This window comes from Podarcis liolepis (assembly GCF_965112155.1).
Source record: "Podarcis liolepis genome assembly, chromosome: 2".
NCBI classification, from domain to species: Eukaryota; Metazoa; Chordata; class Lepidosauria; order Squamata; family Lacertidae; genus Podarcis; species Podarcis liolepis.
Window position 1 is genome coordinate 105,172,291 of NC_139555.1, and position 283,047 is coordinate 105,455,337.

The following is a 283,047-nucleotide window of genomic DNA, read 5'->3' on the forward strand; positions in this document are numbered from 1 at the left end:
GGCTTTTTCGGCTGTAGCTCCAATCTGGTGGAACACTCTGTCACAAGAGACTAGGGCCCTGCGGGACTTGACATCTTTCCACAGGGCCTGCAAGACAGAGCTGTTCCACCAGGCCTTTGGCCAAGGCACAGTCTGACCCCCTCTCTCCTTCTGTAATCTTCATAGAACTCGAGCCCAATGGCTGCCATTAATTTGATTCTGAACTGATTTTAGAATGTATTTCAATTAATTGACTGTGGTTTTATGTAAATTGTGCTATTTTTACTGTTGTTAGCCGCTCTGAGCCCGGCTTTGGCTGGGGAGGGCAGATATAAATAAAATATTATTATTATTATTATTATTATTATTATTATTATTATTATTATTATTATCAGTGAGGCTGGTATTGTCGTCTGGGCATCCCAGGACCTCCATACACATTGCCCAGGCTTGCGTCCCGGGGAGGCCAATTTGGTACTCACAGTGAATTGACTTCACCCCCAGCGGTGCATGCCATTGCCTCTCGAGACAGAAGGATGCCAACAAAAACATAGGGCAAGCTGATATTCCGTAGGGATGGTTTCATTCCTGTGTTCCATGAAATGCCCAGCACATTGCTAAAGTAAATACATCCATAGTTGTAACAGGGATCCTCTAGGGATGAGCAAAGAGGATGCAGTGGACAGAAGGACCTTAACTGACCACCCCAAAACTAATGTTTATTGATCGGCAGCATATATACTCTTAAAATAAATGCTCTCTGAGAAAAGCTTGCTTCCTGAACAATGCAAACAGGCAAACACTTTTTGCTTCTCCTGTCACTGTTTCAGATTGTTGGTTGGTAGGAGCAGGGGTGAAGTATTTTCCAGAAATTAGGCAAATGAAGTATGCTGCTCCAAAAGCACACTTAATTTGCATGATTATCTTTGATTTGCCTGTTATGCAAACTACATTGCAGAGATTTTTTTCCTTTCCTCTTTCCCTTTTTTGTTGTTGTTGTTGTTATTGGGAGGTTGTGATAACTGCAACTTCACACTCTGCCGATGATGTTTTCATCCCACCTGCTATTGGGCATAGGTAAAGGTAAAGGGACCCCTGACCATTAGGTCCAGTCGTTGGGGTTGCGGCGCTCATCTCGCTTTATTGGTCGAGGGAGCCGCCGTACAGCTTCTGGGTCATGTGGCCAGCATGACTAAGCCGCTTCTGGTGGACCTGAGCAGTGCAAGGAAACACCGTTTACCTTCCCGCCGGAGCGGTACCTATTTATCTACTTGCACTTTGACGTGCTTTCAAACTGCTAGGTTGGCAGGAGCAGGGACCGAGCAATGGGAGCTCACCCCATCGCGGGGATTCAAACCTCCGACTTTCTGATCGGCAAGTCCTAGGCTCCGTGGTTTAACCCACAGCGCCACCCCCGTCCCTGCTATTGGGCATAGTCTGGAGAGTCTATCTAGACATTATCTTGTGAGTCCTTGGCTTCTAATTGTATTTCAGGCAGGAAAGTTCTGAAATGATGGAATCAACTGTAGTTCATCAGATTAAACTACGGAACTCGTTCCCATAGGAGGCAGCGATTGTCACTAACTTAAATGGCTTTAAGAGAGTACATAAATTCATGGAGATGAATATCCATGGCTATTAGCCATCATGGCTATGCTCTGCCTCCGCACTAAGCAGCAGTACTGTAATGCTTCTGAGTACCAATTGCTGGAAACCACGGCAGGGGGCGGGGGCAGGGGGCCACGTGGAGAACGGGATGTTGCAGTAGTTGGGCCATTGGCCTGATCCAGCTCCTCAAGTCAGTTGGAATGAAGACTTCCTTCCGGAGATCTTGCATTTAGTAGTAGTGTTGTCATGTTTTAACAACTGGTTTGTTGGATCAATCCATTTAAAAATATTTGTCTAAACCAGCCTTTCTCAACCTGTGGTCCCCAGATGTTGTTGAACTACAACTCCCATCACGCCTAGCTAGCAAGGCCAGAGCTCAGGGATGATGGGAGTTGTAGTCCAACAACATCTTGGGGACCCACAGATGCTCCTGATGAATCGGGAGCTCTTCTGATTGTGAGGCATGCTGTTTTTTGAACGTTCCCTTTTGTTCAAACACCTCCCTGCAAATAGAAAGCTAGCACCACAGCAAGAAGCAACTTGAAACTACTGTAGAAATGTTTGTGCGCGATGGGCTAGCTTTCTGTTTGCAGGGGGTTCAAAAACAGATACGCGAGTGGTGATTAAAAACGCTCATCTCCCTACCGAACTGGAACGGTGTTTTCCCCCTTTTTATTAAGTCTTATTATTATTTCATTTAAATGGAGTGGTATTATTAATAATAATAATAATAATAATTTATTATTTATACCCCCGCCCATCTGGCTGGGTTTCCTCAATCCCCTGCACACGTGTAAAAATCAAGCGTCGTTTCTTTCTTATCAAATTCGCAACGTACCAGTGCCAAAGCCAACGCAGCAGCCACTCGAATGGCTCTCGAATGGCAAAAACCAACCAGCCACAATGAACAGCAGTGGGCAAACTTGAGCGGAAAACGGAGTCCGGTCGCCAGGGGGCGCCGCAGCCTCCGTAAGCGCAACGAGGAAACGCAAAAGGGGAGGAAGAGGCGTCTCTAGGCGCCGAGCGAAAAAGACCCTCTATGGTTACATGCCGGAGCGGAAGTGGGACGCCGGGCAGCGGCGGTATCTTGGTAACGGTGGAGAAGAAGGGGCGGGAGGGGGAGCGGGAGCGCTGCTGGTGGGGATGGCGGTTGTTGGTGGTGCCTGTCGGGACTGGGTCACGTGGCTGGATCAGGGCTGGGAAGGAGGAAGGGGAAGGGCACCCCTCGCCCTCCCACCAGAGGTCCCATGGGAGAGGACGAGCCTCATGGACCCGCTTACCCTAGTTCCTTTCTCCCCGACCCCTGGGGGTCCGGGGCTGGGTGTGGAGAGAGGGCCCCTGGGGCGGGGGACCCTGTGATGGTGGCTAAGAGGGGGGTGCCATGAGAGGGTTAGAGGCAGCTAAGGTCAGGCTGGAGGAAATTAAGAAGCTTAAGAAAATGCTGCTATGCCTGTGGGGTAGGTCAACTGGGAGAGCATGACACACACACACACTATGTATAATTAAGGTGATTTCAGTTAAAAGAAATCAAGTGATACAGGGGGGAAAAGAAGGAAAAGTGAGAGGGAGAAAAACAAGATACATATAAAAGCGGAAATATGCACACACAAATGGCAATATACGATCTTCCCAGTGGTACCTTGGGTTACGTACGCTTCAGGTTACAGACTCCGCTAACCCAGAAATAGTACCTCGGGTTAAGAACTTTGCTTCAGGATGAGAACAGAAATCACACGGTGGCAGCGGGAGGCCCCATTAGCTAAAGTGGTGCTTCAGGTTAAGAACAGTTTCAGGTTAACAACGGACCTCCGGAACGAATTAAGTACTTAACCCGAGGTACAACTGTATTGTATAAATTTGTATAGTGTTATTAAGAGCATGAGATTCTTAATCTCAGGGTTGTGGGTTCGAGCCCCATGTTGGACAAGGTTCCTGCATTGCAGGCGGTTGGACTAGATGACCCTTGTGGTCCCTTCCAACTCTACAAATCTATGATTCTGTGACTTGTGTGGGCTGACCTGCGGGACTCACCAAACTGGTAATCGCCAGCCTTGCAGTACGGGTTTACCCTGCTGCAGATCCGCTCAGCTGTGTTCGGTGAGCTTTATTCCCACATTAGGGTGTGTACATGAAAGAGGGCAGCCTTAGGGTTCAGGCGCTGGCTTGAAAGCAACAAGTGCCGTTAAGCACAGCGGAATTGGTGGTCAGCCTTGTGCAAGTCTGTGGTTAATTTGCTTGGTTTTTAAGCGAAGGCGGGTTTGTGTAGGAGTAAAGAACAGAGTAGAATATTTAGCTTTCTCCTGATTCTTGCGAGGAAATATTTGGTGGTTCTGTTTTGCCTTTGATGTGGAATAACAGTCCTCCTTACATATTGTATGAAATGTATTTGCCAGAGGTGGAAATAAAAACGTCAGTTGCCATGGCCTGTGGCTAGTGCAATAAAAAAGTTTAATTGGATTGAATTGAAGTTGCATTGCCTTTTTTGGATCAGAACAAAGATCAATCAAGTCCTCTGCAACTGGCTATCTTGTTTTGCTTTTGGAAAACTGAGAAGCAGGAAGAATGGGGGGTGGACTCCCCATTGTCTCCTGCACGTGGTGATCAGAAATACACATAGAAAAGATCTCTGAACATTCTTGCATACAAATGTGCCCTGAATGCTGAGGTTCCATGTTAAATTGTGGCGAGTAGTAGACTCTGAGTGGTAGACTCTACCTTCATATGTTTGGCAGCAGCTAATCCCTTTTTTAAGAACCCCTCTCTCTCTGCTAATTGTTTCCCACACATCTTGTGACAATGATTTGTCTAAGTTCAGTTACGCAAAGTTCTTCCTTTTGTTTGTGAGCAGGTGGCTATGGAATGTCTGCAAGCTGTTGCTTATGGCTGTCTGCTTATGTGGGACGGAGTGAGTGTACCCCAACACATCAGGTAGGAGAGGAAACAGATGAGCAAGGTATGGTGGGAATTAGTGCTTGGGCAGTTTGAAAGAGGGACATAAAGAACCGTAGGAGAAAGTTCAGGTGAATCTAAGGCGCTGGGTGTATCCTGGTCAGGCCTTGTATGCTGGAGTCTCTGCGGTGTTCTAGTTCCAGAATTGACAGCATCTGGTGGGTAAAGTGTTGGATTCAGCTTGACAGACGAGAAACCCTATTTATTTTAGTGAATAGATAAGGGAGTAGGTTGCATGTGTGATCTAAAAAACCATGTTAGAGGAAGGGCCATTTCTCAATGGCAGAGCATGTGTTTTGAGTGCAGAAGTTTCCAGATTCAGTCCCCAGCATCTTCAGGTTGAGCTGGGAATTGCCTCTGTCTGAAAACCTTGGGAAGCCACTGCCAGTCATTGTTGATCATCTTGAGCTAGATGGAGCAATTGTCTGACTTGGGTATAAGGCAGTGTGGCGATCACACAGGGCCCCCGGACGTTTGACGGTCTGTTGACCCTGTGCCACCACTGCGATTGCTTTTTCTGCTGCGGGGACACACGGAGTCCAGTCAGTTGTTAACATTAACAAATAATCAAGTTTATTTTTAAATGCAGGAACAAGCTTATGGTTAAAGTTAATTTTTCTTGGCAGTTTCTTAATCTTAGTTCCTAACAACTTCAAACTGATTATTCCCAACTATCTATCTGACTCCACCTAACAATTCCTCTCACTCTCTCACAATACACTGCCTATTCCTCCCTCTTCCTTCTCCAATTCCCAAACCTCAACTGACTTTCAAAACCTCCCACTCTAACTTTTACTCCTCCCTTGCATTCCCACTGGCCAATCACATCTCACTCATTTACAGTGGTGCCCCGCAAGACGAATGCCTCGCAAGACGGAAAACTCGCTAGACAAAAGAGTTTTCCGTTTTGGAGGTGCTTCGCAAACCGAATCTCCTATGGGCTTGCTTCGCAAGACGATAATGTCTTGCGAGTTCCTGCGGTTTTTCCCCTTTCCCCCCTTTTTTCTAAGCCGCTAAGCCGCTTATCAGCTGATCCGATAAGCCGATAAGCCGCTAAAATCCACTAATCCGTCAATGGGCTTGCTTCGCAAGATGAAAAAAACCGCTAGACGAAGAGAATCACAGAACGGATTATTTTCGTCTTGCGAGGCACCACTGTAACCCTTTCCTTATGACCCACCTAGGAGGCAAATGCCACAGGCAGCTTCCTATGTTTCTTCCTAAAACTAGAGTTCAGAACCAGCTCAGTTATTGATCAGTTGATTAATTAGAGGCAGGTTTCTATAAATACAAATCTTTCAGTGCACCTTCTTGCCGGTTTCTTCTCACACATGCAAACCTTAGGAAGTCAATACACTTTCTCCACAGTATGATAGCTTTGCTAAATTTGTGGATTGGCTTTCACTGGAATGGTCTGGGGAAAGTAAACATTTTTTCCTGCTTCAGTCGCTCATCTATAAAAAGAAATGGCATAAATTAGCTCAGAGGATATTGAGGGTGCAGATTATGAAGTTGATCAGAACACACTGTTTTATTCCCACAGTGCCTTAGTCTCAACAATTCACCATTCTGAGTAGCAGAAAGTCCATGTAGTGGGCTTTATAGCTGAGTGAACCTGGATCTAATTATACAGTGGTACCTGGGGTTAAGTACTTAATTCGTTCCGGAGGTCCGTTCTTAACCTGAAACTGTTCTTAACCTGAAGCACCACTTTAGCTAATGGGGCCTCCCACTACCACCGTGTGATTTCTGTTCTCATCCTGAAGCAAAGTTCTTAACCCGAGGTACTATTTCTGGGTTAGCGGAGTCTGTAACCTGAAGCGTATGTAACCTGAAGCGTATGTAACCCGAGGTCCCACTGTATAAGCTTCTGCTTCACACTGAATGACATAGGGGGAAATAGTTACAGATAGGTAGCCGTGTTGGTCTGCCATAGTCAAAATAAAAAAATTCCTTCCAGTAGCACCTTAAAGACCAACTAAGTTAGTTCTTGGTATGAGCTTTCGTGTGCATGCACACTTCTTCAGATACACTGGAAATAGGGGGAAATAGTGACTATTTACTCTTCTTGTCCATACAGTTGAGCCTGAGGCGGCATCCCCCTCCTAATTCATCCCAGCCCATGAGTGACCTAACGGCTTCAAGGGAGAGGGATCTCTCTGGCAGCTGCACTGCAGGAGATGATATTTCCAACACGGATCCGAGCGATTTGAAACCCAAGCTGATGACCATATGTACAGAGATGGCTCCTGGAATAGTTGGCACACAGTCCGTCTCCGGTAGTTCCAGCTTGATGAAAAGAAAATCTTGTTCTGAGACTGATGGTCTTGGGAATGGTGTAAGAAATTCTGCAGAGGAGTACCAGGTCGCCAATCCTAGCTGTGCAGAAGGGCAACGTGGCCAGTCTGCCCAAAGAGAAGAAGATGAAAAAATGGACTGCCAGCAGCCAAGAACTACCACCAGCTTAGTCCCTCTTTCCGGGGTGATCTTAAGCCCTAAGAAACGGAAGCTGGTTCTACACATAGACTTAAACAACACTATCATAGTGTCTGATGCTGTCACCGGTCAGGACCCCAGAGCTGCTCTGAACTATTTCCTGAGTACTGTCACCTGGGGGGAAATCGACCCAACAGGTAAGACCATGCGAGCAGCTGAAATCCCAGTTCCTTTGACATAAAACTTAAGGTCAATGGCTGGATGAAACTCTGCAAGAAATAAGAATTGCTTGGTTTTTTTAAAATCATTTTTGATCTTCAGGCTAGGTGATTCAGAGAAACAAAGTATGGCCAAGGGGTGTGTAGGGAAGGAGGCAGAAGCCTGGGGGATAATTTAATGTAGGGCTAAGTAGATTACTCTGCTAGCACAAGCATCTCTCCTTGTCTGATGGAACAGTCTCCCCTCTCCTACCCCCATGTGCTGTTCTGTGGGGAGGAGGTGGGGCATATCTAGACACATGAAGGCAGCTCTGTTCAGGAAAGTTTTTAACGTGTGACATTTTAATGTATTTTTAATCTTCGTTGGAAGTCGCCCAGAGTGGCTGGGGAAACCCAGGCAGATGGGCGGGGTACAAATAATAAATTATTATTATTATTATTATTATTATTATTATTATTATTATTATTATTATAGTGCAGTGATTCTCAGACTTTTTTCTCTGGGCCATACAGTACTTTCAGAATAAAAATTTACAACCCACCCCCTTGTTTTTTAGATATTAAGAAAGTTCGCAAGCAGACCACCAAAAACAAAGTGACAACCCTCACCAGCTGTTGAAGAAAATAGTATTAATTTATTTACAAATGCACTCCCAATTTTCTATTATTATGCCTAACGCATTTTCAAGTATGATGTCCTGTTCATCAGAGGCAGCAAGCGTCGCTTGTGGGGTTTCTTTTGTCTTTTAAGAGAGCCTTCCAGATGCATTATACATAATGATAGAAAATTGAGTGTTTTTGTAAATAAGAAAAGCTTTCTTCGGCATCTTTTTATGATTGCCTTGCTTTCCCCCCACCTTGAGTTGGCACTGCCCTCTTTCTGGCAAGCTCCCAACCTGTACTCTGCATACCACAGAGGAAAAAGGGGTTGGACAGGGAGGTGGGAAGGTGGGTTAAAAATGGACTGGAAGTAGCCACCTTCCCTCTCAGCATTAGCATTGGAAAGCAAACAGGGCAGTCCTGCCCATTGTATCTCATCCCAGGCTCAAGGCTAACTTGCCTACATCCTCGGCGCTTTGGATCTGGACCAAGAGACTACTAGCCTGGCGCTCTGCTGCAAGGCAGCACCGTGTGCTATTATGCCGCCCACGAGCCAAATCTCCTTATAGATCAGGCTCTTTTTTGTTCTGCGCAAAGGGAACCTTATCAAAGGAGCTGTTGCATCCTGTATCTCGCCCAGGCACATTTACATATTGTTGGTCTCTTCAGAATTAGGTTAAAGCCGCCTGCCAACTCTCTCTCGCACACATGCGGGAGCACCAAGAAGTTAAAATTAACATGTACTTAGCTAAGCTGTTTAACTTCAGGTGCCCTCTGTCTGAACTGTCGACACTTGCGTGAGAGATTTGTATTCTACTTCACTGCGCATTGTTCTCTTCCTTCCAGCAGCCCCCCACTTTTTTTAAAAAAAGGTATTCAATAAAAGGCTGCTGCAGAAACACAGAAGCAGCCTTTGCCAACCTAGGGCCCTCCAGGTGTTTTGGACTCCCAATTCCCATTAGGATGTGCTAGCTAGCGTCGATGAGCATCGTAGACCAAAACATCTGGAGGGCACCGGGCTGGTAAAGGTTGCTGTAAAGGAGGTCCTTATTTAGGGCACTCTGTGCATTCTAGGCACTGGCAGTGGCGTTCCAGGATTTCATGCAGGGCGTCTTTCCCAGCCGATCTCTGAGATTCTGCAGGAGGAGAGAGTGCTCTTGTGCTCGAATCCTGCACCTGATTGGCCACTGTGAGAACAGGATGCTGGATCGGGGGGGGGGGGGCATTGGCCTGATCCAGCAGGCTCTTATTTTCCTATGAGATGCTGGTGCCTTCTGCATGCCAAAGAGATATTCTGTTGGAAAGCTCTGTTCCCTTCGCAGGCTTCGAGTTGGCTCTGAAGGTGTAAGTGAAGCTGTGCTGGGACTTAGGGCCCAGGAGAGAGTGTGAGCACATCAGTGGAAGAGAGAGTGAGTTCCTCCTTCCTTTAGACCTTTAACCATGGGTAGGCAAACTAAGGCCTGGGGGCTGGATCTGGCCCAATCACCTTCTAAATCCGGCGCGCAGACGGCCCGGGAATCAGTGTGTTTTTACATGAGTAGAATGTGTGCTTTTATTTGAAATGCATCTCTGGGTTATTTGTGGGCCATAGGAATTTGTTCATTTTTCTTCTTCAAAATACTAGTCCGGCCTCCCACAAGGTCTGAGGGACAGTGGACCAGCCCCCTGCTGAAAAAGTTTGCTGACCCCCAACTTCACCCCCTGAACTTGAAGCATGGGAAGTCTCAATAAAATATTTATAATTTGGCAGAATACTTGGATTATTTTATATGTATATGTATAATTTGGAATATTAATGTGATTTGATTGGATTGTTAAAACGGAAAATAAAAGTGATTTTTTTAAAAAAGAAAAGGTTTGCTGACCTCTGCCCTCAATTCACTTCCTTCCTCTTTCCTTCCAGGCAAGTGGCAGTGGCTGAGCGAATCCCCCTCGTTGGTCCCTCCCTGCCCGGGCGCCGTGAGTTTTTACTCCCAGTACGGCCGCAACACCCGATTCACGGACACGCCCCCCGGGCGGAAGTTCCGCGATCTTCACAAGCGCCACCTGCAGCTTCTGGAGTGGCAGGGGCAGCCTCACCCGCTGCTCTCCATCCCCGGCCAGCGGGGCAAGCGCTACCACTTGGTGCTTCCTTCCTTCTTCCGCCTCTTGGAGAGCCTGCACCGGGAAGGGAGGCACTTTGCCGTCGTCTTCCGCACCTTTGGCACGGACTTGGCGCGCGTCCTGAAGGCAGTGTGCTGCGCCCTGGAGGGGGGGCACCCCCACTTCCCTGTGCTGCGGGACGTCTTGGTGAGTGGACAAAAAACAAGCGCCCTGGGACAGTCTCCCTCGGGAGGCTGTGGACTCTCCTTCCTTGGAGGTTTTTAAGCATCTGTTATGGACATTTTAGGGACGCGGGTGGCGCTGTGGGTTAAACCACAGAGCCTAGGACTTGCCGATTGGAATGTCGGCGGTTCGAATCCCCGCGATGGGGTGAGCTCCCGTTGCTCGGTCCCTGCTCCTGCCAACCTGGCAGTTCGAAAGCATGTCAAAGTGCAAGTAGATAAATAGGTACTGCTCCGGCGGGAAGGTAAATGGCGTTTCTGGTTCGCCAGAAGTGGCTTAGTCATGCTGGCCACGTGACCCGGAAGCTGTACGCCGGCTCCCTCGGCCAATAAAGCGAGATGAGCGCCGCAACCCCAGAGTCGGCCACGACTGGACCTAACGGTCAGGGGTCCTTTATGGACATTTTAGATTCCTGCATTGCAGGGGGTTGGACTAGGTGATGCTTGGGGTCCTTTCCAACTCAACAATTCTATGATTCTATGGATTCCCTCATTGCTTTTGCTGCTTTAGTCACGACCTGCCTTTTCCGCAAGCCCAGCAAGCTTGGCTGAGGCTCTTTGATCCCAGTGCCTTCTGCCTTTTTTATTTGTTCAGTTTTCTAGATGCCCTTCCGCTGAAGACACCTTTTTATTTATTGCCTCTGGCATACTTGGTTCTCCCCATCCTCCTTTATCCCTACAACAACCCTGTGGGGTAGGTTAGCCTCAGAGGCAGTGAGTGGCCAAAGGCCACCCGGTGAGCTTCATGGCTGAGTGGGGATTTGAACCCTGGTCTCCCAGGTCCTGGCCTTCCATACAGCCTCTGTTGGTGTCCTATGAGATGCAGGTTGAGACTACCTGATTCTACACCCGTTAAGGGGAGTGAAAGGTGGGATATCAAGTCCAAACTACTACTACTACTACTACTACTCCTACTACTCCTCTTCTTCTTCTTCTTCTTCTTCTTCTTCTTCTTCTTCTTCTTCTTCTTCTTCTTCTTCTTCTTCCCTCCTCTAGGAAATCCTGCCAAGCTCACAGCTGATTGCTTCCTCTCTCCGAAGGGTAGGCAGCCAAAATTAAATCCGGCATTATTTAATTAGGCTGCCCGATAAGAAATGAATATAATACTGGAGGTGTGGAGCTTTGGATTTGATAGGGACTCTCCTTTGCGCTTTGGGGACCAAGGCTGCCAACATTATACATTGCAATATCTTGTTTGAAAATGAAGAATCCTGGTGGCTTTGCTGGAATCCTGGAGGAATTCAGCTTTCATTAAAAATAGCAGGTTTTTGGTCTCTGTACTTCCAAAGTGAAGCTTCTGAATAATGGGCTAAATTTTCAGGAACTGGGGAAAGCCTGGTTATGACTTAAATGATCTTGAGGTGGTCTGCTTCTAGCTTGCAGAGCTTCCTGTGCCCTTGCTGTGGGTCCCTGTACCCACCTTTCCATTCTTAAGCACCTGTGCATCCTCCATTTGCCACATTTCTCTGAATCATAGGCCCTATTTTATTTAGCTAGGTTTGATGGGTAGAGCATTGCAGACTTTAGCTTGTACTCCTTGTGGAGCTTGGGGCACTTAATGTTCCCATTTTACAGATGAGAAACTGAAGCAAACAACAATGAGCTTGCCAAGATGGTGACTAAGGCGGCATTTGATTGAAGTCCAAAGCACTGTCCACAAGATTGGACTGTGCTGGCTCTCTGCTTAGACAGAAGGCATTTGATGCACGAAAAGAGACAAATTCTGCCATCCGTTGATGCTTAGTGGCATTTGAGAGGACCAAATAAATATTTTGACACCTAAAGCCTTCCTTTATAATTGGAATGAAATGTGAGTAAATTTCAGTGTTGTTAAGGACTGAACTTTTGCCACATTCATCAGTTCTGGTGCACTGCCAGCTGCCGAGAAAATTCAGCTATGGTAACCTTTGTGATCTGTTAGGGGATGTCTGACGGTAATGCAATTGTATTTATTACTTAATGTGTTACATTTCTATCTCACCATTCCTCTATTGTGCTCATGGGGCGATCCCATTTTCATACTTGTTCGGCTAACGGTGAGGGAACCAGCCCAAAGCTGCCCTGTGTAAATTTCATGACTGAGTGGATATTTCCACCCAGATCTCAGCAATAGAGTTTGCTGTCCATTATACTGCATGGGTTCTTCAGCTGTTGCAGTTGAGATCCATACCCAGGAACAGTATTTCTGTCAAGTTCAGATATTGGTAGCACACAACAGGCTGTTGCTCTCATTCCCTACTTCCCAGAGGCATCCGGCTATGAGAAAGGGAATTCTAAAGACCGCTTGGCCCTTACATCCATTTCAGCTCCAGGTTTAACATGCAACACTGCTTGATGTGAGCAGAACATTCACACGCAAGTTGAGAAAGTTTCTGCTGCTCACCTGGAAGTAGCCCAGCCGAGTGCCCAATGTTGTTGAACTCCAACTCGCGGCATCCTAACTGTTGGCAAAATTGGCGGGGGCTGATGGGAGTTGTAGTCCAAAACAGGGGCAGAGCACTAGGCTGGGGAAGGCTGAAGGAGGCCTTAATCCATTTGGTGGGACAGCCCCCTTCTGCATCCAGGTGGGGCAACGCCCCAGGGGCGGAGCTACCTGCCCTAGCACCCGGAGCTGTGTGGGGGCAGGGCTAGCTGGCCCGCAGGGGTGGGGCTAGCCACCCGTGTTGTGAGCATTGGGGGGCGCCACTAGCCGCCTATGGCAGCATCATCCCTAGCGGCCCACCGCCCACGCAGCAAGCGTCCGTGGGGGCTGCCCGCGCAGCAAGCGGGGGTGGGTGGTGCGGTGATATCACCCGCCCACATGGCTGGCACCTGGTGCGCACCGCACCCCCCGCGCCCACCTTCCTTCGCCAGTGCAACGCCCTTGATCCTCAGGTCCAGTACAGGGTGATTCCTCTTCTCAGTGCACACAATGCTCTGCTTTGATGACCTCAAGTTTGCTGCTGAGAGCTTGACAGGAGAGTGATCTGTGTTTCATTTGCTTTTTTCACCCCTCCTCTGCCTCTCCGCAGTTGCCGGTGGACGTCAGTCCTGGAACGATACGTTGCAGCAAGCGAAAGGTGGTGTTGACTCAGGGAGCAGGGCGGATCTCCAGTGAAGATGGCGACAGGAAACCGTACCTCTACTTCAGCTCCAGGGAAGGCCTTTGTGGCTTCCAGGATCACTTTGACTGGTGAGGAATAAGAATGGCGGCTTGCTTCTTAGCCTCTGGCGACTGATGTGCTTTTACTTAGGGTGATGTCGGTGATTCGTTTATAGTGGCTTTCAAAAAACCCCAGCTTGGCCAGACTTTTAAAATTGCCCCATCAGCACACAAATTTCTTGTGTCCTCACGTGATAGTCGCTTCTGAGCCAGGCAAATGACTGGGGTCTAAAACAGCCTTCCCAACGTGGCGCCCCCTCTCCCAATGCTGTTGGACTATAACTCCCATTATCCCTGATAATCCTGGCTGGAACTGTGGGGGTTGTCATCCAGAACAGTTGTAGAGCATCGGGTAGGGGACAGCTGGTATAAATTAGGGTATGTTTGAGCATCCAAAGTTTTTAGAAGTTTTAATTGCATTGTTGTTGTTGTTTAGTTGTTTAGTCATTTCCGACTCTTCATGACCCCATGGACCAGAGCACGCCAGGCACTCCTGTCTTCCACTGCCTCCCACAGTTTGGTCAAACTCATGTTGGTAGCTTCGAGAACACTGCCCAACCATCTCATCCTCTGTCGTCCCCTTCTCCTTGTGCCCTCAATCTTTCCCAACATCAGGGTCTTTTCCAGGGAGTCTTCTCTTCTCATGAGGTGGCCAAAGTACTGGAGCCTCAGCTTCAGGATCTGTCCTTCCAGTGAGCACTCAGGGCTGATTTCCTTAAGAATGGAGAGGTTTGATCTTCTTGCAGTCCATGGGACTCTCAAGAGTCTCCTCCAGCACCATAATTCAAAAGCATCAATTCTTTGGCGATCAGCCTTCTTTATGGTCCAGCTCTCACTTCCATACATCACTACTGGGAAAACCAAAGGTCTATACGGACCTTTGTTGGCAAGGTGATGTCTCTGCTTTTTAAGATGTTGTCTAGGTTTGTCTTAATTGCATTAGTATTGTAGAATTGTAGTATTCAGCTAAGTTGCTGCATGCATGGATCAAGGTCCCCTTGTGCAATGGGACTCCTCGCCCCCCCCCCACCTGTGCGCGTAAATCTGCTCTGGCAGGTTGGAGGAAAACCCAGAGCAGGTTTAAGGGGCATAGGGTAGTAGGGTTGGGGAAAAGTCTCAGTGCACAAGGAGACTTTTGTTGCATGCACACACTTAGTGCTTAGTTGAATTTTACCCAATACATTTGCCACTCTGGGCTCCTTTGGAGAAAGATGGTGGGTATAAATCCTAATGATGATGATGATGATGATGATATTATTATTATTATGAAGAAGAAGAAGAAAAAGAAAGAAAGAAAGAAAGAAAGAAAGAAAGAAAGAAAGAGATTCCTCCCTTTTCCCCTGTCCCCAGCCTGGCATTCCTGCAGGGCTGAGACATGTTTGCTTGCCTCTTCCTTTCCTTTACCGCCAGGATAGAGAACCTGATGCTCTTGGACTCCAACTCCCATGATCCCTGATCAAAGGCCATGTTAAGTGGGCCTGATGGAAACTGTAGTCCAACGACGTCTGGAGGTCCATAGGTTCTCCACCCCTCCCTTACTGAGCTCACATCTGCCAAGATACCTGAGAGCAATTGTTTAAAATGCAAAGTCACCATTGGTTCTTAAAGATCCACCTGACTCTGCCTTGTTCTGCTGCTGAGATTAGGACTGAGGGCTCATCTTGTCCTGTACCAGTAAAAAAATAAAAATAAAGGAGAGGCAGGGAATGGACTCGATGGCCCTTGTGGTCTCTTCCAACTCTATGATTCTATGAGTGTGCTAAATCCAGGTAGTTCTGTTAGGAATAACTCTCTTGCTTTGAGCAAACCTATTAGTTTTGTGATCTAGAAAAGATGGACTGGAGAGCCAGTGTGGTGTAGCGGTTAAGAGCGGTAGACTCATAATCTGGTGAAGTGGGTTCGCCTCCCCGCTCCTCCACATGCAGCTGCTGGGTGACCTTGGGCTGGTCACACTTCTCTGAAGTCTCTCAGCCCCACTCACCTCACAGAGTGTTTGTTGTGGGGGAGGAAGGGAAAGGAGAATGTTAGCTGCTTTGAGACTCCTTAAAGGGAGTGAAAGGCGGGATATCAAATCCAAACTCTTCTTCTTCTTCTTCTTTGGCCATCTGGCAATGTAGCCAGCCAAAGCTGAGCACAACCCATTTATAATACTTGAGCATCTATTTGTTTTGAGTACTGGAAGGCTTGCCCTGCCTAAGCCCTTCAGCAGACACTGGCGGCCCTTCACCCTTTTCTGGGTTCTGTTTTGTGGTACATTGAGCACAAACAACTCCCATTGCATGTGAAGTCTTGCAGTGAGAATTATGCATTCCTGTTCGCAGTTTCCCCTCCCATGCAGGGTCCTGTGGTGGTAGCCTAAGAAGCTTTTCAAATATGATTTTGAAGAAGCAGGTTTCTTTTGCACAGGAGCTTGGAAATGTTTTTGTATTCTCACGAGAGAGCTCTGAAATGAGAAGGAAGTTCCCGTGGTGAAGAGCTGGATCGTGAACAGCCAACGCAACTTCTATCCATCTTTTTTGGCTCTTAGTCCCTGTCCGCCATCGACCTGAACCTTTTCTTTTTTTTATCATCTCATTCCTTGTCAAAAGTAATCTAAATCTTCTCAAATGCTGAACCGTGAAAGCAGAATAAATTGTGTAGGATAAGAATAGATGTATTAATTGAGTTGGTATTTGTATGTGGAAAGAATATGCCAGCTTGACCCTTATGATTACTGCATGCAATACATTTCTTGCCTTCTCCTTTCCATTTGTTGCACTGGAGGGGACAAGGTGGGCTGGTGGGGTCTTTGCTAAGATTCATTGCAGACTCTCGCTTCAGCAGCCTAGGAAAAATCCCCATAGAAGTTCTGATCGTCTCTCTCTCTCTCTCTCTCTCTCTGTGTGTGTGTGTGTGTGTGTGTGTGTGTGTGTGTGTGTGTGTTCCAGGTGGGCCAGGAACCAGTTCTCCAGCCGAGGAGGGAAGCCCCTTTGGATCGACCCCCACGACACAAGCACCCACCATATCTGTATCGATGACAACATTCGCCTGAACGATGCCGACACCATCATCCACCCTCGGGTAGCGTTGCCATGGATCGTTGCTCTAAAATATTCCAGTGTAGAAACAAACAAAAACCACCTCACTTATCAGATCATATCCTCTTTATAATTCTCTTATCATCCCGACAACCCTGGGAGGTGGGCTAGACTGGGCCGGTGAAGGATTGTGGCCAGAGCTTTGAGACAGAGCGAAAACATGCCCCTCTGACATCCACCTCTGAAACCCTGTGCTGCCCTTAGATGGCAGAGCTGCCTTCCAAACGCCTAGCTTGGTCAGGGGAAACCCTTGGGCAGCCCCAAAGGAGATGCAGAAGGGGTGGAAGGGATAAGCCAGCTGCCTGCTTTAAGCACAGGTGAGCAGAGGAGACTTTGCTGGCACAGAACGGCAGGTGCGTGCTGTCTGCTCTTGCTGGTGTGAGTCATCCCCGCCGCCTGCCTCAGCCCAGCATCCTGCCTCCGAGCGGTCTGAAGCTCATTCACAGCCCTCTGTGCTTAAAGGGCAGCTTCCCCAGAGGAGCATGCTCAGAAGTGAGATTCTGGGGGAAGGAGTGGGAAGGACCTGGCCATTGTGGCAGCTCTCTTTGTGCATGACTGAGAGTGTACCCTCCCAAGAGGAGGAGAGGGCAATGGAGGGAATACACTGGCACCGGCTGGGCTGGCAGAATGAGGAACGGCTGGGCAGGAAAGGTTAATTGGTTCCTGCTGGAGTCCAGCCATGACAATGGCCTCCTGGGGCTCTCTGCTGCGCATGGGAAGGGATGCTATTTGCCCCTCAGTTTTGGAAAGAAAGGAAGTTTCCTTCCTTTGCATTCGGTACTTAATAGCCGATCAGTTAACGCAAAGAGCACTAGAGGCGAGGAGCTCCCAGCGCCGCCTCTGCCCTATCTGCAGAACGTTTGAGCCCCTGTTTTCCTGAGCAGGGCAGCAGTTCCTCATCCACCCCTGGCTGCATGACCCTGGGCCAAATTATATTTAGGGAGAACGCTGTGGATGTGACCTCTGGTGCTTCTGCAGACTCCCGGTCAAATCTGTTGGCTTCGGAGGCCAGTTGCAGGTCAGCCTCCATCTCGATCCCGCTTTTTCCTCTTCAGTGCATGGATCACATTCCTTTATTTCTGGCCGTTGCTATTTTTATCGCCGGTTTTATCATCTGGGCTATTTCTGTTTTTATTGTGCAAGTCGCTTTGAGACACCTTAGTGTAAAAATGCGGCGGATAATAATGACTGTAATAACACAACGTGCTCCAGCTTGCTCTCCTCTGGCTATAGTTTTTTGGCCTGCTCTTTGCTTCCTGGAGGTTGCCTGCTAGATTCAGGGCAAGAAAGGGCTGTGACGCATTTCATAGCAGCGCAGAAGTGAGGACTGGGGGCCTGTGCATGTTTTCAGTCAAGGGCTCCAGCAGGAGATGGGATGTCAGTCCAATTTCCCCTTCTGCAACCTGAAGCTCCTATAGATCGGGCCACTTTAGGTGCTGTTCAGTAAGGACATGAACCAAGATTGAAGATTATACAGGGAACAACATTCTGTGTTTTCCTTAAAGGTAAAGGGACCCCTGACCATTAGGTCCAGTTGTGACCGACTGGGGTTGTGGCGCTCATCTTGCTTTATTGGCCGAGGGAGCCGACATACAGCTTTTGGGTCATGTGGCCAGCATGACTAAGCAGCTTCTGGCGAACCAGAGCAGCGCATGGAAACGCTGTTTACCTTCCCGCCAGAGCGGTACCTATTTATCTACTTGCACTTTGATGTGCTTTCGAGCTGCTAGGTTGGCAGGAGCAGGGACCAAGCAACGGGAGCTCATTCTGTCGCGGGGATTCGAACCTCCGACCTTCTGATCGGCAAGTCCTAGGCTCTGTGGTTTAACCCACAGCGCCACCCGCGTCCTTTCCTTAGGAGTAGTCTATATGCAGATTGGGGCAGGAGAGGATCCCGCTGCCACGCAAGCTGAGAGCCAATGCATTTGAAGGGCTTCGCCGTTCTGCATCTTCCACAAGGAGTGCTTTCAGGAAGAGTGGCTTGTAGAGCTCCTTCCAGTGAGAGGGAACCCAAAGCAAGTTACTACAAAGTCCTCATCCCCCACCTCACCCTCCCATACGAGTTTGAGCCGTAGCTTGCAGCATTTGGTCCCCAAAGGCCACTCTTGAGACCCCAGGACTTGAGCCGCTCGTTATATATTTGTTGGGATGTTTGACACTCTCTTGACTTGAATGCTTGCTGGAGGAAATAGTGTCCGAGAGGCCGAAAGTTCCCTTTCCCTGCTGTTGTCCTAGCCAGCCTCAGTTTCTAATGAGGGCTCAGGCCTGCTGGAAGCCACAGGCTCCTCCTAACCCCTGACCATAGGCAGGTAGACTCTTACTTCTCTGTACTGAGGGGGTGCCACTCTGCACACGCTCAGTGGCATCCTCTGCCATTACTACTTGTGTTCTAAGAGCCTTAATCTGTTTCCCGTTCCTTGGGCTGGACCATCTCCAGTTTTGTGGCATCCAGACTGTCAGGCTTCTGGAGAGAAGGGGCTTCTGGCTTACCTTGAGGTCCAAACCTCTCCATCTCACCAAAGGAGACATGTTGCTGCCCAGAGCGAAAGAGGAGAGGGGTGGGCTGGCTGGCAGCTTGTTCTTCTGTTGCTCCTCTGTCGCATCCACGGCCTCAGAATTTTGGCTTTCTCTTCTTTTTCCCGGCAGGTGTTCACAGGGCGAGGAAGCAGCTGTCTCCGCACAACCCCCACCTCCGAGCTGTACAACATCTGCCTGGTTCAAACAGACCTCCTGGAGGCCATTGCTGACCCTAGCTATTTCTGCCGCTGCGTCCGACGGTGCGAGGAGAACTATGAGAGCTACCTGGCCAGTGCTGGGGGGAGTTGTTGCACCTAAGTGGGGCTGACCTGCGGGAGAGTCTCCCCCGTGTTCCGTGTGGAGTTTGCAAGAGGAGAATCTTCTGTTTGGCGCCTCTCTCTGGGTGTCGGAGCTCCCACTGGAGTCGCTATCCTTACTTTCGCTTCCGGCTCAGAGCCCTGCGGGGGAACTCCTTTGGAACAGTCTGCAAGCCCAGAAAGCAGGTTTTCTGGTGCTGTCTGAACCTGATCACCTGAACAGAGGCTTTCTTCCTATTAATATTTATTCAGATGTTGGAGGACGAGCTCATGGAGAGATGGCTGACCTGGGCGAACCTCTGTCTCGAAGCGCTTGCAGCTGGCCCGTGGGCCCTACCTCGCTGGTCTCAGCCACGGTGTGGAGAAAAACCGCTGGCCTGTTAACGCAGCCCATCTTTCCAAACATTAAACTCCACTCCAGCTGCTCTTGTTTGTTTTTTGCCTGTGGCAGTGGCTGACCCCAACGCATAAAGCCTGGTGCTAAGTGGGTCCCCGTGGGAGAGGTTCACGGGTTAAGGCTTTTCCCCCCGGCACAGCTGAGCTAAATGGGGTTCGGCGGCTTGTGAATTTCGCCCTTTTAGAGAATTGTTCATCTCTTCCCTGTTCATAAACAGAACAGCTGTGAGATCATCCAGCAGCCACCTTCCAGAACCTTTTGCCTTCAGAAACAGGGGCTTCGCTTCCTTTCCCTCTCTGTGTGCATGCAGATCGATGTGGACAGAAAGAAGCTGGTCCTTGTGATGCTAGGGGGATGTCCTAAGTCAGGGATGTGGAACCTGTGGTCCAGGGAAGGTTCTGTGGCTCAGCGGTAGAGCATCTGCTTTGCATTCAGAAGGTCCCAGGTTCAATCCTCGACATCTCCAGGTAGGCCTCTAGAGACCCCTTTCTGAAATCCTGGAGAGCTTCTGCCAACCAGTGTGGGCAGACTGAGCCAGATGACGGTCAGTCCGATTTGGTATTTTTGATTTCTTTTGTTTTTTCGTCGCTTTTCATTCAAAGGAATCCCAAAGTGGCTTACACACAATATTCATTCATTCATTCCTTATTCATTCATTTATTTATTTATTTAACTGATCTTCATCAACACAATACACACAATATTCATTCATTCATTCATTATTTTATTTAACCGATCTTCATCAAGAGATCTCGGGGTGGTTCATGGAATAAAATAATAAATTAATAATAATAACAAGATAGAATGTAATAGCCCATCACAAAGACGGCATAAAACATATGGGATAATTAACAAATCGCCAGTGAGGCAACACCGTTAACAGAGCAGCAACGGAAAAATAAGCTAAACATCACAGTTAAAGCAAAAGTTGCACCATGTGATGAACAAGCAATACAGCCCTTATGAGCTATAAAACAATATTAACAACCAGGAGCGTCTTCCCATAGAGGCAAGTGGGGCGGGGCGCCGGGGCGACAGGTTCTGGAGGGCGACAGGGAAGAGGCGGAGGCTGGACGCGGCGCTTCCTGGCATCAGCTCGCTGCCCTCGCCCGCCTCGCTGAAGCAGCGCTACGCCCAGAGCCTGCACCTCTTCCCTGCCAGAGGAGCCGCCTTCCAGCTGCTGCCTGCCTCCTCCAGCCCCGCAAAGCTGCCGGCAGTGCCTCAAAAAGGTCAGCAACTCTGGGAAACGGGGGGGGGGGGGGGGAGGAGTGTGCTGGTGGGATCTTTGCACCACAGCACTGGATATACTTAAGACGGCCCTGTTAACAACATGAATAAAACAGCAGCCAAAAACGCAAACTAATCACTAAGTTCATGCACATTGACTCATGACTCATAATCTACCACGGTTCAGCTCATTAAAACCTGCGTCCACATGACGCCTGTGGCAGCAACTCCCTTCTGAAAGCTCCTTGGGCTGGAGGTGGGGCAGCCCAGGTGAAACCAGCCATCTTTGATGGCAAACAGAGTCTCTCTCCTCTGGAAGCAGCTCTCTTGCGAAGGCTCATAGGGCTGGAGGGTGGGGCAGGTCAGGTGGAAAAAGCCATTGCCTGGTGGCCAACAGCGATTCTCTCCCTCTCTCACCTCACCTCATAAGGCAGCTTCCTAGTTTCCCATCAGCCCCAGTGAGCCTGGCCCAACAGCCGGGGTGATAGATGTGCTCTAAGGACAGTGTTCTCGAAGCTACCAGCATGAGTCTGACCAAACTGCGGGAGGCAGTGGAAGACAGGAGTGCCTGGCGTGCTCTGGTCCATGAGGTCACGAAGAGTCGGACACGACTAAACGACAAAACAACAACAACAAGAAGGACAGTGGAGGGTCACATGTTTCCCATCCTTGTCTCAGTTCTGCTTGCCTGCCCACCTCTCCCTGTTGTACGGGAGGACCCGCACCCTATTCTGTATAGAACAGCGAGAGCACCCTTCTGGGTGCTGTAGCTCTTTGTGGCAAAACTTGTGCTTGCAGGATTCCCGCCCCCCCACCCCCCGCAGAGAGGCTGGCTGTGCCTATTGTTGCTGCTGCGAGGCCACAGCTCCCGTTTGCTGCTTGAAAGAGGCATTTGACAGAATAGCTTTACCTCCCCAGCAGCGGGAGGCTGAGCCCAACTCCTTTGCCAGGCATTGGCAAGAAAGCTGGCGGAGGATCAGCTTGGGGAAGCTATTGTTCCTAGTCGGCTTCAAGTCTTTTCAGGTTGTATTCAACCCCCCCCCCCTTTTTGCTGAGCTGCTGAGCAAATGTAACATAAAGTGCAAAAGAGCCTTGAGAAAGCAGGAATGTTGCTCAGCTGAAGATTGTCCTGAAGGCGAGATCGTAGAATTTTGAAAGACGCACACTGGCTCCCAGTACGTTTCCGAGCACAGTTCAAAGTGTTGGTGCTGACCTTTAAAGCCCTAAATGGCCTGGTCCAGTATACCTGAAGGAGCGTCTCCACCCCCATCGTTCTGCCCAGACCCTGAGGTCCAGCACCGAGGGCCTTCTAGCAGTTCCCTCACTATGAGAAGTTACAGGGAATCAGGCAGAGGGCCTTCTTGGTAGTGGCACCCGCCCTGTGGAACGTCCTCCCACCAGATGTCAAAAGAAAAAACAACTACCAGACTTTTAGAAGACATCTGAAGGCAGCCCTGTTTAGGGAAGCTTTTAATGTTTAATAGACTATTGTATCTTAATGTTCTGTTGGAAGCCGCCCAGAGTGGCTGGGGAAACCCAGCCAGATGGGCAGGGTATTAATAATAATAATAATAATAATAATAATAATAATAATAATAATACTTATTATTATTATTATTTATTATTCTAGAGTTGGAAGGGACCCCAAAGGGCATCTAGTCCAACCCTCTGCAATGCCAAAATCTCAGCGAAAGCATCCATGGCAGATGGCCACTCAGCCTCTGCTTAAAAACCTGCAAGGAAGGAGAGTCCACCACCTTCCCAGGGAGTCTCTTCCACTGTCGAACAGCTCTTACCATCCGAAAGGTCTTCCTGATGTTGATTCGGAATCTCTTATTCCCTGTCGCCTGCCTGTGCCACAGAAGAGCTTCCAGCAGCCAGTTTCAAAGTTGGAACAGAAACCCCGTGGATTTTTCACAGATCAAGCCAGCTTATTCCTTCTTATTAGGTCCATCTACTATCTGTCGTATCCCTTTTTGACTGTCACAGACTTTTAGAAAGAGAAGCATCTGAAAATATAAGATATGCAACTAAAGAAACTGCATGGGCACCAAGTGCCTTCTTGCATTTGCCTCTTGGAGGTTGGTGTTTTGTTCTGTTTTGTTTTACCTTTAAAAACTCACTGGATGGATTTGAGGAGGATACACTTATCCATGATGATTAGCCATACAGTGGTATCTCGGGTTAAGAACTTGATTCGTTCCGGGGGTCCGTTCTTAACCTGAAACTGTTCTTAACCTGAAGCACCACTTTAGCTAATGGGGCCTCCCACTGCTGCCGCACGAGTTCTGTTCTCATCCTGAGGTAAAGTTCTTAACCCGAGGCACTATTTCTGGGTTAGCGGAGTCTGTAACCTGAAGCGTCTGTAATCTGAAGCGTCTGTAACCCGAGGTACCACTGTATTAGGTAAAAAAACATCCATATTCAGAGATGATGTACCCCCGGATATCGGGCCCTGCAGAAGTGCTGTTGCTTCCATGCTTCGCTCGTGCATGTCTCAGTGGCATCTGTCAGGACGGGATGCTGGTTTCGATGGATCCTCGCTTTGGTCCAGCTTGTTCCTTGGCCCTTTGGAAGAAGGGTGGGCCAGAGCCTGGGGAGAAGCCAACAAGGGTACTTTTCTGGGTGTCATTCCTGTTCATAATGCCTGGAGGAGAATGCAGTCAAGGGGTTGCCAAGGAAGCAGAGGGGAGGAGGTGACTTATTTAGTGCATAGGATTCAAGGTCTTTCTGGCAGAAGAGGTTCATCAAGCAGGCAACAGTCATAACCAACACGCTCCATCCTAATGGTGTCTGTGCAGATTGGAAAGCATGCAGAACCAGCGTGATCCTAGGAAGATAGCTGCAGCTCAGATTTCCACCTCGGTCCGATTTGGGCCCATCCACACTGAGGCTGGAAATATGGGTTGGGCGGATCTATGCAAAGTGCAAGGCGTGTTTTGAGTCTTCTTCCACCTTCTGGGTGGACCAGTGCTTTGCTGCATCACCTCCAGCTCCCTTCTGCAGCAGCGCAGTGAGTGGCAGCTGGGCGTGAGGTGACCCACAACAAGGGCTTCCCCACTGGCTGAAGCCTAGGCAGGCTCCTGCTGTTGGGGGCATCAGCTGCAAATGGAAATTAGTAATCTCCTGTCTCACAGGAGTATTCTGGAAATGCTTGAGGCTTTTGCAGGGCAGTTTGCGCATTTAAAAAGTGTTATGCAAACTGTCCTCTCCGTGTGACTGATCCAAGGTGTTTGCCTCGCTGTTTTTGCCCCCAAAGAAGCGGCTCGCTATGTTGGCTGCTTTATCATCTGTTTCGAAACCGGTCTGAATGGGAAGACCCAGTGGCTTAATATTGCACAAGGGATGTGCTGGAGTGCGGGGGGAACTGCGCAGTTCCACTTGCCCCCCTTTGGCTGGGGGGCTGTCTTTGAAAGAAGGGGCTTGTGTGCCAGATGCAAAGCCCCTCTCCAAGCAGAGCGCTGCTCCTTCAGGAAGCGTGTGGTCCTGTCCCTCCACCTGTTTCTCTGCCTGACAAGTGACTGACAGCTCTCTCCCCAAAGCCTCTCCTCATCAATTATGAATTCAGTTGCCATCGAGACTGAGGGATTAAGGCAGCTGGAGGCTTCGCTTTCGCAGCCTGCCGTGCGAGGAGGCACCTGTACAGAGCTGGCAGCCCCGCGGCTCTCGGCCAAGGAGGAGAATGCCGCGATTCTGCCGGGCTGCCATTTCTGAAGTGGCCCCTTGGCAAACAGACCCACTCATCTCCTAGCAGCGCCCGTGCCCAGATCGGATCTTTCTTTTATTTCAAGGCCGATTAATCCCAAACAAGTACCACTCTCCTGGCTCCACAATCTCAGCTGCTGCGCGCACAAGGCACTTTTAAGACAGGGCTAGCGACCGTTTGTTTCTATGCCCAGGTTGCGGGGTGTTGGAATACTGTTGGGTGGGGTGAAACCAAAGCTGTCAGTGGGAGCATACAGAGCCCAAAGAGGGTGCCCCTTTTCTCTCTCTTGCACCCCCTTTTCTCTGTCTCACACAAACATTTTCCACACCACCTTTTTCTCTGCTTTTCTGTGTGACACCCTCTTTTCTCTCTCTCTCTCTCCAACATCCCCTTTTCTTTGAATACGCACAAGACACCTTTTGAATACATGCTCAAAACCTGAGCTCTTGCATTTAACCCACCCTTTTATATTCACAACCCCCATAGCGAGAGTCCATTTGCCCCCCCTTTCAATGTTACCTTGGTAATGGGAATTCTAAATGCTTTTAGGCTGCAGTCCAATACACCCCTGGGGGTAAGTCTCCCTCAGCTCAACGGAACTTACTTTTGAGTCGGCACGGATAGGATTGTACCGCTAGCAGTTTTGAATGAAGACTTGGGTGCCGTCGTTATGCCAGATGTCACCTCGCATCATCCCATTTACTCCGGATGAAACAAGAAGAGGACGTGCAAACTGCTCTCCAAGCATAAACATGCATCTAAAGGTTTTTTGTGTACAGAGCAGGGCAGGATCATTCCATTTTTTTAAAAATTATGAATGTGTCAAGGATTAACCCTGGGGCATTGTAAATTGTAGCACTTTCTTACATCTGGGATAACTCAGTCAGTAGAGCACAAGACTCTTATTCTCAGGGTTATGAGTTTGAGCCGCACTTTGGGCAAGAGATTCCTGCATTTGCAGGGGGGCTTCGACTAGATGACCCTCGTCGTCCCTTCCAACTCCGCAGTTCTGGGATTCCGAGGAAGGCCAGCAGGAGCCATAACCTTGTTTTTGAAGGCAGGTTTATTCAAGCAATATTGATCTGAGATATTTATGTTGAGCTTAACCAGGCATGGCCAAACTCGGCCCTCCAGATGTTTTGGGACTACAGTTCCCATCATCCCTGACCACTGGTCCTGTTAGCAAGGGATGCTGGGAGTTGTAGTCCCAAAACATCTGGAGAGCCAAGTTTGGCCATGCATGGGCCTTAAGCATTTATACTGGCCCTTTTAAGAGCGTTTACATCGGAAGTTTGTTCCCCGCGGCATTCGCTGTGTCAGGCTTCTGTCAAAAAAGAAAACCGGGGCAATCTAGAAATAAAAGCGACGTTGCTATGTGTACCCCCATCTCTGTATGCCCTTTTAGATCCAATAAGTATGGGCCCTGCCCCTTTCTCCTTACCCATCTCTCATCTTGGGGGTTAATCTTCCATTTTCGCCTTTTGTGTCTGAGCATCAGTCCAGGACTTCACTCCTCCACACAGTGCAATACGCAGCTTCTGTTGCACAGATTGCATCTCCTTTGCTTGCCAAAGCTATTTGCCCTTGCTGCCCAAACTCATTTTGGACAAGGTAATTGGTGTTCAGGGTGAAATCATGCAGATTATATGTTGGGGGGCCAAATGAACCTTGCAAATCAATAATGTTTATGTCAATTTTCTGCAAACTTCCCTCGCAGTGTACTGTGAACAATCATAAAAGCTGCTAGACTAACTCCTCTAAAGGACTCCTGTGTCTTTAAATAGTGTATACAAGAGGAGGGAGTTTTAATAGGCACAGATTTTTCCAGTCATGATCTTGCAGTGGTGGGAATAGTTGCTTTTCTCCCCCACCCGCAAATCCTCCAGTTATCTCGCTAAAGGCCAGGGTGCCCTGTTTTGTTCTGAAGATGACTATAGGATATGAGTTGCCACTCAAGACGTAGAAGTTCTGACCCTTTAATATGTAGCGTTGCCAAATTACTTTCCTAGCAGGCAGTTGTGCATTGAGACAAAAGGTTTCACCTGTGATATTTTTGCCTTTTGAAAGCCCAGGAGCCTTTTAAAAAAAAAAAAAGTTGGGTCCAGTTTGAACAGAACTACCTTTTGCACATGACATCTAATCTTCGGTGTTATCCTTGTCAGAACATTCTACAACTGTTCATCCGTTGCAAACACAAGAGAAAAGCATCTTGCACCGGTTTAATGTCTGCCATGGAAGCTTCCGTGACTTTTGAAGGCTGTAACTTACTTCATCAAGTGCAAATCTACTTGTCATGTTTATGGAAATAAGGTTTGAAAGATGGTGACAAAGTATACACAAATGCTTTAAAAGCACAGATCTATTAAGTTATTAAAATGTCAATTTTAATTGGTTTGGAGTTCTGGAGTTTTTTTTTAAGACTCGAGTGGTGCTTTTTATACTTTAATTCATGCACAAAATCTTTTCCTCCAAGATGTGAAGGTGGCCACCAGTTTATAAGACTTAAAAAAATAAATTAAAAAATTAAGACAACTTTATGGAGGAATGGACTACCAAGGCTACTAACCACGACAAGTAAAAAAACCAAAAACACTTCCATGTATACAAATAGTATATCTGTTATTACCCATATGCTAGGGACTAGCAACAGGAGATTCATACAAGCTTAATGCACTGCTTGTGAAGTCCCAGGCTGGCTGGAAGCAGGTGGAGAAAATCTTGTGTTCTTACATACAGTGTGGCTTATGATTCCAGACTAATATTGCATAATAAATCCAATATGCCCGACATCTCTGGCTTATTTTACATCACATTCATGCAAACAGTGCACAAGGTAGGTTCATTGCCTGTCCCCTAAACGAACAAATTAGCTGCAGCCTTCTCACTAATTATGCATTTCGAACGAGGCACTCAGTCCTGAGCCAGTTGCTCACCTCTGGCAAACTGTCAACATATGACAGATGGATGCAGGCAGCTGCCAGAGAACTGGATAGCCAGAAACCAACTGGACGTTTCATATATTTTATGTATTTTTCATATATACATTTCTTCATGGAAGTAAAATTTGATGGATTGGATTTATATGCCACCTTCTCCAAGGGAATGTGGTTCTCCCTCTCCATTTAAACCCCACAACGACCATGCAAGGTAGGTTAGGCTGAGAGGTAGTGACTGGCCCAAGGTCACCCTGTGAATTTCCTGGCAGAGTGGCGGTCTGAACCCTGTTCTCCTGGGTACTAGCCTGACACACTAACCACTAGGCCGCACTGAACGTTATGTGTGATGTAGGGATTCCGCTAGGTATACTTAAAACACTCGGGGTATATGCTGATATAGGGATGCGGGTGGTGCTGTGGGTTAAACCACAGGGCCTAGGACTTGCCGATCAGAAGGTTGGCGGTTCGAATCCCCGCAACGGGGTGGGCTCCCGTTGTTCGGTCCCTGCTCCTGCCAACCTAGCAGTTTGAAAGCTTGACAAAGTGCAAGTAGATAAATAGGTACAGCTCCGGCGGAAAGGTAAACGGCATTTCTGTGCGCTGCTCCGGTTCGCCAGAAGCGGCTTAATCATGCTGGCCACATGACCCGGAAGCTGTACGCCGGCTCCCTCGGCCAATAAAGCAAGATGAGCGCTGCAACCCCAGAGTCAGTCACGACTGGACCTAATGGTCAGGGGTCCCTTTACCTTTAATATGCTGATATACATACAGTATGTGCGCCTTTAAATCTGAGCAATCGAGGTGCTGGGTGGCAGCGTGTGTGTGTCTGATGGGGCCTGGATGCGCAGAAACCCTGTAAGCAAAGTAAAACGGTTTTAGAAAAGGAGGGAAAGCCAGGAGAGTCGGGACCCAGCATAAAAGAGCAGCCTCAGGCCCCCTGGCCCATCCCCTGACAATGGTTGCCCTGCCGGGGCAGCTTTCTCCATGTTGCACCACCCAAACAAATACTGTCTGTACATGACACTGCCTCCCCTTTTAAGGAGAAGTATACTGCATGCCAGCGGCCAGCTGGAAAGGGAGCAGTCCGGAAAAGCCGCTTCTCTTTGAAGAATTGCTGTGTTTCGTTTTGTTCTTAAAGGGAAGGAGCTGCAGTTCTGTGGCAGACCCCATGCTTGGTATGCAGACGGTTCCAGGATCCACCGCAGGCATCTCCTGGTAGGCTGGGGGGGGGGGGGAATTTGTGTTGGAAACCCTGCAGATCAGGACCAGGGGAACCTCTGGCTCTCATAAGTTACTGGGCTCTGATTGCCACTAGCCCAAACCGAGCCAATGGGGCCAATGGTCTGCAATAGCTTCCTAGGATATTTTCATTAGTTTCCTAGCCTGCCTTTGTTCCATTATGGAATGCTACTGATACTAATAATAGTAATACTAATAATTTATTATTTATACCCCGCCCATCTGGCTGGGTTTCCCCAGCCACTCTTCCAACAGAACACTAAAATACAATAACCTATTAAACATTAAATGCTTCCCTAAACAGGGCTGCCTTCAGATGTCTTCTAAAAGTTTGGTAGTTATTTTTCTCTTTGACATCTGGTGGGAGGGCGTTCCACAGGGCAGGTGCCACTACCCAGAAGGCCCTCTGCCTGGTTCCCTGTAACTTGGCTTCTCGTAGCGAGGGAACCGCCAGAAGGCCCTCGGAGCTGGACCTCAGTGTCCAGGCAGAACGATGGAGGTGGAGATGCTCCTTCAGGTATACTGGACCCAGGCTGTTTAGGGGTTTAAAGGTCAGCACCAACACCTGGTCCTTCAGAGGCACAGTTACCCCAATCAGGACTAGGGAGTCCTCCACACCCGCCCACCTCCTGTCCCCCAAAAAACAGTACTTCTGTCTTGTCAGGATTCAACTGCAATCTGTTAGCTGGGAAGCCCACGAGCTGGGTGGGGATGGTGGATCGCTGCGAAAGGAAACGGGTGCTAGCTAAGCAAGGGGCGAATCGTCCAAGATCCAGGAAGGAAAAATAAAGGAGCACAAGGGGGTTGTGTGAGATCAGAGCTCTGGGTTGGTGGGTATGAGCATTCCTAAGCAATCTTCCACATGCCGGACATTGAAACAGCACAAATTAAAGACAGGTTACAGAAAACAGGGTGGGGGAAGATCCACGTTTGCACTGTACAAGCATGCAAGCATTATAGCAGCCTCTTGCATGCAAGAATCTTCTTAAAATGATCTAGCCTGCTAGGGGCTGTCAGACGGTGGTGAGCATTTCTCTGCTGGGTGAAAAGCAGGCGGCTTTCCTTCTAGTTGCCAGCTTGATTTCTATGCTAAAAGGCAGAGGAGGAAAGGAGCCTCTGACCAGCATGCCTTCACACCTTGAGCTACCAGGCAAGTGCCTAAATGCAAGGCTGCCTGTGTTGCAGATGTGGCGTCGTCCCTCCACTGTGTGTGAAAGGAGAGTCTCACCGTCTCTTTAGATGGTGTTTGCTGCTTTTAGCTTTTATGAATGGAGATCTGGACCTAGCGGCACAGGGTCATAGAACTGTAGAGCTGGAAGGTACCCGGAGCTTCATATAAGTCCAACCCCCTGCAGTGCAGCTCCTGCATCCACTTCCCAGTGCAACCCCCCCCCCCACTCCTGTAGCACAAGGGCCTGAAACGGAGGTTGTAAAAAGCGAAGGCCGGCAGCCCTCCTGTTCCTTCAGTTCTGGCTGATGAGTGAGCACAGCAGTAGTGCTTCTGCTTTTCAGGCAGGAGGTTCCAGGCTGAACCCCTGGCATCTCCAGCAGGGCTGGGAATGCCCCCTGCCAGAACCCCTGGAGAGCTGCTGCCAGCCAGTGCAGACAATATGGAGCTCGATGGACAAAGGCAGCTTCCTATGTTTTTTTAAAAAAGGTGGAGGAGGTATGTTTCTTCATGTGCTCCGCCTTCTCTGGGTCTTTGGCGTGGGTGAGGGATTGCACCGGCCTGCAGGAAGAGATCCTGTTGTTTTGTTCCAGCAGCGTCCTTCCTTGGGTTTTCTCCGCTTCTCAAAAAAACCCCCACCAAAACACACCACCCCGCTCCGTTTATGTAATTGTTCCATATAGGATTTTTTTTTTAACCGTTCAGAAAATGGAAATGTTAAAATTCCTACTAAACAGAACGGGATGATGGGTGGGTGCGGGGTAGGGAAGGAAGGAAGGAGAGGATCCGGGAGAGGAGAGGCCGTCGCATTTCGAGGCGGAGGGAATTTCGGCCAGCTCGGCGCCGCGCGCTCCCCGCCTTCCCGGGGCTCCGGGCGCCGCTGCCCAGCGCCTGTCCCGAGCGCGCTGCTGCGCCCGGCGGAGGAAGAGTTAAGGCAGAGAGCGCGCGGCGTGTGTGGCGGCGGCGGCGGCGGCCGCGTCCCACCCCTCCTGCCCGCCGCCCACCTCCCCCCTTCCTCCCTCCCCCTGCGCGGTATAGAGGAGCTCGCCGAGAGGGGAGAAGCTGGATCGGAGCAGGGGAGCCGCGAGAAGAAGGCGCGAGGGAGGCGCGATCCCCTCCCCTCCAACAACACCCCAGCCAGCCCGGCGCGCCTGCAGAGTTTGGACCGCGCAGTCCGGGGAGGTGAGCGCGGCGCGCGGTGCTGCCCGGGGCCGTCGGGTGGAGAACTCCGATCGCCGGACTGGGGCGTCCAGGAGCCCTGCGGTGGCCGGGTGAGTGAGTGGGGAAGGGGGCGACTCCTCCTCTTCCTCTGCAAAGTTTTTCCTGGGCGAGCCGAGAGAGGCCGCAGGGAGCCCGGGAAGGCTGCGCGCCCGGAGAGAGGCGACGGGGCGCAGGAGCCGGAGCTTGGCGCAGCGCGCCACCTTCTGCGGCCATTGGGTGTGTTTTTTTTTTGGGGGGGGGCTTCGAGAGCCCCCGCGACTCCCTCGAGCGGCGGCGCACGTCCCGGAGCCGGCCCAGCCCTTCCTCCAGCCGCCCGGGGCTGCGAAGTCTCCGCGCCGTCGAGTAAAGCTGCGAGGCGAGCCGGAGACCGGCGCAGTTCTTCCCCGGTGTGGCGCCCCCTAGTCTACTTTTCCTTCTGTCCTGCCCCCTGGGGGAGATGTGTGGGTGGCGCTGAGAACTGAGTTGGGCTTAGGAGGTGTGTTTGGGGACGGGCGTTGATTTGGGTTGGCGTTCGTCCTTGGCCTGTCTTCAGCGCCGTGCCGGCGGTGCCCCTGAGCACGTGCAGAGTGCTCTGTCGCCAATTCTTCCGTGCTGTTAGGTAGCTTGAGCCTATACATTTTGGCAAGGAATATCTACTGCAGCCAGGTAGGTTGATACACCGGGGACTGTGAAGACGGGATTGAAGAAGGGAAAAGATTGGAAGGTGAGAAATGATATTAACAATAAAGGAAAGCTCAGGAGGAAACTCCTGTTTGCCTTCTTAACCAAGCTAAAACGTTGTTGTCCACCCACAGCCCTTACGTCTTGCTAAACTCTTTGCCAAGCCGGACTGCAATTCTGTGACCACTAGACCTGATGGTCATGCTCTACCTCCCCTCTTGGAGGTTGCCTCTGAATTGCTGGGCATGGCAGGTGAGCAGCTCGCAGTGCAAACAGCACATAAAAAAGAGCTTTCAGGATCAGGCCAATGGCCCAGCGCTTAGTCCAGCATCCTTTTCTCACAGTGGCTGGCCAACCAGGATACTGGACTGGTTGGTGTTTTTCTTACGCTGGCTTAATAGCAGTGCACAAAATATCAGGAGTTTTTTTGGTCACATTTAACCCCTCCAATGCTTTATTTTTAATGCCCGTCCCTTCTATAGTGGTTCCCCTTCAGACTTTTGTTTTCCCTGAAACTCCTGGGGAGGAGAGCTTCTCTTCCATTAGCCTAACAGCTTGCTCTCACTTGCCCTGTTGCATCAGAGCAACGGCTGCCTAGTCTGGCCCCCGGCTCCCTACACTCGCCAGTCAGACGCCTCGGGGACTGGCCCACCAAGCACGGTACAAAGCCCCCCCTTCCCCGTGCACCCCCTAGCAAGGGGCACCTAGACCCAAACAGACTCTGATCCCGGAGAGAGCATATATTGCCATCGTGACTTTCTTCTCCATATCGTCTGATCTCTCTGAAGCTGTCTAAGTGACTGGCTGTCACCAAATTGGAGACAAGGTGTTCTGTCGTTTTAACTGTGCGCCATGTGGACAAGTACTTCTTTATACCTGCCCTAAAGCGTCGTTGGCTGATCCCAGTTCTTCCGCAATGCTTCGTTTGAACAGATGAGACTCTTCTCAAAGAGGACGGCAACGGAAAGAAGTGAGTGGATCCCATCGAGGGTCCATCCAGACACCTGTTGATGTGAGCATTCATCCTGATTTGTTTCCACCATTGAAGCAGATGTCATCCCACACTTATCCGTGCATTTCCTCTTCACGCTGGCAAAAAGTACAATCTTTTGGGGGAAGCGGGTTTGTTGAACCAGACCTCCGGATCAGCTGTAGTTGTTGTACTACCTGATTTTCCTGGTATGTGTTTGAATCCTGCTCCCAAAATAGCAACACTCTGGAAGTGAGTAACCTAATTGGGTTGCTCAATTGGGTTGTGTTTTTACTCTTTTTTTCTTGGGAGCTGCCCACCCTGGCTGGGGCAAGCAAGTCAGATGGCCGGCATATAAAAATTGTTGTTGTTATTCTCTTCGTCTAGCGTTTTTTTCCGTCTTGCGAAGCAAGCCCATTGACGGATTAGCGGATTAGCGCTATTAGCAGCTTTTAGCGGCTTATCGGATCAGCTGATAAGCGGCTTAGCGGCTTAGAAAAAGGGGGAGGAGGAAAAAAAACCAGCAGGAACATTGTCGTCTTGCGAAGCAAGCCCATAGGAAATTCGTTTTGCGAAGCACCTCCAAAACGGAAAACTCTTTCGTCTAGCGAGTTTTCCGTCTTGCGAGGCATTCGTCTTGCGGGGCACCACTGTATTATTAATGAAGGCATCAGGCTGGGCGGAGGTGGTTGCAGCTTCTCATTGGCCTCAGCCTACAGCCTCACACAGCACAGTGCATTAAGCCATTCAGTGATCTTGGTTGGGGAAGTGTGATCAGAAACAGTGCGGACAGCATGCATCAGTTCAGCCTTCTGAGTCCACACGACGATGAAGTCTTGGAATTTACACAGCCTCAGCTCTGGTCCTTGGGGCAAGAAGTAGGCAGTATATAAATAGCTAGTCATTGCGCTGTTTGAAGCCCACCCCTTTGGGAAAATAGGGATTTAAAAAGGCATGGATGTCCGTTCCAGCTTGTATTCGTTGCATGCAGTGCTGTTTCCATTCCACTGCATATCGGCTTCTGAGAAAAACTACGATAGTCATATTGCTGTCCATTGCAGCAGAATTTTATGTAATTACTTACATTATCATTACATTTATTTAACACAATGTATATACCCCTTGAGGGATCCGGGTGGCGCTGTGGGTTAAACCACAGAGCCTAGGACTTGCCGATCAGAAGGTTGGTGGTTCGAATCCCTGCAACGGGGTGAGCTGCCGTTGCTTGGTCCCTGCTCCTGCCAACCTAGCCGTTCGAAAGAACGTCATGTGCAAGTAGATAAATAGGGACTGCTCCGGCGGGAAGGTAAACGGCGTTTCCGTGCGCTGCTCTGGTTCGCCAGAAGCGGCTTAGTCATGCTGGCCACATGACCTTGAAGCTGTCTGCGGACAAACGCCGACTCCCTTGGCCTATAGAGCGAGATGAGCGAGCAACCCCAGAGTCGGTCACGACTGGACCTAATGGTCAGGGTTCCCTTTACCTTTTTATATACCCCTTGATTGCAGCAAAACCTCCAAGTGGTTTACAAGAAATATTAAAATTATCAATAAAAAACCCAGTTTAAAATATTAATAAATCATTTAAATCAGCAGCAAAAGAAATTAAACTTTGACAGCATTTGCCTGTCTGGATATGCTTGCCTAAACAGAAATGTTGTAAGCTTTAAGGCCGGCCTTTTGGGGGTCAACAGGCAGGGAGTTCCAAAGTGTAGGGAATGCCATGATGGATTACTTGCAACTACGGAACGAGTGTTACGTGGCTCCTGTAACAGGGCCAGTTCCATTAATTTCAGAGCAACAGAAGCGCAGCGGAAATGGGGATGATTAATTAGGTATCGTTGCCAGACCGAAAACATCAACAACGTCAAATAGCAACTGCGTTTGCTGGATTGGTTTCCGTTCCGGACACAGGGCAAATAAGGAAACACTGGCAATTTCTGCTCCCGTTTCCGTCAGAATTCTCTGACATCTCTATTACAAACCATCAAGCACTGACATGCGTTATTATCTGCTTAAGAGTCACAGAGTATATGCTGAGAATTAAGGAGCAGCGTGGCCCAGCCGTGTCGCCGGAAGAAGATGAGTACCAGACTTTTCTAGTATTGTTTTTGCTGACTCACAGACTGACACCATTTTCCAGCGGGATTCCACCACGTACCAGCAAATTGTGGTTGCACAATTTCAGTTTGATGGGGAGAATCTTGTGGAACAAACGCACCTCTCTAAAAGATCGGGCTTCTTTTGCATTAACAAAAGCATAAGGAAAGTGCAGGATGTTCCTTGTTTTGACACAGCATCGTCTAACCTCCCTGGAAACCAACCAAGATAAATAAACAGCAGGTGGCCTGGAAATGCTCTCGGAGAAGGACCACTACAAGGGAACATAGAAAGAAGCAAAGGCGGGTCTGGCTGGTTTCATCTCGGCCCTGGACCCAGAGATTAGTTTGGCCCTTGGGTGTGTTTTCAGAGCCAGAGTTTGGCCTTAGAGTCTTAGAACCGTAGAGCTGGAAAGTGCCCTGAAGAAATACAACCTTCTTCAATGCAGGAATATGCAGCTTTCCCATGTGGGGATCAAACCTGCAACATTCGCGTTACCAGCACCGTGCTCTCACCAACTGAGCCATCCAGGCCTTGGAACATGCATTGCAAGGAAAGGAATGCCTGCTTTGATCACGTGCGCAATCTCTCTCTCCCGTGCATCTGAGGATTGAGGGAAAGGCTTCAAGGAGAAAGGATATACAGTGTTCTCCGCAGGGGTTGAAACCCAGCGCTTCTTGTTGCAAATTAAGTGCTGGTCGATCAGATGGCTGACCTATCGGCTGCCTGCAGTCGCTGTCAAGTTGGCTGAGGTCTTAATTGCAAGCCTGTTGGCGTCTTACCCGAAAATGGGAGAGGGGGTGGTGATTGGAGAGAGCAATCCCCAGCTCTCTCCACCGTGGAACGTATTTCCCAGGGAAGGGGTTTAAGATTAGAGTGCTGTGCTTTTCGTGAATGAGCCTCTGAACCGCAAAACAGTAAGCAGAGCTGGGGATTAGGAAGCATGTGGCCGTGCCACCCCTAGCCACATGGACACAGTGCGCAGAGCAAGGTACTTTTAGAGTCTGGACTGATGGCTTCGATGGCAAATGTGTATTACTTCAAAACATAGGAAAGCCAACTCTTCTGCATTCGGGTGCCCTGCTGCTTATTCTGCTACTGTAGGAGATTTGATTCAGTCCACCCTTAAAACGCAAAGCTGGGATGGCTCAGTTGGTAGAGCACAAGGCGCTTGATCTCAGGGTTGTGGGTTCGAGCCCTGTGTTGCGCAGAAGATTCCCGCATCGCAGGAGATTGGACTAGATGACCCTTGTAGTTCCTTCCAACTCAATGATTCTGTCCGCCTAATTCGCCCTTCCCGAAACAATTTGCGGACCTTCGAAATTTGCACTTCTTTGAATTTGGCGACACTGTTCTGCAACCAGTGGGTGCGCAGTGAAATATGTAGACGAAGGAAAGGTGTCCGTAACAGGGCAAATATTAGTGAAAGTAAAAATCTGTCAGTGTAGGGGGAATTGCTTTGCAAAAAATATATATGTGCGTATTGGACAAGATGGCATGCCAACCTTTGTAATATTATGAGGAATTTGCACTAAAAGGCAGATGAATTTTCACAAGAATCCTTTTTTTTAAAATGACAAAATGAACTCAAGATCAGGGAGGAGGGGAAGAAACGAAGAGCATCCAAAATGGACAGATTGGCTCATCCCTGGCTGAGGGGGGGGGCTCTGGACATCTGCTCCCAAGTCCCACCTTGACAATGCCATTGCAGATGTGCACACTGAGAGGTCACAATCCTGTTCAGGAAGAGGCTCTCCTGCTCCTCCTCCTCCTCCTCCTCTCTTGATCCTGTCCCTCAAACATCACTAATTAACCAGATAATCTTCTCCTGCCCCCTTTTAATTCATGCGTTCGAATTGCCTTCCCAGTTCCTGTTTGCATCCTTAGTTCCTAACACACTTGATCATGGTGAATCCCTTCTCCCGTTCCCGCCCACCCCCCCAAATGCATTTTCCTCCTTCTCTTGTTTGTTTACTTCTCCCAACATAATCCCAGAGCCGTTTCCAACAATGCACAAAGTACAATATTACATACGTTAGAAACGACTCGGCTAATACAAACAAGCAAGAAGACAAGAGCAGGGGAAGAAGGGAACCAAAGGATGCTTGCAAATTTACTCCAAAAGCCTGCGAGAATGGCATAGTTTTTCCTTGCCACCAGAGTCTCCATCACGCAAGCTGCCCAGGGGGGAGGCCTCTTTTGAACTGTAGGGCAGATGGCTGTGCCCCTTTGTTAACTCTTCGTTGGCTTAAAAATCCAGTGCCTTTGCTACAGTGCCAGCCTTTGCTCGGGTGAGTTCGATCTGTTTCGTCGGGAGCATGTAGCTGGTGTTTTGCTGCTGCTTCTGTTTCTCTTCTTTCCGTCATATGTGTCTCTCTTTTTTTCTGTGTTTTAAGGGAGGTGGATGCCCCTAAAGATGGCCTGTACATATCCCCTAGCTAGGCCATCTTTAGATGCCATGGGATACTGTTAAAAGGGTGGGTTATTATAAATACATTTAGCATTATGCGGTACAAAGACACTGTCTTCCTTGCCCCGGCTACTGAGCTGAAGAGCAGAGTGGATGCCGCTCTCAATAGCAACAACAAAGTCCTGTTGTCAGAAAGCCACAGCAATGCACTGCTGTGCCCTCAACCTTTGGCCTGCCGGCGTTGGGACTGCTCAGCCACTGCTCAGCGCTTGCCAACTCGGCAGCTCTGCATCGAGGAATGTCGCAGAACGGTGTTCTTGTCGGATCTGGTGCTGAAATGTCTCTTCCCCTCTCAGCTAGGATTGTGTGTGCCCTGTTAATCTGTGCGCTTGGACTCCCCTGTTTGCTTAACGTGGCGTTTTGAGCATCTTTGCTCTCAAGCAACTAGTCCTCATGTTTGTAACTCGGATCAGTATTTGGCCTGGGCTCAAAGGAAGGTAGGCAGGAAGTGGTTTTGAAAGCGGTCAGGGGCTTCAGTCCCCTTTGGAGTTCTCTTTTGTTCCTCTAGGTCTACTCGTGGTTCAAGCCCACACACGGACAACTTTGGGCAGGATTCCTGCTTTGCAGGGGGTTGGACTAGATGACCCTCAGGGTCCCTCCCAACTCTACAATTCTGTGAATATTCCATACCTTTATCTCCCAGTTCTGCTAATTTGCACCTATACCTCTTCCTCTGTGCCCTTCTCCTGCTCCCCCTCATATTCTGTTATCGCCTTTTGCTTTTCCAGCTCTTGTTTTACAATTCCAAATTATCCGCTAATCCATATCTCGGAAGCAGACATTAATATGCAAAGGATGCCCTTATCACTGACTTGGTTTGCATAGGGGGGTAGGAATTTCTGCGGATAGGGAAAAGAGGCCTCCCTCTCCCTTCCGCGTTATGTTGACGCTTGGCTCCCTCACCTTCCTTTACCTGTAGTGAGCGTGATCCTTCAAATCAACTGAGGCTTAATCTGGCTCAAGTTAATAAAAAAGGAATTTTCTGCCGGCTTAAGGCTGAATCCTCTGCTCTCCCTTTGTGGGATGAGATGGTTAAGGTGCCAGCGGCAGAATTATCGCGGCCAGCCTGCACGTCCTGTCTTGCGAGAGAGAGCGCCACTGGGGCTTAGCTTCCTTCCTTTCTTTTTTTTTAAAGATACAGATTCCAAACTCTTGGCTGCTTGCACTGAACTGCAGGGGTAGCCAGAGCTGGGGATTGCTGAGTCAGCAGTGCTAGCGATGCAGTCAAAAGCCTCTGCATCACATCAAAGCAAAGTGTGGCCGGACACCTTCTTCAGATGGCTGCATCCTGTTCAGCTCTGTCGCAAACCTGCGAGCTTGCCCTGCAGCTGCGTAAGGTGTGCAGGGTCCGTGGGGGTGGGCTGTTGTTGTCCAGTAAGCAAGAGCTGAAGGACTGGGTGGTAGGATCGGAGGCTGCTCTTGAAGTATGGTGCTCAAAGCCGGTATTGCCCTGTGTTTCAGCAAGCTAGGCAGTCTCAGATCTGAAGCGAGAGTGCCTGCGTACATGATGATAAATATTCAAGCGTGCAACGCAGGGGTTCTCAAAGGGTGTGGCGGGAGAGGGTGGCAAGTGTGGCAGGATAAATTCAAGGGCAATCAGAGGAACGTGCAAACCTTTCAGTGTAGCATATTATCAAAATTAATTTGCAGAATTTTGGAAAGGACCCACGTTCTCATTGTTTTTTATACTTTCTGGGTGTCTCACAAAGTTGTCGTGTTCTGTGTTAAGAACCAGTCCCTGCTAGCAATCGTTTTCTCCCAATGCATTTCTTACTGATAAAAAAACTGGGTGCGACGTGAGCAAATTTTTTATTCTGAAAGTGTGGCCCAGAGAAAAGAAAGTTTGACGATCGTTGCTGTAAGGAAACAGCCACACATTGATTTATTTATTGTGGCCTCAGTGCCCGCTAGAATATTGAAGTGCCTCAGTTCACATCAGAAGTAGCTGAGCCAGCTCCCTTCCTAAGGGATGGATGGATGAAATGGGAGCTTGTCTGTGCAAAGCAGGGGTTGTCCCTCTGCGTTGTGCTTCCTCCTCTCCCCCAAGGACTGCCTTTCCGCACATCCGTTTCCAAATGATGTTTAAGGGACGTGGGTGGCACTGTGGGTTAAACCACAGAGCCTAGGACTTGCCGATCAGAAGGTCGGCGGTTCGAATCCCCGCGACGGGGTGAGCTCCCGTTGCTCGGTCCCAGCTCCTGCCAACCTAGCAGTTCGAAAGCACATCAGAGTGCAAGTAGATAAATAGGTACCACTCTGGCGGGAAGGTAAACGGCGTTTCCGTGCGCTGCTCTGGTTCGCCAGAAGCGGCTTAGTCATGCTGGCCACATGACCCAGAAGCTGTACGCCGGTTCCCTCGGCCAATAAATCGAGATGAGCGCTGCAACCCCAGAGTCGGCCACGACTGGACCTAATGGTCAGTGGTCCCTTTACCATTAATAATGCTATATATTTCTTTTCTTAACAGGATAACATAGTTTCTACGTACAGCAGCCTTTCTCAGGGATGTCCAAAGTATACACCATTTACAGCCAGGATAGATTCGTTGTCCAGGTAAGTACTTATCCTTTAGAAGTTTCTCACCACCTACAACGAATTGTAGAGTTGGAAGGGACCCTGAGGGTCATCTAGTCCAGTGTTTCCCAACTTTGGGTCTCCAGCTGTTTTTGGTTCACAGCTCCCATTATCCCTAGCTAGCAGGACCAGTGGTCAGGGATGATGGGAATTGTCGTCTGAAAACAGCAGGAGACCCAAGGCTGGGAAACACTGATCTAGTCCAGCCCTCTGCAATGCTGGAATGCAACTAAAGCCCCCATGACAGAAATGTAGTTTTAATTATTTGTAAGATAATTTTGTATCCCAGTGACTGCAGTTCAGAGCATAGCTGTCAACTTACAGATTTGAAAATAAGGGACCAGCAGCCTCAAAAATAAGGGATCAGCAGCCAAAATAAGGGATTTTCCAAGCACAGGTATGTTCAACTTCTGAGCCCCTCTGAGCCAAAGGCAGAAAGCCCAGCCAGCAGCCAAATAAAGCCTCAAGCGGTGGTTCCCACAGCGCAGCAACCCGGCAAAGGGGATGCAGCAAGGAAAACCACCGTCACTTCTCCGCTGGGAAGCTCTGAGCAAAGGCGAGTCCCCAGGCATGCAAGCTCCACCCCCAGTCGTTCTTAGACTCCTTATTGGGTGAGCAACGCAGCCAAGCAACACAGTTGGAGCCTCCCTCCTCCCTGGCTGGCAGGGAGGGAGGGAGAGGAGCTGCTTCCTTTGAAACCCGGGAAATTTAAGGGACATCATCAATAAGGGACAGCAGCGGGACATGGCGCTGGGATAAGGGACTTTCCCGCCAAATAAGGGACGGTTGACAGCTATGGTTCAGAGGTACACTGCTTCTGAACTTGGAGGGTGTGTTTGACTGGTAGCCCTTGATAGATAAAGTTGTCTTACACCAAGTCAGACTTTTGGCCCATACTACACAGTATTAAGGAACCTTTTCTGTCCAGTGGCCCAGATCCTTATCTTCCCACCCCCCAGACGGTCAAATTTGACAAGCGGGTGGGGCTGCCCATCTGTCAATCACCTGACATCATACTGTCTGCACTACAAAGCGCATCACAGGCTGCTTGAAAGCCCTTTTGCAAGCCTTTGGTGCTGCGATTTCAACCTGCAGATTTCAGGGGCTCAGAAAGCATCATTGGACTGTAAGCAAAAGGGCTTTCAAATAGCCCTGTGCTGTTCTTTGAACCTCCAAAACCCAAAGGTTTCAAGAGCAGCGCAGAGCTGTTTCCAAAAGGGCTTTAAAGAGCAGCGCAGAGCTGTTTGCAAAAGGGCTTTCAAACCATTTTTTGCACTCGGCTTTTGCTCTGTGCACCTGCTCCGAGGAAGGGAGCATGTAGAGCCATACTGAGCAGGATTTAACCCCTCGCTTACCAGCCCCAAACCTCCTAATGACCACTCCTTTACATAACTGCAGTATATTAAGTGGTATAAGAAAGTTTTATAAATAAATATGCACCATTGAAATAGCCTGCTGTCCTAGGTTTAAATCCCAGTTTAGCTCTATGGGTTATGCTGCTTCATTGCTTTCCTTTCCTCATCTTTTACAGGCGCTTGCAAAAGCTTCTTTTAACTAGTTTTCTAGCATCTGACTCCAGGCCCTTTTGCCGCATAACTCTCTAGCCCGCTGAGCTCTGGCTTCTCACAAATGAGATGCTGCAGCTGCGGTACACCTGGGAACAAATGCCAGGCAATGTTGGGGGGCACCCAGTTCTTGTTCAATGCAATTATGGCGTTGCCTCCTGATTAAACTCCCCCCTTTCTCAACCGTTCTCAAGAGCCGGCATGTGCCCGGTTCCCTTGGGGGCTGAAGATGGCAAAATAAGTGCCTTCCCTTCCGTCTCCTTAAGAGCCCTGGAAGACCCCCCAGAGGCAAAAGCTATTTCTGATCTGGGGACTGGCTATCAATATTTCATGCCTGGCTTGCTGAATTATGCAGCTCTTGGCTATTAAGCTACTAGAGCTCCTAATTTTTGTGGGGAGGAAGATAAATGAGCTGTAGAGTCCTGGTGGTTGACAAGATTTAAAAGGGGGAGATTTATCGCTCAAATTAAAAGCTCCAGGTGAGGGCACAGAGCGCGGTGGGGTCTCTGTGGTGGCATGGGGAACCAGGCCTGAGACTCCCAGAGTCTCAAAGGCAGCTGCTGCTACCTCTCTGCTCTCTTTCTTCATCTCACAATGATCTGACAAATTGCCTTCAAAGTCAGCTTCGCTCGGGTATCCCTGATGGCTTCAGCTGAGGAGCTTGTGACAGAGGAGGCAGCCAGGTTGGTTGACCCCCGCAGCTGTGCAAATAAGATTGCTGGCTGACCTGGCCTGTGGCCTTAGCGGTGCATCAGTCTGCAGAAATAAGCAAGCGAAGCTTTCGCAGAATCACTTGCTGACGTCTGCAGATCCAACTGCTGCAGAACGAGCAGGGGCAGCCGCTGCCTGTAAAATATGGGAGCCGTGTGCGGGAAGAAGCCCTGCTTTCCTCTTTCTCTCCCCCCCCCCACTCGGCCACAGAGCAGGACGGAGAGCGCCTATTCTTTGTTGTATTGTTATTTATCTGTCCTGGATGCTTTAGGTGAGGTTCCTGCCATCTCAGGGGGTTGGACTAGATGACCCTTGGGTCCCTTCCAACTCTTTTAAGATTCTGCACTTCTATTTAACATATGCATTTTTATGTCGCCCTTCAGCTATATTCCCAGGGTGGTTTACGAAAAAAAAACATAGATCAAAATCAACATGCAAAAATAAAAAATATGCAAAGCCACAAAATCATAAAAGTGGCATGAAGCAGTTAGGAGGTTTAAAATGTTCCCTATAAAGCACAAGTGTGGGGGGGGGAGAGAAGGAGGTCTTCTGGGTAGTTCTGGGAAGGAAAATACCGTAGACACCATGTGGGGAAGAGCGTAACTGGGGCACCTCCACCAAGAAGGCCCTCTTTCCTGTAGCCCAGGGGTCTGCAACCTTTAAGACAAAAAGAGCCACTTGGACCCGTTTCCGAAGAAAAAACAACAACTGGGAGCCGCAAAACCATTGCGACATTTAAAACAAATATATCTCCGGAGCCACGATCTGACAGCGGGCGGGAAGGTAACGTCGGGACGGTGCGTGACTAATGCACGCACCGCCCCCATGCAACGTCACAGCCAGTACAGCGCCCGCCACAGTGAGGAGTGTCGGGGCGCACAATGCGCCTCCTCCCCTCGCTAGTATCCGACCCGGAGCCGCAGCAAAGATGTAAAAGAGCCACATGCGGCTCCGGAGCCGCAGGTTGCAGACCCCTGCTGTAGCCACTTGACCTGGCTTAGGTGACGGGGACACCAGGAGGGAGCCCTTCCCCACTGGAAATTTTAATGTGTGGACAGGTACATAGGGAAATACTTTATGCATGGGCTTTGCTCAGTTTTTGTCTCTGGGTTCATCTATTCTGCACCACCACGTGCGAGAGTAGTAACTATTAAGCTGCTATTTGCAGCTCCTAAAATGCATCCCGTGAACACGTTCCCTCTCATTCTGCACAGCTTCATTCAGAATGCATGAGCTAATTGAGATGCAATGGTGCACCTTGTGGGAATGTTATTGTTGTTGTTAGGAGACAGCCCTATTGTGTTTCCTTAATTTTCCTGCAGCAGCGGGTTGCCCCTCTCACTTCAGTCCACGGGGCAGGAATATTCAGGTTTACGAGAGTTGCCCTCCTAGTGGGATGGGGGAAATCCCTTGCCTCCGTTCCTTCCAGTCCAGTTCCAATGCAGGACAATTGCTTGTCACTGTGCAGCCTGGGAAAGCTCCCCTGTCTTTCATTCTCTCTGCCTCTTCTTCTTCAGGGACTATTAAGGCTCCCCCCCCCCCAGACCTATAAAGAAAGGAAAGGAAAGGAATTTAGCTGGCGGAGTTTAAAAGGGAATGCGGACGAACAATGGAAGGGCCCTTCATCACTTACCTATGGCCATTGGTCCTTTACTCTCTGATTGTTGAGAAACACCTACCACATTTGCTGGTTGTAGGGATGGCTAAATGGCTCTTGGGGGGGCCCCTTCGGACATCCATGATGATTTGTGCTTCCTTTCCAAATCAGTGCATGCCCCGTAACTGAAATCCTGCCTTTTTTTTAATACCAGAAATGCTCAGTGGGTGTGCTTAGAATCATAGAATCATAGAATCATAGAGTTGGAAGAGACCACAAGGGCCATCGAGTCCAACCCCCTGCCAAGCAGGAAACACCATCAGAATCACCATGCTTGCCCTGCTTTTGTTGTAATGCAGCAAAATAGCATCTCTGCAGATGGCGATAAGGGAGGGAGGGAGAGGTCAGCCTGGTGTGAAGCGCTGCCACACCACCTCCTCCTGCTCCACCGTCTCCCAGGACCAGGCAAGGACCGAAGAGGGAGCAGCAGAAGCAGGTTGCACACGGACACAGTCTTTGCTTGCTTGCGCGCAGCTCGGGTGGGGGGAGATACGTAAGCTGAGGTCAGGGGAGGGGTCTCTCTGTTGCGGCAGCTGCCTCCTGGGGCTCACGCCTAGGAGAAGCTGAGAGATGTAGGGCTGATGGGTGCCTTTTCCTAACTTGAGAGCCAGTGTGGTGTAGTGGTTAAGAGCGGTAGTCTCGTAATCTGGGGAACTGGGTTCGATTCCCCGCTCCTCCACATGCAGCTGCTGGGTGACCTTGGGCCAGTCACCCTTCTCTGAAGTCTCTCAGCCCCACTCACCTCACAGAGTGTTTGTTGTGGGAGAGGAAGGGAAAGGAGAATGTTAGCCGCTTTGAGACTCCTTTGGGGAGTGATAAAGCAGGATATCAAATCCAAACTCCTCTTCTTCTAACTTGTGAGTTGGGACCTTGGACAATAACGAGTTACACTAGTGGCCCAAATTGTGGAAACCTTTTTTGGGAAAAGTGTATTTCCGAGGTTTGATGGCTCGTAACACCACTTTCTTTTGGGGTAATACCATAAAATTACAGATCAGTGGAATGATAATTTAATGAAGAATGTAATGCGACAATGTTGGTTCAATTATCTGTATTCTATCAAAAGATATAGCCCAATAACCAGAAAAAAACAGAAAAAGGAAGCACAACTTGCTTAGGTTGACAGTAGCTTTCCTTCATTTGAATGTAGCCAGTGAGCATGTGTGTTTATGAGGTGTTATGAGCCATTGAACCTCGGAAATACACTTTCCCGCAAAAGGTTTCCACAGTTTGGGCCACTAGTGTAATTCCTCACTCTGGACATATGTGGCCGGACAGCACTGTGACAATAAGACAGCAACATTGGGGAAGCGTCTCAGAAAAGCAGATGGTCCACCACTATTAAATCCCCCACTATTATTGCGTCCATGATACGTTGTAGGATACCGAAAAACCCCCAAAAACAAACATCCTGGAGGAGCTCTAGCTGAGGACTGTGGCTGAAGCTGTGGTCGTACAGCTACAGAGGGAGCTCGTTATTGGCAAACCTTTAATTACCAGGTTGCTGTTATTTCGCTTTCCAAGCAATGGCAACTGGAGTGGATGTGATTCTGGGAAGGGGATGGAGGCTGTTGCATGAACTGTCCTTCCAACTCCTGCAGCTGCCTTTGCCACATCCAGCTTCTCCTATCCTCTGGTGACTCTCCTCGCTATTGTCGTTTTTTCCCCTTTCCTTTCTTTTTTTTTTTGCAGTTAAATTTGTTTTGAAGCTGTCTCCATCCCAGCAGGGACCTTTCACATTCACTTAAGTCTACCTCTCTCCAGTGTGGGCTGTCTTTGCACCAGAGTGTGAATGTACCTGACAGGCCCCTGTTGCTTCTTCTTGGGGCGCCTGCTGCAATTTGTTTGACCACAGCCATCCTGACGCCAGGTGGCCTTGACCCCAGGGCGCCGGAAGTTGCTCTTCTTCTCGGAGGGCAGTAGGCCGAGCTAATTCTGCCGCTGTCGCTACGGTCACAGGGGGACTTTGCAGAATAGGAATACAGTGGTACCTCGGGTTAAGTACTTAATTCGTTCCGGAAGTCCGTACTTAACCTGAAACTGTTCTTAACCTGAAGCACCACTTTAGCTAATGGGGCCTTCTGCTGCCGCCGGAGCACGATTTCTGTTCTCATCCTGAAGCAAAGTTCTTAACCCGAGGTACTATTTCTGGGTTAGCGGAGTCTGTAACCTGAAGCGTATGTAACCTGAAGCGTATGTAACCCGAGGTACCACTGTAAACCGGCTTCCCTGTCCCAGCCCCAACTTTGGCTGCGTACACACCATGCAGTTAGAGCAAATTCTTTAGGGGGAAGCCATGTGCTTTAAATGTTTGGTGTGTAAGCAGCAAATGTTGTTTTTTGTTTTTGTTTCTGTTGCCCTATTCAGGGATGCCCAAAGAAGGCCAGATTTGATGAAGTGAACATGCGTTGAGGGCGTACCAAAGTTGTTGAGCTTCTTTTAGCATTTTACCCCAGGACATATACAGTGGTACCTCAGGTTACATACACTTCAGGTTACATATGCTTCAGGTTACAGACTCCGCTAACCCAGAAATATTACCTCAGGTTAAGAACTTTGCTTCAGGATGAGAACAGAAATTGTGCTCCGGCGGCGCGGCAGCAGCAGGAGGCCTCATTAGCTAAAGTGGTGCTTCAGGTTAAGAACAGTTTCAGGTTAAGAATGGACCTCCAGAACGAATTAAGTACTTAACCCGAGGTACCACTGTACTACCACGGGGGCCAAATCAGGCCCCCGAAACAGACTTTGGACATGCCTACCCTATGTGATCCTGGGGCTGAAGAGGCAAAAAGGAGGCATATGTAAGACTGCATATATCACACAATTACACATTAAAAATGTAAACAGATATATAAGGAACTTCTCTCTCTCTCTCTGGTACTGTGAAATCACTTTAAGGTGATTCAAAGGAAGCGACTCATAAAGGAATAAATAAACAAATAAATAGTAACTCTTGATTCTGCCCTTATAAAATGTAGGTTGGCATGCTCACACCTCGGATGTTTTTAGGGATGGGGAGAATCATTCCCCAATTAACTACTTTTGGTAGTGTGTACAAAATGGGGGAGAAAGGGGTGGTTAAGGCAGGATCAGCCTTATCATTTGGTAGAGTGAGGCAGCCATCTCAGGGAACTGGCTGTGGGTGTTCTAAAAAAAACAACAAATCCTTAGTTTTTTGTTTTATTCATTTTTGAGTTTTTACTGGCAGCGGGGAAGAGGAAACACTTAATGGGATTCGTTTTGCCTCAGGTGCCAAAATCCCTTTTCTGGCCTTGGGTACCTTAGTTACAGTGGTACCTTGCAAGACGAAAAACGCGCAAGACGAAAGAGTTTTCCGTTTTTTGAGTCGTTCCGCAAGACGAATTTCCCTGTGGGCTTGCTTCGCAAGACGAAACGTCTTGCGAGTTATTGCGAGTTTGTTTCCTTTTTCTTAAAGCCGCTAAGCCGTTAATAGCCGCTAAGCTGCTAATAGCCGTGCTTCGCAAGACGAAAAAACTGCAAGACGAAGAGACTCACGGAACGGATTAATTTCGTCTTGCGAGGCACCACTGTATTTTGATTTGCGAGGTGGGCCTCAGCTTTTTGGGGTCAGCCCTGCTTCTTGTGAGAACGCAGCAGTGAGGTGGCTGTGTGGCCATGTAGGGAAGGTCTTCACACGGCAGATGGAGCTTGCAAACTGTGCCTCAGTTTATGCGGGATGTGCTGAGCTGGTTCTGGGGAATGTGTAAATTAATCCGAAGGCCCAGGAAAGCTGGAGACTCTAGCAGCTGCCAGATTTGGGATTTCTGCCCAAATGTGAAGGGCAACTTGAAGCCTTGTGGGCAACCCTTTGAGAGATTTCACCATGGCCTGTTTTGTCTGTAGACAGATTCCTCAAAATGGCTCCCATGGTAGTCGCCGGTAATCTTGTACCTCTCCTTCCTTAATGCTCTCTTTTTCTCTCTCTCTTTGCCCCTTGGAAGCCGTATTAGGACTCATCATCTGCACAAGACCTGACAAGACAAACAGATCCAGTAGACAACTTGCCGAGAGAGCCATATTTCCAGAGACTGGCTTGTGTGTATTAGACATTTGGTGGCTACCTCCAGCATTTCAGGCCTGGATATAAGGCATCTCTTGCAGAAAATCCCTCGCAGTTCCGGTTAGGAATGGTTCCCTCCCCACCGGAGACAGCATCCCTTGGGCATCACGGCGTTCCTTGCCTTCTCCCTCAGGAGTCCTTGGCCTCTCCTTGCGGCCATATTTGCCTCCCAGTCTACTAATGCCTTGTGGATGCGGAGTTTCAGCGGCGCAGGAAGGAAGGCCTACCAACCGCCTCAGGCCAATCCCTATAGGTCTCTGGGGAGCTGCCCCACGGAGACACCGAGCCAGCGCAGGGGCCGTCGCCATGTCTGCCTCCTGAGATGCCAGGCTGTTGGGCAACATGGAAGCCGCCAGTGCCAAATCCTTCTTCTGGGAGGCTTTCCCGCCCATGCCAACTTGCCGGGTCTACTGCAGTCCAACCTTCCAAGATGGGCACCTCTTTGTGGTGGGGGGCTGCAGCCAGCAGGGCCAGCCCCTGGACACGGTGGAGATGTTGGATATTGTTTCGCGCAAGTGGACGGCGCTGCCTCCTATGGCCACCCCGCGGGCAGGGGCTGCGGCGGTGATGCTTGGCAAGGACGTGCTGGTAATCGGAGGGGTGGACGCCACGCAGAGCCCGCTGGCCTCGGTCGAAGTCTACCATGCGGATGAGGGCAGGTGGGAGAAGAAGGCAGACCTTGCCCAGGCTTCCATGGGCGTCTCTGCAGTCGAGAAAGGTAGGTGCGGCGAGAGACTGGGGCTGAATCTACACATATATAGTAGTAGTAGTAGTAGTAATTATTATTATTATTATTATTATTTTATTTTAATTTAATTTGTTTTGTTTTGTTTTGTTTTGTTTTGTTTTGTTTTATTTATTCATTCATTCCCCGCCCATCTGGCTGGGTTTCCCCAGCCACTCTGGGTGGCTTCCAACAGAATATTAAAATACAGTAGTCTGTTAAACATTAAAAGCTTTCCTAAAGAGGGATGCCTTCAGAGGTCTTCTAAAAACCCTATACAGCCTAGGACCCTCCTACCTACGGGACCGCCTCTCCAGGTATGTCCCACGGAGGACCTTACGGTCTTCAAATAAAAACATCTTGGAGGTCCCGGGCCACAGGGAGGTTAGGCTGGCCTCAACAAGAGCCAGGGCTTTTTCAGCTGTGGCTCCGATCTGGTGGAACGCTCTGCCACAAGAGACTAGGGCCCTGCGGGACTTGACATCTTTCCGCAGGGCTTGCAAGACAGAGCTGTTCCACCAGGCCTTTGGCCAGGGCACAGCCTTTGGCAATCCTCACAGAACTCTAGCCCAATGGTTGCCATTAATTTGATTTGAACTGATCTTATAATGAACTGATTTTAGAATGTTGTATTATTTTACTGTTGTTAGCCGCTCTGAGCCTGGCTTCGGCTGGGGAGGGCGGGATATAAATAAATTATTATCATTATCATCATTATTATTATTATTATTAAAAGTCTGGTAGTTCTTCTCTTTGACATCTGGTGGGAGGGCGTTCCACAGGGCGGGTGCCACTCTGGAGAAGGCCCTCTGCCTGGTTCCCTGTAACTTGGCTTCTCGCAGTGAGGGAACCGCCAGAAGGCCCTCGGCACTAGACCTCAGTGTCCAAGCAGAACGATGTGGGTGGAGACGCTCCTTCAGGTATACTGGACCGAGGCCGTTTAGAGCTTTAAAAGACGCTGTGAAAATGCTTTAATTTTTTTTCCAAAAATATATTTGCCATTTTGCATTAGCTCACCAGCACCATCTAGCACCACACTTGTATAATGCACTTAGAACACACTTAAAATGTTCTATTTGCAGCTACATAGCTGAGTCCCGTAAGAAGAAGCTCCAAGGTGGGAGACAGGAGGGTCTGTCTCTTTGTATGTGAATGAATGACAGGATATACAGTCGTACCTCGGAAGCTGAATGTAATCCGTTCTAGGAACATTTGGGAACCAAGGCACGGCTTCCGATTGGCTGCAGGAAGCTCCTGCAGCCAATCGGAAGCTGTGATGGACGTTCGGGTTCCAAAGAACATTCGCAAACCGGAACAATCACTTCCGGGTTTGCAACGTTGGGGAGCCAAAATGTTGGTCTCCCAAGGCACTCAACTTCCAAGGTATGACTATATAAGATATAAATATGATAAAGGGCCTTATTCGTTTTTCTCTCTCTCTCTTTTTCTTTTTCTTTTATATCCTTTTTAAAATTCTTGTTCTGTAGACTGGTTTGATTCTTACTGTATTTTATGTCAAAAAAAATTCAGTAAAAAATACTTTTTTAAAAAAGAGAAAGGTAGGTGCAGATTCGCTCTCGTGTAGCTAAGCAGAGTATCATGATGTGGAACAAGAATCAGTGTGTTTTTTGTTCTGAGCATTAGGGATCTGCAACAATTTTTTTGCAGCATGGTTCTCCTGGTCAGGCCACCAACCAGCCACACCCTCATCAGGACGCTCCATTCTGCCCTACCGCAGTTTCATTGATTCCTCATCAGCGTTCTGTTCCACGAAGCTTATTCAGTTCTCGTTGGTCTATTTCAGCCCCCTCATTTTTTTGTTCCTCTACAAACCTTACGGTTTCTCCAAGCCTGTTTCTTATGTACAGATATAGTGTCCTTTTGACCTCACAGGGACCCACACTCGGCAAATGAGTTGCTGTTGGTATATTAGCTGCTTCTTTAATTAAGCACTCGTTGCATGATGAATGGAGTTTCGGGTTTCTTTAATGGGAGTCAGGCAGGGAGGAATAACTTAAGTGCAATTGCACACACCTGGTGCTCCATTTCAAAAGCCGCTTACTCCGCTGCTTTTAAAAGAAAGCCTGATGGCTTCTCCTTTGCAATGTCTTCCCATGTTTAATTTTGTCACTTTGCAACCTGCCTCGGAAACGCCTTTGCTAAAAGGTGGGGATCCAAGCTATGCTGGGTCCTTAGCTGATCTTTGTGCAGTGTAGGCGCATAAGCTTAGAGCCTTCTTGGGCTATGAATCCCTGAAATGTGTGCTGACTCCCGTTTCTGTAGGGAAGGCAACTCGATTTTAATATGATGCTGGGCATATACAGTGTCACATAGGTAAGTTTTCCTTGCTGATCCAGCATCGCGTTCAAATCAGGCCCAAGATTCACATTTGGTCAGCTTGGGCAAGAAGGATTTGTCTCCAGACAATGTTGTAAACAAAATCTGCCCTTCTTCCCTTATGGGGTATCCAAGAGCCCATATAGAGTCCTTAAGTGGATTCCCTATCCGTAGGAGAAAATAACAGAGGCCAACCAGAGAATATTGAGAAGCAAAGCAGCTAGTAAGCCTGATCTTTATTAAAGCTATTGCAGCAGGGTGCTCCCCTCACTCGCAGGAGGACGGAGGATGACCCAGGTGTGCCTGCCCTTATATAGACATTTTAAATTCCCTGCCCTGGAGCTCAAGACCACCCCTCCATACATACATACATACATCACAGAAAGGGTGTAACCCAAGACCACCCCTCACAAACATTATACCTACATCACAGAAAAGGCGGTCTACAACAGAAATTTGAACGTTGTTGGTTTTCCTGTCTGCCAGGTTATCTGATAATGCCTTATCTGATTGCCTTTCCCGGTAGTCTGGCCATTCCTTTGAGAAGGAGATTACCCAATTCCTGAGTCAATGGGAAGGTTCCCTCACCCCCTCCCTCCTTGCAGAGAAAACATTTGGTCAGTTTGGGAGTCAAAACGGTTTCAAGACGGTCTTCCTGTGCTGCTCCAGACATGTGGTCCACTTATCTATGTTTGTGCTTGGTTGGTACATTTATGAACATTTAGTATATATATAAGACCTTAATTTTTTTTATTACAACAGGAAAGCCTTACAAATACCGTTCTTGTTTGTTTTGTTTCTTATGGCCAAACTATACATTTACATGTGACACCCATTATTCAGCCTCTTTCTCGACCATCACCTTGTAGCTGCTGTTAACATTAGGCTGCAATAAAACAATGAACAGAGTGGTGATATGCTGCCGTTGACAGAAGATAATTATCACCAAGGCTACTATTTGTAAACAAACAATAAACATCCATAAAAATGGCAACTAGGTTTTATCTTAAACAATTTCAAACGCAGTAAATAAAGAGTTCGCATGTGATACATCAGTGGTTCTGCGCTCATTTCTTCTCTTTCCAAAATAGATTTTATCTTGAACAACTGCAAACACAGTAATAATGATTCCATTTGTGATATACCAGTGGTCCAGTGCTCGGAGATCGTTCAGACATTTCGCCGCTAAAGAGCTTATCATTGAGCTTTGTAGTAAATAATATACAAGAGAAAAGTTGAGTGTAAACGACTTAAAGCAGGTTTAACAAACTGAAGGACATCGTCCTCTTTCTATGCTCCTCCCGATGGAAACATGCAGATGGCAACAGATAGACCCCTGCTTTTATCATATTGTGATATTATATTGTGAAATTTGCAATCCCATTAGGCTGTGACACAGGCAGAAATGAGAAGCAGGGCCGCTCCATTGGCTCTGCTGAGAGATTAGCTCCTTTTGACTCCAAACTCCACCTCCCTGAACTGTTTCCATACCCAGCTGATGACGACAAGAACTTTGAGAATTGATGCCTGAGCTCCATTGCTTTCCTCTTCCCTCCCCATCGCCCTTTCTTTCTGTGCTGTGTCTTTCAGATCATAAGCCCAAGGACATGGGCTTTATTGCTATTTCTTATTTTCCATAAGCAGCTCTTAAGAGTCAGTCTGCCGAAGAGAGTGATAAGAATGCTTTTAAATGAATAAAACGAACATTGCTGGTTTTGATGCAATGCTGCTGAAGGAGCTTGCCAGTTTGATTGGAGACCGGGTGCTGGTAAAGCGGGTGTCTAAACCTCTCCTTCCCCCTGCACTTTCTCCGCCAAAATTGTATGTTCTTAAGATCTTGTTAGCCCTGCGGGGGGCTTTTGGCTAGTTCTCCTCTCCTACAGGACTTAACAACAGCTTCAGGAGAGGTAATTTAGATCGGAAAAATAGATGGAACTAGTGTGGAAGGGTTTAATACTCCCTCACCCAGTACTGCTGCTCTGATAAGATTTGGGAGCCTTCCACAGCTGCTGTAAAGCTAAATCCTCCACCCCACCCTGAAACAGAAGATCTGCTCATCAATTGCCCACGTAATGTGTAGCTTGGCACTCACAACCTCCCTTGTAATATGCAGTTAGCAGTTTCTGCAGCTGAAGACATTGCTTATTAAAAGCTTGACATGCTTAGAATTTTTTAGGGTATCTGTTCTCCGTTTTCAGAGTCTTTTTTAGTGTGTGTGTCAATTTTCTCTCTGTTGTCTCTGGAGCTGGTTGCAGTCCTTTTAGTTCTTTGCTTATCTCTTTCCTCTTCCCTTTCCTCCTTTCCCTTTCCTTGCTTTCTTTTGTTTCTTTCTTTTTTAAACCACCCTAAAACTTCAGTGTTTCATACAATCAGGAAGAGATTCAGAAGCCTTGTCTGATAGGCATGAAGACAATAGTTTCATCACTAAGAATTTTAAGTGTACATGTTACTTTTCTGGGCCGTTTTTGGGTTTTTTTTACTCATCTGACGCTAGCAAACATAGCCACTGATATTTCCTGCAATCGCAGAAAGTATTTGTCTTTAAAAAATATTTGGCACTTACAGTGGTGCCCCGCAAAACGAATGCCTCACAAGACGGAAAACTCGCTGGACGAAAGAGTTTTCCGTTTTGGAGGTGCTTCGCAAAACAAATTTCCTATGGGCTTGCTTCGCAAGACGACAATGTCTTGCGAGTTCCTGCTGGTTTTTTCCCCTCCCCCCCCTTTTTCTAAGCCGCTAAGTCGCTTATCAGCTGATCCGATCAGCAGATAAGCCGCTAATAGCGCTAATCCGCTAATCCTTCAATGGGCTTGCTTCGCAAGACGAAAAAACCGCGCTAGATGAAGAGAATCACAGAACGGATTCTTTTCGTCTTGCGAGGCACCACTGTAGTTGTTTTCCACGAGAACCTGAATTCTTTTAATTCATTTATGCCGGACCTCACTTTAAACCACAGTCAAGCCTAAATGTGGTTTAAAGGTGAATTCACAGTGCGCCGATGCATGGAGTATAAACTGTGCCTGCTTTAGCCCTTTCTCCTGCTGCGATACCAGGAAGCTAATCCATGGCTTGTCTTAGCATTCTGTCTCAACCTGGGCTTATGGTTTGTCTCCCTTCCAAAGAAATCATGAGCCTGTAACCAAGGTTTGTTCTTGGTGGGGAGACAAACCTTTACTCCAGGTTTGGACAAAGCATCGCTTCCACCACATGGGTGATTTATAATAATAATAATAATTTATTATTTATCCCCGCCTATCTGGCTGGGTTTCCTCAGCCACTCTGGGCGGCTTCCAACCTTATATTAAAAACAATACAGCCTCAGACATTAAAAACTTCCCTAAACAATAATGATAGTAATAATTTATTATGTATTCCGCCCCCTCCACACACAGTAAATTGAATTAATAAATAAATAAATTAAATCCCCAGTATCTCTAGGTAAGGTAAGGCTAGAGATGTCTCTTTCTTGAAACCCAGGAGAGCTGCTGCCATTCACTGTACCCAATACAGAGATAGTTGGACTGGAAGTTTGACTCTTTACAAGGCAGCTTCCCGATTTATTTACTTTTTTACTCGAAACATAGCTTCAAGCTGAGGAGGGAAATTGCTTCATGATTGCCACAAAGGCCAGCCAATTAGCACCCTACGTGCTTAAAGCCAATTAGCACCCTACATGCTTAAAGGAGCTCAAGGTTTCTTACATGGTACCCCCACCCCACTCCTCATTGTGGTTGACCACAAACTTGACATGAGCCAACAGTGTGACGCGGCAGCTAAAAAAGCCAATGCAATTCTGGGCTGCATCAATAGGAGTATAGCATCTAGATCAAGGGAAGTAATAGTGCCACTGTATTCTGCTCTGGTCAGACCTCACCTGGAGTACTGTGTCCAGTTCTGGGCACCACAATTCAAGAAGGACACTGACAAACTGGAACGTGTCCAGAGGAGGGCAACCAAAATGGTCAAAGGCCTGGAAACAATGCCTTATGAGGAACGGCTAAGGGAGCTGGGCATGTTTAGCCTGGAGAAGAGGAGGTTAAGGGGTGATATGATAGCCATGTTCAAATATATAAAAGGATGTCACATAGAGGAGGGAGAAAGATTGTTTTCTGCTGCTCCAGAGAAGCGGACACGGAGCAATGGATCCAAACTACAAGAAAGAAGATTCCACCTAAACATTAGGAAGAACTTCCTGACAGTAAGAGCTGTTCGACAGTGGAATTTGCTGCCAAGGAGTGTGGTGGAGTCTCCTACTTTGGAGGTCTTTAAGCAGAGGCTTGACAACCATATGTCAGGAGTGCTCTGATGGTGTTTCCTGCTTGGCAGGGGGTTGGACTCGATGGCCCTTGTGGTCTCTTCCAACTCTATGATTCTATGATTCTAATCCCCACCACAAACCCTGTGACGTAGGTAAAGCTGAAAGTTTGCGACAGGCGCAAGGTCACCTTGAGAGCTTCACTGGTATAGCATGAGACTCTCAATCTCAAGGTTGTGGGTTCGAGCCCCACGTTGAGCAAAAGATTCCTGCACTGCAGGGAGTTGGACTCTATGACCCTCATGGCCCCTTCAGACTCTACAATGGCCAAGTGAAGATTTGAACCCAGGACCTGGTCCAACACTCTTAACCACGACACCACCACTGTTTGGGAATGTGGGAACTTTTGTACCTGCTCCACACACTGAGCACTGCAGTTGGATGTGGCCAAATATTTGGGGCCGTAAGATCCATTTTAAAAAGAAAGTTTGTAAATATGTTGTCCAGGCTGTCTCTTGCTTCAAAATATGAGCGCAAACTTGATACCCTTTAAGATAAAATTCTTGCTCGGTGAAATGTATTATACAAGTGGCACAGAAAAGCATCAAGCGCTGGTGCCTTTCATCACTGCTTGGCTTGGGTGCAATTTCCAGGCGAGATCAAAACGCGCAGCTCTGTCTGCTGGCTTTTGTTCATTGCGTATTGCAGGAGTTCAAAGAGGCACCCAATAGCTTAAGTGTCAATCGGAATCTGGGGCAACTTCAGCCGAGCTGCACTTCCATTATGCAGGTACCCGGTGTGATCCAGAAGGGAAGGAGGGGGTTGGAGGATGGATGGCGGCTAATGGATTGAAGTTGAATCCTGACAAAACAGAAGTACTGTTTTTGGGGGACAGGGGGCGGGCTGGTGTGGAGGACTCCCTGGTCCTGAATAGGGTAACTGTGCCCCTGAAGGACCAGGTGCGCAGCCTGGGAGTCATTTTGGACTCACAGCTGTCCATGGAGGCGCAGGTCAATTCTGTGTCCAGGGCAGCTGTCTACCAACTGAGACCCTACCTGCCCGCGGACTGTCTCACCAGAGTGGTGCATGCTCTAGTTATCTCCCGCTTGGACTACTGCAATGCGCTCTACGTGGGGCTACCTTTGAAGGTGACTCGGAAACTACAACTAATCCAGAATGCGGCAGCTAGACTGGTGACTGGGGGCGGCCGCCGAGACCACATAACACCGGTCTTGAAAGACCTACATTGGCTCCCAGTATGTTTCCGAGCACAATTCAAAGTGCTGGTGTTGACCTTTAAAGCCCTAAACGGCCTCGGCCCAGTATACCTGAAGGAGCGTCTCCACCCCCATCGTTCTGCCCGGACGCTGAGGCCGAGGGCCTTCTGGCGGTTCCCTCATTGCGAGAAGCAAAGCTACAGGGAACCAGGCAGAGGGCCTTCTCGGTAGTGGCGCCCGCCCTGTGGAACGCCCTCCCATCAGATGTCAAAGCGATAAATAACTACCTGACATTTAGAAGACATCTTAAGGCAGCCCTGTTCAGGGAAGTTTTTAATCTGTGATATTTTACTGTATTTTGGTTTCTATGGAAGCCGCCCAGAGTGGCTGGGGAAACCCAGCCAGATGGGCGGGGTATAAATAATAAATTATTATTATTATTATCTGGTCAGTCGGTAAGCTCACTGAGTGACCCTGAGCCCATCGCTGCTTCTCAACCTCACGGCATTGTTGCGAGGATAAACTAGGAAGGAGAATGTGCGTCCAGGGAAGTTTATGACTACCATCTCTGTTGGCCTTTTACTGTGGCCTTAAAAACTATTCTTGCCCATATTTGGGTGGTTTTTGTGGTTGTTATGTTCAAGAACTGTTCTCCGCTCCCCGCGCTACCGTATTACAAAACATTAAAATAGATTTCCCTGCAGTTTTAAATCCGTAGCGGTTTTCAGTTGATTACAGTTGCAGCTAGGAAGCCAATATCATGTGCAACGCTGACTCCTACTCTTGAAATTAAAACCGTGTCCAAACACTTGTTAAAATATTCAAAAAAGCTTTTATTTGCAGAGCCTATAGCTAAAGAGGAATACAGTGGTACGAGTCAGTTGGGGAGGGGAGACACCTGTAATCTCAATGGGCCAGATTCAACTAATGAGCCCTGCTAGCAGAAGCCAGGACAAGGACCTCTGCTAGCACAACAAGGCTTTTCTCCTCCTCTCCTCCCACTGACCCCACCCCAAATTGGCTTGGAGAAAAGGGGGTCCAGGGGAACCCACCAGATCAGCACGCTGGGGGAGGAGAAAGCACATCATTGCATCTGGCAGGTTGAAATGTTTGAGCTGATGGAATGGTTGAATCCTCCCAATCTGTTTATTTCGATTATTTCTAACCCACTCGTTGTTGTGTGAACAGAGCGAGGAGCAGCATTAAAACACAAAGGGCAATATTTCATTTAGAAGAAGAAGAGAAGAGTTTGGATTTGATATCCCGCCTTTCATTCCCCTTCAGGAGTCTCCAAGCGGCTAACATTCTCCTTTCCCTTCCTCCCCCACAACAAACACTCTGTGAGGTGAGTGGGGCTGAGAGACTTCACAGAAGTGTGACTGGCCCAAGGTCACCCAGCAGCTGCATGTGGAGGAGCGGGGAATCAAACCCGGTTCACCAGATTATGAGTCTATCGCTCTTAACCACTACACCACACTGGCTCTCATTAAATGCAAATGTCAAAGTAAAAGCAGACAGTATACTAAGTACATCAGCCAAGTCAGGGCTAACACTTTAGTCAAATGCATGAGTTGAATAGCCACGTTTTTGAGACTCTGAAGAGCGGGGGATTCCTAAACTTGCCACTTTCCTTCGCAGTGAGTGAAAAACAAACGTTTTTGGTTATCAGAACCCTCTCCCCCAACTCCAAAACATCTCTGAGCAAGATCAAGAACAGCCCCTTTCTCAGAGCTGCTTGGTGCAGGAGGAGAGGGGGAGAGCTTGTTCCTACTGCTGCTCAGAGAAGCCTAGCGTTACGAAGTTGAAAGGGACCTTGGAGGTCATCTCTGGAGGTCATTGCCAGGAAGGGCCATAGTGGCTCAGTGGAAAAGCATCTGCCTTGCATGCAGACGGCCCTAGGTTCAATCCCTGGTGTCTCCAGGTAGGACTGGAGATCCTACAGAGCTGTTGCCACTCAACATAGATAATACAGTCATACCTCGAGTTACGGACGCTTCAGGTTGCGTTTTTTCAGGTTACGGACCACCGAAACCCGGAAGTACCGGAATGGGTTACTTCCGGGTTTCGGCAGTCACGCATGCGCAGAAGCGCTAAATCACACTTTGCACATGCGCAGAAGCGCTGAATTGCAACATGCGCAGACACGGGTTGCGAATGCTGTGGGTTGCGAACATGCATCCCGCACGGATCACGTTCGCAACCCGAGCGTCCACTGTACTGAGTTAGATGGACCAGTGATGCACTCCTGACACCATCATCTTCATCACCATCATTTTACAGTGGTACCTCAGGTTACAGACGCTTCAGGTTACAGACTCCGCTAACCCAGAAATAGTGCTTCAGGTTAAGAACTTTGCTTCAGGATGAGAACAGAAATCGTGCTCCAGCAGCGCAGCCGCAGCGGGAGGCCCCATTAGCTAAAGTGGTGCTTCAGGTTAAGAACAGTTTCAGGTTAAGAACGGACCTCCAGAACGAATTAAGTTCTTAACCCGAGGTTTGTTGTTGTTGTTTAGTCGTTTAGTCATGTCCGACTCTTTGTGACCCCATGGACCACAGCACGCCAGGCACTCCTGTCTTCCACTGCCTCCCGCAGTTTGGTCAAACTCATGCTGGTAGCTTTGAGAACACTATCCAACCATCTCGTCCTCTGTCATCCCCTTCTCCTTGTGCCCTCCATCTTTCCCAACACCAGGGTCTTTTCCAGGGAGTCTTCTCTTCTCATGAGGTGGCCAAAGTATTGGAGCCTCAGCTTCAGGATCTGCCTTTCCAGTGAGCTCTCAGGTCTGATTTTCTTAAGAATGGATAGGTTTGATCTTCTTGCAGTTAACCCGAGGTACCACTGTATTATTTGTACTCCGCCCATCTGACTGGGCTGCCCCAGCCACTCTGGGCATTTTCCAACATATATAAAAACATAATGAAACATTACACATTAAAAGGCCCAACACCTCCCAAAGGAGTCTGTTTCATTGACTATCAGCTATTACTGGTTAGGAGTTTCTCCTAATGTTTAGCTGAAATCTACTTTCCTGCAGTTCCCACAGATACACACACACATTTAAAACAAATATCCTGCATACTTTTCACTGAATCCAAAGTGGCTAACAAGCCGCAATATGAAAAAAATAATTCAAAATATAAAACAAACCCCAAATCAAACACCGTCAGAAAAAACCGATAAAACAAACAAAAAATCCATAATAATAATAATAATAATAATAATAATAATAATGGTAAAAGTATGTGTGTGTTCGCCTGATAGCAAAGCACCTGAGAGGTTAAAATATGTGGCGGGTCTTCTGGGAATGAAAACACAGGCTAAATGTCAAGATCCACTGCGAGGCAGGGCCTTTTTATTAGAACAAACAAACATGTCGGAAAATGGCGAGTAAAAGCTTTATTTTGCAGCTCGTTGGTGTGCCCTACTTGCCAGACTGCAATTTGAGAATTTTTCTAAGAGAGCATCATGGTTTCCTCTGGTTGGTTTGTTTTTAGTGTGTCTTAGAGAACACAGGATAAAGATATCTTGGCTACTTAGGCCCTAAGGTGTTTGAACTGCCCCACCCCCACCCCCGCTTTCTGAACTCAGTACTGATTTCTGCAAAGAGCTACGCTTGCTCCCAAGGTAGCAAGCATTGCTCTGTTTCAGCTTCACTGCATAGGACAACATACTGTGGGCCGTTTGCTTTCCATATACAAAAATGGGTGATGGGTTTCCCCAGATTTTGAATGGTTGAGGAACTCTTCTAACATTCTGCAGAAAGCTGAACTCATCCATACATTCACTTAAAGAGGATTCTGAACGGCTGGGTGCTGGGTAATACTAGAGGCGACAGAGAGGGAGGGAGGGAGAGGTCTACTCTGTTCTGCGTGCAGTGCACTTTTTATCACAAACAACTGCATTCTGCAACCACCATGCAAATTTGCTTAATCTGCCCAGGAAGTTGCCTTAAGTAGCTGGGGAAACCCAGCCAGATGGGCAGAGTATTATTATTATTATTATTATTATTATTATTATTATTATTATTATTATTACCCCGTCCATCTGGCTGGGTTTCCGCAGCCACTCTGGGCAGCTTCCAACAAAGTATTAAAATACAGTAGTCTGTTAAACATTAAAAGCTTCCCTAAAGAGGGCTGCCTTCAGATGTCTTCTAAAAGTTTGGTAGTTGTTCTGCTCTTTGACATCTGGCGGGAGGGCGTTCCACAGGGCGGGTGCCACTACCGAGAAGGCCCTCTGCCTGGTTCCCTATAACTTGGCTTCTCGCAGTGAGGGAACCACCAGAAGGCCCTCGGCGCTAGACCTTAGTGTCTGGGCAGAATAACAGGGGTGGAGATGCTCCTTCAGGTATTAAATCAGGCGCTTTGTCTTTCTTGCTCAGGCAGTGGCTTCCCAGGGCCTCGGGCACAAGCTTTTCTTGTCACCTACTACCAGATTCTTTAAACTGGAGATGCCAGGGATTGAGGCTGCGCCATTCTGCATTCAGGGCATGTGTTTTAGCATGGCGCTATGGAGCATAAATTTGCTTTTGTTCCTCAAGAAGGGAAGGCAAGGAAGTTTGCAGGGTGCAAAAGGTCTTTGGCCTCTGGAAAATCCTCTTCTGGCCTGCCCCCTCCAACATATTCCCTGCTGGCTTTTGAGATTTCTCCATTATTTTGCCACCGCCCCCCCCCCCAATACATAGGCGAAAGAGAGTCAGTGTGAGGTAGTGTCTAGAGTCTCAGACTAGAGCCATGAAACTCACTGGGAGACCCTGAGCTAGTCACTGTCAGCCAGCTCCACCCCGCAGGGTTGTTGTACAAATAAAGACGGGGGGGGAGGAAAAATATCGAGGGTGACATTAAAATGCAATGTAAAATGTAAGGAGGTGATATTATCGAAGTCTTTTTTAAAAGCAATATACCGGCTCCTTGAAAAACAAAAGCAAAGGTGCACTGATTTTTAGCACACAGCTCCAAGCAAGCTTATTCAACTGTGCAGTAGTTTGTTGTGACTTTGCCACATCCCTGCTGTTGATGTGCACACGGCACCTAGCAGCTGGAGAAGTCACCGCAACTCTTAACAGTAGAAATGAGAAAGCCACAGCTTTCGATGCGAAGGTGAAATAATCATAAACTCATTTTTTTAAAAAAAAAACATGAATACAACTGGTCATATCAGCCTATTCACCAACCCAACCAACATTTTAAGTGGAGATGCCGAAAATTAAACTTGGAACCTTTATATATGCAAAGCAGGTGCTCTTCCACTGATCTGTGGCTCCCCAACATGGGTTGGCGCATTGATTTTATTCAGTCCATTTAATAATTTTTACATTACAGCCAGACAGTACATGTCTATCGATCTCAACTTCACAGAGTTAACAATTCAAAAACTCTAATGGCCTGAATGCTATATCCTTAATCGTCTAGAATTTAATCGCTCTGGACATGCCTTTTAATCTTTTTTTCATATTTGGGTTCCCTTTTCCTTGACCGGCAGGTCACAGAACAGGTTACAACAATTTAAAACTCAGTATTCCGTGACTGCCATCTGTTTTAACTGTTTTCAATCCTGAATTTTAAATTCTCATAACTTGCCCTGGGACCTGCTTGGCGAAAGGGTGGGCAATAAACTTACTAATAGCAGCAAGTTATTAGTAAATTACTGTGGTGATAACAACAATATTGAATCCGTTAAAGCGAATCGCAGTCCAAGGAACAAGATAGGTCCTAGAAACACACATATCAAGGGTTAAAGGCCCGGTTAAAGCATGTTGTTTTTAGCATTGACTGCAAACTGTATACGTAGTTGAAGCTGCTGGGGGCAACTCTGTGTTGAAGGAGTTCCACAGATTTTACCTTTGAGCAGTAAGCTACGTTCCAGCCGCACAAAAGCCAGAGGTTTCTTTCCACACATACACTCTTCATCCAAGCAAGCAAGCAAGCAAGCAAGCAAGCAAGAGTTGCCATTTGATGACATATTCCAGCCAGGCAAAGACATTTGAGGAAGCTGCAGGGAAGGGCTAATGAGAGGTGCTGAGGCCTAGGGAGCAGGTGAGGTTTGTGGAGAGGGCCTAGAGGATTGAACCCAGACCCCGGGCCTAAAGTTTCCTCATCCCATCTAATAACAATAATAATTTATTATTTATACCCCACCCACCTGGCTGGGTTAAAAACTTCCCTAAACAGGACTGCCTCAGATGTCTTTTAAAAGTCAGATAGTTGTTTATTTCCTTGACATCTGATGGGAGGGCGTTCCACAGGGCGGGCGCCACCACCGAGAAGGCCCTCTGATTCCCTGTAACCTCACTTCTCCCAGTGAGGGAACTGCCATAAGGCCCTTGGCGCTGGACCTCAGTGTCTGGGCTGAACGATGGAGGTGGAAGACACTCCTTCAGGTATAAAGTGGTACCACAGGTTACATACACTTCAGGTTACAGACTCTGCTAACCCAAAAATAGTACCTTGGGTTAAGAACTTTGCTTCAGGATGAGAACAGAAATCGTGCTCCAGCGGCACGGCGGCAGTGGGAGGCCCCATTAGCTAAAGTGGTGCTTCAGGTTAAGAGCAGTTTCAGGTTAAGAACGGACCTCCGGAACGAATTAAGTTCATTACCAGAGGTACCACTGTACTGGGCCGAGGCTGTTTACTTAGGGCTTTAAAGGTCAGCACCAAACTTTTAATTGTGCTCGGAAACGTACTGTTCCCAGGCCTCTACTGGGATCTGGGACAAGAAGATTGTACCCTTTTGGTCACCATCACCTCTCCCAGCCACACTTTGATCTCGCCAGCCCTGCGCACTGGGGGTTGGGGAGGAACTTAGGAAGAGAGAGAGAGTGCATATCTGCAAGAAATATGACGGTCCCTTCATAACTGATTCTCCTGCAGTCCCCCCAATCTCAGATTTGGAGAGGGGCGTGTCTCGGAGTCTGCTGTCTGCAGAACGGCGGGCAGGCTTCACGAGAAGCAGAACTTGGCAGCATGGCTGGGTTGCCATGGCGTCTCCAGGGATACAACGCGGCGAGTGTAATTCGATGTGATTGCCTGGTATCCCTGAGATGTTTGTTGCTGATCACGTTGGGAAGCAAGTGGGGGCGTTGTTTGGGGAAGGGCAGGTACTGGGGGGCCTGCCAGAGGGCAGTGTCTTGGTGGCATAGCTGTCAACTTTCCCCTTTCTTTAAGGGAAATTCCCTTATTCTGAATAGGATTCCTTGCAAGAAAAGGGAAAAGTTGACAGCTATGCTTGGTGGAGGTGGGAAGATGGAAGTACAAGATAAAGGACTCGTCTTGCTCAGTGTGAGGAATGGAGTCAGAGGGTTATGGAGCCTCTTCCCCCCAGGGGTCACTTGGGAAGCTAGTGTCTTGATTTCCCCATGAATACAGTGGTACCTGAGGTTACATACGCTTCAGGTTACATACGCTTCAGGTTACAGACTCCGATAACCCAGAAATAATGCTTCAGGTTAAGAACTTTGCTTCAGGTTGAGAACAGAAATCGTGCTCCGGAGGCGTGGCAGCAGCAGGAGGCCCCAGTAGCTAAAGTGGTGCTTCAGGTTAAGAACAGTTTGAGGTTAAGTACAGTCCTCCGGAATGAATGAAGTACTTAATCCGAGGTACCATTGTACTTCCCCACCTTCCGAATGGGCAGTGGAAGCCTTAAAAGGTGAATGCCATGGGAGACGGATTAGAATCAACTTGAGCGCTCAGGGAGGGAGGAAAAATAAATATCGAGCCAAGCTTGATAGTGAGCGCAGCGGTGTCAACTTATTCCCGCACCCCTGATTTTAATTATTTTCACCCAGAAACTTCTCATCTTGTAGGCCTTTTTCCTAACCTTGGCTCACATCTCTCTCTCTCCCCCCCCCCCCCCCGATTGTCAGCTTTTACTGACAAACCCTAACGGCTGCTTCCAGCTTCCCCTTCGTTCCCAATCCAGTTACACTCCAGAATGTGATTCACTACACCAGATTAGATGGGGGTCAAGTTCCCCCAACTTTATTGCTGGAACTAAATCCGCTCAAAACCTCGGGGTAAATTGGTAGGTTTGCCACAAACTCCAGGATCATTTTGAAGCAGGGATCTGTAATAAGTGACGAGGAGAAGCCGCTACTTTTGTTTACAGATTTACCTGGGCTATGGAGCTCACCAAATCCTCTCGAGGGCTATAAAATACTTTCTTTTTTTACAGTAACTTAGCTGAAAGGTCAGAGGTGTTAATGTGCAGTGAGGGGAGCCCATTAAAAGGTGCTGGTTTATTTCACCAAAAGGATAGATGTATGATTCGACAGGAATGAAGGACTTAACAGTGCAATCAAAGAAAAAAACCATAATATGAGTACTGCTGGATCAGGCCCGTCTCACAGTGACTGACCAGATGCCTATTAGAAACCCGCAAGCAGGACAGCGCTTGGTTTTGCAAGAGAAAAAGAAGAGGGCAGATGCCGGAGACAGAACTTCATTATCTTTGACGGCTCTGTGTCAGGTGGGATTGGGGAGCTGCAGCTTATTGCGCAGAGGTGAGAAAAATGTTCTGTGTGTCAGAATTCCTGCTTCTGCAGCAGTCTTTTTCCTCCATTCCATCTGATCGCCTTAGAGGGGGAGAACGATGGGAACCAGGCAGAGGGCCTTCTCAGTAGTGGCACCCGCCCTGTCGAACACCCTCCTACCAGATGTCAAAGAGAAGAACAACTACCAGACTTTTAGAAGACATCTGAAGACAGCCCTGTTTAGGGAAGCTTTTAATGTTTAACAGACCACTGTATTTTAATACTTCGTTGGAAGCTGCCCGGAGTGGCTGGGGAAACCCAGCTGGATGGGCAGGGTATAAATAAATAATAATAATAATAATAATAATAATAATAATAATAATTATTATTATTATTATTATTATTATTATTATTATACTAATGAGAATTTGGAGAAGGGGTATAGGTTCCCCACTCTTGCCCTGTGGCACGGGTTGCCAACACACACAGAATTTAAATTATATGCATATATTTATAACCCTCTTTTTGCACAAATCCCAGAGCAAGGCGCAACATAAATTAAAACAGTATACAAATGACATAATTACATCAGCCAAGCAACAGGTGCCACTTAGAGGCCTCCCCTGGCAGCCACAGGATTCCACCACCACCCCACTCTTGCCCTTCTGAAATTAGACTTGAAAGAAGCCTTCAGTTGTGCTTGTGTGATTGCAATGGGGGAGGGGTGTTGCAGTGTTTGTGCAGGTACATTTTCTCCAGTTTGCAGATGTGCCCATGGACTGGTTGGTAACCACCTGACTTTAAAGCTTCCAAACAATTAGAAATGGGTACCATGCAGCAAGTTGGGATTAAAGAGGAGTCTTTAGACTTGTTGAAATAGGCATGTGTTTTACTTTGTTATGGGAGATCCAAGGAAGGAGCATTAGAAGAAGAAGAAGAAGAGTTTGGATTTGATATCCCGCCTTTCACTCCCCTTCAGGAGTCTCAAAGCGGCTCACATTCTCCTTTCCCTTCCTCCCTCACAACAAACACTCTGTGAGGTGAGTGGGGCTGAGAGACTTCAGAGAAGTGTGACTGGCCCAAGGTCACCCAGCAGCTGCATGTGGAGGAGTGGAGACACGAACCCGGTTTCCCAGATTACATGACTACCGCTCTTAACCACTACACCACACTGGCTCTCATTAGGAAACAAAGCCTTTATCTACCTGTCTTCAGCACAGAAATGCAAGAGTATAGGTTTTGCAAACTCCAGGCTGAAAACATCTTTGCAATGGACTTGCCTTTGCTTGTAGATGCATGAAGGTAGAACAGTAAGCCAGTGGAATTGAGGTGGTTTTCCCGCTGAAGGTTTTTTTTGCATATGAATTACCTTAACGAAAGCAGCACAAAGCTAAGGAGTTCTCAGAAGTTTTATCCTATGCTTTTCCCTCCCCACCATCCAAATTTAGAATTTAGGGGGCAAGGCAAGCTCAGAGTTGTCATGGCAGAGCATGATGCATCTAGGATTGTTTATTTATTGCATTTCTATTCCACTTTTTCCTCCAAGGAGCATACATGGTTTCCCCCCCATCTCATTTAATCCCCACAACAACCCTGTGAGGTAGGTTAGGCTGAAAGGTAGTGACTGGCCCGAGGTCACCCAGTGACCCAGCAAAACTACTTAGGCTAGAATAAATCACAGACACTTAGCTTTGCAAATAAGTGAAGATTTTACTTGCAGAGTTTCCAGAAATTACACCCATTTGTTGGCGGTAAAATAATGATGAAATAAGGTTCCAAACAACTTGAAAGAAAAGGACTTGATTTCCTTACAAAAGAGTCATGCAGTCTTTGGATTAAAAAAGATGCAGGCTATAAAATCTCCTTTTAGAGAGATTCAGTTGACTTGCAGGGAGCCATGGCCGCATGGCTGCTTCACTTGTTCCAGAAAGCATGAAGAGAGGAAAAAGGGGTGCAGCAGCTGCGGAGAGACTGCTGAGCCACACTCACTTGCCACCTGAGCATTGGGCTCAGGTTAGCCCTTTCATGCACGCAAGTGTGAGTAGGAAGCTACATATTGCAACAATTTTTTACTTCAAAGCTCCCTTAAGATGCTAACGTTCGGAAAAGTAGTTCCAGCCTGTTCTGATGCATTCTCTGTTCTTGAATATTCATAACATGGTTATAATTAAAATATATTATGGTAAAACATATATAGCGCATTGCTGTGGCATGCAACGGCAGACTTAGTGGATTTGTCCTACTGTCTATTAAAGGCAGGGATGCGGGTGGCGCTGTGGGTTAAACCACAGAGCCTAGGACTTGCCGATCAGAAGGTCAGTGGTTCGAATCCCTGCAACGGGGTGAGCTCCCGTTGCTCAGTCCCAGCTCCTGCCAACCTAGCAGTTTGAAAGCACGCCAAAAAGTGCAAGTAGATAAGTAGGTACCGCTCCGGCGGGAAGGTAAAGGCGTTTCCGTGCGCTGCTCTGGTTCGCCAGAAGCGGCTTAGTCATGCTGGCCACATGACCTGGAAGCTGTACGCCGGCTCCCTCGGCCAATAAAGCGAGATGAGCCCAGAGTCGGCCACGACTGGACCTAATGGTCAGGGGTCCCTTTACCTTTAACTATTAAAGGCACCCACGTCCCTGACCTTTAAGACAGTTTACTAAGAAGTGTGCTGCAATGCCGCAGGTCTTACACAGCACTCAAAAGACCTGACTGCCCTCTGGACCTTGTGCGACACCTTTGCTTTAGGATTTGGATATCCTTCAGCCTCTGCTAGTCACGTTTTGAATTTCACAGAGTCCTTATTTTAGTGCAGGTGTGGGGACACTGCCCATCAGCCCCAGCAAGCATGGCCAATACCTGGAGGGCCAAAGGTATTGTTTCAGTGCCCTGTAATTTATTCCACACTTCTCACTCTCGTGTTCTGGGTGGGTTACTGTCGGAAGCTAGACAGTGATTACACACGGCAGTGACTATTTTTATGACCTTGTTATGTTGTCTGCTGCCTGATGTACACTCACTGCTTTTTTTTAACGTCGTCTGCCAGCCTCCGTCACCTGCCTCTTCCCTCTTCATTTCCAGATGGTGTTGTCTACGCTCTAGGCGGGATGGGTGCAGACACCTCTCCACAAGCTCTGGTGCGAATGTATGACCCGGCAAAGGATCACTGGCAGCCCCTGCCTCCGATGCCCACCCCCTGCTATGGGGCCTTCACTTTCTTGCACGGGAGCAAGATCTACGTGATGGGTAAGAAGTAAGGAAGCAATGCTTAGTTGACTAATAGGCTAGATGGGCGAACTAAAACCATTATAATTGGCTCGCAGATCCCGAGAAGGACAAAAGCCAGAGTTGAGAGTGGGAGGGATGTGGCTTAGATGAAAAGCAGCAGACAGACAGACAGCCCTGCTGGATCTTTACTCAAATCCAGGGCTGTGGCTGTGGGAGAAGCAATAGCCTTTTGGGGTATTGAGGCTGTGAACCCCGCCAATGTAGGCTCAAGTTGTTATACAGTGGTACCTCAGGTTACATACGTTTCAGGTTACATATGCTTCAGGTTACAGACTCCGCTAACCCAGAAATAGTGCTTCAGGTTAAGAACTTTGCTTCAGGATGAGAACAGAAATCGTGCTCCGGCGGCACGACAGCAGCAGAAGGCCCCATTAGCTAAAGTGGTGCTTCAGGTTAAGAACAGTTTCAGGTTAAGAACGGACCTCCGGAACGAATTAAGTACTTAACCCGAGGTACCACTGTACAGGTGACTCTCCTACTTACAAGGTAATGTTCCAGGCCCCCGCACGCATAAACAGAGTTGCGTAAAGTGGGGAGCACCCTCTAAACGCCCTCTCTGCTGCTCTCTCTTCAATCCATACCAAAAATACTGTATCCAAAAATATCCACAACTAGAATTGAAGCTCTGAGGCCAGCAGGAGTTTGGAGGACACACAAGAAAGCAGGAAAGCACATCAGCTGTTAGGTGGAGAGGCTGAGTAACCCCGCTTACCTGAAAAGTAACCCCTCTTGAATCCGACAGAACTGACATCCGAGTAGACATGGTGTGGGTTGCGCTATTAGTCCCCAGGCCTTTCTCTCTGCACCAGAATCCTCAGCCACTGCCCTTTGGAACCAATACGGGTGGCTGGACTAGTATTTTGGCGTTTCCTTTTCCCACAGGAGGAAGGCAAGGCAAGCTGCCCGTAACGGCCTTTGAAGCCCTGGATCTGGAAGTGAAGAGCTGGACCCGCTACCCAAGTGTGCCCAGCCGGCGTGCCTTTGCCAGCTGTGCCACGTTGGACGGCTGCTTTTTCAGCCTGGGAGGGCTGCAGCAACCGGGACCCCACAACTTCTACTCCCGGCCCCACTTTGTCAACACTGTGGAGATGTTTGACTTGGAGGAGGGTAAGCTGGAGTCATGTTGTGCCTGTTTAAAGAAAAGTGGGTTTAACGCAGAGACTGCGATGGACTGACAGCAACTCTTGCCTGAAAGTCATGGCACAACAGCCCTAAGCAACTCAGCAACTCCTTGTGTTTCAGCCCTAGTCACACGTTCACTTCCCAGGCAATACCATATAAGGCAGCCATCTTGAACTCTGGTCCTCTCCATGTTATTGGACTGCAGCTCCCATCACCCCTGGCTGAAAACATCTTAGCAATAGACTTCCCTTTACATGAAGGCTAAGATGGCTGAAGATGATGGGAACTGCAGGTCAATAACATCTGGGCACCAAAGACTGATGAGCTCCGACATAAGGCTTTCCCTGGCTATCCAGCATCACATTTCACCGCAGAGTGAGTGAAGACAGGGAACTGAACTCCCTGAGATTAACTGATTATTGCCCCTTCTTAAGATGGGTGGATAGGGACACAGGTGGCACTGTGGGTTAAACCACAGAGCCTAGGACTTGTCGATCAGAAGGTTGGTGGTTTGAATCCCCGCAACGGGGTGAGCTCCCATTGCTCGGTCCCTGCTCCTGCCCACCTAGCAGTTCGAAAGCACGTCAAAGTGCAAGTAGATAAATAGGTACTGCTCCAGCGGGAAGGTAAACGGCATTTCCGTGCGCTGCTCTGGTTCGCCAGAAGCGGCTTAGTCATGCTGTCCACATGACCCGGAAGCTGTACGCCGGCTCCCTCGGCCAATAAAGCGAGATGAGCGCCGCAACCCCAGAGTCAGCCACTACTGGACCTAATGGTCAGGGATCCCTTTACCTTTTAAGATGGGTAGATAAGGATTGTGAGTCGTCTCTCCGTTAAACTATCTTGTCCATGTCAAGAGATGCAAATACCCAAATTAGAGCCCTTTAGTCAAGATCCATCTTGGCATTCATAGGTTCTTGGCCAACCGAGTTGTCCTCCCCTTTAGTCTTAGTTCCTCTCCCTCCACAGTGAGCTGAGTTCTTCCTCTCCGCCATCTCCCATCCAGGGTCCTGGAATCGGCTGAGCCGTGCCATCCGCATGAGGGACAAGAGGGCTGACTTCGTGGCTGGCCGCTTGGGTGGCCGCGTGGTAGCAGCAGGCGGCCTTGGTAAGTGTGGCAGATGGGCCACTTCTGTGCTCTTGAGGTGTGCAGAAGATGGGGATGCACAAAAACTTGTCCCAAGCTGGGGATATATTGCATTGCATGTGAGATCAAGCCCCTGGACTTGAGGGCTTGTTGGATGGAATGCAACTCCTTAAAACAAGGAGACCTGCACTATCTCTTTCAAGTGTGTCGTCTTCCCTTACCTGCCGAGAGACATGGATCTGATTTGTGAAGTTGCTTCTTTCTGCCTCATCGTTTGGGTCTCTCTCTCTGCGTTCCTGTTCTGGATTAGCCTGCAACAGTCCCTGATTCTATGCACTATGAAAAGATAAGAGCAGCCTGATGGAGCAGGCCAGTGTCCTATCTAATACAACTTCCTGTTCTTACAGTGACCAGTCATATGCATTTTGGAATCAGTCACTCAGAAGCAGGACTTGAGTGCAATACTTGTGATTCCCAGCAATTAGCATTCAGAGGTTTACTGCTTCCACCAACCAGGGAAGCTATAGAGATGGCTTCCCCTGCGTCTGGAAACCAGGGTATTGACTCTGCTTCTGAACATCAAGGCTAATACAGTTCTCGTACAACTACATCGGTGTGCACAGGGTTTTCAGGTATTCCCTCCCCTGCAAGCTACCATTTTGGCAGCAGTTAACCCAACCCATTTCACATACCATTGTTAGCCGTAAGCCACAGCTCACCGGGGGGAGAAACAGCACACAAATGATAGAGCACACCGCATGAGCGCTGGTTCACATGTCACACTAAGGCAAGGCTTGTGGTTGGTTGCTCTTTGTTCCAGGCCGGGCAAGGCAAAATAGGAACAATGTGAGCAGTTCAGTTTGGCTTACTGTGATGTGCGAACTAGCCCATTACATGAACAGGAATTGAGTTGTCCCTAAACACAGGATAACTGCCTTTTGGTAGATAGAATCAAAGTGAGGGAGAAGGTGGCAGTTTTCCATTTTTGCAATTTGTGTCAGGAACACATATCTAGAACCAAACGCCTTTGGAAGGATGTGTTGGGGGGCCATGTTGCTACCTAACATGAATGAGTGGGACAGGCATTACAGCAGGAGCAAATACAGGGGGTTGAGCCTTCCCTTCCTTCTGCACTGAATCTTGTAGGTCTTTCCTCTGCATTGCTGCAGTTTGCTCCTCCTCCACCTCTTGCACAAACTATTAGGGCAGCCACTGATTCACTCATCTTCTTAGATACCGGTAAGTTTTGCATGCCATTTTCTCAGTGGAAATATATGCTGCATATATATGCCTTAGGATCCGTTTCAAGCATGGGAAATATTGCCTTTTAGATATTGTTGGACTACAAATCCTATCATCCCTTGACAATGGGCCGTGCTGGCTGGGAACACCATTGGGAAGGCCAAAGATTCCCCATCTCTGGGCTAAATGCTTTGCTACATGTCACTGAGACTGGGCATGGGGAGAGAGTGCCTTTAGCGACCTCTGTTTTTTGCAGAAACCTCCTCTTTCTGTCAACTTCCTTGCCTTTCTTAAACACTACCCTAGATGTCCTCACCAAATACAATAATAAAGAAGGCATAAAAGTTAAACTGCAAAACTCCAACAAGGTTGTCTTTGAAATGAATGAGAGTTAGAGGCAGCAATTACCTGAAAATGTGCCGTCTGAATGCTTTCAGCATTGGGTGTCTGGCTTTCATTCACACCCTCTCGGTGTAGCTGGCAGTCCTGGGATGCTGGCAAAGAGGCCTGCTGTGAGAAAGCATGCCAGGATCCGTTTGCACTGTTTCTGGCGTCAGTTTGAGTTCCAAATCCCTGCCTTTCATAAACATCCCCTTGGCCTGTAAACGAAACCTTTCGTTCCTGCTGCAGCAGGGTGTGCCATTGTTGTTCATGGGAGATGTTTGCCTTGGAGCTTGGCTCAGCCATAGTGTACTCTTGTACTAGTGAAGTCAGTAGATATGCCAGATTTTTTATTTTTTGCAATTGCTGACACCAACTACCGCTTGGCTCATGGATCCGCCTCTCTCCCCCCCCCCCTTTTCAGGGAACCAGTCAAGTGCTCTTGGGTCCGTGGAAGGATTTAACTTGGCGAGGAAGAAATGGGAGCCCTTGCCGCCCATGCCCACCGGCCGCTGCTCCTGTTCCAGCTTGGAGGCTGCCAACCTGCTCTTTGTGATCGGAGGGGTGGCCCAGGGTCCCAGCAGCGCCGTGGAGGCCCTGTGCCTTCAGGAAGACGTCTGAGCGATGCTTGCCGGCGGAGAGATTTCTTCTGCCAATACAAGCCGAGAGGACTAAAGTGCCTGACGACGACGGGACATCCGTACAAGGGAGCAGGGAGGAGAGCATGTGCTCCGTTGCCGGCGTGGCGCCCTGCAGCAGCGACCTTTCCCTTTGCTGTTCTCCAAGTAGCTCATTTCATCTTTGCAAAGCATAGAGTAGTAGCTCAGAGACTGGGGCAGCCCTGCACTGTCAGCAGGGCACAGGCGAAGCGCCTTAGCAGCACACCCAGCCAGCCGAAGCGAGATCTACTAAGCGGAGCTCACTTTCTCAGTGCCACAGCAGGCGCAGAAGGTCCCCTGCTTCCCAGCCATGGCTTCTTCATTGCGCGCAGCCTTCCGACTCCAAAGGAACGTGGCGAGAATATGGGCTGCGCCATGCTCAGGTTGAAGCAGCAGAGCGATGGCCAACCAGAACGCTCCATTCAGCACCCTCCCCTTTCATTGTCTGTCCCGCTGTTGAACTTTAGATTGTAAGCTCTCTGGGGCACAGGCCTCCCCTCCCCTTTCCTCCCTCTTTGCTTATGCTACTTCGTAAACTCGCCATGTATAACGGATATCGGTAGTGCTATATTGACAGCTCACGTTCTACTGCACCGCTGTTAAGGCTGCCGGTAAAAGGGCGAGCGATGACACGCAAAGTTGAGCCTGGGAGACGAACGCAGCAGTGAAGCAGCCATACAGCCCAAGACACAGCTCCACCTGCGTTCTTGCCATGTTCATTGGGCTGCGTGGGTCTGGCCTTTAACTCCGAAGGACAGCAAGGTTTCCTCAGCAGGCTCTGGGGAGGAGCGGTGGAAGGTGTAGGCACAAAGAGGAGCAGGCACTCCAATGTTTCTGCTTTTGAGTTGCCATTGCTATCCTTGCGCTGATGTCTTTTACGCTGCACAGCTGAGTTGACTCCAGGAAGGCTGGGTGCAGCCACGACACCCTCTTGTGTGTTCCTAACTTGGTCTGTGTCTCATGTAGCACATAAGGTGCCCTCTAGCCCAGTGCCTAGGAGGTGGTGTAGCACCTCATGCCAATAAAACCAGTGGATTTTTTCTCTCCTGGCTTTCTGTCTCCTAAAAATGGGTCTTGTTCCGAGATGTGCTCCATGTGCCTAAGCTGCTGTCTGCACTTAACTCTTAGCTGCTGCTGCTGGTGGTAAGCAGTCATTGTAAGATCAATTGCTAGCAGGTTGTCAAGCATCGACATAGGTGAGAGGGAGAAAGAGTGCCAAAAGGCAGATTTAAAGCTCACGTTGGACAAAGTTGTTAAGGCCCAACAGCAGCTTTACTTCTCCCCAGTTCTCACAGTCTGTCAGATGCAGCTCAGCACTCAAACGCAGAGAGGAGCAGGAAGTTTAATTCTTTCTTCAAGAAAACAGCAAACAACGCAGAGAAGCCTCGAGGCAGGGCCAGCTTCCATAGCACAGTTGCCAGGACTGACAGTTCCTGTTTCCCATTTCCCCCTAAGATCCCCTCCTCTTCCGGAGGTTGCCCACGTTGGTGTACACTAAGGCAAGAGCGAACTCTTGCTCATGGTTCAGCCACATGCATGTTCTTGGAGAAAGGGGGGGGAGGGAGTTGAATTAACAAGCTCCTGAGAAGCTTCATGTGCTGAGTCTGAACTGCTTTCTGCCCTCTCGCTCATGCCTGTTGCTTTTTTTTTAAAGCAGCCAACCATTCCTTCATTTTCTGACCTGTCCTCAGTGTCCCACCACCATTTCCGGTGCCCTGAACCTTCCTCCTCTGAGGCTTCCCTAGGGGGTTTGCCAGCTGGTGCCTCCTGCCGCTTCTCGTCATCCAGCCAGTCTCCTCCTCTAACCGGACATTGTCCAAGCAGCCTCAAACTGTAGCGGCCCACCTGCAATCTCTGTTCAGCCCTGTGCATTGGCCTGTGTGACCTTGGAGACAAGCAGGAAGGGGAGCTTGTCATACTCCTGGGATTCTCCTGCAGCCTCTTGCCCTCCCCGCTTCTGCTTCAGCCTCTGAGTCTAAGCTGCTCCCTGTCACAGGCTCTCCTTGCTCACTAAAGCCTGTTACTTCTTCAGCATCTAACCAGTCCCCCCTCCGCCCATACCTTCTACCTCTGATCTCTCTTCAGTGTTCCCCACCAATCCCCGGGCTCTGAGCCTTCCCCCTCTGGGGCTCCCGTGTTTGGTGCCTATTCGTCCCTACAAAACAACCCTTTGTGCTTAGTCTTGAAAACAAAACAGTAGAATTAAACAAGCATACCTCCGCACAACTCTCCTGCCTGGCAAAACAACTCCGTGGCCAAAATCAAGAGTTTTGTGGCAAAAGGTTTCCTGGCAGAGGGGAAATAAAGGGCATGCAAAACCCGTAGCATCCGCTTGTGTCACAGTCCAGCAAGATTTTATTTTATTTTTTCCCCATATTTCACCTTGTACAAAGGAGCATTTAACTGTTCTTGCAGATAACGGAGAAACTCCCGCGTGTGATCAGCAATTGTGCCAGTGCAAACAGTCTGAGACAGTCCACCGGGTTGGCCTGTGGGTGCCAGGGCGCACATAAATGGGTCCTGGAGCAAAGGCTTCTGGGGTCTTGCTGGTATCTGTTGCGGTGGGCTCACACGAGCCTGGAACGGTGGCGGGCTCACTGGAGACAGGGGCGGTGGGCTCACTGGAGACAGGCTTGGTGGGCTCAGCATCTTTCACCACCTCACGCTTGAATGTCCTGAGGATGGGTTCATACAAAGAGTAGCTCCGGTAAGTGTGCTGGTAGGTGGTGCTGGGTGTGCGTTGCAGGGGCTGCCCTTGCCTGTGGGAGTGATGAACTAACACCTGGGGGACCTTTTCTCTGGAGTGGAAGTCATACTGGTAGCTTGAGATGAGGGGTCTCTCACGTCTTAACTCCTCCTTCAAGGGAACCCAGTCAATTAAGTTCTTGGTGTTGGGAAGGCTTCCCTCTATTCGCCTCCTTCCTAAACCCTGCCGGGAAACAATGACCAGACGGTTCACACCCGCACTGTGAAAGGAGTCACCTAGCACACCATTTTAAACGCAGAACCAGAAGAAGCCAGGAGGTTACCAAGGGTGGAAGACAGGTGCGATATTCTGAGAGCAGGGAAGGGCACTGGAGGAAACCCTTGCCACATTTAATCGAAACTAGTGACGGTTGAACTACCTTGGAATCGAGGGACAAAATAGGCGACTGATCAAGTGCTTGGCGTCTCTCACAAAAGTTTTGAAGAAGGGTTCACAACTCTGCGATTGCTTTTTAAAAATTTAATCTGTCTTCACCCCAAGCTGAAACTCCTGCCCTCAGTACTTGATCCTGCATATAGTAACCCACAAGTTAGCCAGTATGCCACAAATTGCAATTATTTGGCATTCTGGTGCAAATTCCTCCTGATAAACACATTCCGTGCAGGGTTTTTCTTTTACTAATATACACATTTTTGCAACCAGTTTATCCTAACGCATTTTGTATGCTATTCTCACGAATATATGCATTTCCCCCCTACACATTAGTTGGCTGGAGAACTGTGCTGCAAAATTCGAATGTGCAAATTTCAAAGGATGGCTATGCTTTGGTTCTCATATTGTTTCAGAAAACGTAGTTTCGCTATATTAACCTTTGAGTTCAAGCTTAGTCGACTTTCCCTCCCAACGCCAGGGAGGAATCTTACGGAGCACACCTGCCTTAACAAAGGATGATAATAATAATAATAATAATAATAATAATAATAATAATAATAATAATAATAAATTTTATTTATACCCCGCCCTCCCCAGCCAAGACCGGGCTCAGGGCAGCTAACAACCAATAATAAAAACAAGTTGATTAAAATACAATTTAAAAAAAAGATTAAAATACAACATTAAAACATTAGGATGCAGCCTCTTCACAGGAGGAGAAAGGAAAAAGAAAGAGGGGGAGGGAATCAAACTGATTCTAAGCCAAAGGCCAGGTGGAACAACTCTGTCTTACAGGCCCTGCGGAAAGAAATCAGATCCCGCAGGGCCCTGGTCTCATGAGACAGAGCGTTCCACCAGGCTGGAGCCAGTGTTGAGAAGGCCATGGCTCTGGTTGAGGCTAATCTGACTTCCTTAGGGCCTGGGACCTCTAGGGCAGTGTTTCCCAACCACTGTTCCGCGGCACACTAGTGTGCCGCGAGATGTTGCCTGGTGTGCCGCGGGAAAAATTAAAAAATTCGAAAGATTTTTTTTTTTAAAAAAAAGTCAAATTTTCGGTTGGGGCGCCGTCACTAGATGACCCCTGGGGTTCCCTCCCTCCCTCCCGCTCTGCGCCTCCCTCCTCCTCCTCCTCCTCCGGGGAGGCCCTTCCTGGCTCTCGGCCAAGGCTTGGCGGCTGCCACTCACTCACTCGCTCGCCCACCCGTCCCTCCATCCCTGCACCCGGCCTCTCCCCCTCCGTCCCCGGCGCGCGGGCTGCCGGGATCCGTAGTCCCCTCGCCCTTGGGCTCCGCGCCCACGCGGGGTGCGCAAACTACGTTTCCCAGCGTGGCCTGGGGGGCCGGGCGTTTTGTTTGAAGCGCTCTTCTCCCGGCCATGGAATGAGCGCAGCGGCGGCGGCCGGGCGGGCAGGGGCTCTTCCGCGCAGACCCCACGCAGCCTGCCTGCGCCCCCGCGGAGATCGGGCGGCAGGATGGAGCCCGGGGATCCCTGTGGAGGCGGAGCGGCAGAGGCGGAGGCTGCCCCCCAGGTAGGGCTGCGTCGGGGGGGGTTTATTTTTGCAATGCTGCATCCGCGCCGGAGGGGACGCATCGGACCGCGGGGAGACCCCTTGGCGGGCGCGCAAGGCAATGCATGCATGCAGGCGTTGCATGGAGTGCAGTGCAATGCAATGGCAACGCGGCGCCCTGCATGCATGCATGCAACTTCCACCGGCGCTCCGGACTTGGCAGGTGAGGGGGGTCCCCAGTGGGCGGCAGAGAGAGCCGGGAGGGCGAAGGGGAGCCGGGGGGAGCAGCGCTGCTCCCCGAGCCGAGCCCGGGGGGAAACTTCGGCGTCGTTGCGCCGGGTGTTGGAAGCGGAGGCTGGCGGGGGCCCCTCACCTGCAAAACCTGGTCGCCTCTCATATATTTCGTGCATTGCATTCATCGCCCGCTTTCTCCAAGGAGCTCCCGGGGGCGCGCGTGGTTCTCCCCGTGTTATCCTCGCAACAACAGCCCTGCGAGGTGGGTCAGGCGAGTGGCCCAAGGGAGCACCCAGGGACTGTCCTGGCCAGGTGGGGTGATTTGAACCCTCCTCTCTGCCCGGTCTTCGTCTTCATTTAGCCCCCACATGTGCATGACTGTGCATGACTGAGGTTTTCCCCCCTCGTCTTGGCTATGGTGTGAGTCTGTCCTGTTAATTAATGGGGTTCTGCCTTCGGAGAAGATGAGCCAGCCCTCAAGGAGGTGATCATGTAATTTGCTAGCAATTCATGTCCCTCCCGGCGTGACGCTGCGCGCTGACGTCACGGGGCTGTAATGGTGGTGTGCCTTGAGATTTTTTTCATGAAACAAGTGTGCCTTTGCCCAAAAAAAGTTGGGAAACACTGCTCTAGGGTGTTGCCTCCATGGGGCATACCAGGAGAGGCGGTCCCGTAGGTACGAGGGTCCTAGGCTGTGAAGGGCTTTAAAGGTCAAAAGCAGCACCTTAAATCTGACCCTGTACTCCACCGGGAGCCAGTGCAGCTGGAAAAGCACTGGGTGAATATGCTCCCATGGCAGAGACCCCGTGAGGAGCCTCGCTGCAGCATTCTGCACCCGCTGGAGTTTCTGGGACAGCTTCAAGGGGAGCCCCGCGTAGAGCGAATTACAGTAGTCAAGCCTGGAGGTGACCGTCACATGGATCACTGTGGCCAGGTCGGGGAGGAAAAGGTAAGGGACCTGATGCGGTATGGAGCACTTCAGTGCTGAGCCTAACCCTTGCCCAGCTCTGTCCTGTTCCTGCGGCACCTGACCTGAATGCTCGTGTGTATCAGGCACCCACTAGACGTGTAAGGCAAAGCCTCGTGCAGCTAAGAGCACTTAACTAGTGCTTTTGCAGAGGCAGTCGGTTGGTGTCATCAGTTCTTGAGGGAGCCCTGGAGCCTGCCAAGGGAGAGCTAATCACATTAGGAATGAAACCGGTGTCTCTAATCAAGCACTCCTCTGATTAACTTCTCTACCGGCTCTATCGCTGCATAAGAGGAAAAGGACAAAAAAAACCTTCCCCGCCCCCACACTCCCGCACCCCCCCCCCCCGAAACCAATCACACTCACGTTCTCAAAATATGTAGCTGATCCTGGGAAGGCGTGCCTGTTGTCGTGCTTAGAGAATATGTGCTTTGAAGGGGTTTCCTGGAAAAGGGCACAAGCAAGATTAGCCCACGGCTCCCTGCCAAACGCCACACCCTGCAGTTGTACCAGGGGAGTAAAGATGGGATCTGCTTTCAAGCACCAGGTGAGGGCAAATTTGGCCCAAAGGAGAGGGATTCGTACTGGGAAGCTATGGATTTCGGGTGCTGTAGTTCAAGACGACTGGGGACCCAAGGCTGAGAAAAGCTGCTGTAGTCGGTAGGGTAGGATTAGCCCAGTTTTAGAGCCACAGTGTTCTGGTTTGCTTTGTATTCTGTTTTCACCCTCTGCCTGGTTCTCCCCTACCTTTTCTTTCTAGTAAAGTTTCACAACTAGGCCATAAAACTCTGCAATTGCAAGCCTCGGGATTCTGGAATCCAGGCTACTGTTTAGATCAGAGTTGTAAGATACCAACCCATTTTTTTCTGAGACCTGGGAAAGACTTGCGAAATGTGGGCTGCCTTTACACACTGAGTACAGTAGCGTGTAAGGGAACTGCTTGTGAAACACGAGGTGAGTTGATCTCAGAGTTCCTGGGCTTTGGGAAGTTATGGGGGGTGGGGAACTGCCAGGGTAATGAGCAAGCTGCTTTGATCTTGGGTTGGGCAAAGGCAGCTAGAAGCTAGCCTTGCTTTCCCCAGCAAGTTTGTGTGTAGGTTGAGCCAATGAGTGCAGCTGTACTGGCTTGAAGCCTTAAGAAAAACAACAAAATTTTGGTGCGCCCCAGGTGCACCCTGGCTGCAAGAAATAAGTGGGAGGATAATGGCAGCAGCTACCTTAGATTAAGACTCAACTGGCAGCCCTGCAGAGCTGCTGAGTTGCAGCTGGGCAAGCAAGTCAGTGTGAAAGGCTCTCCTGAGCACCCTCGCTTCTCCACAACCTGGTCCTGAGATAATATAGGGCCTTATGGGTGGCAGATTCGCAGCTGGTAAAAATCCTACAAACAACGTACAGTCAGTAGCGTAGCGTGGGTTGTCAGCACCCGGGGCAAGGCAAGTAATTTGCGCCCCCTAACCCTAACCCCCAGATGTTGCACCCGGTGTGGCCGGCCCCCCCTGCACCCCCCACGCTATGCCACTGCGTACAGTGGTACCTCAGGTTACAGACACTTCAGGTTACAGACTCCGCTAACCCAGAAATAGTACCTCGGGTTAAGAACTTTGCTTCAGGATGAGAACAGAAATCACATGGTAGCGGTGCGGCAGCAGCGGGAGGCCCCATTAGCTAAAGTGGTGCTTCAGGTTAAGAACAGTTTCAGGTTAAGAACGGACCTCCAGAATGAATTAAGTTCTTAACCCGAGGTACCACTGTATTATATACTGGCAGTAGTTTGCCCCACAAGCAGCCTGGTCACTGGACTTAACCATTCAGGGATCCTTTACCTTGCAGTAGCTGCAGCCTCCGGACCAATCTCAAGGATAGCCCCACATTGCAGTAATCCAACCATGATGTTACTCATGCATGGACAAGTGTGGTCAAGCTATCCCTATCCAGTACATACCATACTGGGCAGACTGGGGAAGACTTGGAATGGAACCCCCACTCAGTCACAATTCACGAAGCTTGCTGAACTACCTTCAGCCAGTCACGCTTTCTTACCATTTTGTACCTCACAGAATTGTTGTGAGGAGAAAATTGGGTAAATCTCTGCACAAAAGAAAATCCCTGAAATCCTTTACAGAAGGGTTTGATACAAAGGTGGTAAAATAGAATAAATATTGCACGTGTGTGTTTTTTTTATTGTGCACGTGTGTGTGTGTTTTATTGTACAGAGTACCTTCCAGTATGCATTCAGGTAAACAGCAATGTCTTGGCCAAGGAAACTGGAATTTGGGCTTCAGTCTATCCTACGTTGAAGCCTCTAGGATTCTTTCTATAAGGCCCCTTGGATCTAAAAAGGGTCAATTGATTGTTCCACAACTGTTCCACCCTAGCAGCAGCCAATTGGCTATGCCTTTTGCTTGATGTGCTGCATTTGGTACGTATATTTCTGCTGCTCAGGACTGGTAGAGAGTGAAGAATAAAAGCGTCAGTTGCCTGTTCCACAGCTTCCACCAAGAAACAAGAAATGACTCATAGATACATAACTTATCCAAATACCCACAACCAGTGAGTCTCTACACAGCCTTTTTGTTTTCACTCTATCTCATAAGCCCACCCATGTTGATATACCAAAAAAAAAACAGGAATTAGTGAGTTTGATTCCCCCCTTTTCTCTTAATTAGTGATTTCACAGTATTTGTTTTCAAAATAAAATATAATGAAAAACAAAAGAAAACACACTGTTCTATTCCTAGACATACAAGGCCTAGTCTTAGGCTTGCGGTCCTCGCAGAAGGTCCAACCTCTACTCAAGTGGGGAGTGAACTATCACTGGTGATCCTCTCTCTGGTGGTAAGCAGCAGGGAACCTGTAACTGGGGCATCTAGAGATGGGAGTGCCAGACACTTTGGTCTTTGTGGGAAGCAGAGCTGGCACAGCAATAGAATAAACAAAATCGCTCCCTTTTTCAACCCCGGCTGACCGATGGCAGGGCTTCAGGTGCTGTGGTGTGTTTGTCACTCTGTACCTGCTCTGTGTCTCATGAGGAGTGCTCTTGCCCCCCCCCCACATTATCAGAGTGTACACCCGTGGGGCCTTATCCTGCAAAGCGCTGGGCTAAGCCCCTTTCCTCTCTTGAATCCAGAGCTCCCCAGCATATGACAAAATGGGAGATGCTCTTGTGTTCTCGGTGCAGATGTCAGCTTCAAGGGATGCTTTGTTAGCAGACGAATTTCATCAGGAGGAATCATTCTAAGGGAGTCAATTGTGCCATTCACTGATGTCTGAAAAGCTCTTGCAAGTTGGCAGCTGGAGATCAGTTTTGCATCCTCCAGGAGCTTATTCTGTTGCCTTAGCTGGCATCCCTGCGCATCCCTAGGAGCCAACAGGGCGGTCAAGCCAAGGAGCTGAAGATGCACAGGTTGTACTTATCCTATCGAAGTAGCCAAGCACATATTTTGCTACAGGTCTCTTGATTGTTATAAGCCGACATTTATAGGCTGCCTAAAAGTGTTTGTGAGGTGCTGGCTCTTTTAGAGCAAATTCTCCCTCACAACTAATCTCAGTCAGTCCAGCTAGAGGGAATTTCTCTGTTTTACAAGCTGAAGCCAGAATTGCTCTCCTGCATTTTGTAATGCACTGCCTATACCTCGCTGATGCTCCATGTCTTTCTGAATCATGCTGAAAGCTAGTGTATAAGGTACTAGCTAGCCCCTCACTGTGAAGTACAGTGTGTATAGGTGCCTGTACATTATACTGGCTACAAATTTTAGTTTCTTTTTGGAGGAAGGGTCTCTCTCCTAGTGCAGGCCTTCGACTGGAGGCTGCACCATGTGGTTCTTCAGAAGCAAATGTCTTCTCATGAATGGCAGCAATAAATAACCCTCTTGTGAGGTACCTGGTAGGGCTGGGCTGGATCTGGTTTTTCAACATCGCGATATATCACCAGCTAAACATCGTGATACACCAATATATCACAATGTCTGAAATAAGGATGGAGCTATGTACAGGCATTGGCCTGCTTCACGGTTTTCCCCCCATTGTGATTTTTTGCACAGCACCCACACACGTAATGATCTGCAATGTATTGCCGGGTCAAAAATTATGAAACCAATATCACGATATGAACTTCAAACTGGTTTGGAACAATATATTGCCCAGCTCTAATACACATCATGATTCGCATGATTCGCAAAAAAACTATGGAACTGATATCATGATATGGACTTCAAACCGGTTTGGGGCGATATCACTAATCCTAGTACCTGGGTGTCTTGTATATTGCTGCCTAGAAAGCAGAGACAAGGCGCAGATGGCGAACCTAGTAGGTGAGCTCACACCCACACTAACCACACCCCAAGGGCTATTATACTCGTTGGCCCTATCATATTTGGAGCCAGAATGGCCTGTTCTGCACCACTGAAGATGCAACATCTGGTACGTGCTCCTGTTAATCTCCCCCAGTGATTACTGTTAAGTTGTGGGTGGACATATCAGACAACACATCGATTCTTCAAACAGCTCTTGTTTATTCACAGGCCAGAACAGAACTGAACTGAAGGGTTCAGCCAGCCTGCTTATATAGAGCTCCACTACTACGCAACAGTAACCACTTTCTGTAACTATCCAATCACTGAACGTCACTTTCAATCCCTTATTTGCATATGTGGACCTGAGTGAAAACTATCTACAGTATTCCCCTGCTGGCCCAGGGTGAGAACTTCAGTACATAACAATTACAGTCTGCAATAATCTTTTCTCTGACCTTCCGATAGCTCACCTTTGCCTGCTCAATCCACCCAGGACTGCTGCTAAAATGAATCCCTGTTTTCGTCGCTCTGACATTGTGATTCCCTTGCCTGTATCCCCCCAATACTATCTTTCTGTTCTCCCCTGGATCCACAAACAACTTCTCATCCTTTCCTGTGAAACTCTCCCTGGCCTTGCCCCCTTCGCCTCCCTGGGCTCATGGGGTTGTCTGGATTCTCATTGGGAACAAGGCAGAGGAAAAAGGTTTAAGGCCCCCTCCACACACAGTATAGTCCTGATCTGGCTTGCGGGGATGGGCTGTACCAGCGATTTATAATTTTTTTAAAGATCAAGGGCACCAGGGCAACCATATGATAAATATCACATCTAGTTTGGTCCTCGTATAGAAGTTGTTTCTAAACCTGCTACCTTTTTATTTGGAGGAGATGGAGCCTGGGATTATCTGCATGCAAGGCATGTACCTCTGCCACTGAATTATGACCCTTTGCTTCTATATTCTCTAAAGCCACCCTGTAATTTCAAGGTTGGGTAGGAGAGGCGTTTTGCCAAGTCTTCATTGTTGCTGAGGCTTTATAAATAAAGTTGACCCTCTCGATCAGCATGGGCTTTGAAACCCGCCTCTGGTTTCTTACAGCTTTTGAAAACAATATTTTCCGTACCAGTGAAACTGCTAGCAAACACTTTGCCAAAACATAATTAACATGTAGTACGGGGTAACTAGAGACCAGATAAAGTGCTTTGGGGGGTTATATCCAGCCCACAAGCTGTCAGGGATTTTGTAACTGTAATAAAATATTGCCGGAAAGGGATTTTCAACAGGTACAGTTTGTAATCCCAAAATGCTGCAGGGGTCAGGAAACAAGTGCCTGCTCAAACAGGCAGAACTATTAAGCGAACGCAAGCCCCTGCCTTTGCATCCGATCACCCTGATTAGATCTCCCACAGATAAAATACTGAGCTATATCATTTCTCCGCTCCATGAAATAAGCTGAGGACGAGCGCTTGGGCTTGGGAATCAGCAGTGGGAGTTCTCCCTTGCAAACCGAAAGGATCAGAGAAAGAGATTATCCAAGCAGCACAGATGCAGAGTCACATGAGCTAAGCCCCTTGTCACAACACGATGCTCCGTTTCCTGCCTCTGCAGTGCTGCGAGGTGACAGGACTCCAGGCGCAGCGGCGCAGAGGACGAGAAGCAGCCGTAGCTTTACCTGTTGTCAAAACTGCTGTGGGTTCCCGGAAGAGAATTAAGAGGCAGCTGTCTTCCTCGCTTAATGGGGACAGATGCCAAGTCTCCTACTGTCGGTGCCAGGATTTGGGGGCAAGAGAAGCCTAATCCACAACATGCCGCTCGAGATATCGCAAAGCAATTAAATAGAGCTTAGCTGCTACCCGAAATCCCAGCAGATAGATTTAATAAAGAGGAGGGCTGGCACTTCCATACCACAATAACAAAGGACAACCTGGTCCTCCGAAAGGCAGGAAAGAAACTACCGACAATGGATCCCTCTCATGAGCAGGTGACAAGAGGGTTCTTCCAGACTGTAGCTGTTCTCGGGTCGTGTACCTGCAAATTTAGGTTCCACAATTATAGCTGACTGGGAGGCTTTGTGCTACAAACCTGTTTCCCCAAAATATTGGACTGCAAATGGACTGGAAGGTTGCTGGAGCCAATGCCATCTTAACCTCCTCGCAAGCAAATTAGGATGAGTACACAGTGGGTGGCGCTGTGGGTTAAACCACAGGGACTAGGGCTTGCCAATCAGAAGGTCGGCGGTTCGAATCCCCGCAACGGGGTGAGCTTCCATTGCTTGGTCCCTGCTCCTGCCAACCTAGCAGTTCGAAAGCACACCAAAGTGCAAGTAGATAAATAGGTATCCCTCTGGCGGGAAGGTAAACGGCGTTTCCGTGCGCTGCTCTGGTTCGCCAGAAGCGGCTTAGTCATGCTGGCCACATGACCTGTATGCCGGCTCCCTCGGCCAGTAAAGCGAGATGAGCGCCGCAACCCCAGAGTCGTCCGCAACTGGACCTAATGGTCAGGGGTCCCTTTACCTTTACTCAGTAAACAGAGGATAGAGAAGAATTTCCACTAATGTAACCTTGGGCGCACGGAATTTGCTTTACCTTTCATTTTTGTTTTATTTGAGAAATTTATATCCATCTTTCACTATCAAAGCGCTCAAGGCAGCTATTAAAAACAGCAAGAAGATAATTAACAAACAATTAGCTGCATTTTAGTTATTAAAGCTTTAAGCAGCATCTAGCACAAGTCCTAACAGTGCGATATTCACAACCTCCTAAAACTGATCGTAATGGAAGCACTAAAACATAACCACATCTTCCTAAATAGATTTTTCCGATCAGAAAAGCATTTTACTTTACAGCATGACATATTATGCTTTACAGGAAGACATATTCTTGCGACACTATGCAGAAAAATCAAGCACCAGGGATTCAGGAGCCTGCCTGCTGTTCTAGCTCAAATTAATTCCACGTCAGCGAAGGGTCAAATGGGATAAAATCGGCAGTTTGGGACAAGCAATTTTATGCAGGTTGAATTAGGATTTTAATCCCAGGCTTCACACATACACACACAAATGCACGTGAAAGAGTCAGCTACAGCCATCACCACTACCACCAACCTTTGTGATGGGATCCATCAGTTGCCATCCCATATCTATCACAGTACTCTGGATATGACCTAGGGCCACGCTGTAAAAGCTCCTTTCTAAACTGGGTGGTAAAATGGCAAATGCAATACAGTGTAAACAAGTGTAAAAGTGAAGCATGTTCGTATACAGTATACGCTCATGAGTTGACTGATCAGAAATGAGACCTTGGGGTCGTGGTGCAGGAAGATCTTGACCCAGTGTGTGGGGGGAAAGGCACATTCCATGCTAGCGATCACTAGGAAGGGAACTGAAAATCATAGAATCGTGGAGTTGGAAGTGTAAATAAAAATTTAAGGTCTTATATATATATATATAATAAATGATCATAAATGTGCCAGCCAAGCACGTACAGTGGTACCTCAGGTTACATACGCTTCAGGTTACATACGCTTCAGGTTACAGACTCCGCTAACCCAGAAATAGTACCTCAGGTTAAGAACTTTGCTTCAGGATAAGAACAGAAATCGTGCTCCGGTGGCGCGGCAGCAGCAGGAGGCCCCATTAGCTAAAGTGGTGCTTCAGGTTAAGAACAGTTTCAGGTTAAGAACGGACCTCCAGAACGAATTAAGTACTTAACCCAAGGTACCACTGTACATAGATATGTGGGCCACATGTCTGGAGCAGCACAGGAAGACCGTCCTGAAACCATTTTGACTCCCAAACTGACCAAATGTTTTCTCTGCAAGGAGGGAGGGGGTGAGGGAACCTTCCCATTGACTCAGGAATTGGGTAATCTCCATCTCAAAGGAATGGCCAGACTACCGGGAAAGGCAATCAGATAAGGCATTATCAGATAACCTGGCAGACATGAAAAACAACAACGTTCAAATTTCTGTTGCAGACCGCCTTTTCTGTGATGTAGGTATGATGTTTGTGGGGTGTGGACTTGGGTTACACCCCTTCTGTGATGTATGTATGTATGTATGTATGTATGGAGGGGTGGTCTTGAGCTCCAGGGCAGGGAATTTAAAATGTCTATATAAGGGCAGGCACCCCTTTTTTCTGGGTCCTCCTCTGTTCTCCTGCGTGTGAGGGGAGCACCCTGTTGCAACAGCTTTAATAAAAATCAGGCTTACTAGCTGCTTTGCTTCTCAATATTCTCTGGTTGGCCTCTGTTATTTTCTCCTACCGAACAGGGAACCCACTTAAGCACTCTGTATGGGCTCTTGGATACCCCATATGGGGAGAAGGGCAGATTTTGTTTACAACAGAAGGGACCCTGAGGGTCATTTAGTCCAACCCCCTGCAATGCACGGATCCTGCCCACAGCCATCCCTGGGTGGGCTTGAACCACCAACTTCCTGGTTAACAGCCAGATGGGCTGTTGAGAAAATAAAACTGCCAATACCACTGCCAATACCACATGCTGCTACATGGCGTGACCGCATTTGGAATGTTGTGTACAGTTGGAAAATAAATAAGTTTTTATTTATTATTTTTTTTAAAAAGGGGTAGCCACAGGTTGAAGGTGGGTCTCAGGTATGAAAAGGCTGAAGACTTGTGGTCAAAGAGTTAAATACCTGAACTTGAGATGAGAACTTTCTCTCCCAGATCTTAACCACAGCAATGCACTGAGGCCTACTTCTAGTATATTTCATGCCTTTCTCTGTGCAAATTGAGATTAGTCACAGCACGCCCATACGGCTCTTTCATTCCATTTGTCCCTATTAACAACCAGATAGGAGGTCTGGTAAGGATGAAGGCTTTCATTTGCCTTCTTCCCCGTGGGAGCCTGTCGAAGACCGGCCGGAGATGACCCGTCACTCACCTTCATTCTCTTCAGGAAGAGTTCAGGAGGTTGTGGCTGGGCTGCTTTGCGGTACTCCTGGGTGAAGTCGCTCCTGCATCTGCTTCTGTAGTTGCCATAGAAACCGTTGGCGTGCTGGAGCAAGAGAGGCAACAAGGAGCCCCTAATTAGCAATTGAGCAACATAATCCAGTCGCCTCTCCAAACTCGCTGGCGAGCGTGATAGGGGCCACGGGAAGGTCACACTTTGCCTCTGACAACTACGAAAGGATTTCGCAGGGGTTTGTCATTATTCTTATTACCGACAAGAAAAGAGGCTTTTCAGGCGAGGGCAAGAAGCAGACAGGCGAGTCTCCGATGATGCAGGCCAGCCTCCCACGAGACTCTTGGCCACGTTACGCCAGCCAAGGACTTGTCAAGAGAGCTTCATTTGGGAGGGCTGAGAGTCATGTTTCGACAGTCTTGATCACCACGGACCAGACATAAGGGGAGCTTCAATTTGAGCTGATCTGCGCCAGCCTATGTGGCTGGTAAAAAATGCCCAGCTGCGCCCCACTTCCAGGCTGCCCTCTTGCCCTCACCAAAACAGCATTCTGCCTGAAAAGGTATTTTTGGTTGTGTGCAACATCATCCAGCCATCACCGTGGGACTGGAAAGCCATAATCTACACCAGCCTTTACAACAAAAGAGCTATCTGGGACACTGAGTATACAGTGGTTCCTTGGTTCTCAAACTTAATCCGTTCCGGAAGTCCGTTCCAAAACCAAAGCGTTCCAAAACCAAGGCGCGCTTTCCCATGGAAAGTAATGCAAAATGGATTCATCCGTTCCAGACTTTGAAAAACAACCCCTAAAACACCAACTTAACGTGGATTTTACTATCTGACGAGACCGCTGATCCATAAAATGAAATCAATAACCAATGTACTGCAGTCATACAATCAATCGATCAGTAGCTGAACTGGGTTCCACATAGTCACAAGAACACAACGAAAAAGCCGCAAAAACAAAAACGCAAAATAAATAGCAAAGACCTCAGCGTCAGTGGCGTAGCGTGGGGGGTGCAGGGGGGCCCGGCCGCACCAGGCGCAACATCTGGGGGTTAGGGTTAGGGGGCGCAAATCCACGGGTTAGGGGGCGCAAATCCACAGGTTAGGGGGCGCAAATTACTTGCCTTGTCCCGGGTGCTGACAACCCACGCTACGCCACTGCTCAGCGTAACACTCAAAACGGAAGCGTGGCACTCAAAACGGAGCACGTTTGGCTTCCGAAAAGAGTTTGCAAACTGGAACACTTACTTCCGGGTTTGCAGTGTTTGGGTTCCAAGTTGCTTGAGTACGAAGGCGTTTGAGAACCAAGGTACCACTGTACTCTGCATTAAAAACCAATCAGTCAAAACACTGCACTAAAGTAACCATTCTGTGCCAGGAAGCTGGAATCTATAACCATTGTTGCCTGTTGTCCAGCACAGTCACTATAGCAGATATGGGAGGAGTTAGGGCTAGCCGCCACTGCTGCTACTTACATACCCGCCAACATTTTACCATCAAAACGAGGGATATTACATTCCCATTTTATTTTATTTTTTAATTTTTATTTATACTTTCCAGGTTTATACATTTCATTAATTTTACAATCATTTTAACATTTCAAAGCTTGACTTCCTTCCCCCTCTTTCTGCGGTTCCTTAAATTTATTTTTTAATATCTTCTGCAGATCCAAATTCATTTGATTTGCTCATTTAATTATCTACTTTAAATATATACTCTTATGAAACTGCAGGTTATTACAATAATCCTGCCAATGTTTTTATCTGTTTGCCATTTTTCTGTAAATATTCAATAAACCATTTCCATTCTTTTATTAAAAAAAAAGTTTGTTATCTTGATTTCTTATTCTTCTGGTAAGTTTCGCTATTTGTGCATATTCCGTAAGTTTTTGCATCCATTCTTCCTTTGCTGGGACTTCTGCTTCTTTCTATTTTGGGACCAGTTACGAGTAGCATTCTTGCTGCTGTGGTAGCATACATAAATAAATTTCTATACAATTTAGGTAGTTCTGTCCCTATAATGCCCAAAAGAAAAGCTTCTGGTTGTTGTTTTTTTACAAAGGTTATTTTAAACATCCTTTTCAATTCATTATATATCATTACTACCACCACATATGATAAAAAGAACCTTATTTCTCTTTACATTTCCAACACTTGTTTGATTTAGATTTGTACATTTTTGCCAGTTTACTCGGTGCTAGATACCAATGATACATCATTTTCATATAATTTTCTCTTAAACCATAACATGCTGTAAATTTTATATCCACGTTTCACAATCGTTCCCATGCTGCCATGTCTATATTATGACCCATATGTATGGCCCAGTGTATCACTGAGGATTTTACTTGCTCATTCTCTGTCTCCCATTCCAATAATATTTTATACATTTTAGACTGTTGCAGAATTTGTCCTAGTCAGTAACGACAGGCTCCGGGTTCTTCAAGGAAGGTCTGGTTTATTAAGCTGCAGCTGGCATCAGTGAGATCGTTCTCAAAGGCTGAGCCCCGGTTGCTATTTGGGGCTCACTTTTATAGTGTGTCGGGACACGGGTGGCGCTGTGGGTTAAACCACAGAGCCTAGGACTTGCCGATCAGAAGGTCAGTGGTTCAAATCCGCGCAACAGGGTGAGCTCCCATTGCTCGGTCCCTGCTCCTGCCAACCTAGCAGTTTGAAAGCATACTAGTGCAAGTAGATAAATAGGTACCGCTCCGGCGGGAAGGTAAACGGCATTTCCGTGCACTGCTCTGGTTTGCCAGAAGCGGCTTAGTCATGTTGGCCACATGACCCAGAAGCTGTCTGTTGGCTCCCTCGGCCAATAAAGCGAGATGAGCTCCGCAACCCCAGAGTCGGTCATGACTGGACCTGATGGTCAGGGGTCCCTTTACCTTTATAGTGTGTCACAAACAACTTCCAGACACGGGTACAAGAGCGTGTGCAGAGCGAGATTACATCATTTTGCAAACAAGCCACACAAGAGTCCTTTCCTAAGCAGTTCCTCTTTCTGGGAGTCTGTCTCAACAGTTCCTATTTTGGGGAGACATTACAATAGCAGGCAAAAACAGAACTTTTCTAGCCTCTTCCCCACTCCCCTCCTGTCCTGTCTGCAACTGCCAGTCTGTGCTGGCTTTTTGCCCATATTCAGCTGACCTATGCAAGTTTAAAAACAGACACCAGACTGTTAAGTTGTGGGTGAACATATCAGACGACACAGCGATTCTTCATACAGCTCTTGTTTACTCACAGGCCAGAACAGAACTGAACTGAAGGGTTCAGCCAGCCTGCTTATATAGAGCTCCACTACAATGCAACAGTAACCACTTTCTGTAACTATCCAATCACTGAACGTCACTTTCAATCCGCTATTCGCATATGTGGACCTGAGTGAAAACTATCTACAGTGTCCCCCTGCTGGCCCAGGGTGAGAACTTCGGTACATAACACAGACAGTTACCGGTAGCTCATCTCCTTGTGACTGACTTTCTTGACCAGCCAGTATACACAGCATTTTGTGGCAAACTTAAAAGTGGGGGTTGTGGGGGGATGGTTCTGGAGACATTTTCTGCTCATAGGGTACCTTTTGGGTGTTGGACTGCTGAGGCAAGTAGATTCTATTTTCTAACTGCTGAGCTGATTTCTGCACTTTTCCCTCAGGCAGCCATTTTCTGATCACCATCGGGGCAGGGGCCGCTGGGGGCAAGTGGATTCTATCTCATCATTCCTCAAGACAACACTTTACATCCCAACAGGTCTCTCTCCAGTTGTGACATTTGTTCCCCAAACCCTCATATCCTATCTTTCTTAAATACTTCATTCAAATAATATTTTAACCATGTAGTTAATTTCCCTGATAATTCCTTAAATTCTTTAAATTTATACTCTCCTCCCTCTTGTTTTATTAAGTTTCTACAAGTTGTCCACCCTTCTATCCTATTATTTTTCTTTACCGTTGTCGCTTCCAGCACTGAGAGCCATAGTGGTGTTCTTACCAGAACACTCCCATTTTCAAACCAAGGATCACTTAATGAGGCAGCCCCTCAGTATTACATATAATTAAAGTCTTTTCATTGCCCATGCACTATATTAATTTACTCTGCACTATTATTAATTTACTCTGCATTAGCCTGCCCCGCAATGATTGAAAAGTCAAGAGGGCAATGATTCTTCTAGTTAAAGAGACGCCTGCAAAATATAATTATCCTACAAATTTGTTTACCAACTTTTCAAAATACAGTGGTACCTCGGGTTACATACACTTCAGGTTACAGACTTGGCTAACCCAGAAATAGTACCTCAGGTTAACAACTTTACCTCAGAATGAGAACAGAAATCGCGCAGCGGCATGAGGTGGCCCCATTAGCTAAAGTGGTGCTTCAGGTTAAGAACAGTTTCAGGTTAAGAATGGACCTCTGGAATGAATTAAGTACGTAACCAGAGGTACCACTGTACTGTAAATCTCAGCAGGTACAGGCTGTGAAATCCATGTCTATGTCCCTTGGACACAAGTTGCATCTGCCCATTTAAAACTTTAACTTGCCCATGGAGAGAGCTGAACCCCATATTTAAATCCCATATTCAAATTCAAACAAGGCAATCTCCCAAATATGAAAATAAGGGTGGTGGTTTAGCAGAGAGAGGGATCAGGAAAAGGTGCTTTCCCTGATAAAGAGAGACAATCGGAATATCTGTAGGTAGGTTGAAGGGCGAAGAGGTAAGAGCGTACTGAGGCTTCTAGTGGTATGTTTAGGTAACTGTTGTCTCCAGACATCTGGACTCTGGACCTCGCAGGGTCTCTCCCTGTTTAGGGATAATGTATGTTACTTCACTAGGGACATGGGTGGCGCTGTGGTCTAAACCACTGAGCCTCTTGGGCTTGCCAATCGGAAGGTCAGCGGTTCGAATCACTGCGACAGAGTGAGCTCCCATTGCTCTGTCCCAGTTCCTGCCAACCTAGCAGTCTGAAAGCACACCAGTGCAAGTAGATAAATAGGTACCGCTCTGGCGGGAAGGTAAATGGCATTTCCATGCGCTCTGGTTTCCGTCACGGTGTCCCGTTGTGCCAGAAGCGATTTAGTCCTGCTGGCCACATGACCCGGAAAGCTGTCTGTGGACAAATGCCGGCTCCCTCGGCCTGAAAGCGAGATGAGTGCCGCAACCTCATAGTCGCCTTTGACTGGACTTAACCGCCCAGGGGTCCTTTACCTTAATTTACCTAAATTACTTCACTAACTTCCAACTGTGGTGAGCCAGCTGCCTTTGAGGGCCTTTGAGGAAAACATAATTAGTCTGCTACTTGATGTAAAGGACAAGTTTAGCAAAGTTTCAGGATATAAAATGGGGACCCTGGACATCTGCCCCAAAATCCTACTCTGACAGCACCAATGGAAGCTTCAGTCCCCGACAGTCAAAAATAACGTTCAGCCCCACTCTTGAGTTTTCATCAGGCATTGCCTGCATGTATCCAAACCTCTCTTTGTGGCCCTGTAAACTGACAATATTTTTTTAAAAGAGTCTCAATATTTTGTGTTGTAGCCTGAGATTGTAGAACTAACTGCCCTGGTTATGGCAAAAGGTAGAGGAGCTGTTCTAAATTGGTTTGTGTTGTGTTGCAACAGCAGTAGACAAATAAAGACCACTTTTCTGCGCACATTGTCAGGCCTCGGCAGTATTTTTGAGGTCACAGTTTCTCACCGCTATAAAATAAAAGTACAATTCCATCTTTTATCCACCTTGGTTGGTAGGCTTTGATGCCTATATCTCAGCAATGTGTCTCATGTGATAGATTCCAAGCCGTGCTACCCACAGAGAGTGCTGTTATGGGAAAAACTGTAGGAAAGGTATATAATACCTTGCAGAAAGGAAGAAAGAAAACAGGGGGGAGAAAACATTTTGCAGGTTTTGTTTAAAGAGACAAGCAAGGCAGGGTTGCCCTCTGACCCTGCTTTTGTTTGCATTATCTGTTGAACCTCTAGCAGAAATTGTTAGATCTAACCAGATGATAACAGGTGTTAAAGCTGCCTAGGAAGATTTTGAAATTAGCTTGTGTCAAAGATGTATAACTTGCTGTTGAAATGGAATACAGAGGATGAAACGGTGAAATCGGCTATGATTAAATGGGCACAAGATGTTGGACATAACATAATGATGGCTGACTGGAAACAGTCATGGACCACAGGTATGAAATTCACGGCATGTAATGCCTTAAGAGAGAATATTATGAAAATGATATACAGGTGGTACATGACACCAGTCAAGCTTGCAAAAATCTATCATTTGCCCAATAATAAATGTTGGAAATGTAAAGAAACTGAAGGTACATTCTTTCACCTTTGGTGGACGTGCCCAAGGATTAAGACTTTCTGGGAGATGATTTATAATGAAATGAAAAGGGTATTTAAATATACCTTTCTGAAGAAACCAGAGGCCTTTCTCCTGGGCATGGTCAGCTAAATGGTGCCAAAGAAGGACAGAACTTTTTTTATGTATGCCACAACAGCAGCAAGAATACTTATTGCAAAGTATTGGAAGACACAAGATCTACCCACTCTGGAAGAATGGCAGATGAAGGTGATGGACTACATGGAATTGGCGGAAATGACTGGCAGAATCCGAGACCAGGGAGAAGAGTCGGTGGAAGAAGATTGGAAGAAATTTAAAGACTATTTACAGAAATACTGCAAAATTAATGAATGTTAGAATGATGTCAGATGAAGTTAAGTAGTTTAAGCAGCAATGTTATAAAGGTGTATGTAAAAATGGATTGTTAACAGGTGAGAATCCAAAGTTATAATATATTATGTTAAAGGACTAAGATAAAAACAAAGAGGGAAAGAAATTGCTGAATTAACTAACTGAATTGGAATACAAAAAAGGGGTGTGTGAGGAGGTCAGGGAAACAAGGAAATGAATGTAAGGTATGGAAAGACTGATGTATTTTTTTAAGTGTTTTTTATCTTTTTTGTATTTTGTATTTTGTATTTTATTTTTACTTTTGTCTTTCTTTTTCTTCTTTTTTCAATTCATGTAATTCTTTTCTTTGAAACCTTAATAAATATCATTTTAAAAAAAGATTTTGAAATTAGCTTGTACGCAGGTGATGTGGTCTTATATGTTAAAGGTCTGGAAAATATAATTAGTCTGGTACTTGATGTAAAGGACAAGTTTAGCAAAGTTTCTGGATATAAAATAAACTGTACTAAATCTGAGTGGCTGGGTAAGATTCTCCAGTTAAATATTATGGCATATATCATAAGACCTAAATAATGTATTTGAATACAATCATGACAAGCTGGTGTTTAAAGTCAAAGGTATACTAAAAACTGGTTGCTGTTGAAAACATATTGCTTAGGGGAATTAACATTTCTAAAATTTTACCCAAAATTTTATTTTTGTTTCTGAATTTTCCAATTAGAGTACTTCCCTAAATTATAAATACCTGGCAAAATATATTTATGGAGTTTATTCAGAAAAATAAAAGATTCAGGGTAGCCTGAATCTGTGTTTTATGGAGCGAAAAATACGGTATATTGACTTGCTTAAGACTGTGATGCCACTCAGACAGATCACTATTCTTTTTTTTATTCCCTATAATCGGAAGAATGCCTGATTGCATGTTTGGCTAAACAAAGTATGAATTGTAGCCTGCCTGGTTAAACAGACTAGTATGATCTGACTGAGAGGGGAAAGACAAGATTATGATTCTTTTGTTGACAATGTTATCATTTTTATTGTATATTGGGGGAATAAGGTACAGGAAAATATAAATCCACATGCATTGCTGGGAATGCTTTGAGACTATATAATCAAATTAAATTTATTGAACCTTAATGAGATTAATGCATCAAGGGAGATTTACTACCCAGGCTTCCCCCTCCTTTCTCTCTCTCATTGTTTTATTTTTAACCATTTCCATTATTATTATACTAATGTTGTACATTGTTTAAAATGTCAAGTACTTTAGTATCACTGATGTAAAACGCTTAAATGTTAAAGAAAGAGTTGGGGGAGGAAAGATTTGGAAGGTTTTCATACATTAGAATGCTGCTAAACGAAAAGGGAGAATGTTTGTTCATCTTATCTATCAAGAAAAGGGCAAGGAAATGTGGGTTTAAGTAGGTGAGTTTAAATCAGCATTAGAAAAAAAACACTGGCAGCAGATGGCTATGCCTCTCGTTTGGTGTGTGCATTTGGTATGTGTATTTCTGCTGCTCATGACTGGTAGAGAGTGAAGAATAGGAGATCAGATGCAAAAGGAAGACTAAGAAGTCAGGATGCAAGAAGTAAAGATTTGAGGTGTGGGTGAATTTTTAACTACTTGATATTGATACATAAGGCCAAAGACTGTCTCCAAGAGCTGATGGAGAGTAGAGCATACTCCTCACAGTAGTTTACCCCACAGTGAGTTACAACTACAGTGCCCAGAATTCTTTGAGGGGGAAATGTGCTTTGACTGTGATTTAAAGGTGTGGTGTGTACACAGCCTAAGTTCCCAGCAAGGGAAAAGCTGCCATTGCTGCTAAAATAATGGAAAAATCAATGTGGAATTTTGCAGCTCATAAGGCAACACTCAAGATTACAGGATGTATCTAACGGAGGAGCGAAATTTCCATGTTTATATTTGGCCTAGCATCAATATGCCTAAGGCCACTCCTGTTTCCTGCCTGGGATGCTATGGTTGCCAGGCAACCATAGGCCTTGCTCCCTAACCCTTTTCTTGTGGCAAAAGTAGTGGACCAGTGGGGAGCAAGTGGGGAGAAGGGAGTTGGAGTCATCCAGAGTACCTCACTGCTTCCTGCTGGCCCTGTTCAGAAACAACTGGTGGGATCTGAGTCAAGCATTTCTGTCCTATTATAGAGTCTAAACATACCATGCACCCATCCTGCTGTACAGAATCTCCCATCATTAGAGTGTCATTTCTGAGGAAATGGGGACATTGAGTAGAAACTATCCCTCCCATACAGATCGGAATTGATTTTTTGCAGGGTTAACCTGACCTCAGCCAACCCCCTTAATTTCATCCCATAGACTTCTTTATGGTTCAACCCCTTATTTAATAACCTTCCATTCATGTGCAGGGCTTAATTTGCACCAAGGCTTGCCAAGGCTCAGGCCTGGAACATGTGAAGTAAGGAGAAAAATGAGGGAACACTTGAGCCAGGGTAGAATGCATTTATCTTTTCACTAAGGCTCAGTACACACTATACTGGAGCTTTCCAAACTTTCCATGACGGTCACACACTTTTTAGACGTGCATCATTTCGCGGCACAGTAATTCAGTTTTACTAGCAAGCCGGAGGTTAAACTAACCCCTTATAAGAGCATTTGTGTGACACACCTACACACTGCAGCCGACACACATAATGTGTCATAAGACACAGTTTGGAAAGCTTTGCACTGACTATACCTCCAAAGCCCATTATCTCCCTCAATTAATTCTGGGCACTGTGATTTGTTAAACGTTGCTGAGAATTTTACCACAGTGCCCAAGATTCTTTACAGGAAAGAATGAGCATCAGATATTCTTCAGAGGTAGAGCGTGTATATAGCCCAAGTGAATACAAAGCATCCCAGATCCCATAGATTAGAGGGGAATACTTCCAGATTAGAGGGTAGCATTTCTAGACACACTTAGTCATCTTTTTCGAGAATATAAAGTGTTTGTGAAGCCTTACAAACAGCCACAGACAGCATTTATCACAAACATTGAACTCACCCATGTCCCTACAATCGGGCTAGGCATCCCCTCAGGATCTGAGGGGAGCCACGTAAAAGTGGCCTGTCCCCTCAGTTATTTGAGCCGCCACCTGAAGCTAGCTGGTACCTGGGCATAGGGCTTGCCACCCATGTTTACATGGTTGCCAAGCAACTATTATATGCGGAAAGCATGGATTGTTAGATCAGGGACAAGATGTCTGCCTGATGCTCAGTGTGACATTTCAGCCCATTCTCTGCTCTTGAGAAGGAACCTGTATTATTAAAATGTGGTGATTAGTACTCAGACAGTGTTTGGGGTAGTCAGAAGGGCAGGTAGATAGGGTTGCCAACTGCTCTTGAGACAAAATAAATAAATAAATAAACCCTTGCCTGGCTTGTTCCAGTACCTTTGAAAGGGGTTTACTTAATAGGAATCAAATACCAATAGGTGACGTGTGTTAACCAATCACTTAAATAAATAGTCACAACTTTAAAATGGCACTTTGGCTTGGCACTGAGATTTGATCTTCAGCAGACATTGTCATACAACTTATATTCAAACTTATTTCTATAATCATGAGGGATAAAACATTTGCTAGGTTCTGATCTATCATCTCTCTCTCTCTCTCTCTCTATCTATCTATCTCCATACTGCTGTGTGCCATAGTGGAACATATGTTCTTTGAGATGGACTAGGATTACGATACAGTTACATGTGCCACTAAAATACATCCTCGTGAATGTCTGCAGAACCGTAGCTGTAGAACGGCATCTTGTCACACAGCCATACTCATTGGATCTGCCTTAAGAGTGTGAATTTAGGACCAAATAAGCATTTTATATGGTCAAGATCAGGCTTCCTCAACCTCGGCCCCCAGATGTTTTTGGCCTACCAACACCCATGATCCCTAGCTAGCAGGACCAGTGGACAGGGATGATGGGAATCGTAGTCTCAGAACATCTGGAGGGTCGAGGTTGAGGAAGACTGGTCAAGATCCTTACCCACCACAGCCATTGTAGTAGAGAAGATGAATGGATTTATGAAATAATAACTTTAAATATTAAAGTTATGGCTTTTATGCCAGGTTGAACATCAACCTTTTTAAGTGCCCAGAAAAAACTATGTGTTTTTGTAGAAGATTTTGTAAAAATGGTGCTGGAAGGCAAGGTGCTTAAGAACATCCACTAAATAGGAGACCAGTTGCTTTCAGGCAACTTCATTGCTTGTTAATAGATTAAAGGCTTATTGCGTGTCACTACTGAGGCAAAAAAATAATAATCCACTTCCTTCAGATATATACTTGAAGACAGTGCTTGACAATAGCCCTAAGCTCTGTGCTGTGAAGGAGAGAAACTAGAGACTATAACAATAGGTTAGCTGTCATAGATGGCTATGAAGGAAAATGTCCTTCTTTAATGAAATGTTACCTTTTTGCACAGAAGCCCACTGAAAATATCAAATCTCATTTTCTGAGCCCCAGAGATCCAGCCAGCAATCAGCACAAAACTGAATCTCCACAGCCACTTCTGAAGCAGGGAACATTCTGTGTAATAGCAGAAAATAACACAACAAACTGGTGCCAAATCTCGCTGAAATTGTACAGTGCCAAAGCAACTCATTATTTCTTAACGTGTATGGAAATGTCTTCAATAGGAGCCAATGAAGCTTTGTAAGAATAGCATGGAGTTTTGTCATAGTCTGTGGGATGGTGATAAAATAATTTAATAGAATAATTTAATAGAATTTTTTGTTGGCCAAAGGGAAGAATCCCACAAAGAAAGGGCAAGAGACCAATGAAGCAGGTATGCAGCATTTAGTGCCTACACTGGTTGGTTGGCTGGTTGGCATCCATCTGTATCGGGAGACTATGGAGGAGTGTGCCTTGGAGGGTGAGGTAGGCACTGATAAAAGCATGAAATCCATTATCTGGCATAGATTTTGACTTGTCGAGAATCTACTTTCGAAGTCATTTTAAAAATGCAATTATAAAAATACATTTTCATATTTCACGGTGGCAAAGGAAGGCTTAATTATTTGCAAGTCAGAAGCCAGAGGGGGTCTCTCCAAGCACAATTATACTTGGTAAGGGGACATGCTTGTGTTATGCATGGATCTGTATCTTTCACCATGATTCTTAGGCCCTGTTCCAACTGTGCCATATGGTTAGCCTGTGTCTCAATATACTCTCAAACTCTGTTTCTTTCAGTATGTGTTTCTTTCAGTATGTGTATTATTTGCTGGCATGTACATAATTTGCACCTGTCCTGAAATATATTTAGCAGATGATTAACAGAATATTTCACACACACACAAAACACACACGTTTGTTTTTGTTAAATATTTTTTTATTAATTCTCAGTTTCAAAAATCCAATATAGAGAGTGTCCGTGTGTGTGTGTGTGTGTGTGTGTGTTAAAGTGGATGTAAGAAACTTTGGGGTTCTGCAGATCATGCTATTTGGGAACGAGATTTGTATAGCATACTAAAAACGATATTTAGTCTTATGGTAGATAAATTTTAAAGTACTTTTTTTCTGGATATGGTGGAAATGTATTCTTGAAGGTAAGGCAGTCTAATGGACTCACAGGATCAGTATGCACAGCATAGCAACTGTGGTCTAAAGTGAGCAATGGTAGCATCAATTTCCTATATTATTTAGTATCTCTTCTGAGAGGTACTTTTGAGCCGACCTCCTTTTTAACTCTACCAAACCCGGGGGCAGCAGCCAGCAGGAAGAGCCCAGAGTTGAACATAAAACTGATCTTTTTTCACATGAGTGTCTTAACTCAGCTCAGCTCAAAATATAATTGGGATGTTAAAAAAAACTACCCTGTGGCGGGAATGTACATTCTCTTTCTCTTTCGTGTTGTATCCTTCTACTTTAACAATATTGGCATTCACATGTAAAAGCTGAAACAGAGCATACCATCTCTTCAGTTTGCACAGGTTGGCATTATGGTGTACTGGCTATATACCATCATACTCAAGAAATAACTGTATTGAAAAAAGAAAGGAAAAATAAAAGAAATTACTGTATCTAGTAATAGTAACACCAACTTTTTATTTTTTTGGGGGGTGGGATCATTACAAAGGAAAAAAAACAGATAAATATTATTACTCCCTTTTCAACTCTTTAGCAGGATATTGAAACAATGAATAGTTAATAAGTCATTACATCTGCATAACCAACGCTGATAAACTTTCCCTTGGAGAATATGTAGCTCATGGATTATTTACCCAGTTGTTGTGATGGGAAAATTTAGCTCCCTCTAATTTCCTCAGTAAGTGAAATTCCCATGGTGTTTATATATTACAAACATTGGTTTTGCTTGCATATTTGCATGCCCTTCTGACAGCAGGAAAAAACCAGAAAGTCTTACCACCCCAAGGCTAAAGTAAATCATTGATTGCATAAATTACAAGCCTACAATGGCTAAAGCTTTCACTTTTCTCTCTGTAAAGTCAGTATGAATCCTACAATTCTTGTGCCCAGTACGGTAGAGATAGTGACCAAAGTTCTTCAGGCTGCAATCCAAAATACAGGTAACTAAGTGCTACTGAAATCCGTGGGAGCGAAGTTCTAGGGAAAACTTGAACAAGATCAGACTCAGGCCTGGCTCAACCATGAGGCAAGCTGAGGCAACTGCCTCAGGCGGCCAGATCCATGGGGACAGCAGATCTGACCTCCAATATATGCATTGCCTGCTGCTACTGCAGTAGTGGCAATGGCTTTGGCACACTCATTGGAGGCTGGATCTGTCTCTTTCTCAGCACCCCCCACCAATGCCGCCTCTACAGTAATGTCTTGGTCTCCCTCCCACTCCCAGGGAGGAAATGGTGAGGGCTGCCCTCTGGGGTCTTCTGGGCTCTGCGGCCACCCAGCTTGATTCTGACCTGGCTCCTTCCCCCCAACCACCCTCAATGACCTTTGATTCCCATTTCAGCTGTTGGGTAAGGTTGCTTTGATTCCCCTCCACCTTGTTCCTGGTGTAGATCTTCACTCACCCCCTCTTCCCTGGCCAGTGGATGTGAGCACCATGTTGTGGTTTGCCTCAAGTGCCAAAAGGTCTTGGGCCAGCGCAGATCAGGCTGTATGCAAAAGAACAAAAAACTTATCAAAACTTAAGACACCACACTGCATCACTTCAAGATTGATTTGGAATTTGTATTTTAACTTCACTAGGAGAAAAAATGTCATTTGCCTACAGGCAAATCAATGGAGCACAAGAATGCTGGATATGGATTGAGTGAAGGTCCATGGGGCAATTTAACTAGACTGAACTTTGCCCCTCTCCAATATGGTGTGGAAAAATATGCTATAGCTTCTTCTGCCTTTATATTTTTTAAAGGAAGACAGTTTGCACAACGTGTTTTGAGGGAATGTTTCAGACTTCTATCCTTTGAACTGTTGGAATGAGATTTCCTACCTCAATTTTGTTCTTTATGGGATAAGCAGAGGTTAGTAAATGGGGAGAGTGCAAGCATATCTTCCCCCCACTTTTACCCAGTGAGAAGCAAGCTCAAAGCCACGACTTAATTTTTGGAATATCATGGGCTGCCTGCCAGAACTCACTTTATTTCACACACCTTTGTTCTGCCCTTTTGTCGGGGCTTACTGCAAAGCGCTTTGTGTAACATAAAGGAAAAAAGAATGGGAATCCTGAATCACAGGGGCTAGGATTAATGGAATGGCTCATTAGGAACCTAACAATGTCATCCTATCCCCAATTTATGCTTGCTGGGTAAAGTAGGATTGCTCCCAAATCCCCATTCACACTGGCAATCAAAAAGGACACTTTTTGCAACAACTCTTCTGTCAGTGCCAGGGGGGATATGGGTCGAATGAAGGGCATGTTGATGGAAGAGCAGGAATCAGGATCCTTTGCTTGGGTCAGATCTGCTCCCAACCAGTTTGAATAATATCATGTCTGTATCTCTTTGCATTAGCCACTTTTTGTCTCCTGAATCAGACGTTTCTGTCCTTTGAGAGGAGCACCTTGCTCTGCCCCCATTTCTTTAATGACCACACAAGTGTCAGCTTTTTGGGGTGGCTTTGCATAAAAATTATGTGGACCCCTTAGTTAAACTACAGACTTTCATTTGTGTTCTAGCAGTTTAACTGACATGGCTCCACCCCCCCCCAAAGAAATATTGGAAATTGGTGAGGTGTTAAAAAGCCTATTAGAATTTCCTAGCCTCTCCCTCAATTCCAAGGATTGTAAGTAGAGAGAATGTATATTAAACCAGCTTTGAAGCAACCAAATAGGTTTCACCTCTTTCTCTCTGACTTTCAGGCTGTAAGCTTACATACCCCAACCTGAGACTCAAATACCCCATTGGATTCAAAGGTACTTTTACTTCTGAATAGACATGCATGACCACACAGACATTATTATTGTTATTATCGTTATCATCAATATAATTCTTCACATGAACTTTTAAGAGACTGTTCAGAGCTAGGCAATGGGCAAGTGTAACTTTTGATTTACATTTATATGCACTGACTTAACAATTGTGATTTTTGTTCCCTCGTGTCTTGGCTACCATTTCTTTACACAGAATAACTGGATTGCTGAGGTCTTAATATTCGGAGTAATGGGATTTCCAAGAGTGTTTTTTTCAGGGGATGAAGAGTGCTGAGATCTCTTGAAACAGCAACTGAATGTTGTGAGGGGTTTAGATCTTCCCGAGTGGAATTTCTCTTGAGGAGGAATCCGATTTATTTTTTAAACAAAGCAGTTTCAAATAATAATGATGATATGTCGGGACATGTAACCCAAGTCTGTGGTGCTTCAATCTTCCCGGGGCCCTGAAAAGACGGTGAGATTAGGAAAAACAAGATTGCCCGCTCCCAAATGGGGAGTTCCGGCTGTGAAGGGAAGGTGGAAACGAGATGAGGACGTTTCTTGTGAGGGAGGCGATAACGTTAATTCGGTCAAGGAACTAAAATACTTATTTTTATTGAGAGGCTTCCTCTCGCGGGGGGGGGGGAGGTGGTGGGGAAGAGACTTGTGCGGGCCGTGTGCGATATGCTTTGCGCGTGGACCACCATTAAAACTTTATATATATAGCGAGGATCCCTCGCTGTGTGAGGGAGAACCGTGAGGGAGCCTCTCGAGGCGCTTCGCCTGAGGAAGAGCGTCAGGCGCCTCTCGCGCGCTGCGGGAAATCTCCCCGCGCCCACTAAGCCAGGGAAGGCGGAAGAAAGCAAGGTCTGCTGAAAGAAAGGAGGAGGAGGCACGTTAACTTTACAGTTTAAACAAATGCCTGCACGTCAGCTCCACACACCCAGGGACATTTCTCAAAGGGGAGGAGGAGCTGCATCAGCAGCCCAACCCCAAGAGGGGAGACGTGCTCTCGCCTCAAGTCCCTCTTGGTTTTACATTGGCAAGGGAAGGGATGCGGCAGGTTGCAAATCATGCAGAAGCAGCAATGGTTTTACTCCAATACCTCAAGCGCCTTTCAGGCACGAGTGACTTTGTAACAGTAGCCGGGGGTGTGGTGTATGAACCGTTCAGGGCGTCAAAAATAAAAACAAAAACGTCAAAGCGACGCCCATGGGACCTGCCACAAAATGGTGCAGCGTGGTGGAGCCGCCTTGCAGAATCTTGAATTTGGTTTTCTGCCCAACCGACAGCAGCGTCCTGTGGCCATCTAAGCATCGATGCATTACCGTATTTTAATATTTTGTTGGAAGCCGCCCAGAGTGGCTGGGGAAGCCCAGCCAGATGGGCGGGGTATATATAAATAATAATAATAATAATAATAATAATAATAATAATAATAATAATAATAATAATAATAAAAAATATTATCATTTTTTTGCGAGGGGTGTTTTGCCCCTTAGTTTTTCCTTGGGGGGGTATTTTCCAAAGATGCTGATGCATGGGCATAGCCAGAATTTTTGTTTGGGAGGGCAGGCCTTTTGTTAGGGGAGGTGCAGAACCTCAGCTATGTCATTTTATTGATTTGTATTGATTTAGGTGGGGCAACTGCCCCCTGCCCCCCCCCGCTACGCCCCTGTTCTCATGTCGTCTTTCCCCCCAAGCATGCTGCTATCTCCTTTTGTCGGCACTGTTTTGCCAGGGACACAATTTGCTATTGTAATAGGAGGGCACATGGGTCATAACTGAGCCCTGATTTTTCTGTGTGCATGCTAAGCATGTTAGTGTCATCCCGCCACTCCTTGGTGTGTGGAGTGCCTCAGGGTGCGATTCTCTCCCCGATGCTTTTTAACATCTTTATGCGCCCCCTCGCCCAGCTTGTCCGGAGTTTTGGGCTGGGCTGCCATCAGTATGCTGATGACACCCAACTCTATCTGTTGATGGATGGCCATCCTGACTCGGCCCCAGACACACTGATCAGATGCTTGGAAGCTGTGGCTGGATGGTTACGTGGGAGCCGGTTGAAGTTAAATCCTTCGAAGACAGAGGTCCTCTGGCTGGGACGGGATGATATGGGATTGAGGGGGCAACTCCCATCTCTTGCGGGGGTGCAATTAGTGCCAGCACCGTCCGTTAAGAGTTTGGGTGTAATCTTCGATACCTCCCTCTCCATGGAGGCGCAGATTGCAGCTATAACAAAGGCGGCATTTTTTCATCTCCGCCAAGCTAAGCAGTTGGCTCCTTACCTCTCTCGCCCTGACCTAGCCACTGTGATCCACGCGACGGTCACCTCCAGACTGGATTATTGTAACTCGCTCTACGTGGGGCTGCCCTTGAGACTGACCCAGAAACTCCAGCGGGTGCAGAATGCCGCAGCGAGACTCCTTACGGGGTCTTCGCTGCGGGATCACATTCATCCGGTGCTATACCAGCTGCACTGGCTCCCGGTGGAGTACAGGATCAGGTTTAAGGTGCTGGTTTTAACCTTCAAAGCCCTACACGGCCTAGGACCCTCGTATCTACGGGACCGCCTCTCCTGGTATGCCCCACAGAGGAACTTACGGTCCTCAAATAAAAACATCTTGAAGGTCCCAGGCCACAGAGAGGTTAGGCTGGCCTCAACTAGAGCCAGGGCTTTTTCGGCTGCGGCTCCAACCTGGTGGAACGCTCTGTCACAAGAGACAAGGGCCCTGCAGGACTTGACATCTTTCCGCAGGGCCTGCAAGACAGAGCTGTTCCACCAGGCCTTTGGTTAGGGCACAGCCTGACTCCCTCCTTTGGCAATCTTTACAATACTTTAGTCTATGGTTGCCATCAATTTTGATTTTAATTAATTCTTATGATGTTTTATAATGGTGCACTATTTTAGTGTTGTTAGCCGCCCTGAGCCCGGCTTCGGCTGGGGAGGGCGGGATATAAATAAAATTTATTATTATTATTATTATTATTAGCTTCCACACATTTTTTCAAAAGGCATGTTTTTCAAATCCAAATTTCTTTTTTCTTTTTCAAATATACGTTTCTATTCCAGGGCTTTTCATCTACCCCAGTTGGAGGAACTTGACACACCATATATTTAAATCACATCCCTGCCCCCAAGAATCCTGGGAACAGGAGTTTAAGGTGCTTGGAACTGTAGCTCTGTGAGGGGTAATCTGTAGTGTTTCATATGTATTGTGTATACAGTCATACCTCATGTTACTTGTGCTTAATGATACGTTTTTTCAGGTTGCGTCCCGCGGCGACCCGGAAGTACCGGAAAGGGTTACTTCCGGGTTTCTCTGCTTGCGCATGCACAGACGTGCAAAATGATGCCACGCGCATGCGCAGACGCGCCACTGCACAGACGCGCCACTGCGGGTTGTGTTCTATTCATGTTGCGAACGGGCCTCTGGAACGGATCCCGTTCGCAACCAGAGGTACCACTGCAAATGTGTTTTATATGTATCGTGAACTTGGGCATTGTTTGTTGTTTTGTACCTGCCCTCAATCACTTTTCCACCCTCCATTACCCTTCTTGGTAGTGGCACCCTCCCTCTGGAATGCCCTCCTTTCAGATGTCAAGGAAATAAAAAACTATCTGACCTTTAGAAGACATCTGAAGGCAGCCCTGTTTAGGGAAGTTTTTAAGGGACTGATGTTTTTGTTATGTTTTTAGATATGTTGTAAGCCACCCAGAGCGGCTGGGGAAACTCAGCCAGATGGGCGGAGTATAAATGTAGCAACAACAACAACAACAGCATTTTAAAAAAAAGAAGCCAGGAAATGAGTAAAAGCATTATCAATTTCTGTTTGTTAGGAAAAGTTGATACTGAGGTCTCTCACAAGAATAGTATTTGACTTGCATAAGGTTTGTGCAAGAGTAATTAAGAGGCCTTCCACAAGAGCTCTTTTATTATTTTTTAAAACAACAGCAGCAGAAATCCTGATATATGGATTGTGATTACAGTTTCCTTGGTAACCCCACACATTTATTGTGTGGTGATCATGAGAGAATTGCTCTTCCAAATTGAGGGTGCCTTCAACATGTAGAAATCGGTGGAAATAGATGTCTTTCATTTGGTTTTGGGGACCTCCAGAAATAAAATGGCTGTAGGTTGTGCTCAGCTGAAGAACAAAGAGAATCAGATATGGTGACAGAGGCCACTCATCAAAATGTCACACCGTACATGTGACAAACTGCCCTCCAAAAAAACCCCAAAAGAAAAACCACAATTGCCAATGTATAATGGGCTATTTTTACATATTGGATTTTCTGTGGGAAGTGAAAAATCTAGTTTACATGTAAACAAACATCTATGGGCTGGCATTCTGATGAAGGTGACTTCATCTTGAAGCACCCTGTGTTTCACTCCTGTTGATTTTTAATGCTGAGTGGCACTAGACTCTTGGCAATAACATCAAAGCCAAAGCAATATATTTGCCTGGGTAGTATCCATTCTTGAAGCAAGGTGGTCAGCAATTTACTTGGAGATTGTGTCTTGTTTTAGGGTAGTTTCTTCCACTGCCTAGCTTTCATGGCAGTCGTGGGGGAAACAGTTGTTAAAATTGATGCCTTGATGAAACAGTGCACGAGAAGAATAATGTACCACACTGCAACATTCACATATTTCTCTTTACATTTTAACAGGCAAGCCTGGGAAATGAATCCAAATCTCTGGAATGTCAAAGAGATGTTTAGCACTCCTATAAAGATGGGGTAAGCAAGTTATTGCTGCCAAAAAAAACATCCTGAAGGTCCCAGGCCTCAGAGAGGTTAGGCTGGCCTCAACTAGAGCCAGGGCTTTCTCGGCTGCGGCTCCAATCTGGTGGAACGCTCTGTCACAAGAGACTAGGGCCCTGTGGGACCTGACATCTTTCCGCAGGGCCTGCAAGACAGAGCTGTTCCACCAGGCCTTTGGTCAGGGCCCAGCCTGACTCCCTCCTCTGGCAACCTGCACAGAACTTCGCTTAACGGTTGCCATTAATTTGATTTTAATTAATTGTTATAATGAAATGTTTTAGAATGTTAGATTATTTGATTGTTTGATTATTTGATTGTTGTTAGCCGCCCTGAGCCCGGCTTTGGCTGGGGAGGGCAGGATATAAATAAAATTTATTATTATTATTATTATTATTATTATTATTATTATCATCATCATCATCATCATCATCATCATCATCGTTATAGTAGCATTCTTGTGTCATTATCGTTGACAGTGCATAAATTCCAACCATGGGTTCCAATTCTGGTTTGGACGCTATAACTAACCCTAACTATAGTTTGGGTCTATAAAGCCTTAAACGGCTAAGGACTGCAATACATCAAGGAGCTCCTCTCTCCTCTCTCTATATGAAACTACCTGGGCCCTGAGATAATCATCTGAGGCCCCCTTCTTCATGTGTCTCCTCCCATGAGAGGTCTGCAGGGTGGCAACACAAGAACAGGCCTTTTCTGCAGTGGCTCCTCATTTGTGGAATGCTCTCCCCAGGGAAGTCTGGCGCCTTCATTATGCGCCTTCCTCATCAACCAGGCCTTTGGTTGATTAACATGTTATAACCCTATTAAATGTGTTTGGGGGTTATTGGTTTGTTATTATTGTTTTTATCAGGTATGTTGTGCTTTTATATTGTATTTTTATGTTGTGAACCGCCCTAAGATCTGCAGATGAAGGGCGGTATACAAATTGTAATAATAATAATAATAATAATAATAATAATAATAATAATAATGATGATGATGATGATGATGATGATGTTATGTACTAAAGTTCTCACCCTGGGCCAGCAGGTGGGATAGTGTAGATAGTTTTCACTCAGGTCCACGTCAGTTATTTTAGGCGGGAAACACTGGGTTGTTGTTGCTACAATGTTGATAGCCGGCTGCCTATAAAAGCAGGCCGGCTGAGCTGTTTGCTGTTCAGTTCTGTCCAGCTTCAATAAAGAGCTTCTCTGGAGAAATCACTGTGCCATCTGCTATGTTCGCCCACAACTTAACAAATAATAATAATAATAATGTCAGTGGCATGCTGAGGATCATAGAGTTGGAAGGGACCCCAGAGTCATTTAGTCCAGTCCCCTGCAATGCAGGAATCTCAACTAAAGCATCTATGACAGATGGCCATCTAACCTCTGCTTGAAAACCTTCAAATGAATGAGAGTCCACAACCTCCTAATGGAGTCTGTCCCACTTTCGAACAGCTATAATACTACTACTACTAATAATAATAATAATTTTATTATTTATATGCCACCTGACTGAGTTCTTCCTGATGTTTAGTCGGCATCTCCTTTCTTGTAACTTGAAGCCATTGGGTCGAGTCCTACTCTCTAGAGCAGGAGAAAACACGATAAAGAAATCTCCACATAGAAAAGCTCCTGCTGGGTCTTCGAGTATGGTTTTTGAACATTACACTGCTCAGAGCACTTATTTGTGCGTATCAGAGCTATTTCATAATGTGCAGATTAGCTCTTAGTGATCTGGACAGCCTAGTGTCCTTGCTTTTAGAGAAATAAGGAATTGCTGCCTCTGTGAATTGGCTCGAAAAGCATTTCATTAGTCTAAATTAGAATTTACAATGCGATGCATGATTATGCAATCTGAAGCCCACGACCTTGTGATTTTTAAAAAAGGGCATCTCTAGAAGTAGGGCAGACTGCATTTATATGGTTGATATGAGTAGTATTTAAGGTGACATGCAAATACATCCATCAAATGGAAGGTGATGTATAACTTGTTACTTTTTCTGAAAATGTCTGATCTTATATCATGCTACAAGAACACAGACATGGTAATATATTTTAATTTTACTTGAGGGGGAATATTAAAATGTGTGGAAGATACTGTTTTACTGCCAGATTAAATTATTCTAGGCTTTGCGAGCATTTTATCTCTGTAATTTCCCTTGTGCTGTTTACAGTACAAAGCTTATTATGTGAAAGGGCCTCTCTAGTCATGATGAAGACAGTGCTGAAATGAATCATGATGCTCAGAATACAATTTACTTATTATACAATTGTGGAGCTTATTCTACTGCATTTTAGAGCTTGCTTATAAGTTTTTCATTTAAGAAGTAACAGAAGAATAGGTTCTACATCTAGGATGTAGCAAAATACCCGGTGTTTTTCCTGTTGTAGACATCGAGAGAAAGCAGCGGCAGGGCAATTTATAAAAGTGAGAGGATCAAAGTAGCAATCTTTAGACCCATTTAACAAACAGATTACGGCAATCCCCTGTGTAACACCAGCACAGCCACGTGACAAATTTGGCCCACTGAGCATATGCTCTCTAAATTAACCTCCTAAAACTGTTACAAAAATTTACCAGTCTACACACTAAATCCTCTGCTATTGTGCTTTGCTATGATGGCGGATGAGGAGGAGAATTAAAACAAGAAAATAAATTAATAATTTATTTGCCAATTAAGGGAAATGTACTCACGTCAAGCAGGCGAGTTAATAGAATTTTGTAAGGCAGAAGGAGTCAACAAAGCCAACATGGAGAACATTGTGATTAATTTTCTCTGGCATGATTTACCGTTTATTTAAACACATGCTGCTTAATTGTGTTACCATCTAGTAGTTTTCAAGGTCTGTTTTTTTTAAACAAGGCTTACTAGATTCATATCTAAATCAAGTTTAATGTTTTCTCCCAGTGTAAGGATAGCACAGTTATATAGGAAGACTCATAAGGGGGCATCAGAACCTTTGGCCCTCCAGATGTTGCTGGACTCCAACTCCCATAAGTCAGTAGTCAGGGATGATGGGAGTCGTAGTCCAGCAGTATCAGGAAGCCACAGCTTCCTCACCCCTGATTTAAATACAGTGGTACCTCAGGTTAAGAACTTAATTTGTTCTGGAGGTCCATTCTTAACTTGAAACTGTTTTTAACCTGAAGTACCACTTTAACTAATGGGGCCTCCTGCTGCCGCTGCACGATTTCTGTTCTCATCCTGAAGCAAAGTTCTTCACCCGAGGTACTATTTCTGGGTTAGCGGAGTTTGTAACCTGAAGCGTCTGTAACCTGAGGTACCACTGTAATCCAAATGCTCGAACCTTCTGCTACAGCCAGAAGCAATATATGATGCCCTCAGGAAGAATCTGCTCCCTCCCTATCTTTCCCCACCACTTTTTTCATGGAACTTTGAAGTGTCAGGCATAGCCCTACTGGCTTTAGCCCAAACGTAGCAGAGTTTTCCTGCACAGCGAAGAAGCTAGTTGAGGTGGTAATGACTAGTCAGCTAGACTCAGAATAACTATTTACAGGATTTGTTAAAAGGAAAAATAAAACCAGCAGAGTTTCTGCATACAAATCAAAGCAAAATAAATCCTTTCTTTCTCTCTCTCTCTTAACCATACACAGCACTTCACTCCTAACACACCTAACACCAAACTGTGCTAGCATTCCCAGATAACAGAGTTGAGTGCTGGTCATTAACCAATCAGAGTAAGTAGTTTCTAGGTCAAGCAGACCTTGGCTTTCTGCCAAGAGTAAATTGACACTGCCTTGAGTTAATTGTTAGAAGCCAGAATCTGCAAGTTCCCACAAAATCAATTAACAGAAAATAAATAGGTATTTGAATCAGGCAAACAAATATGACATAAGGCAGCTTGTTCACACTATGATCATCATGGGAGTCAATCAGAGGATGACATGCAGGATGGATGTGGAGTAATGTGTGGTGATTAGGGCAGAGAGTTAAACTTCAGGTCAGGTCCAGTCCTGTGATACAACTTGGTGAGAGAACCGCCTGTTTTTTTATCATGAACTGCCCTTGTATGCAGTGATTGCAGAAACACCATTCCAGGGCTAGAAAAGGGTCTCAATGACAGAGGATGGAAACGTGAAAAGTGCTAGCAGATGCTAGTGCCTGAACCACAGATGGTATCAGAGGAGGCCAGATCTCCCCCAGGCAAATAGATTGCCCTCTCCACTGTCCCCTATTGCTGGACTTTTGTGCTTACTACAAAGGAAGATACTTTTCACATACTGGGAGCCTGTGTGGTGTCATGGTTGGAGAGTTGGGTTAAGACCTGAAGCTGGCTGGGTGACCTTGCACCAGTCTCTGCCTCTCAGTCTAACCTACCTCAAAGGGTTGTTGTGGGGATTAAAAGAGGGCAGGGAGAGCAATGTATGCCTCCTTGAGCTCTTTGGAGAAAGAAGTGTAATATACAATAAATAAATAAATTTAGAAAGGTGTGTTCCATATGGGATAATGATAGCCCTAAAAACCTGTTTTTTGGGGGGGGGGCGACGACATAGTGGTGCTGTCAGTTTAGGACTTTGAGGCAACTGTCCAGGGTTCCACTCAGCAGAATTAGCAAAGTTAACTGCACTAATATAGCTCTGAATGTACAAATCTAAGGCTCTTTCTCTCATCAAAACCCTATTCCTGAAGCCCCAGTAGAACATCCCTCACCAACAAGAGTTGCTGCTTCACCAGGGAATGGAGGTGGGATAGCAGTTACTGTACATAGGAGTTTGCTGGATCAGGCCATCTAGTCCAGCATTCTGTTCTCACAGTGGCCAGTCAGATGCCTGTGGGAAGCTTGCAATCAGGACCTGAGCACAACAACACATTCCTCCCTCGTATGTTTTTCAGCAACTGGTATTCAGAAGCATACAGCCTCCAACCTTTGCATATAAAAACTGCTCTGCTCCCTTCACTAGCCCTCAGGGTGACCTAAGGAAAAATAAATCTGGGGCGGCAAGTAAAAGGCCAGGCTACTTTAAAACCAAGTGTCAGTTTAGTCCAGCAGTCTGTCACTAACAGCAGCCAGCTGCCTCCAGAATCTCATAGGCAGGCGATGGCCTCTTTGTTGGAACAGAATATGTAGTTCTGGCGTACTGCATTGAAAAAGGCTGACCCATACTGTATGTTAAAACCACGCTGATTAAATGACTTGGGAAGAATTTTTATGTGAATCCATTGTGACTTTTATCAAATATCAATTTCCATTACTAATGGAGGATGGAGGGAAAGTGCACAGTTGTAGGTGGTATTCAATCCCTTTTTAGATGTAATTTGTGCATAGCATAGAGCTTTGTCTGCATCTGGTACACAGCTGAGTTCATAGTCTGATGTTATTATATTTAAAACAACATTTGCATATTTATTGCATTTCTGCAGTCATATGCTTCCCAGTCATTTTTCTGATGTGTCAGTACTCTTGTTCCAACATGGCTGGCATCCTATAAATAGCAAAGATTAAAAGCAAAAGCGCTGTTTTGTTGGAATAGGGCCTCTGACATCAAATAAGCATGTCGGTGTTTGAGCTGCAACAGAAAAGCACGATCTGAAAGGATGAAAAGGGAATGATCTGGCAAGCCTAGTAGAAATCAATCCTCAAAATGTTCTCTAAACTAGGGGATAGCTAAGGACACAGAAGTAAAAGAAGAATCTTATTTTTTAAACATGTAGATTTAAATGAATGGCTTTGTTACATGCAGTATGTTAGGGTTCTAAACACACCAAAGGCTCATACCATGGGTCTTCAAAGAATTCTGATGATTTTGAAGAAGTTGCAGAGAGAAAACAGTTTTGTATGTGTTAAGTTGTGGGTGAACATATCAGACAACACAGTGATTCTTCAAACAGCTCTTGTTTATTCACAGGCCAGAACAGAACTGAACTGAAGGGTTCAGTCAGCCTGCTTATATAGAGCTCCAGTACAACGTAACTGTAACAATTTTCTAAAACTATCCAATCACTGAACGTCACTTTCGATCCCTCATTTTTATAACTATCTACATTGTCCCCTACTGGCCCAGGGTGAGAACTTCAGTACATAACAGTATGAGCTACCTGATACTGGGGTTCAGAGGATGCAAAGATTCAGCTTTGCTCCGTTGAGGAAGCATAATACTGCTGCTGATGTTAGCTCAGTCCAGGACTAGGACTAGCCCTGTCTAGGATGATTGACAGAGTAGCAACATAGACCCCATCTGCCCTATCCATTTAAAGCTATATCATACCACTTTAACCAGTCACATCTTCCTCCAAAGAATACTGGGAACGGTAGTTAGTTAAGGGTGCCAGTAGTTGTTAGGAGACCCCTGTTCTCAGTAAGTCACAATTCCCAGAGCGGTTTGACAGTCAATCCCTCTTCCCAGGGAATTCTGGGGATTTCAGCATCTCCCAGTTTTCTGACGTTTCACCTATAACCTTTCTACACAACTGTAAGCTCATTTTAAAAATAAATAAGATTTTCAGGATGATGCAGGATTCACTGCCTGTTTCCAAAGTTCTGTCCTTATATAGAATTGTAAAATACAAGTGACCCAAGGCATAAGTAATAACAAAATAATCAGTTACATCAAATTTGCAGCTGCTGCTGAGAACTCTTGACATATTTTCCACTTCTGTTCATTCTCCTCATGTAATTTCAACCAAAACCTCAGACATTTAAATTTGTTGGAAGAGGGGAATGATCAATTGTATTACTAGCAACATAAAAACATAATTTCTGAATGCCATGAGAAGAATGATACAGGCCTTAAATCAGTCATACTAGGATTCCATGTTTTGTGGCTTATCTCTTTCTGATGAATAGTGGAAGTTCCTCTGCCTCCAAATGAACATTCATCAGGATTGCCAAGCATTTAATACTGTTTTGTTATGGAATTTAGGCAGTTTTGGGCATGATAAAGAACCAAATATATTTTGGCTGTGCTGTATGTTTTTAATATATTGTCATTACTATTTTTTATACTTGCTTTTTCTGTTTTCCTGTTTCAGGCCTAACAAACCATTGAACTGGACCAGTGATTACAGCAGTATGAGTGACTCTCAGTTCCTTTTTGGTTCCCAGTTCTGCCCGGAGAATTCACAGTCAGCACTGACCCCACTTGAATTGAGACAAGACAAAAGTTCACAGCAAAATTCTCAGGATGTGAGTCTGATGTGTAATGTTTCTATGCTGGTAATTTTCTGCCTTTGGGGAATTAGTAAAAATTGAACATTATATCAAGTTTGTTATTACATTGCTTCCTGCAGGAGCTCTATGCGGCATATTAACCTCACAACAAATGTGGCTGTGTAACCCATGCCAATTTATTTCTAGAACCAATGGAGCCTGAATCTATGTAGTCCACATGCAATCTAGATTTATTGCATATTTTTTACCCCCTGAAAGACACCTCTTGAGAAACTATTTTCATTCTAAAAATAAAAGCTCATTGCAAATTGATTTTGCTTTACCTCACAATACATCCATCCCAGAAAAAGGGTGCATTTTAAAGTTCAGAATAGAGTAGTAGCTTTGGAAGACAATCATTAGGCATCCGCACAACATGACCAGTCCAGCAAAGTTGATGTTGAAGAATCATTGCTTCAACACTGGTGATCTTTCCTTCTTCCAGTACACTGTTATTAGTTCGCCTGTCTTCACAAGTGATGTGTAAAATATTTTGGAGACACTGTTGATGGAATCTTTCGAGGAGTTGGAGATGGCGTTTATAAGTGGTCCATGTTTCACAAGCATATAGTAAGGTTGGTAGTACAATAGCTTTGTAAACAAGCATTTTGGTTTTCCTGCGAATGTCCCAGTCCTCAAACACTCTGCATTTCAATCGGGAGAAAGCTGCGCTCCACCCAGAAGCCAATGTCTCCACTGTGGAAGGACATGTGGATCCAGAATTGGCCTCCACAGTCACTTACAGACTCATTGTTAAAACCGTGTTTATGGAAGACAATCTTACTCAGCTACAAGTGATTGCCAAAGAAGAAGAAGAAAAAGGATGACTGTATACCAGTATCACAATCACTACTTCCTTCTTCATTACCTGGGACACATGCAGGGAGAAAAAGGCATGGAATAACTCAATCAAGGGGAGGGGTTTCAAATGTGGGAGACTGAGTAAGCTGCTTTGGGGTACAGAAGTGTGGCTAGGATGTGCGGACCAAGGAGGAAGAGGAAGGCCTGAAGAGATCCTGATGGACTGGAAATTTGCTTGAAAGGAATAAGGTGTTACTACATTGGTGTTGGGTTAAAAGTGTAATTGTGTTTTATTATCGGTTTTTGATTATGTGTCTTCTAATGCCTTTGCTAACATGTTTGTTACTTTTCTACAGGGAACTTGTATATTGCTGTTTGCTTGTATATCTTGGAACAGATGTCTTGTGGGGTGTGGGGGTGTGTGGATAGTTAAGAGCTTGGGGGGAAAGGCTGTATGTAGAGACCCTTGTAATCCCTGGATCCAGAAAGTGTTGAAATATAAGGCAGGTGATCACCTGGGTGACGGGCCATTAAGAGAACAAAGGAAAAGGGCCCTGTGTGAGTTAGCAAATGGGTGGGGCTCCTCACTCAACTTGTAGTTAGTTAGAAGGAAAAGGCAGAGATTACAGTGATATGAACTAGATGAAAAAGAAGCAAGCGGGAGAGAGGCAGAACAATGTTCGATTTCTGTTTGAATCCAAGGCTATAACTATGAGAGAAACAAGACAATTTTAGGGTGGTAATGCTGTGAACCCCTCCATCATAGGCTCAGGTTGTAAATATGTGTAAATAAACCATATATCATAAAGACACCGCAGACAGTCTCAGCTGTGCCTCATTCCTAAACCCTAGGTGAGTACCTGGAATCCCTGGAATTTCACACAGCTCAGAGATTGGGGTGGTGTGCAATGCTACAAAATAGTTGCTTCTCTGATACGGCTAGAGGCTACTTCTACACAAAGAAGTAGACTTCTGTAACCATATCCTTAAGCTGATGGGGAATCACATGCAGATATGAGCTCCATTGGGAGGAAGGCCAGGCGTCTCCAGCTAAACCCAGTAGTTGGAAGTGTGTGTTGTCTGTGTAGCCATTTTTGTGCTGTTCTGAATAGTGTGCCATTTACAACTCATTCATCATTTTTCACTGAAATCATGCTTAAATCAGGGTACATCCTCAAGGGTCAAAACAAAAAAAGAAATCTAGAGCTCATCTTTTCACTTTTCTCAACTCTTTCCCTGGGGGGGAAAGCTGCTCTTTAGTGCTGAATTGGAGTAAAGATCAGTGAGGTTTCTGCAGACTGACGTTTGGTCCAATTTAGTGCTAAATAACACGTTTTCCCTGGGACAGCAGTGGGGCAAGCAGAAAACTGCCCAGAGTTGTGCGCTCTAGGTACAGGACAAGCGGAAGTATGGACGAGCCCCTAATGTTCGAGATTCAAAAGTACAATGTGGTCCTTTCTGTTGTCCTGATACTTTTTGCCCTATCTGCACTTTGTAAATGGATTTTCCTACATTTTTGAAGATGAAAGAGAGTAATCCAGCAGGCTAGGCTTTCTGCTTAAATTGAAGATCAAGGGAGTGAGGTTTCCATTTTCATCTACAGTGGTTTGGTGGATTAAAAGCAGGCCTTTTCTTCCTGAAATGCCAACAACTCATAAGAACATAAGAAGAGCCTGCTAGATCAGCCCAATGGCCCATCTAGTTCATTATCCCATTCGCACAGTGACCAGCCAGATGCATATAGCAAGCCCACAAGCTGAGAGCAACAGCACTCTCCTCTCATGTACATGCTTTTTAAAAATGAATTGGTGGTTTAGAAAAAGGAAGGAAGGAAGGAAGGAAGGAAGGAAGGAAGGAAGGAAGGAAAGAAAGAAAGAAAGAAAGAAAGAAAGAAAGAAAGATGCTTTACTCAAAGTAGTTCTGCCTGGAGATTCCAAGGGACTGAGTTGAAGATGTTTTGCATCACAGAGCTATAGCCCTTCCTTTCCTTTTCATTTTTACTGAATTGTATTTTAACGTACCATGTGTTAGCTGCTATGAAATCTTTCTGACTGAACAGTGGAGTAATTTTTTTAAAAAAACAAATGTACTTCTCTGAAAAAGAGGCTGCGTTTCCTAGTGATATTGTAGTTGCTATAGCCCGGGTGATGCTTTATCTGTCTTTCTGTTAATGCATGTTAAATATTAGCACATGTTGTCTCTCTTTCTCTCAAAAACAGAATGAGCCCAGTATTTTTGCCAAGTACCAGTCTAAACCACAGCTCTTTGGAGGGGATGGAAAGGAAAAAGGACCATTTAATTTTCCAGCTGGAAGATTCAAAGGTGTCTTGGAGCAATTTGAAGAGAATAAGAAAAAGATCAAGGAAAAACACGATAAGTAAGCAAACAGCTGTGAAATCAGTTGACTCTCCCTTCTATTGAATACAATTGAGTATAAGTCCTACAAGATTTCCACCCCCCCATAAATATCATTGCAGCTTGGCTAAGAAACTGTTTAGTAGAGAGGTCTCACTCCCACACTGACAGCTGTTGTTGTTTAGTCGTGTCCGACTCTTCGTGACCCCATGGACCAGAGCACGCCAGGCACTCCTGTCTTCCACTGCCTCCCGCAGTTTGGTCAAACTCATGCTGGTAGCTTCGAGAACACTATCCAACCATCTCATCCTCTGTCATCCCCTTCTCCTTGTGCCCTCCATCTTTCCCAACATCAGGGTCTTTCCCAGGGAGTCTTCTCTTCTCATGAGGTGGCCAAAGTATTGGAGCCTCAGCTTCAGGATCTGTCCTTCCAGTGAGCACTCAGGGCTGATTTCCTTAAGAATGGATACGTTTGATCTTCTTGCAGTCCATGGGACTCTCAAGAGTCTCCTCCAGCACCATAATTCAAAAGCATCTATTCTTCGGCAATCTTTATGGTCCAGCTCTCACTTCCATACATCAGTACTGGGGAAACCATAGCTTTAACTATACGGACCTTTGTTGGCAAGGTGATGTCTGCTTTTTAAGATGCTATCTAGGTTTGTCATTGCTTTTCTCCCAAGAAGCAGGCGTCTTTTAATTTCGTGACTGATGTCACCATCTGCAGTGATCATGGAGCCCAAGAAATTAAAATCTCTCACTGCCTCCATTTCTTCCCCTTCTATTTGCCAGGAGGTGATGGGACCTGTGGCCATTGTCTTCATTTTTTTGATGTTGAGCTTCAAACCATATTTTGTGCTCTCCTCTTTCACCTTCATTAAAGGGTTCTACTGTTAATGCAACTTCACCACCCTCTCTGCAACAGATCACATTGTGCCCCCAGCATGGTGCAGACAGAAAGCCAGGAGTGGTCATGGGCTGCTGTGGCTCAAGAGCCAGTCACTGCATCTGGGGGATGCCCAGGGGCAGGACCAGCGGAAGGCCTTCAAAGGGTGCCACCCCTGGCTACAGCAGCTCTCTTCTCTTTCCTGTTGCCTGAATTGCTGCTTCCAAATTACTACTATTTTTGGATGGGATCCAATCACATACTGGCAAATTCAGGTTGCACAGTTACATTTGATTGAGAGGTCTTGCTCAGCAAACCCACTTCCCAGAAAGATTGGACTTTTTGCAACAAGTGACGGGAAAACGCACTGGAAATTGTGAGGTATCACTTGCTCAATGCAACACCATCTAACCCCCCCCCCCCAAACAAATCAGGGTGAATGCTTCCTAAATAATCAGTGTCATCAAGCCTACCCAAATCAGGATGAGTACTGAATAAACAGGGTGTCTGAAAGCATTCTCGGTAGAAAAGCACTCCTTTTTCAATATGGGTTTGGCTTTCCCTCCGTACATAAAGCATTAAGATTGTGCTGTGTAGGCTACTGTTTTCTGTGTTTGTGCTGCTGGAGGATTTGATCCCCTGGCTACAATGAGCCCTATAAGTGTGTGTATGTGTGTGTACTCTGATAGCCATTGGTGTCCTCATCTGCTACATGGGCTAGCAGGGATCTGTCTTAAGGGATCTGTGACTTTTGAGGATTAGATGGAGCCATTCATAGAATCATAGAATCATAGAGTTGGAAGAGACCACAAGGGCCATCGAGTCCAACCCCCTGCCAAGCAGGAAACACCATCAGAGCACTCCTGACATATGGTTGTCAAGCCTCTGCTTGACATCCAGTCCCTCTGGAAAAATATTTATATTGTGAACATGCCCTAAAACATTGAGAACATAAGAAGAAGAGCCTCCTGGGTCAGGCATGTGACCCTTCTGGTCCAGCATCTTGTTCTCACAGCGGCCAACCAGATGTCTATGGGAAGCCCATAAGATTCTAAGCAAATGGCATTCAGAGGGATACGACTTCAAACTCTGGAAGTGGAAGGGTGCTAAGGACAATCATTTCCAGAGTGCAGTCGTACCTTGGAACTTAGACATTTTGGCTCCTGAATGCCACAAACCCACAAGTGATTGTTCCGGTTTGCAAATGTTCGTTTGGAACCCGAGGGTCCGATGCAGCTTCCTGCAGCCAATCAGAAGCTGTGATTTGGTTTTCAAACGTTTTGGAAGTCAAACAGACTTCCGGAACGGATTCCATTCGACTTCCAAGGTACGACTGTATAGTGATCTTAATCTCAGGGTCATGGGTTTGAGCCCTACGTTAGGCAAAAGATTCCTGCATCGCAGAGAGTTGGACTAGATGACCCTTGTGGTCCCTTTCAACTCTGCTGTTCTATGATAATATGTCCTGCACAGCACCATCCAAACACAAATGTATATTAGTCTGAACAGGGAATTGGCTATATAGCAGATCCTCTCAAGGGAAAAATGAGAGTGTACAATGTTTGCCTTAGCCTAATAGGCATTAACTTTCCATCTGCTCTTTGTCAAGAGGAGAGGAGTCTGTCTTGTCAAGTTCCATTTGAGTGAATTTCGGGGGCAGGGAGGAATTTTCTAACAAAAAAATGCAGAGGAAATGCCTTATGGCTGAACAAAAGCACTGCTACACTACTCTTTACATTTTGATTAAAAGTTGGCCATGATTAGAATGATTGGTATGTTTTGAGGGAATGAATGTGTTTTTAAAATGTATACCTTTATCATATAAGCAAGCATTTTAGAGCTGTGTGTTCTACTGATATTGCAGCCTCCCTATGGCATTCTTTAATACATGCTTTGTTAGTAAGAGAGGATTAGGATGGATGGACCCCAATAAAAACCACAGAAGTTTTTCCCCCCTTCAGCAAGCTATATAATAACTTCAGAACCAAGTGTGAGGGATTTTAATGATTTCCCCCCCTGTGGAGTGATGAATAATTCCAATTTGGTACATATTATGTTCAGAAAAAAGATGCGAGAAAAATATGAAAAAAAAGTGTTTGTGTGTTCTTGTAGGAAAACTACATTTTGATGGAAAGACTTCAGGCAATTGTAGTTGCTCAAATGATTATCTCTCCTCTGACAAAATACATTGAAAAGCTTCTGATAAGACAACCATTGAAAATCTATTGGGAAACATTAGCCACAAGCAAATTAAAAGCAAGATTGACAACCATCTGATTTTATAAACATTTAGAGAAAATTCTAAATGCAGATTTATTGTTTTAAAAAACAACCTTACGCAATTTCTTCTTGTTCTGTCATAATCCCCTTATCTAAAACATCATCCCTTATCATTATCATCTACATCTGCAAAGAATTGTTGCATTTGAGCTTTGTTCTCTCAATGTAGGGTTCCCTCTTTGTTTTTCTGAGCCCACATATAATGCAAGAGCCATTATTTTTTTCCCTACATGTGGCAAGTTCTAACATATGCTTGACCACTTTTGATTGGATTTCACATGGGCAATTCTCATCCACCATTCCTGCTATTTGAAGTTTATGTGTCTTGTTCATTATCACCCCACCTCCCACCTTTCACGTTTCCCCCCACTTCAGCTACTGATCTTGTTGCTACTTGCAGAGTTTATGCCTATACAGTGGTACCTCAGGTTAAATACTTAATTCGTTCCGGAGGTCCGTTCTTAACCTGAAACTGTTCTTAACCTGAAGCACCACTTTAGCTAATGGGGCCTCCTGCTGCTGCTGCGCCGCCGGAGCACAATTTCTGTTCTTATCCTGAAGCAAAGTTCTTAACCTGAAGCACTATTTCTAGGTTAGTGGAGTCTGTAACCTGAAGCATATGTAACCTGAAGCGTATGTAACCTGAGGTACCACTGTATACCTCTCTGTTGCATTGTCAGCAACCAGGACTGAGCAGAAAGAAGTCTCTGTGAGGCCATGCCTCTTTTATGGCACATGCCACACAGAGCAGCATTGCAAAGGATAACTTGAGTACTAGCCCTTTGCCATGGCGTAACAAATACAAGTCTGGAACTGTATTTGTCATCTCTCAATTGCTCCTGTTGAAGATGTTGTTCTTCCTTAATCAGGGACAAGGAACTAGCAGCCCATGGACCAGACGTGGCCTGTGGCGTCTTTGGCTCCTACTCACAGCCTCAATTCCTGTTGCACCCAATTAAAGCTTCTCTCCTCCCCCAAGCCTAACAACTGTGTAGATGGGGGTGAAGTTTGTAGAGGGGGGAAATGCAGCTGGAGAGGAAAAGGTTAACCTTCTGATGCACACTGCAGCCTTATCCCCCAAATGCTTCCTCTCCTGTCCCCCCCCCCAAAGGAAGAAGCTGATTAAGATTATATGTCATTTTAAATGTGTTTGTGGGAGAGGGGGTTGTGGAGGTCCCCCCCCCCTTTGGTTCTTGTTTTTATTATGTATTTTGTGTTTCTTCATTTTGTGTTTTTATGCTGCGAAGCAGCCTGAGCTCTTTGGATGAAGGGTGGTTGTTTGTTTGGTTGGTTGGATGATAGATAGATAGATAGATAGATAGATAGATAGATAGATAGATAGATGCTGGTCTGACTGACAACCTTCTGCTCTGGCATTGAGCAACACAAAGGTAGTCTTCAACCTTTCCTGACCCAAGACCCTCTTTTAACCCAAACATGGATTTGGGAACCCAGGCCTTTCTTTTTAATAATATATTTGTGTGGTGGCAGTGCTTCTGTTGTGACCCACACCCAGTAAGTAGTGGGTCCCAGCACCCCAGTTGAAAGCCAGTGGACTCCCCTTGTGGGAACACTGTCCCTTTAACTGGGTTGTGCCTAGTTAGTGCATCATGTGAGACTAGAAGGCCCCACTGGGTAGCAGAATGATTAAGCACCACCTGCACCACCGGGGCCTGGTAGGGACCCCAAGATCTCCTGCAATGCTTTTGCAAAGTTTTTTGCAGACAAAGTTGCTCAGATTCAAAAGGAGGTAGACTCCACCGTGGGAGCAGGGCCAGGGTGGGAGAGTGCTAGAGTTCTGTCTAGTCCTGTTACATGGGATCAATTCCAATCTGTTACCTCCGAGGATGTGGACAGACTGCTTGGACAAGTGAAACCGACCACCTGTCTCCTTGATCCTTGCCCATCCTGGCTGATAAAAGCGAGCCGGGAAGGGCTGGGCAATGGGCTCTGCGGGGTGGTGAATGCTTCCCTCTGTGAGGGAGCCTTCCCAGACCCACTGAAAGAGGCGGTCATTAAACCGCTTCTTAAAAAAACATCTTTAGACCCAGCCAATTTGGCCAACTATTGCCCAGTCTCAAATTTACCATTCTTGGGCAAGGTGATTAAGCGGGTGGTTGCCAGACAACTCCAAGCACGCCTGGAGGATGCGGACCATTTGGATCCCTTCCAATCGGGATTCAGGCCTCACCATGGGACTGAAACTGCCTTGGTCACGCTGGTTGATGATCTCTGGCGGGTTAGGGACAAAGGTGAGAGCTGTTTCCTAGTTCTGCTGGATCTCTCAGCGGCCTTTGACACCATCAACCATAACATCCTTCTGGACTGTCTAGAGGGGCTGGGAGCTGGGGGCACTGTTATACGGTGGTTCCGCTCCTTTCTCCTGGGCCATGTCCAGAAAGTGGTGGTGGGGGATGAGTGTTCAGACCCCTGGGCTCTCACTTGTGGGGTGCCTCAGGGTTCCGTCCTCTCCCCCATGCTTTTTAATATCTATATGAAGCCGCTGGGAGAAATCATCAGGGGGTTTGGGCTGGGTGTTCATCAGTATGCAGATGAGACCCAGCTCTACCTCTCCTTTAAATCAGAACCAGTGAAAGCGGTGAAGGTCCTGTGTGAGTGCCTGGAGGCTGTTGGAGGATGGATGGCGGCTAACAGATTGAGCTTGAATCCTGACAAGACAGAAGTACTGTTTTGGGGGGACAGGGGGCGGGCGGGTGTGGGGGATTCCTTGGTCCTGAATGGGGTAACTGTGCCCCTGAAGGACCAGGTGCGCAGCCTGGGAGTCATTTTGGACTCACAGCTGTCCATGGAGGCACAGGTTAATTCTGTGTCAAGGGCAGCTGTCTACCAGCTCCACCTGGTACGCAGGCTAAGACCCTACCTGCCCGCGGACTGTCTTGCCAGAGTGGTGCATGCTCTAGTTATCTCCCGCTTGGACTACTGCAACGCGCTCAACGTGGGGCTACCTTTGAAGGTGACCCGGAAACTGCAATTAATCCAGAATGCGGCAGCTAGACTGGTGACTGGGAGTGGCCGCCGGGACCACATAAGACCAGTTCTGAGAGATCTGCATTGGCTCCCAGTACGTTTCCGAGCACAATTCAAAGTGTTGGTGCTGACCTTTAAAGCCCTAAACGGCCTCGGTCTAGTATACCTGAAGGAGCGTCTCCACCCCCATTGTTCAGCCCGGACACTGAGATCCAGCGCTGAGGGCCTTCTGGCGGTTCCCTCATTGCGAGATGTAAGGTTACAGGGAACCAGGCAGAGGGCCTTCTCAGTAGTGGCGCCTGCCCTGTGGAACGCCCTCCCAGCAGATGTCAAAGCAATAAACAACTATTTTACTTTTAAAAGTCATCTGAAGGCAGCCCTCTTTAGGGAAGTTTTTAATGTTTCATGCTGTACTGTTTTTAATATTCAGTTGGAAGCCGCCCAGAGTGGCTGGGGAAACGCAGCCAGATGGGCGGGGTATAAATAATAAATTATTATTATTATTATAAGCAACAGGTAAGCTATGGCTTTCTATAACAGAGGCTCCTCATCTTGTAAATAATAAAGTTTATCAAATGTTTAATGACATCCTGTTTTCTTCAAGTTATGAATCTAAGAATAACACACCTCTCTACAAGAATTCTGTATTCAAATGGATACAGCCCCTACACAAAAATATACAGCATAAAATTATTATAGATCTGCAACTTGGTTTTGATGGTTTTGTGTAAAATCTAATGTTGTTGTTTTTTACAACGTTTTTATCTTGGGTTTTCAAACCTTTTGCCTTCTAATTTCCAAATTTAATTTTCATCCTAGTTTATTGACAAGTTCACTATGTGGTATGAGTTTATCTAGAGTTCAGTTAAAGTAGAAGAAACTTGGTTGTGTTGAGTACCACAGTTCTGTTTTGCTTGCTCTTCACAAATCACCACAACTTCGTTCCTTACAGCCACTATTGGGAAGTTGCCAAAAAGTGCATCTAAATTAAAATTAATTGGAGTGCTTGTCCTCTAGGAACACAATCCAAAAAAGCTTTCTGTGGGCTTGGAGGAGAAATTTTCCACTGCGGCAGTTTGAGGTACTGAAAAGGCAAGCAGCTTTTCAGTTTATAGTTTACAAAGTAAGTTCCTGCATCTGGAAATGTCAAAGAAACCTCCAACTTTTTTCCTCTGTTATTTTCACTGAAGTCTTGAGGACTGTATGAAACTGCATCAAGGACCATTGCTGGTCCTCAGACTGCAGGTTAAGAATTATATTCTTGAATAAAATATTGGGGGTACGATGTGGTGTATGCACATCATTTGAATGGCAGTGTCCATAAACTGGGGGAGGGAGCAGTCCACTCAAACATTTTATTGGGGGAGCCGAAGCCCCCAAAGCCCCTGGTGTGGTGAGCCAGTGTGGTGTAGTGGTTAAGAGTGGTAGTCTTGTAATCTGGGGAACTGGGTTTGTGTCTCCGCTCCTCCACATGCAGCTGCTGGGTGACCTTGGGCCAGTCACGCTTCTGTGAAGTCTCTCAGCCCCACTCACCTCACAGAGTGTTTGTTGTGGGGGAGGAAGGGAAAGGAGAATGTTAGCCGCTTTGAGACTCCTTCAGGTAGTGATAAAGCGGGATATCAAATCCAAACTCTTCTTCTTCTAGGAGTTGGCTCCTATACTCCAGGCACCTTCATTATACGACTTTCAGATGATGCTGATAATATGCCTCTTTACCCAGGCTTTTGACATTTGAGGTTTATTTTATTAAGGCCCCCTTATTTTTATGGTTATAAATTGCTTTTAATATTGTGCTTTAATACTGTAACCTGCCCTGAGACCTCAGAGTGAAGGCCCATTAGGCCAGCTTTGCAACTCTGCTTCCCTTGTATAGGTTACTTTCTGCTAGAGCAGTGTTTTTCAATCACTGTTCCGCGACACACTAGTGTGCCGCGAGATGTTGCCTGGTGTGCCGTGGGAAAAATAAAAAAATTCGAAAGATTTCTTTTTTTTATAAAAAAGTCAAATTTTCGATTGGGGCGCCGTCCCTGGAGGGAGGCGGACGAGTCGGGCGGCGAGAGGCGGGGCGGCGGCGGCGAGGAGAGGCCGCCCAGCGCGGGGCTCTCGCCGTCTGCCTGCCTGGCTGCCTGCGAGCTCGGCAGGCAGCGCCTCCGTCCGCCTCCGTCCGCAGCGCCCGCCTCGCGGCTCTCATTCCCTGCCCCTGCCAAAGCTCACCCAGCCAAGCCGTGCTCTCCTTCCTGCCTCGCTTTGCTGCCTCCTCCCCCCCACCCCCAAAGCTTGGAGGTTCCCCGGCGCCGACCCGCAGGTTTGACCCCCTTCTCACACCTGTTTGCGCTCCTTGCACGGAATGGGGCAGATGGGGAGGAATGGGGCTGGCCGCTGCCTCCGCTCGCCCTCCCCCCTCCCCCCCTCCGGGAGGGAAAAAAATTGAAACTTACACTTTCGTGCGTCCCTCCCGGCGTGACGCTGCGCGCTGACGTCATGGGGCTGTAATGGTGGTGTGCCGCGAGATTTTTTTCATGAAACAAGTGTGCCTTTGCCCAAAAAAGGTTGGTTGGGAAACACTGTGCTAGAGAGAGAACTGCAAGGCAAAACAATGCAGAGCCTGCCAAGTTAGCTCTAATCTGATTTGATATCTTTACATGACACCTATCCATGGTGTCAGTAACGTGACTTCTTGTTGAACCTCTTGATGCCATGCTGTCTCCCACTCCACCCCACCCCACTTGGAAGACTTCCACAGGTGAAAAGGGGTTGGATATAATGCGTTGAGAAAGCTCATTTCCCATAGTAATAATTGCACCCTTCTTGTAAAAGGTCAATATACAGTAGTAATTTTGTTGCATTGTATTCCTGTCAGTTGAAATATTAAGCAGGACTTTCTCCTCTGTAATTTCTCTGTGCCCACGCAATCATAGGTGATGAGACACTTCCTTTGTTTTGAGACATTCTAAGACTGGGTTCACCACAATGCTAAACAGGCCACTGTTTTTCCTTTGTGATATTTCCTTTGTGACAAACATAGCTCCATTTCCTATACAGTGGTACCTCATGTGACAGACACTTCAGGTTACAGACTCGGAAATAGTACCCCGGGTTAAGAACTTTGCTTCAGGATGAGAACAGAAATCGCGCAGCAGCGGGAGGCCCCATTAGCTAAAGTGGTACCTCAGGTTAAGAACAGTTTCAGGTTAAGAACAGACCTCCAGAATGAATTAAGTTCTTAACCAGAGGTACCACTGTATTCTAGTGCTCATGCCATTTCATGTGTATTCTAAGTGTTGTAAATGTTTTAATTCTCACCTATGCTTCTGCCTCTTCTCCTGCTGTACAATTCTTGAAAGAGAACATACCTTTAAGCTTTATTTTAAAAAGGACAATGAAAAGCATGACAGCATTGCTGCCACTAGCAAGATCTCCCTCTCCTTGTTTAATGAATGCCAGAGACTGCAGTGGATTAACACTAACTCTTTTATTGTCTAAAAGTGACTATACAGCAGACCTAACAAACTCATGAATGCAGACCTTTCGTATACCTTGTAAGTCCTTTAGTCTTGGCTCTAGTTTCACTTTTCATGCCATACCAATAAGGCATTGCCTGTCTGTTCAGTATCACAGTTCCCCTCCTTTGAGTTATAAACTGTCCTGAAGCAAAGGAGTGAGCTAAAGAACAAATCATGAACACCTATTAACAGTCTGTTTTTTGTTATTTTACCCTGGGGTCATGAGTAGACTATCCGTCACTCCTAACACCTGCTAGCTGAGGAATGATGTCATCCGTGGTGGGAAGAATGTAGTTTTCTCTTTCTTATGGTTTTATCCAGCTGTTTCAACTCCACACACATATGTAGGTACTATCCTTTTTTGGAACTGGCACCTCGCGTGCACAAGTCAGTGAGGTCCACGATTGGTTCTATAACCCCACATCAAACCATCTTCTCTAGTTCAGCTGGTACCTTGGGAAGTAACAGGGCTGATATTCTATGTGGGCTGCATAGGGTACAGTTTCTTCCTCACGTCTTACCTTTATTGATATAGTCTTCAAAATTCCTATCCCATTGTGAGGCTCTGCAAAGAGTTATTCTAAGCCACACACCAGGCCCATTGTTGTAGCTGTGACATGTCTCAAAAGATTATTGGTCTCAGCTTGGAGCACATATATTTTAAAAGGTGCAATCTCTTCCTCTGTATTGAGTTTCTAGCCATGAAATATTCTGCACAATTTGGATTCTGTCTTCCAGAGCTAGCGAGCACTGTGAAAGCGTGCTGGAGACAGGGTGGATTGTAAAAACTTCTTCAGACAGACTCTGGAATCACACTTGCATCAGCTCCAGTATGTCAGCACAATGCCATTAATTTGCAGTGACACCTCCCATGGCCTCAGTAGATTTCCTTAGTTTCGGTTTCCTCTGTTGAAAGCAGGCCCTTTCGTGAATATGGTTCATCTTTGCCACTCATCAATTTTCCGCAAGACTAGGAACAAATGAAAAAGATTTCAATAACTTGTGCCTGTGGGCACAAATTAGGTCATGTTGACTATAATACTGATTTTGTTGTTGTTATTGTTTACTTGTCTCTGTAGTTCCATAATCACTCAAAAACTAATAATAATGGTGTTGATAAATCATTTTTAAAAAAACAGCTTGAGGAGCAAAATTTATTATTATTATTTTAAATGGGGAGCAAATCTGGATTTCTTCTACTTCTGTAGTAAGTTTTGCGGCAATACCAATAATGAGAGAGCAGTGGTTTCTCATCTGGCCATCCAGCAGGTCTTCTAAAATAAAAATCATTTGGTGGAAAGAATCTTTTTAGCTTTGTTCCCTTGTTGAGCTGTGCAGGAATCTTTGTTCCTGACTGGATTCTCTGTGGAGTGTTCCTGATTCCTCACATGTTTAGTGAATGTGGCAGCTCCCCACACTTCTCCCTCAGCCTTCCTACCATAGCCTGGCGTTTTGTGCCTCCTATGCTAGCCAGCTGTCCTGAGGTTAAGTGGAGGATGTTGTCTTATTGCCAATGCTGAAGTAAGGGCAGCTGCCAGATGGTCAGATTCTGTATGTGGAAAATTTAGGAGGCACCACCTTGTCCTTTGGCTCCTGCAGCAAAATGATCTAGGATGGCCCCAAGTCTCCACAAATTCTGAACGTGTATGACCTGTGCTACAGGAACTGCAACTGGTACTTTTTATTAGCCAGTGCACACAGATGTAAAATGGTACATACAACAATGCATAAATCAGTGCCCGACTTTCCATACTTTACACTGTCAAGTTTCTTAGAAACACCCCCCCCCCCGTTTTTTATTTGTAACTATATCTGCCACAGTTTCACAAAATATGAGTGTCCTTCCTTCACCCAGGTAAGGGCTCCCAAGCCACAATCTCAATCTTTTCCTCTGCACTTGTCACCTACCTGGAAGGAATACCTCCCAGACACATTCTCCAGTTCATTTTTCATTTGTTATTCCTTCACTTCCTCAGAGCCAGTGTGGTGTAGTGGTTAAGAGTGGTAGACTCATAACCTGGTGAACCGGGTTTGATTCCCCGCTCCTCCACATGCAGCTGCTGGGTGACCTTGGGCCAGTCACACTTCTCTGAAGTCTCTCAGCCCCACTCACCTCACAGAGTGTTTGTTGTGGGGGAGGAAGGGAAAGGAGAATGTTAGCCACTTTGAGACTCCTTCGGGTAGTGATAAAGCAGGATATCAAATCCAAACTCCTCTTCTTCTTCTCAGGTTACTGGCACCGTTTTCAAATGTTTCCTCTTCCACAATCCTACCATGCCCCCCCCCCATTTTCTTTTTTTCCATCATCAGATCTTAGCAGGTAAAACTGACTTGTTGAAACAAGCTCTCCTACAATTACTAGAACCCCTGATTTAGGACTTGCCATCCGTCAGCATTTCAGAAAAACAAGTTCACTGGGGGTTCTTGCTAATGGAATTTACTTGACTATAGAGGTGAAAGTTCCATGGAGATAAATACTTAAATGAGGAATTAAAATGTGTTAAATCTACATTTTGCTATGTGGTGCATGCTGTCTCATGAGATTAATCTTGGCTTTTCCCTGTATTTGCTTTTGACTAATTTGCATACAAATTTTGTGTTTTTTTGTGTATCTCCCATTCAGCGAGCTTTTAAACACCTTTATTTTGAACACTAAAGAGAGTCTTCAAAGGGTAAGTGAATCCAAATTATAAGCTGGAAGCAGGGGTGGGAAATGTTTCATGCATTTCTCCTATTTTCTAATTAATAGAGCATTTGCCTTTTGTCATGCCCTATGATAAAATATAATTGAACCTTTGGTTTGAATGCTTTTCGATTCAGCTGGAAACACTGACTATACTGAAAACACCATAAGGGAAATGAATAAATATTAAGTCTTTCACAAAACTATTTATTTTGCAGCTGCACTTTTCCTTAGATAAGTTTGAAGAAACTCTGAAATCTATTTTGGATGGCTTCGGAAGCTTTTCTAAGTCGAGTAAGTACTTGGGATTTTTCTATTACAATCAGAGTGTGGGGTCAGACTAATCATTGCATCTGCATCTCTCCATAGCTACAGGGAAACCTTTCCAGGTGCTATGGTTTCACCTGGGTGATCATGAACCAGCCACTATCACCATAGGAAATGCAGTGATTTACTGTATTAATTTCATCTTTATCCCATCCTTCCTCCAAGGAACACACTTCTATCCTCAAAAGAACCGTATGAGATAGGGACTTGGCAAAAGGTCGCCCAGTAAGCCTCAAGGCTGAGCAGGAATTTGAACACAGGTTCTACTGTGCTGCTCTAACCACTGTGTGATCCTGGCTCTCCACTTGTTGTGAATGACACACTAGTTATCCACGTCTCTAGTAAATGACTTTTGCCCTATAAAAGCATGACTGTTTGGGAGTCACTTATTGTGGGGATAGTTTTACAGTGGTACCTCGGGTCACAGATGCTTCAGGTTACAGACTCCGCTAACTGAGAAATAGTACCTCGGGTTAAGAACTTTGCTTCAGGATGAGAACAGAAATCATGCGGCGGCAGCAGCAGGAGGTTCCATTAGTTAAAGTGGTACCTCAAGTTAAGAACAGTTTCAGGTTAAGAATAGACCTCCAGAATGAATTAAATTCTTAATCCGAGGTACCACTGTATTAGTGTCTTTGGAAGGGGGTGGGGCATTGTTTGGTGCACTTGAGGCATGTTGGCAAATCTACCCCTCTGCTTAGCTGTGTTATTTTCAGTCAGATTACTTCCCCCCATCTGTCTCCCCTGTGAACACCAGAAATTGTGCACCTATCCTTTCCATGGTTAGAGCACTCACTTCTGAAAATGAAGGCTCTTTCCCTATGAAGCCTGCTCATTTTCCCACACTAATGCTACCCCAAATCCCTTTTCACATAGGTGACTATGGGAGTGGCGCCCGAGGTGGCTAATACTATTATTAGTCCACTTTAATTGCCAAAACCTAAATATATGGTATGCTCTTGAATCCCTCCTGCAAAATAGTGACAGCCTAGAGGCACTTTAGATGCACCCAGTGGCGTAGCGTGGGTTGTCAGCACCCGGGGCAAGGCAAGTAATTTGCGCCCCCTAACCCGTGGATTTGCGCCCCCTAACCCCCAGATGTTGCGCCCGGTGCGGCCGGCCCCCCCCTGCACCCCCCACGCTATGCCACTGGATGCACCAACAGTGGCAAATTCAGACACGGAATAGGAGTATGAATTCTAGTATGGCATGACTAGAAAATTTGGTTTGAGTAACATGGAACTAATTTCCCTTTTTACTGAAGGAGAAAGTGCAGCCATGAGCTAAGGATTTACATAAGGTAGTCCAGGACGTCTATCGGCAGGCTGGGATTTAAATATTAAACTCATTTTGAAGTATAATTGAAACACTGGGTACTATATTGGAAAAATTGCTTTGGACAGGTGCACGTGTGTGTGTAAAAAACTACCTGCCAATCATTTAAAAGCAAAATATGTTAGTATTGCTTGAAAACTTAGCTATGTTCCTATAAGGCATTGTGAAATGTAAGTTTTCATATAGCAGAACACTTGGCATCTGCCATATTAACAAGCCACATTTCAGCAGAATGTTGCATCAGCCATGTTCAGCATATTGCTTCTTCCATCTACACCGGTTCATCTGTACATATCTGGTTGCCAATAAACACTGCTGTTCGATTGGGATCACAGTGATGGTTAATTATCCTCCTACCATTAAGTAACTGCAGTGGAGTCTTGGAAAGATATCAGTTAAATGTGTTCCCTTTGAAATCCAAGTCTCTCACCTCCTGCATCTGGTGCAAAAAGATGAGAAAGTTTTCCTCCAAGTGACAGGCATTTTGCAGACTGCAGCTGTCAGCATGTGCCTCTGGGAGAATATTGTATATATTATATGTTATTGGTAGATAGGGAAAGCAGCAGGAATTAGGTCGATGTATTAGACTTCCCAGTGTATCAAATGGGCAATGCCCTAGTCTCTAGCTGCTGTGAATATAGGGAATTTGTTTTGAGAATGTGGCCTCATGTGAAGAAGGCAATGGCTTAGCTCATTTTAAGCTCATTATTTAGAGTTGTGCTGCTCATAACTAAGCTGTTACTCCTTTTCCTTTTTTGCCTCTGTGCCTGGCTGTGCAGTTCGTCAGCTGGGGAGGGCGGGGAATTTTCATAGACATGTATGCCATTGATTTAGCACAGTGGGATCCAAAAACATTTAATGTAATAATGACTTCAGGAGAAATCTCAGCTTTCCTGCTGCTTGGCAGTTTTTTCACTGGCAGATGTTAGGACGAAACCTTCCACATGGGCAGTTTATTCCATCACCATCCATTGTCTTGCCATGTGGTTCCTCCTGGCCATAGCCCCAGACAGGTTTAGGTGTTCTAGATGAGGCATTAAAACTTCACACAAAATCAGCTAAGGGAATGTCACCTAAACTCAACTTTGGGAACTTCACAGCTAAATGGGAACTTGCATAGCGAGGCTCCGGGCCCCGCAGTTCCCTTAGCTAATAAACACACAGACACAAATGTTTAGGTTAATGGGATAAAATAGGCCACAACTTTATTGGTTACAGATGTGAGTGGTTTGGCTTAGGCATTGGGTAAAACCAGACTGTATCCTGACTCCTGCCCATCTGCAGGGAGTCTCATAAGGGTAAACCACCGGTAGGGGGAGCCCTATTATATACATCAAATCAGGGCACCCCCAGGGTCCCAGTGGGGTCGTGTCATGGCCCAAGCCCACGGCCAAGCTTTGGACAGGAACCACACCCCCAGATCCCTTTAACGGGGGTACCCTTAAGGTGGAGGGGCAGGTGGAGGCCACCACCTCCCCTCCCATAAACAAGGCTTACCCAATGCCTAACCTTACAAAGTTGTGACAGTTGCTACAAGGTAAGCGAAAACCAAATGGCTGGTGCCAATCTGCCAAGTGGAAAAATTCCTACCTGGCCCCAACAATATGGCAGCCGACCTTAGTCCATAGCAAGGACGCTGTCAGGCAACACATAAACGTGAGGAGGTGAAAGGAGGCCATGCTGCTGTTTAAAGTGCTAGTGGCCATGCCCCCTGGCTATCCTGATTGGTCAGCTGGGGGGGGCGTCACGTGGCTGGGAGTCCCTATGATGTGGGTGGCATCCCTCCATCCACAGCCAGGTCACTGGGAGGTCTCGACCCTCCTGCAATACCACCCCCCGGGGGAAGGGGAGCAGATTTAATATCACCTATTTCCATAGCTTGTTGGTGCCCCCATACTCAGCTGCACAGCAGCACCCTCCCCACCATTGCATCTTTATTTAAGAATTCATGTGCTGCCCTTCAGGGAAAAAACACATATTTTCAGGGCAACTTACAAATAAAACAATGAGCAGCTAAGTAAAATACATTGTGAAACAACAATATTATTTTTAAAATAGCAGATAAAAGTAGCATAATGGACCAGAGATAAAACTAAGATTAAAAGACCTAGGATATATATATATATATATATATTCATGTTCACCTTTGCTTCCAAATATCCCCTAGTAGTGAGCAATTCAAGCATATATGCTGAAATTCTGCTATGAAAGGAAACCATCTCCTATCTGCTGCTTCACAGAAGTGCTGACCTAAAGGTCAGGTGTACCTTTCAAAAAGGACTCAGCAGAGCAAGCCCAGATTCTCCTTTGCGCAATGCTTTTGACTTGACATACATAACAGCAAATCAAGCACTGACCAAGCTGTCTGTTTTACATTTCCTTGCAGGCTTCAGGTCAGCTGTCCACTTAAAACAGACTACTAACAAATTTATTTTACTGAGCTAATGTTTGTTTGGTGCACCCTGTTTTTCCTTAAACCCCTCGCCCACTCAGTTTCAAAAGAGTTGGAAAAATTGCTCCCATGAAGAGTAGGGGGTGTTGCTGTCCGATGCCCCTAGGCAAGTGAGCACAGTTAAAACATCTATATCTCATCTTTCCAAACCCAAGGCAGCTTTTCGCATTTGTATTATGAACAAATTGTGCAAATTATTCTAACCAGTAAAACAAACAAAACATTAAAACCGTTAATGTTAACATTTGTTTTGCATAACAGAGTCTGCCTTCCCTTTTAGTTTTATACAGTATAACATAAAATGCAAACGCTACCAGAGCCTTTCAGTCTCTTTCTTCCTCCACTGTTTGGAGGCAGTATGCGCCTGAATGCCAGTTGCTGGGACTCAAAAGTGGGGAGGGGGTTGTTGCCTTCAGGTTGTGCTTGCAGGCTTCTTATAGGCATCTGTTTGGCTGCTGTGAGAACAGAATGCTGCCTAAAGGGGGGCCCTTGGCCAGATCTAGGACAGCTAAACTGGTGTCATGGTGCTGAAGGACCATATTTCTGATTCCCACTCACTATTACTGAATGGGCTTTGCATTGGTATCATCTTTAACATCAGATTGCTGGGTTTACCACCAAATAATTTATTCCCTGAAGATATTGAGTTATACTGATTTGCTTCGCGTGTGCTGTTTCTAAATATATGGTAAGCTAACACAATGTGGAGAATGTCTGACGTGCAATTTAGAACCGGCTTGTTATTTACTAGCTTTCTTAGCGAGCAATTAGAAAGAAACTCACATATTCCCCCAATTGTTTTCTCCCAGCTTGTAACACTGGCATGCCTACATGGATAGTGCCAAAGTGCATATGCACCCTAGAGAATTGTGCCCCAACCATGCCATAGAGCAGCTTGGAAATCTATCTGCTTCCTCCCTTCTGCCCATAGCTGTCAACTGTCCCTTATTTGGCGGGAAAGTCCCTTATCCCAGCGCTGTGTCCCGCTGCTGTCCCTTATTGATGATGTCCCTTAAATTTCCCGGGTTTCAAAGGAAGCAGCTCCTCTCCCTCCCGCCCTGCCAGCCAGGGAGGAGGGAGGCTCCAACTGTGTTGCTTTGCTGCGTTGCTCACCCAATAAGGAGTCTAAGAACGACTGGGTGGAGCTTGCATGCCTTGTGCTGATCAAATCGGCAGCGTTGCCTGGGGACTCGCCTTTGCTCAGCGCTTTCCAGCGGAGAGGTGATGGTGGTTTTCCTTGCTGCATCCCCTTTGCCGGGTTGCTGCGCTGTGGGAACCACCGCTTGAGGCTTCGTTTGGCTGCTGGCTGGGCTTTCTGCCTTTGGCTTGGAGGGCCTCAGAAGTTGAACATACCTGTGCTTGGAAAATCCCTTATTTTGGCTGCTGATCCCTTATTTTTGAGGCTGCTGGTCCTTTATTTTCAAATCTGTAAGTTGACAGCTATGCTTCTGCCAATACAGATACACCTGAGAACAAGTGGGGATGGGGGAATGGCTAACCTACAACATGTCTGCAAGAAACAATCAAGAGAATTAAGCCAATTCTAGAGCATATATTTACCAAACAAAAAGTAGTACAGTTGTGCGGCAATCTTTGAGAGTCTGATTGAAAGTAAGAGGCCAACGGTTAAGAACATCTGTGCATGCACTCACAAAGTAGTCAGCTTTGCAGTTAACACAGCGTAACAGCAATCAATGAGAGCTTCATTGAGAGTAAAGGGCTTCCTTCAAGAACTTTTGCATATATATGTACAAAGCAGCCAGGTCAGCCTGACTGCTAATTCTACATTTCTTATATTTGCATTTCAAGCAAAAGAAATTATTTTGGGGGTAAATGGCACTCTAAACAGTGCACCTACAAACTAGACAAATTCAAATCCACGCCTGAAATTACAGACTTCAGCAACATATCTGAATAATGTAGTATCTGAACGAGCACAAAGCAAAATAATTGTCACTGAAATTATTGTGTATGAATGGAGTCAGAGATTGGACATTATTTGTCTCTCGATTATCTACCCACCACAATAATGGGGTGCTGTGGCAAACAACGACGATACGATCGAAGGTGTCATTATCCTTGCTAATGTAGCATGTCTGAAAAATTGTTGTATGTACAAGCTACATTAGCAAGAAACGCTTCCCCCTTGATTGTGACTACCGCAGCTGATGTGAGGACTCGGAGTAACCCATTAAAATATTTAGAATTAACTAATGCAACATCTACATAATTGCAATGGGCAACAGGTCTGCAGACAGGAGCACATGGAGGTATTCCTTGGTGTAATTCATAAACATAGGAAACCTTCCTAATAAGTAACAAAGGTAGATTCAACAAGCCTGAATGCTGCCTGCTGCTGGGCTATGGTGACTGGCAGTAGTTCTCCAGGCTTTCAGACAAGAGTTCCTTTCTTAGTCGTACATGCAGATGCCAGAGATTGAGACTTCCACATGCAAAACATGGGCTCCACCACTGAGCTGTAGCCATTTCATTAAAGAGAAACACCAGCTTTGATATCTATACAGTGATACCTCGGGTTACACACGCTTCAGGTTACATATGCTTCAGGTTACACACTCCGCTAACCCAGAAATAGTGCTTCAGGTTAAGAATTTTGCTTCAGGATAAGAACAGAAATTGGGCTGCAGCGGCAGCAGGAGGCCCCATTAGCTAAAGTGGTGCTTCAAGTTAAGAACTGTTTTAGGTTAAGAACGAACCTCCGGAACGAATTAAGTACTTAACCCGAGGTACCACTGTATACTGGTGTCATGTTGCCAAAGAACCGTATTTCTGAACATAGGCACCTTTTGGTCCTAAACTGGATGAACATCCAATGGGATTGTAATTTCTTAGGTGCTGCACTGTGTTCACAGATTTTAAAAAGGGAACCCTTATACTGCCGGTGTCTGACTTCATAAGAACAAACAGCAGGTGGCTGGATGGGTTGCTGTCCATCAGTGAAACACCTGTGTGGAGATATGATTAAACAGCTCTCTCGAACTATACAGTTCTAAAGATGACTTCCAGACTGCTATGCCTTTTCTCAAGTCATCTGAAAGCACCCTTTGAGAAACTGACACCGTCTCCACTGGATAGTGTCACCAGGAGAATTGCTGAGAATTACTGTAAAAGTTCAAGATTCCCATTAGGACTCTAACCCAAATAATACATGAGGCTCGACATTCAAATCCAGTAATTTACGGAAATGGATGGGTTTTTGAGCAAATAAATTTAGAAGCCATGCCCAGGGCACCAAGACTTCACAGGGCTGCTTAAAACTAATAAGCCCAAAAGCGATTGTGTTGGCTATTAGCGGAGAAACTGTCACCTAGCAGTATTATTTTTTCTTTGAAAAGGAAAAGAAAGATAACCCATCATCTGCATTCTGCTTTCAGTCTATAGCCTTGTGCGGTAATGTATTAACCATTAATAAGGATAACCGCCATAGAGGGAAAGAGCCTTTTTTATTTCAGGAAACTTGTCTTAGATGTAGCAGCCAGACTTTTAATGAGGCTTTTACTTTTTGTCTAGTTTTTGAGCAAGGTTGACTGGGGTCAAGTAATATGCTTGGCTGCGACTGCGGCGTCAGTGATGGATCTAAATGTGCTTCTGCCATGTAAACAGCTATGGAACATTTATGAAAAATAATAATAATGAGAAATGATGGTACTGTAATAACACAAAAGGAGTTTCTTATTTAATCATATGTGTTGATACAGTACAAGAGTGATGACCTTTTTGAAAACGGTGGTAAATTCGATTCAGTTGAGGAAATGATGAATTGTAAAATACCCTGAGATCCACTAGTTTGCCAGATGGATTATATGAAAGAAGCAGTGTGTAAACAGGAGATAATCTTGAATTTGATAAGCTGCAAGATTGACTTTACTGACTTCAGTGAAATATTGAAAAGCATCAACTTTCCTGACAAAATGTGAATGCTTAGGAAAAGTGCGGAATATATTAAAAATGTAAAATGGGTATCATATATGAAAACAAAGGTCAGAATAGATGTACCACTTCCTGTCTCATTGGCATTGGTTATTAGCTATACACATCAGGAGGAATTCAATGTTCTACTAAGGCGATTGTTCTGTTAGAATCTCTTCTCTCCTTCTGACGCCCCCTCTCCAATGTTAACCAGGGTGGCCAAAGCCACCCATATCCCCAAATTAGGCCTGAAACCACAACAAAAGTGGTCTACATAATGTTTCATCATAGAACAAAAACAAGCACAGCAACACAAAATTCCAATAGTTGGCACAATATTTTATTTCCAATGCTAAGTGTGTGTGTGTGTGTGTGACACTGAAATAAATTGATAAATTGATTTCCTCATTTACTGCTCCATCACCTCTTCCTCTGTTGTTTGTCCTATGTTGACTATCCTGTGTAGCCTTTTAGATTGTAGGCTTCTCTGGCAGGGAGTTTGGTGTAGCGGTTAAGAGCAGTGGACTCATAATCTGGTGAACCGGGTTCGCCTCCCCGCTCCTCCACATGCAGCTGCTGGGTGACCTTGGGCTAGTCACACCTCTCTGACGTCTCTCAGCCTTACCTCACAGAGTGTTTGTTGTGGGGGAGGAAGGGAAAGGAGAATGTTAGCCGCTTTCAGACTCCTTAGGGTAGTGATAAAGCGGGATATCACATCCAAACTCTTCTTCTTCTTCTTGCTATACGTAGAGTACATTGTTGTTGTTTAGTCGTTTAGTCGTGTCCGACTCTTCGTGACCCCATGGACCAGAGCACGCCAGGCACTTCTGTCTTCCACTGCCTCTGGCAGTTTGGTCAAACTCATGCTGGTAGCTTCGAGAACACTATCCAACCATCTCGTCCTCTGTCGTCCCCTTCTCCTTGTGCCCTCCATCTTTCCCAACATCAGGGTCTTTCCCAGGGAGTCTTCTCTTCTCATGAGGTGGCCAAAGTATTGGAGCCTCAGCTTCACAATCTGTCCTTCCAGTGAGAACTCAGGGCTGATTTCCTTCAGAATGGATAGGTTTGATCTTCTTGCAGTCCATGGGACTCTCAAGAGTCTCCTCCAGCACCATAATTCAAAAGCATCAATTCTTCGGCGATCAGCCTTCTTTATGGTCCAGCTCTCACTTCCATACATCACTACTGGGAAAACCATAGCTTTTACTATACGGACCTTTGTTAGAGTACATAGTACTATATAATTAGTCAATACTAAAAATTCTCAGGAAATTAACTACTCTACAAAGTTTTACACTTTTTTTTTTGGCACTTTTTCCATGCCTGAGTAAAAATGCAGAATACACAGAACCCAAATATGTATACTGAGGCCTGTTAACTACAATCGAAATTATTGCAGATAGCAGGAGCCGATTTGAAGTTAATGGCAGAGGTGCTTCATGGGCTTTCAGTTATAGCTAGACCTTGCATCGGCTGATGCATGCTCTATGTGTTATGTACCAAAAATCAAGCAAATAATAACCTTGATGATGATGATGATATTTGTATACCACCCTTCATCTGTAGATCTCAGGGCGGTTCACAGCATAAAGATACAAGATAAAAACACAAAATACGTAATAAAAACAAAACAACCCATAACCCCACCTCCCCCTTCCCTGACTTCTCTTGTAGCTAATTCCTTTGTGGATATATCATTGGGACTGTACACTTACTTCCTGCTTGCAGCAAATGGGGCTCTGGATTTTGTGGGAGGGGTGGAATGTGGTATGTGGTGGACCAGATGGGCCTCAAAAGTTCTTTCCAGCTCTGTTATTCATAGTGTGGGGTTGTTGTTTTGATTAACAAGCATGCGCTATACAAACTGTACAAAAGTTTTGCCTTTTGAGTGCCACTTTTTTTGAAAAAGCAAGTGGCATTTCCAAGAACCTTCCACACATGTCTCATCTTAGTCATTGGTAGAACTGTGGCATGATGACGTGTATGGGGTTGGGATGTGCTGTGAAAATACCTTGAATTACTTGGAATTATATGGAAGAGATTGGGCTAGGGATCTGTATGTATAAAAGAAGAAGCAGGTGGGCTTTATAACATTTATAACATTTATAAAATGATTCTTCCTTCGTTGCACATGCCCACTTGGAAGCACCATTGTGTCAGTTTTAAATATCACTGTGGTGGTGGGGACATTTTCTAGTTCTCTTTGTGAAATGTTGCGCCCACTTCATAACCCACAGTATACAATTTCATTCCAACCTCGCTGAGAAACACTGAGTGGCATTTTATCTTTGACAGAGTAAATGTGACAGGATAAATGTGGTTTGTATTGATTTCTGTGTCTAGTGCAAGAAACATCTCAATCCTATTATGAATTGGTGCTGAATGCTCTGAGAGACAAAAATGAAATGGAGCAAGCATTACTGGGAGTGGAGAAGAAAAGGCTGGAAAACGTAAGTGTGGAGATTGTTCTACTTTATTTAGCTGAACTCTGCCCCCACTTCTTCTTTTCTCTCTTCAGAAAATGCAGACTAATTATCAGATGGTGCCTTCAGAGACACATCTGTACATTTCCTGTAATGAAATAATAATCAGCTTTTTAGCTGTAGTGCATTGTTGTCAGGGACTGTAGTTTGCCACAAACAAGACTCCAAAATGCCAAAAAAACCCACCCAACACTCAGGTTCACAACCGGCAGAATAAATTGGTCCCTCCACCATTATTATTTTTTTCAAAGTATCACTTATGTATAGACTCCTTTTTTGGGCAGTGGGGACTTTTCACAGGGGAACTGCATATCCTTGCAACTTTTTTTCTGGTGAAAATAGGGATGTCCTGTTTCGTACCCTCCAACATTTATCCTATGAAAATAGGGGAAAGCGGGACATTTTGGAATCAAATCAGAAACTGGGACAGCTTCTGTAAATCCAACTGTCCCTGGAAAACAGGGTGGCTCTGGAATTGACATATTTTTCTTGGGATTGAGTGGATTTAACAAAAACAATGATATTCAGTTTTATTAAGAAACTAGAAACTCATCACCTTCATTATCGTTTCCTCCTTAATAATAAAGATGCAAGTTTTCTTAGGGAGCCAGTGTGGTGTAGTGGTTAAGAGCGGTAGTCTCATAATCTGGGGAACCAGGTTCGCAGCTCTGCTCCTCAACATGCAGCTGCTAGCCACACTTCTCTGAGGTTTCTCAGCCCCACTCACCTCACAGAGTGTTTGTTGTGGGGGAGGAAGGGCAAGGAGAATGTTAGCCACTTTGAGACTCCTTCGGGTAGTGATAAAGCGGGATATCAAATCCAAACTCTTCTTCTTCTTCTATGCACATGTTTGCTGAGAAAACATAAGCTACCAGAGCAGTCCACTCACATCTATGTTAGGGCTCCTCAAGATGACCTATTTATTAATTAATCATCCTCCTGATTTGCTTGCACAAAGCTTACATGGAAGTTAGATTAAATTGGGTCTTTATTTCACATTTGTTCTGATTTGTTTGCAAGGAGGCTATATGACAATAGGCGTGTGTCCTGATTTGCTTGTGGCGTGGAACATCCTTCTATCAATCATGCGTTTTTCCATACTTTACAATGCTTTTCCCTGTCGCTTTCCCAACTGCTAAAAGTCTTTTAAAAAGTGGATTTGTTGCACTAGTGTGACAGGGTGCTTTAATCTACTTTACTTGTGCAAATACTGAAACCCTGGAGGTACCTTTAATTGTTTGTGGCCAAAAAGAATTAGCTGGCTTTGGTAAGATTGCCCCCATGTAATTCTTAACTGTTGCAGGGGAGTGGGTGCTTTCAAGCCTATGAGGAGAATTGCTCTGTATGAAAAAGAGGCATCAGGCACATTCAGAGCAGTGCTGCTATACTCTTGCGATCACCCTCTTGCCTTTGATTTGCAGAATAAATTATCTTGCCCTGGAATGCCAATGCAACACCTCTGAAGTGAGCCTAACAAGGGATACGGGTTAATAAGGGTCTCAAGGATGGAATTAATCAACCAGGGTCACAAAGAGCTGTCTCTGTTTAAGATGTCAGCTTTCAAAACTGTACTATGCAGGAATCAAATATATTAAAAATGTAGCTTTCAGAACCTGGAACTCCTATGAAAATAAGGAAACTTCTTCAGTCAAAAAAGAGAAGTTAGGAATGTCATAAAATTAATGAAACTAGGTGAATAATTTGGGAACACTGTTTCACGAATGATCAGAGAAAAAGCCACGACAGGAATAGAATGAATCTAAAAGAAACCAATGAAGAATAGGGATGCTGCCAAAAAAAGGGGGGGGGGGAGGGAGAGAATGATTTTGACTAATATCTCCTTCCTTCTAATAACTGAAATTTCTACCCCAATTTCTACTCCAATAGGTAAAATATGCATGCGAAATGTCATTCAGGTCAATAAATTATCGGCTCACTAAATTATTCAGCTGAGAAAATTATCAGCACTCGTCCACATTCATGAAAGTGAGAGGTATCATGATGGCGATGTTCTGCCTCCATACTTGGAAGTAATAATGCTTCTGAAAAGCAGTTGAGAGGAAGGTTTTCCTGTTCCTGGGTCCTGCTTGTGGGCTTTCCACAGGGATCTGGTTGCCCACCGTGAGAACAGGATCCAGTTGATCCATGCTCGCTTCACTATTTCTTCGTTTTGTTTTGTTTTGGTTTTGTTTTAGAATTGAAAGCATTTCTGTTCTAGATTGTGAATTCATACCGTCTAATGATTCTACTCCCCTCATCACTTTCCACAGAAAGATACGGAGATCTCAGATCTGAAATCCAGCCTGCAGTCGCTGACGGAGAGTTTGGAGCAGCTCACAGCTCAGCAGAAAGAGCAACACTTGAAGCTCTGTGAGCGGTTGGAACACCTGCAGCTCCCTAGCCTTCTGGCTGATTTGAAAACATTCATTTCTGCACCCAGAGTACCAATTCATATAAAGGACAGTGTTTCCCAGACTTCCCCAGACATGATGTCCAGACAGGTACCTAACAATTCCCACGCAAGTGATGCTCCTCCAGGCAGCCTGGTCATTTCTACTGCCACAGCCTCACAGGGCAAAGAAAATGCTGACATTCAGCAGAGCAGCTGTTCTGGGGCTGGGAGCCGTGATGATTGCACCTGCCGCTCCAGTGCAGACACCGCTGCAGGCAGCCACGAGGAATGCTTGTTATATACTCAAGGACCAAGTCTATCCACACCACTGAGGAAAGTGGTCAAGAAAGGCAGTCAGGCAAAGGGGCTTAACACTCCAAAGCAGCCACAGTTGAACTGGACTCACGACGACAGTGCAAACAGCCACAAAAGTGAAAAGCTGGCCAGAGAGAGCATGATACAAAGTAAAAGTGGAGGAAGCAGGATGAAAAGAGAACCCCCAAAATATAGTGAGAGGAAAACATTTTATTCCTCCAGGAAAGGAGGGAATCATTCAAAGGTTACTACTAATGCCAGACAAGGGTTTTCTAAGTCCATCAAGTCTCCACACCTTCTGCTCCAATTCCACGAAAATTCACAGAATATACCAAATATGCCAGTAACATCCGGAGTTAAAAAGAAAGTGGATCTTTCTTGTTCAAAAAACAATAGTTTCTGGGCAGGCTCCTCTCCAGAAAGCTCTTTTTCTGAAAACCAAGTGAGATGGCTCAATCTCTCTGATGATTACTCATCTGCTTGTGGTAAACCAGCCCAGCAGAAGACTAGAACATATTGCCCGTTATTTTTTGACAGTGATTTTTCTGATTAAGAGTGTTCTCTAAAAGATGCTTCTTGTATGTAATCATCTTAGTAATACGTTGTTATGAAAACCTTTTGTGCATCACAAGCAGTAATACGCTCCTTTCTGCAAAGCTCCCCAAATGCATCACTATAACCTTGAGCAAAATTATCTATACCTGGCTTCCTTTAAAAAAAAAGATGTATTGGGCCTATTAAGATGTTCCTTAACCAGATAGAAAACCTGGGGTAAGTCTTAGACTTCCTCATCCTTTACAATCTGATCTCAGGCTGTACCATAGTCTAATAAAAGCAGGAACTCTGTTGAACCTGCCTCCCCCCCGCAAAATCCATCCCCAGAAAGAATAACTGATCTCTGCGGTGGCATTTGGGAGATATACTATGTTCAAACAAAATACAGCATAGATCTGCCTTCATTTTCTTCCCATGTCAAGGAGATGGGAGGAGATTGTACATGTGCCTGAGACACTTAAAGGGCTGAGACATCTCAACAGGCCCTTTGATATCCTTCTTCTCCCCCAAAGTGTGTCATCTAAAAACAGAACAAAAGTCTGTTATGTGTGTTGTGTCCAATAAAGCAGTTATTGTTTACTTCGGGCAGTGCTGTTACAGTAGGTTTGGGCAGGGGAACAGAGTAAAAGATGTAATCGCTTTTATTTCTGATGTGACCGTTTGAAAGGTGTTCGTTAAGTGTGCATAATAAAAGTCCAATAGATAGTTATTGGTGCGGTACCAATAAAGTTGGAAACATTCTTGTAGTTGAATGTTTCTGTAACACACATCCCACAGACGTGTGGGAAAGCAGCACCATGTGGTTTGTTGGTGTATGTGTGATAAAGAGTCCTTTGTGGAGTGGTATTTGCTGGAGAAAGCATGCATGAATGTGTTGAGATGGAGAACACTTCCTTTTCCATATTGCTTTCTCCCTCCTGGTATGATTCCAGCAGCTTCTCGCTCCCTGCAAATTGAGGCACGTTTTAAACTTGGGTATTACACCAGTCTAGTGCTCTTCAGTGGGGAAAAGCATCTTTCTTGATGGAACCCAGAAGGAGGAAAGACCGAACAAGCAGGCAATTTCAAAAAGGGAAATACTGTACCATGTATAAAAAAAAGTTCCCGAAAACATTCACCTTACTTTGCAGGGTTGCTAGTTGCAAGCCAATCCTGCACAGAAAATTTTACTTAGATCAGAGGCAAAAGCATTTCGTGGTCACCTAGATGGGACAGATCCGCCCCTCTCCACAGGGGCAAAAGCCTTTTTTTCAAAGCAGATGCTAAAAGAGAAGTTTGGGCTTGAAGCACTGGCTTAATTTTGGGCTCGGTGTTGTATGCCAATTTAGGATCAGCCAGTGCTAACGATCCCAAACTTGCCAGCTGTGCAGAAGTAATTTCCTTTGAAGCTAAAATCAATTAATATGCAGATAGTGAAGAAACAGACCCCCCCAATTAATTTATACAAGAATAAATACTTCAAAGAAACAGGCGAACCATCAAGGCAAGATGAGGTTAATTGTTTAGTTAATTTTACACTTGCCAAGCAGCTCTCAAAGTCCCCAAACCAGCGGTAGATATCTCAGACAAAAAGGGATGTTGGTAATGAACCGAAATCCGTATTTTCAAGGGTATGAGAGTCCCGTTTTATGTGATGCTTCAGCATGCGATGAAGGCATCCTGGAGATCAGTTTGGGATTTTCAGATATCCAGCATATCAAAATTATATCCAGGAATGCCCTTTTCATCACAAAAGGATAGCCCTAGATAGTACGGCCTGTAGAGAGGCAATTGTGACTGCACAAAAGCAAGGGGAGGAGAAGGAAATGCAGTGGAGGCTGGTCTACAAGTGCTACTGGGACGCAGCCCTCCCAAGGAGAATGTCAAGCGATCGAAAGCAAAATTCCCAAGAAATCTCAAAGCTGCATATTCTTTTCTCTCCCCGCACACATTTTATACTTCCATTTGAACTTGGAGAAGCTCTGCAGACGTTTCTGCCAGTCTACTGTTCTCTGGCCAACCAGGTCTCTGTAGTGCTCAGCCAATCCTAATCCCAAAATTATAGCTAAGGCAAAGAGGTCCCTCCAATGTGTCTCTGGGAAGAAAAAAATTGTGAAAATTGAGCCCTAGGTCTGCCTGCTTTTAAGCCCCTTTGTGGTAGTCCCACATCCCTCCTGCTATGAAGCCTAGTAGGGCTGCTTGAAGGGCAGTCTGAGCATGCTCAGAACTGTTCCCTCAAAAGCTACACCTCAAAACACATGATTTGGAGTTTTCCAGGAGAATGGTTTGGTTGCCAGTTTGAGCAGCTTGATTATTATTTTTTAATTAATATTTGTTAAGAGGAAGTAATGGAAGACACGAGTGTGTCAGTATCTTTATGCGCCCATTTTTTATTTAACTACAGTGGTACCTTGGATTAAGTACTTAATTCGTTCCAGAGGTCTGTTCTTAACCTTAAGTCTGTAACCTGAAGTGTATGTAACCTGAAGCGTATGTAACCCGAGGTACCACTGTATTTGTATTTTTTCATGGGATTGGGGGAGGAGGGCTAGGAAGGCTGTCTAGTATTGAAAGCATATTTCGGGTTTTTGTCGGTCCCTGGAAATCTGTGTCAGTGTGGCATGCAGTACTCTTCACATGTCTTCCCAGCCTCTTACCATTTTAAGGGCTCGTTTCCTGATGATAGCAGCCAAACCAGCCCTTAAAACTAGAAATTTGGGAAAGTGGGAAGAGAGGACAGAATGCTTGTGCTAGGACTGCATTAGCAGTAACACTCTAATCAGGAGTATGAAATCAGGAGTTTAGATATGTAGCGAAGGGTGGAAATGAGGTGGTAGAGCCTTGCTGAGGTGGTAAAATGGACTGTACCACTTTAGAGAGCGGGTGGAGAGATATTCGTGAATTATCCCCTGGGAAGAGGGGAAACCCGGGTAGGAAAAGAACACAGCAAAGAGCAGGCTGCAATAGCACTTTTCTCCCTGTGGTAGTTTGTGGGTAGAGATGGGGAGGGATTTGTTTTTTGTTTTTAAAGATAAACCCCTCAAATCCCCACTTGTTGAAACAATGTGAGGACTGAAAAACAGCCATCCTTCAAAATTCTCACAAACCCCAATTTTGCAATGCAGTTTGAAAGCCAGTTTTCCCAAAAATGCACATATGAGGTAAAAGTGTGCATTAAAAAAAATTACGTGAAAAAACAAAAATGCAGTCTGTTCGGGAAAATTGGTTGCAGAAATGTGTATGTTAGTCAAAACTGTGTTTATTAGGGTAAATTTACGCTAAAATGCTGATGAATTTTCATGAGGACCTTTTTAAAAAATCAGTTGGTGCCAAAATGTAGAGATCTGAAGTTAAGTCTGGGGAAAATGAAAGGCCTGAACTTGACAGTTCCTTCTATCCCTATTTGCAGGTGTTATTAATATTATTAACTCGCAGGAACTTTTTTTGATGAGAGAGAATTACAAAAACGATGCCCCAACTGGTACAGAATTGGGCCACCTCTTTCTGTGGCATGTCACAACAAGGCCTGCGATCTCAAATGCCCAACATTGGGCAGACGATGCTCTTTTCTTATGCAGCGATTTCCTGCGTGGTGTAGAATAGTTGCCAGGCCTGTCTGCGTGAGACATGATCCATGCATGTTGCTCCAGCTGCTGCATAACTTAATTTATCTCAATCCCCTGGAAGACGAAGCTGTGAAAAAATGATCGCTGCGTGTCCTGCCTCTGGTTTTCATAGGCGCAGGATCCCATCATTGCCTTTCCTTTCTGTAATTCTGCGATGTTCACGCCTCGTTGGGCAAACATGACAAGCTGACATTTTCCATCAGTGCGTCAACGTTCCCCCGGGGGAAGCCAAACGGCTCCGTGGAAAGTGACAGCGACACAAATGACTAAGGAAGTATGCAGGGTCCTGAGAGCGATGGGTAATGCTGGGTAATGCTGGTGCGATAGCCGTCGTGTATGTGTGTCTCTGCTCGCCCCCCGCCAGCCCGCCTTCCCTTATGCCATCATCACTCAAACAGAAGAACTTGAGAAGGAAGCTGGTGTCATTCATTACCTTGGGGTCCAGACCCCCCAACAGCAGGGAAATAAGGGCCAGGATGCTAAAGGGCTGGGCATGTGGTGCTAGCTCCAGAAGCGTTCTCCTGTCTCCCTGCCCAAAAACGCAGCACTGCCAATTCTCTACCACAGAAGACTCCATTGCAGAAGACATGAGGCTCCATCGCAAGGGCTGCCCATGAGATTGACCCAGAAACTCCAGCGGGTGCAGAATGCTGCGGTGAGACTCCTTACGGGGTCCTCGCCACGGGATCACATTCACCCGGTGCTGTACCAGCTGCACTGGCTCCCAGTGGAGTACAGGATCAGGTTTAAGGTGCTGGTTTTAACCTTTAAAGCCCTATACGGCCTAGGACCCTCGTACCTACGGGACCGCCTCTCCTGGTATGTACCATGGAGGACCTTACGGTCTTCAGACAAAAACATCTTGGAGGTCCCGGGCCACAGAGAGGTTAGGCTGGCCTCACCCATAGCCAGGGCTTTTTCGGCTGTGGCTCCGATCTGGTGGAACGCTCTGCCACAAGAGACTAGGGCCCTATGGGACTTGACATCTTTCCGCAGGGCCTGCAAGACAGAGCTGTTCCACCAGGCCTTTGGCCAGGGCACAGCCTGACCCCCTCCTGTGGTAATTCTTCACAGAACTCGAGCCCAATGGTTGCCATCAATTTGATTTGAACTGATTTTATAATGAATTGATTTTAGAATGCTGTATTATTTTACTGTTGTTAGTCGCTCTGAGCCCGGCTTTGGCTGGGGAGGGTGGGATATAAATTATTATTATTATTATTATTATTATTATTATTATTATTATTATTATTATTATTATTACTACTACTACTACTACTGGAGAACTTTAAGCAGAACAGCATCTAGCAGCGCAGGTGCTGCGAAAAGCTAGGCTGCGCCTATCTAAGGGCTCTGTTCCAGCTTCTTTCTTGCTAGAGTAACCTCCGAGTTCTGTGTTCCCCTGGAGTTCCTTCCCCGCACCCCATCTTGCCTTGATTTGCACCAAGGCTGGGACTCACCATGGCAGGGCGCCACACCTGGATCAGACCACAGGTCTCTCTTAGCAACCACGTTGGGCAAAAGATTCCTGCATTGCAGGGGGTGGGCTAGATCAGGCACCCCCAAACTCTGCCCTCCAGCTGTTTCAGGACTACAATTCCCATCATCCCTGACCACTGGTCCTGTTAGCTAGGAGTGATGGGAGTTGTAGTCCCGAAACAGCTAGAGGGCCAATTTTGGGAATGCCTGGTCTAGATGACTGTTGTGGTCCCTCCCAACTCTACAGTTCTAAGCTTCTAAGATCTTCCATCCCTCAGTGGCCCATCAGGGGTGCTTTCAGACGGTTGCAATCTTCAGGTGGGATTCAATCACACCCCAGAAAATTCAGATTAAGAACGTAAGAGCCCTACTGACCCATCTAATCCAGCATCCTGTCCATAGCTGTCAACTTTTCCCTTTTCTTGCGAGGAATCCTATTCTGAATAAGGGAATTTCCCTTAAAAAAAGGAAAACGTCGACAGCTATGATCCTGTCCCCACAGTGGCCTGTGGGAAACTTGCAGGATTCGAACACAGCACTCTCCGCTCATCTGCTTTCCAGCAACTAATATTTGGATGTGTTGCTGCCTCCAGTGGTGGAAGCAGGGCACAGCCATCATGGCGTAAACAGGGGTGAAATTATAGACTGGGCGGTCTTTTGAAACAGACCCGCTTCCCCAAAATATTGCACTTGTTGGGATAAGGAAGGTGGTGGGGAAATCCCACTGGAAAACGTGGGATAAAGCTTGCTTAATGCCATGCCATCTAACCTTCCTGTAAGCAAAGGAAGATAAATGCCCTGGGCCTCTGCTGCATGCTCATTGGCCAGAAAAATCCTGCCTGCCAGCCAAAATGGGACAGGGATTCCCTTTACCACCACAATTACTTCCTTTTCCTATTACAGATTCCTTCCCTGTGCCCACAACAAAAAAAAAGTCTTCTTGCACCATCCAAATGGAAGTTCCTATTCCCTGCAACGCCCAGAGTGCTGGTCTCCACCTCCTCAGATTTGTCAACTTGGGAAACTGCCCAGTTTGTCCTCCTGTAAATACATCTCTGGAAATCGATGGGAATTTTCTTGCCACTGATCGAAGCAGATGGTGGCAACTGGAGATTCCTCTTGGCAATCATTTCCTCCTCTTCTACCCACACTAGAGGGGGAGAAATCAGGGCTTGGCTGCCCTTATTGCTGGAATAAAGCAACTGCCTATCTAACCAGCCCTTGAAATTTAAAACGACTATCTCTGTTACCATAGGAACATAGGAAACTGCCTTTTCCATTTCAGACTCTTTGACTGTCTACCCCAGTGTTGTCAACTCTGGCTGGCAGCCTCTCTCAGGATCTCGGGCCTTTTCCTACCACCGTTTAATAGATCCTTTGTCTGGAGACACCAAGGTTTGACCTTGGAACCTTCGGCAGGTAAAGTATGGTTGCCTCTGGTCTCTCCCTCTCCTCTTCTGGTGATTCACCAATGATAGTGGCACTTAACCCCTTCCTTGCATGCAATTTCCGTATTACGCAAGGTCACTTCCTCCCAAGCACATCCTGCAAAGTTCGGGACACAGAACAACATGCCAGTGTGACAAGGTAGCTTGGACCTGCTGCACTCTTTGCCAAGGTGCATAGGAACATACCTTCCAATATTTCTCCAATGAAAACAGAGACGTCCCATTCCATGTCTGATGTTTTAGTATGTTCTGATATGTGCTGTGAGCCGCCCAGAGTGGCTGGGGAAAACCAGCAAGATGGGCAGGGTATAAATATTATTATTATTATTATTATTATTATTATTATTATTATTATTATTACTACTACTACTACTATTATTTATTAATTATTATACCCCACACACAAAACCTAGACAAACCCAGACATCATCTTAAAAAGCAGAGACATCACCTTGCCAACAAAGGTCCGTATAGTTAAAGCTATGGTTTTCCCAGTAGTGATGTATGGAAGTGAGAGCTGGACCATAAAGAAGGCTGATTGCCGAAGAATTGATGCTTTTGAATTCTGGTGCTGGAGGAGACTCTTGAGAGTCCCATGGGCTGCAAGAAGATCAAACCTGAAGGACAGATCCTGAAGCTGAGGCTCCAATACTTTGGCCACCTCATGAGAAGAGAAGACTCCCCAGAAAAGACCCTGATGTTGGGAAAGATGGAGGGCACAAGGAGAAGGGGATGACAGAGGACGAGATGGTTGGATAGTGTTCTCGAAGCTACCAGCATGAGCCTGACCAAACTGCGGGAGACAGTGTAAGACAGGAGTGCCTGGCGTGCTCTGGTCCATGGGGTCACAAAGAGTCGGACACGACTAAACGACTAAACAACAAGTGGGACATTCTGGGATCAAATCAGAAACCGGAACAGCTTCTCTAAATCAGGGGTGCCTATGGAAAATAGGGACACTTGGAGGGTCTGCAGGAAGTGTCCAGAAAGCAGTATCAGCTTTCAAAATGTGACATTTGCAGAATCTTCACTGCCTCTGCAGCTGTGGCATGCTGCCACCTAGAGGACCTTGCAGGTATCTGCTCAACTAAGATTCAACTAGACTAGAGAGAGTGTGATTTCAGGTAAGTAAATTAGAATTAACACCCCATTGAATGATAGTCCTGCTGGAATAGACTAGTAGGACTAGCACTGTCTACAACCCTTAGTTGCCATGTGGAATTTAAAATGGCTGTCTCACAATGGCGGGTTCCTCAGAATCGACCCTCAGACCTTCAGCCAAGCTGAAGGTATTTATTTTCTTTAAAGTGGTTCCTCGGGTTACATACACTTCAGGTTACATACGCTTCAGGTTGCAGACTCCGCTAACCCAGAAATAGTACCTCGGGTTAAGAACTTTGCTTCAGGATGAGAACAGAAATCGCACGGCGGCAGTGGGAGGCCCCATTAGCTAAAGTGGTACCTCAGGTTAAGAACAGTTTCAGGTTAAGAACGGACCTCCGGAACGAATTAAGTACTTAACCCGAGGTACCACTGTACTTTACTTTGTGACCTCAGACAGGTGCATAGACAGATAAATAGTGATTATGATATTGCTACGGCATCTCACCTGTTCTGTGTAGCTTGTTCTTACTTCATTCTTTTGCTTAATTTCTTTTCTTTTCTGTATTGGAGTAGTCATTTTAATTGTTATTATTACTTTAGGAAAGCGGGAGCTGTTGACAATTCTACAACAAAGGCAGTTTTCAAGTTTCTCTCGAATTCAGATGTGCGATGTTCCAGTTCTTTCTTTATGTAAGATATGTTAATTTAGTCTTGTGGTTGAAAGAGAAGCAAGCAAAGAACATTTCAATTAGCGGGAAAACAACGTTTTGGCTCTCCCCTCTCCCAACCACCAGATGCTACAGAGACAATGATCAATTTTCTCATTTTAAGAACCCAAGGCTATAATTTACCCCAATCTTCCTCTTTACAGCTGCCACGCTGACTAAAAGATCTGCATGTGGATTTCACCCATCTAATGGACTGTGCCTAATTGTACAAGCCAAAGGACAAAGGTTTATAAATCTTACAAAGTGTCTTATTCATAGAGTACTAGTACCAAACTAGACAATACACTGGAGATAACGTTAATAGCCACTTGATGGGTTTTGTTTCAAAAAAGAGAGATTTTAACCCAAAAGCAACACAGGAAGCTGGCTGTTTCAATGTGCATTCCTTCTGAATTGTTTTCTGGGAGATTAGACGTTGTGGAAAAGCAAGTGCTATCCCATACTTTCTGGTGCACTTTCCCCATCTCAGAAAGTCTGATCATTTGGGGAAGCAGCTTTGTTGGGCAAGACCCTCCCAGTCAACTCTCAATTGCATGGCCTGAATTTGCCGTCATGAGATTAAATCCCGCCCCAAAATAGCCACAGCCTGGAAGCCCCTTTAATAACAACAACAACAACAACAATAATAATAATAATAATTTTTATATACCCCATACTTCCCGGTTCAGAAAACCAGGTTCAGGGCGGCTAACAACAAATTTAAAACACTTAATTGATGCAACAAAAAACAGCATAAAATACAGTATAAAACGTGAATAACAATAAATTCAGAGTTCAAAAATCAATTTAGGGGGGGAAATCCAACCAATAAACATTAGATGATCACCAGGGCTAGCTGGCTAAATTAGTCCTATCTGGGCCAGCAAGGAGACCAGGGCAGAATTAGCTGTGGGATCCCAAAGCGGGAAATCTTCATAAAAAGGGAAGGGGGAGGGAAGGAAGGGGAATAAAAGATCAGGCTAAGTTCAAATTGAAAGCCAGGTGGAATAGCTCTGTCTTAAAGGCCCTCGCGGAAGGAAGTTAAATCCTGCAGGGCCCTGGTCTCATGGGACAGAGCATTCCACCAGGTCGGGGCCATCACTGAAAAGGCCCTGGCCCTGGTGGAGGATAGTCTGACTTCCTTAGGGCCCGGGACCTCTAAACTATAATTATTCATGGACCTTAAGGACCTCTGTGGGCCATATCAGGAGAGGCAGTCCCGTAAATACGAGGGCCCTAAGCCACAAAGGGCTTTAAAGGTCAAAACCAGCAACTTAAACCTGACCCGATACTCCAGTCAATGGTCCTCTCCCTTTTCACCCTCCCTCTTAGCAAGACGCACCTTGACTCACCTTTCGCAACGTTCACCCCAATAACGCATATGCACCACTCCCAAATTCTGTCTTGCATCAACACGAACCATGCGGCACCCACAACTCATGCAATAGGCACATCACCCATTCAATCACTCAGTTGATCTCCTTCTCAGTTACTAAACCATTATTGTCAATCACTCCTACGGTTCTACTAAAAATGCACTTCAAAATTACCAGGAGACAACGAAACCATTCACAGAGAGAATCATATAAAATATCAAAACAAATTGGCACCCACCCATCACACAGATGTTCTCATATCCTAGACAGCAACCTGGCACTCAACCAGGTTCTTATCTCCCACCCAATACTCTTATCTCTCTATGAGTTGAGTACAGCCAGTTGGTTGCATGGATAGGGCTTCGGTCTTTTTTTTATATAAAAATAATAATTAATCCACTCTTCAGCCAAAAAGACCTGCCCAAAGAATCACAAGAACTGCAGTTTACCCGTCACAGAGCACTCACAGCAACCTGCAGTTTCCAGGATCCTTGGTGGGGTGCGGAGTGCGGAGAGAAGCTGTGTCGACGTGGGGATCCAGGGCACAGTCCTTCAATGGCTGCGCTCGTTTCTCTCTGGTCGGGGACAGAGGGTGGCGCTTGGGGGGGAATTGTCATCGCGCCACTCCTTGGTGTGTGGAGTGCCTCAGGGTGCGATTCTCTCCCCGATGCTTTTAAACATCTTTATGCGCCCCCTCGCCCAGCTTGTCCGGAGTTTTGGGCTGGGTTGCCATCAGTATGCTGATGACACCCAACTCTATCTGTTGATGGATGGCCATCCTGACTCGGCCCCAGACACACTGACCAGATGTCTGGAAGCTGTGGCTGGATGGTTACGTGGGAGCCGGTTGAAGTTAAATCCTTCGAAGACAGAGGTCCTCTGGCTGGGGCGGGACGATATGGGATTGAGGGGGCAACTCTCATCTCTTGCGGGGGTGCAATTAGTGCCAACACCGTCCGTTAAGAGTTTGGGTGTAATCTTCGATACCTCCCTTTCTATGGAGGCGCAGATTACAGCTATAACAAAGGCGGCATTTTTTCATCTCCGCCAAGCTAAGCAGTTGGCCCCTTCTCTCTCTTGCCCTGACCTAGCCACAGTGATCCATGCGACGGTCACCTCCAGACTGGATTATTGTAACTCGCTCTACGTGGGGCTGCCCTTAAGACTGACCCAGAAACTCCAGCGGGTGCAGAATGCCGCGGCGAGACTCCCTATGGGGTCTTCGCTGCGAGATCACATTCATCCGGTACTATACCAGCTGCACTGGCTCCCGGTGGAGTACAGGATCAGGTTTAAGGTGCTGGTTTTAACCTTTAAAGCCCTATACGGCCTAGGACCCTCGTACCTACGGGACCGCCTCTCCTGGTATGCCCCACAGAGAAACCTACGGTCTGCAAATAATAACATCCTCAAGGTCCCAGGCCTCAGAGAAGTTAGGCTGGCCTCAACTAGAGCCAGGGCCTTCTCGGCTGCGGCTCCAATCTGGTGGAATGCTCTGTCACAAGAGACTAGGGCCCTGCGGGACTTGACATCTTTCCGCAGGGCCTGCAAGACAGAGTTGTTCCGCCAGGCCTTTGATCAGGGCGCAGCCTGACTCCCTCCTCTGGCAACCTGCACAGAACTTTGCTTAATTGGTTGCCATCAATTTGATTTAATTAATTTTTATAATGAAATATTTTTAGATTGTGTGATTATTTGATTTTTTGATTTTTTGATTGTTGTTAGCCGCCCTGAGCCCGGCTTCGGCTGGGGAGGGCGGGATATAAATAAAATTTATTATTATTATTATTATTATTATTATTATTATTATTATTATTACTTTAAAAGTATGGTGTAGATGTGACCTCTGGGAAATTGTGGGTTCAGCCTTATTAGATGTATTTCTCAAGGCAGAGGCTGAATAGTGAGCTATCAAGGATGCTGCAGTGGAAGGTTCCCTGCAAGGCTTGGGACTGGATCGTGTTCAAAGTCTCTTCCAACTTTGTGATTCTGTGATTTTAAGGCAAAGCAGAGACACCACCTTGCCAACAAAGGTCCGTATAGTAAAAGCTATGGTTTTCCCAGTAGTGATGTATGGAAGTGAGAGCTGGACCATAAAGAAGGCTGATCGCCGAATAACTGATGCTTTTGAATTATGGTGCTGGAGGAGACTCTGGAGAGTCCCATGGACTGCAAGAAGATCAAACCTATCCATTCTTAAGGAAATCAGCCCTGAGTGCTCACTGGAAGGACAGATCGTGAAGCTGAGGCTTCAATACTTTGGCCACCTCATGAAAAGAGAAGACTCCCTGGAAAAGACCCTGATGTTGAGAAAGATGGAGGGCACAAGGAGAAGGGGACGACAGAGGACGAGATGGTTGGATAGTGTTCTCGAAGCCACAAACATGAGTCTGACCAAACTGCGGGAGGCAGTGGAAGACAGGAGTGCCTGGCGTGCTCTGGTCCATGGGGTCACAAAGAGTCGGACACGACTAAACAACAACAAGGCAAAAAGGGTTTTGGAATGTGTGCTACTTCCTATATGGAAGTACAGATTATTTATGTTGCCCATCCAAAACTATGTTGGTGGCCTTTCCTTAGAAAAAGCTTTCGGATTTACCCATGCTATTTCTTTCTTTCTTTTTTTTTTGGGGGGGGCGAGTGCTGGTACTCACTATGAAGTTGTTACAGTAAGTGTCACACTTTTAACGTGTTTTTTTTTAAGGTACCGGTACTGCATATCCTTTAGTACCCCCAGAAAATACCCCCAGATCATTTACCAGAGTCAAACTGTTTTCACTTGTTCCACAAGGCATTCTCTCAATGAACGCAGAGCAGACATAGTACCAAGACATCAAGAAGAAGAGTTTGGATTTGATATCCCGCTTTATCACTACCCGAAGGAGTCTCTAAGCGGCCATTCTCCTTTCCCTTCCTCCCCCACAACAAACACTCTGTGAGGTGAGTGAGGCTGAGAGACTTCAGAGAAGTGTGACTGGCCCAAGGTCACCCAGCAGCTGCATGTGGAGGAGCGGAGACGTGAACCCAGTTCCCCAGATTACGAGTCCGCTGCTCTTAACCACTACACCACACTGGCTCTCAACACAGGCTGCAGCCCACAACGGCTGAGAGTTGCTGTGCTTTGCGGGCAGCGGGTATTTTTAGCGTGCTCCTGTGGCTCGCAGCGATTTCTGTCCGGTTCCACTTCACCGGACTGTTGTGCAGCTAATGCACCATTAACCATCTGCCTTGCCCCCCTCCCCTTTGAACACCTTCCTGCAGCGCAAAATGTATGCAGCGAGCACATGGTTGTGACGCCGGCTGCAATGGGGGCAGCTGTCACAGTCCAAATGGCACATTTCAGCTGAGAATCGGAGGTGAAGCTAGGTGAACCAAACAGAGAGCACCCAGAGGCTTCAGACATACGTGAGGGAGAATGGGGGGAAGCACTATCTACTGAGTCGCTGTGGGCAGCGTCAGACACCCATAGACTCAAAAACACAGGGGCAGGAGACGGGGAATGGCAATTAACACATCCCCCACCTGCTCATTCTCCTCCACAACTCTTCCCCTTGGCCAGAAGTCCCACCTACTCTCTTCCCTGTTTCCCCTCAGCTGGCTTGGATTCCCTAAATAAATCACTCAGGAGCGAAGGCCTGAGAGAATCAGTTGCTGTGTGAGGACCGGCCCTAACCATAGGCAAGGTGAGGTGACTGCCTCAGGTGGCAGATGCCGGGGCCACAGGGATGGAAGGAGACGTTGCTTTCCGTGCCACATTTTACGCACAGCTCCTTTTCCGTTCCGCTGCAGTTCATTTTGTGCCAATACCCACATCATTTGCCTCGCTGCCTGCTGTGGTGAAATTACGTAACTCGGTGCATCTCAAACTGTGGTTGGACTACAACTCCCATCATTCCTGACCAGGTGGTTCAAGGGCTACCGTCCCAGGTTGAAGAGCCCCATCTGGCCCTCATTTCCCTCTACAGCAGAAAGCGCCTTCTCGACAGTTGAGGTGGATAATGGGCCGATTAGTGGAAGTTTAGCTCAGGAAGGTGCCTGGCAGGGCTTTTGCCTCTAGGTGGTGCACAGAGACTGTGAAACAGACAGGTAATTACTGCTCTCCTCCTTGAGAGGCCTAACTTCCCTTCTATACTCTGCCTAAGCCTGGCAGAGATAAAACAAGCACTTTAGCTGGGATTCCTGCGTCGCAAGAGGTTGGATTAGATTCCCCTTCCAATATTCTATGATTTAGAGAGGTTGCCAGCTCATGTGACAGAACTGAATGGGCTTAGGATCCAGCCTAAGACCCCCTTCTCTGGTCCCACCCTGGCCACACCCTAGAACACCCTATTTTGGGGACTTAAACTAGCCGTGGCTCAGCCAACTGAGCCCTGGCCACCCAAGTTATGCCGGCGTATCTACAGCAGAGTCAAGGTGGAGGACCAGAGATCTGATGCATACCAAGCAGGGGCGTACGAAGTGGGGGGGGCGGAGGGGGTGGGTCGACCCGGGTGCCACTCTGGGGGGGCGTGACAAGATGGCCCCTGCTTCCCCCCAGCTGTAGAGCGGCCGAGGGCGCACACAGTCAGTATGGGCGCCGCTCGTGCGCAGTCTGTACGGATGTCGTGTGTGCGTCACCAGGCGGTTTGCCCTGCCCCTTGGCGTCCCGGGTGCAGGAGAGGGTTCCCCCGCCACTGATACCAAGCCGCTCATCCTGGTGGGTCCTGCCATAGAATTGCCCCTGCTAGGTCTGAGCCAAAAAGCCCTGGTGCCCAATAAGTCATCTCACCTGTCAAGGCTAGAATACCCACTTTGCATGTGGAAACAATCTCTAGTGCCTGGAGAAGTCCCTTACTTGAATCCATGGAGCGGTGGCGTAGCATGGGGCAGTTGCCCCGTGGGCACTAAATGGTATGGGGCGCAAAATTTCAACACCCTCAATACAGCTGTGCACTTCCTTCTCTGGAAAACAGCTTCTCCGTGTGAACCAGGAAGTGAGACCATGGAAGGACTCTTCTTTTCTGATCTCTGTGAAGATAAGTGCTACGCAGGCGCCGTTAAGCAGTTGAATGCGCATGCATACTCCATCTGTTTCCCTCCCACCCACCTTAGTGCAGCCTGGCCACTGGCAACCCCAGCTATGCCACTGCCATGGACAGCCTGTGACAGTTTTATTCTCGGAGACCATGCAGAGAGGGAAGAGTGGTTTTTATTCCGTATAAGGCAGCTTTCTATACTCTTCCCCACCCCTGACTACTGTTGTGACTCAGGAAATCACTGCTTTTGACTGTCTTGAGTTTTTAAGGGTACGTCCAGGCAGGAAGAAGAAACTGCTGCCCCAGCAGCAGCAGCAGTCTAGGGCCAACAAGTGCTAAGAGAGGCTCCACCTTGACCCAATTCTTTCCCCTCTATAGAAGACTTAGCCACACTTCGGGTTTATCCACACTTACCAGGCAGAGAGCCTTCTCAGCAGTGGCTCCCTCCTTCCCATCAGATCTCAAAGAGATAAAGAACTACGCAACTTTTAGAAGAGATCTGAAGGCAGCCCTGTATTGGGAAGATTTTAACACTTGGTGTTTTATTATGTTTTTATATGTGTTGGAAACCACCCGGAGTAGGCTGAACAACCCAGCCAGATGGGTGGGGTATAAATAACAAAATTGTTGTTGTTACCTTTCGCCACGCTCCTTCAAGGCAGAGGTCTATGCTTTCTTGCTCTGTGTCGGAGCCTGGTTTGTTTTTTGCCCCAAATTTCTCCCGCAAAAACCTGCTCTTTAAAGCAGAATTGGAGCAAATGTCAGTTGGGTTTTTCCACAGATTGATGTTTGCTCTGGTTGGAGTGGGTTTCCGCAGGGAAAGCTCCAGAGCAAAAAAGAAAAAGAAAAAAATAGGGTGCTCATACAAAGAGCTTTAAATTGCAGACTATTCCTGGAAAGAGCAGGAAAAAGTTAAGTATGGATAAGTCCTTACTCTCTTCCTGCTGCATTCCCCCTGCTCTTCGGTGCTCAATCGGAGCAAACAGCAATTCGAGTTTTCTCCGGATTGCCATTTGTTCCGATCTATCGCTAAAGAGTGGGTTTTCCCCTTAGAAAGGAATGGGGCAAAGGGGAAACAGCCCGGACCCCTGCTTTCTATGCATGGCACAAGCGGAAGTGTGGACGAACCCCAAAAGGCTTTCAATGACCCTGCCAAAGTTGACAGCAGGGCAAAGGTCTGGATAGAGTCGCAAACGCCTTTAATAGCCCGTGCTCCTGTGCCTTTCGAAATAGTTTGATCTGCGGGCATTTGCAGGTGATAGTGCTCATCTCCATGCACTGGAAAACTTGACCAGCTCATTTCTGTGCTGATTTCCACAACAGCAGGTCAGGAAGTTCATGTTCATGTTTTCCTGGTCCCTGGACAACCCTAGTTTAAAGAGAGAGTGCTTGTCCCAGTTCTGAGTACAGGGATCTTGCTGTTTTGCTGATTTATCTGTACCTGAAGCTGCGTCTCTGTGTATATCTCTCTGGCCTCCCAGCCTCCCCTGCACAAATCCACAGATTAGCTGCCCTACGCCCTGCAAACCCGACAGCGCTTTCATACCCAAATCGCCCTGCCTGCATTCCCCGAATTCTGTGGGTTTAAAGGCTGCTGCCCCAGACCCACTGAATTGCAGTGCAGATCCCTCTAACAATGGGGCATTAGATCTGCTGGGGCTCTATGGGCCCAAACCCTTCATTAGGCAACAGAGGCCGTATCCTGTCTGTGCAAGAGCAATAGGGATGCGAATTGAAGCTTAATAGGGACCGGAAGTGGGCCATGGGTGCTGTTGTGAGAGAAGCAGCTCGTTCAGGTGAACTTTCCTGGTCTACATTCAGTTGCACCTCTGCTACCAAGACACCCTTAGCAGTCCCCACTTCTCCCAGTATGTTTCCAAGCACAATTCAAAGTGTTGGTGCTGACCTTTAAAGCCCTAAACGGCATCGGCCCTGTATACCTGAAGGAGCATCTCCACCCCCATCATTCAGCCCGGACACTGAGGTCCAGCTCTGAGGGCCTTCTGGCAGTTCCCCCATTGCAAAAAGTGAAGTTACAGGGAACCAGGCAGAGGGCCTTCTCGGTAGTGGCGCCTGCCCTGTGGAACGCCCTGCCACCAGATATCAAAGGAAAAAACAACTACCCGACTTTTAGAAGACATCTGAAAGCAGCCCTGTTTAGGGAAGCTTTTAATATCTGAAGGATAATTGTATTTTAATATTTTGTTGGAAGCCGCACAGAGTGGCAGGGGAAACCCAGCCAGATGGGTGGCGTATAAATAATAAATTGTTGTTGTTGTTGTTGTTGTTCTTGTTGTTGTTCTTGTTGTTGTTGTTATACTTTTGAAAACACACACACACATTTCACATCAGAAGTTTGATGCACAATTTGCATGCATATGAAATGATAAATCGACGTGCATGGATGCAGAGAGCATCACTCTCAACTACACACCCTGTTTGTTGACACTAGAAACCCTCCTGCCAATAAACCATTTTAGAAAATCGGAATTGTAACACAACACTGGCCCCATGGGTCATCGAGGCTGGCTTTGCGAGTAAAGAGGAGCTGTTTGAACTATTAAGTTTCAGCGGTTGAGTGGAAAGCAGTCTGGAGGCTCCCTTGCCAGCACAGCTCCCCCTCTGACCATCTCTGATCCCCGGGACAGCCAACAAGGCACCCTCCAGCTCCCCTCCGCCCCAGCCAGCATGGTCAATGGTCAGGGATGGTGGGAGTTATAGGTCAGCAAAACTTGAGAGTTCACCATGTTAGCTACCAGATGCCTCCAAGCAGCCGCAAACAGAGTTGGAAGGCATGTTTGCTCCATGGCAGAAGAAAGGTGGGATATTGCTATGTGAACTATTTCTGTTTGCATTGCAACATTCAGCGCTCAGAAAAAGGCGTAGAGGATTCTTGGCTTCCGAGTTATGCCAACTGCTTGCCTGCAAAGGGAAATACCAGTTGGCAGTTGACCCTGCAGGTGCAAATGTATCTATCGGCGGAGGGAGGGTCTGTGTGAGTTCTTCTGCTTCCCATTTCATGCATCTCTTTGCGGGAAGTTTGTTTACCAGAATTCTTGCTGGGATTATGCATAGCAGTGACCTTGAGAAAGCCTTCTCTCATCTAATGATAAGTTTGCAACATGCAGAGCTACTCCTGTTTGTGATGGCTGCTTGAAAAAAAGTAAGCAAAGCTTTGCCCAGTATAATAAACACAGTCGTTTTTCCATTAAAAAAACCACGTTCCTTAATGTTCTCCGTTTATATCACGGTGGCTTTGGGTTTTAGACATGCATTGTGCTGCTAATGCTGTTATGCCTGATATGCAGAGGGAGCGTTGTTATATATGGAATCACAGAATTCGGAAGGGACCCCAGGGGTCATCTAGTCCAACCTCCTGAAGTGCAGGAATTCTGCCTACAGCTGTCTCTAGGAGGGCTCGAACCACCAACCTTCTGGTTAACAGCCAGACACACAGATCCATTGTGCCACTGGGGGAAGTCTTTTAATGTTTTCTATGATTTCCTTTTCTATTTTATGTATATGCACTTCATTGCAAGTCGCTTGGAGAACTTTGAAGTGACAAGCGACTAATAAGATTAATGTTATTATTTTGCATTTATATCCCAGCTTTTTATTCCAAGGAGCTCAAGCTAGCCTACGTCGTTCTCATTTAATCCCCACAACAACCCTGTGAGGTAGGTTAGGCTGAAAGGCAGTGACTGGCCCAAGGTCACCAGGTGACCCAGCAAAACTACTTAGGCTAGAATAAATCACAGACACTTAGCTTTGCAAATAAGTGAAGATTTTACTCGCAGGGTTTCCAGAAGTTACACCCATCTGTTGGCAGTAAAATAAAGATGAAATAAGGTTCCAAACCAGGTTAGGCTGAGAGGAAATGACTAACCCAGGTCCACCGGTGAGGCTGAGTGGAAATTTGCACCCTTGCCTCCCAGGTCCTAGTCCGACACTCTAACCACTATACCAGGCTGGAGCTCTTTCTTGAAAGCTATTACAGCTGCCAGTTTCTGCCTACTTTAAAATGAAAGGGAGGGCAGCCCTCAGGATGTGGCCAGAGACACCGGCTGCCTCTCTACTACCTGCCCCCCCATGGAGCTTATTCCTTCCACCATTTTAGGTGCCTGCTTCCATTTTGCTGCCTGAGGCACAACAGATGATGCCCTTCACCCCCTGCCACCCCCCACAAGTCCAGGTGAAAAGTACCCAAGCTGTAGTTTGTTAAGGGTCTAGCTCTGTGAGGGGGGGTCTCCGAAGAACTTTCAGAACCCTTAAGAAACTACATTTCCCAGGGTTCTCTGGGGCAAAGCCATGGCTCTTAGAGATATAAGTGTGCTTTGGAAGTATGATGTGACCTCCCTGTCTTTCTAAAGATCTCCTGCAAGCAAGCAATGTTTGCAATGCAATCCACTTTTTTATCATTATATGTTCACAGCGTTTGCAAAGAGATTGCGTCGGGAGTTTTTCTGCTTCTCTTCCATCATCCCACACACCGGCCCCAGTTTCAAACCGCTGTTTTGATTTTCTTCAGCCCATTCACACACAACCTGACCTCCTATTGGCAGCCAGCTCCCTTCCCCCTCTAATCCTCCTGGATTAAGCACCCATAGCCTGGGAACGGGTTATATTTAGCCGCTGCCGTTTTAATCAGCGGCGCATGAATAAAATTGGAGGAGGAGGAGGAGGAGAAGCTGCACTGGGGAAAGGATCGGGAAAAGCTGAAGGAAACTGCTGTGTCATGAAACAATGGAAGCAAGAGGCAACCATTGGGAAAATGGGCCTTAACGTTCCTTGAAGGATCCTGTCTCTTCCTGTCCAAGCAATAAGGCCCACACCAGACCATGGGAGAAAGCATGGGGGGAAACAACACTTGCTTTCAATGCAATGCCATCCTTACAAACATATCAGAACAAATGCTCATTAAATAGCCAACCTCTCACCTAATTGCCCTTGCAAACAAGTCAGGAGAAATGCTCAGCAAACAGGTTGTCTGGAGGCACTCCAGGATGGGGAATTTGGGATCCAGTGCCTGTTCAGATCTAACTGCAGAGCAGACCCCCGTCCCCTGTAAAAGACGGGCGGACATTTTGAGAGAATTCTTATTACAGTAGTCCTAGATAGCAGAAACAGGAGTAGATTAATTACGGAGGACAAGAGGTCAAATCCTTCTCCTCCCCAAGATTGTGGCTTTAATACACCAAATGGTTTTTGTGTGGGTTTTTGGGTGCTTTTCAGTAACTCTAGGCTCTAATTTCAATGGTCTGGCATCCCTCCGCTTTTACATAGCGATGTGTATTATGTCATTTGCTTCAATATGTGGTCAAAGAAAGCCTTGCTGCGTTAATGGAGGCCTTTCTCCTGTTCATTGTGCTGTTTGTGGTCCCGGATTTCTGCCCCAAAGTCCTGTCTCGGCGGCATCGCTGGCTTTTTCCCCTGACCAAGCACCTCTGGGGCTTAGACCGTGTGACAAATAATAGATGACCTACTGAAACTGTTCCCGGGCACCGCTAAGCGGCCTTCTCCCAAATCCGGCAGTTTTGTTACGTGCTTTAAACATGGAGGAGTGTTCACAATACAGTGGTGCCTCAGGTTAAGAACTTAATTCATTCTGGAGGTCCGTTCTTAACCTGAAATGGTTCTTAACCTGAGGTACCACTTTTAGCAAATGGGGCCTCCCACTGCTGCCATGCCACCACCGCACAATTTCTGTTCTCATCCTGAGGTAAAGTTCTTAACCCGAGGTGCTATTTCTAGGTTAGCGGAGTCTGTAACCTGAAGCGTCTGTAACCCGAGGTACCACTGTACAGTGGTACCTCAGCTTAAGTACTTAATTCATTCCGGAGGTCTGTTCTTAACCTGAAACTGTTCTTAACCTGAAGCACCACTTTAGCTAATGGGGCCTCCTGCTGCTGCCGCACCACTGGAGCACCATTTCTGTTCTCATCCTGAAGCAAAGTTCTTAACCCAAGGTACTATTTCTGGGTTAGCGGAGTCTGTAACCTGAAGCGTATGTAACCCGAGGTACCACTGTAATGCAATTTCCCCCACCTGCAGCCCGAGGGGGTGTCTGGTCCAGGAGAAATTTTATCAGGTTGTTTGTGTGAACGAGGCCCAGCCGTGTTTGTGCCACCATGTCCGGGTGCCTGCTAACCCAGGACAGACTGCAGAGCTGCAATCCGACAAGCGAGCGTTCACCCTGCTGCAGGCTTCGCCTTTCCATTACTTACAGACCAATTTAAGTAAAAGCCCACGTAAGCCAATGTATGGGATGAGCTGCCGCTTGGGGAAGAGGGCTGTAGCTTAGCCGTACAGCATCTGCCTCAAATTCAGAGGGTCTTGGCTCATCCGAACTTGCCCTTGCAAGTAAACCTTGTGGGAATGTTCGGGGTGGCAGGAGAGGATTGTTTATTAATATCCTTCCTAACTTGAGCTAGCAAGTTCCTTTATGTAGCAGAGTTACATCCCCCTTTTACATGCACAGCAGATAGCTAGCTGCAGGCTCGTGTGAGCCTCTCACTATTATACAATTCAATCTGTCTCAGATTGAATTGTACGTTCCTGGTAAGTTCCCTTGAATCCCTCTTAAAAGAATAAATACGCCACAAAGAGCCAGTGTGGTGTAGTGGTTAAGAGCGGTAGTCACGTAATCTGGGGAACCGGGTTCGCGTCTCCGCTCCTCCACATGCAGCTGCTGGGTGACCTTGGGCCAGTCACACTTCTGTGAAGTCTCTCAGCCCCACTCACCTCACAGAGTGTTTGTTGTGGGGGAGGAAGGGAAAGGAGAATGTTAGCCGCTTTGAGACTCCTGAAGGGGAGTGAAAGGCGGGATATCAAATCCAAACTCTTCTTCTTCTTCTTCTTCTTATTCAAAGTCAATAAAAGAAGTTTACTCACATCAGTTCACAGTTGGATTCCTGAAGGCAGACTTAGTTACTAATACAGTGGGACATCAGGTTAAGTACTTAATTCGTTCCGGAGGTCCGTACTTAACCTGAAACTGTTCTTAACTTGAAGACCACTTTAGCTAATGGGGCCTCCTGCTGCTGCCGCGCCACCGGAGCACAATTTCTGTTCTCATCCTGAAGCAAAGTGCTTAACCTGAAGCATTATTTCTGGGTTAGCAGAGTCTGTAATCTGAAGCGTATGTAACCTGAAGCGTATGTAACCCGAGGTGCCACTGTATGTACATGTGGAGCTACCCCACATGGGGAAATAATCCCAGTGCTTCTGTTGGCTGAGAGCTAGCAGAGCAGTCCTAGCTAAAAGCTGGTCAAACAAAGAAGGAAGTCAAAAAGAAGGGAAGGGCGCTACATGACTCGTCCTTTTGTAACCTGGACAGGTAAGGTCACGCCCACCTTCTATCAGATGCAAAAGGAAGGATGCTCCCGCCAGGCAGAACAGGAAGTTTCGACTGACCGGACCAAACATTCCCTCGCTTGTCTTCTCTAGCATTACAGAGAATGTTGTACTTGAGTGCTTCTCATGAATCACCTCCCACAAACCTGATCTTTACCGCTGAATTGGTGCAAATGTCAGTCACGTTTTCTCCGGATTGCCTCTTGTTTCGATCTAGCGCTAAAGAGTGGGCTTTCCGGGGGGGGCGGCGGTGAAACGTCTCAGACCCTTGGACAGGACAAGCACAAGCCTGGATGAGGCCTCAGTGCAGGCAGTGCTGCACTAGGCAGATCGAGGGGCTTGCCTTGGTTTTACGCAGCTTTTTACGTTCTGGCTGAAACTCACTTCAGCGCTGGAGACAGCGGAACAACACCCTCCATCACATCTGTGGGTAGCAGGCTAGTTCAAAGGGTTCAGGGCACGCGCTCCTCTGTTGTCCAACAGAGGGGAATGTGCTTGCAAAGAACAATCCTATGGTGCTGCTGCCCTCCCTCCATACACCCCCACAGCTGCTGCCTGAGGTGGCTGCCCGGCATTGCCTAATGATAGGGCCGGCACTGTTCTGACTTAGCCCCGGGTCTCAGTGCGGCTACAGCAGTCCTGCTTCGAGCCAGGGCATGCCACTTCCTGCTTGCAGAGCCGCTTCCCCGGAAGCTGTGTTTATAGAGAAGCATCGCCCCCTACTGGTCTCCTCCACTTTGCACCAGAATGATGACTACGGAGCCGCCAGTGTTTCATAGATGAGTAGGGATTTAAACCCTGGTCTACCAGGTCCTAGTCAGACACTATAACTCCTACACTGCACTGGTTCTCCTGTTGAAACGCTGGCCCTCTATACTACTACTACTACTACTACTACTACTACTAATAATAATAATAATAATTTATTTATACCCCACCCATCTGGCTGAGTTTCCCCAGCCACTCGGGGTGGCTTCCAATCAAGTGTTAAAAACAATACAACATTAAATATTAAAAACTTCCCTAAACAGGGCTGCCTTCAGATGTCTTTTAAAAAGAAGGTAGCTGCTTATTTCCTTCACATCTGAAGGGAGGGCGTTCCACAGGGCAGGCACCACTACCGAGAAGGCCCTCTATTTGCCTTAGCGGGCCAAACCACACCCACCCCATACATTTAAAACATACTTAAAGCACTTTTAACAGTAAGTTAAAGGTTTGCTCTGTGAGGCATGGACTACAGTTCCCAGGAATCTTTGGGGGGAAGCAAATGTGTTTTTTAGGGACAGTGTGGATGTGACACAGTGAAACTAATGCAAATCTTTTCCAAGTGGAACTAGCAGACCACATATGTCTCCCCCCCTCTCTCTCTCTCTCTCTCTCTCTGTGTGTGTGTGTGTGTGTGTGTGTGTGAGAGAGAGAGAGAGAGAGAGAGAGAGAGTGTTTGTGTGAGAGGGATATCAGGCAATGGGCATATTTACTTCAAGGGTGACATTTTTAAAAGTGGAGGCAGTCAGTTCAGTGCACTGTTGTTGCAATTACAGCAGTTAGTCAACAGCTATTATTATTAATCCTTATTTGTTGCTTACTGCAAAAAAAAAATTGCCTCAAAAGTTGCCTCCTTTTTTTAAAAAAAGAGAAAAAGCATATTAATTTCAAAATAGAATACATCAAAAGATTTAAAAATAGGTTAGCTAGAATTGCTCATCTTGCAATAATGTAAAAAGAACACACCCTACCCCACCCAGCTAAAAGATGAACACGAATAAAGAGTGAAGTGTCTGGGTAAATAAGAACCTCTTTCGCCAGTACATCTCTTCGGGGAGAGCAATGCCTCCTTACGCAGGTTGCAGCAACTAGAAAAGAGTCAGGCATAAATGCTTCCCAGCTTTTAGAAATGTGTTCCTATTTGTTTATGATGGCGCCTGTGTTTTTTTGTTTTTGTCTGATTGTCAGTGTTCACTCTTTTTTTGTTTTTACATTAGTGATCTAAGCCATGCTTTCTGTCTGCAGGTCTGGGTATCTGTGGAGATATATATTTATATGAGAAATAAAGAAACCAGTTGCAGAGTTAGATGGCTTAAAGCAAACAGGCAAATTATTGGATTTGTGGAGCGCAGGACTGTTGATGGCTTACCGTATTTTTCACTCTATAAGACACACCCGACCATAAGACGCACCTAGTTTTTAGAGGAGGAAAACAAGAGGGACGCAAAGCCTCCTTAGCGAAGAGGGACGAGCGCTCCCGCTGCGCTCAAGAGGCTTTGCTTGGCTATCCCTGAAGCCAGGAGAGCTGCGCACCGATCCCTCTTGCTGTTCTGGCTTCAGCAACAGCTGCACAGCCTGCATTCGCTCCATAAGACGCACACACATTTCCCATTACTTTTTAGGAGGGGGAAAGTGCGTCTTATAGAGTGGTAAATACGGTACTAGGCACGATGGCGAAATGGAACTTCCATACTTAGAGAGAGTAAACCTGACTAAATGCGGCACGTTGTCGTTGGTATCTGTCTGTCTTGAGAGACAACGGAGGAGTGCGCCAAAAGCAGGTCAAACCGCTGGAGAATCCAGCCTCCCACATTGTTTTTACATTAGCAGCACCAAAGCGACTACCCGGGAGCACAAGCCTGGGTAGTGTGTATGGTCGTCCTGGGGTACCCACCCCACCCTTGGCCTCACTGATGTGGCCCAAAGGAAAGCAGAGCAATATGTTTGGCACCAGCTTGGCTGCAGGAGTTGATGCGTCTTGATAAACGCACCACTGGGGGAGGAAATGAGCATGTGAGCTTCTTGAGGGCATCTGGCTCATTGCTGATGGGGCTTTGGCTGCCTTGACCTGACAAAGCATTGTCAAAATGTGGAGATGAATACTTCTGAGCATGTTCAAAGTGACCTTGCCCATGTAACCACCTGGAACCGGGATCCGAGCTTCCAAAAAGACCCCTTTCTGCTGTTTATTTACTTATTTATTCTATTTATTAAATTTATATAATACCACCCTTCATCTGAGGATCACAGGGCGGTTTGCAACACACAAACACTTATTGAACCCTTAACAGGTAAGTTCCCTGAGGCGCAATGCTTATCTATTGTGTTTTTATTATAATTATAATTATAATAATAATAGAGTGGTACCTTGGGTTAAGAACTTAATTTGTTCCGGAGGTCTGTTCTTAACCTGAAACTGTTCTTAACCTGAACTTTAGCTAATGGGGCTTCCTGCGGCCGCCGTGCCGCTGCTGCACGATTTCTGTTCTCATCCTGATGCAAAGTTCTTAACCAGAGGTAATATTTCTGGGTTAGTGGAGTCTGTAACCCGAAGCATCTGTAACCCAAGGTACCACTGTAATAATTAGTCTTCTTGTCCCATATGCAAAACTCGCCTCCTCCTCTGCCACAGGATTCCTTTACACAGACTTCCCTGTCAGCCTATTCTGGTCGACAGACTTTCCGGGGCTTCGTTGGAGCCAGATCCTCCGGGAAAGGAAACGCGGAGCAGTGCGCCAGTGCATGTGCAGAGTGCAGAATGACTCACCTGGGAGGGAGGTGATCCTCCTAAGAACCTATCACATTTTAGGAACTAACCGCACGGATCCCAGCGCCTTGACGGCGGGGGTCTGCACGGAGGGCGCAACCACGTGGTGGGGGGGGCAAGAGCGCAGTGGGGCGGGAAGAGTTTGGTGGGTGGGGGGAGAGGGGAGGCGGAGCGGGCCTCTCTCTCCCTGCTCCCGCTCCGCGATCCTCGAGCCCCATTAGCTGAGCGTCGCTTGCCCGGGCCGGCAAAAGCTGCGCTGGCTGCGTCCCGGGTTTGCTGCTGCCGCTGCACGTGACTGTGCGCCGCAGCACCTTGGCCTTTTGTGGGGCGCCCTGCTCACCGCCTGCCTCACCTTTGGTTGGGCAAAGTGGAAGAAGCAGGCAAGCAGGTCGGGACACAAGCCACCCGCCGGCCTTCTCCATCCCGGGTGCACGGATCCCTTGGCACCGAGTGCGAATCCTTCCACAAGGAGCGGGGAGGGAGGGAGAAGGAGGGGGCAGCGGAGGTTTCTCCTCCTGCTGCGCCCCCTTCCTAATGCATGCTGGCTGAGCTCCATGCTGTGGCTATTTGGGGCTTGCGGGATAAGGGGAGGGAAGAGGCTCTGCTGCTCCCCGCGCGGGGACGCTACTGGAGCGCGCCTTGTTGCTTGCTGGGCTTTTTTTTGCAGGGTGGTTTCGCTGCTCCCCGCGACGATGCCGGCAAGAGCGGAGCTGGCCGCGGGGGCCACCTGAGCAGAGGAGAAGAGACGACGACGAGGAGGAGGAGCTTTGGGCGCATCTAGGACACCCCACCCTCGGCTCCTGCCCAAGCGATGCGGGGCAGCGCGGGGCAGCGGCGCCAGGAGGAGCCCGAGGTGAGAAACCTGCGCGCGTTTGTGCACGAATGTCTCTCTGCGCGTTGTGTTTTGTGCATGTCCATCCATGCTTGGCGGAAGGCGGGGCGGGGGGGGGCGTTGGAGGGAAAGAGACGTCCTCCTCCATAGGCACCCACAGACACCCGGGAGGGCACTCTTCCTGGCACCTGGCAAGGCGTTAAACGGAGGATCATTAAGTTTGGACGCCTGGCACACCCTGCGCATTACTGACCTTGGACGCTGAGACAGCCTGGCAACTCCCCGGCTTGGATGCTGTGTGAGCAAGGAGCCTTTGCACTGCCCGCTGCTTTGCCCCCCCCCCCCCCACGGCACCTTTTGCAAAGACCACGCACCCACCTCCAGGCTTATGGTAAGTGTGACTGCCCTGCCAGAAGAATCGGTGGCCATTGAGGATCTCAGCGATGGGACCTGGGAAGCTGCCTTATACTGAATCAGACCAGTGTTGCATCTTCTTCTTCTTTGGGGATCACTCGTAGCCGAGTAAGATTGTCTTCCATAAACACGGTTTTAACAAGTGACTGTGGAGGCCAATTCTGGATCCGGTGTTGCATCTAGCTCAGTATTGTCCACACTGGCTGGCAGCCACTTTGCAGGCACCCCTTTGCAGCCTTTACCTCGAGAGGCCGGGGATTGAAGCTGGAAACTTTGGCATGCAAAGCGGATGCTCCACCACTGAGCTTGGGCCCTTCCCCAAGAGCACCCAGACTGGGGGCAGATTTGCATGAAGACCCCCAGGCTGAGGTGTGCGTCTTGTGTTCCCTTGTAAAGCATTTGCGCGTTCTTGAGCTCATGGGGAGGGGGGAAATGCCTATTCTGAGAGGCTGGATCCCTCGGCTGCTTGGTAGGATGTTAATGGGATGGCAGCATGCACATGACAGGGAGGTGGGTGAATTGTTGGGAGATGTGCAGCCCCGTGTTTTTATCACCATCGTGGTTATAACACTTGTCTTGCAGCAAATGAATGTGGTGGGCATTTATTGCTCCCATTTTACAGCGCGGAGTAACTGAGGCTGAGAGGCAGAAACTTGCTCAGGGTCTGCCCAGTGAGACTTTGATTTAGAAGTGGGAATTTGGAGTCAGGTTCTGCTCTCTGCCTGTTGGGCCATGCTGCCTTTGTTATATATCAATGGCTTGTGATAGCTAGTGGATAGGGTGCTGCAGTGTGGTGAAAAACTGTTTTGGGATACTCAAGTGCCTTTTACCAAGGTATGGTGGTTTGGGTTGCCTCAGGTTGGACACGAATACAAGGCATTCCAAATCATGCAGCTCTTTGCTGCCGGGCCTGGGAAGGGTTAAAGTGCTGCAGGATTCCTGGCTCCAATCAGGGGTGCAGGGATCTGCTAGCTTGGTCTGAGCATCCCCATCCTCAAGCTGCAATAGACCGGGAGCCAGGCGCCCAAGGTGAACTTGCATGAGCTGCAGGGAGTAGGTGCTCTGCAGGGCTTAGGTATTGAGTCACACAGCTCCTGGGATGTGGTTTGCTTTTGTAGGCCAGCTGATCACCTGCATTTTCAGAGAGGTATGCCTTGCAGATGGTTCCAGGTTCAGTTCCTGGCATTTCCAGTTAAAGGGTCTTAACAAGAGCAGGAAAGGCTTTGGTAGCCCTGGGGCGCTGCTGCCTGCTGGGGTGCGCAATATTGGGTTGCATGGACCAGGCAGCTGCTTACATAAGCCCTCTCACTCCCTAAGGTTTCGCTATTGTGCCCAAATGGCAACAAGAGAAATAGAAGGTGGCTGTAATCCTATAAGGATGTTGCGGGGCATAAGAGCCACCCTGTGTGGCCCTCGCCTTAGAACCCCACCAGCCCCAGAATGATAACTCCATTGTTGTCTTTTCAGATGGGGCAGCTGCCTTGCCCTGCCTCCTCTGGCTCAAGATGCAGTGGCAAAGCCCAGAGTTGGGAAGGGGGGGTTGGCTGCTGCCATCTGAGGTCCCTCCAAACCCGGCAGCGGGAGGGGAGAAGGCGATACACACTGCAGCTGTATGCCGGAGAAGGGAGAGACAAGTTGCTTATACATGTGACTTCAGCTTCATGTTTGCATCCATGTGCCATGCACAGCTGCTCACTTATGCTCGCCTGCAGCTCTCTGTCCACCCAGCTTGGCGTTCCATTCATGTTGCTGCTTTTGTTTATCCTGGAGGCGGTCTCCTGGCTTAACCCCGCTTTGCCCATCGCAGCCGTTTGTCACCAAACTTCCCTTGCTTCCCTTGCTGTCTTTTGCTCCCGTTCCTTGCTTGCGACAACCAGTCGCCTTCCTCACCCGTGTCGCTGTCCCGCAGGGTGAAGCCTGAGAAGTTGTGACGACGCTGGATGCGGGCCACCTCACGTCGCAGCGATGGCCTCCGTGGGACTCTTCCTGGCCTGGAGCCTGCTGCTGCCGGCCCTGCAACAGGCATCCCGCCTCCCCACCCCAAACAACCCCACCTGGGACCCTCCCTTGAGCTCTGCCCCACGGCTGCCTCCGCTGAATGGACCCTCCCAAGAGCTTCTCCCAAGCATAACGCCAACCCGTTCAGACCCCTTTGCCCACGACATCTCTAGCGGCGATGGGGAGCCGGGCAATGAGATTTGGGACGGGGCAAATCCCACAAGCCATCCTGGGACTCCAATACCCCGGGTGCCCTTTGACTTCCCTCCGGTGACCCGTTCTGGCTTGGGGACACCTGCTAGGGCTTCTGAAGTAAGCTCGGCTCCCCACCTCACCGTGCAGGGTCTTCCTCAGACAGGGGGCTTCACTCTGTCAACAGTGGGGCTTTCTAGCGTTCAAACAGAGCCTGAGGCGACCTCTGGCCATGCACCTGTGGAAATAAGCCCAGAGCAGGGAATTAATGGGACTTCTCTCTCAGTCCCTGGTGCTGCAAGCGTGTCCACTCCTGGGATGGCCTCCCTGCCAACCTCATCTGGGGTCGAGGCCTCGGATTTACCTGCCTCCCAGGACAAGACCAGCCGCCACCAGGCGGTGCTCAAAGATATTTCCATGGCAACCACACTAGGCCCCAAACCTACTGTTTCCACCATCCCCTTGCTGACGTTACCTGCTGACGGGTCCCACATAAAGTGGATGGCGACCGAACGCCCAAGGGGCGATAGCGCCATGGGGCAGCTGGGAAGTGGGGGTCCGCAGCAGGAGCTGGTGGGCCCAAACCAGACCACGGTCAAATATATGGCTTCCTACAGGAGCACACAGACTTATGGGGGCCCACAGGGACAGGAGGAGCTCTCCACCACTCCTTTTAGACCCACACAGGCGGCTGGGTACACCCAGAGGCCACTTGGGCCAGGGAGGGACACTGTGGTTGTTGCTTCTGTCTCCCGGGCTGGTACAGCCACCCCACTGGATGGGACCCTCGTCTCCACAAGCCCCCCTCAGCCAGCCTCAGAGGTCTTCCCGAGCCCTTCCACCTCTTCACCGGCAGGGGACATGGCAGGGACGCCCCAGGGACCAGTTACGCACCAAGGACGCACCCATTGGAGCCTGATTGTCCACACAACGAAGCAGCCAGGACTTTGGGAAGTGGCTGGAACGGAAAAGACTCCTTCTCTTGGCGGGTCAGCGACCCCAGGTAGGTTTTAGGTTGTTTCTACTTTGGGTTACGGTCTTACTAGCAATAAACGCCCCTCCCCGCCCCCAATTCTGGTCAAACTAATAGCCAAGCGGTTCTCAACTGGTGGTCTGTGGGGGGTGGGGTCCGTGTAACACAGCCAGGGGGTTCATCACACCATTCACATAACAAAGATTAACATAGCGATATCGAAATTTTCAAAAGTAGGGGGTCCATGGCTTGGCTTTTGAAAAACGGGGATTCCCTAGTTCGTAGCTAATTGGGAACCATTGGTAAATAGACCCATTTGCTCTCTCTTAAGGCTACATTCACAACATATGCTTAGAGCAGTACGGTACCACTTTAAACAGTCCCAAAGAATTCTGGGAGCTGTAGTTCTATTCAGGGCGCTGAGAGTTGTTAGGAGACCTGTGGTTGCAATTGCAGAGCGGTTTAGCAATCGGTCCCTCTTCCCAGGGAATGCTGGGAATTGTAGCTCTGAGAGGAGAATAGGCAGCGTGGGGGTGTCTCGTGACAACTCTCAGCACCCTGAACTGATTACAGTTCCCAGAATTCCTTGGGGGAAGCAATGACTGCTTAAAGGTAGGGCTGCCATATTTCAAAAAGTTAACTTCCTGACACACGCAAAGTTGTTGAGGGTTTGTTTTTGGAATAAACCCAAATTGTTGAGCTTTTTGGGAGAAGCCTTCCCCACCAAAAAAACAACAACAGTGATTTTAAGTTTTTGGAGCTGTTTCGCTGCTTTTTCCCTGACACTTTCTGTTGCTATCGTTTGCCACTAGCTTTAGGGTGTCCCCATGAGAGTGAAAAGGAATTACCATACTGGGGAGGGTTATTGCCTATGATAACTGCAGTCGGGGCTGGGATGTAACGTGGCAGAAGTAAGCTGGGCTCTGCAGAGTGGCTGGCATATTATGGGTGGAATCGAGTGAATTGCTTTATTAGTGCAGCGATGGGGGAAGACATTTGGTTGTGAGGGAGGATATATGAAGTAGCAAAGAACCTGGCAGCAACAGGGAGGAGGTGGCCGGGATATTGTAGCTTTGCTACGGTTGGGTTGGGGTTTGACGCTCCAGGGTGTTTTGTGAAGCAGCAACAGTGGCAGAAAGTAGCATGTTGTTGTTTAGTCGTTTAGTCGTGTCCGACTCTTTGTGACCCCATGGACCAGAGCACGCCAGGCACTCCTGTCTTCCACGAAAGTAGCATAGCATAGTTTAATATGATTTTTATTTGAGCACTGGGTATATATCGTTACGTGAACCATTGAGAGGTTTATTTATTTTACTAAGTGGTCTACACGTTTTGTTGTTAAATAGCTAACATAAATCAAAAAAATATTGTTATTGTAAGCTACTTCGGATGCTCACCGCAAGCAGAAAAGTAACAAAACGGTTGTAGCCAGCAATGCTGTACTCAGAGCAGGCCCACTGGAATTAATGGACCGAACTTAGCCATGGCCATCAATTTCAATGGGTCTACTCTTGAGTATGGCTAAGAACCCTTAGCTACTCAGTAAGGCTTCTCCTGGTTCTTCTGCTACCTGAAACTCCTATTGGAATCAGTCCTCCTGGGGTCGGATAATTTTCCTCACCTTATAATCTCTTTAGCTACAAAGGGAACATTATTAACATTGAGGAGGGATTTAATTTTTAAAGCTTACCCAGACATTAGATGACAACCTTGAAATTATTAACTATGAGGGCATGTGATTGTTTTCAGACTTTTAAAAAATAATAATTAATCGAATGGTTTTGACTGTTTTGTGTTTGCTGCCCTGAGCTCCTTTGAGAGGAATGGCAGGATATGAATTTAATAATAATAATAATAATAATAATAATAATAATAATAATAATAATAATAATAATTTATACCCCACCCATCTGGCTGAGTTTCCCCAGCCATTCTGGGCGGCTCCCAATCGAGTGTTAAAAACAATACAGCATTAAATATTAAAAGCTTCCCTAAACAGGGCTGCCTTCAGATGTTTTGTAAAGATAAGATAGCTGCTTATTTCCTTCACATCTGAAGGGAGGGCATTCCACAGGGTGGGTGCCACTACCAAGAAGGCCCCCTGCCTGGTTCCCTGTAACCTCACTTCTCTCAATGAGGGAACCACCAGAAGGCCCTCGGTGCTGGACCTCAGTGTCCGGGCAGAACGATGGGGGTGGAGACACTCCTTCAGGTATACAGTAATAATAAAAGCAATGCTTCTGGGAGAAAACAAGGCAGCAGTTTGAGCCTGAGCTAGAGCTACCTGTGTAGTTGCTGGATCCATCCAAAGCCTATTCCTCTCTTTTTCTCCCCAGGGATTTTGGGAGCGATCGATATTAACCCCCAACGAGTCCGGGGAGCTGTGATGCCCAAGGTCCCTGTCACGCATGTTGGGTCCTCTACTCCTGGACAGGACACCCTTGTGGTGAGGACCAGCCCGGAAACCAAGCATCCAGGTGAGTGAGAACAGGGCAGTGAGGATGTTTACTAAGAACGTGAAGAAGAGAAGAGGCCTGTTAGATCAGACCATCTAGGCCGCGATCCAGTGGGCTATGCCTGCGTAGCCAGGTAGACTCCATATGTGGACTCCAACTCTCATCAGTCCCAGCCAACGTGGTCCAACAAGAAGCCACAAACAGGGCTTGAAGGCACTATGATTTCCTGGCAAGGCTTTAGTTTTTGAGTTACGCTGCTTCTGAACATGGAGTTTGCTAATAGGGCTCCGCAAATCATCCCTCCATGATCGGCATATACCGTGGCGCTGAATTCAGGTATGGGTGCCCTTGGAATCCTTCAGAATATCCCTCCCACAGCTGCTATTTGCTTTTTTAAAAAAGAAAAAAGCATGAACAACATAATACACACTTTGGCCCTAAGTACATATAACTTCATTTACTCACCTATTTGTCCCCTAGCCCTTTTGCTCTTCCCTTCCTTTCTCCCCCTCCCTCCATAGTCTCCCTTCAGTTTTGGGGTTCGTAGCTGAGAAAGTCACACTCGGAACAGAACCCACAAGTTAGTTGTGGTTAACTGATTTCAACAGTTCCATTTTGAGTATGGCTCGGACGCCACACTTAGGCTGCAAACTTGCTTGGGAGTATGCTCTGTTGATCTCGATGAGATTTGCTTTAAGCAGACATGCACAGGGTTGCACCGTCTCAGTGTAATCTTGTTGGCGTAAAGACCTGCCCTGCCCTCTCTTTTTTGCTTATCTCGCTGCGCAAAGTGCTGCGCACCTTGTCGGTGCTCCATACATAATACATTGCAATAATAGAGTGGATGTGTTATTGAAGGAGGCGTATTGCCTTACTACTGGGCTTTCGTTTCAGATTTTAAATCCGCCACTGTTGCAAATATGCTGAATTGACTAGCATTAAATTTATTATTGCGTTGCATAATTCATTCTGCTTCTCCTAGACTGTGGGCGGGGGGGAGGGACAGTGAGTTATACAGGGCACTCAACGAGTGTCTGGGTGGCCGAGCAGCCTTAAGACTCAAGGCTTTGTCCTGCTCCCTGAATAGAGGCGCAGGTTCAAATCCTGATTCTGACACAGCTCCATGTTAAACTGTCCTGGGTTTAGGCTAAGGGTGGCTGTTCAGCTCTAAACACAACCCAGCTGGCACGGTTAATGGGGATGTGTAGCTCAGCAAAACCTGGAGGTCCACAGGTTCCTCAAAGTGGACAGTGCTGGCCCAAGTAGGTCTATCTCAGTATAAGGTAGCTTTGAATGTCTAAAGCTGCATTCCTTCTTCATTCTCTGTTCTGCCTTCTGCCCATTCAGCTAATTCTCTGGCGTTTATTTGAGCTCTCGCCTGGCGCTGCCCAAACACACTGCCAGCAATATATTTGCAGCCGCAAACTTTAAAAACAAAAAAGTGGAGATTCTGCAGCCGGTATCCCCTTCACGAGCTCTGCAAAACGGTGGCAATCAAACCCACAACCCTGCTTACCCTGTGTAACTTAGCTTGCTCGCTCGAGCCATCTCAGACAATTTGCTTCGCAAACTCATTTTTGGGTTTAAGTGCATTTGTCTTCCGATAATGGCACGCAGTGGCGTGTAAGGACAAAAGCAAATACTTAACCAGCAGCTCCGCCATATTAAGGGTCCCAGCCGGGGGGGGGGGGGGCGCGAGACAGAGGGAAATACTTGCCCTCAATTATTTCCAGCAGTCTCTCCCCTGTAGAATGGAAATGGTCTTCACTTTGGGCAGTAAAATTGGCCCACGTGACCTTTCAGCACCATACTTAGACAGATGTGGGTTCGTGTTCATGGTCACCAGTCCCACCAGAACGAAGGTGCTTGGAAGAGAACCTTTGACTGCGTTCAAAAAGTACAGGGTGCTTAGGGGTGCAGGGTGCTGGAACTTATCCAGACACACAGGCAGAGTAGCAAGGCACACACGCTTCCCCCCTCCCCCGTTCTTGGAATCCCCTCCATACCCAGGGACAAAGGCTGATTCCCGTTTAGAGCCTCTATGTGGAATTCTTCCCCAGATGCCCAGGAAGGATTTGGGTGGACCGCGAAGAAGCAAGGCTGCCGTGTGAGGTACCTAGTTCTGCCCTAAATGGATTGTTCCATAGGCAGCGGGGGGTGCTGGTTATATCTGAGCTCGGTGCCATTTCTAATCAGGATAATCTCCGGACCCGATTAGCGCTAACTACGCAAGCTTGGCTGTCCTCCTCGCTAGCTGCTCCTTCCCAGGGCATATCTCTGTGAAGACGAGGCAGGATGGGTGCCGGTCCAGAGAGGACCTCTTGCCCCTGAGCTATTTCGTTCCCTCCGCTAGGCCTCGGATCCCTGAGCCCACAACACGTTATCATAGAGGATTGTGCGAGTCCAAAGTTGCCACTTTCTCCTAGGGCAGGACCATAATTGGCCCCAGGTTTGATCCCCAGCAAAGCTGGGAGAAAGTCTGGGTAGCCACTGCCAGTCAGTGTAGAGGTTAAAAAAAAAAAAAGGTAAAGGACCCGTGGACGGTTAAGTCCAGTCAAAGGCAACTCTGGGGTTGCGGCGCTCATCTCGCTTTCAGGCCAAGGGAGCCGGTGTTTGTCTACAGACAGCTTTCTGGGTCATGCGGCCAGCAGGACTAAACCGCTTCTGGCGCAATGGGACACCGTGACGAGAACCAGAGCGCACAGAAATTCCGTTTATACCTTCCTGTCGCAGTGGTACCTATTTATCTACTTGCACTGGCATGCTTTCAAAAGGTTGGCAAGAGCTGGAACAGAGCAATGGGAGCTCACCCCGTCGCGGGGATTTGAACCACCGACCTTCCGATTGGCAAGCCCAAGAGGCTCAGTAGTTTAGACCACAGTGCCACCCTACTGATGTAGAAGGGCCAGACTCAGGAAGTTCCCACTTCCCCCTTGCTCACCCATCTTCTTTCCTTCCCTTGCCTTGGGCTCAGCAGAAGAGTGCAATAGTAGGCCACACTTTTCTCCTGAAGCCAAGGCGATCCAGCACCACTGCCCCCGTCATTTTTTGTGACAAATAGTGATTTGACACCTTCCCACGCAGACACCCTTTTCCCTCTTTCCTGCCGGGCAGTTTCTGTCTTTGGCACAGTTTTTGCCTCCCTGTCCCCTGATCTCACCCCCACCCCCCAGTTCTCCTCTGCTTTGCTGATCCACTCATGCCTAGATCAGTTCCAGCAAATTGGGGAGTGGATGGCAGGCAAAAGACAGTGAAGAAGCTCTGGTTGCCTTGTCTCTCACTTGCAGTGGAAGATTTAAAGGTACATGGATGTTCTCCAGAATGCAACCCAGCAGATTCCACCCCCTCAAAAAAAAATCTGCCATTAGGTGGTTCACATTCAGACTCATTGACTTCAGAAATAGGGTGGAACTGAGACCTGTGGGCATATAAATTCAATAAAATAAATAAAATTAAAAATTACTACGTTATCCTTCTGGTGGTTCCCTCACTACAAGAAGCCAAGTTACAGGGAACCAGGCAGAGGGCCTTCTTGGTAGTGGCTCCTGCCCTGTGGAACACCCTCCCATCAGATGTCAAAGAGAAAAACAACTACCTGACATTTAGAAGACATCTGAAGGCAGCCCTGTTCAGGGAAGTTTTTAATGTGTGATATTTTAATGTATTTTTGATCTTTGTTGGAAGCCACCCTGAGTGGCTGGGGAAGCCCAGCCAGATGGGTGGGGTACAAATAATAAATTATCATTATCATCATCATGATCAATGGGGAACTGTTGCATTTGCAATTTCTGGATCCTTTGCTTGTTCCCTCCGTACTAAGTTGGCTTTAGTGCTTCTCGTTTCAGAATTTCCACCATGCTCAGCATAATCCCTGTAAAACAGATGCACCTTAGGGACGGAGGAAGCTGCCTACTGAGTCAGACTGTTTGCTCCATCTAGCTCCGCATTTTCTTCGGCGACCGGGTTTCAGGCAGGGGATATTCTCAGCCCTTCCTGGGGACGCCAGGGATTGAATCTGGGAGCGTTTGGCAGGATGAGAGGGTGCTCGGCTGCTGAGCCTTTCGCCACTTAGCCCATATAGCTTGTCAGCTGTTTACCACAGTAGGCTTCTCTGCATGTGGCCTGGCCTGAAGCTTCTTCACTTTCCTCCCATGTAACTCGGAAAAACAACGTCCCTCCACAGTCATTCCTGGATCCCTAGTGCATATCCTCCAGGCTTATCTCAGCGGTGGCCTCTTAGCTTGCCTTACCAGTTCTGAACAATCTACTGAGTCTTCCTTAATCACCCCCTCCCCTCCCCTGGGCTCATCTTCAGGCTGAAAAATTACCAGTTATTACAATCGGGAGAACTGCAGTGTGTGGTATGCCAGCCCCGGCCGAGCTGTTTTCTAGGATACAGTCATACCTCGGGTTGCGAACGTGATCCGTGCGGGAGGCACGTTCGCAACCCGCAGCTGAAGTGCTGCGTCTGCGCACGCATGTGGTGCGATTTGGCCTTTCTGCGCATGCGCGTGATGTCATTTTGCGCTGCTGCACATGCATGGGTGCCGAAACCCGGAAGTAACCCATTCCGGTACTTCTGGGTTTAGCGCGGTACGCAACCCGAAAACGCACAACCTGCAGCGTTCATAACCTGAGGTATGACTGTACTCCATCCCAGTTTTCAGTTCCTCATTCCCAACAGTTAGCATTTTCAATCACTGAGTGTGTTCGGTCCCCATTGGGCCGGTTTTGGAGTTTACCACGAATCACCACTGCTTAGGGTTATTTCTCCTAAATACAGTGGTACCTTGGGTTAAGTACTTAATTCGTTCCAGAGGTCCGTTCTTAACCTGAAACTGTTCTTAACCTGAAGCACCACTTTAGCTAATGGGGCCTCCTGCTGCTGCTGCGCCGCTGGAGCCCGATTTCTGTTCTTATCCTGAATCAAAGTTCTTAACCTGAAGCACTATTTCTGGGTTAGCGGAGTATGTAACCTGACGCGTATGTAACCTGAAGCATATGTGACCCGAGGTACCACTGTACCTTTTTGTGTGCATTTGAAAACCCTGGGGTCCCCCCAGTCAGGCTTGACATCTCCCCATTGTATGTGGACGGTGTGTCATTTTGGCTACAAAAGGACCCGCGCTTGGAGAGCTGTGTCGGTCAGTCATGAGCATAAATGATTGCCGGTTATGGTTGCCCTGCTTCCTGCATGCCAGCGTTGCTTGTCTCTCGCTCAATCTTGCCAGGTGGCAGGATGGCGAAGCGGGAGGAGGGTAATGAATGGGCCAGGCCACCCACCTGCTGTCGGGAAGGCCCCCTGGAGCAGATGGCAGAGGAAGCTGCTCCTTAATTTGGCTGCTGTCGCCTCCAGCTCGGGAGAGGAATAAATAGTCATCTCGTGCCCCCCCCCCAGCCTAGATGACTCAGTAGCAGAGCGCATGCCGGGCATGCCGAAGGGCAAAGCTTGCAATCCCTGGCATGTCTAGTAGTTAAAGCATATCGGGAAAGATATCTCTCTCGGACTGAGACCTGGGGGAGAGCAGTCAGTGGGGATAGCAAGGCCAGTCGATCCAAAACTGTGTGTCATTTGAGAGAACTGCTCATTTTGCTCCAGTAAACCAATCAATTAAATGCTCCTGGGGCACAAAGTGGGATTTAATAGCATTGCAACCGGCGGGGGGTGGGTGGGGTGTGTGTATCGTTGAGTAGGGAAGAGGTCTGGAGTCTTAGCAAGAGTAGTGAATAATCCTGCAGGGTTTGGAGAGACTCCTGCCCAAAATCCTGGAGAGCTGCTGCCGGTCAGTGCAAACAATACTGAACTAGATGGACTCAGTATGTGCTCCTATGTAATCTGTGCTTTAAAAAAACCCAAGAACTACGACAAAATCAGCAGCCAGGTTCCGCACATTATGCGCACAGCATGCAAATGAAGCAGAGTTGCAATCTTTGGCTATTTTTACATCCTATAATCTGCTTTTATTAGTCCTGCAGAGAGACAGGGGCGGAACTATGCGCAGTATCATAGCCTTTCCAAGACTTGAAATCTGATTTGATCCTCCCCTCCGGCTTCTGAGACTTCACAATGCATCCTGTGCCCACATGCTTTCAACCGTACTGGGAAGAGGGAACCTCGTATTTGCTTCTCCTTTTTTTCTCTCCTTGATGAAAATGTCAGTTCTGGACAGAGCCGGATGCATGCATGTCATAATAATGATTTAACAAAGGAACAAAAATGCAGGTTTTCCATTGCATATATTTCTGCAAAAATGGTCTTTTCGGGGACTTCCTTCCTGACCCCCACCGTGCTTTTTCTTCATTATTATTTGCAGGTGCTTCTGGTACCCGTCCCGCTAAGCGGAGCAGCAGCACCACCACCACCACATCTGCCCGCCTCCTGGACACCCCCCGCCGTGGCCTGATCCGGGTCACCACCCAGAGAGTCGTTCTGCACCGCCAGCTGGCCCGCCCCCAGCCCAGCCTGCCCACCGTCCTCACTGCCTCCAGCCCACCTTGCCTCAGCCCTGGCAGCGCCTGCAGCCAGCTGCTGCCTAACCAGACCTTGATCCGCTGGGGGGACCTGGAGCGCACGCTGAGCTTTGCCTGGGCGCTGCACGTCTACGGCTCCGGCGTGCTCTTCCTGCTGCTGAGCCTGCTGAGCCTGGCCTGCCTGGGGGGCTCCCTCGCCTTGCGGGTGGCTCACTTCCCCCACGTCACGGCTGCCAGCGCCTTGCTGCTGGTCTTTGGGCTGCTGCGCACCACCTTCTTCCTGGCCGACCCCTACGGCGCGAGGGGTCGCCTCCCGGCCGCCGCGGTGAGGGTCCTCTACACGGCACCCTTCCCCATGCTGCTCACCACCTTTGCCGTGCTCCTCCTCCGCCTCTTCCGCCAGGCCCGCCTGGAAGTCCTGCCGCCCAAGTGGCAGAGCCTGCCGCTCTGGGCTGCGCTGGGGTCCGTGCAGAGCGCCGCCCTGCTGGCCGCCGACTTGTTCTCCCCTCCATTGCACCCGGCCGTGCCGGTGGGGCTGCACACTCTGTCCTGCGCTCTTGGCATCTGCCTCCTGCCCTTCACGGCCTTCGTTTACTGGCTGCTGCGGCGCAGCGTGGCCGAGACGGCCGAGGGCACCCCGGAGCCGGGCGTCTGGAGCGGGGCCTGGCTGCTGCTGGCAAGCAGCGGGCTGGCCCTGCCGTGCTGTGGGCTGCAGTTCTACGGGGTGTTGTGGTTCTCGGGCCTTCTGGGCCAGGTGGACCTCTTCAGCTGGGGCTGGTGGTTCGTGCAGTTCTGGTTCCGGATCGTGGAGCTGGTGCTCTCCTTTGTCCTTGTCTCGCTCGCCTGGCAGGCCCTCTGCTGGCGCTATGGCTCGGCCGAGCACTCCTGCTGGGCCAAGCTCCTACGCTACTTCTGCGCTTACTGCAAGGCCGAGGTGCCCGAGTACCCCAACAACTGCTACAACTGGGCCGGAAGCATCCTGGAAAAGGTCCCCAACAACGACATCAGCAAGAACCTGATCCGGAACCCTCCCGGGGGTGGCAGCGGGCGCCTCTGGGCACTCAAGGACAGCAATGAGCTGAGGGCAGCGGGCGTCCAGGGCTCCAGTCCGTCACCCGCACGCCCCGTCTACAGTCCCAAGTGCCCCAACGCCGCCGCGGCCATGATGGGCCGCTCCTACACCAGCATCTGCTTTGAGCGGGATTCGGTCCTCTCCCTGGCGGAGCTGGAGTTCCGGCCCCCGACGCCCATCAACCTGAGCCGCAGCATCGACGAGGCGCTTTTCCGCGAGCACCTGGTGCGCGACTCCATCTTCCTTCGCTCCAGCCTCCACTTCCCTTCGCGCCTGGCCCGCCAAGACTCCTGCTCTTCCCTGCGCGGCGACTGCTCCACGCTCTCCCACACGGCCCAGCCCCTGCTGTCGCGTCCACGCCGCAGCAGCGACCCCGACTGCCTCTACAGCTTGGCCCGTGCCAGTTCCATGGGCGAGCTGACCACTCAGAGCCGAGGCCTGGCCAGCGAACCTCCGACGGACACCTCCTTCGACAGCTTCTCCCGCACCTCCTTCTCCCGGGCCTCCCTCAAGTTCAGCTGGAACCCCTGGCGCCACGGCCTGTCCTCGCCAGAAAGCCTGCCCCCTGAGGAGCTGCCCAACCAGGCCCAGCTGCTGCCAGACGAACTGCCCCCGCCCCCTTCCAGCAGCGCCCCAAACTCAGAGCGCGAGGCCCGGAAGAGCTTCCTGGCCCTCAGCAAGCAGGTGGATTCTCGCAGCCTCTCCAGCGACACCATTGAACTGTGAAAGCGGCTCGGGATCCCGCCCTGCCTGAGGGGCACCGGCCTGGTCCTTAGCAGAGGAGGTGGGAGAAGGCAGCTCTCCCCAGGAAGACTCCCATTTTCCTTTCGAAAAAGCCATGGGGCGCCTTTTGCCCCGACTCGGCCTAGTACGTGCCACTCACCTAGTGGCCCCCAATCCGTAGCTGGGCTCCTCTAGTGTCAGCCACATGATAAATAGTACCGCCAGCCAGCCATCCACTCTGTGACAACCACAAACGTAGCACAAGCCAGTCATCCGTTCCCATGTTCTGTAGTGCCAGGAACACCCAAGCGCCCGCTCGCCATTTTCTGTAGCCACCTCTGTTTTCCACGTGTAGCATATGGGAATGGGAGGCAGGCGGGCACCAGGAACTCTTCCGGCTGCAAGAAGGATGCCGTGTGGGGAGAGAGCAGGACAGGAGGGCACTTCCAGCCTGATAGCTCAGACGGCACTCTCTCCAATCCAGCCCCCAATCCGAAAAGGCTCAGCTTGCCGTTACTGTTTGTGGCAGTGCCCACATTGTGCCATAGAAAGATGCCCTTGGAGGCGAGGCTGAGGGGCAGGACAAGGGCCTGCCGCTGCCATGATGGACCCCCAAGTATTGCTGCAATCTCGGAGCAAGGCAGTGCTGCAGGCCATAGCTCAGTGGTAGAGTCCACCCCAGGCACCCCCAAACTTGGCCCTCCAGCTATTTGGGGACTACAGTTCCCATCATCCCTGGCCACTGGTCCTGGTAGCTAGGGATGATGGGAGTTGTAGTCACAAAACAGCTGAAGGGCTGAGTTTGGGGATGCCTGGCCTACTTTCTGCATGCGAACGGTCCCAAATTCAGTTGCTAGGTCTCTTGCACTAAAAAGGATCTTGCACTAAAAAGAGCTGGGAAAGGATTCCTGCCGGGGGCATGCCAGTTGTAGCAGATACGAATGAGCTCAGTGCAGCAATATTCTGAGTCTATATATCTGCACGGCAGCGGCTCATGCTATAAATCATTCCGTGAGCTGAATTTTTTCTGGCTCGACATCCATAGCCCAAGCCACAGTGACCGATTTGCAGATGTTGGGAAACGTACAGTGCAATCCTGTGCAGGTCTACTCAGAAGTAATCACCCACCTACTGAGTCTGGTTAGAATTGCTCCCAGGTAAGTGTGCATAGGATTGCAGCCTTAATCTAGGTCTCATGGCTGCTGTGGAAAAGGTGGAGATCCATGCAGCTGGTTTCTTTCCCATTAGCAAAACCAGAGGAGAAGAACATCTCCCATCTCTCTCCCACCAGGCACATGGCTGGGTTATGCTTCAATATGCTAGACTGGGGGGGTTATTTCTTAGCTTTTTTGAGCCCCCCGATCTTCCTCCATGACCCTCTGCCCGTGTCTGATGTAGTCTACATGCGCCCGTGCTCTCCATCCCTTTTTATATAAAAAAAACAATAATCAAAATTTGCCAGAGTTTGACTGAAACTCAGAACTTGGCCTGGAGTTGTGTGGGGGGTGGAAAGATGTTGCAGGGCGAGCTTGAAATTCACACGGGAATGCTGCTTTGTCAGATTGGAGCAAATAGCACAATTTTGCAACTTGCCTGGCAACTTACCTCTCCCCCTGACAGGGGAATGAAAGGATGGAACTGTCCGGATCTGCGGTTGGACAGGGGTACTGTCGAATGTCCATGTGGTCTGTTTGTGCCAAAAAGGAAAAAAAATATATGAAAAAATAAAGCTGTCGGAGAATGTTTACCCTGGCTTCGGATATAGTTTCTTGCCAAGTTCTGTGGGACTCAGAGGGGTTACAAAACACACCTCCTTTGTGAGGGAAGAGCGAAGAAGGCCTGTGAGGATGGAGCTCTGAGGGAAAGCACATGCAGACAGTGGAAGCTGGTCCACTAAGGCGAGTGACCGCTCCGGTGTGTCTCCTTAACAACCTGTGTGTCTCCTTCAAGGGGTGGAGTTGCCTGTCAGCGTCTTCCTCCTTAGCCTCAGTGTTGCCCTTGTAGAACTCAGCCCACCATTGACTCTGGCACCACCTACTTTTTTTAAAAAATGTTTTTTAATTAATATTTTCCATAAAACAACAAAACTGCAGTTACCAAAGGTACAAAGCAAAGAAGAAGAAAAAGGAAAGAAAGGGACAACTGAGAGAGAAAAAGAAAGAAGGCATAAGAAAATAAACATTAGCAAAAATTACAGAAGATGAACTTCCATTTTCCCATCTGCCGGTTACATAAAAAAAATAAATAGAATATTGTTACAGTGGTACCTCAGGTTAGGAACTTAATTCGTTCCAGAGGTCCGTTCTTAACTTCAAACCATCCTTAACCTGAGGTACTATTTCTGGGTTAGCGTGGTCTGCAACCTGAAGCGTCTGTAACACGAGGTACCACTGTATTTAAAACCTTCAGTCGATGCGAACGTCTATCTACTCCACTTTCTGTTAAAACAGTATTTCCTCCAAGTTAAGGTGTCTCAGAACTACCTATGCTCTGGAGCCACCTAATGTTGGCCTTTCTACCTTTTGCCCCAACAGCCCCAATGGGCTCCAGCCATAACAGCCCTATCATAGTCTTTGAATTTGAAAGCCACACACGGGAATATTAGAAGAGCCCTAGTGGATCAGGCGAAAGGCCCATCTAGACCACCATCCTGTTCTCATAGTAGCCTCATCCAGATGCCTTCAGGAAGCCCACATGCAGGTAAAGGTAAAGGGACCCCTGACCATTAGGTCCAGTCGCAGACGACTCTGGGGTTGTGGCGCTCATCTCGCTTTATTGGCCGACGGAGCCGGTGTACAGCTTCCGGGTCATGTGGCCAGCAGGACTAAGCCACTTCTGGCGAACCAGAGCAGTGCACGGAGACGCTGTTTACCTTCCCACCAGAGTGGTACCTATTTATCTACTTGCACTTTGATGTGCTTTCAAACTGCTAGGTTGGCAGGAGCAGGGACCGAGCAACGGGAGCTCACCCCGTCGCGGGGATTTGAACTGCCGACCTTCTGATCGGCAAGCCCAAGAGGCTCAGTGGTTTAGACCACAGTGCCACCTGCGTCCGCCCCATGCAGGACATGAGGGCAATCGCCCCCTAAATCCGATCCCTGGTGCACAGCCTGTTTATTCAGCACAGAGGGTGGTATTCAATTAAGTTTTCTTCAGAGCCTGCCTAACTTGGTTATGTTCATTGATTGCAGTGAGTGGGTGAAACTTTTAAGTTGACAACCACCCATTTGCCTTAAATATATTTAATCCCTTGCCACTAAGGAGCTGAGGGCAGCAGTCATGTCTCTCCCTGCACACATTGGAGCCTCTGAACAACCCTGAGAGGTAAGTCATGCTGAGCAATAATGACTGGCCCAACGTCATCCAGTGAGCTTCATGGCTGAGTGGCATGGATTTGAACCCAGGTCTCCCTAGTTTCTGGTCCCGCGTAACCACTCCCCAATGCCACTGCTCAAATACTTATATACACCTAGTTACAGGTAGGTAGCCATGTTGGTCTGCCATAGTTGAAACAAAATAAAATAAATAACATTTTAAAAATCCTTCCAGTAGCACCTTAGAGACCAACTAAGTTAGTTCTTGGTATGAGCTTTCGTGTGGTATCTGAAGAAGTGTGCATGCACACGGAAGCTCATACCAATAACTAAGTTGGTCTCTGAGGTGCTACTGGAATTTTTTTATTTTATTTATATTTGTTTTATATACACCTGTGTGTGTTTGAACCCTCACTCCCAGCTGAGAAAAACTACAAACCAAGAAAGAGGCAGGGGGAAAGAGGAAGATTTTAAGGGTCTCGACAAAAGATTTATTTCATGTCCGTCACTTATGTGATCTTGCAGACCAGCTGCTCTGAATCCTGTTTCTTTTTAAGTTTGGGCTTCAAGAAACCCCACCCCATTCCTCCCCAGAGGGGATCCAGACGTCAGCCCCAATTTGGCCTCCCTCCTGGCCGTAGCTCCTGCATCGGTTCTCTTCTTTGTGGATAAGGTTAGCACAGCCTAAGCTATAAATAGGCCAAGCCACTTAAGGCAGAACTGGATGCTTCGAGAGAGATGAGAGGGCCTGCTGCACATCTGCCATCTCTTGCTGGTTACACAGAGTAGAAAACAACGTTATGACACTGCAAACAGCCAATGCGGCAAGAGGGCAGACACAGTGCAAATGGCGCCATGGCTAGTAGTAATGCCAGAGGTCAAGATGGGCACCTGCTAAGGACTGCAGTCTAGCGATGGGGTGTTTGTGTGAGTGTCTGTGAAACAAGAGAGAGCTGCTGCGGCTCTTTGCTGGGAAAGGGAGGGGGGCAGGGAGGGCTGTGGTGGTCAGGACTGTGTGAAATAATATCTAAATTCCAGCCCAGACTCTGAACCAGGAGAAGCCGGATTCAGCTTCAGCCTGTCAAAATTATGCAAACTGAAATACATTGCAAAATTCTGTTGGTTGTGGTTGGACACAAGGTCATTTAGGCCTCATTAGCACTATACATTCAAAGCAGGCTCATACCACTTTAAATAGTACACACACACCCCAATCCTGGGAATTGTAGTTTCAGAAGGGTGCTGACAGTTGTTAGGAGATCCCTATCCCCCTCACAGAGCCTCAGTTTCCAGAGTTCTCTGGGAAGAGGGACTGGCTGGCGAGCCACTCTGAAAATGTCACTCTGAGAGGGCTATGGACCTCCTAACAACACTAAACACCCTTAACAAACTACAGTTCCCAGGATTTTTTGGGGGGAAGCCGTGACTGTTTAAAGTGGTATCACCCTGCTTTAAAGATATAGTGCAGATGGGGCCAGAATCCTCCATCTCACACTGAGATATTGCAGGGGGTGGACTAGATCGGCACAGTTTCTTCCAACTCTACGATTGTATATACGATCTTCCAACACCGTCTATTCTACTGTTAAGCTGCTTGTGCCATCAGGAAATTCTTCCTAGTGTTTAGTCGCTATCTCCTTTCTTGGAGTTTGAATCTGGTGGCTCAGGTCTTGCCGTCTGTGTGGAGCAACAGAAAACCAGTTTGCTCCATCCTCTGTGTGACACAGCCTTTCAGATATTTGAAGATGGCCTTCGTATTTGAAGGACCGTCACACTAAGTGAGTCACCGAGTATGTTCTTTCAAGCCTGCTTCTGCTTTCGCATGACCCATAATTTAGATTTAGATAGATAAATTTATTGTCATTGTCCGTATATACACAGTATACACAACAACGAAAATCAAACACCCACCCAAAGACCGGGTTCACATATACATTTGCACATATCTCTGAACTCTCATCCTATTTAGACATAATCTATAAAACATAACATAATCCAGAATATAGCATGACCTATTAAAAACATAACATAACCTAAAACCTATCTCATTCCTTCCACTCCCTACTTACTAAACCTTGCAACTGTGTTATAATCCATAACGTGCTGGCTCACTACACGCAGGGAGGAATATTTTCACGTGAGGAAATATTTAAGAAATGTGACGTCCTGCCTTCGGTCCATTCTGTCACCTCAGAACTTCGCCACCTCCATCTGTTAATGCACATAAGCAGGCTTGTGTAACCACGGGTTATAAATGCCAGATAATTCAATAGCACAAAACCCCTTGATTTCAAAAAAGCAGAAATTGGCGTGCGTGTCTCTGCACATGTGGCCTAAGCTATTCCTACGGCTACGGTTATGAGCAAAAATAAACAAAAAAGCGGTGGCAACGAACATCTTTGAAACGTGATGAATTATGCTCCCAGCTGAAATCCAAAATAGCACTCCAGCTTCCCTCAGACACGTTTGCCTGCCTTCCCTTCCCCAGCTGATTGAATTGCAGTGGCAGGATGAGAGGCTATGGGAGGCCTGGGAGGCTTGAGGGAACAAGAGCTGCTCTGTTACAATTCTTTGAACTGGAACGGCACCCTCACATGAAGGACAACGTTGGCTGTGGCGCAGACTTAGCCACACAGGCCGTAAGCTAGGCTCCCCATATTCCCAAAAGTGAAAATCCGGACAGAGGTTTGGGGTTTTGTTGGGGGGGGGGTTTGGAAGTTGTTGAGCCCAACTTGCCGTATGTCCAGGTTTCCCTGGACATTTTGCCGAAAATCCTCCCGGACGCCATTTTTCGGCCCAATTCCGGGACGTGTGACAGCCCTATCGTAGAAGCATCTCCCGGCATTTCAGGAAAGAGCCAACAACTGCAGCCTCTTGCGGGGAGGGAAATATTATGAATCCCTGTGAACGACAAAAGAAAATGGCTGGGTAACTGGATTCAAAATGTGGAGCTTTCCTGCTGGGAGAGATCTCCAGCAGCAGAGATTACATTCACAAATGAAGAAGCAGTATAGTGTTACGAATATAGCTTGTTAAAACCTTTCTATCCCGTTCAGCTAGCTGCACACAGCAACCGACCACTTTCTACTCCTCTTGCAATGAGCAGACCTTGGCTACCCCATGAACCCAGGATCTTCTGCATATAATATATGTAGTCTATGGCTAACCTTTCTCTCTCCCCACCACCCTACAGTTTGGTAGCTGGGTATCCTTACAAGGCATCCTACAGCCATTCAGGCATGAAAGCCTTGCAACTCGCTTGTAACTGTAGACTTTTAGACTAGTGGAAATTGAAATATCAGCCTGTGTGTGTGTGTGTGTGTGTGTGTGTGTGTGTGTGTTTTTTAAAGCAAGTTTCTAACCCTCATGAAGATAGGTTTTAAAATATATGGGCCTTTAAGACCAACTGAGACTGCAATCTGATTAAGTCTGATTGAACTCCATGGGGGGTCATTTTTGAGTAGATACATACAGAATTCCAGCTTTTATTTTTATCTGCAAGCTGCCTTGAGTCTCGTCAGGGAGAAAAGCAGGGTACAAATTAATCATCATAGAATCATAGAGTTGGAAGAGACCACAAGGGCCATCGAGTCCAACCCCCTGCCAAGCAGGAAACACCATCAGAGCACTCCTGACATATGGTTGTCCAGCCTCTGCTTAAAGACCTCCAAAGAAGGAGACTCCACCACACTCCTTGGCAGCAAATTCCACTGTCAAACAGCTCTTACTGTCAGGAAGTTCTTCCTAATGTTTAGGTGGAATCTTCTTTCTTGTAGTTTGGATCCATTGCTCCGTGTCCGCTTCTCTGGAGCAGCAGAAAACAACGTTTCTCCCTCCTCTACGTGACATCCTTTTATATATTTGAACATGGCTATCATATCACCCCTTAACCTCCTCTTCTCCAGGCTAAACATGCCCAGCTCCCTTAGCCGTTCCTCATAAGGCATCGTTTCCAGGCCTTTGACCATTTTGGTTGCCCTCCTCTGGACACGTTCCAGTTTGTCAGTGTCCTTCTTGAACTGTGGTGCCCAGAACTGGACACAGTACTCCAGGTGAGGTCTGACCAGAGCAGAATACAGTGGCATTATTACTTCCCTTGATCTAGATGCTATACTCCTATTGATGCAGCCCATAATTGCATTGGCTTTTTTTAGCTGCCGCGTCACACTGTTGGCTCATGTCAAGTTTGTGGTCAACCAAGACTCCTAGATCCTTTTCACATGTACTGCTCTCAAGCCAGGTGTCACCCATCTTGTATTTGTGCCTCTCACTTTTTTTGCCCAAGTGCAATACTTTACATTTCTCCCTGTTAAAATTCATCTTGTTTGTTTTTGCCCAGTTCTCTAATCTGTCAAGGTCGTTTTAAAGTGTGATCCTGTCCTCTGGGGTGTTAGCCACCCCTCCCAGTTTGGTGTCATCTGCAAATTTGATCAGGATGCCCTGGAGTCCATCATCCAAGTCGTTGATAAAGATGTTGAATAAGACCGGGCCCAAGACAGAACCCTGTGGCACCCCACTAGTCACTCTTCTCCAGGATGAAGAGTGCATTGATGAGCACCCTTTGGGTTCGGTCAGTCATCATCATCATCTGCATGCAGTGAGCTTACACCATGTGTTTGGGAAGCAACGTTAGCCCCAGTGGCGTAGCGTGGGGGTGCAGGGGGGGCCGGCCGCACCGGGTGCAACATCTGGGGGTTAGGGGCGCAAATCCATGGGTTAGGGGGCGCAAATCCACGGGTTAGGGGGCGCAAATTACTTGCCTTGCCCCGGGTGCTGACAACCCACGCTACGCCACTGGTTAGCCCTGATCCATATCTGTCCTGTCGTTCCTTATGAAATTCTGTATTTTCATGTGTTTCCCCCTCAAAACCTTTTTTGATCTGAATTAGGAAAAAAACATTCTAGCTGTGATTTAAACTGGTAACGTGTACACAACTTTTGTTGGAATTGACTGACTGTCTGCATGTGAGACCCGGGGTAATTTCCCTTTTTCTTTAAAAGATCACAGTAACACTTTTTGGAAAGAGAGAGGGGTGGTCTGCATAAGATTTCAGTGTCCAGAGCAGCTCCCCACTATGACTAGCAAATGCAGAATAATAAAAGTTTGCAGAGGAAAGCCATATACAGTGGTACCTCAGGTTAAGAACTTTATTCGTTCTGGAGATCCGTTCTTAACCTGAAACTGTTCTTAACCTGAGGTACTACTTTAGCTAATGGAGCCTCCCACTGCCGCTGCACAATTTCTGTTCTCATCCTGAAGTAAATTTCTTAACCTGAGGTACTATTTCTGGGTTAGTGGAGTCTGTAACCTGAAGCGTCTGTAACCTGAAGCATCTGTAACCTGAGGTACCACTGTAATGCAGACTGGTACGATTTAAAGACCACAGAATCCAGCTTGTCAGGGCAGAATCTTTTATTTCCTTGCTTATTTCTGAAGATTGGAGCGCAACAGAGTCCTGTGTGAACGGCAATACATACTGTACTGACTGCATATGCTAACAGTAAAGGCAGAAATGTGGGGTGTATCGTCTCAAGGCCCAACTTCCAGCTGCAGTTTGAGATGAGCTATGCACTCCTTGCCAGCAACCAGCCAGGCTTGCTCCTGATTTGCAATTCAAAGGCCAGCTCTCAGGCATGCAGCTACATCACCTGCCAGCTTGCCTTGTTCCCTTGGAAGATATTGCTGTCACTCGTTTCAGAAAACCAAGCTGTTATTATGAAGAGAAGCCATTTATTATGAAGGCGTTTACAGTCACGCAAAGCATTTTCAGTTCGACAAAGTGCTTCCATTTCTTAGTCATTCTCCTCCGCAGCCTTGCAGGAATACAATCGAAATGAATTTTCATACCGTTTCACTGTTTATGGATGAAAGCAGGATTCTAATAACTCAGACTGGCAACCGCATGCCATACGTGGAGTGAGACAACTAAATCTGACTAAGAGAGTACCGTGGGGGTGGTTCAGGATTTTCATATTCACATTTGGGTGCGCGGGCAACAGAAAAGTCTCTCATGTCTTTAGTAGAAGCTACAAGAGGTTCTCTCTCGTGTGCAAAGGCATTTAACTCAGGAACTTGTTCAGAAGCTCATTGGCTTGATTAGTTAGGGGCAGAAAATGTTATTTATGCTTTCAGGCACTTGGCCCCAGAAGCAATGAATTCTGGGAATGGCTGCTGGAACCCGGGGCAGCAAAGATTACCAAGATCAACCGGCCTTCCCTTGGAACCATGGGTGGTTGTCTGCCTGAGGCGTCCCTTGAAACATTGCAGAGCTACTGGAAACTGACACCAAAGGTGTGATGGAGGGCATAACCTCTGAAGAGCTCAACAGCTATGAATGGACTGATAAAAGGGAGAGAGAGGCAGCAGATACCCAGACTAATCCCTCGAAAGTCGGGGGGGGGGGCTAAATCTCTGACTGCACTGTTTTGAGCAACTGGAATAACTGTGGGAAAGGAGGGATAAGGGAGCAAAGGTTTGTGGGATGGGAATGGAGAAGCTTTGGTCATCTACTTGCTTCAAAACAGCTGGGTATCATCTGCCACCTTTAAACTCTGCAGGATAATCTCATTTGCTCATCCTTCCCCTTCCAGAAGGCACACTTCATCCTTGCCACCCTGGGCTCCTTTGGGAGGAAGGGTGGGATATAAATTTAATAAATAATGATATTGTGAGGTGGGGGGAGGGAGCAGGAGGCTTCACTTCAACGACCATTTCCCAAATGCTTATCTTATGTTTTGTTTTTTTAAAAGGGGGAAAGTCAGCATTCATCAAAGGGATTTCCCACCAGCATACAAAGAAATGTGAAATTGCAAAAATAAAGAATGGGAAGGGTCCTAGTTGAGTAGGCCTCATGCAGTAGGCCTCACGTTCAGTGTCCAGGTAGTAGTGAAAGAGAGTCCAGTTTGAACGCCAGGCCCCAAAGAGCTGCTGCCAATCCGTGTAGGAAATACTGATCTAGAGTCTGGCTCAGTCTAAAGGCAGCTTTTTAGGCTGACAAACAATGAAGCAAACTTACAAGAGAAATAACACAATCCAGTTAGCTAAAAAAGAATAATTGTGGTGCAAGACGCCTGGAGAATTAAAGATGTTTTAACTTGGTGTCGAAATGAATGCACTGGTGGTTGCCAGACATATCTCCCACGGGGGACAGGGAGCATTTCTTCCATAGTCAGGATGACACCTCCAGAGCAAAGTCCCTCTCTTTTGCACATAGGGCTGTCATACGTCTGGGAACTGGGCTGCAAAATGGCGTCTGAGCAGATTTTTGGTGTATTGGCAAAATGGAAACCTGGACGTATGGCAAGTAGGGGTAATTTTATTTTTTTAAAAAATGCTTTTAATATAGCCGCAAAGATGCTACTTGCCCAGAAATGGAAAGAAGAGGAAGTACCAACGAAGGAGGAATGGATAACTAAGACGACAGACTATGCCAAAATGGCAAAGAGGGCCGTGAAAATCCAGGACCAAGATAAAAAAAAGTTTATACGAGACTGGACTAAATATATACACTATGTTAAGCTCCACTGTAAAGACTTGAAAACATTAGCAGGATTGACATAGCATCTATGAAGTCATGTGAATTAGGGTTATCAATGGACTTGAACTGAATGGAAAACTTAAGATGTGTCAGGTAATAAAGGGGAGAAATTGGAAACCAGTGGTGGAGAAGTCTAGAAGGGATGAATAAGTAACATAGATGTTAAATTATTGAAAATTGGGGGAAAATAAAATAAAATAAAATAAAATAAAATAAATGCTTCAAAAATCCAAAAAATGTATTTTTGGGAGGGACAACAACACTGACCAAAAACCCCCACCATCCAACAACTTTTGGATTTTCACTTTTGGGAATATGGCAACCCTACGCACTTCTCCAAAATGTGGAACACAGAGAAGGGCCTCCTCTGACAAGCACAAGAAGTGTTGAGCTCTCCAAAGGCCTGCAGAGGGAAATATTCCCTTGTCACCCTGTTTTGACCCTGCTGGAAATGCCAGGAGTTTATCTGCACAACATGAGAGGACACTCACAAGGAGTTTGCGGGGGGGGGGGGAGCGAAGGGAGGAAGAAGAGGATATTCTGAGAGCCGCTTCCGAGAGTATGCAGTTGTTTGTGTGTCATGTGTGTGCGAAGAAACCGGTGAGATTTTCCGTGTTTTATTTTTAGAACCAATGCCTTAAATCTAAGAGTGGCTGAGATCGCAGGCCTCGTCCCAAGCTTTGACACACACACCCTGCACTAGAATTGGAATTAGCGCAGGAGAGAGATAGCCAGAACCACGTGGGATGTGGACAGAGAGACCTTTAATTTCCTGAGACATGGACGGACAAATGGTTGAGTGGGCAGATGTAAAGGGGCAAGGATGGGCATGCGTGCCAATCAAGCTTTCCTCTGCCTCATGCGCTGCCCCTTGGCAGCACTGGAGCTGTTTCACACATTATGCAGAAGGAGGCAGGATAGACGGGCAGGGAAAACAGAATTCTGGACTGTACCACTTCAGACAGCAGGGGGGAGTGGGACCTTAGATCTTTGAATGCTCTCTCCCTCCCCACTGCCCAATAAAACTCCCTGCATTAAGTAAGCTAGCCTATCAGGGAGAAGGTTATGCCCTAAATCAGAGATAGGGAACATGTGGTCCTCCAGATATTGTGGGACACCAATCAACCCCAGCCAGTACAGTGTGATCAGGAATGATGGGGGTTCACCAATAACTAGGAGACTTCAGGTTCCCTAGCTATGCCTTAAACCATTCTCACCATAGCTGTCAACTTTTCCCTTTTCTTGCGAAGAATCCTATTCAGAATAAGGGAATTTCCCTTTTAAAAAGCGGAAAGTTGACAGCTATGATTCTCAATGATGGTGCTGGCTCATTGAATGCAGGGAGTTGTTTTTTTAGGTGGGAGAAGCATTCAGAGTGCTAACAGTCCAGAATGGTACTGCCTCCGTTTTTGCCATTTCCTCCAGCATAACGTGTAGATCAGCTCCCAGCCACAGAAGCAGCCCCTCCAAGAGCCAGCAGGGAGCAATTCCAAGCTCACCCACCCTGTGTTTCTTTCCACAGTGAGACAACCTTTTTCCTGGTCCATCTGAGTTGACCAGTGTGGGGGAGACTGGAATTCACAGGTAGGAACACATTTGAGATCATCCCACATGCAGCGAGGGACAGGCCAGTCAGAGAGTAACGGGGAGCTGTTTTTCAGGCCCCACTGATGGTGACCCAGATCAGTCCTCTTGCACCATTAAGGGGTACTTCCCCCCTCCATCTGAAGCCAACAGCCCTCCTCTCAAGCCAAACTGGGACTGCAGAGCTCATTTCCTCTCACGTCCCCTTTCTACCTTCACAGCATACTAGGCCAAGGCCACCAACAGCCCAGAGTGGGATATGGCCTGGCCTTTCTGCCTCTTGAATCTGGATTTTTAAAGGGGTGAGGTCAAGGGATTCCTGCCCACCAGCTGGCTCTCTGAGGCCGGACGCAGAAGGGGACGTTCATGTGGCCCGTGCACTATCTGCCTTTGATAAAGCCGTCCAGCACGCGGTCACTGCGCTCAGACAGCCAGTAGCCAGCCATAGCGGCCACGGCACCAATGAAAATGGCGGTGAAGACCATGTCTCCTTTCGCAGCTAGGGTGGCCAGGGCGCAGATGATGGCACCGAAGAACATCTGCTGCAGCACAACCACCTCGTCGTCCGTGATGTCGTCAAAGAATCCTTTCTCCGGAGCATCTGTGGGAGAAGGAACAAGTCGTAAGAAAAGGGAAACCGACAGCTTTTGTCACCTAGAGCCTCCTAGTGGCTGCACCAAGTTTTAATAAAAGCCACAACTTTGTTCTGATTTTGCATTTTACCTCCGCACTTAGCATTAAATAGAAACAAAAGAGACTGAAGGGACGCGGGTGGCGTTGTGGGTTAAACCACAGAGCCTAGGACTTGCCAATCAGAAAGTCAGCGGTTCGAATCTCTGCGATGGGATGAGCTCCCGTTGCTCGCTCCCTGCTCCTGCCAACCTAGCAGTTCAAAAGCACGTCAAAGTGCAAGTAAATAAATAGGTACCGCTCCGGCGGGAAGGTAAACAGCATTTCCGTGCACTGCTCTGGTTCGCCAGAAGCGGCTTAGTCATGCTGGCCACATGACCCGGAAGCTGTACGCCAGCTCTCTTGGCCAATAAAGCGAGATGAGCACCGCAACCCCAGAGTCGGTCACGACTGGACCTAATGGTCTGGGATCCCTTTACTTTTACCTTTTAAGAGAGACTGAAAGGACTAACAAATTTATCATGTCGCAAGTCTTCATGGCCACAGCCCTATGACTCATGGCATAATAAATGTGCTGGCCTCTTCGATGGTTTTGCTACAACAGGCGGTTTATTTATTACTAATTGCAGTCATTATGTGCCGCCTTCCTGTAAAGGCAGCGTGCAATTTAAAATATTAGAATAAGCAATGCTACAAAAATATCCTCAGGCGAACTTCAGGAGCTGATGGCACCAGCTGGCCTGGCCCTCCTCACTTGTGAAGCAGACTCTCGCCATCGTTCTGAAAACTCGTATTAAAGTGTTTTTATTTGCATGTAATGCTGTATCTTGAGTGCCTGTCTCTGTAAGAAGGAAGCCTTGTCTGACAGGTAGAGTTAACTTTTCTGTGGAGCCAGACCACTCATGAGAGACTTGGTTTGTTAGGCAAAAGTCATCTTCTGGACAAACCAAACACTGGTTCGCAGCAACCTACAAAATGGCCGACGAAACTGCTTCCGGGGTAGAAGGCAAGCCCTAGAGACTGACCCCCACAGGGCATCATTGCCTCCTCCAATTCCCCAGCTAGAGAACATGTGCTGTAAAGAGCGATGCTGCTGCTGCTGCTGCTGAGGTTTACCTGGGGGTTTGTCTTCCACACAGATCCCCTCCTTGCGAACATGTCCCTCTGCGCAGACACACCGGTAGCTGCCGTCCGTGTTCTCACAGGCCTCGTTGGCGCCTGTGCATACGGGTTCTTCCATGTCCCCAGCACATTCATCCACATCTGGGAGAAGGGGGCATGGGAGTCACACTAGGTGGTTAGGAACCATTTCCCCACAGAAGGTGGAATAACCTTTCTAGGCCCCAACCTTCCCACCTTATATACAGACAGAGAGCATTCTATCGCTTGACTGTAGCAAAACCTCCCAGTGATTTCCAAGAAAAAATAAAAATCATCAATTAAAAACAAAAACATTTAAAATAATGAAAATTAAAGAAAATTAAGAGCAAATGGGCCTTTTCTGCAGGCTCCCCATTTGTGGAATGCTCTCCCCAGGGAGATTCAGCTGGCGCTGTTATTATTTTAGACAACCAGGAAAAAACAACCAGGTCATTTGCTGACTGACATTCAATGCCCTTTTAAATGTGGAAGGGGGGATAATTGGGTCGTCTTTGCTTTTATTTTTATTATGTACAGTGGTACCTTTATTATGTACAGTGGTATTTAATTCGTTCTGGAGGTCCGTACTTAACCTGAAACTGTTCTAAAGCACCACTTTAGCTAATGGGGCCTCCAGCTGCTGCCGTGCCGCCGGAGCACGATTTCTGTTCTCATCCTGAAGCAAAGTTCTTAACCTGAAGCACTCTTTCTGGGTTAGCGGAGTCTGTAACCTGAAGCGTATGTAACTTGAAGCGTATGTAACCTGAGGTACCACTGTATTTTGTGTTTTTTATATTGTAATTTTATGTAGTGAACCCCCCTGACATCTACGAGTAAACAAATTTAATAAATAACAGTAAAACAAAATAAATAAATACAAAATAAGATTACAGCACATTCACATCCACGTGTCTAGATCAGCTTCCCTGAACAGAAATGTTTTAAGCGGGTGCCTTCCTGGCGCCAATAGCCAGTGAGTTCCAAAGTGTACGAAGAAACTGGTTGCTGAAAGATGCACAGCGATAAAAGGGACCCAGGATTCCAGAAAGGAAACAGAAAATTGGGGGGGGGGGAGAGGCACAGAGAAGCTCCCAAAGTTACAGCGACAACGCGCAGTCAGATGACTGGCAGGAATAGAACAGCAGCCTTAAATGATGCTTCATTGATAGGCCAAACAAAAGGCAGAGCTTTGTCTACTAGCTTTGTCACGCAGGGAAGGGTTCGCTGCGAGATAACTGCTTGAGAGGGCTTACCAAGGCACTTGACACCATCGCGCCGATAACCCTTGTTGCATTTCTTGCAGCGGGAAGGCCCTGCACCCATGCAGCCAATGCAGGCCTTGGCACAATCTGAACAGAAAGGGAAAGGCAGGATTAAGAGGCAGGTCTGGAAACTGGATGCGGACAAGGAATGCTAAAGTTCTGTTGGTGAAGGTTTCCAAATGGGCTTTGTTCTCAAGCCCTTGCTGCTTATATTTCTCCTCCTCTTCCACCCCAGCAAAAGAGTGATCGGTCCAACATGGCATGTATTTTTTATTTTGTCCAGGAAGGGGGTTGGGGTGGAGGGACAGGGTACAGTGCTATAAATTATTCTGCAGAGCCGAGTCACTTGCCTAAGGGCAGCACACTTTTAAGGCTCGGGGGCTCTTACCTCGGCACTCGTAGGACCCCTCGGTGTTGACGCAAAACTGGTTGGCCCGGCAGTGCGCCATGTCTGTGCCACATTCATCTATGTCTGTGTGGGACAAAGAGAGATCTGTCAACCCAGGGGTCACGCAGAACAGTTCTTGTTCTCTCCCCATGTGGGAATCATCTTCCTTTGCCCCCCCCCCCAAATAACCAGCACCACCCTGCAAGGTAAGGTAAAGGTAAAGGGACCCCTGACCATTAGGTCCAGTCATGGCCGACTCTGGAGTTGCGGCAATCATCTTGCTTTACTGGCTTGGAAACGCTGTTTACCTTCCCGCTGGAGTGGTACCTATTTATCTACTTGCAGTTTGATGTGCTTTTGAACTGCTAGGTTGGCAGGAGCAGGGACTGAGCAATGGGAGCTCACCCCGTCGCGGGGATTCGAACCGCCAACCTTCCGATCGGCAAGTCCTAGGCTCTGTGGTTTAACCCACAGCGCCACCTGCGTCCCTGCAATGTACCTATATCCAAAATACACAGCACCTCAAATCCCTTTTCACTGGTTGCTAAGCAACCATGGATTCTTTCCGGCCTAGTCCCACAAACTCACCAATGCACCTTCGGTCATGAAGCATCCAGCCCCTCTTGCAGCGAAGGCAGCTTGAATCTTCGGGGCCTGAACAGCGTCCGCAGGCCCGGTAGCACTCTAGAGAGGGGAAGAGAGCCTAGTGTGTAGGGGGGAAGAGCAAAAACCTTCCCATCTTTCCAAGCCAAGGCTAAAGTAATCGCTCACGAAGGACTGATACGAACTACGGAAGGGAGGGAGGGATGCGTAAGGAAGGGAGACATTACTCCCCAGCATAGGGGGCCTACGCAGCACTTCAACACCCACAGGCCGAAGATGATAAGGGAAGGAGGAAGAGGAGGAGGTAAACAGGAAACGCAGGAACCACTCAACCCGATACAGTGGTGAGGAACATAAAATCATGTCTGTGACACTTCCGCTTTTGAGGAAGGGCAGTAGCTGAGTGGTAAAGCCATCTGCCTGGGATGCAGAAGGCCCCAGATTCCATCGCAGGCATGGTTCTCTACCTGCAACCTCAGAGAGCTGCTGCCAGCCAGTGTAGACAATACTGAGGCACATGGTCCATTGGTCTGACTTTGTATAAAGGCAGCTCGCTACGTGTTTCGCTTAATTCAGCCCAAGTTGAAAATATTCTTGTCCATCGGTAAGAGTGATCAGCTGTGGCAACCGTACCTACAGACAGGGCCAGTGTTTAGCCGATTAAACCCAGTTTTAAGAAACAGGGCTCAAAGAAGCCAGGTGGTACGGTGGGAACAAGGATTCAGCCCCAACCTCAAGGGCTCAGAGACAGAGCAACTAGGAGGGCTCAGGTTTAACACCCGGCTCATTCACCGAAAAAGATCAAATGGGGGAAAGATCCCTCTCTGCCTCAAGCTCTGGAGAGTCACTGCCAGACAGATTAGACAGGACTCTAGATGTTGGACTACAACTCCCATCATTATTGACTATTGATTGTTGCTGGCTGAGGCTGATGGGAGTTGTAGTTCGGCAACATCTGGAGGATGCCACGTTGGCTATCCCTGGGCTAGATAAATAAATAGTCTGACCTGGAATGAAGCAGACTCCTGTGTTCCTAAATATTCTTTCAGTAACATGTGCTAACAGTAACGCTAAGCAATAAATATAACTATTATTACACTGTATACTGTGAATAGCCCTGAGATCTACGGATGTAGGGTGTCATACATATTTAATAAATAATAATATATGATTAGATTGTCTTATTTAGAGTATGTGTGCATGCCTAGGGATGCCAGGGGAATGTGTACACCAGCTTATATAAGAGATAAAAAAGGTAAAGGGACCCCTGACCATTAGGTCCAGTCGTGACCGACTCTGGGGTTGCGGCGCTCATCTCGCTTTATTGGCCATGGGAGCTGGCGTTCAGCTTCCGGGTCATGTGGCCAGCATGACTAAGCCACTTCTGGCGAAACAGAGCAGTGCACGGAAATGCCTTTTACCCTCCCGCCAGAGCACTCTGATGTGCTTTTGAACTGCTAGTTTGGCAGGAGCAGGGACCGAGCAGCGGGAGCTCACCCCGTCGCGGGGATTCGAACCGCCGACCTTCTGATCGGCAAGTCCTAGGCTCTGTGGTTTAACCCACAGTGCCACCTGCGTCCCTGATAGATGGATACAATGATGTTTATACGTTTTATTTGACGGAATATTGTTGAGATTTCCGGAACCCCACTCCAGCACAGACAGGGCGAAGCTCAGGAACAGCGTGGCTGTGAGTATTCAAGGGAAACAAGAAAGGAAGGGGGTGGCAGGAAGGGAAGTCACTAGCCAGCACGGGCAGCAGAGCTTACATCTCCAGACCCTGCCCCCAGTCTAGCAAAGCATGGGCCCTCTACATACCCGCACATACCAGGTGGCTGTCGTTGCGAGAAGCTTCGTAGTAGCCATCTCCACATTCGGAACAGAAGGGGCCACCGTAACCCGTCTGGCACATGCACAGGCCGGTGCCCCTGCGTGTGCCATCACCGTCACACTGCCCATACCCGCTGCAAGGCTTCTGGGCACCCCCAGGGCAGGCTGTGGAGAGATGTGAGTAAATGCTGGGGTTCAGCAGACCTTAAATCGCAAGGCGCAGACCGCCCAATTCAACACATGACCCCATTCCATACGCATTTACTCTGGAAAGGTAACAATTCTGTATCTGTCTCTGTTCAAAGGCCCCAGCTGCCCACATACTCCACCACTTCAATTTGGCCAACTTCCCTTAGAATCTTGGAACTGTAGAGTCAGAAGGGACCTAGTACAATCCCCTACGGTGCAGGAATCTTTTGCCCAATGTGGGGCTTGAACCTACAGCCCTGAGATTAAGAGTCTTGTGCTCTACCAACTGAGCTATCCCTCAGTCCCAAGAGGTGGACAACATGATTAACAATCGCTGGATTCCATCAACCAGCCACACTTTCTGGGGGGCTGATAATCCTAAATGCCCCTAGTTCAGTGATAGCGAACCTTTTAGAGACAGAGTGCCCAAACTGCAACCCCCAAAAGCCACTTATTTACTGCAAAGTGCCAAGACGGGAATTTAACCCGTATATTTCATTTTTCCTGTGTGTTTCACATTTCTCCTTCTGTTGTAATAAATAATCCTTCAAAAAAGTTATTGCACTGCATTCTTCATTAAATTATATTTCCATTGATATATAATTTTATGGCGTAACTCGGCTGAGCTGCCCAATCCTGCTCCTACTTGCGTGCAAGCAGGAGTAGAGCGCCTGGCTGCCTTCAGGTGGTGCAGAAGCTCTCAGGTGCAGCTTCCGGGCTGCCTCCACCTTCCCCAACCCCAGCACCTATTCAGCCTGGCTGCCTTCACAGGGTTGCAGGGGATCTGATGAAAAGGTGGGGGGCTCCTTTAAACTTCTCCCTTGAGGGGCCTGCAGCCATGAACCCCTCAACAGAAAGTGTGACGGAGCCTGCACCTCCCAAGCTGAGCAGCCCTGATCCAGCTCCTGTTCCCGTGCAAGCAGCAATGCTGCCTAGTGGAGCAGCCGCCCGATCCCACTCCTACTTGCCTGCAAGCAGGAGTGGAGGGGGAATCTCTGAGAAGTGGAGCAGGTCTGCTCACTACGGTACCAGGGCTGCAGGCTTTGGGTGTGCGCAAGCCCTCCTCCTCCTCCTCTCCCACCCCCAGCACAGAAGCTATGGCCCTGCTGGGGCGACGGCATGTGCCCACAGAGAGGGTTCTGAGTGTTAGAATTCCTGCTCCACGATTGCGGTCATGGGATTGTTGTCTATCACATGATGGTATATGTTTTGACTCCACAAAGTGGGAAGTGACGGAGACAGGATGTTTGTGTTACTGTGTTCCGTGAAGTGGGACTGTTGTCCTTTGTTTTTTGTCTTTGCTGTCTGATGCTAGAGAGAGAGGAAGCCATGTTGCAGTGCTCCGTGTGTGTTTGTATGTAAATAAAGTAGATTAGCCAAAATGCTGAGTTGCTGAGGTCTGTTACGCAATTGCGCAAACTCTGCGGATCCCTAAGTGTGCCGATATCTGTTGGCATCGGTCGCTGTGATGTTCGGGCTGAAGAAAGCTTTTGAAGCTCCCGAACGAACGACCAAGAGGGAGAGAACATGCCAGTCGGGCATGTGTCTCTGCCAGGGTCCTACTCGAGTGTAGGGTGAGCTCCTAACACTGAGTGCATTCTCTGGCACGCGTTGCCATAGGTTCGCCACCACTGACCTAGCTTTTTAGGAAAAACAAGACTCCCCCCCCCTTTACCATCCATCAGTCTTTCACAATAAAGTACCTCAGGACAAGTCCTCTTTGGCAATGAAGGACTGATTTGGAAAGAAGCCACTCCCAGCAAACCAGCCAAAGAAATATCCCACAGCGCAAATGAGTGTCTTTGACTGACCCCCAACAGGGAACTGAGGCATCTAGCATATAAACTCAGAGGTCACAGCTACTCCATACATTGAAAGCGCTTTACGGAGGATCCTGGGAGCTGTAGTTTGTTAAGGGTGCTGGGAGTCATAGCTCTGTGATGCCAGCACCTGAACCAAACTACAGTTCCCAGGGCTGTGAAAAGACTAATTGTAAATGACTGCAAAAGTGGTATCAGAGTGAGTTTGAAGTACATGGCACTTAGCACCCGTCATCGCAACAACAGAGGAAGCCACACAGCACCACTTACTGTGGCAGTCAGGGCCGTAAGTGCCGGGAGGGCAGCAGAGTTTCAGTGCATCCATGCAGAGCCACTGGAAAAAGTCAGGGTGCTGTCGCTGCCTGGGGAAAAGAGAGCCTCTGTTACTGCCCTAGTCCTATGCTGGGACTTATTTATACCACAGCAGTGGCGTAGCATGGGGGGTGCAGGGGGGGCCGGCCGCACCGGGCGCAACATCTGGGGGTTAGGGTTAGGGGGTGCAAATCCACGGGTTAGGGGGCGCAAATTACTTGCCTTGCCCCGGGTGCTGACAACCCACGCTACGCCACTGTACCACAGGCCCTGCACAGCTCTTCCACTGCGCCCAAGAATGGAGCAGTCAGAATTAGGCAGGGAAGGCCCCTCAGAAGAGATGCTCTATCAGGCAAGGATAGAGACACCTGTGGCCCTCCTGTTGTTGCTGGACTCCAACTCCCATCAGGCCCAGTCAGCAGGGAGGGATGATGGGAGCTGGAGTTCAACCACACCGGGAGGGCCACAAATTCCCCATCCCTGGCCTATAGTCACAAACATACTGAGCATGGAACCAGAAGCAGGTCCTGGGATGTGTAAGGAAACATTCCATGATGGAAACCCTTGCTCTTTCCCACTCACTCATGGAACCACCAATGCTCCACGTGGTCTTCTCCCTGCTCCAACAGCTGGTGGCATGCAAAGTCCGATGTGGCGCACACACCCTCCAAGACTTCCAGCAGGCGGGTCTCACTGAAAGGAGGGAAAGAGGCCGGGTGAACATCAAGGCAGCTGGGAAAACCAAAGCAGCCCCTCCACCAGCGTTACAAAGGCTGCCCTCTCTGCTTCCCCTACTAACCAGTCTACTGCCCCTCTGTCCCTCTTTCGACCAGCAAAGCCCGGCTGGCCCTATCTTCCTCTCAAAACTCCACCAGGAGAGCTTGCGTTTACGCTGCTCAAGCAGCCAGTCCCTAAGGAGTTCCCTTCTGCCCCCCTGAGTGAAGTCAGGAGGTGGCAATATGGCCGACAAGCCACCCCTGGGGAGCTCGTGGGCGACAGCTGCGCTATCATGGAATAAACAGGCAAGATGTTTGTCAGGGCTGACAACATTTCCTTCTTTAATCCTGAGGGCTAGTAACTTGCTTTTAACAATCAAGAGCGTCAGCTTCAGCCGGAGTTTTCCGTCCTCCGCTTAATTCTGCAGCAGAGGTCAGAGACTACATTTAACGGCGCCATCTTGGCCGTGCGGATTTTTCTGAGCTCTTTCGTGATCAGGATTATTAGTGAAGGTTTGCCATCCCCACCCCACCCCTCCCATCAAGGCAGCAGCATCTCACCAACGGCCTGGCCCAGCCCAGACCTCAGGTCACCTGTTTGCATATTTTGCAAGCTTCTCTTCTTCCCAGGCCGTGTTCCCGCCCCCGAAGTTCTCTCGCTGTGTCCGCTCCAGACCCTGAGAAGGCAGGAGAAGGCTCACAGCAATCCCAAAACTAATTTTTTTGCCTCCCCTTTCCCCAGCAACCCTGAGCGCAGCAACCCTTTCACCCCACAACCTGCATGCAGCAACCCACACATCCACCAAGTCCCTCTGCTTGAACCGCACCCCCTATCTCTGTCTGTCCGTCCTTCTCTTGCTCCAGTCCTAGCCCTCCTAGGAGACAGGAGCTCAGGGGCTAGGCTAGAGACTGCGTAGCATCCCATCTCAAAATGCTTGCAAGTCCCTACTACTACTGACTATAAGGTCCAGTCGTGGGCGACTCTGGGGTTGCAGCGCTCATCTCGCTTTATTGGCCGAGGGAGCCGGCGTACAGCTTGCGAGTCATGTGGCCAGCATGACTAAGCCGCTTCTGGCAAACCAGAGCAGCGCACGGAAACGCTGTTTATGTTCCCGCTGGAGCAGTACCTATTTATCTACTTGCACTGGCGTGCTTTCGAATTGCTAGGTTGGCAGGAGCAGGGACCAAGCAACGGGAGCTCACCCCGTTTCGGGGATTCAAACTGCCGACCTTCTGATCCACAAGTCCTAGGCTCTGTGGTTTAACCCACAGCGCCACCCGTGTCCCTACTTTGTGCAAAAGCGGTCACACACCCCAGCCCAAGCCGAAAGGCTCTTTCAAGCCTCCCACCTTATTGAAGTTGCTGGCCAGGTCGCGGCACATCTGGCAGGGCTCCTGCTGTGAAGGGCTCCCTCTTGGAACCCCGAGGAGCAGCAAGAGAAGCGGGAGCCAAGCAGATGCCATCTTCCTCCAGGGCAAAGCCATCTTCAGGAGGGCAGGGACTGGGCTGGAAGAAAGGAGGAGGAGCCTTCAAGTGGGTGGTCCTGTTGGAAAAGCTTGCAAATCTCACCGGCAATACCAGGATGTGAAATCTCCACCCGCCCCCCTCCTGCGGCAGAAGCTGATTATTCTGATTTTTTATTTCTTTTTCAATATTTATCCGCTGCAGTGAATTAGTAACACTGAACACTCGTTGCTTTTTCTTCAGCGATGGAGTCGGGCTGCAAAAGCACCATACATTGAAAGTACCTGATATCCTCCCAAGAATCCTGGGAGTTGTAGTTTAAGGGCGCTGGGAACCGTAGTGCCACGGGGGGACTACAATTCCCAGGGCTCTAGGGGGAAAGTCATGTATAAAAATACTTAACTAACTGAGGTTCTACCTCCCCCAACATAAAGCCTGCCCTCCCACCATTAATCCTGGCTACGCTCATGAAGTTATCTGCTTTAAATGAATGGCGTGCATGCCATGCTTGCTGGCTCTTGCTTTCTGGAAGCCTTCAGCTAGATGTTGGGGTGCCCTAGCTTTGGATCCCCTTCATTGGGGCCAGGACAAGACGAGCCACAAGACCCCCTCCAACTCTTAGGATTTTATGGGTTGAGGCCTACCCAGAAACTGTGTTACGACTCAAAAACCTTGCCGAATGGCCCACAATGCATCTGAGCTGACTGACTAGGCCTTTCTCTGTAGCAGCCAGCACAGTCGCAGAAACCTGTCTTTGCCACCTGTCTGAGAGACCTTCACAATTGGGGGCTGGGAGAGGGGCTGTCGAGCACCAGGAAGACCACCGTACGTGGCTGCCATCTTGCCGTCTCGCAAGCTGAGCAGGCATGTCGTGTAGTGAGGGAAAAGTGCCACTCCAGGCTAGTTGTTGCAGGCCCCCAGCCAGCACCGGATATTGCAAATTCAGATCCCGGGGCCTGACGCCAGCTTCCGAAGCCGTTTCCAGGATGCGAGCGAAGGAATCTCTGCCTAAAAATAAAGGCCTGAAACGGATCCTCGTAGCCGTCAAAGTGCTCTCACCGCTAAATAAAGCCAGGAGGAGGAGGGTGCAATTATCCCCCTATGCAGCACTGGTAGAATCATAGAATCATAGAATCATAGAGTTGGAAGAGACCACAAGGGCCATCGAGTCCAACCCCCTGCCAAGCAGGAAACACCATCAGAGCACTCCTGACATATGGTTGCCAAGCCTCTGCTTAAAGACCTCCAAAGTAGGAGACTCCACCACACTCCTTGGCAGCAAATTCCACTGTCAAACAGCTCTTACTGTCAGGAAGTTCTTCCTAATGTTTAGGTGGAATCTTCTTTCTTGTAGTTTGGATCCATTGCTCCGTGTCCGCTTCTCTGGAGCAGCAGAAAACAACCTTTCTCCCTCCTCTATGTGACATCCTTTTATATATTTGAACATGGCTATCATATCACCCCTTAACCTCCTCTTCTCCAGGCTAAACATGCCCAGCTCCCTTAGCCGTTCCTCATAAGGCATCGTTTCCAGGCCTTTGATCATTTTGGTTGCCCTCCTCTGGACACGTTCCAGTTTGTCAGTGTCCTTCTTGAATTGTGCCCAGAACTGGACACAGTACTCCAGGTGAGGTCTGACCAGAGCAGAATACATTTTTTTTGCCCAAGTGCAATACTTTACATTTCTCCCTGTTAGATCTCCCTGGTAGATCCCAGCCTAGAGCTCAGGATACGAAAAATGGCAAGCTACAGGCTGGTGGGATCTACTCTCCGCCGCCTGGAATTATGGCATTCCATGTTATGCCAACTCGGAATACAGCCACTGAAGTTAATGGGCACTGCTAACTTCATTCATTACAGCCCTTACGATGTCAACAGTTGGTTAAAGCATGGTGCTGATAATGCGAAGGTTGCAGGTTCGAATAGGACAGCTGCATTTCCCTGCATTGCAAGGGGTTGGACTAGATGGCGCTTAGGGTCCCAACTCTACAATTCTATGATTTCTATGAATTGGAACGAGATACAAAATAGTGGGCCCAGGTGCACTTGTGGTGCATATGGAGGACAATGGTGCAAACAAGATGAATTTTAACAGGGAGAAATGTAAAGTATTGCACTTGGGCAAAAAAAATGAGAGGCACAAATACAAGATGGGGGACACCTGGCTTGAGAGCAGTACATGTGAAAAGGATCTAGGAATCTTGGTTGACCACAAACTTGACATGAGCCAACAGTGTGACGCGGCAGCTAAAAAAGCCAATGCAATTCTGGGCTGCATCAATAGGAGTATAGCATCTAGATCAAGGGAAGTAATAGTGCCACTGTATTCTGCTCTGGTCAGACCTCACCTGGAGTACTGTGTCCAGTTCTGGGCACCACAATTCAAGAAGGACACTGACAAACTGGAACGTGTCCAGAGGAGGGCAACCAAAATGGTCAAAGGCCTGGAAACGATGCCTTATGAGGAACGGCTAAGGGAGCTGGGCATGTTTAGCCTGGAGAAGAGGAGGTTAAGGGGTGATATGATAGCCATGTTCAAATATATAAAAGGATGTCACATAGAGGAGGGAGAAAGGTTGTTTTCTGCTGCTCCAGAGAAGCGGACACGGAGCAATGGATCCAAACTACAAGAAAGAAGATTCCACCTAAACATTAGGAAGAACTTCCTGACAGTAAGAGCTGTTCGGCAGTGGAATTTGCTGCCAAGGAGTGTGGTGGAGTCTCCTACTTTGGAGGTCTTTAAGCAGAGGCTTGACAACCATATGTCAGGAGTGCTCTGATGGTGTTTCCTGCTTGGCAGGGGGTTGGACTCGATGGCCCTTGTGGTCTCTTCCAACTCTATGATTCTATGATTCTATGGTCCTTCATTGTTAAATTGCTCTGGGCAGGAGAGAAGAATCAGGGTTAGGCCTTTCCCAATATGGTGCTCTCCACGTGAGCTTGGACTCCAAATCTCATCTACCCTGACTGCTGGTCATGCAGCCTGGACTGGTGGAAGTTGGAATCCAAAACATATGTAGGCTTGAAATCACGAAATAACATTTTATCTGCTTTCAAGAGCCTTACTCTGGCCAGGGGCCTGAACATTTTTACCTCAGGGAGTTTCAGGGTACGGAACCTGATGCTCTCAGAGGAACAAATGGTCCGCTCTACATTTATTTTTATTTATTAAATTTATTGGTCACTTTTTTAAAACCAAGGTAACTCAAAGCGACTCACAATAAATAATCAAACAATTACATACATTGAAACTGGCATAAAAGGGAAAATGGGAGAAAAATAAAAAAAGACAATCCTATTTTAGGTGGCCACAGATAAGATTAAGAGCCTGGCAAAAAATGAATTTTTTTTTTACCTGGCAGCTGGCGCTATGTAATGAAGGTGCCAGAACCACGCTGGGGAGAGCATTCTGCAATCAGGGAGCCACCACTGAAAAGGCCTGTTCTCGTGTTGCCACCCTCCAGGCACATGAAAAGGAGCCTCAGATGGTGATCAATAGTAAAGATTTTCTAAATGAAATAAATCCTGGGCAACAGGCCACTGTGAACTGCTTCTCCCCAAGCATCATTTGAATTCCAGGCTAATAACAAGGAGCAAATCTGTGGATTGTGCTTCAACCCTGTTTTTTGGGAATCTGAGCATTCCTGCAGCAGGAGCTAGATCAGCAGTTTTGTTATCCCTTGCTACATGTGCATCATCTCAAGCCCTCTTAGGGAAGACAGATTATTATTATTATTATTATTATTATTATTATTATTATTATTATTATTATTATTTACCCACCCTAAGGTCCCAGGGCAGATAGTTCTGCATAACTATACATTTATTAGCATATAAAACTCGGCCCTCCAGTTGTTTTTAGCCTACAACTCCCATGATCCCTAGCAGAACCAGTGGTCAGGGATGATGGGAATTGTAGTCTCAAACCATCTGGAGGGCCAAGTTTGAGGAAGCCTGAAATAAAAGAACCAATTCACATGGCGTTTTAAATCACATCCACATACAGAAGCCTTTGAGCCTCTGCCCATCAACTTCCTATCTATAGAGCAGGGGTAATCAACGTGGTGCCCTCTGTATGCTGTTGGGACTACAGTTCCCATGAGTCAGAGAGGTGTCCTGGTTAAGACTAGGACCTGGGAGACCAGGATTCAAATCTCCACTTGGCCATGAAGCTTCACTGGGTGACCTTGGGCCAGTCACTCACTCTCAACCTAACTTACCTCCTGGGGTATACAACAAACAAATAGGCTGGCATGGCTAATGGTGAAGGATGATGGGAGATGTAGTCTAGCCGCAACTGGAGGGCATCACATTGCTATAGAACAGAAGGGAAAACCCAGGAGTGCCCAGACCACATTTGATGGAGAAACCAGCCCCCGTCTGGAGACCCATAGATCCTGGGTGGCGCCACCTATTAAGAGTGAACTCAATCTTGCATCTTGCGCTAATCCTCACACTGCACAACCATTATTTGGGATTAATTTATGCAGAATGAAAACCATAACTCGCTAGGCTTCGCCGTTTATTGAGGCGAGTTAGAGCAGCCACTCAGCCGACATAGGAGCCAACTCCTAGGGGCCGGGCCCCCCACAAAGTTGGTGGGCATTCCCATTCAAATGGTGGATGGGTGGGGTGTCTGTATACTGTGTCATGTGATCGATTATGATGGTCGGGGCTTACTTGGCCCCCCACAATTTATTTATTTTTCCAAGTTGGCACCCCTGGCACCCGATTTCCGCCATCCTGACTGCCCAACGCCTGGTTTGAATTTAGCAAAATCCTGCCATTCATCGCGTGCGGCGCTTCTGCACTCAGGGCAATCCGTCGCGCGCTTGCTGGGGAGCAAGTCCGCAATAAATGGGATTTATTTGCAAAAACAAGCACCGGCCGCATCTAACCGGGGATCGCGATTTATGGAGGGAGCAGCATGGGACCCTGGCTAGGCCTGTGGCCCGGACCCACCCACGAAGGCCTTGGAGAGAGAGACGGTGGCTCTGACCTCTCCTGCAGGCGACGGTGCGCCCTATGGCGAAGAGGAGAGGCTGCAGACGGACCCAAGGGTGGGGGAAGCGCGCGATGCCCACCCATTCTCCACTCCCCGCGGGGGAAAGGACCTGTTTGTTCCGATCTTCCCCCACCCGCGTCCGGGGCACCTACCTACCTTCCCTCGCCCCCGCTCGCCCTTCCGGAGAGCCTGCGCGGGCCGGCAGGGGCGAGGCCGGCGGGGAGCAGCGCCCACTTTTGCGCACGGGGCTGCTTGCAGCAAGCGAGGCTAGGAGCGGGGAAGTACCCCTCCGCCTGCCCAATGGACCTCGGTCAGCTGGCCGGGACCGCCTCTCCGCCAATGGCATCGGGACATGTGCGGTTACATCATCCCGATCTCCTCGCGAGTTGCCAATCGGCGAGCTCCGTCCCCGCCGCCCCGCGGAGCAGCACCTGTCAGGGCGCGTAAAGGCGCAGCTCGGGCCCAGGATGCGGCTTCGAGGAGGGGCGAGAGGCTGGGCTGCAAACGGCTGAGCGCTGCGCCTCTGCAGCAGAATAGCAACAAGCAAGGGAAGGTGCTGCTGCTGCGCAGCGTGGCCCAGTTGTTGTTTCTCCAAAGCAGATCTCAGGCGGTCCTGGGCGAGACCAGATCCCATCCTCCGTCTAACCTCAGGCGTGAAATGTCTGACAAACGGACGGGATATCCGTGGCGGAGGTGCAGGGAGACGAGTTTTCTGACAAAACCCGTGACTTCGTGCACACCATACATTGAAAGCATATTTCCCCACCCCAGAGAATCCTGGTAAGGGTAGCTTAAAGGTGCTGGGAATTGTAGCACCATGAGGGGTATATTAAGGTTCCTGGGTTTTGGGGGGCACAGGCACAGTGTATGCAGCCTTAGTATTTTGAGCCCCTAAGAACACTGGGGAATTCCCCTAAACACATTCCCCAATAGACATTTGCTGCGTTTAATGACAGGTGTTTCTATAATATTTTATATACAGTGGTACCTCGGGTTACATATGCTTCAGGTTACATACGCTTCAGGTTACAGACTCCGCTAACCCAGAAATACAGTGGTACCTCGGGTTACATACGCTTCAGGTTACAGACTCCGCTAACCCAGAAATACAGTGGTACCTCGGGTTACATACGCTTCAGGTTACAGACTCCTCTAACCCAGAAATACAGTGGTACCTCGGGTTACATACGCTTCAGGTTACAGACTCCGCTAACCCAGAAATAGTACCTTGGGTTAAGAACTTTGCTTCGGATGAGAACAGAAATTGTGCTCCGGCGGCGCAGCAGCAGCAGCAGGAGGCCCCATTAGCTAAAGTGGTGCTTCAGGTTAAGAACAGTTTCAGGTTAAGAACGGACCTCCGGAATGAATTAAGTACTTAACCCGAGGTACCACTGTACAGCCAATAAGGATTTCACAGTGCTTTGTGATATTGCCAAATCTTGCAACTGTGCAAACATAGACAGGTCAGGGCAGGATGGAGGGGAGATGAGTTTCCTTGTGAAACCAGAATTTAAGTTTCAGTGTTGGAAAACACTTTGTTACAGTGTGATGGATATTTTAGGGAAGTGGGTTTGTTGTGCAAGGCCACCCAGTGAACTATAATTATGCAACCTGAAAGCGCCCCTGAAAGTCAGCCACTGTGGGGAAGAGGACACTGAACTAGGTGGACCTGTTGTCTTGTCAAGCAGGAGTTGTGTTCTGCAGGGCAGCAAGGCAAGGCCTAACTGGGGTGTGAAACAATGCTAATTGGACAAGGTTCAGATGGGATGCTACACAGGGCTCTGGGGAACATAGAACTCTGAAGCTGCATTATTTAATCACCAGTTTATCGACTCAACAACACCAGAAGTGGGGGAGCCCAGAAGAGTCCCATAGAGTCAGCCACCCCCCCAAAAAAGAACTGGCAAGATCCAGTTTGCATGCTGTAGCCCTTCCAGTAACCTGAGCCCGGAAGCTGCCTGCTACTTCCACTCTAGTTTGGAAGCAGGTCAAAAAGATATTTGCATGCAATTATGACTACAACATATAGCATGTTTCTTTGTGATTAATTTGCTCACTGTGCCAGCAGCTGCTCAGAAGAAATAGAGGAAGATAGAGGAACAGAAGGGGAAGAAGACATGGATGATAGGGCATTTATTTATTTAGTTTAAAAAGTGATATCCAACCTATTTTTCAGAAGATCAAGGTGGCTTTTTTGAAAAAACAACAACAACAATAAAAAACAACAACCACAAAAACAACCCCACAGTTCAAGCATGGTCTGTTTCCTGAAGGACAAAGCCCCAGCTTGGTGCCTGTTATATATTTTGGGGCTATTATTATTTGAATTTGAATGCCACCTTTCATCCAAAGATCCTGGGGCGGTTCACAACAGAAAAATACAAGTGAGAACACAAAATACATACTAAAACAAAAGCAAACCTTCTCACCAAGACATTTAAAAAGTCATAGATTGTTAATCAGCCCAAGGCCTGGCTATAGAGAAATGTTCTCGCCTGGTGCGTAAAGATATGTAGTGAAGGCGCCAGGCAAGCCTCCCTGGGAAGAGAATTCCACAAATGAGGAGCCATCGCGGAAAAGGCCTCTTCTCATGTTCCCACCTTCCAGACCAAAGAAGGGCCTCAGATTATAATCGCCAGGGCTGGATTGGTTCATATGGAGAGAGGTGGTCCAGTATTTTGATGCAATTGCCTTTCAAAAATAATTGCAAATGTAAGGTTATATGGACTACAGCTCCCATCAGCTCCAGCCAGCATGGCCCAGTGGTCAGGGATTATGGGAGTTGGACTCCAACATCTGGAGGGTAGCAGGTTGAGGAAAGCTACCCTAGAGAATGAAATATACTCTTTTTTTTCAAAAAAAAGGGGGGGGAGAGATAATATTGCTTAAATAGATATCCCACAACTGAGAACCTAGAGTGGAAAGTCTTGCCTTAACACGTTTACGTTCCATTCCTTGGCTCAGATAAAACACATACTGTATTGGTAGGGATAAGAGAAAAGCTTAGGGTTTTTCTAGATGCCGTTCCCTAAAAAAGACCTTCCCACTTTAAAAAATCAGCCTTCTCATCGCATTGAGTGAAGCTCAGCAGCTATCTCACCATTAAATTAAGTCCAGTTAGGAATCTTAAGGACACATCATGCTGGATTGGGCTAAGGGCCAAATATGTGTTTTGTTTTCTCATTTTGCATTTCTCTGTTGTGAACCGCCCTGGGATGAAGGGTGATACACAAATCTAATAAATAATAAAGATAAAAAATCTTCTGTTTCCAGAAGCAACCAGTCAATCAGATGCCTTTCAAGCAAGAATGGGGAATATTAGACTTTGACTTCCATCAGCCCCAGCCAGATTGGCCAATGGTCAGAGAAGATGGGAGTCTAACAACATCTGGAGGCTCCCAGCTCCCCCTACTCTATGGGTTCCTAACCAGAGCATGAAAGCAATAGGCACCCACGTTGGTTGCCCTTCATATATGGTACTTGGTCGTATACTGCTCCCTGCCCGTGTAGATGGGATTCCTCCGTTCTTGCAAGCACGATAAATATTCAGTAGTTGCACACTTGGGAGCAAAATGTCAGGATCTTTCCAAACAAGATAATACACACACATCCTGCACTCCACAGGGATACACCTATCCACTTCACTGCTGTGCCCAAATGCATCCGTTCACATGGTCCAGCTATCCTGTGCCATCACGGCTACTGGGAGCAGGCTGGCCAGGGATGGATCAACACGGAGCCTTCATGTCCATGCATTCCGCTTAACTTCCTGGAACCACACAGGGCCCCCAACGCAGCCAACTTCTGAAAGCTTTTCCTCTCAGGACTCTACGGAAGGGCGAATGCTGGCCCCCGTCAGCTGTGTGTCGTCAGACTGGGGAGGCAGCAATGGTGGATAACGCCAGCTTGGCTCCTTTTCCCGGCAGTCCCGCACCGCGTCCTCCAGACTCTTGCTGATCCACACTGCGTGTCTCCTAAGGCTGTTCCTCTTCTCCTGGCCCACACCGGGGCCAGCCAGTGCTAGCAGGAAGTTGAAGAGCTGCGACGGCAGAGAGTAGACAGGCGCCGAACGGAAAAGCGCAGGGATCTGGTCTGCAGGGAAGAGCTCCTCAAAGCAGGCAACCATATACCGGTCCCTGGATTTCCCAGCCAGGAAGTCTGGCAGGATGCAGTTCAGGGAGGCCAAGAAAGTGCTGTCGGGCTTGGCGGCCGGCAGCCTGTCTTGATGCTCCCAACCCAGCCACTCCGAGCAAGCAGCTCTGGCGCCGTGGGAAAAAAGCAGCACAACGGCTCCGCCTTCTTGCAGGACCCAGTGCCGCTGAGCATGGAGCCACTGCATGGGCCCCAAGGAACTCAGCTCCCCACGGCTCCACAGCTCCAGGGATACAGTCAGCTGCAGCCGGGCCAGTGCGCCAGCCAGGGTGCCCACCAGGCGCTCAAAGCCAGTGTGGTCGGGAGAGTAGAGAACGAGGATGTGCCGTCCCCGAAGCGCTCCTGGCAGAGAAGAAAGAGAGAGGGCGTTTGTCCACGGCTTGGTGTTCCGTAGATCATGACCAGCCACTTGTGCACCTTGCCATTCCAAAGCTCAGTATGTCCAAGGCCAAACTTCTCATCCTAACTCTCAAGCAATCGTCAAACGCTCTCTTCTTCTACTGGGAGAATGCGGCCCTCCAGAACTCTTATCTATGGCCCCCGGGACTCTCCTCTCTCTGGCCCTACCATGCTCCTTCCTGGAATCCTATCGATGTTTGGGTGGAGACAATGCTCTCCTGTTCCCACTACAAATATTAATTTACTTAGCAAATTGCACAACCACTTATCACTGCTTTCGTGAAGGGCTGACTTTGCAAACATAACAGCTCTATGTGAATTGTTGTATTTCGCATTTAATTGCTGTTCAACACCACTTTGAACTATCGTTTCTTTCCTTCTCTACCCATGTGTGATAACACCAGCTGAGAATAACACCTTGTGCATCTGACGGAGTGGACTCTAATCCATGAAAGCTGACACCAAACTGTATTTGCTAGTCTTTACATGCTACGAGACCCTTTGTTGTCCTACCTCCAGAACTGTAATCTTCTTTCAGGATCCTGAGCCATCCTGTGGGGGGAAAGAGATGTCAGAGAGAGCTCTTCAATCCAGAGGACAGGCATGCATGAAAAGAAAACACCTCTGAGTCATGACACGCCACAGAAAGGAACAGAGTGAAGGGGCTACATAAACTGGTGGCATTTTAATCTGTAAGAATGCATACGACCACCCTTAGGTTGTAACACTTTTGAATGCTTTCTTCTGTAAATGACACTGCTATGCTACAGGAGGGGTCAGAAGAGGGCGCTCTCCCCCCAGCTGATCGCAAGGCAGCAGGGAAGTGCTGAAGAAGGCACCACAGCCTTAGAAGGTTGGAGAAATCAGGGATGGGGGAGAAATTTGGCTCCATTCGCATGAGAACCAAAAGATTGCTATCCTTCAAGACTCACGCTTCTCTAAATTTTGTGGTGCATTCTAGTAGAGAAGAAGAAGAGATTGGATTTGATATCCCACTTTATCACTACCCTAAGGAGTCCACAGAGCCTAGGACTTGCTGATCAGAAGGTCGGCGGTTCGAATCCCCGCAACGGGGTGAGCTCCCATTGCTCGGTCCCTGCTCCTGCCAACCTAGCAGTTTGAAAGCACGTCAAAGTGCAAGTAGATAAATAGGTACCGCTCCAGCAGGAAGGTAAACAGCGTTTCTGTGTGCTGTTCTGGTTCGCCAGAAGCGGCTTAGTCATGCTGGCCACATGACCCAGAAGCTGTATGCCGGCTCCTTCGGCCAATAAAGCGAGATGAGCGCCGCAACCCCAGAGTCGGTCACAACTGGACCTAATGGTCAGGGGTCCCTTTAACTTTAAGGAGTCTCAAAGCAGCTAACATTCTCCTTTCCCTTCCTCCCTCACAACAAACACTCTGTGAGGTGAGTGAGGCTGAGAGACTTCAGAGAAGTGTGACTGGCCCAAGGTCACCCAGCAGCTGCATGTGGAGGAGCGGAGACGCGAACCCGGTTCCCCAGATAACGAGACTACCGCTCTTAACCACTACACCCCACTGGCAAGTAGGGCTTGCAATCACACTTATTTTAGGCCAAACCGCATACAAATATGTGTGCAGTATGAGAAATGCACATGGCAGTGCTGGTGAATTTCTGTGATGTGGAAATATGGTGCATGGGAATTAATACTAGAAAAACAAGGAGCTGGAGAGGAACTGATAAAAGATCCATCCAACCCTGCTGGAGAGGTAAGGCAGGCTCATAATATCACAGCGGGTGAAGCAGAAGCTGGGATGACTGTGGGGTAGCGCATTGGGAGCCACAGAAAGTCTGCCTTGTACCTTTCAGTGCTTCTTTCTTGAGCAGCAGCACGAGCAGGATAGAGCAGGAGCCCAGCAGAGCCATCATCCAGGCCAGTGCCCAGCGTCTTCGGAAATCTGCATGAAAAGCATGGAGGGGAGAAGGAATCATCGGGTGATCTTCGGTTCCCATTCCTGCAACAATCCCTTTCGCCCTCTGCTCAGTGGCTGGCAATTTCCCCCGCAACCAATGGTTTTAAGACTGAAGAATGCAGCCTCCCAGTTCCAGACGTATTCTTTATATACTGTGCTTGTCTCGCTGGAATTGGGGACCAAGTCAACAACCCTATAAGGCTTGAAGAGAGAGAGAGAGCTTATCCACACTTCTCCTTGCCCTGCTGCTTTCTCCTGGGGAAAGCCGCTCTTCGGTGCTCAGTCGGAGCAAACAGCAATTCGGGTTTTCTCTGGATTGACGTTTGCTCCAATTTAGCACTAAAGAGCAGGTTTTTTTCCTGGGAAAGGAGCGGAAACCATTTGGACACATGCTTTCAAGGCACATGACAAGCGTGGATGAGCCCTTAGTCATGTGGTTTGTTTACTGAATATCCAATGACTACATCCTCCTCCACCTCCCACAAACTGGGGTTTGTGTTCTTCAAGCTGTGCAAGCAGCTGGAAGAGGAGCAGGGTGGGGGGCAGCAGAAGACAGAGAAAGAACTCTGAGTGGAGAGGCGTCCCACTTGTCATCCTTTGGAAGCTCCAGGGAAAGTCATCCAACCAAAGCTGATATGGCCTGGAACTGGTTCTGTATGGTGCATCCTGATTCATGCCTGCCTGTAAAAGCAAGCCTGGAGCAAACGTCTAGGATGTTGCCAGCAGGTTCCAGGAATCCTCTTTGTTGTGACATTTGGGAGGGGGGGAGTTTGTTTGAGCTCAGGGCAACAGCCCAGGTGGAGCTCTGGGCCAGAGCCAGAAAGCAGAGAGGAATTGAGTGGGAAGGTGTGTCAGAAGGAGAAGGGATTGTTTACATATGTTAGTAATTTGTGTTAATGGTTTAGTCGTGTGTTTTTGTGACAGCTGTTGCTTTAGCAACCAGGCAGTGGAGGGCCTTCTAGGTATTGGCACCCTCCCCGTGGAACACGCTCCCTTCAGATGTCAAGGAGATAAAGAATTACACAGCTTTTAGAAGACATCTGAAGACAGCCCTGTATCGGGAGGTTTTTAATGCTTGATGTTTTTATTATGTGTTTAGATATAGAGCGGCTGGGGAAACGCAGCCAGATGGGTGGGGTATAAATAATAAATTTATTATTATTATTATTAGCTTTCTGTATCCCACTATAAGGGATGAGGGTGGCGCTGTGGGTTAAACCACAGAGCCTAGGACTTGCCGATCCGAAAGTCGGCGGTTTGAATCCCCGCGATGGGGTGAGCTCCCATTGCTCAGTCCCTGCTCCTGCCAACCTAGCAGTTCAAAAGCACGTCAAAGTGCAAGTAGATAAATAGGTACCACTCCAGCGGGAAGGAAAACGGCGTTTCCGTGCGCTGCTCTGGTTCGCCAGAAGTGGCTTAGTCATGCTGGCCTCATGACCCAGAAGCTGTACGCCGGCTCCCTCGGCCAAAAAAGCGAGATGAGCGCCGCAACCCCAGAGTCAGCCACGACTGGACCTGATGGTCAGGGATCCCTTTACCTTTACCTTACCCCATTAAAACTAATTTTTAGATATGAAGTGATATAGAAATGGTCTAAATCAATCAATCAATCAATCAATCCCTGTGCAACCTCTATTCCCCAGTTGCCCTTGGAGGAATTCAAGGTCACCTCTCCTCCAAGGAGGCATCCCTGTTGCCCCAGACACAGGTGCACTCACACTTCTCCAGTGAACAGGCCCAGAGCTCGTGGTTCTCACCGTCCTCTGAACGCCATACCTGTAAACAATGGTAAAAGAACAGCTGGCTCATGGTCTTGTTTGCCTGGGAACACAGAGTCGCACAGCTAGCCTGGCAACTATCTTAGGCCACTTCCACTTCTGGAAATGAATGTTTATTAAGCATTCACCCCGATTTGTTTGAACAAAGTCTTGGAGGTAATATACAACGTCCGCTCTTAATTGAGCGGAAGCTCTGTCTTGTTTGCGGGGAGGTTATATATAACAACCTCTGTTTATTGAGAGTGTGTCTTCCTTGCTTGGTGCGGAAGTTATGCATGTGGCCTTCCAGATGTTGCTGAACTACAACTCCCATCATCCTGGACCATGTTGGCTGGGGTTGATGGGAGTTGTAGTCCAGCCAGAGGGCCACAGGTTAGCCACCCCAGGTCTGGAGCATTTAAAGCACTTCACACATCAGTCATGCTTACAGCAACCTCTGCAAGGCACTGTGTTATTATTGCACCATGCTGCAAAGAAGTTGCGCTCAAGGCCACTTACTGAGCCTGTTAATAGGCGAGGAAATCTATTGGCTACCACACGACAGGAGCTCCCAACCTTTTACTGAACAATGCCCAAAGGAGGTGGTTACATCTCTAAGGAGATTGTTCCAGCACTGGTTATAAATTAAATACAGCTGTACCTTGGGTCTCAAACGACTTGGCTCCCGAACAAATCGGCTCCCGAACGATCGAAACCCGGAAGCCGAATGTCTGATGGCGCTTCCGTGGCTTCTGATTGGCTGCATGAGCTTCCTACAGCCAATCAGAAGCCGTGTTTTGGTTTCTGAATGTTTTGGAAGTCAAATGGACTTCCAGAAGGGATTCTGTTTGACTTCCAAGTTACGACTGTACATCAAATGCAATTCACCAAGATGCCGAGGACAGCCATCCATCATAATCCTTAGGATGCCCTTGAACTGGGAGCTTTGGAGTACAAAGATACCTGTACAATGAACCAGCAAACTACACATCACAGCCTCTGAGTGGGCAGCTTATTATCTTCAAGCCCAGGCTTGACCACACCCAGGATGACGATTGGATCCCCTCAACAGGAAGGAGCATAAGAGGGCTTCCTGTTCCAGATAAGCCTTCCTTGACCAACTGGATCTTCTGGTGTGTTCCTGTATCCCTTTAGTCCTGACTTCTGGCTTGCATCTTGATCCTGCTAGTCCTTCAGTTGTGACTTCCTTGCACAGCTCCTGGCTCACCTCGGATTGTGTCCCGTGGATGAACCCCGTTACTTCAACCACCAGCCAGCAGCGTGTGGTCAGTGGAGTAGGGGGACCAGGCTAAGTCCCCTAAAGGCTCCAAGAGCCCTCCCACCACTTCCCCAAAGCCCTCCCATCTTTGGAAGGATGAAGCAGGGCTCCAGTATCCCGTGCCTCCTTCCCAAAGCCCGGGCAGCTTCTGCCTGGTGTAGGGAGGGAAGTGTGACACTCACCATCACCCTTGCAAGCTGGTGCCTCTGGCCTCGTTCTCCGAAGAAAAATGTCATTGCGTGCCACTGCCATCGGCAGCCATGAATAGTTAGCAAGAAATATTTTTGCTTCCTCTTTCTCCATGTGTCTGTTTAGGAGTTACAGCCTCCACAAGGGATGTATTGGAATAGATGATATATGTTGGGACCAGCAAATAAACTTTGGCTCGTGGGAGTGGGGTATGTGGCCTTCAAACCTCCCTCTTCTCGGGCTGGGAAGATGCCCAGAGTGTAAAAGCCTCCCCAACTGAGGATTTTAAAGGCACAGACTGGGTTGGTTGGCAGGAGCTAGCCCAGGCAAAGGCAAACTCGGCCCTCCAGATGTTTTGGGACTACAGTTCCCATCATCCTTGACCACTGGTCCTGTTAGCTAGGGATCATGGAAGTTGTAGTCCTACAATCGAGTAGGACCCTGGCAGAGACACATGCCCAACTGGCATGTTCCCTCCCTCCTAGTCGATCGTTCGGGAGCTTCAAAATTTCTTCAGCCCGAACATCACAGCGACCGATGCCAACCAACACTGGCACACTTAGGGGTCCGCAGAGTCTTCGCAACCTGCGTGACAGACCTCAGCAACTCAGCATTTCGGCTAATCGACTTTATTTACATATTAACACCCACGGAGCACTGCAACATGGCTCCCTCTCTCTCTAGCATCAGACAGCAAAGAAAGAAAGAACAAAGGACAATAGTCCCACTTCATAGAACACAGTAACACAAACATCCTGTCTCCGTCACTTCCCACTTTGTGGAGTCAAAACATACTGTCATGTGACAGACAACAATCCCATGACTGCAATCACGGAGCAGGAATTCTAACAGGGCTAGGCCAACCTCTGCCTTCCAATGCTCTCCTTTCTCAGCGAGGCTGCACAGCTCTGGACAGCTCTTCTGCTTGGAAGCTCTTGAAGGTGTGGATTGAGTTGACCGCCAGCCAGCTTGTTCCATGCCTTCAGAGTTCCCCTTTCTTAGCAAGAGGCTGCTCAATGCAAGGCTGCCTCTCTGCTAAGAGCACACCTCTATGGTGGGGTGGTGGTTTTTGGAGCAGTGCAATTCCCCACTGTTGTACTGAACAAAGTGGGCATAGGATTTGGCGGCTACTGCCCCAGTATAAAGCCAGGGAATCTCTGTCCCTGATGTAGATAAGATGGTAAACAGGTTTCTGCACACCTACAGCCATGTCCCAAGCTGTGTACATGCCCCAAAGCCTTTGTCATATGATCAACCAGTAAAACAGTGTGTATTTAAGATAACCTCACAAACCAAACGTTTCTAAAGAGCGCCAAAGTATGCATTAAAATACCTAAAAGGAACAAGGTGTTTTTTATAAAGAATGATACAGATGGAGCAATTAGCCAATAGCCAATGACTAACAAGAGTAGCAGAACAATGTTTCCAGTGACTCCATCACGGGAGAAGAAAATTGCAAAACTAATTGCAAAGAGCCTCCAGACTCTCAGCATTCGATGAGAGGGCTTCAAGCACACGCTGGGAAATTTCAGTTTGCACAATTAAAGGTGGATTAAAGCACTCTGCCTCTCTTGCGCTGCGAATCCACTTAAAAAACAAACAAGTTTTTGTGGTTTTGCGGGAGATGCACTGAAAAGTGGGGGGTGAACGAATGACTCGTGGGAAGACGTGTCAATCCGAACGAATGCTCGCTGTCATAAGACCGCCCCAAGACAAATATGAACAAATGCTTAATCAAGACCAGACAGAGGATTCCTCCAGGCACCCTGATTATTATGCATTCAGGGTGGTTTATGTGTAATCCTGCTTTCAACACTCTTTTTAGCCTGCAGAAGTTTCAGGGCAGGCATACGGTTTCCAATCAGTGCACATCCCGTAATTTTCTGCTGTAACTTTTTATACCAGAAATGTCTGACATGAGCGTGTCCCATTTTTGTTACATTCTAGTTCAAGAGTTACACAGTGACACGGGTGGCGCTGTGGTCTAAGCCACAGAGCCTAGGACTTGCCGATCAGAAGGTTGGCGGTTCAAATCCCCGCGATGGGGTGAGCTCCCGTTCGGTCCCAGCTCCTGCCCACATAGCAGTTTGAAAGCACGTCAAGGTGCAAGTAGATAAATAGGTACTGCTTAAGTGGAAGAAATCACACACAACCTTGTGCCTGGGCATACTCTGAAGGGCTAGGGCTGGTGTTGAGATCAAGAGGACAGAAAGGAGGAGCAGGCAGTTTTTCAAGAGTTAAAGTGAGGAAAGAAGTAAGGATTTGAGAAGTATAGGTTTGCTGTGGCTTGCAGAATCCCACCCCACTACCCGTGTTTCCTACTTAATACTCACTTCGCAAGCGCTGTCCTGGTGATCCCGGGATCTCTTGACTGGTTGTTTAAGGCCGGCCTGATCAAGCATTGCTTCCTCTGGTTAGCCCCGCTGAAACTCCAGTTATTTCCAGACCCTGGGACCGATGGAAGACTGGTTATTCCTCCTGGCAAACTGCCTGGTGCGCGCTGGATAACCAGTCCTTCCCCGCTTCCAGAATCCGGGTAACCAAAAGTCCCTTCGTGCGTGGTCGCCATCTGTTGTAAATAAAAATATGCCCTTTTCCCTTATGGGGTATCCAAGAGCCCATATAGAGTCCTTACATAGGTTCCCTATTGGTAGGAGAAAATAACAGAGGCCAACCAGAGAATATTGAGAAGCAAAGCAGCTAGTAAGCTTGATCTTTATTGATCTGTTGCAACAGGGTACTCCCCTCACACGCAGGAGAGGAAGAGGACCCCGAACAATGGCGTGCAAGGCCTTATAAAGACTTTTGAAATTCCCATTCTCTAGATCAAGACCACCCCCAGAAACATTATGCATACATCACAGAAGGGGTGTAATCTAAGACCACCCCTCAGATACATCCCACCTACATCACAGAAATTTAAATATTGTTTTTCTCTTGTCCTTGTTTATCTCCTGTCTGGCAAGTTACTTGATTGGATTGCCTGGCGAGCCTGGCCATTCTTTTGTAGTGGTAAAATACTTATTTCCTGGGCCAGGTCACAGGCTCACACCTTATTCAAACAGACATATCCTTGAGACAATGGGGAGGCTTTTCCAGGTTAACCTTGCAGAGAAAGGATTTGGTCAGTTTAGGAATCAAAATGGTTCCAGGATGGTCTTCCTGTGTTGATCTATGTATGTGCAGTTATGAACATTACCATATATCTAAGACCATAAAATTCCTATCACAAAGGTAAATGGCGTTTCTGTGCACTGCTCTGGTTCGCCAGAAGCGGCTTAGTCATGCTGGCCACATGACCTGGAAGCTGTCTGCGGACAAACGCCAGCTCCCTCGGCCTATAGAGCGAGATGAGCACCGAAACCCCAGAGTTGTCCGCGACTGGACCTAATGGTCAGGGGTACTTTTACCTTTACCTAGTGCAAGAGCAACCCTCCTGGCGGCAGTACAGTGGTACCTCAGTTTAAGTACTGAATTCGTTCCAGAGGTCTGTATTTAACCTGAAACTGCTCTTAACCTGAAGCACCACTTTAGCTAATGGGGCCTCCTGCTGCTGCCACGACGCCGGGGCACGATTTCTGTTTTCATCCTGAAGCAAAGTTCTTAACCTGAAGCACTATTTCTGAGTTAGCGGAGTCTGTAACCTGAAGCGTATGTAACCCGAGGTACCACTGTAATGTGATAACACTGGGAAAGAAGCACCAGCCAATGCTCTGTGGAAGGTGCACTATAAATCCATCATGAATGCACTAGGATGGAGTCCATGACGTTGCAGAACATACTCACAAAAAGAACCACTGGTCCGAAGGGTCATAGAATTATAGAACTGTACAGTTGGAAAGGAGCCCAAGGGTGATCTAGTCCAACCCCTGCCACACACAAATCTCAGCTAAAGCATCCAGGACAGTCTCTGTGCAAGCAAATCATGATGTGTGCTCATTCAATAGGTCTTCTGGAGGAGTCAGCTCTGTCAGGAGCTCGTCCTACACTCGAGTAGGACCCCGGCAGAGACACATGCCCAACTGGCATGCTCCCTCCCTCCTGGTCAATCGTTCGGGAGCTTCAAAAGCTTTCTTCAGCCCGAACATCACAGCGACCGATGCCAACAGACACCGGCACACTTAGGGATCCGCAGAGTCTTCGCAGCTTGCGTGACAGACCTCAGCAACTCAGCATTTTGGCTAATCTACTTTATTTACGTATATACACACACGGAGCACTGCAACATGGCTCCCTCTCTCTCTAGCATCAGACAGCAAAGAGAAAAAAACCAAACGACAACAGTCCCACTTCACGGAACACAGTAACACAAACATCTTGTCTCCGTCACTTCCCACTTTGTGGAGTCAAAACATATACCGTCATGTGATAGACAACAATCCCATGACTGCAATCATGGAGCAAGAATTCTAACAGGGCTAGGCCAACTTCTGCCTTCCAATGCTCTCCTTTCTCAGTGAGGCTGCACAGCTCTGGACAGCTCTTCTGCTTGGAAGCTCTTGAAGGCGTGGATTGAGTTGACCGCCAGCCAGCTTGTTCCATGCCTTCAGAGTTCCCCTTTCTTAGCAAGAGGCTGCTCAATGCAAGGCTGCCTCTCTGCTAAGAGCACACCTCTATGGTGGGGTGGTGGTTTTTGGAGCAGTGCAATTCCCCAGTGTTGTACTGAACAAAGTGGGCATAGGATTCGGCGGCTACTGCACCAGTATAAAGCCAGGGAATCTCTGTCCCTGATGTAGATAAGATGGTAAACAGGTTTCTGCACACCTACAGCCATGTCCCAAGCTGTGTACATGCCCCAAAGCCTTTGTCATATGTTCAACCATTAAACCAGTGTGTGTTTAAGATAACCTCACAAACCAAACGTTTCTAAAGAGTGCCAAAGTATGCATTAAAATACCTAGAAGGAACAAGGTGTTTTTTATAAAGAATGATACAGCTGGAGCAATTAGCCAATAGCCAATGACTAACAAGAGTAGCAGAACAATGTTTCCAGTGACTCCATCACGGGAGAAGAAAATTGCAAAACTAATTACAAAGAGCCTCCAGACTCTCAGCATTCTGTGAGATTCAAAACATACACCATCATGTGATAGACAAAAATCCCATAACTGCAATCACGGAGCAGGAATTCTAACAAGCTCAACACCATACAACATGTGGCAATTCCTAAAGGCATGCCCTCCCTCTTCCTGACACTCGTCCCCGCTCTCACCTTTGTGCACTCTCCTGACTGCAAGTCCCTCCGCAGGGCGACCTCCAGATTCCCATTTCCCTGTGGAGAACAGGGAAAAGAAAATGCAGTGAGTGCTGCACAGCTACACCCCCTGCCTCCACCCTATAGAACAGCATCTGAACCACAGCAGGAGGGGGAAAAGAGTGGCAGTCCAGGACTTACTGTGCTGGCAGCTTGAGCGATGGGGACCCAGGTACCCTCCTCAAAGACATGTGTAGAAGAGCTCCCTTGGGAATGCGCAGTCTTCCGAAGCAGCAAACGTTGCTTGGTTTGCCAAGGGCTTTCTGCAGTATCTAGGGGAAGAGAAAAGAAAGATTCAATGAAAAGCTTGGCCGCAGGATCAGTCCACGGATCTCATCTCCGTTCTTGGGAATATATGAGAAGAGCTCTGATAGTCAAATGGAAATCGCAGGCAGGACTTGAGATACAGTCATACCTCGGGTTACAGACGCTTCAGATTGCGCGATTTCGGGTTGTGCACTGCGCCGAACCCAGAAGTACCGGAACAGGCTACTTCTGGGTTTCGGCACATGCGCAGAAGCGCTAAATTGCACGTTGTGCATGCGCAGAAACGCTGAATCGCAACCCGTGCGTGCGCAGATGAGGCACTGCGGGTTGCGAACGTGCTTCCCGCACGGATCACGTTCGCAACCCGAGTGTCCACTGTATGAGCAGAGGAATGGGAATGATAAAAGGAATGTTAATGTAGGATATAGGTTATAGAAATAAGTATTACATTTAAGGCAGCTGATAAAGGATTTGAGCAGAAACGTCATGGAAGTAAGGACGCAAAGTCAAAACGTGAAGGGAATATTGTATTGAAATAGAACTGAATTTTGTTAAATTGTATGAAAATCAATAAAAATTATGGGAGGGGGGAGAGAGAATATAAGAAGAGCCCTGCTGGATCAGGCCCAAGGCCCATCTAGTCCGGTATCCTGTGGCCGACTAGATGCTTGTGAGAAGCCTGCAAACTGGACATGAGCACAAGAAGGCTGCCATTCCCAGCCACTGCCATTCAGAGGTATGTTAAATACCTCTAGTCTAGTCTAGTCTGGCGCTCAGAGACCACTGTGGCACTCACCTTCCCACAGGCAGCTTTGGAGGTAGGTGTTTCCGTTGCTCCTGACCTGCACAAAGGGAAAGCATGGGTCAGTAGGAGGTCCTGTCATGCCCTTGAGTTTTTCCTGGAGGCACCTAGCCAGAAATGGAAGGCTTAGGCAGATTTGTAAGACATTGGCGCGTGGGCTTACCATATTTTTTGCTCTATAGGATGCACTCGACCATAGGACACACCTTGTTCTAGAGGGGAGAACAAGAAAAAAAAATCTCCCCCTCTTTGCGCAGTGCCCCTTCAGCGAATCGGCAGGAGAAACGGAGCCCCTTCCATTTCTCCTCCCGCTTCGCTGAAGGGGCGCAGCGCAAAGAGGGGGAGATTTTTTCCTTGTTCTCCCCCTCTAAAACAAGGTGCGTTGTGTGCGTCCAGGTCGGGGAGCAGCGCAGCAAACCCCCCCATACCCTGACTGGACATTTTGCAATAAGGAAATTGAAGACAGGAGGTGGAGAGATCAGGCCACCTTTACAGCAGAGGTTGGCAATCAGAGTGAACAGGAAACTGCCCCATCAAACTCAATCTGCCTCCGTCAGCCCCCTGATCTGCAGACCTGCCTGCTTAGAAATAGTCCAGGGGGCTAGCAGCTTCCTCCTCCTCCTCCTCCTCCACCTCGGTTCAGTTCTGTCCTTGTAGACCCAAGCAGGGAGGAGATTGGGGGCAAAACTAGAAGCAGGTGACTCTGCCTGTCATTGGCTCTTTGGCATCACCTCCTATTGGTGTCCCTGCCTTCTGCCCCCTACCAGTCCCCATGGCTGGACCTACCACCACTACACCTTTGCCACTCTAGTAAGGAATCACTCTAGTAAGGAAATTCTCTTGGGTCTCTTTCTCTGCCGGTCACTAAAAAGAATGAGCTCCAGATAAGAACAGTGAAGGGGGAGCCCAATTCTGACTTTCAAAATGCCTTAAGACAGCAAGCCCACATTATACAGGACCACAGGAAGCTGGACAATAGAGGCATAGCCATTGTTCTTGAATGGATTTTGGCATGGGGTTAGGGTTAATTATGTGGGTCCTGTTACGATATTGAAGCAATGCAGCCACGAGCTACTGCTAGCTTGAAAGCAAAACATAATGGGAATGTTGGGACTGTTCCGTGGGAAACAGAGGGACAGTCAATTCACAGTGCAGAGGGCACCAGAATTAGCTCAGAGTGTAATATGAGCTGTACAGGAAGTACAGAAGGAGTTTGTCTCTCGGCTGTTGGAGTTTGAAGAGAGCAGACGTGTTTTCTGTAACGCTGCAGAGACAGAAATAAAGGCATGTAAATACGTTTCTGTCTATCTCTTTCCCCTGCCTGGGGGGGGCAGGAAAAAAGTGATGTGTTCTTCTCACGCCGAGAAGGATCGCCTGTATCCTGCCGGGGAATGCAGACAGGGAGGTCAACCGGAGATCAAGCCGGGTGCCTGGAGAGTGGCCAGTTTCTCCTGATAAAGGCTTGATTCCCAACATCTCCTACCTGCACACAGATGTTGGGGTGGGGTGTCAGTCCTGGGAACTCCTGTGGCACCTAAGAGGTTTGGAAAGAGTTTGTTCCAGTCACAAAACTCACAGCTCACTTGCACATCCATCCCTGCCCATGTCTTCACCACCAACCCAGCCACTACCCATTGGAAGTGAACTCTGGGGCAAATGCCTCAAACCCCTCACGCTTTAGACCTGCTGTCAGGTGCCCTTGGTTTGAAGGGCTGCTTCTTATCCCAGCACACCACAGGAATGAGGAAACAGGGGCCCTATCAATGTTGTTGGACTCCAACTCCCATCAGCCCCAACCGGCAGGGCCAATAGTCGGAGGGGGGTGTCCCAGGACATATGGAGGGCACCAGGCTCCCTCATCCCAGCTGTAACACGTCGCTGTCCCATAATGTCCACATTTCCACAGAACGCAGGTGGGCGATCTGCAGCTCTGGGGCTGATGTGGTCCTCAGCCTGACCTCGAAAGCCCTCTGCAAGTGACAAGACTTCTCACTAGGAACTCACTGCAAGCCAAGTGAATTGGAAATCAAACACGCTTCTTTCTTTCTGAGGTCCTGGAGCCTGCACAAAGTAGTAACTCCAACCTTCCCATCCAGGCCATACCTCCGAGTTAGTTCTCCAACAACTGGCCTCCTGGGTCACCACCACCTTTTCACTTAAAGGGGCCATGTGCCGGATATTTAATTGATCGTGTCTACATCACATAAGCAGCCTGAATCATAGATCCTCCAAGTGTCCCCTTATTTTCCAGGGTTTTACAGAAGCCATCCCGGTTTCTGATTTGATCCCGGAATGTCCTGCTTTGCCTTAAAGGTAAGGGTAAAGGCCTTAAAAAGGTAAAGGTAAAGGGACCCCTGACCGTTAGGTCCAGTCATGGACGAATCTGGGGTTGCGGCGTTCATCTCGGATGTCCCTACAGTGGTACCTCAGGTTACAGACGCTTCAGGTTACAGACTCCGCTAACCCAGAAATAGTACCTCGGGTTAATAACTTTGCTTCAGGATGAGAACAGAAATAGCACAGCAGCAGCACAACGGCAGCGGGAGGCCCCATTAGCTAAAGTGGTACCTCAGGTTAAGAACAGTTTCAGGTTAAGAACGGACCTCCAGAACAAATTAAGTTCTTAACCCGAGGTACCACTGTATTTTCATCGGAGTGTATGGACCCCTGAGAGCCACGCAGATAATAATAATAATAATAATAATAAATTTTATTTATATCCAGCCCTCCCCAGCCGAAGCCGGGCTCAGGGCGGCTAACAACACTAAAATAGTGCACCATTATAAAACATCATAAGAATTAATTAAAATCAAAATTGATGGCAACCATAGATAAGTAACTATCCAGCTTTTAGAAGACATCTGCAAGCAGCCCTGTATAGGGAAGTATTTTTAAAAATGTTTTATGTTTTATTGTGTTTTTAAATATGTTGGAAGCTGCCCAGAGTGGCTGGGGCAACCCAGTCAGATTGGTGGGGTATTATTATTATTATTATTATTATTATTATTATTATTATTATTGAATAGGATGTCCCTATTTTCATTGGAAGACTGTTGGAGGGTCTGGAGACTTACTGGACTCCACACAATCCACACTTGCCATCTAGTCCACATCTCCTTTCCCCACCCCACTTGCTCCTTGCTCTACTCACTTGTGGGGTGAGGGCCAGGTTCAGCTGGGGGTGCAGTGGGTGGCAAGAGGCATGGGGTGCCCCCCTCCAGCAGGGAACCAGCTCCCCTGGGAGGTCGCACGGTGCAGAGAGAGAGCAGGCCAGCGTCCCCTCAAAGACTTTAAGTTCCAGACGACTCAGTTTCCAGGCCCTGGACAAGGCCTCAGCATCTGGAACAGGAAGCCAAGTCTTTGTAATAACAGGCGAGAATGTCCTTCATACATTATTCCAACACATACACACCCTCCGCTCTTCCTCCCAAAGTACACATAACTATGGCAAGTCCTCCTCCGTCAACATGTTCAGGGATGGCCTAGGACAGTTTGCTGCCTGAGGTGAAGATGTCAAATACACACACCCTTCTCCCCACACTTGGTACAAAAAGATGCCTGCTAAATCCTGCTTTGGCCAGCATCCCTCACCACACCTGATAGTAACAGGTTGGCCTAGGGCAGGCGACAGAAAGAAGTCTACCTGAGACACATACACAAGACCTTCAACACCACCTTGAGACTCCCTGCACTTCAGTGGCTTCCTGCCGCCTGAGGTAGGTGTTCCCTTCTGCCTAATGGTATGACCGGCCCAGAATAACACACCCCATGTTAATGCTAACATTTTAGCTTTTTGAAATTCTGGGTCCGATGTGGACTGGATTTTTTTTTAAAAAAATGCATACCGCTTGAAAAGGGGCACAGGTGAGTTCGGGGCGAATCTTCTTGGTTTCCGACGTTGGGCCAGACCTATGAACACAATACGCAATAGAATAAGAGGCCAAATGCAAGGAAGATGTGCAGTCATATGTGTAATGGGGGGGGGGGGGAGAGAGAGAGAGAGAGAGAAATCACCTGGTGAATGGCTGTGCACATGCAGCTTACCACATGGTGTCCTCAGCCATTACGCTTCTTCTCAAGGCCATCTGGGTGAAAGTACAGTTGTACCTTGGTTTTCGAATGCCGCAAATCGGGAAGCGAGTGTTCTGGTTTGCAAACTTTTTTTGGAAACCAAACATCTGACACGGCTTCCGCAGCTTCCGATTGAGTACAGGAAGGTCCTGCAGCCAATCGGAAGCTGCAGCTTGGTTTTCTTTTTTCTTTTTTAAATAATTTTTATTAACCGGCCAATCAAATCAAATTAAATCACATCACATAAATTCCAAATTACAAAGCCGAATTTTAAATTTTGTTGTTGAGGGGACCCATCTTTCAAGATCCGAAGGGGGATTCTGATCATCTTCTTGCTACTGCTTTAATGTCCAAATCAGTCCAAATCAGTCCAAACAGAGTTCATAATTCTATCCAGTCTTATCTTGCTGTTTCCACATCACATCTTGTTCATATATTTTCTCTTTTTTCTTTATGATCTCTTCTGATAGTCTCCTTAAGCCGATAAACACCAATAATAATCCTGTGTTAATTTTTCCGTTCTTCCAATCCTCAAATCGAGATGGTTTCCATATATCATCGCCTTCATAGATAACATCGCTCTTTCCATCATTAATTACAGAACTGTCGTTCTTAAGTCCCTCTGAGGAGTTTCACCCACAATATAAAAACAGCTCTATTTCTCCTCCCAGACTTTAGTCCTCCGACAGAACTTCCCAATATGCAGCTTGGTTTTCAAATGTTTTTGGGAAGTCAAACGGACTTCTGGAACAGATTCCGTTTGACAACCAAGGTAAGACTGTAACTTGTAAACCAGCCCTTAAGTCCTGGAAATAACCACGGCACCATTTAGGGACTTGCATCACCAGGTTTGAGGTATTCCAAAAATGCTCTTACTCATGAAGAAATTGCAAAAAAAAAAGTATAAGGACTGTGGCGCTTGCCCTCCTAGGTGCTGGGTCATAAGGAAAGGGTTAAGTGAGTGTGAAGTGATTGGCAAGTGGGAACCCAAGGGGAGGAGTTAGAGTTAGAGTTAGTGTTGTTAAGGAGTCAGTCGGGTGTTACAGAAGAGAGACGGAGGATAAGTCTGTGGGTTGAGATACAGTGGTGCCTCACAAGACGAAATTAATTCGTTCCGCAAGTCTCTTCGTCTTGCGAGTTTTTCGTCTTGCGATGCACGGTTTCCCATAGGAATGCATTGAAAATCAATTAATGCGTTCCTAGGGAAACCGCCTTCAGACCAGGTCCGGGGACAGTCTGTCCCCGGACCTCTTCTGAAGGCTGGGGGGGGGGGGAGCAAGGGCTTTTCTTCCCACCCCCAGCATTTTAAAAAACCCCGGGACAGCGGAGGACTTCTCCGCGGTCCGGGCGATCTTAAAATGCTGCTGGGCGGCATATTAAAATTGCCCCGGGACAGCAGAGGACTTCTCCGCTGTCCGGGGCGATTTAAAAGCCCTGGGAAGGCAGGCAGGGGGGACAAAGACTTTCGCCCCCCGCCCGCCTTCAGAAGGTGTTCCCGCCCCGCCGCCCGGCTTCGGAGCATCGTTCCGAAGCCCGGCGGCGGCGGGAGGAGGCGTTCCCGCCCCACCGCCCGGCTTCGGAGGAGGTCTGAGGACAGTGGGGAAGACGCGCTGCGCTTCCCCGCTGTCCCGGATATTTCCCTATGGGCTGTCATCTTGCGAAGCAAGCCCATAGGGAAATTCGTCTTGCGAAGCACCTCCAAAACGGAAAACCCTTTCGTCTAGCGGGTTTTCCGTCTTGCGAGGCGTTCGTCTTGCGAGGTACCACTGTACTTTGATGTGAGAGAGTGAGAGAATCTGTTAAGAGGAGTCAGATAGACAGTTGGGATAATCTGTTAGAAGTTATTAGGAAGGTATAGGCCGGTAATGAAACTAAGATAAAGAAACTGACAAGAAAAATTATCTGAAACCATAAACTTGTTAATGCTTATAAAAGAAACTTGTTTATTTGGTTTAATGTTAACAACTGTCTGGACTCTGTGCGTGCCCGAGAGAAAAGGGTTGGTGGCAGTGGGGAAGCAATCACAGTGGTGGCACAGGGATCAGTAGACCGTCAAACGTCCGGGGACCCAGTAAGACCCAGGACTTACTCCGATAAATTGCTATGTGAAATGATTCATGTATGAAAACTGGGATTAAAATTCTGTTAAAAAAATCAGGGTTCTAGTCAGACTTAAACCTTAACCCACTATTTTAGAACATTAGCAGCTGGGCCAGAGACAAATCAAACTTGTCGCAGGTGACAAGCTGGTGGCTCTCCCATCAGCCCCAGAAAGCATGGTCAAGGATCAGGGGTGATGGGAGCTGTAGTTCAACAATACCTGGAGGACCACAAGTTTCCCACTGTTGTCATAATGTGAGGAAGGGTATGGCTTAGAACACTGCAACTGCATCGCACATTTAATGCATGCTGAAAGCACCTGGCTTCCTGCAAAGAATCCTGGGAACTGCTTCCTGCAAAGAATCCTGGGAACTGTAGTTAAGCTAGGAATGCTGGGTGTTGTGGCTCTGCTAGGGTAAACTACCATTCCCAGGATTCTCTGGGGGAAGGCATACACTTATTTAAAGTTAAACGTGCATCTGGTGTATAGCGAGGGGGAAAACTTTGTGGTGTGTGTAAAAATCCTTACCTCCACGCAGAGACAGGGTAACACCTGGTCGATAGGCAAACTCACATTCTCGTTTCCGGTCTAAATACAAAACAGGGAAGTGACGTGAGTGAGAGCAGCTTAGTGAGAAAAAGCTTGCCTGGTCTCAAATTCTTCCTGCCCCTAGACACTGTTATAAGAATTCTAAGGTCCCAAATATAAAATAAATGTTCATAAATGTACAAGGCAAACACATACATAGGTATATAAACCACGTGTCTGAAATAGTACAGAAGAGCAATCCTGAAGCCATTTTGACTCTCCCAAACCATTTTGACCTCAAATATTTCCCTGCAAGGAGGAAGGAAATGGGAAAGCTTCTCCATTGCCTTTTGCTACCTGTCTTAAGGGCGTATTTGTGTATGAATAGAGTGAGTCTGTGACCTGGATTCAGGAATTAAAGTATTAACCATCACAAAAGAAATGGCCAGACTGCCCAGGTAATGCAATCAATGACCATTATCAGATCCTGGCAGACAGGATTTCTGCAACAGACCACCTCCTTCTGTGATGTATGTATGATGTTTTGCGGGGGTGGTCTTGGGCTACAGGGCGGGCAGTTTCAAAAGTCTATATAAGGGCTTGCACACCATCGTTCAGGGTTCTCTCCTCCCTCCTGCGTGTGGTGAGTGGAGACAGGCTTACTAGCTGCTTTGCGCCTCAATTTTCTCTGGTTGGCCTCTGTTATTTTCTCCTACCAATAACTCAGTTAAGGACTCTTGGATACCACAAAAGGGGAAAGGAGCAGTTTTTTCTTATAACAACATCATTAGGATAAGAAAATTAGTGAAATGTATGGCTGACTGCATATGACTGAAATGTATGACTGACAGCATCTTAAAAAGTAGAGCCATCACCTTGCCGACAAAGGTCCGTATAGTGAAAGCTATAGTTTTCCCAGTAGTGATGTATGGAAGTGAGAGCTGGACCCTAAAGAAGGCTGATCGCAGAAGAATTGATGCTTTTGAATTATGGTGCTGGAGGAGACTCTTGAGAGTCCCACGGACTGCAAGAAGATCAAACCTATCCATTCTTAAGGAAATGAGCCCTGAGTGCTCACTGGAAGGACAGATCCTGAAGCTGAGGCTCCAATACTTTGGCCACCTCATGAGAAGAGAAGACTCCCTGGAAAAGACCCTGATGTTGGGAAAGATGGAGGGCACAAGGAGAAGGGGACGACAGAAGACGAGATGGTTGGACAGTGTTCTCGAAGCTACCAGCATGAGTCTGACCAAACTGCGGGAGGCAGTGGAAGACAGGAGTGCCTGGCGTGCTCTGGTCCATGGGGTCACGAAGAGTCGGACACGACTAAATGACCAGGGACGCGGACTTATAAAAAATATTGGGGGGGCCCGGGAAAGCTCATGAATAATAAATAAGCTCATGAATATGCAAATAAAGTGGCTCCGGCCCTAAATAGGGCAAGCCACGCCCCCCCAGCCAGCCAATTGGCTGGCTGGGAGGTGTGGCCAATCGGGATTCCCCTGTTCTCGCGGGGGCTGAAACCGCCAGGAGGAAGAAAATTCCCCCCGGCAGTGCCTTGGCAGTGGCGGTGGTGCTGCGAAGCAGCGAGGCAGGAGCCCCCGCCCCCGGGGATTCCCTAATCTCGCGGGGGACGGCCGGGGCTCTCCGACTAGGGCGCGCGGCTGGCTGGCTGGCTGGCGAGGGAGCAGGTGGGGAGGAGGCGGGGGACGGCGGCGGCGCTCTGCTGGAAGGGCGCCCGAGATTATTGGGGGGGCTGAGCCCCCCCCAAAATTTTTTTGAGGGGGCTCGAGCCCCCTCAGGCCCCATGGAGTCGGCGCCTATGTAAATGACTAAACAACAGCAACAACAATGACTGACTGCACATCTCTTTTTGGGTTTGAAACAGGGGGAAGGAATTCAACATCAGGCCAAGGCAATTGTTCCCTCAAGATAAAAAATTCCTTCCAGTAGCACCTTAAAGACCAACTAAGTGTGCTACTGGAAGGAATTTTTTATTTTGACTATGGCAGACCAACACGGTTCCCTCAAGGTAAGTATTTAGGCTTCCCAGACAGAATCCCACCCCCCATCTCTTCTCCTGCTTTTCTGGGGGTTCTTATGAGGAGGAGGAGCATTCAGCTCAGCTTCTCGGCGGAGTCTTCTTCTGCTCACCAGCAATTTAGGTGCGCCCTCGCCCAGCTCTTTGAATGCATTCGTCTGATTCAGATACAGCCACATGGAAAAGTGCTGACCCTCAGGGATGTCTAACACATGCAGCACTGCCTTGTCTAACTTCCTGGAGACCTCCAGTCTGGGCACTGCAGGAGAGAGGAGGCAGTCATGAATACGCTACATAAATTCACACTTTAGAGAAAACAGCAAGTTAAGTGGCGACATGATACAAGTTTATAAAATTATTCGTGGCATGGAGAAAGCGGATAGAGGTTTATTTGTTTTCTAATCCCTCTCGCAGAACGCTAGAAATTGTGGACATCCAGTGAAGTTTAGTTTTCTCTAAACTAAGAAGTCCCAAATTCTGTAACCTGTCCCCCCGGAGGAGTCGCTCCATCTCCTTCATCTTGGCTGGCATCTTGGCTGCGGACCCAGGAGATCGAATCTGAGCGTCCACAGCTGCCACCCACCATAAACCACCATTGGCAGGATTGGCAGCAACCAATAAAAAAGCACACCAAGCACTTAGGCCAATTCAATAGTAACAAAAACTAATCTATTCAAAAGTATGTATTCTAATAAAGATTACAAGCTCAAATAGAGATTACAAACTCTAACAGAGATTACACGTAGTTGTTATCCATTTTCTACGTTTCTCTAGGATAACAACTACATGCGGGTAGATCAACATGTATCTTGAGCTTTTCTGTGCATATATTTATCCGAAAGTCTTCAAACTTACAAACTTCAAACTTAAAAATTACCGTAGATTCTGGCGTATTAGGCGACTGGGCGTATTAGACGACCCCCCAAATTAGCAGGTGTAATTTGAGGGTTCATCTTATTAGCCCAGTCGCCTAATACACTGGGCAGCTCCGCGCTGGGAGAAAGCCGCCGCAGCGGGGGCGGGCTCTTTTCCGGGGTTAAAAAGTCGCCTTATACGCCGGAATCTACGGTAGCTGATGAAGGTGAATACATCGAAACAGGGCCCTGTCCTGGTTTCCAATCCATAATTTGACTTCTGCTCTATGATTGAAACAGAGTCTCCATCTGCAAGCTGATAAATTATAAGGATCAACATTACTGTCGAGTGAAAAAGAGAAAATCTTTGTAACGAATTATTGTGTTATACATATCTCTTTGAGTTTGTAATCTCTATTTGAGTTTGTAATCTTCATTAGAATACATACTTTTGAATGGATTCGTTTTTGTTACTATTGAGTATTGAATTGTGAGTAAGGACCACTCCCACTATTGAAACTTACATTGGCCTGAGTTCTTGGTGTGCTTTTTTCTTGGTATACAGTATTTAATAACGAGGACTGGCAGCAACAGGAGCTGATATGCTTGTGATAATATCTTGTTCTCTTGTTAATTGCGCTGTTTTAAATGCACATGTTATACCTGACTTCCTTTAGTCATGTTTTATTTGGAAATGTTTAAGATTTCTTTTCATTAGCATTTCTGCGTTAAATGTGTATTCTGTACTTGAACTCCTTCGTAACATTTTATTTTGAAATTTTTAAGATAATATTTTAGTTTAATTATAATAAAAAAATTCCTTCCAGTAGCACCTTAAAGACCAACTAAGTTAGTTCTTGGTATGAGCTTTCGTGTGCATGCACACTTCTTCAGATACATGAAGAAGTGTGCATGCACACGAAAGCTCATACCAAGAACTAACTTAGTTGGTCTTTAAGGTGCTACTGGAAGGATTTTTTTTATTTTGACTATGGCAGACCAACACGGCTACCTATCTGTAATTAGTTTAATTATGTTGCTTTGAATATATATATTAAATTCATTCAGTAATGTTTTATTCTGGGTTGTTTTATTTAATGTGTCAATGTATTGCAAACCATTCTGAGATTTTTGAAATGGATAATAATAATAATAATAATAATAATAATAATAATAATAATTTTGATGGACCTTTTCCAATTGCAATATCCTTCTTGATGTGAGATGACCAGAAAAGTATACACTGTACAACTGTGGTTGCACCACAGATTTGTATAATGGCATTGTGATAGCAGCAGTTTTATTTTCATTCCTTTCCTAATGATCCCTCGTGTTGATGACACTCAGCAGTGGAAGTGCTAGACCAGTGTCTTGCCTCAGTAATGAACTGGAAGAGAACCAACAGACTGAAGCTCAATCCAGATAAGACAGAGGCGCTGTTAGTGGGTGGTTCCCTAGACCAGATGGCTGGGAGGTTGCCTGCTCTTGTTGCACTTCCTCTGAAGGAGAAGGTTTGTAGCTTGGGGGTACTCCTGGATCCTTTGCTGTCGCTCGAGGCTTAGGTGGCCTCAGTGGCCTGGAGTGCCTTCCATCAGCTTCGGCCCAGCTACGCCCAGTGGTGGAGCTTCATGACAGGGATAGCCTAACTACTGTTGTCTATGCTCTGATAACCCCAAGGTTAGATAACTGCAATGCGTTATACGCAGGGCTGCCTCTGAAGATGGTTCAAAAACTTCAGCTAGTGCAGAATTCAATGGCAAGTTGCTCGCCAGGAGCAAGCCGGTTTGAGCATATTACACCGATTCTGGTCCAACTGCACTGGTTACCAATTAGTTTCTGGGCCCAATTCAAAGTGCTGGTTTTGACCCATAAAGCCTCAAACGGCTCAGGACCACAATACAGTGGTACCTCTGCTTACGAACCTAATTCCTTCCAGAGGTCCATTCTTAACCTGAAACCGTTCTTAACCTGAGGTACCACTTTAGCTAATGGGGCCTCCCGCTGCCACCGTGCCGCCGGCACGCGATTTCTGTTTTCATCCTGAGGTAAAGTTCTTAACCCGAGGTACTACTTCCGGCGTAGCGGAGTCTATAACCTGAAGTGTTTGCAACCTGAGGTGTTTGTAACCTGAGGTACCACTGTACCTCAAGGACTGCCTCTTTCTATATGAACCTACCCGGACCCTGAGCTCATCTTCCGAGACCCTTCTTCGTGTGCCTCCTCCTCAAGAGGTCCAGAGGATTTCAACACAAGAAGGGGCCTTCTCTGCAGTGGCTCCCCGTCTGTGGAATGCTCTCCCCAGGGAAGTTCGCCTGGCGCCTTCATTATACACCTTTAGCCGCCAGGAAAAAATGTTCCTTTTAAACCAGGCCTGTGGTTGATTTGATTGACATTCTAGGCCCTTTTAAAATGTGGTGGGAGGTTTTTTTGGGGGGGAAGGGGGGTTATTGGGTTGTTGTTTTTATTTTGATTATGTATTTTGTGGTTTTATATTTTGATTTTATTCTGTGATCAACACTGAAACCTCCGGGTAAAGGGCAGTATATAAATTCAGTAAACAATAATAAGAATGATTTGCCTTTTTCACAGCGGTCGCAAACTGGATCAGCGTCTTCCCCTCTTACAAATTTTACAGATATCAGATGCGTCTCCATCGTTTCTTTAGTCACTGGAATTGTGCCTGTAAGCACCTCTGTTCCAGTTCACAGAGTTCACCTGCTCCATGCAGGTTACTCCCAAATTACGCAAACAGGACACATTTTACAAAACGGACGTTCGTTTCCAAGTATTCATCAAGCACAGAATGGCATTTTCAAACTTCTCTCTGTGTGGATTCTTATGTCACAGAGTCTGCAATTGTGAGTAATATGAATGTGCTATTTAAGAATGAAAGCTGGGGTTCTCTGAAAGCAGGATGGACTGGATACGCACCAAATTCTACTCTTGCACAGTCATCTTTCCCCTGACTAATAAAATTTGAATTACGTGCTACTGCTTTGCCTGTATGAAGGTTAACATATCAGGGTTAGGACATGAGTCCTTAATATGCAGAAAACCAGAAAGCTGCACTACGCAAACTTTGGACCTCATTCAAGGTGTTGTTCCACTTTTACTCAGAGTAGAAGCAATGAAATTAATGGATGTGACTAGGTTAGCTCCATTTGGACCAACCGCGAGTAGAATTTACTTGGATACAACAAGGTGGCTGGGACAACCCTCCTGTCCATCACCTGGTGCCCCTATGACATCAGACGATGGACAGGTGAGTTATCCCAATCACCTGCCAACGCCCTGGCAAAGTGCCTCCCAAGCACCTGGCAACCAGCTGGTTGTTGGTTGCCTAGGAACCAACCAGGGGCTTTGCCAGCATTGGGCTGGTAAACCTGGTTCTTACAGGGATTGGAAGTGTGGTCAAGTTCCCCACGGGAAACTCATTTGTGCAGTTGATAAGCTTGAACTCACCTGGCTTTAAAACAACAACAACAACAACAACAACAACAACAACAATTTATTATGAGTTTCCCCAGCCACTCTGAGCGGCTCCCAACCGAGTGTTAAAACAATACAGCATTAAATATTAAAAACTTCCCTAAACAGGGCTGCCTTCAGATGTCTTTTAAAGATAAGATAGCTGCTTATTTCCTTCACATCTGAAGGGAGGGCGTTCCACAGGGCGGGTGCCACTACAGAGAAGGCCCTCTGTCTGGTTCCATGTAACCTCCCTTCTTGCAATGAGGGAACCACCAGAAGGCCCTCGGCGCTGGATTTCAGTGTCCGGGCTGAACAATGGGGGTGGAGACGCTCCTTCAGGTATACACCTGCTATATGCAGAGATTGACCGCACAGGGAACCTGGTTATGTAGCCAACCTGCTCCTGATATGACAAAGGATGTCAGATTTGGAGCAGACTGGCACCGTTTGCAGGAAGTGGTCTCCGGGCTTAACTGTGACTCAGGTTGGGCCAAATTTGTCCTGAGGGCTGGAATGTTCCTCAGTCCAGTCCTTGTTGGACCTTTGGTTTCGACCCAGAAAAGAGGCGGTTTTAGCCTTAGGAAAGGTTGCCGCCGTAGGAATGTTTTGAACGAAGCTCAGATCCCTATCAATCGAGCCGCAGGGAGTTTGGCTGGCTCTGGCTGGTGCCTGCGTCAGGGCCGCGGCACTGATAAGATGTCGGTGGCATTGCTACATACCTTGGCAAAGGCGGATGGCATCTTTTGCTCTGTGCCAGGTGCAGTCTGTGGGAAGAAAACACAGAAGGAAGGCCTGGAGGTTGGGTGGTTGCTCTCCTCCATTTCCTCAGCTGCTCACTTCTGGAGCAGGCCTGAAAGGAACTCACCTGGCCCAGAGTGGGTCTTCCGCAAGGGTTGTGCAAACTGATAGTGGGGATGAGTGAAAGCTGTGATATGCAACTCCCCGCTGAGAGCCACCGGGAAGCAGTCGAACTGGAGAGAGCCCTGGGAAGGAAGGGGGCAGGAGTGTCAAAGGTGAAAGGAGTACACACACCCCTCTCTTTCTCTCTCACACACTATCACACCCACAGACAGGAACACACACACAGAGGGACCCAATTGGGCTGCCATCTGCCGCACTTCACCTTTCCCATTGGGAAAGGCGAGGGATGACTTTGGGAACCACCACATCCTCCTCAAAGTGTTACCTCCCACCATCACCACTAGGGTGGGAGGTTGGACCTGCCTGCAGTCCTGCTGCTTATCTGGGGCCACTGCTTCAATGGTCTCCCCAAACACTGGTTGCTTAGCGCCCTGACAGTGCAAGAGAGGCTGGATAGAGCAGCTTAGCGCAGAGCTCAGAGGGAGAGAAGCTCCGTGGCTGTGGATCATTAAACGTTTCGTGTATGCTGCTGCTCCAGACACCATATTGGCGATGATCTTTTGACGTGGAGGGGCTCTTGAAATTGTTTGGAGGGCATGCAGGCTGCCAGTTAGCCACAGAAGGCTCCAAGGGGCTTCTGGAGGTTCCCTCACTGCGAGATGTGAGGTTACAGGGAACCAGGCAGAGGGCCTTCTCGGTGGTGGCGCCCGTCCTGTGGAACGCCTTTCCGTCAGATGTCAAGGAAATAAACAACTATCTGACTTTTAGAAGACATCTGAAGGCAGCCCTGTTTAGGGAAGTTTTTAATGTTTGATGTTTTATTCTGTTTTTAATCCGTTGGGAGCCGCCCAGAGTGGCTGGGGAAACCCAGCTGGATGGGCGGGGTATTATTATTATTATTATTATTATTATTATTATTATTATTATTAAACGGCTGAAATTGCAGCTCTATGGCCCACCAATTAAGGTCAGCTAAAACGGCATCTAAAATACGTTTGTATATCAGTGGGGCTTAATATATCTTGCCATTTTTGCAACCACACTCTGTAGAATTTAGCATTGTCAAGGAACCCAGTTGTCCTTTATCAAAAGGCAAGCGTCTAGCCATCAAAGATAAGCTGCTTTCTGGAGTGTGGGCAATTCCACATTGAAAGAGCATCCCCCCTCCTGAAAAAAAAAAAGAATCACAGGAATTGCAGTTTGCCCTTCACAGAACTACAATTCCCAGCACCCTTAGCAAACTATATTTCCCAGGATTCTCCGGGGGCCGTCACATTCTTTAAGTGTATGGTGTGTGAGGATGATTCGCAGCAGCTTTGCCATGCGTGAGTTGCCCCAGTGCTCTGCATAGCTACTGAAAACTAGCAGACGGAGTTAGCGTGGAATAATGGTTAGGGTTTCAAACTAAGGCCAAGGAGATCCAGGTTCAAATTTCCACAGCACCATGAAGCTCACAAGCCGACCTTGGATCTGTTAGACTCTTTCCACTTTTTCTCCTGGGGTTCGTATTAGGATAAAAATAAGAGAACTACATACAGTGGCGTAGCGTGGGGGGTGCAGGGGGGGCCGGCCACACCGGGTGCAACATCTGGGGTGGGCGCGCTCGCACTTACAGCTCTCTGCCCCTACCTGGCTCACTCACTCTCTCTCACTGCAGTGCTGGCTGTGTGAATCCGAGCCGAGCCGCTGGGTCGCCGCCCCCTGTGGAGGGGGTGGGTGCCAGGCGTGCGGTGCGGAGAGAGAGCGAGGGACTATCTGGGGGAGGGACAGTGCAGCGGCCGCCCAGCGCAGCGCTGAGCACGGGAGAGAACCACACCAGACCAGCCCAGGCAGCAGCAAGAAGAAGCTGGCAGCGGCGGCAGGTTAGGGGGCGCAAATTACTTGCCTTGCCCTGGGTTAGGGGGCGCAAATTACTTGCCTTGCCCCGGGTGCTGACAACCCACGCTACGCCGCTGACTACATATGCCTCCTTGAAGGAAAGGAGGGATGAAAATGCAGAAATAATGCAGAACCTATTATGAAAGGGGGGGGGCAAGGATTTCCATTTACCGTATTTTTTGCTCTATAAGACTCACTTTTTCCCTCCTAAAAAGTAAGGGGGAATGTGTGTGTGTCTTATGCAGCGAATGCAGGCTGCGCAGCTATCCCAGAAGCCAGAACAGCAAGAGGGATCGCTGCTTTCACTGCGCAGCGATCCCTCTTGCTGTTCTGGCTTCTGAGATTCAGAATATTTTTTTTCTTGTTTTCCTCCTCCAAAAACTAGGTGCGTCTTGTGGTCTGATGCGTCTTAGAGAGCGAAAAATAGGGTATACACTTTATGGAATACCCATCTCTGCATACGGGTAGGGCAAAGTGGAAGAACTGAACTTGTGGTCAGACTGATTTAGTGGTGGATTAGGGTTCTCTGCCTGTCTGCAGCCGAAACCGGCTCTGCAAGTCAAGTGCCAGGGAGCAAAACAGAGCCGGCATTCCTCCCTCAATCCCTCCCTCCTTCTCATCTATTTCACTAGACAAACACCAGTTTCTTTATGGGCTGGTTCATCACGGAGCCCTACCTCACTGCTAATCCAGATTCCTGCGGTTCGAAAGCAATCTCAGTAGTTTCCACATCTGGATTTGACCCAATCCATTGTTTCTTGTCCTGGCATACAAGTAGGCGTTTTTTTTAACCCTGTGTCTGTTTTTCACACTCACTGACTTGTTCATTCCACTCGCTGAACCATGGCAGTACAAAAGGGGCACACGCACAGCTTTCTGTTTACCTGCACATTTTTTCCCTTTTTTAAAATAAAAGATTCTTCTGTTTCACTGACCAACCCACCAGTGAGTTTGTGCAGGTACCTATTTATTTATGTGCATGGGTCTTGTTTTAAATTTCCTCCTTCAGATAAGCACTGAAGCAGAGATCTGATTATAGGTCGGCTTGAGTCTACATCTCATGTCGTTTGCTTGCTTAGTTGACCTTCACTGCACACATCTGAGGCTTAAAAAGTGAAGGAGGGTGAGTAAGATTGTTTAGCAAGGATCCCTGCATTGCAGGGGTCAGATTAGACGACTTTCAGGGTCCCTTCCAACTCCACAGTCCTATGATTTATTTATTTTTAAGTCACCTTCCCAGACACTTGCTTGAAACTCAGTCGTATGAAATTCTGCGTGTGCGCAAACCAGAGGGTACAAGAATAAAGTTTCAAACGGTGTTTATGTTTTCACCACATGCCAGAAGTATGGGTAGGTAAAGGTAAAGGGACCCCTGACCATTAGGTCCTGTCATGACCGACTCTGGGGTTGCAGCGCTCATCTCGCTTTACTGGCCGAGGGAGCCAGCATACAGCTTCCGGGTCATGTGGCCAGCATGACAAAGCTGCTTCTGGCGAACCAGAGCAGTGCACGGAAATGCCGTTTACCTTTCCACTGGAGCGGTACCTATTTATCTACTTGCACTTTGACATGCTTTCGAACTGCTAGGTTGGCAGGAGCAGGGACCGAACAACGGGAGCTCACCCCGTCGCGGGGATTCAAACCGCCGACCTTCTGATCGGCAAGTCCTAGGCTCTGTGGTTTAACCCACAGTGCCACCCATGTCCCATAGAAGTATGGGTACCAGAAAACAAATGAGAAGCGACAATGGATGCTGGGAGCATGCAAAACTGAGTGGGAGAAGAGAACATTCAGACATGCCACCAAGGAAAAGAACGGCAGCAATGGATCCAGTAACAGATTAACAGCAGTTTGGAGTAGGGTTAATTCTAATTTTCAGATTATCCCAGGATACAGGAAATCTGAATTCACTGCTAAAAAGAAATGAGATGGGCACTGATTGAAGGCTCCGTCAGACGGACAGCGCCTCAAAAAAGGAGGCCCATTCACATACACAGTAAACTCCAATGTAAACCATACTTTTAAAGCACATCCAACACACATTTTAAGGAGCTTGATTCCCTCCCCACCCCCCCAAAAAAAATTATTGGTAATGGTAGTTTTCCCCTCACAGAGCTACAACTCCCAACACCCTTAACAAACTACAGTTCCCAGGATTTTGAGTGCTTTGAAACATACGGTGTGGACCCACCCACTTGTTCTCCATGCTTACAAATTTTGGATTTCACCAATGGACATTCAATGGGCCCAAATCACTTACCGAATCACTTCTGTTGTGCCAGTCACCACCAAAGGGGAGCAAAACCTTCATACTGGCGCAGTGGGAGGAAGCGTATGTCTCAGCTGAGAGCAGCACGTGCGCCTGCAGGAATCCTGGGAGAAGAGGAAGGGAGGGAGTGCAGGGTGTCAGAAGAGGAATGGAAATAAATGCAGATGTGGACTCTTGAACTGGAGGACTGGTGCGGCCATCAATATACTTCACGAGGCTGTTTGAGTCATTCCTCACATTCCTATAATATGCCATCGAGAATTAATTAGGCTCATAGACTCACAAGAGCTGGAAGGGACCCTGAGGATCATCCAGTCCAAACCACTGCAATGCAGAAATATGCAGCCGTCTTTTTTCTGGGGGGACGCAGACCCCTAAACGTTTTGTGAATCTAAGCTTGGCCTCACTGAGGGGCAGTATTTCAATATGAGTAGGAAAAGGCGAATACCCCTAAGGGGAAAAAAAGGCACTGTTTATGGGGCTTGAACCTGCGACCTTGGCATTATCAGCACCACGCTCCAGCCAACTGAACTATCCAAGGTGGTTATTCTCTGTGCAGCAATTGCTATTGTTAACATCGATACCAACTTTCTTGTTCCTCCTCTTTGACTTCTGTATAACTGCACAATATTTCAAAATAACAACAACAACAACAACAACAACAACAACAACAACAACAACAACAGAGACTGCTGTAGACAAACAACAACAACAACAACAACAACAACAACAACAACAGGGACTGCTGTAGACAAAGTCTCCTTTCTGGCTCACCTTCAGTGTTGCCATGATGTCTTCTGCGCTCTGGGCTGGTCCTGTCAGCTCCCTCGTCTTGTTTTGAACCCAAGGCAGGTGATTCTACAAGGAAATAAAATGACCGTGTACCCCAAATAATAACAATAATAATAATAATGCAGCTCAGCACAGTGCAGTGCAGCAATTGTCCACCAATTGTACTTTTCTCCACTTATTTGTCTGTTTTGTAACACAAGAAAAAATATTTAATTGAAAACTTTTTTTTTTAATGAGAGGATTGGATAAATTCACGGAGGAAATTTGATGGCTGGGCTCTATCTACATCCACAGATGGAGACAGCAACGCTTCTGAATATGTTTCCAAGCACAATTCAAAGTGTTGGTGTTGACCTTTAAAGCGCTAAACGGCCTCGGCCCAGTATACCTGAAGGAGTGTCTCCACCCCCATCATTCTGCCTAGACATTGAGGTCCAGCGCTGAGGGCCTTCTGGTGGTTCCCTCATTGTGAGAAGCAAAGCTACAGGGAACCAGGCAGAGGGCTTTCTCAGTAGCGGCGCCCACCCTATGGAACACCCTCCCACCAGATGTCAAAGAGAACAACAACTACCAGACATTTAGAAGACATCTGAAGGCAGCCCTGTTCAGGGAAGCTTTTAATGTGTGACATTTTAATATATTTTTAATCTTTGTTGGAAGCCACCCAGAGTGGCTAGGGAAACCCAGCCAGATGGGCAGGGTACAAATAAATTATTATTATTATTATTATTATTATTATTATTATTATTATTATTATGAATACCAGTTGCTGGAAGCCACAGGAGAGGAGAGAGGTCTCGTGTTCAAATCCTGCTTGCTGCTTTCCCAGCAGGCATCTGGCTGGCCACTGTGAGAACAGGACGCTGGTCTAAATGGGCCTTGGGCCTGATCCAGCGGGTTCTTTTTTATGTTCTTATGACAGAGCCTGGGACTTTCAGAGTACGTGTCCTCCTGTTGAATTCTGGCCTTTCTCCCTTCTGTATGGTTTGGTCCCTGGTGGGGCATGTCTAGGAACTGAACTCTACGACCTCTCAAACCCAATGTGAGAATCACGTCCCACCAGCGCTAGACAAACAAGCCTGCCCTGAAGTGGCAGAGGGGGCATGGCCCAGCTAGGACTGAAAGCCAAGGTACAAGGCCAACTGCAGCAACAGCAGCAGGCCAGGGTCAACATTCAGGTACAGAGCCCTGAGCCATCTTTCTCACCCAGCAGGCCAAGGCGTAGGATCACCTGCACACAGGGGATGCAGTCTCGCTGCTTCCGACACCGAAGTCCGTTCCTCGTCTCCATCTGGGTCAGCACCAGGACTGGGTCTTGCCCTGGGGCTGGCAGGGCATCTCCAGGGATGCACAGCACACCTTTTTCTGAAAGTAGGCGAAAGAAAGAAAGAAAGAATTACCCTGTGAAAGAAGGGTATTATTCAGCAGAATGTGTGCTAGCAACCCCAAACACAGCATTTCGAAGGAACACTCACTACTGTCAAAAGAGCCCTGAACCAAAATTCACAGAGCCTTCCATCCCTAGAACATAGTCTGAAGCTTTTGTAGATGAGAAGAAGCTTGTGTTGAATCCAGGGGTCACAAGACTAAGGCAGTCTAAAGCTGGTTTTCTTGGGTGACAGCCATCCCCACCCGAAACTCTCCCCTCTTTCCCAGGAACACTGCAGTAGAAATATTTGGCACGTTTTGGGTCGTGCAATGTGAATTGTGGCTAAATGATGACAAGAATGCTTTTAAACAAACAAACCCTGTAGCAAAATAATCCCACGCATCGGGCTTTAGGACAAGTCAAGTCAATGGCAGTCTTCACACTTGGACTTAGTCATGCTTACCTTTCCTCCACTCTTTCCAGGCAAGATCATCCGTGCTTTAAAGCTACATGTCTGAGCACACTCCCCCCCCCCCTGGAGATTTCCCCACGAAAACCCGCTCTTTAAAGCACAATCGGAGTATACGGCAATCCTCAGAAAACCTAAGTTCTCTAAGCGATTTAGCACTAAAGATTAAAAAATTGCTCCGACACAGAGCCTTCACATATGGATCTGTGTCTGGGCAAAAGGTAGGTGTTGATAAGCTCATAGATTTATCAAGATAAAGCACAGGGATGAAAATTATTAATTTTTTTGGTACGAACACTTACCCAATAGCTGGCAGCCAAGACCCTATAGAAGGACACAAAAGGGACAGTTTCAAGAGCTAGTAAAGAGACTATCGCAAGTTGAGCCTCTTTTCTCCCATCCTACAACACACCCTGCCAGGCTAAAACAACATGCCTTCCAACTGTTATTTCATTGTGAGGACCAATTTCTTGGGTCTATGAAAGCTGTTCCCAACGCAGGACATACTGGCTTAATAAGTTGGGGAACCTGTAGCCCTCCAGGAATTGTTGGACTACAACTCACCTGTTTGTACTGACTGTTTTAAAGAGCATTGTTCTGCTTTTCCCTTACTGTAAGCTACTCTGGGTATTCTGCTATATCTTTTGCTCTGAGAAGTCAACAGGAACCTCCTTTCTATTTGCACATCTGGTTTAGGACTATATTATCATAGGTTTGCAGGGAAATCAGTCTGGGTGATGATATCTGTGGGTCTCTTCCTTTTTTATAATATATTTTTTATTAATTTTAACATATAAATTATAAAATGTACCACAAAACATCACTTATACAATCTTTTTAGACTTCCATCAGCACCTCTGATGATCCACTGTTTTAACCACTTCTTATGCACTTCTTAACTTTATATTGCCTTTACATCTCTTAACAAATCATCCTCCCCCTTGTCCATTTTTACAATACTTCTAATAATACTCCTCACAAAACTTTTTGCAACCCTACAAACGTCGTCTGTTCTTCACAATTACTTTTCAAATAGTCCGTAAATTTACTGCAGTCTTCTGTGAATTTCTGGTCTCGCCAGTTTCGCATCCTTCCTGTTAGTTTATCTAATTCTGCATAGTCCATTAACTTCATCCTCCATTCTTCAATCGTCAGTAACTCTTCTTGCTTCCATTTTTGGGCCAATAATATTCTTGCTGCTGTTACTGCATATAAAAAGAGCTTACATTCCTTTCTATTTATGTCACTCCCCACAATGCCCAAATCTGTGAGTCTCTTCCAAACCTGTGATTCTGTATCTGTGAGGTTAGAATCTACAAAAGGAGAACTGGTAAACTGGTCCAACCAGCTCCTTTGTTAAGGTAATGACTTTGGCCAGACTCACCAACATCTTAAAGAGTTAGCTAAGAATAAATACGTTGCCATAGTGACAACTGAAGTTACTTCCAGGAAAGGATATAGGCCGTTCCCTACCAGCGTCACCAGGCTACCAGCAACATCACCACACACCTAGTTTTGGTGTGTGAGTTTTGGCTGGTGCTAGAAACAGGAGGCAGGGAGGACTGTTTAGCTCTGTGCTGAACCCAAAGCTATAGTTCAGAGATCTCCCTGGGAACCTAATGAGGAGGCAAGGTCTGCTGAAATGTTAATGCTACGAGCCTCTCCGCGCAGTGGCGTAGCGTGGGGGGTGCAGGGGGGGCCAGCCGCACCGGGCGCAACATCGGGGGGGGGGGCGCTCGCACTCTCAGCTCTTTGCCCCTACCTGGCTCACTCACTCTCTCTCACTGCAGTGCTGGCTGTGCGAATCCGATCCGAGCCGCTGGGTCGCCGCCCACTGTGGAGGGGGTGGGTGCCAGGCGTGCGGTGCGGAGAGAGAGCGAGGGACTATCTGGGGGAGGGACAGTGCAGCAGCCGCCCAGGGCAGCGCTGAGTGCGGGAGAGAACCACACCAGACCAGACCAGGCAGCAGCAAGAAGAAGCTGGCAGCGGCGGCAGGTTAGGGGGCGCAAATTACTTGCCTTGCCCCGGGTGCTGACAACCCACGCTACGCCACTGTCTCCGCGCTATGTTCAGGTTGTATATATGCGTAAAGTAAACCACGTTTCGTAAAGACACCAGAGTCTCCATTGACCAAAAAAACTGAACTCTGGATAGACGTAGGCCTCCCTAAAGAACTTCATCAATAAGAAAATGGGGTGCACCCAACAATATCTATATCCATGTATGATTCCAATGGGGAAAAAACATAACAAGTTGCTGCCCCCATGAAACATACGATCTAACTTTTGATAGTGGCAATGGCAACAGAGGAAGGAGAAGGAAGGAGCAAACCCCCACCTGAGTCATCTAAATAACTGTATGTAGAAATAGAGTTCCCGGGGGTACGCTCCATTGTCTCTCAAGACAGACAGATGCCAACAACAATATAGGTAAAGGTAAAGGTACCCCTGCCCGTACGGGCCAGTTGTGTCCGACTCTAGGGTTGCGCGCTCATCTCGCTCAAGAGGCCGGGAGCCGGCGCCGTCCGAAGACACTTCCGGGTCATGTGGCCAGCGTGACGAAGCTGCAGCTGGCGAGCCAGCACCAGCGCAGCACACGGAAACGCCATTTACCTTCCCGCTATAAAGCGGTACCTATTTATCTGCTTGCACTTAAGGGTGCTTTCGAACTGCTAGGTGGGCAGGAGCTGGGACCGAAAGACGGGAGCTCACCCCGCCGCGGGGATTCGAACCGCCGACCATACGATCGGCAAGTCCTAGGCACTGAGGTTTTACCCACAGCGAAAGCACATTATTATTATTATTATTATTATTATTATTATTATTATTATTATTATTACACATCCTTCACCAGCAGGTCCCAGGGCAGCAACACAAAATGCAGCATTAGAAACAATCCCAAACAGATTACAGCAGCAGGAATAGGGTGGGCCCTGAATACACACATACAATACGATATGTTATGATACGATAATCTTTATTGTCATTGTCCCATACACAACAACAAAATTGAAAAATCTACATCAGTCATTCAACCAACCAGCCTGCTATCCCAGCTATCCCAGCCTGGTTAACCCCCTAAAAACTCTGTACCCCATAATTAAATACAATATACTCCCACAGAGACTACCTTACACTGCGTTTAAAACCAAAACTGCATTTGGATAAAAAACTGTTTCTCAGGTGGCTAGTCCTAGTCTTTATAACCCTGTACCTTCTTCCAGAAGGCAGACGCTGTAAGAGATAATTTCCGGGGTGCGTATTATCCTGCACTATCTCTGCAGCTTTCTTATGACACCTGGAAGCATAGATTTGTTCCAAAGTGGGAGAGTGCGCCCAATTATTCTCTCCACAGTCTTTACAACCCTGGACAGCATTGTTTTTTCCCTGACTGTGCAGCTCCCAAACCACACACACAGGCCATAAGTTAATACACTCTCAACAGTACAGTGGCAAAATGCCATCAACAGGTCCTTTGAGAGATTATTTTTCCGGAGGATTCTCAGAAAAGATAACCTCTGCTGTGCTCTCTTCATCAGGTCTTTACTGGTTTCTCCCCAGGTTAGGTCATCTCTCAACTCCATTCCCAGAAATCAAAACACCGAGACCCCTCAGGTGTCAAAGGCCAGGGTAAAGAGGGAGTTTCATAACTTAGGGGCTGCCACACACAATGGCCTCTCCCAGGCCACCACTACCCAAATGTTTGAAGGTGAAACTACCAAGAGTGCCCCCTCTGCTGATCTTAACACCAGGAAGGGTCTGTAAGGAAGGTGGTGGTCTCTCAGTTATCTTTTTTTTTGGGGGGGTCTAAGTAATTTAGGACTTTAAACACTAGCACAAACACCTTGAATTGGGCTGTTTTGGAAGAAGGGTGAAGGCAAGCCCAGTTAGACATTTGGCTGCTGCAGTTTGGACCAGTTGAAGTTCCCAATCTGGAAGTTACCAGAGAGCATGGAGTACTGTGTCCGAGACATCGCTGTCCAAAACAGGTAATTGCTAGCGAAACAGCTGGAGCTGAAAACAGGCTCTCCTAACTACTGAAACCAGCTGGGCCTCAAGTGACAATGTGGGATCCAGGAGTGAGTTCCCAAGCTATGGACCTCCTCTTTCCAGAGGAGTGCAACGCTGTCCAGAACAAGCTGTTCTCCAACTCTTGGACCGAGAACTCGGGGACACATAATACCTCGGTTTCAATTTGTTGGCTCACATCCCGACCATCGCTATTTCCAAATATCTGTCTAGCATATCAGCCGTGTCTTCTAGTTCAGATGGAACACAGAGATAAAGCTGCGTGCCACCCAAATATTCTGACACTCTCGAAGACCGCTCCCAGTAGCTTCATATATAATATTAAACAGTGCGTAGTACAAGGTGGGACTCTGCACAACACCATGGGAAAGCTGTCATAGTGTCGAACAGTAACAACCCCATAGCTACTTTCTGGAAATGGCTCTGGAGGTTGGAGCAGAACCACGGAGGTTCATCGCCCTCAACCCTCACCTCCTTGAGCTGTTCTAGAAGGAATTTAGGAGAAACACCATCAGACCAGGTTGGCTGACTGGCACCCCCATATTCTGAGCTACAGTGGGGCAAAGCAGAAGGGGCAAGGGCTTTGATGTAACTAGCCCTATTCATTACCTCAGTAGACCTTTGCTCTCTCGCTCTCCCCCCCCACCTACCATCACGTACCCCCCCCAACATGTGCTGGCCAAAAACTGGGTCGCACATCTTCCGGGCCGCAATATCTCTCATGTTTTGGCTCTGTGCTCTCACGTGAGATCCCCCAAAATGGGATGTCCCGTTTTTATAAGGACAGTTGAGGGATATGCCACCACAGCGATGGCAGCCCCATTCTTCTCCCCCCACTGTCCTTGACACGTTAATCCCCTTGTTTCGATATAATTTTTTACTAAAGATTTTCTTGAATTACAAAAGAACGTGCAATTAACCCCGCTCGACTCACAGTGGCAGAACACAGACAAAAAAAGGCAGATCAAACCACCTCAGCCGCAAACCACCCAAAGTGGTTGCAAACACTTTCCCCTGTCTCTCACTCGGGGAGAGTAGCAGTACTACTACTACTAAGTGGCAGTATCTGTGTGGTGGACTTTTCAACTTCTGCAATGTCCTGGCGAGGGAAGTCGCCATCTTGGCTTGGCACAAAGGCTTGCGGCCTTGTTTCCTGAGCCTTGACAACTGCAGTCACCTGAGTAGGTGACTCTTCTCATGGCAGGTGAAGAGGTGGCAACAAAAGAGCGGCCTGCTTAGTTCTTGCGATGCCAGGCTTGCTGTTAAAGGGCACAGAAGCAGAGCCAGGAAAGGAGGGGGAAGCACTGCAGTGCTTTTGTTCCTGCCATGCTGTCTCCATGGCCACAAGCTCGAGGAAGCCTCAGCCGCCAGGCTGTGGCAATTGCTGAGTAAACAGCAACCTAAGAGGCCTTGTCACAGTACCAGGTAGAGCAGGTACAGTGGTGCCTCGCAAGACGAAATTAATCCGTTCCGCGAGTCTCTTCGTCTAGCGGTTTTTTCGTCTTGCGAAGCAACCCTATTAGCGGATTAGCGCTATTAGCGGTTTAGCGGCTTTTAAAGGCTTAGCGGCTAAAAGGCTATTAGCGGCTTAGCAGCTTAGAAAAAGGGGGGAGCGGGGAAAAACCGGAACACTTGCAAGACGTTTTCGTCTTGCAAAGCAAGCCCATAGGGAAAATCGTCTTGCGAAGCAGCTCAAAAACGGAAAACCCTTTCGTCTAGCGGGTTTTCCGTCTTCCGAAGCATTCGTCTTGCGGGGCACCACTGTAGTTCCTCCTCAGTCTCTCCTAGCAACCACAGCGCTCCTTCCCTTCTACATAGCAGTCGCCAAAATTAGGTAGAGAGGCCATGATGGGCAGGGGAGAGGAAGCCTCAGAGCTGAAATTGTCAAAGGCAGTGCAGGGGAGATGGAGAGACTTGTCCCTCTCCCCAAGGCCCATCCAGGATGTTCAGGATGCAAAGAGCTCAATATTAACAGGGACTGCATACACAGAATCCTGGGAACTGTAGCTGACTGCTCACAATTCCAGGCATCCTTAACAAACTACAGTTCCCAGGATTCTTGTGGTGTGTGCTATAAATATATGGTGTGTACACAACCCCAGCTTAAATTTGAAACCAGGCATGTTTTTTTTAAGGACCCCCCCCCCCATTTAAAAAAGGTTGTGGGATTTTGTTACAGCTGAGAGAACTATAGAGGGTGGCGGCGGTGGGAATCATGGCAGCTTGGCTTGGGACCTGAGGCGGAAAAATGCCATAGCTGTCAACTTTTCCCTTTTCTTGCGAGGAATCCTATTCGGAATAAGGGAATTTCCCTTAAAAAAGGGAGAAAGTTGACAGCTATGAAAAACGCTCCAAATTGGGACTCTCGTTATTTTGCTTTCGAGGGAACCAGCTGATTTGTGCCAGCGCACAAGAGCCAAAAGCCAGAGCGCTGGGACCAAAAGAATTGGGATGTTCTAGGATCCAGTCAGAAGCAGGGAATGGCTTCTAGAATTCCAGGATGTCCCACTTAGATCAGGACGGTTGAGCGGTATGAGAGAGGTGGAAGTAAACCGCCTGTGAGTGTAGTCTTACTCAAGACCCTTTCTTCGAAGAGGTTTGGACACGCATGCCTTCTCTGGGAATACAGCCTGTGCCACAAACGAAACCACTTCCCCCATTTGAACAACCACGATAGCTCATTTAGAATAAGTTGAACTTCCAAGCACTTTGTGTGGTGTGTGGCATGGCCCTGTCAATGATGCCAGCCAGCCAGCCAGCCAGCCCTTCTTCTGGATACTCCGTTCCCTGACCTTCCCTCCCTGACCCCAATTTTTCAGAAGGTTTGTACCTACCTGAGAGCAGTGGACAGACTCCAGAATATTTGCAGGCTGAAGGCAGGCAGAAGGCAGGCACACTAGGACGAGTGGCAGGACCCAAAGCCACATCTCCGCCATCCGTCGTGAGCCAAACATTGGCTCTACCCCACAAGTCATTGTGGGGATGACGACGGCGCTGCTCCTTTCATCGCAGAATCTGCCTTTGCACACCACGAATTAGATCGTGCCTGAATAGCACAGTTGGCACGCAGCTTGATAAATATTTCCTCGTTTCCACCTCCTGGGAGCTGGTTTCTTTCCAGCGTTTTATGTCTAACGAGCTGGCGCAGGTGCCGGCAAACAGGTCCTACGCCAGGGCAAAAGATCCAAGATGAAAGATCGGGAAAGGTTTCCTATCTGAAAGAAGACTTGAGGATCCAAGAAACTGACGCGCCACAATCTTCACGGCAACTCGTTTGACAGGGCCCAGCTTAGTCAATCTCACTCCCTTTTTGCTACTACCAGAGAAATTGCGTCAAAGGGGAGTAAAGGTGGAGAGGGCGTTGCAGAAACTGGAAGCGAGGGCGAAGGACAGGCTAGCCTGGGCACAGCGCCAGCAACCTAGTTTAAGAGAAGCCCCAAAGGGTACAAGGATTAAATGCAGGAACAAGTATTCATAGCCAAGTTCAGAGCTGTCAGATTTCCTGAATGGCATCACAGCAAACCTGATTTGTTAAATTTTTTTAGCAGAGGTTTTCCATCAAAGCTGGCAAAGGAACTTGTTGGGTCTAACTTAATTTTTAGAATCAGGTAGGTAGCCGTGTTGATCTGACGCAGACGGAATAAATTTTAAAAATTAAAGAATTCTCCAGTAGCACCTTAAGAGACCAACTAAGTTTGTTCTGGGTGTAAGCTTTCGTGTGCATGCACACTTCTTCAGATACCTAATTTTTTATTTTATTTTTTAGAAGGGCATGTCATTTTGCTGGCTTGCATTTTGCCAGCGTACTATGTATGCTATGGATCTCGAACCCTCAGTGAGTTAGGGGCTTCCTCTGCATGCAAAGAAGAGGAAGAAGAAGAGTTTGGATTTGATATCCCGCTTTATCACTACCCTAAGGAGTCTCAAAGCGGCTAACATTCTCCTTTCCCTTCCTCCCCCACAACACTCTGTGAGGTGAGTGGGGCTGAGAGACTTCAGAGAAGTGTGACCAGCCCAAGGTCACCCAGCAGCTGCATGTGGAGGAGCGGGGAATCGAACCTGGTTCACCAGATTACGAGTCTACCGCTCTTAACCACTACACCACACTGGCTCTGAAACCTGCAAAGACAGGTTGTAGCAGATTGAGCAGACAAGGCCAAGCCTGGTTCCAATGGTCAAGAAGGCAGATTCTGCACTTGCTGTAGAGGGAAGTGAGGGGCAGATGGAGCTTGTCAACCTGAGAAGGTAGCCCATCTAAGAGAAGGAAAACTCTGGTCCTAAACCTCTGCTGCCTTGTGGGATATCTTTGGGTGAAGGAAAAGCTAAGGAGCCAAATGTATTGCTCTGCTTTCCTTTGGACCACATCAGCGAGGCCAAGAGTGGGGTCTTGTTGTCTGGGCAACCCAGGAAAACACAGCCAAAACTTGCTCCCTAGAGAGGTCACTTCAGTGCTGCTAATGTACCGTATTTTTCGCTCTATAAGTCGCACTTTTCCCCTCCTAAAAAGTAAGGGGAAATATGTGTGCGTCTTATGAAGCGAATGCAGGGTGCGCAGCTTTCGCTGAAGCCAGAAGAGCAAGAGGGATCGGTGCGCACCAATCCCTCTTGCTCTCCTGGCTTCACTACGCTTCGCTGGAGAGGTGCTGCGCAGCTTTCCCTCTCTGCGCAGCGCCCCTTCAGCGAAGCGGGAGGGGAAACGGAGCCCCTTCCATTTCTCCTCCCGCTTTGCTGGAGAGGCGCTGAGCAGAGAGGGAGAGAATATTTCCCCCCCTGTTCTCCTCCTCTAAAACTAGGTGCGTCTTATGGCCGGGTGCGTCTTATAGAGCGAAAAATACGGTAACAAAAAATATTCTGGAGGCAGCAGTTACAGGTTACTGGTCTCTACAGCCACAGCAGGCACAGTGATTCTCCAGTGGTTTGACTTCACCCCCGCAGTGTTGCCAATCTGCCAAGAAGTACATGTGTAGTTGCCATACTGGAATCCAAGATTTCTGCTGCTGACATTTTAATCCATATTTCAGCCTCCCGTTTGGGTTAGAAAACTAATTCCAGTTAGAAAAATAAATGCATCCATGAACCAGTGAAATCAACTGCAGTATAGCATCCCTGTTATCATTTACTTCCTGAGACTAAAGGGGTGCTTGTAGCAAATAAAATACCCAGGTTGGGCCAAGTTTTCTAGAGAAGCAATTTAAAAGGAAGATAAAAGTGAACAATTTCCCGAATTGACATAGGAATAGAAAGCCTGGTATAAAGAATGGGAGTTAAAATAGCAACACACAGGAAAGTGGCCCCCCACCTTGCAGTTTCCTCATTAAAGGAAGCTTACTTGGGAGTTACAGAAGTAAGAAGATGGGGGGAAGAAAAATTCAGAGGTGGAAAAAAAAACATTTTAAAAGGGAAGCCTGAGGGTCTGGGTTAATCCTATGGAGACATCAGTCTTCCAATGACCTATTTAGCCAAACAAATTCTTGTCAAGGCACAAACTCAGATAGACAATTACTGCACATGGAAGCTCTACCTTTTAACATTTTTCTTTTCTTTTCTAGAAGGGACACTAATTTTCCCCATAGTCAAAACATTTCCTAGGATTCCTCAAAATACCTTTTACTCTCTAAGGAGACCTGTTGTTGCTGTTGTTGTTTCTTAGTCGTTTAGTCATGTCTGACTCTTCGTGGCCCCATGGACCAGAGCATGCCAGGCACTCGGCTAAATGAAAGCCGACGCTGCATCTTGGCTTGTAAGAGGATTTTGGGCTCAAACTAGGCTATTTGCAGAAGGAAAAATTAATATACCAAGAGGCTAACCAGAGTAAAAGAGACTGAGATTAAGTAGTGTCTCCCTTTTGATGGAGTTTACAAACTCCAAGTTTCATGCAAAGCATTTTCAAAGTTACAAATCTCCTTTTCCCCTCCCCCTGCCCCCTTTTACTGTAGAGAAGGGGAGCCCAATCTCTTTTCCAAGATACAAGAGTAAGTATACACACACATTTTCCTGTTTCTGTTTGAAGAAAGAATGTCCTTTTTACAGCCTCTTTCAAACAACAAACATCAGCACACCTCACCTCTCCCGCTTTTCTCAATATCTGCCATGTTTTTGGGTGGATCAGGCCCGGCATGTCTCCCTCACACAAAGATTTTGAAGCAAGCTTGCATTTAAACTACACATTTAGGATACACAGCCACCAAATGTTCCCTTTAAGGCCAATTTAAACACGGGGGAGAAACGTTTTATTCGTTTTATTAACATTTTTAATCCTTAAGTACAAAACTTACTCACTCCTAGGGAAACAAAGATATCTAACATACCCCAATTTCCTCTCTTTCAAGCAGCATCAGGCTGGATGTTGGTGCCTTAATGAGCCCATTAAAGTTTCCCAAAAAATGCAACGAAGATAGAACAAGACTTACACACAGACACGAACACACTTTGACCTGTTCACGGTTCGGAGACACTCACATGTCCTGACATGTTCTCAGTCAGAATAGGTGTCCACTTCCAGTGTGTATACAAGCACTGAAATCCTTTCGCTCTTCAGCTACAACCCATGTTTCACTTCACTCATACTCATACTCATACACCAACAGATTGTTATAAGAAAAAAACTGCTCCTTTTCCCTTATGGGGTATCCAAGAGCCCTTAAGCGGGTTCCCTATCGGTAGGAGAAAATGACAGAGGCCAACCAGAGAATATTGAGAAGCAAAGCGGCTAGTAAGCCTGATATTTATTACCTGTTGCAACAGGGTCCCCCACTCCGCCCACGCAGGGAGGGAGGAGAGGAATCCAGAACAATGATGTGCAAGCTCTTATACAGTGGTACCTCGGGTTAAGTACTTAATTCGTTCCAAAGGTCTGTACTTAACCTGAAACTGTTCTTAACCTGAAGCACCACTTTAGCTAATGGGGCCTCCTGCTGCTGCTGCGCCACCGGAGCACGATTTCTGTTCTCATCCTGAAGCAAAGTTCTTCACCTGAAGCACTTTTTCTGGGTTAGCAGAGTCTGTAACCTGAAGCGTATGTAACCCGAGGTACCACTGTATAGACTTTTGAAAGTGCCCACCACCGCCCAAGACCACCCCCTAAAAAGTCATACATCACAGAAGGAGGCGCTCTTCAGCAGAAATCTTGCCTGCCAGGATACCTGATGATGGTCGCTGTTTGCATTACCTGGGCAGCCTGGCCATTCTTTTGTGATGGTTAATACTTTAGTTCCTGAATCCAGGTCACCCTGTTCATACACAAATATTGCCTTAAGGCAGGATTTGCAAGCAAAAAGACCATAGGAAGGCTTTCCCCATTTGCCTCTCTTACTGCAGAGGAATATTTGAGGTCATTGGGAGAGTCAAGATGGCTTTGGGATTGCTCTCCTGTACTATTTCAGACATAGAATCATAGAATCATAGAGTTGGAAGAGACCACAAGGGCCATCGAGTCCAACCCCCTGCCAAGCAGGAAACACCATCAGAGCACTCCTGACATATGGTTGTCAAGCCTCTGCTTAAAGACCTCCAAAGTAGGAGACTCCACCACACTCCTGGGCAGCAAATTCCACTGTCAAACAGCTCTTACTGTCAGGAAGTTCTTCCTAATGTTTAGGTGGAATCTTCTTTCTTGTAGTTTGGATCCATTGCTCCGTGTCCGCTTGTCTGGAGCAGCAGAAAACAACCTTTCTCCCTCCTCTATGTGACATCCTTTTATATATTTGAACATGGCTATCATATCACCCCTTAACCTCCTCTTCTCCAGGCTAAACATGCCCAGCTCCCTTAGCCGTTCCTCATAAGGCATCGTTTCCAGGCCTTTGACCATTTTGTTTGCCCTCCTCTGGACACGTTCCAGTTTGTCAGTGTCCTTCTTGAACTGTGGTGCCCAGAACTGGACACAGTACTCCAGGTGAGGTCTGACCAGAGCAGAATACAGTGGCACTATTACTTCCCTTGATCTAGATGCTATACTCCTATTGATGCAGCCCAGAATTGCATTGGCTTTTTTAGCTGCCGTGTCACACTGTTGGCTCATGTCAAGTTTGTGGTCATCCAAGACTCCTAGACATGTGGTTTATGTACTTATGTATGTGTGTTTACCTTCTGCAATTACCAACATTTATTCTATTTTTAAGACCTTAGAATTCCTATAACAAAAGCAATCACCTGATAGCCCCTTTGCAGCCGCAGAGCCAGAGTCCTCCACAGCAGAGCTTGAATCAGAGCTACCCGCGCACTAAACTAAAATAATAAAAAACCCAAATCCAGGACATTTGCTTTAAAATGTAAAATTCCCCCTGGGTGGGCATGTCGGACCCCCAAAAGAGGACATGTCCGGGAATTCCCGGATGTCTGGCAACCCTAGCCCAAATAAATGTGCTAATGAGCTTTCATACCAGTGGTGACTTTGAGTGCATAATGGGTTGCTTTCTGTTTACTGGGTTTTCCATGTTAATGAAAAACCCGGATTAACTGGGGGCAGGGGAGTACAAGCTGGCATTTTGACAGTCACAACATTGACGAGGTGCTGCGAAAAGTCCCAGCACTCCAGTATTCACGTATGTATTTAGCAAAACTTGATTTCTGAAAAAGCCAACAGCCTCTTAAGTGGTTTACAATAATATAAAACCCTACAATCACTGTCCTTTTTAAAAACAGGTATTTGGAATAGTATAAAAGACTTTAAAAACCAGCTAAAAAAAATAAATAAAATGCATGTCACATCTTTTGTGTCTTGCCTAACTGAAAATGTTCCAGGCAGGACCCAAAAGGAATACAGGGATGGCAGCTGCCTGGTATCAATAGGCAGGGAGTTCCAAAGTGTAGGTGCTTTGGGGGTTTCTGCAAACCCATCTTCAACCAGACAGAGCTTGGATGCACTGTGTTTTGCACTTGTGGATCATCGGCAGACATGCCCCCAGCAGCGTCCTGTAGTTTGTATTGCTCTGTCCAGAACCGTTGATCCCAATGGCTCTAAGAACTAGTTTAGTTCAGTGGACAGTGGATTCATAGCTGTCAACTTTTCCCTTTTCTTGCGAGGAATCCTATTCGGAATAAGGGAATTTCCCTTAAAAAAAGGGAAACGTTGGCAGCTATGAGTGGATTTGATTGCAAGACATATGGCTTCATATCGGCAGTCTGCAGAGTCACTCAGCAATGCTGGCTAGCCTGCTTATTTTAGTCCGGGTTAATCATTCGTAAAATTGGGTTCGTTATGACTTATCGCACAAGGTCACTAGGAGGTTCAAGATAAACATTCGCCCGTTTTTCAAACAATAAAGCTGTTCTTAGCATGCGGTGTGTGCTATTCACCCTAATTAAACAGCGGCAATAAATCGACAGCATAAATCCAAACATTGAATGTGACCACAACATGCTGGAGGAGGAAGAAAGAGTCGGCCTGTATGATAGCCCTATGAGCCATCTGCTCTGGGCATCATCCACATCAGACTATTGATTAAGCCACACTTATTAAGGAGTTTAATTTAAAACCAGTTTCCAGGGCTGGCTCCAGCAGTGGGTCAGGTGGGGCCCTGGCTGAGGGCCCAGGAGTTCCAACAGGTCCCATCCTGGCTCCAGCACAACCTCACCAGTAGATCTTTTGAGGGTTCGCCAATCAGTGTGACAGCCTGGACCCTGTGTTTTAGGGGACTCTATGCTGCTAACAGTGGGACGCAGGTGGCGCTGTGGTCTAAACCACTGAGCATAGGGCTTGCTGATCGGAAGGTCAGTGGCTCGAATCCACATGACGGGGTAAGCTCCCGTTGCTCTGTCCCAGCTCCTGCCCACCTAGCAGGAACCTAAGACCTTTATTTGAAGAGACACGGGTGGTGCTGTGGGTTAAACCACAGAGCCTAGGACTTGCGGATCAGAAGGTCGGTGATTCGAATCCCTGCAATGGGGGGAGCTCCCATTGCTTGGTCCCTGCTCCTGTCAACCTAGCAGTTCAAAAGTATGTCAAAGTGCAAGTAGATAAATAGGTACCACTCTGGCGTGAAGGTAAATGGCGTTTCCGTGCGCTGCTCTGGTTCGCCAGAAGCGGCTTAGTCATGCTGGCCACATGACCCGGAAGCTCTCTGCGGCCAAACACCGGCTTACTCGGCCTGAAAGCGAGATGAGCGCGCAACCCCAGAGTCGTCCGCGACTGGACCTAATGGTCAGGGGTACCTTTACCTTTTATGCTGTTAACAGCCCCAGTGTGACTGCGGCTACCTAGAAGCAGGCAATCTCTGAGAACATGCCACTGGAGGGTGCAATAACTTACCCCTCACTAACTATATTCTGCAATGTAACTTTGCTGTAGCCTAAATTCTTAACCCGAGGTATCACTGTATAGTTAAGAACTTAATTCGTTCTGGAGGTCCGTTCTCAACCTGAATCTGTTCTTAACCTGAGGTACCACTTTAGCTAATGGGGCCTCCTGCTGCCACCACGCGATTTCTGTTCTCATCCTGAAGCAAAGTTCTTAACATGAGGTACTATTTCTGGGTTAGTGGAGTCTGTAACCTGAAGCGTCTGTAACCTGAGGTACCACTGTATTACGACCAGAGCATTTCGTGTTTGAAAACATTGGGGTTGGGGGAAAGATCCGCAGCAAGATCACATGTCCCAATACACACTATATTTTCTTTCATCTACAATGTTCTTCGTGCTAAGGAGGCATTTATGCAGTATATTATATTATATTATATTATATTATATTATATTATATTATATTATATTAATTATATTATATTATATCATTATAATATATAAATATATTTATACATATACTTTACAGAAACAGCTATAATGCAAGGCTTGCTTTGCAACATTCTCCAACCCCCCCCCCCCCCGTTTAAGCTGAAATCCTCATCCCATTTACCTGGGATCAGTGCCACTGAATTCAACATGACTTGCTTGTGAGAAGACGTGGTTAGGATCACAGTTTTATGCATCTTCCTTCGTGGAAAAACCAATTGGTTTTGCATATGCCTTCATTTACATAGCAGGCAGGTGGAGCATGAATAATTCTAGATATAAAATTGTAGTCTCTTAAGAACCTGTGCCGTATTCAGCTCATATGCGTGTGTACATTTTATACATGCGTTTGTGGTTTGAAATGATACAGGATCCTGTTTTGTTAAAGAAAAAAGGCTTTCAGAGGCTACAAGCCAGAATGGCTATGCTCCACCATTGGAAGCAAAATGCCTCTGTTTATCACCAGTGGGAATCACCAGGCAAAGAGCACAGTTGCACTTGGCGCCTGAGTGCAAGTTTCCCATTAGATCCGATTGGCCCCCTGTGGGAACAGGATGTGGCAGTAGATAGGTCTTTTTACGTTGTGGATGTTGTTTTTTCAAATATCTGCCACCAGGGCTGTGGGAGACACCAGCAGCAGCCACCCAGGGAGGATGTCCTGGTCTGTGGGGGACTAATATGGGGCTGCTTCAATATCCATGAGATTCAGCCACAGAACGGCATTTGTTGGAACATTGGAGAACAAGGGGAGGGGGTTCTCATATATACCTTTGTCCTGCTGTGGCAACTTCTGTATCTACCTTATTGTGTTTTATATGTATGGTACACCCGGAATACAAGGGATGTGGGTGGCACTGTGGTCTAAACCTGTATCTACCTCTGTTATTACTTTATTGTGTTTTATATGTACAGTACACCCCAGAATACAAGGGATGCGGGTGGCGCTGTGGTCTAAACCAGTGAGCCTCTTGGACTTGCAGATCGGAAGGTTGGTGGTTCGAATCCCCGTGATGGGGTGAGCTCCCATTGCTCTGTCCCAGCTCCTGCCAACCTAGCAGTTTGAAAGCACACCAGTGCAAGCAGATAAATAGATACTGCTGTGACGGGAAGGTAAACGGTGTTTCCGTGCGCCCTGGCTTCCAACACAGTGTTCCATTGTGCCGTAAGTGGTTTAGTCATGCTGGCCACAGTGGCAGAGCTTCATGCTCCAGCACCGGGGGGGGGGGGGAGAGCAGGTGGGGGCGGAGCTGAAGTGTGTCCTGGGGGCATGGCGTGCCACCCGCAGGGGCAGGGCGCCCAGCGTGAGCGGGAGGGCAGCCTTGATGGAACCCCACTGGAATCGTGCTGCTGGGGGCAGTGCGCTCCCTACCCCCCTTTCCTCCGCCAGTGGCCACATGACCTGAAAAGCTGTCTGTGGACAAACGCTAGCTCCTTCGGCCTGAACAGCAAGATGAGCGCTGTACCCCAGTCGCCTTTGACTGGACTTAACCGTCCAGGGGTCCTTTTCCTTTTCCTTTTTTCACACCTGTAATTTATGTGGGGGTTATGTTCCAGGGATCGCGGCTAAAGCCAAAACCACATATCTATCTATCTATCTATCTATCTATCTATCTATCTATCTATCTATCTATGGTGAGTAGGAATGTCATTTTCCCTCTCTCTTTTTTGCCACAAAAGCTGAATGCACACAAGTTAAATGTGTGCAAGATGCGTACTTACTATATTCTAAACTGCCTTGAGGACTTTGGTCAGTAGGCAGGGTATAATTTATTTATTGCTTAATTAAATTTTTTATACAGCCCTTCACCCGAAGATCACTGGGTAGTTCACCAGGATAGGAGTATAAATACTCCTAAACAAAGAAACAAACTTTTATTTTCATACTTTGCCTGTACAAAAATGTTCTCTCCAAAGAAGGAAGTGTAAAGTGACAGAACAGCAGAGAGACACAAGGGTTATTTTTAGATGCATGGGAGTGGAGTATCTACTGAATAACGAGGAAATGACAAGCATCATTTCGAAAGTTCGACATTTCATATTGTTTTCTTTTTGGCAAGATGACTTGAGATCCATTTTGCAGTGGTACCTTGATTTGCAACCATTTTGGATTACAACCGTTTTGGATTACAACCACATCAAACTTTTTTTGTCCCTTTTTTGGATTTTAAATTATTACAACCCATTTTGGGGGGGGAGGCCCCCTTGGCGAAAGCACGCCTTGGGTTACAACCTGTTTTGGTTTACAACCGGACCTCCGGAACGGATTATGGTTGTAAACCAAGGTACCACTGTACTTCGAAAGAGTGAGGCCAAGCAGGAGGGGTGAGTGTGGCTTGAGAAAGAAATCAAGGGGCCCACTGACACCCTGGGCCCATGGTTCACATTTATACTACAGAAGGGGTGGAAAACTTCTGGCTCTCCAGAGGCCAATGGACTACAACTCCCATCATCCCATTCTGCCAGAGGCTGATGGGAGTTGTAGTTCAGCAAACATCTGGAGGGCCCTCATTTCGCAACCTCTGTATTAGAGGGGAGATAGCTTGGTTTAAAAGGTTATTCTTTCCCACCTGTGTGCTTCTGTTTGGCCAAAATCAAGAGAGGCATCAGGACAGACTGGCGCCTGGTGCCACCACACCCTCAGTCACCAGCGGCAAACAAAGGTCCTTTGAGCTATGGGCAGCACTGCCAAGTGTGTGTCACATAGAAACCATATATCTTATTCTGTTTACATCTGCAATCTACACCTTCAAGGGCTTAGAGGAGATGCCAATAATTCAGAAAGCAAGCACATACATTTCCCTGTCAATTGAAAACAGGTGCTAACACCCTGCCCCACCCCCTGGCCGTGGCTGGTATCACCATCAAAAGCTATAATTTAATGTTCATTGTGAAGACTTGCTTGTGATACTTCAGTGACACGTCTGCAAGCTTAATAAGCTCACGTCTAGAAGCACCTCAAGTTCTGTAATACATAACCAAGTTATGTGTGCATTGCAACAGGACAAGTCTCGACCTGCCTTTTCAAGGTTGAATGGTATTGCATGTACACCCCAAGCACGGAAATGATCTATACATCAAAGATGCGTGCGCGTTTTTAAAGTAATTTTTATTATCGTATTCCAAACAGAAAAAACAAGAACATAAGGACTCATATAAAAGACACCCCCCAACGCATTCGACAAACACACAACAAAACAAAAAAAGTGTTCCCTCAACGTAATCCTTAAGTGACATGCTTGCTTTGTACTTATTTGAACAAGAGGCAGGCTGGTGACCAGAACAGCTTGATAGATTTGTAGTTATTTAACTGTATATTCCTTAATAGCTTACCGTTGGGCAGAATGCTGCCTCCATATTTCCCCTCATATATTCACAAGTTAAATTGCTAGAGAAACCCGCTTTTAAAAGGAAAGCAGAAAATGCAAAGAGTGGAGGGGGCCGGTTAGTTCTACAGCCCTGAAATGGCCTGCCGGTGAGCAGTTTAAGGTTTCCTGTTAGCCAATTCAGTTGCAGTAGGGCCGATATGACTGTCCTCCAGAGCACCTCTTTTGGGGTGATTGCAGCATCACATAAATTACACATGGCAAGACACAGCTCCAATATTGCACTGCCCCTCCTCTGGCGCCAACGCCACACAGCGGCCTCCTGACCTTTCCTGTGCCGTGACCGGCATTAACTTGCACCGCACTATCATTTCCACGGCAACCATTTCCAAAACCGCTGTGCAAGACGAGGCCTAGCCGGTGGAGCAGCTTCCAACTCGGCCGAGTTTGGCCGCTCTTTTTCGTGGCGTTGGGACTCAAAAGGCCCCGGACTTCCTTAGCAAGCAGAGCAGCCTCTCCTTTAGCTTAGGACACTGAGTTTGGACCTTCCTTTTCGCATCCGCAGAGCTAAAAAGGTAAAGGTAAAGGGACCCCTGACCATTAGGTCCAGTCGTGGCCGACTCTGGGGTTGCGGCGCTCATCTCGCTTTACTGGCCGAGGGAGCCGGCGTACAGCTTCCGGGTCATGAGGCCAGCATGACTAAGCCGCTTCTGGCGAACCAGATCAGTGCACGGAAACGCCATTTACCTTCCCACCGGAGCGGTACCTATTTATCTACTTGCACTTTGACGTGCTTTTGAACTGCTAGGTTGGCAGGAGCAGGGACCGAGCAACGGGAGCTCACCCCGTTGCGGGGATTCGAACCGCCGACCTTCTGATTGGCAAGCCCTAGGCTCAGGGGTTTAACCCACAGCGCCACCTGTGTCCCATCCGCAGACCTAGCAGGCTGCAAACACCTGGCTTCCCAGGTTCTGAAATGGAGGGAGAGCCCCACTTCAAAACCCCACACGTTCTCCACCGGGATGCGCGTCTCTCCTCAAGCGCAGCTCGGCCTGCGCAGTTTGGGATGAGGAGCGAAAGGGACCAGGGAGCTCGCAAACTTCTCCGTGGCTGACCTCCAAGGCTGATGCCTCTGGCTCCGCACGGCTTTCTTCCTCTCGGCCTTGAGCAGGCGGCACACCAGGGCCTTAGCGCTGGCGCGGAGCCATCTTGGGGTTGAGCTGGAAGGGCCCTGAAGCACCCTGACCAGACCTGGCAGTTCCTGAGGCAGGCGGTATCGAGGAAGGAAGTGCAAGGCCCGGGGGATGTTGCGCCGGCCGCACAGTTTGCTGAAGTAGGCGATGACCCAGTCGCCCTTTCCTCGCACGGCCCCGGGCGCCCCCTGCAGTTCGCCTTTCAAGCAGGCCATGGCCGCCCCAAACAGGTCGTGGGGCTCCGGTGCCTTCACGCCGCCGCGCCTGGAGGCCTTCCCTTGCCACAGCCCGTAGGCGCGGGCGCTGCCGACGCTCCACAGTAGCAGGACCTGGCCCTGCTCCCGGCTGACTTGTTCTCGCTGGGCATACACCCAGGGCAAGATGCCCAGCCGCCCCACGTGGGCCAGCTCCCAGAGGTCCAAGAGCACGGGGCAGCCCAGGGCCGAGCGCAGCAGCGCCGCAAAAGCACACACCAACTGCTTGTGCTCCTCCGAGTCAGGGGAATAGATCAGCAGGATGGGGCGAGAATGGCGCTTGCCCGGTGCGTCTGGGGAGAGAAGGGAGAAAGCGGAATCAGGAATGCTTCTCATAAGAAGGTGCTGACCCTTGACAGGGACTTCTGAGTGGTGGCTCCCCAGCTGTGGAATGCCCTCCCTAGTGAGGTGCAACCTCTCTCCGTCAACATTAATTTTTCAGGAGGAATTTGAAAGCGTTCTTGCGGTGGCTGAAGGATACTGCTCCTGGCCAACCTTCAAGATCATTGGATAGAAACAGGGTTTTAATTGATTTTAGAATATTTTAAGCAGAGGTTGGGTGGCCACCTGTCATGGATTGCTTTGGTTTTGATTCCTACACGCCAAATGGGGTTGGACTAGATGACCCTCGGGGCCCCTTCCAACTCTATGATTCTGTGATTCCATTTACGACTTTTTAGTTGAGTCACAATTGTTTTTAAAACGCTTTTGACTGCTTTGGAATGTTTTTACTTTATTCGTAAAGTTGTCTTATCTCTTTGCCACCACGGGCTCCTTGGGGAGGAAGGGTGTGGCATGAATCCAATATAATAATAATAATAATAATAATAATAATAATAATAATAATAATTTATTACACCCCACCCATCTGGCTGGGTTTCCCCAGCCACTCTGGGCGGCTTCCAACAGGAGATTAAAATTAAATTAAATCATAAATAATAAAGGTCTTAGGTTCCTCCTAAATGGAGCCTTGCCAACCAACGGATCGCCAAATGAGACTGGATGTAGCAGCACAAACCACCAGCGACTATGAAATATCCCTTCCCAGCAGATCATGGGAATGATAATGCCTGGTGTTTATTCTGTTTCCATCATCCTGCTTTAGCTGAGACAAGGGTCCTGCTCAGAATGCAGTCTGCTCCCAGTTGCACCATGAAATCATAATACAGTCTTATCTTGGGATAAATATGCTTCAGGATAAATATTTTCGGGTTGCTCTCCACGGCGACCCTGAAGTAACGGAGCGCATTACTTCCAGGTTTCGCCGCCCGCGCAGATGGTCAAAATGACGTCACGTGCATGTGCAGAAGCGGAAAACGGAGCCCGTTACTTCCAGGTTTTGCCACTCGTGCATGCGCAGATGGTCAAAATGACGTCACGTGCATGTGCAGAAGCGGAAAACGGAGCCCGTTACTTCCAGGTTTTGCCACTCGTGCATGCGCAGATGGTCAAAATGACGTCACGTGCATGTGCGGAAGCGGAAAACGGAGCCCGTTACTTCCAGGTTTTGCCACTCGTGCATGCGCAGATGGTCAAAATGACGTCACGTGCATGTGCAGAAGCGGAAAACGGAGCCCGTTACTTCCAGGTTTTGCCACTCATGCATGCGCAGATGGTCAAAATGACGTCACGTGCATGTGCAGAAGCGGAAAACGGAGCCCGTTACTTCCAGGTTTTGCCACTCACGCATGCGCAGATGGTCAAAATGACGTCACGTGCATGTGCAGAAGCGGAAAACGGAGCCCGTTACTTCCAGGTTTTGCCACTCACGCATGCGCAGATGGTCAAAATGACGTCACGTGCATGTGCGGAAGCGGCAAAACGGAGCCCGTTACTTCCAGGTTTTGCCACTCACGCATGCGCAGATGGTCAAAATGACGTCACGTGCATGTGCGGAAGCGGCAAAACGGAGCCCGTTACTTCCAGGTTTTGCCACTCACGCATGCGCAGATGGTCAAAATGACGTCACGTGCATGTGTGGAAGCAGCAAAACGGAGCCCGTTACTTCCAGGTTTCGCTGCTCGAGCATGCGCAGATGGTCAAAATGACTTCACGTGCATGTGCGGAAGCGGCAAAACGCAACCCGCGCACTCACAGACGCGTCTTACATTCGCTTCAGGATACGAACGGGGCTCTGGAACGGATCCCGTTCGCATTCAGAGGTACCACTGTACTTCAATGGAGAGCAAATGGAGGCTCTGGCAATGATAAGCTCCTGACTAGAGCAGAAGTGAAAATAAAAGCTGGATGCTGAGAATGAGCCATTAATAGAGAAGGCTTTTAACTGCATATTTGCTTTATGTTGGTACAGAAAAGAGCCTTCTCTGTGGTGGCACCTCCCCAATCGAGATTGGGCAAGCACCAATATTGGATGCTTCTGGCATGCTTTGAAAACATACCTCTTTGCCCAGGCATTCCTTGGCCATTAATGCCAGTTTTTAGCACCCTAATTACTGTAACTGATGTTAATATTTCACTCATATGTTTTTGAGGGTATTTTTTCGGACTTCTTGGTATACTGCCATTGCTTCTTGGTTGTAAACTGTTTGGGCACTCTGTGGAGTGAAAGGCAGTATAGAAATAATTGAAATGAATTAATAACTTTGTCCTGCCATATTTTTTCACATTGACCCTACACACATTTCCAGGCAAGGAAAAAAGTGACCTTCTGCATAAGAGTAGATGGACTAACATTTTTATACACAAATGCCACCACATGGTAAGAATTGTTTTTGTCATTCTCAACCAATCTTTTCTGAAAAACATTCAGGTTTCTCTTATGTTGCTTTATGAATCATTATGTATACTTACGGTGTTAAACAATAAGAATGACTATAATTTAGGGCAATTCCTAAATTTGCCCCTATCTCAGAGGGAGTTTTTGGACTACAACTCCCAGAAACCCCAGCAAGCATGGCCAATGTGTGGGTGGGAGTTGCAGTCCCACAAAAATATTTGCAGGCAACCTCTGCTCTATGTGATGAAATACAGAGGATGCTGCTGCTCTGACAACTATCTAACCGCACAGGACTGAATTACTAGAGTGTGTCGCCTTTCGGGAGTGGCCTGCGAGGCCATATAACACCAGTCTTGAAAGACCTACATTGGCTCCCAGTATGTTTCTGGGCACAGTTCAAAGTGTTGGTGCTGACCCTTAAAGCCCTAAACGGCCTCGGCCCAGTATACCTGAAGGAGTGTCTCCACCCCCATCGTTCAGCCCAGACACTGAGGTCCAGTGCCGAGGGCCTTGTGGAGGTTCCCTCACTGTGAGAAGTGAGGTGACAGGGAACCAGGCAGAGAGCCTTCCTGGTAGTGGTGCCCACCCTGTGGAAACGCCCTCCCATCAGATGTCAAGGAAATAAGTAACTATCTGACTTTCAGAAGACATCTGAAGGAGGCCTTGTTTAGGGAAGTTTTTAAGGACTAATCTTTTATCGTGTTTTAATACCTTGGTTTATAACCATAATCTGTTCCGGAGGTCCAGTTGTAAATCAAAACCAAGGTGTGCTTTCGCCAATGGGGCCTCCCCCCAAAAATGGGTTGTAATCCAAAAAAAGGGACACGCACTTCCGGGTTTGACGTGGTTGTAATCCAAAGCGGTTCCAAACCAAGATACCACTGTATTCTTTTGGGGAAACCCAGCCAGATGGGTGGGGTATAAATAAATAAATAAATCATCATCATTATTATTATTATTTCAAAGACATTTCCCGCCCTTTCACAAACACACAGTGACAGTTCTTCTCATCTCTCCTATGCTTCTTACCTCTATGAAGCCTGCGCAGAACACAGCGAATTAGCAGAACGGCTGCGACCAGCAGCAACACTAGTCCTAGACTCACTCCAAAGGCCAGCAGACCCCAGTGCCTGTGAGTCACTAGTAGGGGGGAAAAAAGAGGTGAGAAATTAACACAAATTAACAGCAACCTGCACTACCTTTCCATCTGCTCAGGGATCTGTGTACGTTGTTTCTCTTTCCATCCAAAACACTCATTCTCTTTCCATCCAAAACTCATTCTCTGAGTGTGGATATTCATGGAGCCAAAATTTGCACCATCCATTCATGCACAAGCGGGGGAGGTAACGCCAGTCTCGGGGGAAACCTCAAGGTATGCGGGAGCACTTTAAAATAAATACATAAATCTAGGGACTCTCCCTCTCTCTCTGTGTGTGTGTCAAAGAGAACCAAAACAGACCAATGAGGACTGAACATGCTCAGTGGCCACAAAATGATGAATGCCTCTTGCAGGGTCGGGGCAGAATGGAGTATTGTGGAAGATAGCAGGACTGACGGGAACCCCACATGAACCAACCCAGATCCCGCATTCATCATCAGAGGTCCTTCTTCGTGTTGTGCACTCTCCAAGACAGGTGTGGAGGGTGGCAACGTGAGAATGGGCCTTTTCAGTGGTGGCTCCGCACTTAGGGAATGCTCTCCCTAGGGAGGCACTGCCTGACACCATCACTGACTACATGTAGGCACCAGGCAACCCCTTTTTTTCTTTTCAACCAAGCTTTCTTTTTGGGTCCTTTTGCTTGGAGTGCCATAAATAATAACAGTATCAACCTGAATGGGAGCCCTCCCTACTGCAACCTTTTGTTGCAGGACCCACTTGCCCATCCTAAAATATAAAGTTTTGATGCCGTCTGTTATGTACTGAGTTGAATAGGATCCAAAAGGCAGCAGTCTGATTGGTCCTAGAACAATAGGATTCAGAATGCAACAGTCTGATTGGTCCTAGAACAATAGGGTCTAGAATGCAGCAGTCTGATTGGTCCACAGGAGCTACCCAATCCAGCTCCAGATGGAAGTGAATCCGCAACCTGATTGGCCTACAGGAGAATCCCGGAATTAGTCAATCACATGGGGTCCATTGTGTAAATAAAGTATATAAAGCAGACATTCTGGGGGAACTGCCATTCCTCCTCACCACTATGAGCTGAATAAAGAGCATGAAATCCACTCTCGACTCCGAGTATATTTCACCGTCCCTTCTCTCCATGGTATCTATGTGCTACTAATCCTCTTATGACTAACCCTACTAGGGAGCCTTAGCACTGCAGCAACACGCCTTGAGGACTCCGTCCTTCAATGGAGAGTCTTCATTGAGGACTCTCCTTCCTTGGAGGTTTTTAAGCAGAGGTTGGATGGTCATCTGTCATGGATGCTTCATTTGAGATTCCTGCATTGCAGGGGGTTGGACTAGATGACCCTTGGTGTCCCTTCCAACTCTTTGATTCTATGTTCTGATATTTTGCCCATTCGCTGGCTGACGAAACAGGTTCCCCATCCCTGCCTGCACCAAAGAACAAGTGGTACGTGCACTACAACCCGCCTCCGTGTACTACAAGATTTAGAACATCTAGGTCTGACTCAATGCTCTTTCCAAGAAGACTTTTCACTGTTCCACATTTAGCTGGGGCCATGGGCGTAGCCAAGGGAGGGGGTGCAGGCAGGGAGGGGCAGCTGCTCCCCCCCCCAATCAATAAAAGTACATAGCTAACTGAGGTTCTGCCCCTCCTAACAAAAATCATGGCTACGCCCATGGCTGGGACCCAGCAAAAACAAGCAGGCAACCTCACGCAAGGGATGACACATGCAGCCACTCCCCACAATGGGGCAAGGTGCTGTTCCTTAAATCCCTCCCACTCCCAACCCAACACAGGATGGCAACTTACCATCTGGGCACAGAAGCTGTTTGCCAGCGAAGCGCACATCAGAACGCCAGACCTGACAAACCAGAAGGAGAGAGAAGGCAGAACGCTTGAAACTGGTTTTAGTGACACAAGACCGCACTGTATACAAGTTGTACAAGTGACAATAAAGTATTTCAATTTCAATTCAGCAGCTCGCACGTTTTGCAGCTGTCAAGCGGGCGGCCAGTGGTGCAGGTCTCCAGAATCGAGCCCCACCTACTGCTGAAACTGTTCTCTACCAAGCAAGGTTCTACTCAAAGTCAACAAAAGAGGTTTAAAGACTGTCCCAAGGCAAATCTTTTAAAAATGTAGTATAAACACTAGCCTGCGAGTGCACCAATTGGAGATCAGCCTTTACCAAAGATGTCATGGGCTTTGAAGATGCTCGAACTCAGGAAGCAAGGGAGAAACGTGCTAAGAGGAAGGCATGGTTGGCAAACCCTCACCGTGATCAACTTCCACCTGTCCCCAATGTGGAAGGACGTGTGGATCCAGAATTGGCCCCCACAGTCACTTGCGGACTCACTGTTAAAACCGTGTTTATGGAAGACAATCTTACTCGGCTACAAGTGATCACCAAAGAAGAAGAAGACTCAAACTAGGCCCACTGGAGTTAATTAACTTAAGCTAATCACCGTATTTTTCGCTCTATAAGATGCACCAGACCATAAGACGCACCTAGTTTGTTTTCTAGTTTTCATAGGAGGAAAACAACAAAAAAAATATTCTGAATCTCAGAAGCCAGAACAGCAAGAGGGATCTCTGTGCAGTGAAAGCAGGGATCCCTCTTGCTGTTCTGGCTTCTGGGATAGCTGTGCAGCCTGTATTCGCTCCATAAGACGCACACACATTTCCCCTTACTTTTTAGGAGGGAAAAAGTGAGTCTTACAGAGCAAAAAATACGGTATGCCTGTTAACTCCAAGGTGACTCCTCTGGGCAGGACTAGTGGTGGATACAATACAATGTACAGTGGTACCTCTGGTTACGTACTTAATTCGTTCTGGAGGTCCGTTCTTAACCTGAAACTGTTCTTAACCCGAAGCACCACTTTAGCTAATGGGGCTTCCTGCTGCCGCGCCGCCGGAGCATGATTTCTGTTCTCATCCTGAAGCAAAGTTCTTAACCCAAGGTACTATTTTTGGGTTAGCGGAGTCTGTAACCTGAAGTGTCTGTAACCCAAGGTACCACTGCATATTCCAATACAGGGTGGGGTGGGGCTTAGGTTGGTCCTTACCAGCACACAGCTTGTCAATGCCCGCCAAGGAAGGATGAGGTCCAGGTCTCCCAGGCTTGATCTCTCCAGCTGCAAAACATAAGGGTGATGTAATGGGTATGGGGTTGCTCGTGCGTAAGTTGACGCCTCTCCAGGCTTTGTTGCCTTGCTAAACCTTTCAGTCTGGACAGCCCTTCACTTCGTGGCTGCCTCAGTCGCTAGCAGAATCCGTCAGTGGGCGTTTCTTAAATCTTTTCCAACATAAAAGTTGTTTGACACCCAGTCTCCTCCTACTCTCTCTGCGCGGAAGTCTTCTGCGCAGGGAGGGCCTGGGTAGCGGAGGACCCGTGCTCTCCCCGCTGGTGTCCGGTGAAGAGTCCTGGAGCCCTCTCGCCGATTCCCCCATCTGCCCCCCTTTATCCCTGGTGTTGCGCTGATTTGCTTCCCCAGCTGGTGAGCCGCCTCTCCCCCTGCTGGGCCCTTCTCCAGCATCATTTGAGAGCCTTCCCTCCACCTCTAGCTCCGATGTCAGTTCCCTGACAGGTGAGTAGGACATGAGGCCCAGTCCTCTGCCTCGCTCCAGAAAAAAAATGCAGCCCATTTACCGCACCTTCCCTCACCCACCGTAGAATTGTAGAATTGGAAGGCACCCCAAGGGTCCAACCTCCCTGCAATGCAGGAATCTCAGCTAAAGCATCCATGACAGATGGTCATCCAACCTCTGCTTAAAAACCTCCAAGGAAGGAGAGTCTATCACCTCCCGAGGGACTTCGTTCCACTGTCGAACAGCTTGTACTGTCAGAAAGATCTTCCTGATGTTTAGCCAGAATCTCCTTCCTTGTAACTTGAAGCCACTGGTTCGAGTCCTACCCTCCAGAGCAGGAGAAAACAAGCTTGCTCCATTTCCCATGTGACAGCCCTTCAGATATCTGAAGATGGCTATCGTATCTCCTCTTGGTGTTCTCTTTTCCTGGCTGAACATACCCAGCTCCTTCAGCTGTTCCTCACAAGTCTTGGTTTCCAGACCCTTGATCATCTTGGTTGCCTTCCTCTGCACACGTTCCAGCTTGCCAATATCCTTCTTAAATTGTGGTACCCAGAACTAGACACAGTACTCCAGGTGTGGTCTGACCAAGGCAGAATAGAGCAGTACTATTACTTCCCTTGATCTGGACACTATGCTTCTGTTGCCAGAGTGGTGCATGCTCTAGTTATCTCCCGCTTGGACTACTGCAATGCAGTCTACGTGGGGCTACCTTTGAAGGTGACTCGGAAACTGCAATTAATCCAGAATGCGGCAGTTAGAATGGTTACTAGGAGTGGCCACCGAAACCATATAACACCGGTCCTGAAAGATCTTCATTGGCTCCCGGTATGTTTCCAAGCACAATTCAAAGTGTTGGTGCTGACATTTAAAGCCCTAAACGGCCTCAGTCCAGTATACCTGAAGGAGCATCTCCACCCCCATCATCCAGCCGGAAACTGAGGTCCAGCACCGAGGGCCTTCTGGCAGTTCCCTCGCTGCAAGAAGTGAGGTTACAGGGAACCAGGCAGAGGGTCTTCTTGGTAGTGGTGCCTGCCCTGTGGAACGCCCTCCCACCAGATGTCAAAGAGAAAAATAACTACCAAACTTTTAGAAGACATCTGAAGGCAGCCCTGTTTAAGGGAAGTTTTTAATGTCTGGCACTGTATTGTTTTTAATATTTGGTTGGAAGCCACCCAGAGTGGCTGGAGAAACCCAGCCAGATGGACAGGGTATAAATATTATTATTATTATTAATGCAGGCTAGAGTAGGATTAGCTTTTTTTGCTGCTGCATCACAGTGTTGACTCATGTTTAGCTTGTGGTCCACTAAGACCCCCTAGATCCTTTTCACATGCACTACTGGCAAGCCAGGTGTCCCCCATTTTACATTTGTGCAGCTGGTTCTTCCTGCCTAAGTGCAGAACCTTACATTTGTCCCTTCTGAAATTAATTTTGTTGGTTTGGGCCAGTCCGGCTGGATCCCAACCCAAGTTAACCCTCCTCCTCTCCGGCTCCAAAAGTCACTTACATGGGTGATGGTATAGACAGGTGGCTGAGGCTCACACTGGTGCGGAGATTGCTTCTGACATAAGGCCGAGCTGAAGGATGCTGGTGCGCGAGAATGAAAATGCAAGTGGAGCTGCCACGGTTTGACACTCATAGATACATTCCAGGCAGTGTCTAGGAAGAAAGACCAGCAACAAGTTGTTCTAATGTCTCAGACCTTTTTAGGCATATGTTTGCACTTGAAACAAAAAATTAATTCTTACAAAATTTTGGGCGCATCTGATATGTGTGTGACGCTGAACCCGGAAGTGACCTGGAAACATCACAAAAACTGCACCGAAAAGGGCAGTACAGGGTGGAGGTGAAATGGGATGTTTCAAGGCTTTTCCAATGGTGTTTCGAATATATGCGATTTCACTTAAACGCACGGTGCCTTGGAACGTAAGCCCTGCGTTAGTTGGGAGTTGCCTGTATAGCAACATCATACACACATAAAATATATCCCAGAAGGTGGAGTTTAGGCAACGCATCCAAATCAACATGGGTCTTCAGAAAACTAAAGCAGGGGCAAAACCCTAGATAGGTATCCTGACATCTTGCGGTTAGTTCAGTGCTGCCTACAGCATAACTGTGAGTATTCTGTATTTCCACTACTTTGCCACGTGAGGGCGCAATTGCGTTTCAGTGTTAACAATGCAAACACAGCTCTTCCCGATTAAAGGAAACAAGTGACAAGACTGCTCAAAACTAAGCAGGAACATTTAACTTTAAAATCCACATAACAAGCCATTCTGTTTTCACAAAACAACGTTGGGGCAAGAATCTTCACGTTGCTTTAGACTGACTACAAACACCAGGGAAGTCTTTTGTTTCAACCGTTCATTGTTTATGGTCAACATGTTTTCTGCCAGTTAAGAAGACCGTGCATTTACGCCATGGGTAGCAAACTAAGGCCCGGGGGCCAGATCTGGCCCAATTGCCTTCTAAATCCAGCCCATGGACGGTCCGGGAATCAGCGTGTTTTTACATGAGTAGAATGTGTGCTTTTATTTAAAATGCATTTCTGGGTTATTTGTGGGGTATTTGTTCATTCTTTTTCTTTTCAATGTATAGTCTGGCCCCCCACAAGGTCTGAGGGACAGTAAACCGGTCGGGTGCTGAAAAAGGTTGCTGACCCCTGCTCTATCCTCTTCCTTAAAAAGGTAAAGGGACCCCTGACCCTTAGGTCCAGTCGCGGACGACTCTGGGGTTGCGGCGCTCATCTCGCTTTATTGGCCAAGGGAGCCGGTGTACAGCTTCTGGGTCATGTGGCCAGCATGACTAAGCCACTTCTGGCGAACCAGAGCAGCGCACAGAAACGCCATTTACCTTCCCGCCGGAGCGGTACCTATTTATTTACTTGCACTATGACCTGCTTTCGAACTGCTAGGTGGGCAGGAGCAGGGACCGAGCAACAGGAGCTCACCCCGTCGAAGGGATTTGAACCACCGACCTTCTGATCAGCAAGCCCTAGGCTCAGTGGTTTAACCCACAGTGCCACCCGCGTCCCATCCTCTTCCTTAGTGTTCCCTTTATAGGACTTAGCATGGCAGAGAATGGAAACAAAACCAGAATCAATTGGCTCTGCCTGTCATTTTCTCAGGCTCCATCTACTGTCGGCCCCCTTGCCTTCCGCCCTACCAGTCCCAAGGAGCACCAGCCTCCACTGACAGCTGAACAGCAATGAGATGACCTGCTTCTGAGTGCTGTCATGATGGGCAAGGAATGTACAGACACAGGCAGAGAAAACAGCTTTGGGTCCATGCTTGAAACCCTAATGAGCATGATCTCTGGTTCAGTGAGAAGGAATCACTTCCCTTGCCCCAATCACCACCTCCCCATCATCCTACGATACCAAACCAGCAGGTTTGAGCTGCAGACTCACCTGTCCGGAGTGGGCACTCAATGCGGCTGCTGTTTCTGTAGGAAAACTAGAAAAGACAGACAGCAAAGACGAAGGATCACTGGAAGAGCTGGGGCTGGTGAAACCAAACCAGCAACTCACACTCACAGAATGAAAGAACAGCAAAATCAGCAGGAGTCCTCAATTCTAGCCCCCTGCCTTCCTTCGGGAGGGGATGCAACAAATATCTTTAGCGGGAAAGAAATCCCACATCTCAATTCCTCCAGTGACGGACAGCCTTGAATGCAGTCATACCCTAGATCCCGAATGCCTTGCGAGTCAAACGTTTTGGCTCCTGAATGCTGAAAACCTAGAAGTGATTGTTCCGGTTTGTGAACGTTCTTTGGAACCTGAACATCCGACGCGGCTTCCAATTGGCTGTAGGAGCTTCCTGCAGCCAATCAGAAGCCGCGCCTTGGTTTCCAAACGTTTTGGGAGTCGAACGGACTTCCAGTACGGATTCCGTTCGACTTCCGAGGTACCACTGTAGAGGACCTGAACTGATCTCATCGGTCAAGCCAACTTAAAACTAAAACCATCAAGTATTTGTCCAAACCTGCTCTTATAAAAGACATGGGGAGCTGCTTTTTAACGAGTCTAACCATTCATCCATCTTGCTCACTACTGTCTACAATGGCTGGGAAATGGCCTTCCGGGATTTCAGACCCCTTCTAGCCCTACCTGGAGATGCTGGGGATCAAACCTACAAAGCAGCGGGTGCTGTACCGCTGAGCCACATCCCTGACCTCCAGCAGTGAAGATTCCGCGGCACTCCTGAAAGCAACCTGTCCCGGTGCACCAACACCCAGACAGTCAGCCAGTCGCTAGGACAGCATGGCTGTAGCTCAGCGGCAGACGCAGAAGGTCCTAGGTTCTCTCCTTGGCATCTGCAGACCAGGGTGAGAATATCCTCTGTCTGAAACCCTGGAGAGCCGCTACCAGTCAGTGCAGACAATGCGGAGGTAGAAGGACCTATGGCGTGATGACTCAGTGGAAGGCAACTTCCTATGTGCCTAAGTTCTTCCCAATGTCCTAACTGAATTCTTGTGCTTGCAGTTTTAAGCCCACGACTATGGCTTATCTGGAGCCCCTAAGACTGCAGACCTTGAGAGTCAGCCCCAGGTACACTGTAAACAACTAAAAACTTCAACAGGATTTGGATAACGTTTGTAATGTACTAAAAACTAAGGTAAAATTGGATTCTATAAGAAAAATAGGGGAAATAAGTGAAGCAGTGGGAAAAGATTGGAAATGGTAACCATGGAAGGGGGGTGTCAAAGGATTCAGGGAATCCTCAATGATGATGTTGTTGTTTATTGTTTGAATTTGAATTTGCAATGTAAAACTCAATTAAAAAAAAAGATTTATAAGAGAGCCAGCCCCATAGGACTCCGTGTAACTTCCTCCTGAGTCAACCTTCATAAGACTGCACTGCACATCACAGGGTCTGTTTTCCTTTGGACAAAAGCTTTATGCTTTCGAAGGCTTATCAAGTGCAACGCTTTTCATACTCTGCGACGTATGGAAAGAAGAAGAAGAGTTTGGATTTGATATCCCGCTTTATCACTACCCGAAGGAGTCTCAAAGCGGCTAACATTCTCCTTTCCCTTCCTCCCCCACAAGAAACACTCTGTGAGGTGAGTGGGGCTGAGAGACTTCAGAGAAGTGTGACTGGCCCAAGGTCACCCAGCAGCTGCATGTGGAGGAGCGGGGAATCGAACCCGGTTCACCAGATTACGAGACCACCGCTCTTAACCACTACACCACACTGGCTCTCACTGCTGGAAATACCCCAGCAGGGACTGAGAGCTCATCTGTACCTTGGGCTTGGGCTTTCTAGGCATGGGACAAGCCTAGATGAGCCTTGAGAGGACATCCCTTGGTTGAGGACCAGCTTATTCAGATCAGGGCACATCCTTCTGCAAGAAGTGAAGTTCACTTTTTTTAAAAGCACACAAACATCTACATCCCAATGCTATCTACAGGTGAAACTCTAAAAAAAAATAGAATATCGTGGAAAAGTTCCTTTATTTCAGTCATTCAACTTGAAAGGTGAAACTAATATATGAGATTGACTGATAACATGCAAAGCGAGATCTGCTTCTACTTCTCAGAGGTCCAATCTTACTCCATTTGCAAGGCTTGTTTTGCTGAATTCATTGAATATTCTCATTTTCTGAGATGGTTCATTTGGGGTTTTCATCAGCTGTACGCCATGATCATCACAATGGTAACAAAGGAGAATGTTAGCCGCTTTGAAACTCCTGAAGGCAAGTGAAAGGCGGGATATCAAATCCAAAGAAAGGCTTGACATATCTCGCTTGGCATGTCATGAGTCTATCTCATATATTAGTTTCACCTTTGAAGTTGAATGACTGGAATCAATGAACTTTTCCACGATATTCTAATTTTTTGAGTTTCACCTGTACTAAATCCTATAACGATAATGCAACTCCCAAGCTTTCCGTCGCTCTCCTGAGACTGTGCAGAGTCCAGACAGCTGCAAGTGGCAACAGTTTTGGGCAGAGAAGATCTGGCACTAGGACTTGCCAGTGTCCGGTGCGAGTAGCGACTGGGAAGCAGGCCTCACCTTGAAGCAGAGCCGCGGGTGAACATCCACCTCCTGAAGGATGTACTCCTAGAGAAAGAAAAAAACACGTGAGGATAATCTTGATTGTTTATTTGCAATATCCACCTATCGCTTAGCATGCAAGACCTCTAAGCAATAAGGCACAATAAGATCATTTCAAAAGCACTCCATTATTTTCTCTCCTATATCAGTTTCCACAACTCAACATGCCAAGGGTGAGGGAATCTGTGACTTTTCAGATATTGTTGGCATCCAACTCCCACCCACTCCAGCGAACAGGGCCAACAGATTGACGTTTGCTGCAATTCAGCATTGAAGGGAAGCGTTCTAAAGAATAATGTTTTATTATGTTTTTATGTATGTTGGAAGCTGCCCAGAGTAGATGGGGCAACCCGGTCAGATGGGCAGGGTACAAATAATAAAAATTATTATTCCTTGGAAAAAGAAGAAGAGGAGGAGGAGGAGGAGGAGGAGGAGGAAGAGTTTGGATTTGATCTCCCGCTTTATCACTACCCTAAGGAGTCTCAAAGCTGCTAACAATCTCCTTTCCCTTCCTCCCCCACAACAAACACTCTGTGAGGTGAGCAGCTGCATGTGGAGGAGTGGGGAAGCGAACCCGGTTCACCAGATTACGAGTCCGCCCCTCTTAACCACTACGCCACACTGGCTCCCAGCCCAAAAAAGCACAGGACGAGTGGGAAACTGCTTGGACCTGTGCTTTCAAGGCACAAAACAAGTGGACGTGTTGACAAGCCCTAACGCTTCCTCCAGTTCAGCCATCCTTTAAACACCCCAGTCTCCCCTCTTTTACTCTTTACAGTGGGCAAGGAGCACCAA

The 283,047-nt window shown here is 47.5% G+C and overlaps 8 protein-coding genes and 3 long non-coding RNA genes across 53 annotated transcripts in view; 7 read left to right on the forward strand and 4 right to left on the reverse strand.

Annotated features, from left to right (window-relative positions):
• The first annotated feature begins 2,541 nt into the window (after positions 1-2,541).
• On the forward strand, positions 2,542-19,591 carry LOC310701605 (uncharacterized protein). Of its 3 annotated transcripts, XM_083492758.1 has the most exons (8): positions 2,696-3,996; positions 4,056-4,982; positions 5,741-6,438; positions 6,589-7,169; positions 9,694-10,079; positions 13,126-13,286; positions 16,184-16,316; positions 18,980-19,591. In XM_083492758.1, the coding sequence occupies exons 4-8, from the start codon at positions 6,659-6,661 to the stop codon at positions 19,166-19,168; spliced, it is 1,380 nt and encodes a 459-aa protein (XP_083348884.1). In that variant the 5' UTR covers positions 2,696-3,996; positions 4,056-4,982; positions 5,741-6,438; positions 6,589-6,658; the 3' UTR covers positions 19,169-19,591. The 3 variants fall into 3 exon arrangements, with proteins under 3 accessions (XP_083348882.1, XP_083348884.1, XP_083348883.1); XM_083492757.1 differs by having other exon boundaries at positions 3,230-4,982; XM_083492756.1 differs by lacking the exons at positions 2,696-3,996; positions 4,056-4,982; positions 5,741-6,438 and adding an exon at positions 2,542-2,677 and having other exon boundaries at positions 6,617-7,169.
• Positions 19,592-30,738: 11,147 nt separating this feature from the next.
• Positions 30,739-73,651, forward strand: KLHDC8B (kelch domain containing 8B). Of its 7 annotated transcripts, none has more exons than XM_083493159.1 (7): positions 30,739-31,111; positions 39,726-39,811; positions 47,728-48,564; positions 67,914-68,078; positions 69,003-69,227; positions 70,249-70,350; positions 72,377-73,651. In XM_083493159.1, the coding sequence occupies exons 3-7, from the start codon at positions 48,189-48,191 to the stop codon at positions 72,571-72,573; spliced, it is 1,065 nt and encodes a 354-aa protein (XP_083349285.1). In that variant the 5' UTR covers positions 30,739-31,111; positions 39,726-39,811; positions 47,728-48,188; the 3' UTR covers positions 72,574-73,651. The 7 variants fall into 7 exon arrangements, with proteins under 7 accessions (XP_083349285.1, XP_083349284.1, XP_083349288.1 ...); XM_083493158.1 differs by having other exon boundaries at positions 30,802-31,111; positions 47,737-48,564; XM_083493162.1 differs by having other exon boundaries at positions 30,802-31,022.
• A 1,292-nt stretch (positions 73,652-74,943) lies between these two features.
• On the reverse strand, positions 74,944-97,546 carry CIMIP7 (ciliary microtubule inner protein 7). Of its 2 annotated transcripts, none has more exons than XM_083493476.1 (4): positions 97,386-97,546; positions 87,648-87,761; positions 78,825-78,902; positions 74,944-75,540 (listed from the first exon to the last, which is right to left on the reverse strand). In XM_083493476.1, the coding sequence occupies exons 1-4, from the start codon at positions 97,410-97,412 to the stop codon at positions 75,052-75,054; spliced, it is 708 nt and encodes a 235-aa protein (XP_083349602.1). In that variant the 5' UTR covers positions 97,413-97,546; the 3' UTR covers positions 74,944-75,051. The 2 variants fall into 2 exon arrangements, with proteins under 2 accessions (XP_083349602.1, XP_083349603.1); XM_083493477.1 differs by lacking the exon at positions 97,386-97,546 and adding an exon at positions 87,400-87,543.
• On the forward strand, positions 78,878-85,598 carry LOC310702152. The gene is made up of 3 exons (XR_014523300.1): positions 78,878-79,005; positions 81,197-81,293; positions 82,979-85,598. It is a non-coding gene; the product is annotated as an uncharacterized lncRNA (long non-coding RNA).
• A 1,586-nt stretch (positions 97,547-99,132) lies between the features above and the next one.
• On the forward strand, positions 99,133-144,510 carry IHO1 (interactor of HORMAD1 1). Of its 22 annotated transcripts, none has more exons than XM_083492592.1 (10): positions 99,133-99,169; positions 102,662-102,715; positions 105,783-105,874; positions 107,382-107,450; positions 114,469-114,622; positions 117,667-117,824; positions 130,083-130,131; positions 130,361-130,436; positions 140,530-140,636; positions 142,940-144,510. In XM_083492592.1, the coding sequence occupies exons 4-10, from the start codon at positions 107,395-107,397 to the stop codon at positions 143,927-143,929; spliced, it is 1,590 nt and encodes a 529-aa protein (XP_083348718.1). In that variant the 5' UTR covers positions 99,133-99,169; positions 102,662-102,715; positions 105,783-105,874; positions 107,382-107,394; the 3' UTR covers positions 143,930-144,510. The 22 variants fall into 22 exon arrangements, with proteins under 22 accessions (XP_083348718.1, XP_083348709.1, XP_083348716.1 ...); XM_083492590.1 differs by having other exon boundaries at positions 99,155-99,261; XM_083492589.1 differs by lacking the exon at positions 99,133-99,169 and adding an exon at positions 100,420-101,825.
• Positions 144,511-169,704: 25,194 nt separating this feature from the next.
• Positions 169,705-186,426, forward strand: PRRT3 (proline rich transmembrane protein 3). 4 transcript variants are annotated; one of them, XM_083491288.1, is made up of 5 exons: positions 169,705-170,000; positions 170,218-170,403; positions 172,706-173,989; positions 176,296-176,436; positions 182,730-186,426. In XM_083491288.1, the coding sequence occupies exons 3-5, from the start codon at positions 172,762-172,764 to the stop codon at positions 184,682-184,684; spliced, it is 3,324 nt and encodes a 1,107-aa protein (XP_083347414.1). In that variant the 5' UTR covers positions 169,705-170,000; positions 170,218-170,403; positions 172,706-172,761; the 3' UTR covers positions 184,685-186,426. The 4 variants fall into 4 exon arrangements, with proteins under 4 accessions (XP_083347414.1, XP_083347413.1, XP_083347412.1 ...); XM_083491287.1 differs by having other exon boundaries at positions 169,705-169,938; XM_083491286.1 differs by having other exon boundaries at positions 169,705-170,403.
• A 7,283-nt stretch (positions 186,427-193,709) lies between these two features.
• Positions 193,710-213,296, reverse strand: CRELD1 (cysteine rich with EGF like domains 1). Of its 5 annotated transcripts, XR_014523054.1 has the most exons (12): positions 212,630-213,296; positions 207,358-207,514; positions 206,602-206,684; positions 205,874-205,984; positions 205,250-205,341; positions 202,959-203,135; positions 201,126-201,221; positions 200,538-200,621; positions 200,141-200,236; positions 198,864-199,010; positions 196,547-197,718; positions 193,710-196,514 (listed from the first exon to the last, which is right to left on the reverse strand). XR_014523054.1 is itself a non-coding variant. In XM_083492372.1 (11 exons), the coding sequence occupies exons 1-11, from the start codon at positions 213,109-213,111 to the stop codon at positions 197,498-197,500; spliced, it is 1,746 nt and encodes a 581-aa protein (XP_083348498.1). In that variant the 5' UTR covers positions 213,112-213,224; the 3' UTR covers positions 193,710-197,497. The 5 variants fall into 5 exon arrangements, 4 of the variants coding, with proteins under 4 accessions (XP_083348498.1, XP_083348499.1, XP_083348500.1 ...); XM_083492372.1 differs by having other exon boundaries at positions 193,710-197,718; positions 212,630-213,224; XM_083492373.1 differs by having other exon boundaries at positions 193,710-197,718; positions 212,634-212,815.
• Positions 213,119-220,127, forward strand: LOC310702250. Its single transcript, XR_014523402.1, has 2 exons — positions 213,119-213,170; positions 219,885-220,127. It is a non-coding gene; the product is annotated as an uncharacterized lncRNA (long non-coding RNA).
• On the reverse strand, positions 214,596-256,654 carry IL17RC (interleukin 17 receptor C). 2 transcript variants are annotated; one of them, XM_083491732.1, is made up of 19 exons: positions 256,075-256,654; positions 249,515-249,536; positions 248,581-248,739; positions 247,357-247,440; positions 246,574-246,686; positions 242,440-242,557; positions 242,294-242,338; positions 237,363-237,508; positions 235,209-235,268; positions 232,354-232,417; positions 231,660-231,847; positions 229,992-230,042; positions 228,503-228,548; positions 227,581-227,711; positions 227,398-227,457; positions 220,679-220,736; positions 218,850-218,945; positions 217,542-217,580; positions 214,596-216,971 (listed from the first exon to the last, which is right to left on the reverse strand). In XM_083491732.1, the coding sequence occupies exons 1-19, from the start codon at positions 256,213-256,215 to the stop codon at positions 216,298-216,300; spliced, it is 2,295 nt and encodes a 764-aa protein (XP_083347858.1). In that variant the 5' UTR covers positions 256,216-256,654; the 3' UTR covers positions 214,596-216,297. The 2 variants fall into 2 exon arrangements, with proteins under 2 accessions (XP_083347858.1, XP_083347859.1); XM_083491733.1 differs by having other exon boundaries at positions 227,581-227,702; positions 256,075-256,634.
• Positions 232,360-235,022, forward strand: LOC310702218. Its single transcript, XR_014523368.1, has 3 exons — positions 232,360-232,470; positions 232,502-233,480; positions 234,656-235,022. It is a non-coding gene; the product is annotated as an uncharacterized lncRNA (long non-coding RNA).
• Positions 256,655-267,054: 10,400 nt separating the features above from the next.
• Positions 267,055-283,047, reverse strand: part of IL17RE (interleukin 17 receptor E) — a 51,675-nt gene continuing 35,682 nt past the window's right edge. For 4 of the 5 annotated variants that reach the window (XM_083491825.1, XM_083491824.1, XM_083491827.1 and 1 more), the window contains 7 exons: positions 282,211-282,258; positions 279,603-279,648; positions 277,701-277,852; positions 275,668-275,736; positions 274,415-274,466; positions 272,502-272,612; positions 267,055-269,028 (listed from right to left, as the gene is read on the reverse strand). In XM_083491825.1, coding sequence (XP_083347951.1) covers positions 268,325-269,028; positions 272,502-272,612; positions 274,415-274,466; positions 275,668-275,736; positions 277,701-277,852; positions 279,603-279,648; positions 282,211-282,258 — 1,182 coding nt within the window. In that variant the 3' untranslated portion in view covers positions 267,055-268,324. The remainder of the gene's footprint in view (positions 269,029-272,501; positions 272,613-274,414; positions 274,467-275,667; positions 275,737-277,700; positions 277,853-279,602; positions 279,649-282,210; positions 282,259-283,047) is intronic. The other variant, XR_014522953.1, reaches the window with a different exon arrangement.

Coding starts and splice junctions, on each gene's coding strand:
- CRELD1 (XM_083492372.1), bottom strand. CDS start 213,111: ATGGGATCTGGTCTCGCCCAGGACCGCCTGAGATCTGCTTTGGAGAAA. Junction 205,342..205,873: donor GAGCATTGGTGGTTCCATGA/GTGAGTGGGAAA, acceptor TCTTTTCCCCAG/GCAGCGACAGCACCCTGACT. Junction 201,222..202,958: donor CAGCCACCTGGTATGTGCGG/GTATGTAGAGGG, acceptor TCCCCTCTCTAG/AGTGCTACCGGGCCTGCGGA.
- LOC310701605 (XM_083492756.1), top strand. CDS start 2,627: ATGGTTACATGCCGGAGCGGAAGTGGGACGCCGGGCAGCGGCGGTATC. Junction 2,678..6,616: donor CGGGCAGCGGCGGTATCTTG/GTAACGGTGGAG, acceptor TTGTCCATACAG/TTGAGCCTGAGGCGGCATCC. Junction 10,080..13,125: donor CTGTGCTGCGGGACGTCTTG/GTGAGTGGACAA, acceptor GCCTCTCCGCAG/TTGCCGGTGGACGTCAGTCC.
- KLHDC8B (XM_083493159.1), top strand. CDS start 48,189: ATGGAAGCCGCCAGTGCCAAATCCTTCTTCTGGGAGGCTTTCCCGCCC. Junction 48,565..67,913: donor CGTCTCTGCAGTCGAGAAAG/GTAGGTGCGGCG, acceptor CTTCATTTCCAG/ATGGTGTTGTCTACGCTCTA. Junction 69,228..70,248: donor GATGTTTGACTTGGAGGAGG/GTAAGCTGGAGT, acceptor TCTCCCATCCAG/GGTCCTGGAATCGGCTGAGC.
- IHO1 (XM_083492592.1), top strand. CDS start 107,395: ATGAATCCAAATCTCTGGAATGTCAAAGAGATGTTTAGCACTCCTATA. Junction 107,451..114,468: donor AGCACTCCTATAAAGATGGG/GTAAGCAAGTTA, acceptor TTCCTGTTTCAG/GCCTAACAAACCATTGAACT. Junction 130,437..140,529: donor CGGAAGCTTTTCTAAGTCGA/GTAAGTACTTGG, acceptor TTCTGTGTCTAG/TGCAAGAAACATCTCAATCC.
- PRRT3 (XM_083491286.1), top strand. CDS start 172,762: ATGGCCTCCGTGGGACTCTTCCTGGCCTGGAGCCTGCTGCTGCCGGCC. Junction 173,990..176,295: donor TGGCGGGTCAGCGACCCCAG/GTAGGTTTTAGG, acceptor TTTTCTCCCCAG/GGATTTTGGGAGCGATCGAT. Junction 176,437..182,729: donor CCCGGAAACCAAGCATCCAG/GTGAGTGAGAAC, acceptor TATTATTTGCAG/GTGCTTCTGGTACCCGTCCC.
- IL17RC (XM_083491732.1), bottom strand. CDS start 256,215: ATGACTTGTGGGGTAGAGCCAATGTTTGGCTCACGACGGATGGCGGAG. Junction 249,537..256,074: donor AGTCTGTCCACTGCTCTCAG/GTAGGTACAAAC, acceptor GTCCTTCTATAG/GGTCTTGGCTGCCAGCTATT. Junction 231,848..232,353: donor CCTGTGCCCCTTTTCAAGCG/GTATGCATTTTT, acceptor TTCCTGTTCCAG/ATGCTGAGGCCTTGTCCAGG.
- CIMIP7 (XM_083493476.1), bottom strand. CDS start 97,412: ATGCCTAGCCCGATTGTAGGGACATGG. Junction 78,903..87,647: donor TCTTCCTGAAGAGAATGAAG/GTGAGTGACGGG, acceptor GCCCTTTTCCAG/GAAACCCCTTCAAAGCACAT. Junction 75,541..78,824: donor CAGCTACATATTTTGAGAAC/GTGAGTGTGATT, acceptor GTTTCCCGGCAG/GGTTTAGGAAGGAGGCGAAT.